At 38.7% G+C, this 257,396-nt stretch overlaps 3 protein-coding genes across 10 annotated transcripts; 2 read left to right on the top strand and 1 right to left on the bottom strand.

Moving 5' to 3' along the window:
* The first annotated feature begins 3,067 nt into the window (after nt 1–3,067).
* LOC139936570 (GDP-Man:Man(3)GlcNAc(2)-PP-Dol alpha-1,2-mannosyltransferase-like) lies at nt 3,068–16,257 on the top strand. Its single transcript, XM_071931413.1, has 4 exons — nt 3,068–3,185; nt 10,441–10,686; nt 12,186–13,117; nt 14,198–16,257. The coding sequence occupies exons 1-4, from the start codon at nt 3,163–3,165 to the stop codon at nt 14,467–14,469; spliced, it is 1,473 nt and encodes a 490-aa protein (XP_071787514.1). The 5' UTR covers nt 3,068–3,162; the 3' UTR covers nt 14,470–16,257.
* A 912-nt stretch (nt 16,258–17,169) lies between these two features.
* Nucleotides 17,170–77,656, top strand: LOC139935856 (F-BAR and double SH3 domains protein 2-like). 8 transcript variants are annotated; one of them, XM_071930459.1, is made up of 21 exons: nt 17,170–17,519; nt 18,236–18,333; nt 19,112–19,157; nt 27,885–27,970; nt 46,117–46,261; nt 47,203–47,339; nt 48,056–48,248; nt 51,071–51,193; nt 51,662–51,757; nt 52,397–52,453; nt 58,801–58,968; nt 59,530–59,674; nt 60,652–60,749; nt 61,623–61,778; nt 62,413–62,496; nt 64,059–64,281; nt 64,879–65,087; nt 68,808–68,840; nt 70,993–71,128; nt 72,079–72,149; nt 73,370–77,656. In XM_071930459.1, the coding sequence occupies exons 1-21, from the start codon at nt 17,478–17,480 to the stop codon at nt 73,481–73,483; spliced, it is 2,460 nt and encodes an 819-aa protein (XP_071786560.1). In that variant the 5' UTR covers nt 17,170–17,477; the 3' UTR covers nt 73,484–77,656. The 8 variants fall into 8 exon arrangements, with proteins under 8 accessions (XP_071786560.1, XP_071786559.1, XP_071786562.1 ...); XM_071930458.1 differs by having other exon boundaries at nt 64,879–65,096; XM_071930461.1 differs by lacking the exon at nt 68,808–68,840.
* Nucleotides 77,657–109,424: 31,768 nt separating this feature from the next.
* On the bottom strand, nt 109,425–250,240 carry LOC139935759 (uncharacterized). Its single transcript, XM_071930324.1, has 18 exons — nt 246,479–250,240; nt 162,336–162,413; nt 152,698–152,883; nt 148,622–148,735; nt 146,562–146,654; nt 141,388–141,612; nt 139,966–140,072; nt 128,861–129,062; nt 128,229–128,350; nt 123,750–123,841; nt 123,275–123,438; nt 122,810–122,925; nt 121,803–122,047; nt 121,059–121,167; nt 120,622–120,776; nt 119,137–119,285; nt 118,319–118,493; nt 109,425–117,397 (listed from the first exon to the last, which is right to left on the bottom strand). Exons 1-18 carry the CDS (start codon nt 249,443–249,445, stop codon nt 116,937–116,939), a joined length of 5,760 nt encoding a protein of 1,919 aa, XP_071786425.1. The 5' UTR covers nt 249,446–250,240; the 3' UTR covers nt 109,425–116,936.
* Nucleotides 250,241–257,396: the final 7,156 nt, after the last annotated feature.

The following is a 257,396-nucleotide window of genomic DNA, read 5'->3' as shown; positions in this document are numbered from 1 at the left end:
AATGCAAGCCTGTATCCTTCGTTTTTAAAAGGGCAGGGGGCAACAAGGCATTTTCTCCTTGGTCAAGGGCACCCTATGAGGAATTGTAAATTTCTACTGGGGCATTTTAAGGGCACCAGGGCATTTTAAGGGCACCAGGGCAATGACCAGGGGGCATGGAGGCAATCGCCTTTGCTGCCTCCGTGAAGTGTCAGGCCTGAATTATACATTGTTTTATAATTTTTAGACAACTTAAATTGTTGTGGTTTTTGCTTTAAAAAGATTGGTTGAAGAAAAAAAACAAAAGAAGTAACTAAATTATTGTTTGAGCCATTCGCAGTATTTTTGACTTTGTGAGGGTGCTAATGAACCTAGTTAAGTGATGCAACATAAGTATACAAAATTGTCATCAATGTTTTGTTTTGTTTGTTTGGTCATTGCTACAAGAGGCAGTTAAAAAAGTTAAGACTGTAATTGTGGTGTGGGGAAATTCATTGGTAAAAACGCCCTCATCCGGGCGGAAATACCCTCAATTTAATTACTTAGAAAGGACCCATATTTCTGTAAAAAATAAATAGTTTTTGTAACTTTCTAACAATTATTTAATAGACGCCAACAAAAATTTCTTCTTTTAAAGGTTTATATATACCTCTGCGCAATTTCTTCATGCGGCCATTTTGATCCAGCTCCCACAATGAATCTACACCAACATTTAAAAACAATTCTACCCACATACTGTACCCTATACCCATCCCAGTCACGGCCATCCCCAGCTAGCCTCATTTTTCATCTTGACTTATCCATATGGAGCAACACATCCAACCAGCCACACCCCAACAAAATAATCACTAGTACATCTCCATCCTCAAATCGAAATCCCAGTCAGCTATACCAAGATTGCCCATACCCATGTCCAACCAGCCACACCCCAACAAAATAATCACAAGTACATCTCCATCCTCAAATCGAAATCCCAGTCATTTATACCCAGATTGCTCATACCCATGTCCAACCAGCCCCACCCCAAGAAAACAATCACATATAGTACATCTCCATACTCAAATCAAAATCCCAGTCATCTATACCCAGATTGCCCATACCCATGTCCAACCAGCCCCACCCCAAGAAAACAATCACATATAGTACATCTCCATCCTCAAATCGAAATCCCAGTCATTTATACCCAGATTGCTCATACCCATGTCCAACCAGCCCCACCCCAAGAAAACAATCACATATAGTACATCTCCATCCTCAAATCAAAATCCCAGTCATCTATACCCAGATTGCCCATACCCATGTCCAACCAGCCCCACCCCAAGAAAACAATCACATATAGTACATCTCCATCCTCAAATCGAAATCCCAGTCATTTATACCCAGATTGCTCATACCCATGTCCAACCAGCCCCACCCCAAGAAAACAATCACATATAGTACATCTCCATCCTCAAATCAAAATCCCAGTCATCTATACCCAGATTGCTCATACCCATGTCCAACCAGCCCCACCCCAAGAAAACAATCACATATAGTACATCTCCATCCTCAAATCAAAATCCCAGTCATTTATACCCAGATTGCTCATACCCATGTCCAACCAGCCCCACCCCAAGAAAACAATCACATATAGTACATCTCCATACTCAAATCAAAATCCCAGTCATCTATACCCAGATTGCCCATACCCATGTCCAACCAGCCACACCCCAACAAAATAATCACAAGTACATCTCCATCCTCAAATCGAAATCCCAGTCATTTATACCCAGATTGCTCATACCCATGTCCAACCAGCCCCACCCCAAGAAAACAATCACATATAGTACATCTCCATACTCAAATCAAAATCCCAGTCATCTATACCCAGATTGCCCATACCCATGTCCAACCAGCCCCACCCCAAGAAAACAATCACATATAGTACATCTCCATCCTCAAATCGAAATCCCAGTCATTTATACCCAGATTGCTCATACCCATGTCCAACCAGCCCCACCCCAAGAAAACAATCACATATAGTACATCTCCATCCTCAAATCAAAATCCCAGTCATCTATACCCAGATTGCCCATACCCATGTCCAACCAGCCCCACCCCAAGAAAACAATCACATATAGTACATCTCCATCCTCAAATCAAAATCCCAGTCATTTATACCCAGATTGCTCATACCCATGTCCAACCAGCCCCACCCCAAGAAAACAATCACATATAGTACATCTCCATCCTCAAATCAAAATCCCAGTCATCTATACCCAGATTGCCCATACCCATATCCAACCAGCCACACCCCCAGCGAATAATCACTAGTCCATCTCCCCTAACCCTCAAATCAAAATCCCAGTCTCTGGCCCAGAAAGAACCAAAGTGCAGATACTTTCAGTTTATCTCTCCTTCAGAGATAGAAGGTTCAACCAATATTAAATTTAAATGCGGCTAAAAAGAAGGATAAAAGGAATCAACATAATTAATTATACAAATATATTTGTCCAGTTTGTTTTCCAGTTGACATGTCACCTTTCTATTTTCCCTTTTATTATTATTTTCTGAAATAGATTGAAACTGTTGGCTCACTACAACTGGTAATTTTCAAGCACAAAAGAAAACAAAACATAAAAACAACAACTCAAGAAACAATTTTACAAACAGAAAACACACTGGTGAAAAATCTCAGCTTAGCAAATTAATACTTTTCTAGGTTTAGCAAGTTTTTGTGCTCACAAGCTTTATCGAATTGAGCCCATGGATACTAGTCACAAACTGTTACATGTTAATTACATGTGTGTTTTTTTTGGACAGTTAACCTAATTCTGCTTAGCATATTTTATTTTGCTTAGCATTATACAACTCTATGAAATTGAGCCCTCTCACCGCGAGAGGGCGCGGGCCAAAATATTGTGACATCAAAACAAGGCCGGAAGAGCTGCCTGGCCGGCTACGCCTGCTCTCAATCTCGAGATTGCGCTGTTCAATCTCGCTGTTGCGCTAATTGAGCTAGATATTAAGTAAAAACTCTCGATGCTATCACCAAGATTGAGCAAATGTAGAGAATGCGCTCGAATGTAACTTCAAACAGAACCACGTACGCACGCCAGTCGACAAGGTCAATACGACGTGTGGACTGGAACTTGGAAGAATGTGATTTCCCGGTAGTTTTAGCATGATGCAATTTGACGGATAATGTCTGCTCAAACATTTGTGAGGTATGTATGTTCTCTGGGATAGTATTCTATGTTCTCTCATTCATGTTGTGGACAAATTGCCGTATCCTGTACCACTTGTGCATTCTTTTTCGTCAGCAGGTATTCTAGACTGGGTACATACTGTCAAAATGTGCATATTTAAAGTGCTGAAGGCAAATTGTGTTAATTTATGGCATACAAGTTTTTTAGGGGTATTGAGGGGTGCTGAGCTCGAATTTGCTGTATGCCAAGCTCAAAAATGTCCCATAATGCCTCAAAATCCCAAAATCCAAGGTGGCCGCCACTGACGCGTTAAAATACAGTTATGTGCATATCTTTTTTACTGAACAAGGTAGAAACTTAAATTAAATGTCCTTCTGTAGGTTATCATGTATGGGGAATCCAATGCAATCAACAATTTTACAATAAAATGTGAAGAATTTGATTAAAACTGACACTTCATGCAAAAAAATAAGTTTTTTGTTAAAAATTTACATTAATTATAATTTTTTTTTTAAAACCCAGTAGGTTAATCCTAAGAGTCCTACACAAGATTAGAAAACCAAATTTAATTTAAGGTTATCATGTACAGGGAATCCAATGCCAGAAGCAGTTTTGAGATAACATTGTAAGAAACTGGTTTAAACTTGTATTTAATGCAAACAGTTCTCTGAAGATTGTTAGTTTTTCTACCAAAGATCCGAAGGCTCTTCGCTCTTTTTCCTCACCAGGAACATAGACGGCTTGACAGGAAGCACATCTGAACAACAACAACAACAAACAAACAGACAGTTCATTTGGTTAAAAGGGCATATATCATTTGGCTTAAGTGGAAAACCTCCAAGTAACACTGACACACACTTTAACCTAAACCAAAATTTGACATGCAAGTTTTGTTGTAAAGCGACAGCAATGGCAAGACTTTAACTTTGAGTAATTTACATGAGCTTACCATATCTGCAGTAGATGTAGACGTGCACACGTGAACTCATTCCTGGTCGTCATGGGTGTTCCGGCAGTTGTCATTAAGTTTCCTGCAGTTGCACGCCTCGATGCATTTCATGCGAGCTTTCCTGCAGCTGCAGCGCAGGCTAAGGCACCCCTTTGAACAACCACATGAGGTGATCTCCCTGCAAGCTTTAGGGATAGGTGGCAGAGAGAGTAGCCGTGGCACTAACTGATCGTCCAGGTGCATCCATCCCATTTCAGTGACTGGAGGAAGATCAGGATGTGGCAAGTGTGCTTGATTCCAGACACTTGCTTGATAGTGTGAACGCATGATGTGATATTTTGCAGCATCTGAGGTTGGTGGCAGAGTCTCTTGTGCACGACCAATACAAAACAACTTGACTCGTGCTTTGTTGCATGTATCTACTTTAGGGACGCCATATATCTTACAGATGAATTTCTCGGTTGATATAGCGGTTTCTTTTGTGAGAGGGCCTTTGCCAAGACCAATCAGATCAGTGTGATGCTGCTCGAACACCTTCCAGGCTGTTTTCTTCCCGTGACAACTAAACTGAGAAACACTATCACAGCCGGTTACAGCATGGAATGCAAGTAGTGTGTCCACTAGATCTGGAGATAACAGATTTCGAATTTCATGAACTGGGAAATACTTTGGAGCCTTCGATGTCCCCGCTTTCATGTAGAGAGATGTACATCCCATTCTGTCATAATGTGCTAGAAGTAGAAGAAGCACATCTGTATCACGTACTGACACAACTATCGTTTCCATATTAGCATGGATGCAATGCAGAATCAGCCGGGTATCAGCTTCTTCGTGGTCAGCTCTCAGAGAGGAGACTTCAAGATCTGGATCAGATGACTTGACAGTGGTTGCTTCAGCGAACCCCCCAGCTACTACAACCACTGGTTTATCTGCCGGGTTGTATTCAATCAGGTGGTTTGAAAGTAGTTGTGCGAGGTCTGCTTTATTTTCCTCGAGAGCCATGAACCTGGACCAGTCTGACGGGAGAGGAACTGATGATTCATTTTCTATCACACGTCGTACTGGACGGTGGCGCTGCTTCCGCTTGGTCCTTGTACCTGCTTTGATTGACTCTCCTTGGTACCTGTCGAAGACTACGTCGATCCTCTGGTATTCTGCTCCCATCTTAAACACAGTGTTAGCAAATGTGTTGGCAAAGTCTCCAAACGTTCTAATGCCAGGGGGCTTTCCGACTGCCATTACCAGTGCTTGGCCATCAATAAGCAGGCAGCTGGGCTGATTGAGTGTAATATTTGCTGGAGTTTGGACTTGTTGTGTCAGAATGTTTGCTAACACAGACTTGTTGGTAGAATGTAGACTACCACTAGTTGTGGCCAAAGATAGTGGGATGGTCATAAGTTCATGCTTGAGGATGTTTTCTAGGTTAACCTCACGCCCCGCTTTATAAGCTGTTAAAAGCCTTTGCAGAATGTTCCTGTCCACTTTGATAGTGTTTTGCTTGCTTTTGGAAGGTTTCACAACATCGTACAACGAGGCAAATGTCTTAGCATTATTTTTTGGAATGGGTGATTTTAGATCCATGTGCTGGTTACTTTCTGGAGGCTCACACAGACGTTTGTTTACGAAGACTGTCATTTGCGCCTGTCCGAGGTTTTCCGCACTAAGCAGAGATTCTTGAATCACAGGCGTGACCACATCCTTGGTGATTATGTTCTTCAATGTGCCACCGCCCTCTTGAAACACGCCATGCTGTTTCATTGATACAACAAGTCTGCCTTCATCGGTGTCATCTTTCTCCATCCTGCTTTTGGTGCACTCATTATGTGTGTACTCATCGTCTTCATCGTCCATTGTCAGGCTCAGCAATGTTTTTGTCTGAGAAGCTATGAATGTTCTCAGATTGTATGACAATGTCCATCTACTGAGTGCGGATGCTATTCTTGTGATACCTACTAGGCCTCCACTCTTTTTTCCTGTAGCGTTTAGCCATTCCGTACTTTGGTCAGCTGAAACCTGATTGAAGCGTCGATCGGCCCGTTTTACTACAAAGTTGCCTTCTTGGAACTCATGGAGGACTTCTGGTGGGAGAACCGACATCTCAGCCAAGTATACAGTACCCCACCTGGCGTAGTTAACATGATCGTACCTGAAGAGGAATGGCAGCATACGCTTGAAGGCGTATAGGTGGAGATCCCAAGATCCATCACGTTGCGCTCTTGTGAAGCAGAGTAGGATGCTGACCATGGTCATATAGTTCCACCAGAATTCAGCATTCGGGTCATCAACTGCAAGAGCTGCCGGAAACTCTTTCATGGGTAGCTGAAATCTATCGGTTGTCAGTTTGTTTACTATCTGTGCAATGTGGTCAGCGTCTATGGTTGTGCAGACATTGGAGAGTTCGTCTCTCAGGGTAACATCAACTCCATCTAGGTACGTATAAAACCGTGGGAGGAGTAGTTGCCAAAGGGCCTGAAGGGTAAGTTTATGTGTCCTGATGGCACGTGCGTACCCCTTTCCTTTCATGACATTCTGCGCAGCATTGGCTCCCAAAAGATCGCACCCTACCCACAGCTCACTCAGGCCAGACTCACTCATGTGTCGCCCTATTACACCAAGAAAGTTCATGGCAATGTGAAGTCCTCCGAGGCAAGGTATAAGCACGTCCTTGTACTCTTCTACTGACCATTTCAATTCAAGCAGCTTTGGGTAGAGTGCCTCGTCCACTGTCAGTACAACATGCTTTTGTTCCATCGATTTGGCCACATGAAGCACTCGCTTAACAACTGTGTTCAATGTTTCGAGTTCAGATGCAGGATTCTGTATGATAGGTAGGTACCCAACTGTAGTTTTCTCAGGATTAACAGTGCTTGCCTTTTGATTGTACAATGTCCAGGAAGGCATTGGTTTGTGAGCCGACCGCGATAAGATGAACGCCATGTCAGTTGCGTGCGCTTTCTGTGCTGAAAGACAATCCTCAGATGACTGTGTGAAACAATCGGCTGCAATCAGACCGCTGAATGGACGCTCCGTAATTCCTCTGTTTGATACAGGTATGAGGTCAGTCATTGCCTCAGGGATTTGGATTGCTCCTGTCTTAGAAATATCTATTCCATTGAGGATATCATCTTCAGGTGGACCACGTTGCCAGGCGGCCACTTGAGTGGCATGGAAGGTTCCTTTTCCATCCAGAGTGTATTCATTAATGTCCACGTTGTCCGTAGAGAAATGGACGTAGCGTCCCTTAACCAGATTTTGGGGAACAACGGAACCTTCGTCATCTATGGTTTCTAATGTCTTCTTTGCCAGGGCAGTGTCGAGTTTGATTACGTCTCGATAACTCATGACATGACCTGCGCTGTGAAACATGTTCACCAGCTCTTTCGAACGTGTAGCTTGATGAAGGGTACTGGCCAACCCTATATGCTTCGGAGTGAGGAACTTGTCTCCACTGGCTGTGTACATAAGATCCTGAGCAATGCTGATGATTCTAAGCCGCCGTCTGGCTTCATTCCTATCATCGTCTATTTCATCCTCCTCCAGTAGACGCTGACCACCTAGTAACAAGTTCAGAAACATATACAGGCTATCGGGTATGCTGTTTATTGCCCTGTCTTCGCTGATGTCTATCCCTTCTGGCTTTGGATGTGACAACATGTCACCACGGATTTGCAATGCCACGTGAACCATGGTCAAGAATGTATCAGTATCTTCTTGTTTTATTGACGGGATGAGTTTATCGGTGATGCTGTCTTTCACCATTGCTGATACTGGAATATGCCGAAATTTTGTCGGAACCAATACAGTACGGGGCTCATTTCTAGGCTGATCATGCAGTACAATAACTTCAAATAAGCCCTCAAGACGTTCGGCTATTTTGTCCTTGAATGTGTTCCTCCGACTGAGAAATGAAGGTGGTATATCTATCTGAGCATTGCTAGCTATTGTGCAGTATCTTTCCCACACACTGATGAGATCCAGTATATCACCTTGCTCTGCTGAATGTTCAAGTTCTTGGCAAAGCCATGCTAGGGTAATATCTGAGCTCTGGGGTGATATATTTGCTATGCGCTTGGTCCTACGTTCGAACTGGACAATGCAACTTCTGTGATATGTTCCATCTGCAGCAGTAAGATCATTTACACAAGCTAGTTGAACTCTTAAGATTTGGTCATACTTTGCTGCTTCTAATATTCTTTTACTGACTTTCATTTCTTGTATGAGATGAAGCGTTTCACTTTGAACTTTTTGACAAAAGATACACTGCCTCCAATCTATCTGAGGCATTTTGCTCCGTAAGCTAACATTTTGCTGATGAGTTAATGTGGATGCAGACGAACATTGCTTTAAACCGGCATTCCTTAATCTTTCAACTTTACATTTACTCATATAACTAGACCGGCAGTCCTTATGCCACAAGAATGGTGAAGGTAAATCTGTACTAAAAAAACCAGTTAGTCGATCAGTTGCTTCACGGAAATTGTCATTACTTAATTTTGACCGGAGTTGCCTTATAGTATTGACTGAAGGAAGACCATCACCGCTTACAGTCATAAGCTTTTGGTTACTAGCCTGCTGGCATATTATGCATAATTTTGGATCAAGTACCACTGGTCTTTTTCGAGGGCGTTCTGTGCTTTCAGCCATTTTGTCAGTTACTGATGATAGATTAATTCAGACACTCTGCATTAACAAGAGTTGGCAATACAACATGTAGTAAAACAATGTAATACTAAGTATTACAGAGTAAAATAATATTACAAAGTAATACAAATCAATCTAAACTAGGCCAACAAAAGAAAGAAAGGAGGTCAGCTGATGGAAGTGTGGCCTGGGATATTAATGAACAACAACGAATGGGGTTTTCTGATCCATTACATGTACATTAGTTATTTTATTTTATTATGGCGTATTTGATAATACAATAATATCTGCAATCCAAATTGCAAAGTTGGCACGTCAATTATTCCACATATATTTTTTTGCCTAACAGACACCTGAAAGGTAAGTAAGTTATCCCGGGATACTTAGGATTAATGTACTGAATTTTTTTTTTTTTTTTTTTTTTTTTTTTTTTTTTTTTTTTATGTAAATTTTTACCAAAAAACCAATTTTTTTGCATTAAATATTCGTTTTAATAAATTTCTTCACATTTTATTATGAAATTGTTGATTGCATTGGATTCCCCATACATGATAACCTACAGAAGGACATTTAATTTAAGTTTCTACCTTGTTCAGTAAAAAAGATATGCACATAACTGTATTTTAACGCGTCAGTGGCGGCCATCTTGGATTTTGGGATTTTGAGGCATTATGGGACATTTTTGAGCTTGGCATACAGCAAATTCGAGCTCAGCACCCCTCAATACCCCTAAAAAACTTGTATGCCATAAATTAACACAATTTGCCTTCGGGGTTGACTTTTTTTGAAAATTTACCCAGTCTATTCACTCAGTGCGCTTTTCTAGACACAGTGTCAGTGACTGAGGCGCTAGTTCCTTTTTTCGAAATGTCGACATTATCGGTCATCTAGTCTAGATGACCATGGAGCAATGACCGATAATGTCAAAATTTCGGGAAAAAAGGAATCTAGCGCCCCAGTCACTGGGTCTAGCGCTTTTCAATGTTTAATTTTTGCTTTAAATTTACATTTCGTGGTTTACCAAAATATAGCTCACTTGACTTTGTGCTTTTCGTGGTGGGTACTTCTATATTATAATTATGCAAAAGGCTCCCCGCCCCGGACGTGAGTACTATTGATTCTAGGTAGAAGTACTTTGTGGGATGGAGCAAGATACGGAAACTTGCAGGATTATTTGACTTTTCATTTTGTAGCCCCACTTTTGTGGCCGAATTTGAGTTGAGTTGGCCACATATAAGTGGGGCTGATCTGTTTGTATTAAAGCTTCCAAACATCCTGTGAGTGTGACCGTGACTGTCGGGAGGATGGAGGGTAACGATTTGGATACCTTTCCGTATGGCGCCACCACTTTTTCACTCATTTTTTACAAAAAGGGTAAATTAATCGAATGAAAAAGTGGTGGCGCCATACGGAAAACTTTTCTAACGATTTTTGCTTCTAAATAATTGCAGGAAAAGTTTCTGTATGCCGCGACCATTTTTTCATTCCATATGTAATATGGTATCTAATTTACCTCAATGAGATATCCCTTTTTGTTAAAATGAGTGAAATAGTGGTGGCAGCAGGATATGGAAAGTTATAATTTACCAAAAAGGTAACATCTTTGATGCCAAACAATGAAAACGTTCAATGATAGGCTTGTTGATAGATAATTGTTGTTTTCTTTTCCATACCATTCAATAGGTGTATGCTAGGTCTACTTACACCAATGCTGTTTGTGTTATTGCCGTTCCTCCCCCTGGGGATCTTACTCTTCTACTTCTTGAGGCGGAGAGTCCAGCACCAAGGGAGACTCCAGTTTGGCCACCTGAGGGAGCCAGGCAGTGATGGACAACAGCCGATTGTGGTGGGGTTTTTCCATCCGTACTGTAATGCCGGAGGTGGTGGTGAGAGGGTTTTATGGTGTGCTATTGCTGCTCTGCAAGACAGGTATTAAACATTGACAAGTCATCCCAACCCTAGGTGATGAGCTCCAACCAGGGCCCCATTTCATTGAGCTGCATTTAGGCAAGATTATTGCTAAGCAGAAATGAGCAGGATATCAGTCATAAACTCTACCTGTAACTACATGGTAGCTCAGCTGGTAACCTTATTCTGGTAAGCAACATTTTGTTGTGGTCAGCTACTTTTTGTGCTTAAACAGCTCCATGAAATTTGGTCCAGGGCTAAATTCACAGAGCTGCTTTCAAAAGCAAAAAACATTGCTTTTAAAAACATTTTGTGCTAAGCAGAGATGAGCAGGACACCAGCCAGTCACAAATTGTACACGCTACATGTTTTGGCTTGTAACTTACTCTGGTAAGCAAAACTCTGTTTGCACTTTGATACTTTTTCTGCTTAAAGAAGCTCTGTAATATTGAGCCCTGTTTAGCATGCCTGATTTGATGTTTCTTGCCTGAATGAAGGAACCACAAGCTTTAACAAAATATTTGAACCTGTACTTAAAGGCACTGGACACTATGAGTAAATACTTAAAGCATTAAAACTTACTTGGTCTTGACTATGGAGAGCTGTTGAAAGTTTAAAACATTGTGAGAAACGTCTCCCTCTGAAGTAAGAAAGTTTTGAGAAAGAGGTAATTTCTCACTCGCATATAAATAGACTTCAGACCTGAAGCCTGATATATAGACATCTGAAAGCAATTCAATAACCTTATTGTGAAAATTGTGCTGTACCCATGGGGGTGATGGGAAAAATTATAATGAGTTATACACAGGACATACTAAGCATTGTCCAGATAAGTTTAAAACAATAGGTCTTACAATCTTTTTTAACCTAGTTTACTTTAAAAACAAAACAAAAATTTTAAATGTAATTTTTGTTGAAGGGATTAATTTTTGTTTTGAAATTCAGCATTAGGATTATAAAATTTTATACTGTTTACTTTTTAAAAACACTTAGTCAATCTGTGTGGCTTGGCTTGTCCCTTTCATCGCATTGCTTGCTGAAAAAGTAGTTGTTGCTACTAAAGCATATTTTTTTAATGTAATAAGGTGTTGTAGGGTGTCGTGGTCGAGCGGATAAGAGTACTGAACTGAAGCTCTGGTGCTTCTGTTCAGCAGAGTGTGGGTTCAAGTCACGGTCGTGACTCGTGTCCCTGAGCAAGACACTTAGCTATTATTGCTTCTCTCCACCCAGGGGTAAATGTGTACCTGTGAGGGCAGAGATGGTTCTTGTGATTGATTTAGCCGAGTAACGCATATTTGTTGCACACGGCTGTATACTCCACAGGGAGCTGAGATGGTTTGAGGAATGTATTAAATGGCCCAGTGACCAGAGGTGATAATGTTGGAAGCACTTTGAGACCCCTTTTTAGGTGTGAAAAGCGCTTTATAAAAACTGATAATTATTATTATTAACTAGTCATTCTTACCAACCTTCTGAAATTAACTGCAATTGTTAACACATTAATTTGACTTTTCTTCTAGATATTCCTTTGTGAAGTGTTTGGTGTATACCGGTGACAGTGACGTGAGAGGTGAAGAAATTATACAAAAAGCAAAGCAACGCTTCAACATCAGCATCACTAAACCTGTGGAATTTGTGTTTCTGAAAAAGCGCCACCTTGTTGAGGCATCGACATACCCCTACTTCACTCTTCTTGGGCAGAGCCTCGGGTCTATGATACTGGGATGGGAAGCTTTGATAAACTGTGTACCTGATGTATACATTGACTCCATGGGTTATGCCTTTACGTTGCCGCTCTTCAAGTATCTCGGTCTATGTAAGGTTGGCTGTTATGTGCACTATCCCACTATCAGCACTGACATGCTGACCAGGGTGACCCAGCGCACAGCCACGTACAACAACCCAGGTTTTGTTGCCAGAAGCCGTGTCCTCAGTTTCTTGAAGGTGATCTACTACCATATGTTTGCATACCTATATGGAATTATGGGCGCACGCAGTGATGCTGTGATGGTCAACTCATCGTGGACAAACGGTCACATCCAAAGCATCTGGAAGATACCAGCTCTAACAAGCATAGTGTATCCACCCTGTGATACAGACGCCTTCCGAAAAAAACCTTTGGTCTCAAAAGCTGGAAAGAAGAAACAGGTGATTGTTTCCATAGCTCAGTTCCGTCCTGAGAAAAACCACCCATTACAAGTAGAAGCATTCTTTGAGCTCTTAAAACGGCTCCCGATGGAAGAGAGGCAAAATTTGAAACTTGAACTCATTGGGAGCTGTCGAAATAAAGACGATGCAGACCGTGTGGATGCGTTGCGGGAACTTTGCGAGGACCACAATATACGCGCCAATGTGGACTTTTTGCTGAACATCTCATTCGAAGATCTCAAAGAGCACTTGTCTGCTGCCACCATTGGGCTACATACCATGTGGAATGAACACTTTGGCATTGGTAGGTATTGTCATTGCAAAGAAACCATGATTGCTGGGGTCGATTTCACAAAGAATTTGGGGCTAGTCCTAGGAGATATTAAAAACTTAAAGACACTGGACACTATTGGTAATTGTCAAAGACCAGTCTTCTCACTTGCTGTATCTCAACATATGCATAAAATAACAAACATGTGAAAATTTGAGATCAATCGGTCATCGAAGTTGCGAGATAATAGTGAAAGAAAAAACACCCTTGTCACATGGAGTTGTGTGCTTTTCAGATGCTTGATTTCGAGACCGCAAATTCTAAATCTGCGGTCTCATAATCAAATTTGTGGAAAATTACTTCTTTCGCGAAAAGTACTCTACTTCAGGGGGAGCCGTTTCTCACAATGTTTGATGCTACCAACCTCTCCCCATTACTTGTTACCAAGTAAGGTTTTATGCTAATAATTATTTTGAGTAATTACCAATAGTGTCCACTGCCTTTAAGGCTAGTCCTATTAAGTTAGGAGGAGAAACTTGTCCTAACTCGAGATAAGACTAGTCTTAACTCTATGTGAAATCCATCCCAGGCTCCGGCTTAGGCTCCAGGCTCTGTCTGCTGATGTTCAAACTACCGTGTGCAATACGCAGGTTAAAGGCCGTGTTGCGTTTCCAATGTGTAACGCAGCGCGCGGAGCCTAAGTATAAGCCAGAGCCCAAGCCAAGGTTTGAGAAAGGCCCCCTAGTCTATCCTATATTTGATTTTCCACCCCCATATTTATTTTGACCGAATAAAGCATGTACACCATTGTCAGGGAAAAGAAGATGAGTGTGCTTTCTTCGAATCCCTATGGGTCAGTACAATTTTCTCAATTAAAAACAATTCTTGTTGTTCTGTGTCAAGAGAAGCCATATCAAAATGTAGGTGAAGGAGTGTAAATAATTCTCGAAGTGATATGGAGAAGCAGGGCCACCAGACCACAGGGCTTTTGTCTCGGAAGAATCTGGGGCAAATGTTTGGTTTATAACTAGGATACGGTCGTAGCAACACAAATTCAGCTTATTTGACATGGATAGCAAACAAAGCCATATTTTCTAATTGTTTTCTGTACAGGTGTGGTTGAGTGCATGGCAGCAGGTACAGTTATCGTGGCACACAACTCAGGAGGACCAATGATGGACATTGTCATTGACTTTGATGGCAAACCCACGGGGTTCCTTGCTGACGATGTGATGAGCTACGCTGATGCCTTTGAAAAGATCCTTAGAATGAGTGACGAGGAGCAGATGGAGATCCAAAGGAATGCTAGGGCATCGGTCGGGCGTTTCTCCGAGGAGGAATTTAAGAGAGGTTTTATTGATGCTACCGAAATTCTTATTAAGTAAAGTTAAACGGTTACATAATAATAGCAAAAATAATAATAAATAATGCTTATAAAGCACCTTACATCCTTGACTGGACACCAGGGTGCTGTACAAATTAAAATAGCTCCAAACAAGAGGAGGAAATAGCTCCAAGCAAGAGGAGGAAATAATCAAAGAGCATATCAAGATTTCTTAAAATATAAACCACAAAAAATGGACCAACCAATTATTAAAACCACACACCATTGAAAGTAATAAAAAGTTATGAAAAGTAACATCAATCTTATTGTAACATTTTGATCAGCTACATATTGCAATGGAGTTTAACAAGTTTGAGGAATGCGTTTGTTTACAGGGACACGTTGCCTTTATACGTTGTGAACTAACACGGCACTCTACATTTGTAGTTTGTGGACTCCACAAAATGGCCGACCATAGCTTGCTAAGGGAAAGGAAAACTGCAATTTTCGAGACATATTTATAATAAATTAAAATCACAACATTCCACTTTTAAAACATTTTTCCAACCATATGGCATATGCATTTCATAACAAACAGTTACAAACGCTTTTATAGACCAACTCGCCTGATCCAAGGCATCGTGTCCCTTTAAAGTAAGTTTCACAGATTGGATTCTATAAAGCTGGTATATGGACAAAAAGTCACCTGTGAAAGTTTCCGCTGAATGTAGTGTCTGCTTGTCGCGACAACAGCGAAACACTCACAGTATTCAAGAACATCAAATCATCCACATTTAGCGAAGTAACAGCAGGTACCGAATTCCAACTGCACTTGGGGCCACAGCATTCATTAACAGATACCACATTAACATTATTAACGGCTGCTGTTTTTTCAATATGGGAATCAGAAAGCATTTTGTACATTAATAATGCTAAAGTATGTATCAGTTATGAAGATAGTCTAATATTATATCATTTTGTCAAAAGGTTGACATTATTTAAACAAAAATATTAGAATCTTTCAAGGAAATTTATTTTTATAAGTTCATCTCCCAGTTTCTGACTTCGGTGGTTATTTTGTAAAAAGTATTTGTTCTTTAGGCAAAAATTGTTGAATTTACTTTCCTCTATATATGTAGTTCAGAGTACACAGACCGATATATCAAGGTTTTACAACACCAATTCTCTACAGTAAGCACATTCCATAGAGAGATTGTTTCTTTTGTGGCCTCTTTTCCTGATATGGACCATTTCAAATCCCAAAATTTACTGACATTATCATTGACAAGATAATTAAGAAAACAACAAAGTTGAAAGATAAAGTACAAAAACAGTAGAGTTCAGTGTCTGTAAAGTACATGTAAAATATGCTTTTTATATGTAAAGTAGCAATTAAAACCAAGAAAGAATGAGATATTTTAAAACGTTCAAAAAAATGACATGCAATGGGGTTTTGTATAAAACCTGAAAACCAAACGTCCCGTATCCAGGTCTGGAATTTCTGGGGGGGGGGGGGGGGGGGCAAGGCCATTTTTATTGGAAATAGGTACTTTCATTGGAAAATTCTATGGGAAACTTTTTAAAGACACCAAGGCAACAGTGGCCTCCATGAAATTCCAGGCATATGTATCACTTGATATGCTGGTTACAAAACTATTATCACCAATGCCCCATTTCCAACATTTTAAAAGGCAATGACTAAAAATTTATAATTAATGTTTATCAAATTGTGCTTGTAACTAAATCAATATTATTTAAGATTTCACTTGAACACCTTTATTTTATAATGTTTAAACCAAATTGCTATTTGTAACATCTTGAAGAAGGAATTAAAACAAACAAAAACAAGCATGCATTTCAATGTGGTTCTTAATAATTGTTTCTGTCGCGACAAATTCATTTCATTTCAGGGGGGAGTTTTATAATTATTGATATATTACTCAAATTTTGCTATAATGAAGAATTTTAGTTTTTTTGCGGACAACTGATATGGATTCACTTTAACATTGTTGATTTTAAAGTCACATTGTACTCTGTCCTTCGTTAATTGTTGTTGCAACTGGTTTCTATAGTGCATGTCCGGCGGAGATTCGGCCCCCCAGTGGGAAGTTAACCTGGACAGAGGAGGATAATTCAAAAGAGGGCGCTTTCAGAAGTAGTTTGTACACAGTTTGCCATATTTGGGCACCAACTTCAAACCTGCCCAAATCATGGCATGGATCATAAGGGGTAACATTTAATTATAGAGGAATAATTTCTGTTAATTAAAACGATTAACATCAATGTGAGTTAGACAAGGTCCAGTAAGGTTACTTACATCAATAAGAAGAAGAAAAATGTCATTATCTTGCAAATACTGATCTTCAAGCCAAAAAAGCTTTTCATTTAATATTGAGATCAAATAAAGATGTTTTTAAAATCAATAAAAATTCCCAAGAAAGTTGGAGATAAACATTAAATGTGAATATATAATGCATACCCGGTATAGGAAAACAGCAATACGGGAAAGTTTACTATTCTTTACTTCAAATGGATAGAAGCATTATTAGTATTTTCATCAATTATAATCGTTATGTAATCATGAGTCTGGGCTTTATGTTTTAGAATGTATTCCTCCCTGGTTTTAGTAACACGAAGAAGTTTGTCGTCCACTAAAATGAAATAGCGCCCTCTCGCGCAAATAATAGTAAATGTTTTTAGCTCTCTAACTAGCTAAACAAACAAAAATAGACATGAAACAGACGTAGACAAGAGAAAAGAAAGGACACGGACGTTCGTTGCCGGATCCCCCACTTCGATCTGTTGAGTCAACTTTTTCTCAACAATTGTTCACTTCTTATTCACAAAAACTCAAGAACACGCTATTTTGTTGATCGGCTCTCTTTTAACACTTGATTGTACGAAAGGAATATAGGAATCTCCGAATATAGCTGGAATATGATTTGCGCGAGTTGAGATTGCGCTTGTGAATTGTGCAAACTGTGTGGGAATTCAACGTAAATTCAAGATGGCGATGCACAGCAGAAGGTGATTTTTTTTTAGTTGGTGTCTCTTTTCGCTCAGTCCGGTATGTCAGTAAAAGCTGAAAATATGCAGCCACCGCCGAGAAAGGTAAGTTTTATTCTTGTGCTTCGATGTAAGTGTATATAATAAATCATAACTTGTCATTGTTTACATTTTTTAATGTTTTCAAAAAGTATCGTATCTACCCGTACATACATGTCGTACAAAACAATAAGTATCCGTTTGTTGAAAAAGTAAACACCTGCCTGACTGAAACTCAGCTGTGCTGAGCAGCCGAGGTTAAACGGAAGGGTACGGCGGTCAGTGCTCAGCCCCTTCCACACAGTGTGAGTAGCAGCATGTGAATGGTCAATGGGGAAATAAACATATGTCAAGTTCTATAATTATACTTGATCATCAAGTTGATGTAAAATGCTAAGTTTTTAAAAGGCCAAGGGCAAAGGCGAATGATCTTTTTGTTAAGAAACAAGACAAATAATTTTTTGTATGCCTTGAGTTTTGTTGTCTGCACCTGCTGTTTTGCATTCCAACTGGTCCTCCAACCAATACAATGTGCGAGTCCAGAGGAGGTTTCTGCACAGTATACATGTAATCATGTAGGAAGATGAGGATAACTTTCCGTATCACGCCACCACTTTTTCATTCATTACTAAAAGGGATAGGCCTATCTCATTGAGGTTAATTAGATACACTATATTTTATCATATCGAAAGAAAAAGTGGTGTTGTGATACAGAAACTTTTCCGTAGATGGTGATGATGATGATGAATAATCTCTCTTTTCCATTTTTCTTTGAACTAAAGGTGAAACTTGGCCAGGAACTGCGAGTCACACACACTGAACAACTTTCTAATTTACATGCCAAACATCAACAGGAATCTGACTTATTGGAAGAAATAAGGTGAGGTTTTTATTTGAAGATTTGGAAATGTAGTCTGACTTAATATTAAAGACAGTGGACACTATTGGTAATTGTTAAAGACTAGTCCTCACAGTTGGTGTATCTCAACATAATGCATAAAATAACAAACCTGTGAAAATTTGAGCTCAATCGGTCATCGAACTTGCGAGATAATAATGAAAGAAGAAAAAACCCTTGTCACACGAAGTTGTGTGCGTTTAGATGGTTGATTTCGAGACCTCAAGTTCTAAATTTGAGGTCTTGAAATTAAATTCGTGGAAAATTACTTCTTCCTACGTCACTTCAGAGGAAGCCGTTTCTCACAATGTTTTATACCATCAATCTCTCCCCATAATTACTCGTCACCAAGAAAGGTTTTGTGCTAATAATTATTTTTTAGAAAATTACCAATAGTGTGCACTGCCTTTAAAGGCTCGGTCACACTTAACTAGTTCTCAAAATAGCCGGGTTTGGTCGGGCTGGAAAGTAATGTATCTAGCTTTAGTTTTAGCCGGACAATGTCTATATGTGACCCTTAGGGAATTTCTGGTAATGAGTTGGGTCTGTCTGTGACGGGATAAACATGCTACAAAATGGAAAATCTCTGTATTCACGATGTATCCAAAATGAGGCTCGGCTGCACCACTTCTAGCCCGTCCCTATATTAAGTACGATCCGAGATGGCAGTTCCTGTTCATAGCACATGTCCCTCTCATTCTAAAGTACGTTGCCACTCTAATTGCTTTTACAATGTTTTATCATTTTGTTTTGGTTGCAGGGATTTCTGTAAACAAAGAGCAACAATCGAAAAAACTTATGCACAGGTAAGTTTCTCTAAACTATTTAATATCATTGATCAATAAGGGAAACCCTTCAGGATCCATATGCCACTGTACTAACCATTGCAATTGATGTGACAATAGAGCAAGATGTTACACACGCAGTCTAATGAAAAGTTGTTGCACAGCCAGGCTAGAAAAACAACCAGTGTTCCTTTTGCTTATAATTGAAGCAGTCAAGCATGATTATTCTGCTGACTATGGAGCAAGCTGTTGCCTCATGGTAGCTTTAACCTCCATCAGATCTCTGTGATAAAGATTGCAGTTGACACATGAAATGTTGACACAAAACTGTATCAAATTACATCCCTAGGAATTTCATTCCAAGAGGGAAGCCAACTTGAGTTCTGTGCACTTCTTAGGCATGGTAGAATGTGTAGTGGCACTGAGTCTACACACATGCATCTTTTGGACCACATGTAACATTTCTCAAAGACCTTTGCAACTCTACGGAAAAATTCCTTGTTTACATTTATGCTAATAATATGCATATTGGATACATATTTATAAGGTCTAATAAAGCCTAACAAAGGCCATGGCCAGTTTAATTTAAATAAGGCTATGGCTACTTGCGCTTTGATTATTTTTATGCAACGGACGCAGACTAAATTTTGAATTACTATTATATTCAAAGTCTGACGCCCATTACCTACATTTACAACACTCTTTGTTCTCAATGGGCAAGGCATTTCATTCTGCTTGGTTAAAACTTTTAAAAGGACCTTTTTATCAGAATAATTAACTTTAATTTTGGTGAAGCAAGAATAGCTCGGGTAAAATATATCAAAAATATTTAACAAATGAAAATACAAACACACACACACAGCTCTGATAAACAGAGTCAACACTTGTGTTACACAAGACCAGCTAAATTCTATTTAAACAAATCCTGATGAAGGTAATATAGCCCGAAACCCATACTTCGTTTGGGGTTTGGTTTGGTATCTGATGTCCATACATTAGTCATGGAGCAATAAACTAGAAAGTTTGTTGCTCCATGATCTAGGCGTACAGTTTGTATGTGACTCACTCTTCCCATGTATTCTGGGTACCTGTGGATTAGGAATGCATTTATGACTGCACCGGGTTACATTGACCTGACCTAGATTTATGAAATATTCCTTTAGAAACTAAATACTCGTTTGTGATGTAAACAAAATTAGTGAACAAATATGTACCAGTCCTCGGTTTAAAGTTCAATACATCAAAGGAGTGTTCAGAGAGTGCTTGCTTTCTACCTCCATGCTTTCAGTGAGACCATAGAGCTATAGGCCTAAAAAGGTGATGTGAAGGGTTGTTACAACACCAGTTTGGATTATCAAACACCTGTCTGCTTGTTCTGTGTGTTAAATCCACTGAAAAACCTTCATTACTTGTACCCAAGTGTGTGTTTGTGCGGATTCAACTCAAATTTTTGTGGTTTTGCCTTCTAAAATTGAAAATTCAACTCAAATTTTTGTGGTTTTGCCTTCTAAAATTGAAGATTTTATTTTTTGATGACAAATGCAGACTTCACACTTGTGTACAGTATGTCAAAGCTGATAGGGCCAAATAAATTTGCAGTATGAAGTTGAAGATTCTTTGAAAAGCTCAAATCTGTTTAACCACTGTAGTGACATACATGTACGGTTGTACATAGTATGATCATAGAGATGGTATGATCTAACCCCTGCAGTTTCCATGCAACCAGAATGTACCCTTCACTGGTACAAAGATCAAGTATGGCTTTAGAAGACAGGCATGTTATACCACAGATGATGATTAAAGTTGTTCTTAATCAAAATGCACATGTAAACAACAAATACACAATGAAGTTACTGGACCTTGAAAGTTATGCAATATGAGATTTGTGGTGAAGATTTTTTCCAAACATCAACTTTTAATTTAACTTGTTATGATGGAGGTACAGTGTATAGTTCATATTTGATAGGTTCGTTTTATTTTGGAGAAGATTTTAGTGTATTGCTGTGTACAGTATGTAAACCTACAGGCTACGGTACATGCACTCCCTGCACTAATAATAACTGGTGAGAAGTGAAAAGTGCTTCAACAGACTTGTGACCAACAGTACACACTGTTTAATGATTTAACTCACAGGTGGCTTTTTCCCAACACAAACCATCAAATTCAAGGTTTAGTGATGTTCAGATGGAAATATGAAATTGTATTTAATCTAGGCTACACACAGTCATAGGGGCTGGTCCTTCATGGTACAGTACCTTGTATTTGGCAGCAGTTGTTTGTCCATGACACATTTGTGAGGGACTGTGTTACAGTTTGTGTCATCCTCAGGATGTGGGGGTGGAGGGGGGGGGGTTACTGGCTAAAAAACTTGAGGCATGTGTGACTGTACCATGGAGGAAGGAACTAGGTTGTACTAAGACAATAACTTTTGTTTATTGAATGAATGACACATTTTTGTACCTTATAAGTGTACAATGTAGTACGATATACATATAAAATGGTTTTAAGTGGGCATTTACTTTATTACACGTATGATTGGTATAAGGTTTCAGGCCTGATACTTCGCGAAGGCAACGGAGGCCTTTGCCTCCATGCCCTCTGGTCATTGCCTCGGTGCCCTTGAAACGCTCCAATGGAAATTTACAATTTCCTAATAGGGTGCCCTTTACCAAGGAGGAGATGCTTTGGTGCCCTTGCCCTGTAAAAAAACACCTAAGCATACAGGCCTGGGGTTTGCCCTTAAAGGGAAGGTACACGTTTGGTAATTAGTCAAAACAAATATTAACTTAAAAACTAACTTGGTACTGAGCATTGGAGAACTGTTGATAGTATAAAACTTTTTGAGAAACAGCTCCCTCAGTAGCATAGATTTTGAAATAGGGGTAATTTCTCACAATAAAAGACTTCTACATTGTAGCTAGAAGTCTTTATTCCTATCTGAAAGCACACAAATTCGTCCAACAAGGGTGTTTTTTTCCCCATCATTTTCTCCCAACTCCGATGACCAATTGAGCTCAAATTTTCACAGGTTTATTATTTTATGCATGTGTTGAGATACACCAAGTGAGAACACTGGTCTTTGACAATTACCAATAGTGTACCTTCCCTTTAACTTTTCCAGCAACTAGCCAGCAAGTTTCTCATGTTTTGCCAGGCTTTTCACTGGTCTGTTAAAATGTCAACATCTAGCATGGGACTTCATTAAGGGTTGTTGTCCTTAACTTATTTAAAGGCAGTGGACACTGTTGGTAACTGTTGAAGACTAGCCTTCATAGTTGGTGTATCTCAACATACATGTATGCCTAAACTAACAAACCTGTGAAAATTTGAGCTCAATCGGTCATCGAACTTGCGAGATAATAATGAAAGAAAAAAATTATCTTGTCACACGAAGTTATGTGCGTTTAGATGGTTGATTTCAAGACCTCAAGTTCTAAATCTGAGGTCTCGAAATCAAGTTCGTGGAAAATTACTTCTTTCTCGAAAATTCTGACACTTCAGAGGGAGCCGTTTCTCACGATGTTTTATACCATCAAACTCTCCCCATTACTCGTCACTAAGAAAGGTTTTACGCTAATAATTATTTTGAGTAATTACCAATAGTGTTCACTGCCTTTAATGGTCCCAACTATGGCACTAGTAGCCCAGTATAGCGATTCAAGACTAAAACAATGGAGCTTTATGCAGAACCAGAAAGATATGTTAATGCAGATTCTTCTCAAGTAGTCATCTTTTTAAGTGTATGTTTAAAATGTCAAGCGCAGGCTGAGTTCCCATTATGAAATTCAGGCTCAGGGCTTGGACTTTGGAGTGTGGTTTTGTTATCAACATCAAACCATTCCAGGTACCTACTGTTTAGACAAATTTATTGACCTCGCAGTGATTACATTATTTGGGAGTGTTATCAAGTCCCTATGAAGTACCATTTAAATTCCTGCCCACCCAGTAAAATAGGGGGCCTACTCATCCTCTCAACCTTTGGGAATAAAACTCAATTATTTGGTGATAATGATGAGGTTTTCAGGTTGTAACGCAGTTGTTTAGTTTAAAATCATATCTGATGAAGGACATGAAGCTGTTATTGCAATGATACATTTTTCAAATGTGATTTTTAAGCGCTAGCAGGACCATGTACAAGGCCTTGTTTTATCTACATATTTTAGACTAACACAAGTATCTCTGTCCTTTATCCTGTCGTCTTCACACAAGTAAATTGACATACACGTGTTGTACTGTGATGCGCACACCCTACGAAGTGTTAAAGGCAGTGGACACTAATGGTAATTGTCAAAATCTAGTCTTCTCACTTTGTGTATCTCAACATGTACATGAAATAACAAACCTGTGAAAATTTGAGCTCGATTGGTCATTGGAGTTGCGAGATAACTATGAAAGAAAAAAACACCCTTGTCACACAAAGTTGTATACTTTCAGATGCTTGATTTTGAGAACTAAAGTTTAGAACTTGAGGTCTCGAAATCAAATTCGTGGAAAATTACTTCTTTCTCAAAAACTACACCACTTCAGAGGGAGCCGTTTCTTACTTAGGTTTTATACTATCAACCTCTCCCTATGACTAGATTACCAATTCAGGTTTTATGCTAATAATTATTTTGAGTAATTACCAATAGTGTCCACTGCCTTTAAATTCTCCCTGATATTCATGTAGTAGCCTAAGCACAAATAGCATTAGACCTTAGATACGATCTATTTTAGATACAGTACAATGGGGCTATGGTAGAGCTCCGGCATGTTAATCTGGAGGTCGTCAGTGGCTCAGGTCCTGCAGTAGTAAAAGTTTTGGGCCATTTATTTGTCTGCAATTATCCCAATTCCATTTTAATACAAGGATTGTGTTTGCTATATTCGTACCTTGGTGCATTACAATATAAAAGGCTAAATCCATGTACCTTTATTATGTAATGTAGGTCAGCTGAGTATTTGTAATTTAGGGATCTTTAGAATGAATAAATGTTGACAGTCCTTGAAGTTCTTGGCAGTACACTGCTTTTGCAAATGCCTTTTGCCTTAAACTAAAGTAATCATTTCATACTGCAGTACCCCGTGACCATTTTGTGAAATATTTTCTGATGTATGCGATACTGTTTTCATCAATCAATCAGTTCAATATTCTTCCTACATTAGTCTGATTTCTGATTTGTTTGCACTTGACTTGGGAAAAATCAGAAAAACGAATTACATTCCTATACACTATTTGTATGGTCAGCCCTTTTACTCGAAAAAAAAGAGTTTTTTTTCAACAAATGGCCAGATATCATGTCTGTATCAAGGAGAAAGCATTTAAGGTAATACTTGGTCTCTAAATTGTTTTGTTTTTATTTACAGAAAGCTCAGCTGGGATTAGTAAGCATGAAAGAGGATTTTTCCTCTTACCTTACAACCGTGTTCTTTTCTTTATCAATTGTGTTCAAGGCAGAATGAGATTATCTTAGAATACTTTCAAAGTGGTTCAGATAACGGCAACGATAACCACAACAAACTAAAGCTTTCAGAGTATGTGTGGAGATCTAGATCAGTTAAAATGTCTCCAGATATTTTCTGTATGAGTTCCAGGACTTCTCTTCATAACATTGTAAACTCCAAATTTGTATGACGACAGAATGCTTTTTGGAGTAAGTGGCCTCGAATATACGCGTTTTATCAGCGCTAAAATTTGTTGCACGTTTTTTTCATGCAAGGTACAATGTATGTAGAGCTCTGTTTTACACATGAGAGCTTTAGCCAATCAAACCATGAACACCGTGACGAACCCCTTTCCTTTATGATAAGTGCACTAGGTTAAATTTTATATGCATTCTACACATCACACAGGACCAAGGTCTTTACATACAAATGTCCCATCTAAATGATTGGTACACACTATTTAGCAATTAGGCCTAATGGTTTAAAATGTCTCGTTGAAGGACAAAAATGTCACGACTGGGACTCGATCCCACATTATGCTGTTCAGAAACACCAGGGCCCCATTTCATAGAGCTGCTAAACGGTAACAATTTTATTTGCTTGACGTTGCAATAAAAAATTGCCTTTTATAAACCTATGTCACTCAGAAGTAATGTAGTTTTCAAGAAAGATGTAAAGAGGTAACGTACACATCTGCCTGCTAGAGACAAAACAGGAAGCACTCTGCTGTATTCATCAATTCTCCTGACATTTATTTTAAGATGAAGGAAGGAACAAAAAAGGCTGTGCTCTTCAAAAGGAGGGCAATTTAATTTGTCACCATGGTTTTAAAATAAAATGCTATTAACAGAGTGTAGGCGAGGTGATGTGTCAGAGGCTGGTGGTGACATGTTGGGAATAAATAACCTACGGATACTTGTAAAGGGATTAGATAGATAGTGTTAAAGGAACGTTGAATAATTTGATCGATTCTTTTTTTTTTTAAATCACAGATTTACATAAAACTGACAGGGTCTAATGATGATGAAATTAGAAAACATTCCTTGAAATATTTCGGTATAAAATGTAATAATTGATGAGAAATAAAAAATCTCATTTCGCGTTTGGAGCAAGTGTCTAGATATTTGAGTTTTATCATTTTTTTTTGCATCGGTGTCATGCAAAATGTGTAATAAGTTTTCCACTACTTTCTTGTGACCCAGATTGTGTTGAAGGGGGATAAGTGGACATACTCTAGGGTCTTGTGTTTGTTTTTCTAAATCCTTCAATACCCTCATTGCCCAAGTGCAGGATTCTGAAGGTTTTGAGCAAAAAAAAAAAAAAAAAACCTGACGGGAAAAAAAATTGAGTATACTCGATATTGATTTGATATATCGGTTATCGAGGGACGTTAACACATAATTGATCAAATATCAAACATGTAAACCAGGGACCCCAGTGCCAGAGCACCTAAAGTAAATCACAAACTTCTGTCACAAAATGATTTATACCGATTTGGGCTAATACATTGTAGGTATTTACAAAAGGAGTTCAGGGTGTAGAAGGATTTGGGCACTTGAGGTTTATGACAACTTTAATTGAAGGATATAGAAGGATTTGGGCAGTATGTTTACCCATAGAGCAATTTACCTAAGGGTCTAGTCTGTTAGGGTTAATCATTTTTAAAGCATAAAGGTACAAATGTAGGTGTTGGTTGGAGATTAGATTTTGGTAGCGTACATGTACAAGTTTATTTATCAAGGCTAAATTAAATGCATTCAAATAAATTGAAAACATTTTCCTTTATGTGTGCATGTTGTTGCTTTATATTTATGATTGATTGACAAAAAATCAACTAGAGAATTGATGGAATTTGTTTGTGATTATGTGATGCATTCCTACGAAGACTGCTGGATTAATAAAGTATCGGGTATGGCAAGTTCAAGTATGTACAGTGCATGAACTCTCTGGGCATGAAAGAATTTGACATTATGTCTGTCGTCTGACATTAACATTTTGGTCTTCTTGAAGTACAGTAAGCAAGTAAAATTTGACTTTAAATATTTTGTTAGTTTAAAATCGTTCAGGCAACACATTTTGTATCAGATATTGATAGCTATTAAAATTGATGCCTTGTAGTCAATTCTATTCAATTAATTTGTTGTCCATTAAAAAAATAAAAATGGATATTTACAGGTTTAAACATTGTTACAAACAAAACACTTTAAAAATACAGGTATAATAATAGTTAACTAGATTTACACAATCTAATCTTACAGCGAGAAAAAAAAAAGTGAAAATTTTAAGAAAACCGGCAAAAATAAAGATAAATGCGATTGCTGGTCCTGCGAATGCTTCGTGCGATGCGAATTTTATTGCATCACAGAGGGAAATGGAGCGTGTATCGATTGTTGCGTCACCAAAATTCACTTTGCATTCGCATTCGCAGGAGGTATGAATTGGGCTTTACTCGTTACCAAGTAAGGTTTTATGCTAATAGTAGGTTTGAGCAATTACCAATAGTGTCCACTGCCTTTAAGAGTCCCTTGGCTTTTTCTCTCACCCCTTTTACTGTAATGTCATATGATCTGTCAATTTACATTCAGTCCACATGGGATAAACAGGGTTTGGATTTACATAACATAACATAACAATTAAAATTTACAAGGCACTTTTCCATCAAGATCATGGCGCACAAATTGTAGTTGCTGGATAAATAAAACAATGCTGCATACAAATGCTATACTTTCGTTGAGAGTTTAATTGCAATTGTATTCAGTGTTTTGGATTTACATACAGTTCTCATATCGAGTTGATAACTGGATATTCTCTATCCACATTGTAGACCAAGTTGACAAACAGAAAGAGTTAATCAATAGTATTCTAGAAAGGATAGTTTATGGTTTACACAGGAAGGTGTTATTGATTGGTTTTATCAAAGCAGTTGGTTCCTGGTTGTGTTTATAGGTTGCGGAAACAAAACAACAGTGATATTTTTTAGAAAGTGGGGCGTTTTAATACCCTTAAAAATCATTAATTTTGTCATAATTTTGTCCATAACAGGCCAGGATAGCAATTTTTTTTGCAACAATACTATTTAAAACTAGTGTATTTTCACACTTGGCTTGCCCTGTGTTACATGGGATTAGGTGGCAATTCTATAAACAAAACGGCAAGGCCTTTAAATGTTTTGTACTTTTCTATTACTCATCTACTGCGTTAGCGTTCTAGTGTAGCCTACAATTATGTACATTGTTTTGCCATTTGATGGATAAAAGTTTTGCAATAAATCCTTGCCGTTAAATTTGTTTATTTATTGTCCTTTCTGTTTTATTCTTTGCGCAGTCTCTTCAGAAACTTGCTACACAATTTCAGCAGAAGCGAGATTTCCCAGGACCGATTGAGGACCAGTCAGGAAATGCACAACAAAGGTAAGAGCCAACAGAATAAAAAATAATTCTCTGAATGAATATTGTTCTGTTACAATCATTATAAACGGTCTGTTAAATGTTAAGTTGTTTTGAGCACCATTTTCAAATCACTCCATTTTAATAGCAAATTAACTATAACAGAGGATTCGAACTGCCGCTAGTCGCCGGGCAATCTGGGTGGTTTAGTTGGTATGACACTTCTCTAGAATCGCAAAGGTTGTGGGTTCAAATCCCACTCGATTAATATGCCTGTGATTTTTTTTTACACAACTTGGGTAAGTACTGAATATTCAGTGCTATTACACGTTGGTGTATTGACCCCTTGCATGCGTATCACACGCAGCGACCAATGCCACGCTCACCATGTTGGTGGGCAGTTAGGTTTACGTGTATTAACGCTGCGTCGCCTAAAATGCTCACTTTACTGCATAACGCGCAGCATAGAGTTTAAATAAAAACGCACAGTGAAATGGGTCAATATGGATATTTAACCAAAATTAATATTCTTTATCCCCGATGCAAATTTAACATCTATTAAAGGCAGTGGACACTATTGGTAATTACTCAAAATAGTTAGCATAAAACCTTACTTGGTAATGAGTAATGGGGAGCCGTTGATGTAGTATAAACATTGTGACGTAGTTTTCGAGAAAGAAGTAGTTTTCCACGATTTTGATTTTGAGACCTCACATTTAGATTTTGAGGTCTCGAAATCAAGCATCTCAAAGCACACAACTTCGTGTGACAGGGGTGTTTTTTCTTTTGTTATTATCTTGCAACTTCGATGACCGATTGAGCTCAAATTTTCACAGGCTTGTTATTTTTGTTGTTGAGATGTACACCAAGTGAAAAAAATGGTCGTTGTTAAGTTACCAATAGTGTTCAGTGTCTTTAAATTAACACTTGAGTATGTTGTTCTCCCCCAAACACCTCTAGACATTTTCACAAGTTACTGTCTGATTTAATTTATCCCTGATGATTTCTACCTCCATGTCCCCGAGAAGGATTGGAATAAATGTAATGTTCAACAATTTAACAAACATTTTCAAGCGGTTCTTGGAATATATCTTGATAGTCTTAGATGGTTTTGTCAGGATCACTTCACCTTTCTTAGTGGAATATTTCACATCCTGTTATGGTGCCCTTTCAATCCAGACAGTACAAAACAAGACATTAGGAGACGTTGTTATCACGTAGGCTTCTCGCCCACTAGCAATGTCCAATAATAACTCTTCATCATGTACTTTGAGCGCTTCTGAGCACTTTTGAGTGCAGTCACTTTAGACAGAGATTTGCTGAAGGAATGGAGTAGCTTTGGTTTTCTCAACAGTTCAGTTTCAAGTCAACATGGCTTTATTGTACCAAAGAACAATAAATATATAAAAGCAAACAAATCATCTTCCAATCCGTCAGGCATCATCTCTTGAATCCTTCAAAGCCAAGTTAAAACTCATTTTGCTTTTATGCTAAGCCAAGTTATTACACATAAATTTGTGTTTATTCGTAGAAACTCTGTACAGTACAGCTCTTTGTAACTTTTGTAAAAGGTGCTTTGTAAAAATTGGTTATTATTACACATGACACTAGTCAGAAGACCAAAATGCAAATCAAGATTATTTTGAGAAAGATTTCACCTCAAAGTAATTTTGCATCAGACAGAGATTTATGGAGCAGCTTCGGTTTTTCTCAATTCAATTCAGCTCATTTTCAAGTTAATGTAGTTTATTGTACCCCAAAATAATAAATAACGAAAAGCAAACAAACCCTCTTCCAATCTGTCAGGCTTCATCTCTTGAATCATTGGAAGACATGATAAAACTCATTTTGCTTTTAAAATAATTATTAATATGCTAAGCCAAGTTGTTACACATGAATTTGTGTTTATTCGTAATACTCTGTACAGCTCTCTGTAACTTTTGTAAAAGGTGCTTAAAAAAGATGATTTCTTTTAACACAATGACACTGTTGTCAGAAGACCAAAATGCAAATTTTGAGAAACATTTCACTTCGAAGTAATGTGATACTGGAAAAATATATCACAGCAGGTTTTATGGCCCAAAAATAGAACAATGTGTATTCAATTGAAACAAATTGCTCAAATTGCTGTGCCTGAACAGATTTGTATTATTCCACGTAGCCAAAATGAATTCATGTCTTTAAATGAAGGAAAAGTCAATTTGAAACCTGAAACTCAAATGGAGGTTGTAAAGTGGTATTTCAAGTGTTTCTGGGGACTGTAACATGGAGGTAAATGGACATTCTGTGCCAAGTATTCAGACCTTTGGGATATAATGGTGGCAAAGAAGCAGGCCAACAGCTTTCAAGCATTGCGTGTTTTTATCACAAATGTCAAGTTGTCTGGTACCAGGGGTTCGTTCCACTCGCCCAAACGTTGCCAACAGTTGCGCACGTTCGCCAACAATTTCAAGTGGAACGAGTTGTTCGCTGCCACCGTTGGCGAACGTTGGCAACTTTAGGCGAACATACTTCGGAGGTGTTGGCGAGTGGTTTTTAAAATGGCGGACAAGCATACGGTACTATTTCTTTGTCACAAACATAATTACATTGTATTTTCGGTGGATGATAATGCAGATTTGGAATAACAAAGTCAATTAGTTGATGTAATGATGTCAAAAAGAGGACTATTGCAGCAAAATAAAGTAAAAAAAAAACTACGTATGGTGCGCGCCATCTTCATTTCAGGGCGCCGCCATATTGACATCGCGTATACGCACTAATCGTTCAAAAGATCAAAAACGTTTGCGCGAACAGTTGCGAGTCGTTTGCGCGAGTGGAACGCACCCCTGGCTATCTATTGTCGATAAAACCATTTATTTAAGCGACCCCCCCCCAAAAAAAAAACAATCGGGGGGGGGGGGGGGGGGGTCATGTTTACTATAAATTATATTTCCCCTTTCGCTGCACAAAGATACAGTGTGTACAAATTAATAAAGTGTCTTTCCCAAAGGGCCATTTTTCCAATTGTGATTTTAATTTTATTGTCATTGGACAAAAAGTAAATGAATTAATAAACGCCTGTTGCGTTTGAGGCTGAATAACAAGAGGATGATAATGATTGAATGAACAGGTACTCTTTTAAACATGTAGGATTTATCATCCATTGATTAACGTGGAAAGAGAAAGATCAGATCGAGAGCCGCTGGGGTCGAAATTGTGCGTATTTATGGTAGTCAGCAGGGCTAGTAACTCAGGATGTTTAGTAGCCCTGATGAAATTTTGGTAGCCTGAAAAACACATTCATCTGGAGTCAATGGCACAAAATGGTAAATTTGTCAAATTGGTCAAGTATTTCATTTTACAAAAGAGCACAGTTCATGATGTTGATTTTTGCTTTATTTGTCCACTAACCCGTCGGGCTATCAAACTGGAAAAATGAGTAGCCCAGCTGTAAATCTGGTAGTCCCGGGCTAGCGGGCTAGTGGCTATTTCAACCCCTGAAAGCGGATCTTATTAAAGGCAGTATTAATTGTCAAAGACTAGCCTTCACAGTTGGTGTATCTCAACGTATGCATAAAATAACAAACCTGTGAAAATTTGAGCTCAATTGGTCATCGAAGTTGCGTGATAATAATGAAAGAAAAATAACCCTTGTCACACGAAGTTGTGTGCGTTTACGTAGATGGTTGATTTCGAGACCTCAAGTTCTAAATCTGAGGTCTCGAAATCAAATTTGTGGAAAATTACTTCTTTCTCGAAAACTATGGCACTTCAGAGGGAGCCGTTTCTCAAAATGTTATATACCATTAACCTCTCCTCATTACTCATCACCAAGAAAGGTTTTATGGCAATAATTATTTTGAGTAATTACCAATAGTGGCAACTGCCTTTAATTAAAATCACCTTTCTCTTACATGAATAATACGAATAAGTAAAAATAATATTGTTTGAAGAGCCCAATAATCTGCAGTGATTAAATCCAGTATGTAATCTGCCACTTCATCATGACTGTGGACTCACTTGTGAATCACCTGGATAAACATAGAGAGGAAATGTCATCAGACTTTAAAAATAAATCAGGATGTTAAAACACTGACTATTTCCCAGGAGTCACATAAAAAACACTGTGTACATTTTCACAACGTTTACCCATGCGTGGGCAGAGAATGATTTCCCATGTAAAGCAGAGCAGAATGCTACACAAAATGTTTGGATTGCTACTCGAAATCAACCCTCTGCTACTCAATATTATTGGCATTCACTGGGCACAAAATAAGTTCAGTCTAAATTTCTTGCTAGATGCATTGTTGGCTGAAATCATGCTATTCGTGGTAACTTAATGTACAGTGTACTGTACATTTACAGTTAGAGGTGTTTAATTTGTTGTGTTCAGCCTCCTGCCATTCAAAAATCAAAAATGATTTTTTTAAATAATAAGTGACTTAGTTATGGAGAGCCAATTCGCTGAAAGATTTTTGGATTTGATATGAGTTGAAATGTTTTTTTATTCACAATTAGAAAAGTGTTTGTGGCCAGAGGGTGAATTAAAACATAAACATTAAAAAACTTACAATACAAAAATGGAAATGAAACTAACAAGAAAAAAAAGTGATCTTTAGCAAATCAAAATTACAATTTAGACAGGACAATTGTAAAGAAACAATTATTTTAGAAAAAGAGTATTAAATGCGGTGTTCACGTTAAGGGTTGGGTGTATCCGACAGACGTGTATTTTGAGCAACAGTGACATCATTAGTGCGGAGTGCTATTACCGTCGTTTCCATCGTAAAGTGTATGGGGGCGTTGACACTTAGTGCTGCAGGTTTAAGTATAAAATTGTAGTGTGTTTAAGATCTCAGGAAGTGATTCATCCAACTCTGCTGCACGTTCATGTTAAAAAGTTATTATGTGGAGGGGAACTTCACTTAACAAGTAGATTAAAGGTACAAACAGCACAGATTCATTCAGATTATGCGGATTAAGTTATCATGTACAAAGGCGAGTGAAATGTGAAAAAAATACAGTGCTTCCCGTCTTCTGCGTCCTATACATCCAATGATGCCGAGTTGGATATGGGACGGAGATGTGCTTTTTTTTTCTGTATTCCACGACCGCGCTTGTGATAACGAATTTATCTTCCAGCCTCATTAAATCAACCTGACAAATATACACGAACAAAACGTACAGTGCAAAAATTTAAAAACTGGGAGTAGGTTATGGTTTGATTGGAGCATTAGGTCTACTGCTAACCCTGAAAGATAAAGTGTATTAGGCCACATAAAAAAAAATTGTTGATCGTCCTGCCCGACCATTCAAAACCCCCCGACCCCATTTTTATTCTATTTTTTGTAATAATAAAAAACAACCTTTTCAGCTGTTTACTTCCTCAAAATGTACAGGTTTGAAAAGATGTTTAAAGAATGTTTTTTTTCATGTTGGCAAAGCAAGAACAATTCTGCAAATATTTACCTGGGCTACACTGTGCTTAGTTGTTTGAAAAAATTTACAGAAAATGTCATCTAGGAGTTAAATTTGTTTGAAAAAACTATTGAAAACATCAAAAGCACACAAACCCTCCGTTTTATAGTGATTGTGATGATTTCTTTATTCTTGATCAACCATTTTTGTTTTTTATGATGGCCTTATGTAACCAATGAAATTATCAAATTTGAAGCATTGCATGGTGACATATCAATGTACTGTATTATTTGTGTTGTGTTAACACTATGTGTGTATCTACTTGCCAGGTAGAGTTTGTATTCTACTACCCAGAACATCTGCTCCGCGGTAGTAGAATAAAGCAAGACAGTTCTCTAAAGAACAAACTCTACCTGGCCAGTAGATATGGTGTTACCACAAACCAAATATACATCAAAACTCTTCTTGGAATGTACATTGTAAACATGATCAGTATGTTGTTGTTTAGGTAGGAACAGCAAGAAATGGCTTTCTACGGAGAAACAACTTAATAAATACTGATTTCTGGTGTAAAATTACAAATAAATCATGAAATTGGGCCTGTAAACCTTTTATTATTATCAAATGATTTGTTTTATTTCATATCAGGCTTATTTTGATTCAATGTTATGATCAAAATAACCAATTGCTATTTCTCTGACTTTGACAGTAGTCCCGACCATTTTTTTCTGCTGGTTCATATATGTATGGTTAAGCCACAATACAACATTACTCTTGATGAAAATAATAATTTTATTTTGTATCCCCATAAAGATTTCCTGTTATTATTAATTTTAAAATGAACACTTCCTGTTTACTAGTGTAAAACCAGACTAGTGAATGGGCACGTTTATTGATTACAATTCTGAGAATTAATTAATTAGTTGTTTAAATGATGGGTAAATCAATACTATCATCGTGCCATAAGCCTGGTTGGGGGCAGATTTAAAATCAATCAAAAAGTGTCTGCTAAAAGATAGAATCTGCTCGCGTCATGAAGAAGCCATGAAAAAGCCTGCGAGCACATGTGTATCATGTCTATCCGAATTGTTATGACTTCGTATTCATCATGACTTTTCAAAAGTGATGTTTGTTTTCAGAAATGATGACTCTTTTCCATGGGATGTGAAACTTCACAAATTGTTACTTTCTGTTTTACGATCGTTTATTTCCAAATGGGTTAGAATTTGTTTAATTTTTTCCCTCATAATTAACAGCCTCAGTTTAAAGGCACTGGACATGTCCCAACATGCATAAAATAACAACCCTGTAAAAATTTTGGCTCAACTGGTCATCGAATTTGCAAAAGAATAATGAAAGAAAAAACATCCTTGTTGGATTACTTTGTGCGCTTTCAGATGCAAAGTCAACATTGAAGGCTTCAGCTGAAGTCTTTTGATTATTTGGGTGAGAAATTACCTCGATCACAAAAACTAATTTACTTCAGGGGAGCCGTTTCTCACAATGTTTTATACTATCAACAGCTCTCCATTGCTGGTTACCAAATAAGTTTTTACGAGTAGTCCAAATGTGTCCAGTGCCTTTAAATTAGCAGAATTACCATGTCATAAGATTCGAACTGCCTCTAGCTACTGGGCAATCCCGGTGGTCTAGTTGGTATGACTACGTCCATGTACATGTAGTATGACCATAGAGCAAGGAACAGACACTGCTCTAGATTTGCAAAGGTCATGGGTTCAAATCCCACCCGAGTAATTTATGGGTGCGCTTGTTTAGCTCCCCTGGGTCGACCCCGGTGTGTGGCGTGTTTTTTTTCCAGGCAGGCGTGTCCAGATAGTTACCCACGTTCGTCCTGGATCACCCTAAATGACTACGGGTAATGTTTTTCACAGAACTCGGGAAAGTTCTGAATGTACAGTGCTTCATATGGGTAAAAACCAAAATGAATATTCTTTATCCTCGATGCAAATTTAATATCTTGTATCATTGATATTTCCCTCACATCTTGTCTTGACTGTCTTCTTGTAGTAGTAACTTTTTACTTGGGGGTCATTCAACCCAAGACCTGAGGAAGAAAAAGTGATGATAAGTAGCTCTACGCACTGCGTAGCTGCCGTTACCGTGGCAACTCTGTCTTGTTTCCTTTTTATATGCTCGGGTTAAGTGAGATTTGAAGTCTTGACAGAGGATACGAGGATTGATTTTCAGATATCATTATGGTCATTAAAGGAACACGTTGCCTTGGTTTGGACGAGTTGGTCTATAAAAAAGCGTTTGAAACCGTTCGTTATGAAATGTATATGGTTGGAAAGATGTTTTAAAAGTAGAATATAATGATCCACACAAGTATCACTCAAAATTGCAAGGTTTTCATTATACGTCGCGAAGTAACACAGTCGGCCGTTTAAATAGGAATCAACTTTTTGACTCCGAGAAATGGCCGACCGTGTTAGTTGACGAGGTAAAACGAGAACCATGCAATTTGGAGGCATATTTGTGTAGATCATTGTATTCTACTTTTACAACGTCTTTCTGACCATAGCAATTTTATAACAAACGGTTACAAACGCTTTTCAAAGACCAACTCGACCGATCCAAGGCAACGTGTTCCTTTAATAGCCAAGGATTGTTATCTTTTGAGTGGACTGGAATGATTTCCCATGATGTATAGGAGAACAAAATGCCATGCAAAATGTGCCAGTTGCTACTAAAAAATCATATTATTGCTATTCAAAATAAGCGTGCTGTGCACTAAATTTGTTCAGTAACATTACATTTGTTTGAGTAATAACCAATAGTGTCCACTGCCTTTAATACGAAATGAGCCAGTTACACGCATGTTAATCTATATGTACAATCCTTTTAAAAAATACAGAATAGATGCTAATTTTTGCATCGGGGATAAATAATTTTTAAAATAGTTTTTTTTACCCATACACCGAACTGTATACCCCTCCTGTCCCGAGTTCTGTAAACAAAATTTTACAGGCGAATCACTGGAGGGGGATTTGAACCCACAACCTTTGCATTCAAAATGCCTCTATCCACTGGGCTAGCTTGGTGGTCTAGTGGTAAGACATCTACTTCAGCAATGCAAAGGTCATGGGTTTGACGCACTGACAAATTTATAGTTTGGATGACAGTCAAAATCGAAATACCAATATTGTACATTCGATTGTAAAATCATTATTTACCTCACAGGATTTGAGGCATTACATGGTGAGGTATTAATGTACATTTGGTTTGCGGTAACACCATGTGTGTATCTACTTGCATGGTAGAGTTTGTTCTCCTGACGATGACTCTAGAGCAAGCTAGTCGAATCATTGAGACCAATTCAGAACTGACTCTGCGGAAGTTCAGTTAATTACGATCCTATAAGCTACAGTAGTAGTCCAGTCTATTTTCTATACCATCCGCCCTGGTAATATTTAAAAGCAGGACTGTTCTTTTCAGAACAGAGAAGTCTCCCAAACATCCGATAAATCTACTCCACGGCAGTAGAATACATAGCAAGACAGTCCTCTAAGAACAAACTCTACCTGGCAAGTAGATACACGCAAACCAAATATACATAGTTTACCCTCTCAAGTGAAATGTCTGTTTAGCATTCATGAGCAAAAGCTTAACATGGTGGTTCAAGTGCAAGTCGTTTTTGGTTCAGAGTTGTTGGGTTCAATGACACTGAGTGCATTTAATTATCAAAATAGATTTTGTAGGAAATTAACATCTGTTTTCGTTGGTCGTATGAACATACGTTGTGTTTGTTTGTTTTTTATCCTTGTTGATTGTTTACAAAAAATAATCCATACAGAAACCTTGCAGTGGCGCTTCATAATGTGTTCATGAGTCCTTGCTCTTCATGAGTGCTATACAATAATGTACGGTGTGTAAAATAGATGTACTTGAGTAGTTTTTACTACAATTAAAGGGAAGGTACACCTTTGGTAATTGTCACAGACCAGTCTATTTGTTATTTTATGTTGAGAAACACCAAGTGAGAAGACTGGTCTTTGACAATTACCAAAGGTGTGTGTGAACTTTTGCACGCGATGGTTTGTTTTCTTCATGATGATGTTTCCATCTGGTGACCTGTGAGATACAAATGCCATCGTTGGGGGAAATTCTTAGGAGCAACAGTTGATCACTGTGGAATCTCCCTTTTAATTTGTTTGTTTATACATGTATAACAATCTCAAATTTTGGCATCGGCACTGAATTACATGATAGTGCACTGTTTCATGAGTTCTTTCTACAATCCCGGCCAAAATGCTTTGGCCAGCCATTCCTAACGTTATATAAAACAATTCAATGTGCACTTCCCATTCACAATAAGAAATTTGTCCCCCGCCTCCCGCCCCCTGCTCAATGTTGACTGTAACCCAGAAGACAATCGGCAATTGGAACCAACATTGAAAGGGGGCAGGGGGGCCCAACGAGATATGGCCTGATAATGTAGTCACAGCTAGGCCTTGGTGCCCTTGAAATGCTCCAGTAGTAATTAACAATTTCCTCATGGGGTGCCCTTTACCAAGGAGAAAATGTCTTGGTGCCCTTGCCCTTTTAAAAACGAAGCATACATGTAATTGGCCTGTGACGGGTTCGATTTACCGGTCGGAAAGTGAATAATTATCACAATTTCCCTTGAACCCAGTCATGTCATGCTCCTGTGTTTTAGAGGTTGATTGTTTTTGTCAGCATAATGTGGTATTGTTTCACTCTGTGGAAGTTTATACTCAAGTACTTCCTTCCCCGTGGTTGTAAAAAAAACATGGCGCTTCCCTTTGTTCCAACAGCACTAATAATATTAAGTTTCCACTGAACGCAGTGTTCAGTTACACAGGTTTCAAGTACATACTTAGTGTCCTAGTTATGAATCCTTGCCTACAAGAGGCTTTGTGACCATAGAGAGCAATGACAACTTTTTGTTCATTTTCATTTTCGAGTAATTCTTTTTGATAGTTTCACTTTGTACTAATAAAAACCACCATATATCCTGAAAACAAATATTGAGAGCTTTGATATGCCTAGGGATGTGATAAAGTGCATGAATAAATAATATTATACACATAATTCACTCAATTCATAATGGCTTTTAAAGGCAGTGGACACTATTGGTAATTGTTCAAAATAATTATTATCATAAAACCTTTCTTGATTATAAAACACTGTGAGAATCATTTTGCTCTGAAGTGGAGTAGTTTTCGAGAAAGAAGTAATTTTCCACGAATTTGATTTTGAGACCTCAGGTTTAGAATTTGAGGTCTCGAAATCAAGCATCTGAACGCACACAACTTCGTGTGACAAGGGTGTTTTTTCTGTCGCTGTTATCTCTCAACTTCGACGACCGATTGAGCTCAAATTTTAACAGGTTTGTTATTTTATGCATGAGTTGAGATGCACCAATTGAGAAGACTAGTCTTTAACAATTACCAATAGTGTCCAGTGTCTTTTAAAAGCAATAAACCTTCTTCATACATGGAACTTTTTCATAGTGACCACGAGTCGAATTTTGGGGAAAGTTACATGTTTAGGCATGAATTTTTTGTCTTTTGTACGTTTAATATGTGATCAGCCACTGGCATAAACGTGTGTTATCTGCATTGTGTAACTGATTAAAGGAACACGTTGCCTTGGATCGGACGAGTTGGTCAAAACAAAAGCGTTTGTAACCGTTTTTTATAAAATGCATATGGTTGGAAAGATGTTTTAAAAGTAGAATACAATGATCCACACAAGTTTGCCTCGAAACTGCGTGGTTTTCCTTCTACTGTGCGAACTAACATGGTCGGCATGAATTTTTTGTCTTTTGTACGTTTAATATGTGATCAGCCACTGGCATAAACTTGTGTTATCTGCATTGTGTAACTGATGAAAGGAACACGTTGCCTTGGATCGGACGAGTTGGTCAAAACAAAAGCGTTTGTAACCGTTTTTTATAAAATGCATATGGTTGGAAAGATGTTTTAAAAGTAGAATACAATAATCCACACAAGTTTGCCTCGAAACTGCGTGGTTTTCCTTCTACTGTGCGAACTAACATTGTCGGCCATTTATGGGGGTCAAAATGTTGACCCCCATAAATTGCCGACGTGTTAGTCGACAAGGTAAAAGGAAAACCACGCAATTTCGAGGCATGTTTGTGTGGATCATTGTATTCTACTTTTACAACATCTTTCTACCCATATGCATTTTATAAAAAACGGTTACAAACGCTTTTCAAAGATCAACTCGACCGATCCAAGGCAACGTGTTCCTTTAACTAATCCTTAATCAGATTACATGCATGGATCATGTCAAAACAGAGAGAGACCTGTTTAATACATTCACCATGGGATCAAGATTATTAGCGTAGTATTGACTAAAAGAGAGGCATGCTACCCTATGTACACAGAACAAAATTAATTTCTTTCTCAATAAGCCAGTCTTTCGTTCCAACAGCACAAATGCCAAATAGTTTGGGAAACTAGAGGAAATGGTCAGTTTTAACATAACTGCTCGGAGGAAAAACCTCAATGGGAATAAGCTTTAAAGGGTGTATGTACTAACTTTTTGTAGGACAAAAAACACAATGTCCACAGATTTACACTAAACTTACACAGTTTGAAGATAATGATAGTAGAAAGCTCCCCTGAAAATATTACGAGCTGAGGTGCTGTAGTTTTTGGGTAATGAGTAAAACAATGTCATGAAAATAATTTTCGTCTCATGAGACCAAAATTATTTTAAGCATTTACAAACGTATTTTCATTTAATACATTGTTTTACTCATTTCTCAAAAACTGCAGCACCTCAGTAAGTAATATTTGAAGGGAAGCTTTCCACTATAATTTTCTTCAAACCTTGTAAGTTTAATGTATTGAAAAAGTACCCAAATCCTTTAATGCAACTGAAAACCCAATCTACATACTGTACATGTACAAGGTTCTGGTCTGAGGTGGGATTCGAACCAGGGCCCAATTTCATAGAGCTGCTTTTGCGTGGGTAATACTGTAGCAGAAATAATTGTTTCATTGTCAATATACATGATCAAGAATTATTGTTAAAATGCTGTGCTATAGTACCTTAAAAAAAAAAAAAATGACAATCTCGGTAATACAATGCCTCACAATGTTTTCATTGTGTACAAGGCATGACCCACTTTGGATTGTATTTTCAGTGCAGATAATGTAGACCTTGAAAATGTACACACTAGTCTATCACACAGATGGTAACACAACACTGTACATACATTACGAGAGCTAACTAATGATGTATGTCTATGTTTTGTTCATTCATTTATATCATAATACCAGCCATACTGATGAGAGTAATTTTCCATGGTACATGTATGTTTTGTGACTCAACACAGGGACAGTTATTGACTTTTGAATCCCGGCGCTTCATACCACTTTGTGCCTGTCTGTGTTTTGAGAGAGTGAAAGGCTGCGTTACATGTATTTATCATCATGCGATTAAATGTTCATCTTGGGCAAACTTGTGCTGGATGTGAATACAAAGTACTTAGAACTGGATGTTTACATACATTATACAATGCATCCAAGCCTGCTGCAACCACTGGGTAGACATTAATTTGGGAATAATAGTGCGAGGACCTGGTCTGTACTGCGGAGTGACCAGGTTGCTGGCACTCCGGCTCGGTCCGTGCGTGTGAGCATTACGCAAGACGTCTTTTGATACATTAACAGCACATATGCGCATGTGTGTGAAGTGCCAATACTAAGATGATGAAAGCACAAACCAAGTTGTACACAATGTATGCTGGTTAGGGGCCATTTTATTTGCTCAGTTTACAGAGCCGGTCCTTTATTACTTGTTAATACATCCCCACATGATCAGGTGTTGACCAATCAGAGTCTGTGAGCTGTCCAAGATATATATTAATTCATAATGATTTATTATTCCCAATGTTTACACAACTTCATGAAGCACCAGCTTGTAGTTGTAGTGAACAATGCATACTATGGTTGCTGTGTACTTAAACAATGGTAGGAAACACTGATATAAATCCATGTCATGGCCTAAATAATTTGGTCTTACAGTCACAAATAGCTGTCGCACTTGTCTGTCTTTAAAAAGAAGAGACGCTTTTCAATTTTATTCAACTTTAAACTTTTACCAAAATAAATTAAATTACAATAATTATGATCTTATTGTTGGAACACAGTCTCCTTCATTGTGGAAGTTTATCAAATAAAATTTAATAAAGTTGATTTGAAGTATTTAGAAAGACCAATCCATGTAGGAAGTAATCCATGCTTGTGCTTGATTCTGTTTTGCTTTATTTATTTATTGTTACATGTAAGTTCATTTTGAGGGCTTTTGAAACTCCCTTTGATGACTTGTGATTCTAGTGGGATAACTTCCTTAAAAACATTTGTAAGTTAAAGTTGTTTTCTTTGACCTGTGACTGAGTCATGTTGATATAAAGTGAATTGATAAAAGGCAGTGGACACTATTGGTAATTACTCAAAATAATTGTTAGCATAAAGACTTACTTGTTAAAGGAACACGTTGCCTTGGTCGGGTTGGTCTATAAAAGCATTTGTAACCGTTTGTTATAAAATGCATATGGTGAGAAAGATAGAATACAATGATCCACACAAACATGCCTCGAAATTGCACCGTTGTCCTTTTACATCGTCAACAAACACGGATGGCCATTTATGGGAGTCAAATTTTTGACTCCCATAAATGGCTTACCGTGTTAGTTTGCGAAGTAAAAGGAAAACCATGCAATAGACTGCAAGTCTCGCGCGCACCGGAGCGAGAAAACACGACAACTAAAGAACTTAATTTTTTTTATGAATCAAATCTTTGCTTTAATTTATTCTTAATGCTTGTTTAAATTAGTTTTAGCTTTTTAAACAAACACAATTATCGCTTAAAGTCTATCTATAGACGAAAGTAAAACTCTGGGACAAGGATGTTTGTTTGATCTTAAATTTTTTGAAACCCCATTTGTAAATGTACGCCCGAATGTGAAACTACTCAAAGCTGGTTTATATGCGGACGCACGATGATCGCAAGGGCGTTAGATAAACGCGTGACGCAGTTTAAAGAGGAAGCCGACGCCTAAACGACCAATGAAAAAGCTTTTCACCCCGCGCGACCAAAACAAGCGTCTGTGTACGTTTCGTGATCGGAGATGGGCACAAATTCTTAATTTTTACCAAGTAACCTGACCTGAGGTCAAGTTTAAATATCGGTTTTTCTTCGTTATTATGTTGACTTTATTTTCATTTTCATATAAGATGTTAATTAGTATTACATTTTTAACAACATATGTCATTTTTATGGTCATAAACTACATTAAACTAAAGTAATGGACGAAACAAAATCTCCCCAACGTAAAACTCCATAAGGTTGGGACCACAATGGTCCCGGAAGTTCAAATCCGCGCGAGACTTGCACAGTCTATTTAGAGGCAAATTTGTGTGGATCTTTGTATTTTACTTTTAAAACATCTTTCTAACCATATGCATTATAAAAAAAAAAAACGGTTACAAAATTCTTTTTTAATAGACCAACTCGTGCGATTCAAGGCAAGGTGTTCCTTTAATGAGCAATGGAGAGCTGTTGATAGTAGAAAACATTGTGAGAAAAGGCTCCCTCTGAATTAACTTAGTTTTTGAGAAAGAAATAATTTATTTCTCACTAAAATAATTGTACTGATTCGAGACCATCGCTGAGGTCTCGAATTCAAGCATCTGAAGGCACACTACATGTGTGACAAGGGTGTTTTTTCTTCTTTTATTCTCTCATCATTACGATGACCAATTGAGTTAAAATTTTCATAGGTTTGGTGTTTTATGCATATGTTGAGATACACCAAGTGAGAAGATTTGTCTTTGACAATTACCAAAGATGTCCATTGCCTTTAAAAAAAAGTATAATTCTTGGAGCAATCTATTCACTCTCCATACTAACCAATCCCTGAAAGAGCAGCAGAATCAACAAGCCAAAGGGGAAAGAACTAAACAAAGAACTGACATTTGCAGCAACCGTTAAGGGATTGTTCTTTTGGAAAGTGATTTGGTTCGCTTAGTTTTCTGCAATCCCTAGCCTACTGTTTGTTCTTTGTATTTTGGTATGTCTGTAAGGTTTTCGTAATGTTGTTACACACTTCAAGTATTTTGTGGCTGTGTGTTTTTAAAGTTTTTAACGCCTGAATGAATAAATAAATAAATAACCGTAGTGAATAAAAGTTTTGCTTTATTCACCTGTTTACCTGTAGCGTTTGTATTGAGTTTTTCAAGAGCTTAGACACATGTTGCGTACCAGTAAGGATTGGTAGCCGATTGGGTCTGAAGAAACAATAGTTTGCTGGGATTCATCTTTTTGATCAGATTGACCAAGTTATTCATCAAGAATTGAAAGTACCTTGGTGGGTGTCTTTTTTTCTTTCCTTTTTCAGTATTATAGGGCCTTTCTATAAAGCCGTTGGACATTTTCGGTAAACAGTATTGTCCAAGGCCCACACTTCGTGTATATCACAACTTCTATATAAAATAACAAACCAGTGAAAATTTAGGCTCAATCCGTCATCGGAGTCAGGAGAAAATAACGGGAAAACCCGGTTTCAGCATGTTTCGCTGTGTCATGACATGTTTTTAAAATAAATCCGTAATTCTCGATATAGAGAATTGATATTGTTTTAATGTTTTCTCAAAAAGTAAAGCATTTCATGGAATAATATTTCAACAAAGTCTTTCACCATTACCTTCTATAAACTCTGTAAGTTATTTGTAAATCTGTGAACTTTTTTTTTCCTGTACCGAAAGTGTCCAATGGTTACATCAATTGAGTAAACTGAGAGCCATGTGTTATGTTTTGGAGTTTATAGACCTTTCAAAAGATTGTCATGCGAGTCACAATGGAATGGATGATGTGCAAGCCTGTGTTATTCATTTGAATATGACTAATGTGGTTGAGATACTGCTGTGCTCAGAATGGATCCTCTAGAGTCAGCTCGTACATTAGCCTGTCTCTATGGTCTTTTAAAGACATTGATTGGTTAAACGTCAACTGGACATGAACTAGCCTGTGGCTTGTTATACACAAAGTGGATCTGCATTAAAGCCATTGTACACTTTCGGAACAGAAAAAAAAAAAAAATCACAGATTTACAAATAACTTACAGGGTTTACAGAAGGTAATGGTGAAAGACTTCCCTTGAAATATTATTCCATGAAATGCTTTACTTTTTGAGAAAACAGTAAAACAATATCAATTCTCGAAAGCGAGAATTACAGATTTATTTTAAACACATGTCATGACACGGCGAAACGCGTGGATACAAGGGTGGGTTTTCCCGTTATTTTCTCCCGACTCTGATGACCGATTGAGCCTAAATTTTTACAGGTTTGTTATTTGATATAGAAGTTGTGATACACGAAGTGTGGGCCTTGGACAATACTGTTTACCGAAAGGGTCCAATGGCTTTAAAGACATTGATTGGTTAAATGTCAACTGGATTTGAACTATGGTAGCCTGTGGCTTGTTATACACATAGGGGATCTGCATTAAAAAGGGAAACAGCACCCCAGTATGCAAGCCACTGTAATAAGGAACAGGCCTGTATGTTTTCTTTTTGGTAAAGGGCATCTTATGAGGAAATTGAAAATTTCTACTGGAGCATTTCAAGGGCACCAAGGCAATGACAATCATAATAACAACAACATTTATTTCATACTGACTCGGTGTAATTATATCAATGATTACAAGTATTCATGTGAACATTAAATTGTTTTTTGGAGTTGAACAAAGAATTGACTAGAGTGGGATTCGAACCAACGACCTCCGGATTAACGTGCGCAGGGGTCGTTGGTTCGAGTCCCACTCTAGTCAATTCTTTGTTCAACCCCCAAAATCATTTAAAAATTTACCTAGTCAGTTTCCCTTGTGGTTTATATTGATAACATTAAATTGGATTACATGTAGTAACAGAGCAGATAAGAAATTATGCTTTTGTACTTTTCCCTTTTGAACAGACAACCGAGGTGATAAAATCACACAACATCCACACACATATCAAAATTAAAGACCGACAGTTGAGACCAGACAAAGATGGATTAAAATAACTTTAAGTATAACATGATAATTGTAAATTAATAAATTGACTTAGTGACTTGACAAAATATGTATCCAACAGGCATTGTTTAAGTTTTCTAGAAAATTTGCCAATTGGTAGCAGGCTGTTTGAGGTTCGTGTTGAGGATCAGGGGGTATGGCGGCAATCGTCTTCGTTGCCTCTTTGTATGTGTATCAGGCCTGATATTTAATGAGTTCTAAGGCCCAAAAAAATAAATAAAAAAAATACCAGTTGACCGTCCGGATTTTTCAAAAAAGAGGAGGATGAGGGCCTTATTATTTACTACTTACTATTTTTTTTTTTTCAAGATGGCCGCTTAGTATTTCAAATCAAACAGGCCACCAATTCAGTTTGAATCCATCGCAAATTTATCTTATAACTATTTGTTGCATGAGGACCCGTGTGAACACTTTATTAGTATTAACAGGGTCGGATTTGTAAAAGGATTTGCTGGTATGTTTTATGAAACAGACGGTAACACATGTTCGAGAGCATCACATTAGATTCAGAAAAAGCTCCTAGGCCAGTCCTTTTGAAAAGATGGAGTAAAAAATAAATTTAAAAATGTTTTTTTTTTTTTTCCCCCCACAAAAATCGAAAAAAGGATGCAGGCGGGGACGATCAACTGGTATTTATATTTATTTGGCCTAATATTGTTTTTTTTGTTTGCCCACAGATTGGCTCTACATGTATGGAAAGCCATCTTGGACGAGACAGAGAAGATTTCCAAGGCACGTACAACCGCCTCCGAGACCCTCAACTCGCAGGTTACTGATGTCATTAAGACGCAGAAGAATACACGAGCACAGACACTCAAAAAGGTTAGTGCAACTGATGCCCGACGGCCAAGTGTAGAAATTCACTCAGAATCACGTCATGTGCATTCTATTGTGTGTCTCATGTGCTTTAATATGCTAGGGGCAGGAGTATAAATACATTTCAGAATTTAGTTGGAAAGGCTCTTTCACTGTGATAACCAACACTTGGGTATGCAAATAATAAATATGGAGACTTAAACATTGATCATGTATTAGCCATCTTCCCTGAGTAGTTGTATTAACAATTAATGTGTGCATCAAGGGAATTGTCTATTACAATTTAAAATAACATGTGTTTATACTTTGTGACATGGTCCTGTACAAGTATGGGGTAGGCCTGGGCAACTAGTCAACTAGTGTCATAGTCGCGACCATTAAATCATTAGTCGAGTCATGATTACCGTTTTTCAATTACTTGGTTAATCATGCTGCCGCGACTACTACAAAAAACAGTCCCGACTACTTCAAAAATAGTCGCGACTACCTGTTTGGTGAACCAATTGTGTAGCTCACGGCTATTCACGACAATATAATTTACTTACAAAACACAATCAGACATCAGTGATGGAATCCTTCAATCCTTTCAGCTTGAACTTAACCATGTTGCGCTTGCGGCACACACTGCCACAATGCATTTTGAAAATTAAAAATTGGTCGCGACTAGTTTCGTTGTCATGGCTATTTGAGAGGTGCGACCAGGCGAGTAGTAAATTTCACTAGTCGCCCATGCCTAATATGGGGATAAATCCAAGCATCGAGAACCATTACTGGATGCTGTGTGCAAATAATTGTTACGATTAGAAGAGTCTGTACATTGTGGATTTCCAACAAGTACCCACTGGCAGTGAAAGGCAGGGAAAACATGTCGCATCAGCATGCATCCCACCTGTTACCTTCCCCCTCCACCCCTCCCCTAATTGACCTGTTTCTTTCCCTCACTATAGTGTGATGAACTGTTTGGAAACTGTCAAGAGGAGATACAATCATCCATTAGAGATCTGACCAAGGCTAAGAAGAATTATGTAGAGTCAGAGACAGACGCTCAAGAGGCCAGAGAGAAAGCCTTAGAAGCCGAGAACAAGTAAGTGGTGGTTTAACTTGAAGATTTAAGACAAGTACTATGATAAGAATGTGATCCTTTTAAAGACACTTGGGTGGATTTCTGAAAGAGTTAAGACTAGTCTTGCATATATCTAGAGTAAGGACGAGCTATATCTAGAGTTAGGACGAATTACTCAAAATAATTGTTAGCATAAAAACTTACCTGGTAAAACGAGCATTGGAAACATTGTGAGCAATGGCTCCCTCTGAAGTATTGTAGTTTTTGAGAAAGAGGCAATTTCTCACTTTATTAGGCATCTGAAAGCACACAAATTTGTGCAAAAAGTGTTTTTTCTGTCATTCTTTTGCCACTTCAATGACCATTTGAGTTAAAAATTTCATACACACCATTTTGTTATTTTGTGCATATATGTATTTTGGGATAGGACAAGTGAGAATACTGGTCTTTGACAATTACCAAACGTGTTCAGTGCCTTCAAGTGAGCTTGTGTTAGCTAGGACCAGTCATGCAGTTAAACTTACTTGAGCAAGGTGATTGGCAGATCAGTCTTTTCTCCTACGTGTAGACGTGCCATGGAGATAAAATTAGCTTTACAGAATAGTGAGCAGTTTAAATGATGAAGTGGGTCACAAAATGACGACTATGTATGTTGTAATTTATCCGTCAGCATTTTAAAAATGTTTGTTTCAATTATATTCCTTCTTCCAACCCTGATATTTGTTATGTGACCCTAGAGTAAAGAAAGGTTCACTCAAGCTCTTCCAGACCAAGTCTGCCCTGGAGAGGCAGTATTCTAAGCTATGTACAAGACGTGATACATGTGATAGACGATCGGCTCACATGCGCAATGAGTACCTTCTCTCAATCACCACAGCCAACTCCCACCAGCAGAGATACTTTTCCACAGATCTTCCATATTTCATGGCCGTAAGTTTAAAGGTTTCCAGGGGTGGATTTCACAAAGGTAGTCCCAACTTAGGACTAGTCCTAAGCAATGCTAAGAGATAGGACCAGTCCTAAGTTAGGACCAGTAACTCATCCTAACTTAGGACTGATCCTATCTCTTACCATTGCCTAGGACTAGTCCTAAGTTAGGACTACCTTTGTGAAATCCACCCCAGGTTTATTTGTTTCCACAGTAACAAATCTAATACAGGCAGTAATATGTACATGTTTCAAAATAATACAGTCTTTAGCCAGGTGGAAATAAATACACTTTTATGATACTGCAGGGGAGCTCACTAAGAAATGTAAGAAGCAAAGCTTATAAGCTTGAGCCCCAAACAGGTACGCTCATTGAGCCCAAACCAAACACCCATGTAACTGCAAATACACACATACATTGGTTGGGTAATCAGTTGAAATAGCACAAGGTTGGGCTCAAGGGCTGTGCTGTATTACATTACTAAAAAATATAACTATATAACAGTGGACATACAAACAAAACAGATCAAAGACAGATGAGATCATCTTAGCAAAATAAGTAAGGATATACAAAGTTGAGCTCATATTAAGTTCTATAGACTGCCTCCATCTTTGTCCTGTTGGTGTACCAGGTACAAAAGGGCTTTCCATTATTTGAAGTCAAAGTGTTAAGAAGGGCCCAATTTCAGATAATGCGTAGCACCAAATATTGCTTCTGATACATCAATCAAAGCCATACAAATGAACACTTTCGTTGAATGGTTTATTTCCAAATAATAATATTTATTCGGGCAGTCACATTTACAAGCACATGTACATACATTAAAAATATTTAAGAAAACAAAGAAAAACAACAGTGGGGTGCCCAGGAGAGCATAAAAGTATAAAAAATATAATTATCGCCAAAAGGCGTATGTCTCCTAAATACATAAGAAATAAAGCACCTCAAAAATAACGTGCCAATTACGCACTGTTCGATGATGATTTATGGTTGGAAAAGTACAGTCATGGTACGGGAAAATACCTGAGAGTAGTGAGACAATGACAAATGAAAAAAAAGCCATTACAGCATAAAGTAAGCATAGTGTGTCTAATGTAGGAAGAGAGCCAGACAGCCAATTACAATCCTACATTGACTGTCTGTCGTCAGACATAAAGTACATGTATGTACTAATCTCTGTACCAGTGCACTTTAATGTCAATTGACATAAGTGCTGGGTGAGGGAAAGGCTAGGCCCGTGGTAAAAAAGGCTACCAGGGAAATTTAAATTTTGAGATAATGGCGGACACAATACTACAACACTATAAGGTTTGGGTAAATAGTCTGTATACACCCACCTGCCCACACCAAACAGTGCACTATCACGTTCGTCATCCCTCAAAAAGGTTCAGTCAGAAAATGTTTCTTTTAAACTTCTGTTGATAAAGAGAGTCTAAATTGTCTAAAATGCCAATGTAATGAGATTGAGTGGGTGTAATCCTACCTCCATGGTCATACACAGACATAAAGCAATAGGAATGTACTACATAGTATGTACATGAAGATGATAATAATAATAACAACCCGTTTTTTATATATAGCGCTTTTCACACCCGAAGGGCGTCTCAAAGAAAGGGCTTCCAACATTATTACCCCTGATCGCTGGGCCTTAATTAATTAATCAATCGGGAGATTATACAATGGATCATATATATCAAGCACATTATATTTGATAATGAATAGGGTAGATGGCCTTAGCTTTCGATCCAAACCGGACCTTCTTCAGAGGCATAAAACAAGTACAAACAAATACATATCCATTTATAGAAAAAGAGAGGGGGAAAGGGATTGAAGAAAGGATCCAAAAGAAGCGGAAAAATAACAGCCAATCAAAGTTTCTATTTCAGAGACAATGTGTGGCTGTGAACCAATAGGAGTAGAGTGGCGAGGACAAAGGATGTTTAGAATGAAAGGATGGGTTACTGGACTATAAAAGTGGTAAATGTATTGTTCGACAACAATGCCGGACAACATGAAAGGGTAGGATTAGAGAGCAAGTTGCATCATGATGCAACTAACAATGGTCAATTAATAAGAATAGCAAGATCAAAGGTATGATGATTTTCATGTGGAAAAAGAGGGGGGGGGGGTTACTTACATCAGTACATTATATTTGAATATAAGCTTGTAATAGAACAAACCTATTTGACGTATGATATGATTAATGATCATTCTTTAGCATGTTGATTTAATTAAGAACTCACTCCGCGGTGGTGCAGTTTAAAAGGATCCTCTAAGCTAAGCTAAAGTCCCAGCGGATGTTCTATCTCTGGAAATCCTTATGATCGACTCCGCGGTAAAGAACATAATCTACCAGTGTGTCTACCTGGCAAGTAGACACACACTTGGTGTTGATTTTTCTTCCACTCAATGAGTTGCGTTGTGCTGTGTTTTTGACCACGTGAGGGCGCTCTCAATAGTATTTTTTCTCACTTCCTAGGGTATAAACGAATCGTACTACACAGTTTGAATAGTCGTTCCGTCACTTTTGTTGCGCCGTAGCTTTAAGTTGCCTGAGAGTTGGGTTATAACGGCTCCTTTAAAATTCTAATTGTACTTAATGGATTAGATGATTGTGGTGGTAATGTGTTCCAATGTTTAATAACTGTTATGGATATGAATGAATATAACCCCGGAATTGATTGAGAGCGCCCTCATGAGTTAAAAAATATGGCACATTGATTGCTGGTGTGTCTGTTGCATGTATCCTCATATATTGCTGCGTTCATTATGGCCTCTACTGAACTCGGCTTCATCGTCATTTTGTCTTTTTGTCTATTTTCAGATGTTAGATGGCAATTTCTACGATAGATTGAGGGATTTTTACTCAATCTTCAACACAACAGAGATTGAGCTTGGGACGTATGCGAGGGCTTGCTTTGAGAGAGTACAGAGAGAGGCAGAACTGGTAAGTGGGAACACGAAAAGTACCTGATTGAAATATTCTTTGAATTTTTCAAATAGTTTCTCTGTGTTGAACGCGGGTTGATCTTTATTTAGTTGACATTGCGAACTTAATATCGTGTATAAAATACACTGTTGCCGAAATGCAACACTAACACTACAGCAGAGTAAGCAGCCGCCTGAACTGGATTATGTTGCTAAGGACGCTGCTTTTATACTGACATGCATCAATGCACTCAAATGAATGAATCACGACACGGTTCATTCATTTTGAGTAACCCGTGTATAAGTCATGTGACGCATACGGCGGGTACTCTTGTGTGTCATTCAAACTATAAAAACTACATGTGCTGAGTATACAGTGCTAACATACATCAGTGTATGGGTAAAACCAAAATTGATATTCTTTATCCCCGATGCAAATTTAACATCTATAATGTATTGTACACACTGTCCTTAACTTCTGAATCAGGTCACAAGAGAGTACCATTTAGAACGATTCCTACAGAAGTGTCCGGTATTCACGACCACTCTTCAGTATCACTATGAACCCATAGAAACGGACGAGGTAAGTCCTGTGTAAACATCTACTACAAATACAGATTTTTAACATATATTTTTGTTGATGTGGCCAGATGTCACCATTATTCGATTTTTGCAAACACCTATCCTTAAATCTCTCGTGAACTTTTGCAAATGGTGACCCCGGTTCAAAAACTAACACCACTGAAACCACAGACAAGAAATAATCGAAACGACTGACAAGAAAGCGACTTATGAATACGAGAAAATTACATTTATTTTAAATTAATAACTTAACGAAAATTATGTTAAACTCTCTTGGTTCGACTAGTGAATCCTTTCACATTCAGTTTCGGTTATAACACCCTAATTTTAAATACAATGCTTGGTGATACACGATTGATTAACTCTTTACGGAGGAGTTCAACTCCAGAACCTTTCTTATTGATTCAAACAATCTTAAACTTCAATTCAACTTAGTTCAGCTTCAAGTTCGTTTATGAAATACACATTGTTAATTACTTGGTAAACAATTGTACCATTAACTCATCACGGAGGAGTTCAGCTCCAGAACAGACTTTTCTGATAGATTCAAACAATCTTAAATCTAGTTCAACTTATGGAGTATTCCAGCTTCAGTTTCTTTTACAAGATTTTCAACCCCAATTCTTTCACAAAATCATAGCTTCACTATATCACAACCAACTCATCATCACGGAGGAGTTCAACTCCGGAACCTCAGGTAGGTCTACACTTCCAGACTGCCAAGTACGTCTCATTCGTCCACAACAGTTCGGTGGAATTAGTACATCTTTCGGCCAGCGCCGTCTCTCTCTTAGAGTGTATGATTACTCCTGAACCTACGGCCATGAGTGGTGTTACTGGCGAGATCCTCGGACGGGCTGAGTGTTGTGGTTTGCCCCAAAACGGGAAAAGAGTTCTTCCGACACTGAATTTGTCGGTTTGAAACGATTTTTGGGTTGTGGCTGTCTCCACAAAAAATAAATCGGAAAATTAAACCTGCTGTTTCAGGCCTTCGGAAAGTTGACGCCGATCTTCACTCTCACACAAATACACCCAGACTTAAAGCCACGTCTTCCTCTGTCAAGAGGTTCTTGAGATCTGCCATATATTTCTTCTCGCACTCGCATCCTCACACACCACATTCCAACAACATTCCACAACAAAATACAAAAGGTATGGACAAAGCAACCGATTTTAAACAAAGTAAATAGTAAACAAAACACAAAGCAACCGCAACTAAATCATCTTGTATCGCAAGGCTCGATTATAGAAACTTGCGGGAATTTTCTGCGCTCTAACTGGTTAAAAACTTTTTGGGCGAGACCACACGAACGCAAAGGTAGGTTTTTACACTATGCCGAGATGGGTCACGCACGCAAAACAAAATACCATAAATACCAGTGTTACACCAGAGATAATGGAATTGAAGGCCTTCGGGATACAGTTTTTCTGTATACATTTTTTCAATTTTGGGCATATGCGGTGGCATGATTGGCTTGTGTGTAAAGCGCTTGACTCACCAAGGTGACCCCGGTTCATACGTGAGTTGAATTGTGCGTTGGCTCTCTGCTGTGCCATGAGGGTTTTCCAGACCATCCGGTTTTCCTCCCTTTGGAAAAAATCGAACACTTTTGATCTTGGCTGTGCTCCGTTGGTCATAATGGGTTGATCTGGCTGGCAGTCAAAGACGCCCTTGCATGCCTGCTTCTCGGACATGTTTTTAGTCGCAATTCAGCTCTGAGCTTAAAGAAAGTTCTGGAATTTCTAGTCAATGACATACATGTAGGCAGCTTTGCAAATCCTGAGATCGCACACGCTAGCTGGGGAATGAATGGCACGCTGTTCTAGCTAGTGACAAATTTTAGTCACTAAGTAGACCAGCTACCTTATTCCACTGGACAAGGCAGTGGTGAGTAAAGTCACTTACATCTCAAGCGTAACGATACAGACACTACCTTGCTCCAAATACACTTAACGATAGTTGAGTAACAGGCCCTGAAACCCTTTTTTTTCTTTTCTTTATTTCAAGGCACCCTGTACAGACTGACAAGGTTTCTTTTCCTTGTTTCACATTTCCAATAAGAAAATTGAGCGCACTTTGGATAGTCTGTATTACACTGTTGATGTACATGCGCAACTTCTCGTGACTTCCTCAATTATGACTACTGTCTGTATTAAGGCTACCAGCAATTATCATCACCAACACTGTGTAGACTGTGGAACAGTTCCAGTGTATAGAGACTGAGCAAATATTAGCTCTGATGATAACTCCATAATGCCACAATGGCCAGGGTCCTAGTTTATACACTACATTGTAGCCATGATGTAACTTACAATTATGTCAAGCCTACTGGTTTGCAGATCATCAGCTGACATAGATATGATCTATTCTGTTTGTAACTGTTGTTCCTGGAAGGGAATCTATCTATAACAGTTTTATTACACAACAAGTGCTTCTTCAGCACTATTAAGACTGGGTTGCTGTAAAAATCAAAGATATTTTTGAAATGTTGGCAGACTTCAAAAAATGGATTTTGGCAAAACTCCATGTACGAGTAGGTATGGGTACACAAAACACCAAAAAAAAGAAAAGTTATATCAGACATTAGTTGCCATGGTTACGGCCAAAAAAAGGATTTTCATCAAATTTTCCAAGTTTTTACCTTTTTTTTTTTGCACAACCATGTTTACTCTTTCAGAAAATGTTTTTAAAAAATTAAGTGTGCGATCAACTTTGGATCCAACCACACTTTCAAATAGGGGAGTTTTTGTCATATTTTCTAATAGCGAAAAATAGGGGTATTGAATTGGGCCATAAGTCCGAAAGTGGCACTTTGTGGATTATGACACTTTTATAGTTGGAAGATAAGGTACCGACCTACATAAAAATGCAATAAAATGTTTTGGTATTTTAAGTGCGCGAACACAGTTTGGCCGGAAAGTTAGCACTTTTGCAGGGGAAAAAATCTAAATAATTCTCTAAAATGGCACTTGTTACATGCTGAACAATGATGTTGATTGAAAAAAAAAAACAGGATAAAATAAAGCAAAGCAACTTCAAATAAAAATATAACTGTCAATTGTATACAGTGTATAGTTCGAAGACTCACCCCAGCTAATTTGGCTGGTATAGTGTTATCCGGCTATGTTCCATTTAAGGCAGTGGACACTATTGGTAGTTGCTCAAAATAATTATTGCACCAAACCTACTTGGTAACGATTAATGGGGAGAGGTTAAAGGTATAAAACATTGTGAGAAACGGCTCCTTCATTGTTTTCGAGAAAGAAGTAATTTTCCACGAATTTGATATTATGCATTATGTTGAGATACACCAAGTGAGAAGACTTGTCTTTGACAGTTACCAATAGTGTCTAGTGTCTTTAAGGAACTTGGAAATTAATTGATTTTCATAACCATTAATTGTACAGTCACTGATTATGCGATGCCTGTGCGCCGCGTTAAGGACGTGTAAGACATTTTTGAAAGTTTAAACGAAGAGCTGTGAACGTCCATTTGTCAAGAAAATTGAAAATTTGATGATTGTAGCTGCTATAGCCAAACGTAAATGACCACAAACATACAACAGAATGTCTTTGTGATGCATGTTTATACAATTAAAAGTTGCTTCTCTATATTGTGTGCCTGTTTTTTTAATCAGCATCATTGTTCAGCATGTAAAAAGTAATTAAAGAGCATTCTTTTTTCATATGATTATGAAATTTGCAAAATACATTTTTTTCAAAAAAGCATGAAGTTTCTGGCAACACTGCTCCACAGTTCAAAAAATACAAAAACTTTCTTTTTTAATTCTGTGATGCATGTTTATACAACTGAGAGTTAGGTTGTCATAAAATGCCTTATTACATTTTGTCAGTCTTCAATCATTGTTAAGCATGTAGAAAGTCATAAAAAGAGCATTATTTTATAACTTTAAATCTATACAATTGCCAAAAAGCATGAAGCTCTGGCAACACTGCTCCCCAGTTCAACAAATACCAAAACATTTTTTCGAAATTCCTACAGACCAGTATCTTATCTTTAAAGCCTGGTAGCAAAACTTTCCTAAAATAATATGCTACTTTCAAACTTCTGACAAACCTAGCAACCCCCTCGTTTTCCCAAATTGACCTTTGTTCAAAACACCCCTTTTTGAAATAATGGTATGTTCCATTCACAATTAACTGTACCTGTGTCAGGTGCATTTTTGGAAAGACCAAGGATGTATATTTACCATATTCAGTTGAGAGGCAGGTCATTTAATTTGGTATTTACACAGTGTAGCTCTCAACTTTGGGTAGTTTTTACTTATGAAAATAGCTAAATTATGTGAAATATGGCAATTTTCTTATTTTTAACCGTTGCCATGGCAACCAAAGTGCGGATGCAAAAACTATGCTTTCTTTTTAAACTTTGGTTGAAAGAATTAACATGTGCAAAGAGTAAACAAGACAAACAAGATCCTTTAAAAAGAAAATCATATTTTTTTGTTATACAATTTGAAATAAACACCTTTCCCCCCCCCCCAAAAAAAAAAGCACGAAGTTTGAGGCAGCACTGCTCCCCAGTACAACAAATACCAAAACTTTTTTTTTTTAATTCTTACAGACCAGTATCTTATCTTTCACGCCTAGAAGCAAAACTTTCCTAAATATGCTACTTTGGGACTTCTGACAATTTTAGCAACCCCCTAAATTTCCCAAGTTGACTTTTCCTCAAAACACCCCTTTTTGAAATAATGGAATCTTCCTTTCACAATTAACTGGTCTTTTGTAAAATGCATTTTTGGAAAGATTAAGGATCTAAAGTTACCATATCCAGCTGAGAGGTAGGTCCACTATTTGGTTTTCACACAGTGAAGCCCTCAACTTTCGGTAATTTTTACTCATGAAAAGTGCTAAATTAGGTGAAAAATGGTAATTTTCTACTTTTGACCGTTGCCATGGCAATGAAGGTGTAAAAGCAAAAATTATGCTTTATTTTTACATTTTGGTTGATGGCCTTCACTTGTGCAAAGTTTAAACGAAATCCATTTTTGAAAGTCTGCCACCACTTCTTTGATTTTTACAGCAACCCAGTCTTAAATGGGAATGTTCTGGTGTGGGAGGAGATTTTGTCCCACCGAAGATTCTATCCCACCAATGTGTGCATGAACTACTTCTGATAGCACCCTTATTTGAAACATCTTCCTTCAGCCCACGCTAATATCCCGTATGGGGAACAGAATCTCCGGCGGACAGATTTCTCTGTCAACTTAGAATTGCCCCAACTGCAGTTGGGACTGGTTCCAACTTTAGTGATTCCTGTTGGCATGGTTGGGATTGCTCAACTATAGCTGGGAATGGGATTATGACAGTAACATTGATCTAGACATGTAGATAACCACAATACATTGTGCTTTTAAAATTTTGTTTTTCTCTAGTTTTGTCTCGGCTTGCATTTTGGCTCGGCTTGCATTTTGGCTCATGTACATACGGTAAAAGCATTAGCAGTCTAGCATAGTAGTTGTGATTGTAATAACTGCTGTGCTAGTTCAAAGGAACACTGATTCCTTGCTTTGTGCAACAGATCTCTGGATCCGGGCTATAGTTGGGCTGTCCCAACTGTAACACTCAAGTTGGGACCAGCAACTATAGTTGGGCCAATTCTAAGTCACCTGGAAATAGAATTTTTTTTCTTTCAAACATAAGAGTATATGCTTACGAACAATAAATTTTTTTTTTAGTAGTTGTTTGTCACGATTGATATGTTTAAAAAACCTATAAAGTTGTTTGGGGGCTGACTCCGCCTACCCCTTTTGTGACGTCAATGCGTATAGTAAACACACGTGCAAAGTACATGTACGTCCAAGTCGTGAGTTGGTACATTTCAAAAAGTGTTTTTCTGCATTTAGCAGCAATACACCTGGTCGGCATTGCCGGAAAAAAAACAAATTTCTTTTTTTGAAATGTACAAACTCACGACTTGGTTCTACATGTACTTTGCAATTGTGTTTACTCTACGCATTACAGGCAAAGTCTGCCTCGATTGACGTCACGAACAGTGCCTTCTCGGGTCGGGGTCTACTATTAAATTTGTAAATAACATAAGAACTGATTTTTTAAAACCTTAGTTAACTGTTTATTCACATTCCACTCATCAAAACACCTATATTAGTGACAAAAGCTTTATTTTGAAAAAATACCACTTCCAGGTGACTTTAAGTTTGGACGGAACAGAGATACAATGCTTGCAGAGAAGCATCAACAGTGAACAGCTGCAATAAGTAGCTATTAAAGCACAACAATGTTATGCTTACCAGAAAGGTTACCAGCCAAGTTACCATGAAACATGTACACAATTTGTAACTGATATCCTGCTAATATCTGCCTACCAAACAATTGTTAAGCAATAGTTGCTGCTTGCGCAGACCTATGAATTCAGACTCCCTATTTTTTTTGCAAGTCGCCAGACACACAAGGCCTGAAGGTCACTTCAAGATGTGGGCTTCAATCAATTATGTTTTTCCAGGGGCCCTTGCCACCTACTCTTGGGGCTAAACCAGGGTTACCCCCTTTGCAGTCCATACTAATGTAGACTTGGGTATCATCCATCAGACGCCTGGCTGGTAGAGCAGAGAGCACTGCTGTCCTAGCTTTATGAAACAACCATGGTTAAGTGTCTTGCTTCAAGTTACTGGACACTATTGGTTATTGTCAAAGACTAGTCTTCACAGTATGCATAAAATAACAAACCTGTGAGAATTTGAGCTCAATCGGTCGTCGAAGTTGCGAGATATTAATGAAAGAAAAAACACCCTTATCGCACCATGGTCACACAAAGTGTGCTTTTAGATGCTTGATTTCGAGACCTCAAGTTATAAATCTGAGGTCTGGAAATCAAGTTCGTGGAAAATTACTTCGTTCTCGAAAACTATGTCACTTCAGAGGGAGCTGTTTCTCACAATGTTTTATACTATTAACCTCTCCCCATTACTCATAATCAAGAAAGGTGTTCTAATAATAATTGTTTTGAGTAATTACCAGTAGTGTCCACTGCTAATTTCCATGGGTGTGGTCTCTTGATAGATATCTAGTATGGTGATCGACCAGAAGGAGGCCTTATACTTGGACAGAGAAGCCAGGAGATGGGCAACTCAAGTAGCCAGGGAAGCTAAGAAGATTGATGAGAATGAGCTAGTGTTACAAGGACTACAAACTCACATGGCTCAACTAAAGGTCAGTCGCCACAGAAACGTATGTCATATTATAGTGGATTCTCATATACATTAGCGTGCATATCCCTCACTCAATAATGCTCTAGGCGCTTTTTAACAAACAGAAATATGAGATCTATACTCCTTTTACACAGCACCATGTTATGGTTAACACGGTGCTATGGCCCAATATGCTGCCAATCGATTTAGGAAGACCAGGGCAAACCCCTTCTCTTTTCGATAAGTGCACGTGTTTTTTTTTAATATGCATTACACAACACACGAGACCTACTGCTTTACATCCAATCCGAAGGACGCAGCAATGGTTAAGTGTCTTGCTTAAGGACACAAGTGTCACGAATAGGACTTGAACCCAAACTCTGCTGATCAGAAACACCAGAGTTTGAATTCGGTGCTCTTAACTGCTCGGCCATGACACTTCCAATACACTTGCTCACTCTTCATGATGGGCTGGGGCTTAACATGCCTGTCGTATTTTACACAACATACATTTACAGTGCCGAGTTCATTTTAAAAAAAAAAAGAATCAAGTGATAGCAAATTATGTTTATTTTTCTTCTTCTTCAATATTTGAATCCAGGGTTCAGACACCTCATCCGATAGTGGCTTCGGTCAAGAGAAAGACACTGAGCAGAAGTATGAGAGACTCAGGGAAACCTTACGCCAGGCAGAGACTACTAAACTTAAGGCAGAGGCCAAACTCAATATGCTCAGGAATGCTGGCAGTAAGTGTAGTTGAAGTTATTCTTTTAGTCTTCGCCGTCAAGAAAGACTCTGCTAGGATTTGTACTATGGGTCCTTTTGGTTGGTAAACAGTTTGTCGAGTTGCCATTTAGTCTTTGAGAAAGACCCATTCTTATCTCAGAATTTGATGAGTTAAAATGCAATAAATAAGATTCATCAATCTCGTTCAACCACCCTTCACCCAATAGATGGAATGCACTAAGCAATATCAATCATCATATCTGATGCATAAACAATGCAAAAGTGCATACATTACATGTACGCACAGCTCTTAGCCAATGATAGCGTTGCATGCGTGCACATTTCATCAAATATGGCGGTTGATGACGCTTAGTGCAATCCATATGTAAGGACTGTTACAAAATTTCCTTTGTTCCAAGAACCCTTGTTGAAAGGAACCGGCTACCAGTGTGTATAAGAGAAGTACCACCAATAGACTCCATCAAGACTGGGCTAGATAAAATCCAAATGACCACTTTCTTAAGGGGAGCTCACCACTAAATTTTGTCTACTTAATAACAATTATAATATAAGTATTAGGCTCAGGTCAGTCACGCAGTGACGCTCATGGCGCTTAAACATTATTACCCCTGGTCACTGGGCCTTAAATCATTCCTTAAACCATCTCAGCTCCCTGGGGAGTATACAGCCTGTGCCGCTTAATATGTAGCGCAACCAAAGCTAATCGGCACAAGAACCACAAGTAACCATTTACCACTGGGTGGAGAGAAGCAACTATAGTGAAGTGTCTTGCGCGGGGACACAAGTGTCACGACTGGTATTCGAACCCACACTCCGCTGAACAGAATCAGCAGAGCTTAAATTCGGTGCTCTTATCCGCTTGGCTACGACACCCCACTTGCCATACCACACCTGCAACTTATATATCCCTTGAGGACTTTGTTGCAGTAATGGACAGATAGTTATAGGAATATTCCACTTTTCTTGATTATTTCAGTTAATGTTGATCAGTGGTTGGACAGCGCATACGAGGCAATAGCCAAGGAGGCTGCAGAGATGGAAGCTCAACTCAAACTACAGCAAGCAACAAAAACAGTAAGTTTTAATAAGCAGGGATGAGATTGTTTAGACTTTTGGCTAACTTCAGACTTTTTATGTCGGCTTGGTGCAGAAAATCAGACAATATTTTTTTCCCACAAATAAAGAAATCCTGCTCATTTGTCTGCTTCTCTGGTGCTTTGGATACTGTTTCCAAAAGCTTCTTGGAATCTATAATCCCAAGGGTTACCAAACAGTAGAAATAGCATCGATTCAACATACTTTTGAATTTGTATCCAAGTTTCAGACTTTTTCGTTAGTAATGTCTCTCACCCCTGAATAATACAGCAGCCGATTTCACGAAACACTGATTAATCCTATCTCTCGTCCCAACTTAGGATGGGTTCAATGCATCCTAACGTCTTCGTATACGAAACTGACATCCTCCTAAGTCCTAAGATTAATCCTAAGTTAGGAAGAGTTTTGTGAAATCGACGGCCGGATTAGGAATTATAAAAATTTGAAAAATATGATTAGTTCCAACTTGATGCCATTGACCCAGGTAATCTGACCTAAAAAAACACATTTTAACATTTAGGTAGCATACATGTAGCTTGCATGACAAACTGTTTGTTTAGAAAGCCACTCGAGAAATTTTCATTCAGTAAAAATTTCTGAAGGTTCTGAAGGTTCAATCTAAAAGCTCATTGATTTGAATGTTATACCAGTAGAAATCCGCCAAAGAAATGTATGTTGGAAATACCATTCACGGCAAGGAAATAGCATTTGTAGGCTCCCATATCCCTGTTCCTGTTTTTTTTTTGTTTTTTTTTTAATTAAGCATAAAATGAAGCTGTATTTTATTTGAAGAATGTTTCATGTTTTACAAATTAACTAATGTACTTATTTGTTTATTTGTTTGTTTGATAGAATGAAGAGGTGGTTGTGAACCATCGTGCAATGAATAGCTTTGATTCATTTGATGATACATTTGATACAACAGTAAATGAGGAAGTGGCCCCATCACCTAAATTATCAGTCGTCCCATCACGTTCTGTTAGGGCAGCCTCTCTCTATGATTATCAAGTAAGACATATTCTCATTTTTTCATTTTTGCAATTATCTTGATATTCAACAAAAGTGATGTTGACTTTAGCCTTTTGACTCTACAACATACAAAATACATGAGCCAGATCTTTTATTGTAATTGTGAATCATGTCCTTGGTCTGTTAATAGAACGTATCGAATATGACGTCACCATTCAAATACCTGCTCTGTAAGCGTGGTTATTACGTATGCGTGCGTGTGCCGTAGAAATCAAACCGGAAACACTGCAGGCTTCATTGATCTACGCGTTTAGACCATAGAGTTATATAAAAGAACTATAGGACGCACTGGTGATGCTTCTTGCACAAACGCAAAGGGAAGTAAACGCTGGAGTTCGTGTTTATTGAACGCTATACGCGATGCTGTTGTGTCAACTTACAAAATGCCTGCACAAACACACGCTGTGCGATGCCTCTTTTGTCAACTTGTAAAAATGGCCTCCTGCAAGCATGCCGGGTCGGGTATATAGGCCAGTGCGCCCTCTAGTTCTTATATTTAACTCTATGGTTTAGACACGCATACAGCCTACCCTACAAGATCAACAAAGAGGTTATCCGATACAGCCTTTAGCAGGTGACTTGGTAATTAATGTGATTTTTATTTTGACTGTAGGCACAACGGGAGGATGAGTTAACCATACAGGAACATGAATATCTGGAGATTATTGAAGAGTCAGAAGGAGACGGCTGGGTTAAGGTAGGTCAAAGGTTACATAATAATTATGAATATTCATATTGCACAATTTCCACCTAATAAAGTGTTCAAAGCGCATGAAAAGAAAGAAGAAAAAAAGCATCGGAGGGAAGAGGGAACAGAAGAAGGTGAAGGGAAACAAAAGAAGAAAAAAAACTTTTAAAAAGCTGTTTGAAACAAATGAAATTTCAATCTGTCTTTAAAGACAGTGGACACTATCGGTAATTGTCAAAAATCAGTCTTCTCACATGGGTTATGTCAACATATGCATAAAATAAGAAACCTGTGAAAATTTGAGCTCTATCGGTCTTTAAAGTTGCGAGATAATAATGAAAGAAAAAACACCCTTGTCACACGAAGTTGGGTGCTTTCAGATGCTTGATTTCAACACCTCAAATTCTAAATCTGAGGTCTCGAAATTAAATTCGTGGAAAATTACTTCTTTTTAAAAAACTATGGCACTTCAGAGGGAGCTGTTTCTCACAATTTTTTTTATACCATCAACAGCTCCCCATTACTTGTTACCAAGTAAGGTTTTATGCTAATAATTATTTTTGAGTAATTACCAATAGTGTCCACTGCCTTTCAAATGTGTCCACGGTACTACTATCCCGAACGTGTGAGAATAACTGATTCCAATGGAACTGTCCAGCATAAGAAGCCACTTTCCTAACCTCGTTACCATGGGCAGTGTGCCATATTGATACCTCTCGTCACAAACCCCTGGAAGGGAAGCACTGAAAGTCAATGCTGATTGGCTTACCAAAAGTGACTGCTTTTGCACTTACCAAAAGTGACTGCTTTTGCGGGTATGCTTATTAAAAAATTAAAATTTTCGATTGCTTGTAGTCCCTTGTCAGGTGCTTAGTTAGCATGTGTAAAAATACGTGTATTTTGACACAATATTTTTCAAATGAATCATGCTTTTATGTGTTCACCCTTAAACGTTTTTTTGTTCGCATTTTATACCATGGTATTTTAACATGATGTACATTCCTTGGACGATTGGGTGTTCTGTTGCAGTCGTGATTTGCCAGTTCGAAGAAGAAGCAGAGCCAAAATAGTCTTTTTATTCAACCAATGGGCCGCCCCCCAAAATATGTCATTTGTGGTGATCTTTGTGGGTCTTTGTGTACTTAATTGTAATACTAACTCTTTTAAAAAAAGTCTCATCTTTGTGGGTTCATACTTCCTGAGAATACGTATACGATACAAATGTTGTTACGAATTCGCTTAATTTTTTGTTTGCATCAGTTGACATGTGCTCAACTCCCGAGAAACATTCGCTGCGAAAACTCCCCTGTGATGTGAACATTCGTATTGCATTCACATCCGCAAGAAGTATGAACCTGGTTCTAGTTGGTATGACACTGCTCTAGAATTGCAAAGGTCGTGGGTTCGAATCCCACCCGAGTAAAAATGCCTGTGATTTTGTTCACAGGACTCGGGAAAGTACTGAGTGTACAGTGCTACACACATTGGTGTATATGGGTAAAAACCAAAAATTAATAAGTATGAACCTGGATTACATTGTACCACGGTTTGATTTTGACTGTTTCTTCCAGGCCAAGAATGATGTCGGTCAGACGGGTTACATCCCCGAAGCCTATGTTCAGGTAGAGCGTCAACACGTCTCTAGACAGCTCTCGGTCTCCTCCGATAGCAGTCACACCTCACCACGTCTCACCAAGGCTGGATTACCCTACTCCTCCTCTGCCTCATTGACGGACTACGAGGTCCAGGCAGCAATGTCTTCTGAAGCTATGAATCATTCTGGGCAAATTGTGGGTGAGTGGACCAACCAGTTACAATCGCGGCCAAAATGCTTGGACCACCCATTTGCAACACTAAAGACACTGGACACTGTCAAAGACTAGTCTTCACAGTTGGTGTATCTCAACATATGCATAAAATAACAAACCTGTGAAAATTTGAGCTCAATTGGTCGCCGAAGTTGCAAGATATTAGTGAAAGAAAAACACACCCTTGTCACACAAAGTTGTGTGCTCTCAAATGCTTAAATTTTGAGACCTCCAATTTTTAAATCTGAGGTCTCAGAATCAAACTCGTGGAAAATTACTTCAGAGCTGTTTCTCACTATGTTTTATACTTTCAACCGCTCTCCATTACTCGTAATCAAGAAAAGTTTTATGCTAATAATTATTTTGAGTAATTACCAATAGTGTCCATCACTGCCTTTAAAATAAACATTCCTTGTTCACGTCTCCCTGACAATGAATATTCTCTCCCCCATCCTCCGTCCCCCCGCTCAATGAGAGCCAACATTGAAAGGGGGCACAGGGGCCCTGTTAAACTGATGTTTCATACTGTTATCAACAATTAAGCTGACACTTTTCTGACTCGAAACTCTCGACCATTTTCCAGTTTGCTTTGCAAGGGCTCTTTATGACTACCAGGGAAGCAGTGAAGAGGAGCTGTCTTTCTCCGAAGGTTGCATCATCAAGGTCTTGACGAGAGACGACGAAGGAGATGGATTCTGGGAGGGGGAACTCAATGGGCGCCAGGGTGCCTTCCCGTCCCTCCTAGTAGAAGAGCTCGGATGCCCATCGGTAAATGAGATTACCACGCCCGAGGTAGGTTCAGTAAGTCCAATTCTTTCTCTTGTTCTTATTAAGATTTTGCTACTTTTTGTTAGACGCAAAACAGATTTTATATGTCCAAATCTTTACAGTAAACTTACACCGTTTTAAAAGAATGATAGTAGAAATCTTATTACCTTAAAGTATTACTAACTGAGGTGCTGCAGTGTTTGAGTAATAAGTAAAACAAGCCCCCAAAATAATTTTTGTCTCAGAAAGAAATTATTTAAGCATGTACAACCTATTTACACTCAATTCTCAAAAACTATAGCACCTCAGCAAGTAACATTTTAAGGGAAGCTTTCTACCATCAGTATTTTCAAACTGTGTGAGTTTAATGTAAATCTGTGGACATTATGTTTTTTTTGTCCTACAAAAAGTACCCAGACCCTTTAATGCTTCGTTCATGCTTAGAGTGAGTGCAAATAGAATAAGCACACATCAATATCTGTGTAGGGTTGCAACCATGTTTTTATAGTGTAATATTTTCTGTTGCTTCTGCATCAAGTATGAACTGGTACCAATTTCATAAAGCCTGTAGGCACAAAAAAATTTGCTTAGCATGAAATTTCTTCCTTGATAAAAACAGGATTACCAACCAAATTTCCATTTGTTGCACACTGCTTGTCACTGGTTTTCAGCTGTTGCTTGCTTATTCTGAAATTCACGTGGATATTTGGTTGGTAATCCTGTTTTTATCAAGGAAGAAATTTTATGCTAAGCAAATTTTTGTACATCCAGGGCCCAATTTCATAGAGCTGCTTAAGCAAAACAATTTGCTTAAGCAAACAAATCTTTGCTTTGTAAAATCAGATTACCGGCTAAGACTCCACTCAATTGTTATGCTAAGTAAACAACAGCGTAATATTAGTCACGAGCAATGTACATGGCATGAAATTTTTGCCAGTAACATGTGTAAAATAAGCAAGCTATTTTCGTGCTTAAGCAATTTTTTTGCTTAAGCAGCTCCATGAAATTGGGCCCAGGCTTTATGAAATTGGGCCCTGATGTTAACAGATTAGCATTTGATGGAGGACTAACACACAATGATTGCATTGAAAGTGTAACCCATTGCATGTGCTAAGAAATCACTGTACTAAAGGATATGACCACTGTACAATGTAGCTAGAAGTATGTGTAGGGTTATTGTTTAACAAAAGTGTGAAAAAGGAAAAATGAAAAATAATTTACTCCAAAAAGAAAAGAACCGGACCGAACATTTTTCACTACCTAACAATTGTTCCTGAACCCTTTTTGCGACTGAATTGTTTGCATGGACTTGCAGGCAAAATTGAAACACAAAAAGGTATCAAATAAGAAGGTGGAAGAGAATGCATGCTTTGTGGACACTATTGGTAATTACTCAAAATAACTATTAGCATAAAACCTATTAGCATAAAAAGTAATGAGGAGAGGTTGATAGTATAAAACATTGTGAGAAACGGCTACCTCTGAAGTAACGTAGTTTTTGAGAAACAAGTAATTTTCCACGAATTCGATTTCAAGACCTCAGAATTAGATTTTAACGTCTTGAAATCAAGCATGGGTGTTTTTTCGTTCATTATTATCTTGTAATTTTGGCGACCAATTGAGCTCAAATATACACAGGTTTGTTATTTTATGCATATGTTGAGATACACCAAATGAGAAGACTGGTTTTTGACAGTTACCAATAGTGTCCAGTGTCTTTAATGTTATGTTTAATTTTCTGGAAACAGGCATTAACTGTTTTTACTGTGCATTCTCTTCTTACCTACAGCTTTCTCAGCGCTTAAGCTCTGACTCTGCCACTTCATGTCATTGTTTTCACAAAGTCAACATTTCTACCTCACTTGGGGCCGCACAGGCTACCCGACCCCCATTACCTTGTCCCAGAAAACGTACTAACAGAAGCGTTGGCTCAATCCTGTTCCCTTACACCCCTGCCTCCGAACCCACCGCCTTTATGCCCATTTACAGCAAGGTGATACCACCCAGCAAGAGGGGGAATGCACTTAAGAACCCACATGAACCCAAAATCACCCAAACCCCAAGCAGGGACCCTTGTGTAGAGACAAGTTCCCAGTGTCCCCCAAGCCTTTCCAGATGTAGCCCTACATTCGCTCCGAAGGAACCCATCAAAGCTGCCAAGGGCGCTGATCCGATATACACGGTTAACCCTCCTATCTCTCCATCCATAGCATTGAAAGCATGAATCGTTCCTAAGGCAACAAAACATGAAATCTGTTTCCACACTGCGCAATATCTCCAGAATAATTGATCCTACATGTGTAGCAATAGGAGAATTTTGGGACGCTTGGTGGCAGCAGACTTACATGTACCAGGTAAAATCCATTGTTCTTGGTATTGTGCGTGTGCCCAGAACTACGTAAACAATGGACATGTACCTGGTAAGTCTGCTGCCACCTAGCGTTCCAAAGTCTCCCATTGGCATTGCCTTGGTCCCATTTCATTACAGTAATTCAATATTTACAATGATTGTTTGTTTTTAAAATAGCTAGCCAGACTATTTTATCCCAAACTTGGTTTGGTTACATTTGCAATCAGTTGATCAACATCGCATACTTTACTAGGGCCCAATTTCATAAAGCTACTTACGCAGAAAATAATTGCTTAACACCTCTCTGCTAAAGCAGTACTACTGCGCAGGATACCAGTCACAACTTGTACTGTGAGATGGTAGCTTTGCTGGTTACGTTACTCGGTGGGCAAATTTTGTTGTGCTAAGCTACTTTTTGTGCTTAAGCAGCTCTATAAAATTGGGTCCAGGACTCAATAGTATAACGACAATTGAGCCTCTTTCATTTGTGTAAATCTAAACACTATGATTGAGTACTGCCTCTATGCAGATTTCATGTTCTGACCAGTTTTGCATTTTGTCCTTGGTTTTTGGCACGAACCCCAACATTGTAATTACTTTCCTTTAAGTTGCTTCATCTTGCTGCGGGCTTGTCTCTGCTAACTACATGCTCTATCAATGCTAACAAATATTAATCAGTGCAAAGTTTATCAATGTATAACCGGGCCAGGGTTTGCAGGATTTTGGGCACAACTTTATGCTCAGCTTTTATGTTATTCAAATAGTCCTCTTTCTCTTCAGACATGGAGTTATTTGCTTTAAAAAAATCCCCAACATCCCAAGTTTCCTTAAGACAATACTAAGCTTAAAGTCTTAGTATTGCCACATATTCAGGCTCATTTAAGGGCACTGGACACTACTGGTAATTGTCAAAGACCAATATTCTTACTTGGTGTATCTCAACATGTATGCATAAAATAACAAACCTGTGAACATTTTTACTCAATTGGTAGTCGAAGTTACAAGAGAATAATGGAAGAAAAAACAACCTTGTTGCACAGGTTGTGTGCTTTCAGATATCTTAAATTCGATACCTCAGCTGAGGTCTCTTATTCAATTCAAATATTTTAGTGAGAAAATACTTCTTTCCAAAAAACTACATTACTTCAGGGAGAGCCGTTTCTCACAACGTTACCAAGTAAGTTTGATGCTAAATTTCTTTTGGAGCAATTTCCAATAGTGTCCAGTGCCTTTAACACAGTGACTAATTACCATGAATATCTCTAGAGTGACATTAGGTTTGGCTAAACACATCCTTAATATCTTTGTTGATTACAAAACTTGCCTGTATTAAGAGGTTTGATTAACAATTGCCTTGTTGTGTTTGTTCTCCACGCATGCTTTAATACTGACAGAGCCAGCCGCCACAAGTGTTTATATTTCCTGAGGTATATTATCTTTAATTGAATTGGTTCATTCTTCCCTCTTCATCTCTCCATGATTTGTTTGTCGTCATGCACTCATCCGGCCTCTCTTCAAGTTTTTTTCCTGAAGCTCTCATTTATTAAGATTCCTCTGTATAAATAATAATGTTTTGAAATCTGATGCACACTATACCTGTATTGTGTCCGTAAACCTTTTTCGCAAATACTTAGTGCGTGCACTGTAGGTGTTGAATGAGGTGCATGCTGGTATAGCTAGCGATCAAGTTTGATCCCTAGCTAGACCAGCATGCACCTTATTCAAGAGTGTGTTTGTCTAGTGTGCAATAGTGCAAACAGTTATGAACAGGAATGCATGCTGTATAAACCAAAAATACTCGATGAGTGATGCGCCATGACATGGTGTGAATAATTAATGCTGCGTGAACCTCCAATCCTCCATGGACCCTATTCAACAGTGTGTTTGTCTATCGTGCAATAGTGCAAACAGTTACGATGCTGTATAAACCAAAAATGCTCGCTGAGTGATGCGCCTCTTTTTTGATGAAGTTATAGTTGCATACCTGTTTAAACTGTACTTGTGTGCCTGGCTAAGATGCTGTAAACTGTACTGATAATAATGAAGAAATTGTTCAAGAGTCATGGGGCTATGACAGGGTTAGCTTTATTTGTTTGGCACATATGCATGCAGTGGGTTCTTTTAGATTGGGAAAAAAAATGTTCAGTGCAGAACATAGCACTGATTACTATACCTCATACATATTCATGACAGAGCGTCGAGTTCTCATTGGTCCATTCATCATCACGTGCCAGGTATTAATTTTGCTAACTACCAAGCGCACATGTGAGTATTCACGCAAGCTGTAAATGCGCATGACAAGTAATAGTTCCTCGGGAGCTATTCGCACTACCATTGCGCTACGTCATCCTCGGGCGCTATTGATTGTGGCACCGTTTTGTATACACGCACGAACAGCGCTCTCTAAGCGACATCCAACACATGAATCAACCTTATCATGTGCATTTTGTTTCACAGTAATCATTTTCTTCATATGTATGAAGTATAGTAAAACAAATATAACATGGTTTATTTCGGGTGACTAGTCGATATTAGCTCCCCTCGGTATTGGAAGTTGACAAACTAGTTCCGTCGGCTTCGCTTAGGGAACTATTTTGTCAACTTCCAGCTAATATCGACTAGTCACCCTCTAACCATGTTGTATTTGTATATTGTTTCCATTTAGATGTTGCTGTGGAGTGCATTAACACAATCATCCCCTTGAAGATTCAGAAACATTCATTCATTCATTTCTTTTGTATCTTCCCACATACAAAGCAAAGTGATATAATTTATATCATTCTATAATAAGTAGGACATTAAGATTTGTGTGAGAGGGTGGAGGTCTCCAAGGAGCAACAGCTTGAAGAGTAGAGACACCACTCATACAATAACAAAACAAAGAACAATACAACAATACATCAAAGTCATGATACATGTGCCAATGCACTTACATGTACGAGTGGTAAAAACATGCAACTTACCTCTATTTTAGAAGGTGGAAGTTGCTCAGTTTTGTCCTAAGCATGTAAAGAGTTATTTTTTTTAAACATTGCACGGTGGTATTTGAACTTGAAAGTCAGATTTGAACTTAAAAGTCAGTTTGCTGATGTGTTGAATTAAAGCCATTGGACCCTTTCGGTAAACCGTGTTGTCCAAGGCCCACATTTTGTGTACCACAACTTCTATATCAAATAACAAACCTGTGAAAATTTAGGCTCAATCGGTCATCGGAGTCAGGAGAAAACAACGGAAAACCCCACCCTTGTTTCCGCGCGTTTCGCCGTGTCATGACATGTGTTTACAATAAATCCGTAATTCTCGTTAACGAGAATTTATACTGTTTTGCTGTTTTTTTTTTTTAAAGTAAAGCATTTCATGGGATAATATTTCAAGAGAAGTCTTTCACCATTGCCTTCTGTAAACCCTGTAAGTTATTTGTAAATCTGTGAATTTTTTTTTTTTTTCTGAACCGAAAGGGTCCAATGGCTTTAACAAGTAAAGGTTATGTGGTTGATTTTTTTTTTATTTTTTTTTTTTTAATTTCACTCAACAATCGTTTAAGCTCATCTGTCCTTTTATCCGGCTTTGTCTTTGTAGGAGATTGAAGACTCAGGAGATGAACCCTCCTCGCTACCCCCAGCCCTCCCCCCTCCACCCCTACCGGACTCCCTACCTGTCTGGTCGTTGTATAGCGAGGTAGAGAGAAGACGGCCTGCTTCTGCAAACATACCCGGTAAGAAGTAGTTGAATTTTATTTTGACCTTCGTGGTCAGTTTACCTGTTTCTGCAGATATACAGGGGCCCAATTTCATGGCTCGCGTACCGCCGAATTATGGGCTTACGATGACCATTATGATTTCTGCGCTAGCTGTGTAAGCGTAGAATGCCTAATAATGTGGAATATGCAAGCGCAGAAGCCAAAATTCCCTGCTAACTTCTGAAATACGCTTGACATTAGCACGGAATTTCCTGCTTCCGTAAGCAGAGCCATGAAATTGGGCCCAGGTAAGTAACAATGCTATTGTATTGTGAGCATCATGGTCAGGTTCCCTGCTTCTGCAGATATACCAGGTATAAAGTACATAGAATGCGATTGGTCTTGCTCATTCATCAATGCATCACACATGCATCGATTTCCGTGTCTTTTGGCCCTGTCTAACCTTGACATTTTAGCCAGCGTATCGCGATGCATGACAAATTTGGCGAATACGCTGGCATATGTCAAACAAAATTTGGGGTAAGTTTTATAAGTTAAGAGCATGCTGAAGCACACTGTTAAACGCTGTAGTACGGTCAGTACTACAGTGTTTTGTGCATGATTTGAATCGTCAATCGGCAGCCTTTATTTAGTCTACGCCACGGGATCGTCGGGGATATGCGGACATAAGTTGTGAGTGCCGGCAGCATGCTTAGCATTTGTTGGTATAAGTCATCTATAAGTTATCTAAACTTCTGTATCAAGTACTATTACAACTTGTATACGTCCAACTTGTTATGAATATGCTATATGCCCAAAATTGAAAAAAGAAAACATTAAACAGTTCAGCGTATGCAAGCGTTTTAGAGAAATGTTGATGCATCGATGGACGTTTGCTAAAGCGTCAAGGCGTGACAGGGCCTGCACACAAAATGAACAAGTTTGTTTATCACAGGATATTTCATTCTCTTCATTTATTGTTTAAGATTCTCCTACAACGAACCAGTTTTATACAAGATCTGCTCCACAGAGTCCAACTTCAATGGGGCTTAAACCTGTGAGTTATCTGTGCACTTCAAAGCTTTATGTGTGCTAACTCTCTCCAATTGCTGTTTTCAAATGTCTTGTTACTTCTTATCATGACTCAGCTGACAGATGAATTATGCAATCCGATCAACTTATACAACAAGTAACGCATTTCTGCCATAGAAATAGTAATACCAACACCTCAAAGAGACAAGTTGCCTTGGATCTGTCGAGTTGGTTTGTGAAAAGCGTTTGGTAACTGTTCTGTTATAAAATGCATATAGTAAAAGATGTTAATACAGATGTTATTCGTAAAAGTATAATACAATGATCTGCACAAATTTGCCTCGAAATTGCGTGATTTTTCGTTTTACTTTTCAAACAACACGGTTGGCCATTTCCTGGAGTCCAGAAATTGACTCCCATAAATGGCCAACCATGTTTGTCGATGAGGAATATTGTTTTGGATCATTGTATTCTACTTTGAAATACCTCTTTCTAACCATATGCATTTTATAACAGACGGTTACAAACGCTTTGTATAGACCAACTCGTCCGATCCAAGGCAACATGTTCTTTTAATCGTGTGGACATGTTATAGGGCGCTGAATGTGGCGCCGGTCAAAACTAAGCAAGTACAATTGTATGGAAAAATTAAAAATAAAGGAACAGAATTATAAAAAAAATAGGATTAAAAATTCTCAAAATATATCCAACCTGTTATTAAACATGTAACTGAATAAATTGTAACGTAGAGTATGCATGTGCACTAGCATCTTCCCTGTTAATCTGTGAAATACATTTGATATAAGTACAGAATTTCTTGGGGTGGATTTCACAAGGATGTAAGACAAGTCTTATCTTGAGATAGGACGAGTCCTAACTTAGGATGAGCCATACATTTTGTATATCTCCTAGGACTAGTCCCAAAGTTATCTCTTTGTGAAATCGACCCCTGCTTCTGTAAGCATAAATTCTTTGCTTACAGTTAGTTGGGCCCATGCATGTCTATTGATCGGTACTTATTGTGTAAGTGTTCGAGCCTTTGTGTTTCTCTACGTCTTGTATTGCTTGTATTTATTGTGTTTGCTTTCTTGTTTATATTTTTCATATTTATTTTGGTTGTGCTTTCATACATTTATTGTACATTTGGTGTTGTTTTGCTCAAATAAACAATAATTATAATAATAATTAGTTAAGATCCTCTATTTTGTATACAAGACTTACAGTTTCCACTAACTTTAATTTCAGGCGAGGGCTGCCCCTGCCCCTCCGGGCAAGCTGAAGAAGAGACTCTTTGAGCAGCAGGAGCATCCAACACCAGAGACAAGATACAGTGAGGAAGGGCCCGTCACCATGGTATGAGAAGCAACTCAAGAAACAAAGATGACGCTGTTTAACACAGTGTACTTCAACACAGTTCAAGACTATAGCAGTTTCTGGTACAGCTACCTGATGACTTCTAATCCTACGCCAGAGACAAGATACAGTGATGAAGGGCCCGTCACCATGGTATGAAAAGCAACTCAAGAAACAAAGATGACGTTGTTTAACACAGTGTACTTCAACACAGTTCAAGACTATAGCAGTTTCTGGTACAGCTACCTGATGACTTCTAATCCTACGCCAGAGACAAGACACAGTGATGAAGGGCCCGTCACCATGGTATGAGAAGCAACTCAAGAAACAAAGATGACGCTGTTTAACACAGTGTACTTCAACACAGTTCAAGACTATAGCAGTTTCTGGTACAGCTACCTTTGACTACGACTAGATGATAACTAAAACCATTGGCATTTCTGATGACTTGTAATCCTACACCAGAGACAAGATACAGTGATGCAGAACCTCTAACAATGGTATGAGAAACAGCTCAAGAAACAAAGATGATGCTGTTTAACACAGTGTACTTAAACACAGTTCAAGACTATAGCAGTTTCTGGTACAGCTACCTTTAACTACGACTAGATGATATGTTAAACCATTGGCACTTCTGATGACTTGTAATCCTACACCAGAGACAAGATACAGTGATGAAGAACCTCTAACCTTGGTATGAGAAACAGCTCAAGAAACAAAGATGGCGTTGTTAAACACAGTGTACTTAAACATCTGCAGCTTCAAGACAGTCCACTATAGACCCTTATCATGCTGTGGCCATCTGGAATTTCTCCCATAAATTCAATGTAACCAAACCGAGGCTGTGAGAATAGTCTGGTTCCTAATTGCAAAACTATTATTAGCATTCATTATTGTTATTTGATACGTGGAACATGACCAAGATGGAGGCAGTATGATACAGGTCTATCGCATGTTCTGACGCAGCTAGTTTTGATTATAACTTTAACCATTGCCACTACTGATGACTTCTAATTGATGTCCAGTTCACACATCGCCAGGAGATCTGAAGAATCAAGTCTCAATAAAAACAGGTTGGATTCAAGGTGGATTGTCTTCTGGGCAATGAGAAGACCAGCTTGTCATTTGGTGTTGGTTTCATCAAACAGGAAAGGTGTGTCTCTGTATCATGTCAGACGTTAATAATGGGTGCGTTCGATTAGGTTCCCCGAGTCAACCCCGATCTGCCCTCAGTACGTTCCAATAGCTTTGACGTCATTCCAGGGGCTCATCTGGGTCAGCCCCAAGTGCCCTGCCTGTGGAGTGGGTCACTTGGGGCTGGCCCAAGGTGCATGACGTCACCACGAGAGAGCGAGTGATCGTTCGATTAGCTCTTGTCTGGCGCTCACTTGGATGAGCACACCGGGGTCGACCAGGGGAAGCTAATTGAACGCACCCTATGCTGGATTCAACTAAATTATTTTCATTGTAAATTAAGCATTGTATTAGATGTTGCTGGTCAATATAAAGCAGTGTTTTCATTAGACTCTTAACAGTCACAAATCCTTAAAAATCCCATGCAGAAAGTTGACTGACTTTGTAGGATTTGGTACTGCAAAAGGACCAGGCATACCATGTGTAAGTCCAAACGCTTGGGTGTTGCGTTATCGTAGAGTGGATTACGTTGGAGTGTATAACAGAGCCTTGGTCAAAGACACTAGGATTAGGGTTGTAATAGATCTTTGATTCTGGGACAATTGTAAGCATAGAAATTGCTTAAAGGCACAGGATACCTTTGGTGATTGTCAAAGACCAGTCTTCTCACTTGGTGTATCTAAAAAAATGTATAAACAAACAAACCTGTGAAAATTTTGACTCAATTGGTCATCGGAGTTGTGAAAGAATAACGGAAGAAAAAACACCCTTGTCGCACAAGTTTTGTGCTTACAGATGCCTTAAATCTCGAATTAAATTCAAATATTTTAGTGAGAAATTACTTCTTTACCCAAAACTATGTTACTTCAGAGGGAGCCGTTTCTCACAATGTTTTATACTATCAACAGCTCTCCATTACTCATAGTAAGTTTTTGTGCTAACAATTGTTTTGGGCAATTACAAAAGTACAAAAGGTGTCTGGTGGCTTTAAAGGGAAGGTACACGTTTGGTAATTACTCAAAACAAATATTAACTTACAAACTGACTTGGTAACGAGCATTGGAGAGCTGTTGATAGTTCAAAACATTGTGAGAAACGTCTCCCTCTGAAGTAGCATAGATTTTGAGAAAGAGGTAATTTCTCCGTAAAATAATCTCACTATCTGAAAGCAGACAAATTCGCCCAACAAGGGTGTTTTTTCTCTTATCATTTTCTCGCAACTTTGATGACCAATTTAGCTAAAACAAATTATGCTTATGGTGAGAATACTGGTCTTTGACAATTACCAAACGTGTTACCTTCCCATTTACACATACTTTTGCTCAGCTGGACTATAAGTTGTGATATTTATCATGACCTTAGTATTATCAGCTTAGCAGGACTACATGACATAAACCTCAATGATAGACCTGCATCTCACATCAGGCTTGTGCAATCTGTCTACCATGGGTGAATGATCAATTGAGTTGTTCTCCGTCGGGTATTACAGTATACAAGTTGTTGACTGCTTGTCATATTGACAACAAATTAGTTGACAAACACAATTGTGTAAACACATGTTTACATTTTGTTTTAAAATAATGTTAAATAGGATTTGAAACTTTGCATGGCGGAAATACAATATAGAAAGGTCTGCTGTAACACCATGTAATGACAATCTCTGTATGAGCTTTCTCCAGAAGATGAGAGCATACTGATCGAAACATTCTGAGTTGAAACTGAGTTGAAGCCAACATTACTTTTCAGAACCACCCCAACTCATTTTGAGATTATCATTACATGTCGTTACCAAACCTTACTATAAATAATATTGTCCTGTTTTGAGGAGGGGGAGGGGGGAGTGGGATTTGATAGTGATAAGGTGAGCCAGATCCAGGAATTGATTGATGATTGAAACAACAAATAGCAATAGTACACATCTGAAGTGTTGTTCGCTTAGATTAATTAAGTTTATTTCCTGTGGGTGAGGTGAACATCAAAATGTTTAGATTTCAAGATTATTGGTGATTTTGAATGTAGTATTGACACACTGGAAATCTAACTCACAAAGTAGCTCAGGCATGGAGCAATTTCGAGTGTGCACATTTAGTCGCCAACTGACCAGCAACCCAGGTCAAAATTCCAGTTGAACCCAGTTGACTGGGGTCAACTGGTTCAACTGGATATAGTGACCAAACTCGTCCATTTTCCATATTAACCAACTGGTTTGGACTAGGTTTAACTGTGTTCAACTTGGTTTAAATTATAAACCAGTTGGTGTCTGTCCATTTTCCATATTAAACCAACTGGTTTTAACTGTGTTTAACTAGTTTATCAACTGGTTTTCAACTAGTTCCAGTTAAACACAGTTTAACTAGGTTCAACTAGAATTTTGACCTTGGAACGTACATGCACAGTGACGCATCGCACTCACTCGAAAGACTCGTTTGGAAGTCAAGTCAACCATCGATACCATGGTTTTAAACAGTCCATTGCCTTCCGCGTTTTTCGCAATTGTGTCACTGGTTCCCCTCTGCGCTTTACACATGTTAGCATGGAACAGTCTATTGGGACCAGTGAAAACTGCGGTCCTGAGGCTGGTTCCATATGGTCGACCACAGTAGTCAACCAATGGTCGACCAGCCTGGGTTTGAGTAAAAATGGTCAGCCTTTAACCATGGTGCACACTCGAGCTTGCTTAAGATTGATCATGTGATGAGGTTATGTAAGTTGGACCAAAACCCTTAAGTCTGAAGTCCTATGATATAATGTATAATACCAACTTGAATAACAGGTTTAAAACAATTTCAAATGAATCAGAAAGAAAATTTTCATTTTGATGACTAATTTTTGTTAGTTTGTTATAATGAAACATGTAAGAAAACATTTTGCATTCGAGTTTTGTTTGTTGTATGAAGCGTTTCAAAACATAAGGTAATGATGAATAACAAACACTTTAAAGGGTGTATGTAACTTTTGTATGACAAAAAACACAATGTCCACAGATTTACACTAAACTTACACAGTTTGAAGATAATGATAGTAGAAAGCTCCCCTGAAAATATAACGTGCTGAGGTGCTGTAGTTATTGGGAAATGAGTAAAACAATGTCATGAAAATAATTTTCGTCTCATGAGACGAAAATTATTTTAAGAAGCATTTACAAACGTATTTTCATGACATTGTTTTACTCATTTCTCTAAAACTACAGCACCTCAGTAAGTAATATTTGAAGGGAAGCTTTCCACTATCATTATCTTCAAACCCTGTATGTTTAATGTAAATCTATGGACATTTTGAAAAAGTACCCAAATCCTTTAAGAGAAGGCATCCATATTGATGATTTTTAAAAAAATTTCACAACATGTAATATATTTCTACATTTCTGGTCCCCCTTTCCCTTTTTTGTTTAATAGTAAAAACAAATTACCAAAGTTCTTTTTTTATTTTTTAATACTTAATTTTGGAAGTTAATTTTCTGTAAATGATTCAACTGATTGAAATATTAATTGTAAGGTTTTATTCTTTCATGTTGCAGGGTTATTAAAAGTTAGCTTCGGTTTGTATAAATTAAAAGAAATTTTTGCATTATAAATATAGAAATGTGTAATTCTGAAAGACCTTTATGGATGACAAATTTACATTAGTTTGTGGTGTATGGGTTGATAACATAACTTAGTAAGTGACATTATTTCCTTTAAAGGCAGTGGACACTATTGGTAATTACTCAAAATAATTATTAGCAAAAATTCTTTCTTGGTAACGAGTAATGGGGAGAACTTGATAGTATAAAACATTGTGAGAAACGGCTCCCTCTGAAGTGGAGTAGTTTTCGAGAAAGAAGTAGTTTTCCACGAATTTGATTTCGAGACCTTAGATTTAGAACTTGAGGTCTCGAAATCAAGCATCTGAAAGCACACAACTTCGTGTGACAAGGGTGTTTTTTCTTTCATTATTATCTCGCAACTTCGTTGACCAATTGAGTTCAAATTTTCACAGGTTTGTTATTCAGTGCATATGTTGAGATACATCAAGTGAGGGGAGTGGTCTTTGACAATTACCAATAGCGTCCACTGTCTTTAAATCTTTCTCAGCAAGTGGACTCTATATTAGATGAAACTTTCACATGTGACTGTTACTGTATCTTTCTGTTTAGTATTTCCTATTTAGTATCAGCATTTGATGACCTTACCTGTAATGTGGATAATGTAAATACTCATTCTCCAATAATAGGCAATCTCAAGTACATACCAGAACAGAGTACATGTACATGTACTCCGAAAGCATTAAACCTAGGAAGAGTTGAGGTCTTAGATGATCATCCAGAAGCCCCAATTTGAAATCAAATATCATCAATTATTGTTTGGAAAGGCTTGTAGAGACTCAATTGAAAGAATCTAATAACCATGCAGAGAATATTCAACAAACTATTTTTTATATTGTTGTAAATAGTAAAGATAAGTATACACTTTAACAGGGTTTGTTTGTATGAGATAATTTGCATGTAGAGGAAATAGAAGCATGATAAGTAGCATCAGATGGCCAAGAGAAGAACCAGGTCCATAAGAAAAGGGGTTGGAAAACTTTTGCTCAACCCTGAGGTTCCCTCAACCCCGTACCTCAACCCTGAGGTACGTCGACCCCTAGGTACCTCGACCCCGAGGTAACTCAACCCCGTGGTACCTTAACCCCGAGGTACCTGAACCAAGACAAGATGAAATGAAGTAGTACTCTAAAATCCAACCTTTAATTAGTAGTCAATAAAAACATTGGAATCTGAGAAATGATTCATGCATGGATTGTTTCTCAGATATCTGAGGGTTGGCGCCGTATTGTGACACTGTGTTAGGGCATGGAGGTATCCATGGTTAGGGGTGTTAACATCTTCGCCCAGGCAACATTATACATTGCGGTATGGTATTGTTGCCTGCCCATACGCCTGTTGTGTTGGAGGGACGAATGCATTTCAAAATGGTCTTGTCTCAAATTTTTGCATTTTCCCAAGGATATTAGATCTTTATCATGCTGAGAAACAAAGCAAATGATATTTTGGTTGATGGATGAGTTAAGAACCTCCATATAATTTGCAGGTGTAAATTTTGTTGATTTCATTAAGTTGTGCCTTTCAGTTTCTGTTTTCGTTGTATTTTGTAAAATATTTAATTTTTCTCAAATCAGGACTATATTTTTTTAAATGTGGTTATGAGTCATTTGATTATTGTAAAGGGTACTTGCTAGGATATATTTTAATTCACTTTCATCATGAAACAGTTATCATGTTAGTCTGGAACCCACATCAATTTCAAATTCAAAGCAACACTTAACCCAGGATTTAAGGCAAACATTTTTTGTACGCAGGCGCGAACATCGCTCTAGCGACGTCTAAAACACATAAACAAACTTTTTATTGTGCATTTTATTTCACAGTCGTCATTTCCCATTGCTCCATACAATATTGTTCCAGTAACTAAATATGTATGTGAAGTATAGTAAGACAAATATAACATGGTTTATTTCGGGTAAACAGTCGATATGAGCTCCCCTCTGTATTGGAAGTTGACAAACTAGTTCCCTTGGCGAAGTGAAGGGAACTAGTTTGTCAACTTCCAACACTTTGAGGAGCTAATATTGACTACTCACCCTCAAACCATGTTAAATTTGGAAACTAGTTTTTGAAATGAACATAATGATTAAATTTTGTTATTTATACAAGATTTTAAAGGTTTGGCTTGGGTTCTATTAACAAATTATGTATATTCTAAGTGATCAACCAACAACAATATTTTTGATAAAAATTAACTATTTCTTTAAAACTTTAAATTCTTGGAATTGACAAAACGATCAATATTTGAAGTTTCATGACATAACAAAATGTAGGATAAAAACCTGTGAGAAATATTCCCATAACTGCATGACGTTTAATGATCTTTGATAAAATATTATATTCTGTACATAAACCAATTCCCAAAATTATAAAGTTAACAAATATCTAATTATAAATATATTGTACATACAAAAAGTAAAAGTCTATTAAATGCATATAAATTTACTTTCAAGCTGACGTTTCATATTTTGAAAGCAAACATTGAAAACTTTCTTTTGTGCTCCATTGTGGTGAGACTGATCAAACTGATATTATTGTGATTTAAATTGAACTGACTTCCCATTCAGCATACATATTGTAGAAGAAAACAAATTGCTATCTTTGAATAAACTATTTTTCTGTGCCAAATTGGAAATGGTTTGTTTCTTATTTTCTTATTGTTCGACTTACTTCAATAATTCATCGAAATCCCAGTCTCTGGCCCCAGTCAAGATAGTCCTTTTTAAATTTCCTTTAAAACTTGTAATATTCCCATATTAAATAGGGCCCTTACAAAAAACATGAAAATTATCCAAATACTGAGACGGCCTTTTTTTTAAATTATCAAGGGATTACAACGTTTTTTCTTTTGAAATTCGTTTCAAGATTCATTCTTTTTATTTATTAGCAGATAAGCGTTTAAAAGTATCTAGGGGTGTAAATGATTGAACGTTCTCGCTTCTACCACTGTACCATGCGTATACAGTCCCGCTTAAAACTTGCGCCACCCCCGAATAACAAGTGGTGTGTGCCGACCATGCTGGTGCCGACTTAACTTGGAGAGGGTTTGGATATCACTCCGCCGTACTAGAACTAGCTAAAAAGGGTGCTCTTTGTCTTAAAAATTAAGTTATCAAACACTCTAAGTTAATTAATTCGAGGGAACTATTATGTTTGCCAAGAAAAATGGTTCGCGTTTTTGATTACAACGTTACATCTAAAAAAAAAGAACTATGATTTGGGGTGGATGTATGTGTGTAAGCAAAGATCACGCGCACAAGGTGAAATGTGGTCCTTTCCAAAATGGCGATTTGCGTGCAGCACATGTGTAATCGTTTTTAAACCTGTCAGACGACGGAATCATCCCGAAATTACATGTTTTTTCAAGCACTTGGAGAAGTTGGCAAACTCCACAAGAATTGAAAAACAGTGTGGTAAGTAACTTTTGCATTATAAACATGTAAATGGAAACAAATATAGTGTTTTTATCGAATTTGCCAGGTGACAATTTGTACGAATGCATTGCCATTTCAATCAACCATGCGGCCCCATGCGCCCCTGGGTAATTGGTGCAAAGGAGGCCGGTCATCCAGTGGGAGGGGCCAACATGACGACGAGAGGCGCGGGTGCATCAAGTGTTGGTTTTTACACTTGCTACATTTTCGGTTAATAGTTTATCATACAATGCCGGGAAGTTTCCGGTCGCGCCACCTCTTTTTCATTCGATATTAAATAATAATCGTAGGATGTCCTGTTTTCAATTGTTCAAGGTGTCCCTAAAATCGAGGCAATTCGTTTACCTCTCTCTACTAGTGCGCGATGTAAACAGTCCCAAGAATAGATAAAATGTTTGTGGTTTGACTTGCCAAGCAAAGAGTCTCCTCCCCCTTGACCAAAACTTAGAAACACGTAAGGCTCCGCTGGTTTAGTTGCACTTGTAAATGCCCCCCAAATTTTTTTTTATCTCAATGTCCAATGAGACAAGCCTATCCCTTTTTGTAAAAAAGAATGAAAAAGTGGTGGCGCTATACGGAAAGTTAGTCGTAAAAAATCGTATTTTAGGCATTTCTACAAGGTACACAAATATGTCATAGTGTTGGAGCCATATAAAAAAAACTATTTCATGTCACAATTCTTGATGATCAACTCATGTGACTGAACATTCCGAGGCTTAAAGAAGCCATGTGCCTTTTATATCATTTTCTAATAAAAAATTTGAAAATTTCTTTGTTAACCCACATATCAATATTATTAATATTAAAATTTAAACATCGGCTTGGTGATTAAATTATCACTGTTTATTTATACGCTTTATTACAAATGTTAAGGGAAACAAATAAAATAAAAATCTGATTTGAAAGCCAACAATTATCCACATTTTTATTTTTATTTTTTTATTTTTTTTTTTTGCTTGCAAATTACCATGGTAACCATGGTAACTTTTAAGATGTCATAAAACAATATTTTGAATTAGATGAAGACAACTGCTGGCTATAGAGTCGTACACAAAGTCTCACAGTAGTCACTGCAGATGTTTCTTCCACGCATGCTTCATCGGGAAACCATACTTTCTCGTTTGCCTTGAAAACAGGATAAACTCAAAACATATGGGACCAGTTGAAGTCATCAAAACATTTGAGACCAGTTGAAGTCATCAAAGATCAATCAGTGTGTGGTGTTAAAATTGCAATGTCCATCAATATTTTGTTTTCCTATTCAAAGAAAAAGCCATTAAACCTTGAAAACAGGACAGTGGAGTATAGTATCTAATTTACCTCAATGAGATAGACCTATTCCTTTTTGTAAAAATGAGTGAAAAAGTGGTGGCGCCATGCCATTCGGCAGGTTACAGGCATGAGAATCTTCCGGTTTAAACCGGAATTCCGGTTTTTTTTGTTCCATGTGAATTTGATATAAAAATCGGGGGGGGGGGGGGGGGGTAGGTTTTTTGGGGGTATCCCTCTTTTCTGATCAGACATTGTAAGTTTCCCTTTGTAATCATATATTATCTTGGATCCACACGGCGTTCATGAAAAACTTCACCTAAACAACTAATTGTCGTCAAGCAGCTGGCCCAATATATGGCTTGTGGTCTCCCTGGCATCGTGCATGCATGCAGCAGCGACAGACGTACATGTAAACTTGTCTCATTCCTCGTTTCGTTTAATAGCGGTATGGTTCAATAATGTTTGGCGTAATGCGCTTGCTGCTGCAGCAAAGATAACATGTGTTGAGACTTTCGAAAGTCTACTGACAAAACAATGCATGTGTTTTGCACTCGCGCAGGTTTGTACACAAACCAATGAGTGCCGCGGGACGAGTCGGAGATCATGGCAGGCCATTGGAAACTGGTACCTGTTATTGCCTCACAACCAGCGAAAAATATATTGGTAACCAGCAAACACATTGCACGTCCAGCTGTCCTTATTTCATGTAGGAGCGAGTGGGGAAACATTATAACCCGAATTGTGTGGGGTCTCATCTCAACATCGTTCCAATGATATCCTATGCTGAATAACAACATCTTTCTCATTTTTTTTTCCCCCAAAAATGAGCGTCGCCGACAGATTGTTAAAATCATGAACATTTAATTGCAAAAGAATTTTTTTATACAACCGAACTTCAAATCAAGAACCTATAAAAATGGTGGATGTTGTTGGGAAAAAAAAGCATTTTCAAGGGCAGAAATAAAGGATAAGATCATCAACTTTTTTTTTTTTTTTTTTTTCTGTTCCTGGAATTGTAACAAAATGGCAGGCGACCCCAAAATTGTTTGAATTGTTTGAGCTTTACATTCCGTGTTTTCCAGTAAACCTGCTATTTTTTGATAAAAATAGGAAAAATCGTCCAAAAGTAGCTCACTAATAGGAAAAATAGGTGTCAGAAATGCATCAGAGATCACCGCAGAGCTTCTAAAATACCCAGAGCTTCCAGGGCCCTTAAGCGGGCCCTGGACCCAGGCTGTAAGGGACTTGGCCGTAAGGGACGAGCTGGGCGCTCGTGTTGTGTGCGAAGCACAAATTGCAATAAACTGAATTTTTTCCCGTTATTTTATCATCACCCATTCTCATGCCTGAAATTATCCAAACATTGAATTACAGCCTTATTTGCTACTGACCTAAAATAAATTTCATTTGATCGAAATTGTAGTGTACGTCTTAAAATCTCAAAGGAAAAATTTCCGTATGGCGCCACCATTTTTTCATTCGATACGAAATAATGTAGTATCTAATTTACCTCAATGTTATATCCCTTTTTGTAAAATTAGTGAAAAGGTGGTGGCGCCATACGGAAATGGCAGTTTTGTACGACCGTATCTGTTTGTGTTTGAAAAGTAGCTGTGAATAACTCACCATTTGTTAAAGACAATGGACACTATTGGTAATTGTCAAAGCCCAGTCTTCTCACTTGCTGTATCGCAACATATGCATGAAATAACAAACCTGTGAAAATTTGATAAACTGAAAGAAAAAACACCCTTGTCACACAATGGTCACACGAAGTTGTGTGCTTTCAGATGCTTGATTTTGAGACCTCAAATTCTAAATCTGAGGTCTCAAAATCAAATTGGTGGAAAATTACCTAGTATGTTTTATACTATCAACAGCTCCCCATTACTCATACCTAGTAAGGTTTTATGATAATAATTTATTTGAGTAATTACCAACAGTCCATTGCCTTTAACATTAACCTTGTCAAAATCAAACGAGAAAAAGATGCACTAAAATTGTGAATAATTAAGTTACTTGTTCGTTTTTGGGACCAGATATTGACGCATCTTATTTTCCTAACGCCCATTTCGTCGACTGCCACAAGAAGTATATTCTAAAGAATACTAGACGGTTCTCTTTCTTTTGAGATAATGCGATAAAACCAAAGTACTTGGTGTAGAATTTTGTCAGCTTTCCAATAGTACCATTTTGAAATAATTTGCGTGAATAAAAATGTAATTTTTGCTCAATTTTTCGAACACATAAAATATGGACATATTATGTAGATTTTTCTCCTGAAAATGATTCCAATAACATATTTATAGGTCATTACAGTTCTTTAACAGAAAATTATCATACAGTTTAGACTCTGGACTGGGTTTCTATGTACTTTTTTCCCACTGGTTCCAGTTGAATGAGCTAAATCCTAAATGGCCATAACTCCGTTTGCAATTAGTCATCGGTCTTCTAACTGGCGACCGGAAGCTCGCCATGGCAGCTTCGCTGAATATTCTAGTTTTTACAGTCATGCTTTGTTTGTTTTAAATGCTCATATCCTCCCTGAGTCATTTTATAGAGCCTTGAACCAAATTCTATAGAGTACTTTCAACTGTCACTTTTTTATTATTATGATAATTGTAGTATTTACCGGAGGATAAAGCGCAGGTCAAAATTATTGTAATCGTCCAGGATTAATTGTGTAGGGTTCATTGTACAAACATTTTAAATTTAGGATACATTGGATGAACAGAGTATTAAACTGTTAGATTGTTTCTTCTTGACTTGTTTTGCTTTGTTGTATTTTGTTGGGTGATCGCGCAAAGTAAAAATGCTGTGATGAAGACGCAATGTTTTTGATCTCCTTCACAGTTGTGTTAACTATTTTTGTACCTAGCATTTTTGTGTGCACCCAACAAACTATTAATTTTGTTCTAATTCCCTATTTTTGTCTACAGACGAACTAATAAAGACAGAGATGTCTGGTCTTCAGTCACTGTGGCTGTCCATCCAACTGAGCAGAGATGTCTCAATCTATCCATGTTGAAGCCTTGATGAGTCGCCAGTAGTCTGCTTTCTCTATTCAATCAACATCCTGATTTACAGGTACGAATCACATTACTTTTCCTTTGTTGAACTAGCTGGTATTGGACCATTCTGCATGACTCAATGAATAGTCTACTCACTAAATATTTAAATTTTATGCATTTCTAAATGTGTTTTGTCAACTTGTACAGATGAATTGATGAAGAGCGCAGAAATGTCCGATCTTCATTGATGGATGGTTGTCTACCACACTAAGCAGAGGAGTCTCAATCTATCAATGATGAAGTCTTTGAGAGTCTCCAGCAGTCTGCTTTGACAACCCAATCAACTTCACATTTAAAGGTGCGAAACAAAAGTTGATAGAAACAAACAAAAATCTTTATGAATGAAACAAGTGGCAATAAAACTACCCCTCATGTGATGGAAATTGCTCAGGTTGGTTGCAGGGTGTGACCATTGAAAAGTAGATGTTTCATTGGCATCAGAGATAAAGAGTATTATTCTCCGATGTGTTAGCACTGTATACTTGGTACTTTCCCCCAAATTATGTAGACCAAATAAGGGGCATTTTACTCGAATGGGATTCGAACCAACAACCTTTGCAGTTATAGAGCAGTACTGTCCAGCACACTGTTGGTAGACCTATGTTAACATTGGATAGTAGGTCATGATAACTTAGCACATAACCCCCATGAGACCATGGAGTGGTGGGGAAGAGGGAAATTACATGCCAGAGAATTATTATTATTATTGTTTTTTTGGTTTTTTTTATTATTATTATTATTGTTTTTTTTTGTTTATGCCAGAGAATTATTGACCAATTCTAGAAGTCTGAGCTTGGATGTAGAGCATTCCCTGAAACAGGGGGACATTTTGGGAGGCCAGTAACTGGTTTTGAGACTCCTTTTCTCAAGTTGGTTTCAGGGAGTTGCAACTCGCTGAAAGCATAGGGGAAAAGAAAAATAGTTCCTTGAATTTTAGCCAAATCCTTATTTTCATTGAGTTTTCACAGTAGTTTCACTGCTGAGATTTTCAGAGTATCAAAGGCAAAAACATTTGATTCCGCCCCCCCACAAAAAAAATAAGAAGAAATTTGTGTTTCATTTCATTCGCATTTGACCTCCATGGTTCACTCATAGAGGTAGAAATTTGTTAAAATTCTCTGTCTCGAGTGCATGCCATTTAGGGACCATTGTCAGCAAGCTCTGCTTCTAATGGATCCTGCAGCAGTGTCACTTTAAATCTAGTTTTCGAAGTAGGCCCTACTTATCTTTTTTGAGTGATAATGTCTTTTTTCTTTGGATACTGTGGGAAAATAAATGAACCTTGAATCTCATTCTCTTTTTTCATCTACAGATCCAGTGATCCAAACTGCGGTTGTCAGATCATCAGTCATAGTGCTGTCCAGATTGTCAGATCATCAGCCATAGTGGCAGTCCTTGTTGCACAGAGAACTTCCTGTCTACAGGTATGATACAAAATTGATCTTAATAATACAAAATTGATGGTTGCATTGGCGTAGTGTATCTTTCCTAAATCACCTCCACCTCTAGGACCTCCTGTGCGAATCACACCGGGGGCACTACATGGGTTGGGTTATCAGTTCCTACCTGTGACTGTGTGGGTTTTCACTTGAATCATTTTTAAGTCTGGGCTTGGATGGTGAGCATTCCCTGAAATCAGGGTGACAATTTTGGAGGCCAATAATTGGTTTGGTGAAAGAGAAACAATTCCTTGAACTTTAGCCAAATCCTAAGTTTCAGTGGTTTCACTGTGGAGATTTTCAGAATGTCAATGTCATTCTCTGTCTCAAATGCATGCCATTTAGGGACCGTTGGGGGCAAGCTCTGCTTCTAATGGATCCCTCAGTAGTGTCACATTTCATCTAGTTTTGGATATTATTGTTAGGCCTAAAGATCTTTTTTGAGAGACCATGGCTTTTTTCTTTGTGTACTGCGGGTAAATAAATTAACCTTGAATCTCATTCTCTTTTTTTCATCTACAGATCAAGTGATCCAAACTGCGGTTGGTCAGATCATCAGTCATAGTGCTGTCCAGGTTGTCAGATCATCATTCATAGTGCCGTCCAGATTATCAGATCATCAGTCATAGTGGCAGTCCTTGTTGCGCAGAGCAGAAGTGATGCTGAAGCCTAGTGTCCAGCAATCTGCGACATGACAACTCATTCAATTTCCTGTCTACAGGTACGATACAAAATTTATATTGATAATACAAAATTGGTGGTTGAATTGGCGTAGTGTATCTTTCCTAAATGGCCTCTACCTCTAGGACCTCCTGTGCGAATCACACCGGGGGCACTACATGGGTTGGGTTATCAGTTCCTACCTAAATAATTTTCTGGGGTGTTCCTTCCACATATAAAACTGAAACTTCATTCTGCATTGGGTTCTTGACTCGTTCTTAAACTGCCATTTAAAAACCTTGCAGGTTCACAGGTTCGTGGCCGTGCGAGAAGGCCCTCGCCCTAACTTGGCTTGGGCCTTCTGGCACGGCCAAGACCCTGCCGATTTTAAATGGCAGTTTAAGAACGAGTCGCTACCCTTTAATTTACTTCTTCAAATACAAGCGAATATGACTGGGGACATTTTAAAATAATTTTGGGCTGAACAAAGGAAAAATGACTTGAGCATGATTTGAACCTACAACCTCCAGATTGACACGCCAACACTCCACCACCTGAGCTAGATAGCCCTATTAGTGGTTTACCCTATATCCATGGCTGATCCCGTGCAATAAGACAGTTTAAAGGAACACGTTGCCTAGGATCGTATAAGGTTGGTCTATAAAAAATGTTTGTAACCGTTTTTTATAAAACACAAATTTGCCTCGAAATTGCGTGGTTTTCCTTTTACTGTGCGAACTAACATGGTCGGCCAAAACTCCCAGTGGCCGACCGTGCTAGTCGACCAGGTAAAAGGAAAACCGTGCAATTTCGAGGCAGGTTTGTGTGGATCATTGTATTCTACTTTTACAACATCTTTCTATCCATGTGCATTTTATAACAAACGCTTTTCATAGACCAACTCGACCGATCCAAGGCAACGTGTTTCTTTAAGGTTGAATGGGTTCTGACTGAACCCTGAACAAATACTGCCAATAGCTGGGCAGCTCAGTTCAACTGAGCCAACTGAGTTAGTAGATCGCATCCCTGTTAATCCAAAGGTCCCAGGTTCAAATCCCACAGTTGTAAAGTTTTCTTTGACCCTGCATCTACAAAGATGAAAGTTGCACTGGTGTGTTGTATGTTGTGGTCCTTGAAAACTGACAGACCATGTGACCTTTTTCTGCAAAAAGAACGATCTTGTACATTCCAGGGCCTTTCTAGCAGCCAAGATACTCTCACTGGTCACATGGACAATTTGACATTGTGTATGCTTCCACATAACTTCAAGAGTTATAAAAGAGGAACAAATTAAATAAGATTTTAGATGTGCTCCTTTCATCATATCAAAGGTTGATACAAAACCAGACATTGCAATTATCAATGAACATTTTCTTGCATGTACAAAAAAAACCACGCCTGCAGGAAGTCCAGCCTCGGTGATGGATCTTCTTGAAACATGTATAATGCCACAGGTTTACTTGGTCTATAGATTGAAATTAAATTGTCTTTCAATAGCAGTCTAGGCTTTATTGTTGTTATGTTAAACTGGTTTTCTAACCTTGTTTCATTTACTCAGATCAACTAATCCAGACAGTTGAGATTGTCAGATCTTCATTCAGAGTGGGAGTACCTCTGCCTTGAACACGTCCATCACCTTTACAGGTATGTAAACATTATTGGTTGGAGACAAAAAAAACTTAATATTTCTAAGGAAAACCCAAGTAGTTTGGGTTAATACCCTGGTACTCCTCGGTTACTAGTGTAAAAACTCTTTGCCATCTTTCAAAATCAATGATAGGATGACCAAATTCACTTATCTATGGTTCTTTCATTCAGTACATCCATCCAGGAGAGTTTAATCATATTTTTAAATATGATTAAAACTAATGTGCATAAATTAAAACTTTTTTACCTTTTTTTCATGGCTTGTTGTAAAGAAGCATAATGTGAGGCGATAATTCAACTCCAAAGAGTACTTGTGCAACTAAGTGACTCGATCATTGAGTAGCATAGAAATCCCCTACAGTATTGGCTTCTAGATAAGTGACCCTGCCCAGTTTTATCTTGGAAAGTTTATATAGCTATAACTTAACATACAAATTGTTTGACCTACTGCTACATGCAAAATAATATTCTTCACAAACATGATTTTGCCAATACAAATTGCACATAGTAGTGCAACATGGACATGTTCCGATAAAGTGGTTCCTTTTTGGACAACCTGGATGACAAATCTAGCAGTTGGTAAATGTCTGTTACAGACAACATGACCAGCCAAGTACAGTGCCTTTAATCAATTTTAGAGGATTATAGGGAAAAACTCTTTTTGAATCATTGCCTTTTAAATGGGGATTGCTATACCAATGAAGGTGTTTAATCTTGTTCTTGCTCCCTTTTTTCCATTTTCTGCAGATCAACTAAATCCAGACGGAGAGTTTCGGACACTCACAAGGAGTTTGCAGCCCATCAAACAACCATCAGCATCGATGCCTCAACCTTTTTGTATAGTTTGTAATTAGTTGTAGATTACAGGTATAGATTTTAGGTTGTTAATTGTGTGTCGAGTTGTTCACACTTTTCCTTGTGTGTAGAACTGATCACACTTTCCCCTGTGAAATTCTGCACTTCCCCTGTGTTGTGAATTTCTTGCACATCCAACTTGTCTTGTGAATTTCTCCCACTTCCACTGTGGCGAGTTGCTCATACTTTCACCTCGTGTCGTGATTTATCAAGTTTATAAACTGAAACGTTGTCTAGGGCTGAGTTGGAAGAATGTTTCGCTATCTATTCTAGCACATTCATTTCGCTCATTTAATTTAGATGTATGCTGATGTATGGAGTTGACAAACTTGGTTGCCATATAGTGGAGCCGGTATGGGAATTTTTCCCCACAGGGGTTTTTGCCCATCTCATATATCAGCAATAGCAGGCATGCAATATCTGATTTGTATGGTTTTGGTTTTCTCAGCCATTAAAACATTTAAAAACGCGGCACAAAATCTTGCTGTGCTTGGATTTCTGGAAATGTCAAATCTTTTATCAAAATATAGAGTTGCATGGCTGAAATAGGAGACACTTTAGTGTCTAAATTCTTAGCAGTCAAACAAAATTTGACCTACCCAATACTAGTTTATTTATTTGTTGAATATTTTGTAGATTATATCAACGTTTCTGGGTGTGCCAGGGTGCATCACACTTCCTTTGTGTGTTGAGTACAGACACTTTCCCTTGTGTTACTCCGAGTTGCTCACACTTCCTTTGTGTGTTGAGTACATACACTTTCCCTTGTGTTACTCTGAGTTGCTCACACTTCCTTTGTGTGTTGAGTACAGACACTTTCCCTTGTGTTACTCTGAGTTGCTCACACTTCCTTTGTGTGTTGAGTACAGACACTTTCCCTTGTGTTACTCTGAGTTGCTCACACTTCCTTTGTGTGTTGAGTACTGACACTTTCCCTTGTGTTACTCTGAGTTGCTCACACTTCCTTTGTGTGTTGAGTACAGACACTTTCCCTTGTGTTACTCTGAGTTGCTCACACTTCCTTTGTGTGTTGAGTACTGACACTTTCCCTTGTGTTACTCTGAGTTGCTCACACTTCCTTTGTGTGTTGAGTACAGACACTTTCCCTTGTGTTACTCTGAGTTGCTCACACTTCCTTTGTGTGTTGAGTACAGACACTTTACCTTGTGTTACTCTGAGTTGCTCACACTTCCTTTGTGTGAGTTGCTCCCACTTCCTTTGTGTGTAGAGTACAGACACTTTCCCTTGTGTTACTCTGAGTTGCTCACACTTCCTTTGTGTGTAGAGTACAGACACTTTCCCTTGTGTTACTCTGAGTTGCTCACACTTCCTTTGTGTGTAGAGTACAGACACTTCCCCTTGTTTGGTTTTGCCACTTTCACCTAGTAGCGTTATCCACACTACCCCCTGTGTGGTTTACTACTAAAACGTCCTCTTAGTAGGTTATAAAGATCCCCCCTTTTACACTCAAAGGTATATGATTCAGATTCATACATGCCAAATTTACTAAGCAAATTCTTTGAAAATCATAGAAAACATTCCCTTGCAGATAATCAGAGCACTCTGATTGCCTTCTTGGGAAACAGTTTTACCAGTCAGAGAGCACTCTGATTGAAACTGTTCAAAAAAATTTCAAACAATTATTTTGGCTGAACTTTTTGGTGAATTCATACCTTTCTTGCGGATAATCAGGGCACTCTGATTGTTATCTTGGAAAACAGTTTGACCAGCCAGAGAGCACTCTGATTGAAACTGTGCAGGTATTTTAAACAAAACTTTATAGAACTTTTTGATCTTGATTAAATGAAAAAATGCAAACTTATTCTTTTTAACAATTAATTCTGAATCATATGTCTTTGTATTATTTAAGTTAAATGTACGAGCTGCTCCTACTAAAAAGTGAGACCATTTAAAAGCGTGAAACAAAATAATGACTTTTCTTGCAAGCGAAGCCATTATTTTGGTTTCAATGACCAAGCATATAAATAAAACTATTGCAATCTCAGTTTAAATTTTCAAAAAGTAATGACTTTTCTTGCAAGTGAAGCCATTAACTTCGTTTTATTGACCAAACATGAAACAAAACTAGGGAAATCTCAGTATCTTGCAGAGATATGGAAATTTCTGTAAAAAAGAATTGCAAATTGTTTTTTTACTTTTAATTTTTTTGATAATATCTTTCAGATACTAAGGGGAAAACAACATTTTGTTTTTTACTTTCTTCAATTATGTTTGTTTGAGGGTCAGGGTTTTTTTTATGAAATTTTCAAGATTTAAAACATGGACTCATTGTGTAGGAGCAGCTCATTTTGATGAACTTAGTTCATGTATGTTAGGGCCTCATCCAAACCCATGAAAAACTCGCAGAGTTGTGCAAACACCTGTGCCTGTTGGTGGACCCCCTCGGCTGCCTGGAACAAGTGTTGGTCCTACGGGCCCGGGTGCAATGGAAGGTATGTTCTCCGTTCAGTGAAATTCAATTTGATGTACAACTAGTGTTCTCCTTCACTGGTGTAATGCCTTACAAAATTTGACGAGCTAGAGCGAGCATTTGTGGAAGCATGCATTCATACTAGGGCCTGAGCTGGAAGGTAGTGGTTGGTCCCTAAAAAGTTCTGGTCGGCAAGATCTCTCAAGACGTCGGGATGAGGGCCCCTTATTATTTAGCCTTTTGTTGGTCACGTCATTCTTTTGTTTTTGAGTAAACAGGTTTGTACTGGGGATCTTTTGAGATCATCAAGGGTGCTTTGAGATGTCTTCGCTTGAGCTAATGGAATCTGGACCCAGTGGATGATGAGGACTTCTATTCAGTTGATGATATGAGGGCTGGAGAAACATGTTCTGCTTGGTCATGCCACATCACTTCCAAAATATCTAGTAAGAACACCAATTTTATTGCCTTTTGATATCAAAGATGACATTGGAATCCTATAATTTGTAGTTGTTTTGAAATGGTTGTTTTTGGAAGAGGTCAAAGGTCAGGTCTATGTCAAGGTTGTTAGTGTCTGGTCACTGTTGAGGGCAAACTACCGCTGGAGATCACATAAATCTAGTTTTCAAAGCAATGCCAAACAGAAAGTTTATCATAAAGGTTTTCTGAAACTTTGCAACATTTACAACTAAAACTTTACATTTAAAACTTAAAAATTTAAATCTGAGACCATGGTTTATAAAATCACACCTGGTAAAAACTATAAAAAAAAAATTCACAGAGAGTCTAAAGAACAAACTTATTACAAGAGTATATTCCAAACTAAATTTTATTTTAGGATATGAATTTTAAAACCAAATTAAAAGTGGATCAAATTAGGGTAAAACTAAATTAGTTTTCAATATGTATAAACAAAAAGTTTATCATAACATTTTTTACTTCTCTAAAAGCTTGGGACACTCTCAACCAAATCTTATTCTAGAATACGAATTTTGAAATCAAACTAAATGTGGACCTAAACACTTTCGAGGTTAACATTTAAATCTTTGGACAATTTTTTTACTTTTAATCAGACTAGGGTAAAACCAAAATAGCTTTCAACATGTCTAAACAAAAAGTTTATGAGTTTTTTTTACTTCTCTAAAAGCTTGGGACACTCACAACTAAATCTTTTCCTAAGATATGAATCTTAAAAAAACTAAATGTGGACCTTTAAACACTTGTGAGGTTAACACTTAAATCTTTTGAGAATATGTTTTTTTAAATTCAAATTAAGGTAAAATTAAATTAGTTTTCAATATGTCCAAACAAAAAGTTACTGATAAAAGTTTATACTTCTCTAAAAGCGTGGGACACTTCTAAAAATAACATTTATGGCAGAAATAATGGAACTTGTCAGCATTCAATCAGTACTAGCGAGGACCCGTTACTTGTTCAACTCAATCTCCATTTTGTGTCAAAGGTCATTTATTGGTCACCCAACATTTAAATCATTGAATGAAAGGTCAAAGGTCATTTTTAGGTTGCAAAGTGATCAATTTTTCTCGAAGTTTTGTAGGTAAAATTATAGCATACAGATGGCATCTGGTTATTATTGCACGCAAGCATTGGTCTTTTCACCAGGGGCGCTGTTTACAGAAAAAGGAGTGAACCTATGTGTAACCCAAAACAGGGGTGAGCTGAAGAATCAAAAATAGTTTCTGTCACAATGAGCAATCAATTGACTGAATCTTTGACAAAAGTTGAAACCATTTAGTCCCTCATTTTGTTTGATAATAATTTGAGGGGGAAATTAAGTCTTGACGAGCTTTTGAGGCTAAGATTATTTCAGTGCAAACTAAGTGGTAGTATTCATTCAAAAACTTGAATTTAGGGAACAGTTGTGCCCTAAATTACAAAGAAATTGTCCCTCATTTTGTAGAATAAAAATTTGAAGGGAGGGGTCAAAGGGGGGGTCAAATGCTCAAGGTTACCCTTTTTTATTTTTAATACCAAGCCACTTTCTCTTGTATTACTCCGAGTTGCTCACACTTCTTTGTGTGTTGAGTACACTTTTCCCTTGTGTGACTCTCCGAGTTGCTCACACTTTCTTGGTGTGTTCAGTACAGACACCTAACCCTGTGTAACTCCCGAGTTGCTCACACTTACTGTGTGTTACGTGCAGACACTTTCCCTTGTGTTACTCTGAGTTGCGCACACTTCCTTTGTATGCTGCGTGCAGACACTTTCCCTTGTGTTACTCCGAGTTGCTCACACTTCCTTTGTGTGTTGAGTACAGACACTTTCCCTTGTGTTACTCTGAGTTGCTCACACTTCCTTTGTATGCTGCGTGCAGACACTTTCCCTTGTGTTACTCCGAGTTGCTCACACTTCCTTTGTGTGTTGAGTACAGACACTTTCCCTTGTGTTACTCGAAGTTGCTCACACTTTCTTTGTATGCTGCATGCAGACACTTTCCCTTGTGTTACTCGGAGTTGCTCACACTTCCTTTGTATGCTGCATGCAGACACTTTCCCTTGTGTTACTCTGAGTTGCTCACACTTCCTTTGTATGCTGCATGCAGACACTTTCCCTTGTGTTACTCGGAGTTGCTCACACTTCCTTTGTATGCTGCGTGTAAACACTTTCCCTTGTGTTACTCTGAGTTGCTCACACTTCCTTTGTATGTTGTGTGCAGACACTTTCTCTTGTGTTACTCTGAGTTGCGCACACTTCCTTTGTATGCTGCGTGCAGACACTTTCCCTTGTGTTACTCTGAGTTGCGCACACTTCCTTTGTATGTTGCGTGCAGACACTTTCCCTTGTGTTACTCTGAGTTGCGCACACTTCCTTTGTATGTTGCGTGCAGACACTTTCCCTTGTGTTACTCTGAGTTGCGCACACTTCCTTTGTATGTTGCGTGCAGACACTTTCCCTTGTGTTACTCTGAGTTGCGCACACTTCCTTTGTTTGTTGAGTACACTTTCCCTTGTGTGACTCTCCGAGTTGCTCACACTTTCTTGGTGTGTTCAGTACAGACACCTAACCCTGTGTTACTCTGAGTTGCTCACACTTCATTTGTATGTTGCGTGCAGACACTTTCCCTTGTGTTACTCTGAGTTGCGCACACTTCCTTTGTATGCTGCGTGCAGACACTTTCCCTTGTGTTACTCCGAGTTGCTCACACTTCCTTTGTGTGTTGAGTACAGACACTTTCCCTTGTGTTACTCTGAGTTGCTCACACTTCCTTTGTATGCTGCGTGCAGACACTTTCCCTTGTGTTACTCCGAGTTGCTCACACTTCCTTTGTGTGTTGAGTACAGACACTTTCCCTTGTGTTACTCGAAGTTGCTCACACTTTCTTTGTATGCTGCATGCAGACACTTTCCCTTGTGTTACTCGGAGTTGCTCACACTTCCTTTGTATGCTGCATGCAGACACTTTCCCTTGTGTTACTCTGAGTTGCTCACACTTCCTTTGTATGCTGCATGCAGACACTTTCCCTTGTGTTACTCGGAGTTGCTCACACTTCCTTTGTATGCTGCGTGTAAACACTTTCCCTTGTGTTACTCTGAGTTGCTCACACTTCCTTTGTATGTTGTGTGCAGACACTTTCTCTTGTGTTACTCTGAGTTGCGCACACTTCCTTTGTATGCTGCGTGCAGACACTTTCCCTTGTGTTACTCTGAGTTGCGCACACTTCCTTTGTATGTTGCGTGCAGACACTTTCCCTTGTGTTACTCTGAGTTGCGCACACTTCCTTTGTATGTTGCGTGCAGACACTTTCCCTTGTGTTACTCTGAGTTGCGCACACTTCCTTTGTATGTTGCGTGCAGACACTTTCCCTTGTGTTACTCTGAGTTGCGCACACTTCCTTTGTTTGTTGAGTACACTTTCCCTTGTGTGACTCTCCGAGTTGCTCACACTTTCTTGGTGTGTTCAGTACAGACACCTAACCCTGTGTTACTCTGAGTTGCTCACACTTCATTTGTATGTTGCGTGCAGACACTTTCCCTTGTGTTACTCTGAGTTGCGCACACTTCCTTTGTATGTTGCGTGCAGACACTTTCCCTTGTGTTACTCTGAGTTGCGCACACTTCCTTTGTTTGTTGAGTACACTTTCCCTTGTGTGACTCTCCGAGTTGCTCACACTTTCTTGGTGTGTTCAGTACAGACACCTAACCCTGTGTTACTCTGAGTTGCTCACACTTCATTTGTATGTTGCGTGCAGACACTTTCCCTTGTGTTACTCTGAGTTGCTCACACTTCCTTTGTATGCTGCGTGCAGACACTTTCCCTTGTGTTACTCCGAGTTGCTCACACTTCCTTTGTGTGTTGAGTACAGACACTTTCCCTTGTGTTACTCGGAGTTGCTCACACTTCCTTTGTATGCTGCATGCAGACACTTTCCCTTGTGTTACTCGGAGTTGCTCACACTTCCTTTGTATGCTGCATGCAGACACTTTCCCTTGTGTTACTCTGAGTTGCTCACACTTCCTCTGTATGCTGCATGCAGACACTTTCCCTTGTGTTACTCGGAGTTGCTCACACTTCCTTTGTATGTTGTGTGCAGACACTTTCTCTTGTGTTACTCGGAGTTGCTCACACTTCCTTTGTATGTTGTGTGCAGACACTTTCTCTTGTGTTACTCGGAGTTGCTTACACTTCCTGTGTGTGTTGAGTACGGACACTTTCTCTTGTGTTACTCCGAGATTCTCACACTTTTTGTGTTGAGTACAGACACTTCCCTTGTGTTACTCCGAGATTCTACACACTTTGTGTGTTGAGTACAGACACTTTCCCTTGTGTTACTCTGAGTTGCTCACACTTCTGTGTGTGTTGAGTAAAGACACTTTCCCTTGTGTAACTCTGAGTTTTCACACAAACCAAGTGAAGGTATTCCTTTTAAAAGCCTTCAATTTAGGAGACAGTTGTGCCCTAAATTGCAAAGTTTCGTAGTCCCCCTCATTTGATTACATAATAATTTTAGGGGGAATTACACGTTATGAGTTGTTCCAGTTTTTCCTCTTTCTGCAAGGCCAAAAATGGTAATTCAAACCAAGTAAAAGTGTCCTTTTGAAAACTTCAATTTAGGAAACAGTTGTATCCTAAATTGTTCTTTTTTACCCCCTTTTTTTGTGAACACGCGTCTCACCCGACTTTGTTATAATATTCAAATTTTCTTCATCAATAGTTACAGTGGTCTGTTTGAAATGTTTACTTCTCTTATCAATAACTTTCTCCGAGCACGAATGCTGAAAATTTTAGGGTTACAAATAACTCAAAATGGTCGCATTTTTGTGAACATGCATAAAAGTAAATCAAATGCTTCAGATCTTGTTCAATCTTAGCCATGTTGAAATAATGGACATTATGGTCAGTGTTTTTTTTTTTTAGGATGGTAGACATTATATTAATCCAATGTCATCTTTGTTATCATTTATTGGCAAGCATGTAGTGAGAAAAGATCACTATTCGCTGAACTTAAACTGTTAAAAAATCTGTGACGTTTGTGTGAAAACGTCAAGCGTTTTTCTCAGAGCTTTTGGTTGATACATATCTAGTGTTTTAAACACTCAAAAACTTTGTTATTAATCAAAGTTGGTCAAAAACAAGTTCACTTGTAGCCATTTTGTCAGTGCACTACAGCTGAACGTCCAAATTGCAGCCCCATGGAAAGCAAGGGGGAAATTAGTGGCCATTAGAACTTGTTTCTCCGACCAGCACATCATCATCTGGATAGAAGTCGTCATCATCTGTCGAGTTAGGATCCCATTTGAACAATCCTCGACATCTCTTGGCACCACCAGTGCAGCTTGGTTGCGAGACAACAATCGGTGAAATCTTAGGCCCTTGAGGGCACCAGTTCATTTAAGCAAGCAACAACTATCTTCTGCTCGACACTTGCGTCCAAAACAAAGCGCCAAAATTGCGTCTAGCTCGTTTATACTTGTAAGACATTACAACTTTGAAGTAGACACCAGGAGTACATCTAATTGAACTTCACTGAATGGAGAACATATCGACCATTGCACTTGGGCCTTTAGATCATCACAAGTTCCAGGTAGCCGAGGGGGTCCACCGACAGGCACAGGTGTTTGCACAACTCTGCTTTTTTTTTGGCCGAATTTTTAAATAAAAAATTGAACAGGACTCTCCTTGTAACTTGTGTTTTATTTGCCTCAACCCTACCCCCCCCCCTCCCCATTTAAATATTGAGGGTTCATCTTATCCTGGTGGAACCCTCCCCCACCCTGTAGGGACCAATGGTAAGTCCCCACAGGGTGGGGGAGGGTTCCACCAGGATAAGATGGACCCTCGGGCTGTAATTTTTGCCCACAATACAATTGGGTGCGTATATAAGTCGCTTTTAGCAAGGCATTTTGCGCAAGAAAACTCCCATTAAATTAATACACACCAAATTTGTTGCATTGTGGAAAAAAAAGCCAGCCAAGTAGACGAGTCAAATAAAGAAACATACAGTTCTAAGTTAAGACAAATCAACTAATGGTTGACTTGCCCGTAAATAGCATCAGCCTTTATTCTTGTACAAATAAAATAACACAATCTGATAATTATACAAGGCAAAATTTGATAAGTACGCAAGGCATTTTCAAGTAAAATTTGATAAGTATGCAAGACTAAAGCCTTGTTGCATTTTCGAGCAAAATTTGATAAGTATGCAAGGCTAAAGCCTTGTCGCATTTTCAAGCAAAATTTGAGCACAATTTGATAAATATGCAATGCTATAGTGTTGTTGCACTTTTGGGCAAAATTTGATAAGTTTGCAAGGCTATAAGGTTATAGCCTTGTTGCATTTGCGAGCAAATTAATTGAGCAAAATTGGATAAATACGCAACGCTATAGTCTTGTTGCGCTTTTGGGCAAAATTTGATAAATACGCAAGGCTATAGTCTTGTTGCACTTTTGGGCAAAATTTAAGCAAAATTTGAAAAGTACGCAAGGCTACAGTCTGGGTGCACTTTTGGGCAAAGTTTGAGCAAAATTTGATAAGTACGCATGGCATTTTCAAGCAAAATTTGATAAGTATGCAAGACTAAAGCCTTGTCACATTTTCAAGCAAAATTTGAGCACAATTTGATAAATATGCAATGCTATAGTGTTGTTGCACTTTTGGGCAAAATTTGATAAGTTTGCAAGGCTATAAGGTTATAGCCTTGTTGCATTTGCGAGCAAATTAATTGAGCAAAATTGGATAAATACGCAATGCTATAGTCTTGTTGCGCTTTTGGGCAAAATTGGATAAATACGCAAGGCTATAGTCTTGCTGCACTTTTGGGCAAAATTTAAGCAAAATTGAAAAACTACGCAAGGCTATAGTCTTGTTGCACTTTTGGGCAAAGTTTGAGCAAAATTTGATAAAAACGCAAGGCAATAGTCTTGTGGAATTATTTGGGTAAATTTTGAGCAAAATTTGATAAAACGCAAGGCTATAACCTTGTCGCACTTTTGAGAAAAATTTTAGCAAAATTTTATAAATACGCAATGCTATAGTGTTGTTGCACTTTTGGGCAAAATTTGATAAGTATGCAAGGCAATAAGGTTATAGCCTTGTTGCATTTGCGAACAAATTAATTGAGCAAAATTGGATAAATACGCAATGCTATAGTCTTGTTGCGCTTTTGGGCAAAATTGGATAAATACGCAAGGCTATAGTCTTGCTGCACTTTTGGGCAAAATTTAAGCAAAATTGATAAAACTACGCAAGGCTATAGTCTTGTTGCACTTTTGGGCAAAGTTTGAGCAAAATTTGATAAAAACGCAAGGCAATAGTCTTGTGGAATTATTTGGGTAAATTTTGAGCAAAATTTGATAAAACGCAAGGCTATAACCTTGTCGCACTTTTGAGAAAAATTTTAGCAAAATTTTATAAATACGCAATGCAATAGTGTTGTTGCACTTTTGAGCAAAATGTGAAAAGTATGCAAGGCTAAAGCCTTGTCACATTTTTGAGCAAAATGTGAGCAAAATTTGATAAGTGCGCAAGGCTTATATAGTCTTGTTGAAATTTTGGCCTAAATTTGAGCAAAATTTGATAAATACGCAAGGCTATAATGGTGTTGCACTTTTGGCCACAATTCGAGCAAAATTTGATAAATACGCAAGGCTATAGTCTTGTTGCATTTTCAAGCAAAATTTGATAAGTATGCAAGGCCTTGTCACATTTTTGAGCAACATTTGATGAGTATGCAAGGCTATATAAGCCTTGTCGCATTTTTTAGCAAATTTTGATAAGTATGCAAGGCTAAAGCCTTGTCGCATTTTCAAGCAAAATTTGATAAGTATTCAAGGCTAAAGCCTTGTCGCATTTTCGAGCAAAACTTGAGCAAAATTTGATAAAATATGCAATGCTATAGTGTTGTTGCACTTTGGGCAAAATTTGATTAGTTTGCAAGGCTATAAGTTGCGAGCAAATTAATTGAGCAAAATTTGATAAATATGCAAGGCTATAATAGTCTTGTTGCACTTTTGGGCAAAATTTAAGCAAAATTGGAAAAATACGCAGGGCTATAGTCTTGTTGCACTTTTGGGCAAAGTTTGAGCAAAATTTGATAAAAATGCAAGGCATTAGTCTTGTGGAATTATTTGGGCAAACTTTGAGCAAAATTTGATAAAACGCAAGGCTATAACCTTGTCGCACTTTTGAGAAATATTTTAGCAAAATTTGATAAATATGCAAGGCTATAACAGTGTTGCACTTTTGGGCAAAATTTGCGCAAAATTTGATAAATACGCAAGGCTATAGTCTTGTCACATTTTTGAGCAACATCTGATGAGTATGCAAGGCTATATAAGCCTTGTCGCATTTTCAAGCAAAATGTGAGAAAAAGTTGATAAGTGCGCAAGGCTATAGTCTTGCGGAAACTTTGGCAAAAATTTGAGCAAAATTTGATAAATACCCAAGGCTATAACAGGCTATGCAAGGCTATAAGATTATGGCTATATATAGCCTTGTTGCATTTTCAAGCAAAATTTGATAAGTATGCAAGGCTAAAGTCTTGTCACATTTTTGAGCAACATTTGATGAGTATGCAAGGCTATATAAGCCTTGTCGCATTTTTAAGCAAAATGTGAGCAAACTTTGAAAAGTACGAAGGCTATAGTCTTTTGGAAACTTTGGCCAAAATTTGAGCAAAACTTGATAAATACCCAAGGCTATAACAGTGTTGCACTTTTCGGCTAAATTTGAGCAAAAATTGATAAATACGCAAGGCTATAACAGTGTTGCACTTTTGGGCTAAATTTGAGCAAAATTAACGAAAGAACCTTGTTGCACTTTTCGGCTAAATTTGAGCCAAATTTGATAAATACGCAAGGCTATAACAGTGTTGCACTTTTGGGCTAAATTTGAGCAAAATTAACGTAAGAACCTTGTTGCAATTTTGGGCACAATTTGAGCAAAATTTGATAAATACGCAAGGCTATAACAGTGTTACACTTTTGGCCACAATTCGAGCAAAATTTGATAAATACGCAAGGCATGTTGCATTTTCAAGCAAAATTTGATAAATACCCAAGGCTATAACAGTGTTGCACTTTTCGGCTAAATTTGAGCCAAATTTGATAAATACGCAAGGCTATAACAGTGTTGCACTTTTGGGCTAAATTTGAGCAAAATTAACGTAAGAACCTTGTTGCAATTTTGGGCACAATTTGAGCAAAATTTGATAAATACGCAAGGCTATAACAGTGTTACACTTTTGGCCACAATTCGAGCAAAATTTGATAAATACGCAAGGCATGTTGCAATTTCAAGCAAAATTTGATAAGTATGCAAGGCTAAAGCCTTGTCACATTTTTGAGCAACATTTGATGAGTATGCAAGGCTATATATTAAGCCTTGTCGCATTTTTGAGCAAATTTTGATAAGTATGCAAGGCTATAAGGTTATGGCTATAAGGTTATAGCCTTGTTGCATTTTCAAGCAAAATTTAATAAGTATGAAAGGCTAAAGCCTTGTCGCATTTTCAAGCAAAATTTGATTAGTATGCAAGGCTAAAGCCTTGTCGCATTTTCGAGCAAAATTTGAGCAAAATTTGATAAAATATGCAATGCTATAGTTTTGTTGCACTTTGGGCAAAATTTGATAAGTTTGCAAGGCTATAAGTTGCGAGCAAATTAATTGAGCAAAATTTGACAAATATGCAAGGCTATAATAGTCTTGTTGCACTTTTGGGCAAAATTTAAGCAAAATTGGAAAAATACGCAGGGCTATAGTCTTGTTGCACTTTTGGGCAAAGTTTGAGCAAAATTTGATAAAAACGCAAGGTATTAGTCTTGTGGAATTATTTGGGCAAACTTTGAGCAAAATTTGATAAAACGCAAGGCTATAACCTTGTCGCACTTTTGAGAATTTTTTTTGCAAAATTTGATAAATACGCAAGGCTATAACAGTGTTGCACTTTTGGGCAAAATTTGAGCAAAATTTGATAAATACGCAAGGCTATAGTCTTGTCACATTTTTGAGCAACATTTGATGAGTATGCAAGGCTATATAAGCCTTGTCGCATTTTCAAGCAAAATGTGAGCAAAATTTGATAAGTGCGCAAGGCTATAGTCTTGCGGAAACTTTGGCAAAAATTTGAGAAAAATTTGATAAATACCCAAGGCTATAACAGGCTATGCAAGGCTATAAGATTATGGCTATAAGGTTATAGCCTTGTTGCATTTTCAAGCAAAATTTGATAAGAATGCAAGGCTAAAGTCTTCTCACATTTTTGAGCAACATTTGATGAGTATGCAAGCAAAATGTGAGCAAACTTTGATAAGTACGAAGGCTATAACAGTGTTGCACTTTTCGGCTGAATTTGATAAATACGCAAGGCTATAACAGTGTTGCACTTTTGGGCTAAATGTGAGCAAAATTAACGTAAGAACCTTGTTGCACTTTTGGGCACAATTTGAGCAAAATAGGATAAATATGCAAGGCTATAGTCTTGTTGCACTTTTGGGCAAAATTTGAGCAAATTATGATAAAAACGCAAGGCTATGTATAGGCTTGTTGCCCTTTTGGGCAAAACTTGAGCAAAATTGGATGTGTTGTTGCACTTTTGGGCAAAACTTGAGCAAAATTGGATGTCTTGTTGCCATTTTGGGCAAAATTTGAGCAAAATTTGATAAATTCTTTTGGAATTTGTTGGCAAATTTTGAGCAGAATTGGATCCTTGTTGCACTTTTGGGCAAAAGTTGAGCAAAATTTGATAAATTAGCATGGCTGTTGCACTTTTGGGATTTTTTTGAGCAAAATTTGATAAATACCAAAGGCTTTAGCTTTGTTGCACTTTGGGTACAATTTGAGCAAATTTGGATTAATACGCCTTGTTGCACATTTGGGCAAAGTTTAAACAAAATTTTGTAAATATGCAATGCTTTTTGTTAAATACGCCATGTTGCATTCTGGCATCGACAAATTTACAAGGCGTTATTCTATATAGCCCTGTTGCTTATTTTTTTAAAGAAATATTTGATAAATTTGCAATATGTTAACTGTCCCGAGGCTGCAAAAGGTGTCAGCCCTCCATTCTGTTGAGCTTGAATCTCTCTGGGTTCGTTCATTAAGGCCTTGCTTACGAACTGACACTGTTGACTTTGGTGCTGTTTCATTGATGACAATCGGTCCTTAGCGGATGCAGTTGTTATGCCACCTCACAGTGTTGGTTCACATGAAAAACAAAGAAAATATTCTTGCATTAGTCTTGTTTTAATAATCTGGTTGAACAGAGTATGATTGTAGGGCAATCTTGTAGTTAAGTAGACCAATGCAAGCAATATATTTCAGTTTCAAATTTGGCCTATTCATCCTGGTAAGGTTCGTCTAAAACAGGGCTACCACGTGAAGGTCCCAGGATACCTGCCCCACACGGTTTCCAGATCATCAGGGCCTTTGCACCATCCTGTCGGATGGGTCAGGTCCGCCGTCCCAGAAGGAGGGACAGTCCCCTACTGTACTAGCGCGGTCCCTAGTTGGAAAGAACTTAGGGACTACTTCCGTTGGTCAACCATTTGTGATAACACCGGCACCATCCTAGCAGATGAGGAGCCCGAATGCACCTTTAAGATCAACCACCCAGTGGCCCGAGCCGGAAGTAGGACCCCACATGCCACGTGCACGTGTCCAGGTCCCTTTAGTCTTATTCGAAATCGTCCGTGCTGTACCATTTCGATCCGCAGGCACCACCATTTATTTCGATCCGCACGCACCACCATTTATTTCGATCCGCAGGCACCACCAAGTTAGCGCAAAAAATTGCGTATATGCTTGCTTGCTTGCAATGGTGTACTTATTTACAAGATGCCAACTGTATAGTGAGCTACCAAAACAAGCCACTACATGTTAAACATCAAATATAAACACCAAAACAACCCTCTACATGTAAAGCATCAAATATCAACACATGTAAAGCCCGTTTCATACTTCCTGCGAATGCGATGCAAATTTTAACGTCGGAACCCTCTTTTCGCAACAATATTCACAAGTGAGTTGAGCAGATTTGAATTGCTGCCAATTATTTGTGACATCAACATTCGCTTCGCATTTGCAGGAAGTATGAACCGGGCTTTACTCATCTAAAAAGAATATCTTACTTTTGTTCATTCATGACCCACAGATGAGCTGCTCGGATGTCTTGATGATATTGATGTTTTCCAAGGCAGTTGATCTCCTTTATACCCTGCAGCCTTCAAGGTGTCGGTAGGGGAGACTCCATCCGTACTTGGTTTCAGGAACTACTGGCCCTGAGTTTTTGTGGTGAAAGGTCAAGTTAACGGATAAAATTAGTAGTTATAAGCCAATATTTCGTCATCAACACTCTTGCATGGGTAATTTAAACCACCTCTTTATATAATAACAAAAATAATGGTGGCTTTTTATAGCGATTAGGTCTGTCAAGCAGTGACGCTCATGGCGCTTCAACATTATTATCCCTGGTCACTGGGCCTTAAATCATTCCTTAAACCATCTCAGCTCCCTGGGGAGTACACAGTCTGTGCCCCCAGTAGGTAAGCTAATCAATCACAAGAACCAACTCTGCCCTCACAGGTACCCATTTACCCCTGGGTGGAGAGAAGCTTAATGGTGACGTGAATAATCACCTAGATATTTCTTTGTGTATCTTGCACATTTTTTCACCCATTAAAAGAGAGACAGAAAGTAGCAGAAATAATGCAACCCTTATCCCCCTGTTGCCTTATCCCCAGTTCCAGAACATTTGTTGTCCGTTTGTTATACAAACGCGGCAGACGAGCCAGGTTGCACCATAGTTTATCATTGTGTTTGGGTATTTGGCTAAATGGAAATTAAAGCATTCTGGGATTTCTACACTATACCCTGGCAGATTATTTATCTGCTGTGGCTAACGGCCAAGGTTCTACGTTTCGTGGTCGGTGCCTTACTCATATTTTCTCACAAGACAACAACTCCAAGTGTAAAAACATTTGTGCTGTCTTTCCTTTTGTCAAGTCAATGTTTTATTGGTCAATAATATTTTTAAAGGCAATCCCTCAAATGTGCAAGATAATTTGGGTGGAGTACTGACCTAAAGAGGTTTTAATTTGGGGGGGGGGGGGGGGAGAGATGATACAGACACCCCCCCCCAACAAAAATACTGTTTATTAAGACTACCATGCACTATTATAAAAAAAACCAATTGTAGTTATTTTAAGCTTAAAATGCATTGCGTTGCATGGTGATTGGCCTTTAGCTTAAAGGCAGTGAACACTATTGGTTTATTAATTATTTGTAGTTATTTTAAGCTTAAAATGCATGGCGTTGCATGGTGATTGGCCTTTAGCTTAAAGGCAGTGAACACTATTGGTTTATAAATTATTTGAGGCTTAAAATACATCGCACTATATGCCTTTTTAGCAAGATGCATTTCATCTGGGCATAGGGAGCTCCATTTGACAACACATCTTTTAAAGGCCAACAAAAATAATAATTAAGAATTATGTATTTACCTTCTTAGTTTATAGGCCTACATCATATTCGGATTATTGTGAGCTTGTTACTGGTGATCTCTTGAGATTTTCATGGCGATTGCTGACAAACACTACAAAGATAATCATGTAAAGGACAAAATAAGTTTGCATCTAAAATAAAAATAAAATTGGCAGTGGACACTATTGGTAATTACTCAAAAATATCATCATAAAACTTTTCTTGATTACGAGTGATTGGGAGAGGTTCCCTTTGAAGTAATATAGTTTTTCGAGAAAGAAGTAATTTTCCCACGAATCTGATTTCGAGACCTCAAGTTTAGAATTTGAGGTCTCGAAATCAAGCATCAGAAAGCACACAACTTCCTATGACAAGGGTGTTTTTTCTCTCATTATTATCTCGCAACTTCGACGGCCGATTAATCTCAAATTTTCACAGGTTTTTATTTTCACATATTATGCATATGTTGAGATACACCAACTCTGAAGACTAGTCTTTGACAACTAACTACCAATAGTGTCCACTGTCTTTAAGTCCAGCAGTTTTAGCAGTTTCGGCCAAAAATAAAAAATAAAATCACAAGGGGTATTCCAGCAGTTTTATCAAATTTCGCCCTAAAATTGATAAAATCATAGGGGTCACTATGCGCGTACCATACGCGAGCCCAACATGTGTACATTACAGGATCGTAGTTATAGTACACAGTACACGGCACGCGTAGAGAGCAAAGCTATGACGATTGTTGCCACTCGGCTACATGTATGTGGGGGCCCATGTAATATCCATGTTGTTCAGGGATTTTCAAGGTTGAATTACTCCAAACTTAAATAATTATGAATGCTAAACATTATGGAAAATATACCAAGCGAAAGTCTCATTAAATCACCCTGCCACACTACCCAGCCAGCTCACTATGTGTGTGTACGCGTTTAAGGTCAAAATATTCGCGCCCTGACGGGGCCACAGCTCGGCCAGGCCGATGACGTCATGCTAATTGGCATATTCCAAGATGGCTGTCGTGTATTGGAGGACATTAGATATTATTTGTTTGACTATTCAATACACACAAAGCAAGCTAAGACTAAAGAGCTAGGTGAACACATTCAGCCGGTTTATACTGCCGAGTGTCTCGTAGAGGAGGTGCCAGAATTTGAAATTTTTTGTTATTTCTTAGCTGCGTAAGGAAATGGTATGGACGTGTGGCTAAGGATTGAGTAAGCCTTGGCAACACAAGTGGGGCTAACCATGGATAATTTTCCGCATGGCGACACCACCCCTAACCACTCCCATGTAATATTTCAATGTGGTACTCGAATTTGTTTAACCATATTTTTTAATTTTGGACCAAGTTTTCATGAAAATACTGGATTTTTCAATTTGGCCCCTATTGGATACAAACGCATTTAACCCTGTGATTTGATAATTTTTTGACTCATTTTGTGGCTTTATCGAGACATGTGTATCCCCGGCCGCCCGGCCCACTTGTACGGCCAACTCTCTGGCGAATCAAGTGGGGCTACGACTACGAGACATGTACACCGTACAAACAATACGCGTCCACCCTCTCCCTCATGCTTTTCAAATGTTGCGCCCAGTGAAAACAAAACAAAAATTCACAAACAAATACATTCCATAACAGTTCAGTATTTCACAAAGATAACAATCAACTCACCTGTGTTAGTTTCGCATAATAATAGCCACGGAACTGTCCGCTAAAAGTACAAAAACAGTCTGAACAGAAGTCGATTGACACAGGAGGTCTTCCCTCAACCACGTTTCTTGAAGTAAAATGGCGACTATTATAACTGGCGCCCGACGGCCCGTATCTCTTTCAGTGTTTCAGGTTGCACTGGCGTACTGTCTTCAGTGCGACGTCAGGATGTCGATTCAGCAGTTTACCAACCAAGGTTGGACAACTATGGAAAGCCAAAAATGCAAATCAAGAAAAGATAGCCATAGTTTGTAGAAATGTATAGTTTCACATAATTATGTGCAACTATCCGCTCTAAGGCAAAAAAAAATATAAAAAAAGGGGCAAGTCCATCAGTTTCTTCAAATTTTGGACAAAAGTTGAAAAATCACAAGGGATAAACACAGCAGGTTTATCAAATTGTGGCCAAAATGGAAATACTCAGTACTTTCCACAGTTCTGGTCATTAAAAGTCAAATTTAAACAATATTCATGAGCTGTATGGCTTAGCCAAAATCTTTTTCAATCTCATGAAACACTTAGGGCATAGTCTTAAAGGAACACGTTGCCTTGGATCGGTCGAGTTGGTCTTTGAAAAGCGTTTTGTAACCGTTTGTTGTAAAAAGAATATGGTTGGAAAGATGTTTAAAAAGTAGAATACAATGATCTATTTATTTATTTATTTTATTTTATTTTTTTTTTTTGGGGGGGGGGGGGGTTAAAGTAATCAAATTAATGTCACCCAAGCACAACAACAACAACTCTGAATAAAGATCAGACACAAACACACACAAATACATTTTTTAAGGTTTAATGTACATTAAATATCTTGCTGTTTCTCCCATTACTAGCTGGTCTGTTCACTTGACATCAACTACACGGTTCTTCCTCTTCCATCAAGTACCTGGTTAATAATACTTATTAAAAACTCTGACAAAATCTGCCTGGGTTTCCATTTAAATTAAATATTGTACACATAATAATCTGTTCATTTACAAAACAAAACAAAACAAAAATACTATACAACAAAAAGGAAAGATCGGATAAACTGGTCCCTTTCCAACATTCTCAATGTTTTTAGATTAAATACCGCACATTTCCTATCCCACCATTTTAGAACAAAACCAAGAACATAAATTGATTAACAGTTGATTAAATTGCATGATATACGGTTTTAAACCATTTTTGTTTTCTAAAAATAAAAATAAAAGAAAAAATAAAACAGAGTAGGAGTCTACATATAACCGTCGTGATTAGTTGTACATATACAGCTCAGAAATCTGTCATACATAAAACATTGTATAATTACTTTATGATTAAAAAATGTATATTGCCATCACAAAAGTACATAATAACGTCTCATATAAAACAATATCTATGGATACACTGTTAAAATACCATCCCCGTCAACCATTTTTGTCATTACTAGGTCCCTTCATACTTGGCGCCAAAGTCACAGAGAAGCAAATCAAAACACAGATGTCAAAAAATGAAGATTCCATGAACATTTAGCACAAAAGTTCAACTAGAGTGAATCTGTCTTTGTATGACGTCAAAACGACTTTGCTATTTACCTTCACTGCGAATTAGCATTTGAAGTTAACAAAAAAATACACAACTATAAGTTGATTTGGAGCTTGTTATTTTAAGCTTTGATTGTTGTAAGCTTCAGAACGCAAGCATACAACGTTTAATTGTCTGTGTATGATAGAATGATATGGTTTATACTTCAGCTACTTGGTATAACCATTTTAGCTTAAAGGGAAGGTACACGTTTAGTAACTGTCAAAGACCAGTATTCTCACTTGGTGTATCCCAACATAAGCATAAAATAACAAGCCTGTGAAAATTTGAGCTAAATTGGTCATCGAAGTTGTGAGGAAATGACGAGAGAAAAAACACCCTTTTTACACAAACTTGTGTGCTTTCAGATGCCAAAAAAAAAGGCTTCAGACCTGAAGTCTTATAATATTTGAGTGAGAAGTTACCTCTTTCTCAAAATCTATGCTACTTTAGAGGGTAAGCTTCAGAACGTTTTGAACTATCCAACAGCTCTCCAATGCTCGTTACCAAGTCAGTTTTTAAATAAATAATATGTTTTGAGTAATTACCGAACGTGTACCTTCCCTTTAAAAACCTTGCAGTCAGGCCCAAGCATGTCCTGATAGGCCTTATGCATTGACGCCATCCAGCCGAAATCTTAGAGGAAAAACGGTGACGTAACAATCGAAACGCACATATTTGTACGCGCGGCGCACAGTATTGGCCAATGAACAACCTCCTTTTGACCTCTAGGTGAGGGCGCCCTACTGAAATGACATCATGTGCATAAGGTCCATTTACAGGTTAGGCCAACAAACATTACAGTTCTCTGAAACCATGACAGAAAGAACAATGTTTGTATTAGTTCTAGTATTATAACAAGTATTGGGTGTATACAAACGCATTGTTGCAGAGTGAAATCTGGACTATTCCATACAATGGGGGTGAAACCATTAAAATGGAAAATCCAGATTACACAAAGTGATCAACTTCTGCCACAATACACAAACTAATGCATTCAACACATAGATTCTTGTCATTAAAAAGAAAATTCACAATTAGCACAAAGTAGGCAGTAAGGAAACCCGCCCACCCCACACTCATCTTTTAAAAAAACCTTATAAACAAAGTGGATGAATCCATGTAGACATTATGGCATGACCTTGACTCATTTCCACAAATGGGTAGGAAACTATTTTTTTGAAAAAGTGCTGCAAAGTGTCCCATAATTATTCATATAGGACTCCTATATTAATTGTTAAAGCAGTGTACATGGCAAACAGAGGATGACACGTGACACATAATCCACCAATCAAATGACAAGAATCTCTGTGGGTGTGGTATATAAATTGTTTGATGACACTGTTAACTTAATATCTCTTATTCAACTTTCTTAACAAAGAGGCCAGATTAATAATTAGGGAACTATATTTAAAGAGTTGTAAAAACAGTAACCTCTGAAAACGAGCAAAAACATCAAAATATTGTAGAAACATAATCTTTTGAGAAAAAAAGTCTCTCTGTTGCAAATCATCCAATAAAACAATAATAGGCCTAATGAAAACAAACTGTGTTAAAGTTTAGGACATTTGTGTCATGAGTTATACATCATTTAAGGCATGTCACAAATATTTAATCAACTTTGACTTAAACTGTCAAAATGTAGTCAGGGAAAAAATAAAACAGGTGGCATGTCATGGTCAAGTGGTTTAGTGCACCAAACTCAAGTTTTGGTAGGTTCGAATCACAGTCTTTGCCCTTGTGTCCTTGACCAACACAAGTATCTACTATTAATTTTCATCAGAGCAGAGATGATTTTTGTAGTAGCGGGGCTCCATACTCCTAAGGAGTTGGGATTGGTTAGAAAATGACCGGGGTATTGTATCTAACGCCTATTATTATAGGGAAGGTTCAGAATTGGTAACATTCTCAGGAATTATATTTGGTCCTTGGAAGAAGTAGGAACATTTATTAAGATACAAGCTAGGGCTGACATACAATGTAATATTGTGTAGGCTTTTAGGATACTTTTCAGGAACTATTAATAACAATTTTCCTGAATCATCCCATGGGCAGAACAATCAGAAAACAGACTAAATAGACCCTTCCCATGAAATATGTAAATTGCACGTAGCGCGTGCGCACTAACGTTTTGGTTGGCAAAATAGGGGAACATCGCGCTGTTTTGTACACTGCTAATGGGTGCGTGACGCAGACGCGATTGCGCGTCTGCTTAGTGCACAACTCTATGGCGTTTGCCAACCAACATGATCTGTACGCATGCGTGAATGTAATTAGCATATTTCATGGAAAGGGTCCATTAGGAAGAACATCATGGCTGCATTCTTCATGACCAAATTACAAGCTACAAGCCCGGCTGTTTTGTGGAATTTTACCCCTAAATTCGAGCCCTGATATAAACTCAGTAAAATAAAGTTGGTTCTTTATGTGAAAGCTTACATGGTATTAGGTTTTGGTACTGATAGAATTATCCTGAGATACAGTTCTGTCTAAAGTGCAGTTATCTCCAAGAAATTTCGCTTGAATCCAGTATAATCTAAATTGCATACTGGAATGTTAGTAACTTATTTTCTATAAATATTTGGTTTGCGGTAACACCATGTGTGTATCTTTTTGCCAGGTAGATTTTGTTCTTTAGAGAACTGTCTTGCTTTATATTCTACCACCACAGAGTAGATTTTCGAAATTCGGGAGACTTCTCAGTTCTGAAAAGAACTGCAATGCTTTTAAGGCTACTACCTGGGCGGAAGTTGGAAAATTGGCCCGGATTACTACTTTAGCTTATAGTGGATCGTTGATAACTTCACTACCTCGGAGTAAGTTCTTAATTGGTCTCAATGTTTTGGATATTTATATGCGATTTATGTACTTTAAGGGCCTTGTTGCACAATTGGGATTGAGCAAGAGCAAACATTGACTTATTTGAACTCAAGAGCACATCTCATCAAATTATTCATGAACTAGTTTTTGACTTGAGTTAGTCCTCCCATTAATCCCATTCAAATTTTCAATGGGATCCCATTAAATCCCATTGATTTTTTTCAATGGGAATTTTTTCCTGGGTGGGTAGAGTTAATTAAAGTGTTACCTTTTAATGTTTTCTCTACTGACTACTACTGTCAAAATACCAGAAGCAGCTGTTTTGCCATTACACTGCAACTTACTATACCCTAGGGCCTTATCACCTGAGGCAACTTTTGTAGGCAACTTTGAAGCAACCAACTGCAGTGCATTCTACAGGACCACTTTGGTAGCGCATGAGAAATTGTTCAAACAATGTCTTACGATTCCCCCAAAATTGTGTGAACATTCAAATGTGAAAGGATTCTCTTCCTTGAGATTGCCTGGAGCAGGGCGCCTGTAAATTGCCCTTATAAGACATGGCCCTTATGTTAATTAAAAAAGAGTAAGCATTTGTGAACCTTTTAAACAAAACGACGACCCATCCGATTATCATTTCACCTAGACTAGCTTAATGAAATCTAACCCTGTAATTATTACCTACACTTTAACATGTTACTAATATCCTTTTGTTTAGTAGTCTTCTATCTAATTGTATGGAAAAAATATTCAAGTGTCAATAATAGGCAAAATGATAAATTTACCAGTACATGCAGACAAGGGGATATACCTACACGAACATTACCATGACCGGCACGGCAATATGTACCTACTATGACCCTTTTGAATCCACGACTTCGGCTTTGGATTCGACTTCAGGCTCCGTCCTCTCGTCTGAAGCACTAAGTGTGTACACAGAGCATGTGCAATTGTCAAAACAACCGCTAGTCTGAGCCAAATCTTGAGCCGAAGCCAAGGTTTCGAAAAGGGCCTATCTGAAGCTTAGATAATTGATAGGTATGCTAAGGTAACATTCACATCTTAAAGGAACACGTTGCCTTGGATCGGTCGAGTTGGTCTTTGAAAAGCGCTCGTAACAGTTGTTACAAAATGCATATAATTGGAAAGATGTTGTAAAAGTAGAATACAATGATCCACACAACCATGCCTTGAAATTGCACAATTTTCCTTTTACCTCGTCGACTAACACGGTCAGCCGTTAATGGGAGTCAAATGGCCGACCGCGTTAGTTCGCACAGTAGAAGGAAAACCGTGCAATTTCGAGGCAAATTTGTGTGGATCATTGTATTCTACTTTTAAAACATCTTTCAAACCATATGCATCTTATAAAAAGCGGTTACAAACGCTCTTTTACAGACCAACTCGTCTGATCCAAGGCAACGTGTTCCTTTAAAACTGTAAGTTTACAATGTGTAGCCACGCATTACACAGGCAGTGGTTACCAATAATGTGTTTATACGATTAAAAACAATGTTCAGCTTCTCTTCTTGAAAAAGTTTAGACGATACTTATATATAATGGGGGAGCCAATTTGATTGACAAGCTAGGAGCACATAAATTGCTTAATAAATAATGGCACAAAACAGGGCCCAATTTCATACAGATGCTTAAAGGAACATTACAGAATTGGTTTTGCTTGCAAAAATGTTGCTGGCAGTGTATGTAATCCACCATATATATAAGCTGATAAACCTGTAGAAGTTTGAGATCGATCGGCCATCTGGGTCACAAGAGAATAGCGAAAAACCGATTACAAATTTTGCATTGCATCGATGCCAAAACAAAAATGAATAAAATGAGCGATAAACTTCAAACGCCAAATTAGACTATTTGTTTCTCTTCAAGTACGAAATTTCAGACAGAAATATTTCAAGGGATGTTTTCTACTATCATCATCATTAGATCGTGTAAGTTTTATGTAAATCTGTGATCTTCACGATTTTTGTTTCTTACCAATTCTGTAACGTTCCTTTAAGCGCAGAAAACATTGCTGAACAATTTTTCTGCTTATCAGAAATGAGCACGATCCCAGCCACAAATTTTACATGTGACATGGTATTTTGGCTGGTAACCGTATTCCGGTCGGTTTGCATAATTATTAAGGGCTTAGCTGCTATTTATGCTAAAGCAGCTCCATGAAATTGGACCTAGCAGGTTAACAGCTAAAATGTGGTATTGGTGAGTGTGGAACAATACCACTGTAAATCAGACTTTTTTTTAAAAGGGAATGCAATGACCTTACTGGGCTCAATTTCACACAAGAGTTTACAAGATTGATCTTAACCGTGTGACAATCTTAATTGCTGAGTTTGATGTCACAATACAAATCACTGTGGTAATACTGACAACTCATCTTAAGATGATTCTTAGAAGTCGAGCCCTGGTCTTTCTTAAAGGGTTTTCTCATAACAAAGCTCTTGATGCGCCTTTCACATAGCTTAATGGTCTCACTGTAAATAACAGTTTCGGACTTCAGAGAAACCCTTTTAGGAATTAATGATAATTTACGCACAGTTGTAATGCAAGCCTTGGCGATAGAAGTATGCATCAATCAATACACGTGTTATGCATTGAGTTACAAACAGAATAGACCATTACATTGTGGGATATCACTGAACATGAAAGAACAGTGACAAAAACTTGGTGTTCCATTGGCTACCAGAACTTTGAAGTCAATGACTGTATGTAGCCTCGCTGCCATTGGCACTCCGGCTAAGGATATTTCCGCAGATTATCGGTTGCAGAGGTGGAATCCTGGATCTATCAGTTGCAGAGGTGGGATCCTACTTCTATTGATTGCAGAGGTGGGATCCTACTTCTATTGGTTGCAAAGGTGAGATCCTACTTCTGTTGGTTGCAGAGGTGGGATCCTACTTCATGACTGAAGTCACTCATACAAGTTGAATTCAATCGAATCAGCTTGAAATCTGGATTCTACCAGTGTGACAAATGATGAAGCTAGTGACGTCATTATCTACAGCAAACTTTCACAAAACAGTCGCTTGATCAATATGCAAATTAGTTCTCTGATGTTTACTGAGCACAAGGTGAAATGGTCTATACTGATTTACAAAATAATTTCCAGCAAACTCAAACCAACTTCAGCAATCACTCGGCTGTCACAGGAACTGTGCATGTACCTTTGGAGTTGTTTTTACAAGCATTTTCAAATCATTCAGATGCATAAGTCTTTGAAGAAAGCCGACTTCTCACTTGGTCAAAATACACAACGAGTAAAATCATGTCATGGCAAAGTAATCATATTTTGTGGACATCACAACAAACTGCTCGACACAAAAATGTCTTGTCCTTTTTGTACGGTTGTAAAAGGTTGATAAGCAGTAGGCCTACAAGTCAGAGAAACAAATCGGTTTGTCAGGAAACTCAACTCAAATTTTGAGAATCAGAGTCTTCCCCAAAATGGACAAGTACTATTTTGTAGTTTATAACTTTGCAAGCCCTGATAATGTAAGTTAAAAAAATTATTAAGTTAAAAATATACTTAATAAGATAATGTCCTGGAGTACACTGAGTAGAAGAAAAAAAAGGATGTAATGTTACTAAGTAGATGTGTTTCTATGGTGTATATACCCTAATACAATGCTCCATTGTCTGAACACACTTCCTTTGTATACGCTCTACACACAACCATGTTTACATAAACTCATGTCACTCAACGTCTATACAGACGTCTTGAGTCACACAATTGCACCATTTCAGAAGCCGGATCAAAAGCCTCAAACGTCCTCCTCCGTTGTCCAGCGGCTTGTATCATTGGAAACCACATTCCAGTACCACGGAGACTACCTTCATAATGCAGCTTGGATAAGGGTACAATACAGGCTTGATTAACATAGGCCTTCAGCGTCACTGCCCATTCCTTCAGACTTGCCACAATAACAAGTGGTTCGTACTGTCGTCTTTGCCCGCCGCTTCGTTGGGAGTAGTTGCACTAAAGTCCTCGTACCCATCCCCACCGCTTATAACCATCATACTGGACACAATGGCGGCTGTGGCGGATGCTCGTCGGTGTTCTAAATCCGGAGGGGCTAAACCTTTTGGTCGTTCAAACACCTGTTCGCTGATCTTCCTATGAGAGGCTGTGGCCTTCCCTGATGGGATATCAACGGCTGTTAAGAATCTTACATGTCCTGTGTGACCCTGACCGGAGCCATTTGGGACGGCAATGTCACGGGCGGAGGTTGTCGTGGTGGTGATCTTGGGATGGGGCAGGGTCAGGACCACACCCGCGCTGGTCCCCACCCATAGTAGCTCCTTGCAGATTAGGAGTGCAGTGATTCGAAGGCAGGCTGCTTTGTGTTGCCTGATTATAGCATCAGAGCCTGATAAAGAAAAGCAAAACAACATTTTAAACAAATTTATTTCATGTTTTTTGTAAAACAAAACCAATTGGAATTACTTCCAAGATATTAGTTCAGCCTGTTTCATCCTTCTTGTGAATGCGAATGCAAAACAAATTTTGCCGTCACATGGCTGTTTTGGGCAGCGAATGTTGCACAGGAGTTGAGCACAAGTCAACTGACGCAAATTATTTGTGACGTCAACATTTATATCGCATCCGCATTCGCAGCAAGTATGAACCGGGCTTTTATAGTCTTGAAAACATCTTGTTTATGAGACTTAAAAAAAGATAGAAACAATTTTTCAAACACAGTTAACTTCTTTCAAAGAAGAGCCCTATTGACTGCATCAAAGATTTTCCCGTCTATTACTTGCATTCGTTTTAAAGAATAGATTACAACTTTTCATATAAAAACAAACAACCAGCCAGAAAACCGTACTAATATTGTATTTCTAAGTGGAGTTTGAAGCTTTGCACGATGTGGAAAATAAGATGACAAATAACTTTTAATAGTAACTTGCGGTACAACCGTGAGTAAAATCTCTTTTAGAGGAGTGTTGGCTCTCTAAAAGCCAGTGTGGTCATGTCACAATGTTTAGAACAGTATTAGCAAGCAGAGCATACTGTTCAGGACCACACTAGCTTTTTTCTAAGTCAATATTCATTCAAAAGAGTTTTAAAATGGTTATATCTGTAATTTTAATAGTTTGAGTTATTTCTTATCTTATTATAACGAAAATTACCCGTTGTTAGTTAATTGAGAATGGAGCTTTACCTCCACATACCAAACCAAAAAACGTCAAAACCATGAAAGTGTTGTCTATAGCTTTAAAATTTAAAAAAAAAAAAAATCTAAAGGAATTTGTGATAACTGGTCCTTTAGCTAGTCCTCCAGACTTACCAGCTAACATCTTATAGACGGTCTGTGTTACGTCAACATCGCACAAGTTCTCGCATGTGGCAGCATGGTAGAGCCTAACGACTGCTGTAGCCTGTAGCGACACCCACACACCCAGGCCGCTACTCACAATGCAATGCACAGTCTTCTGGGAGTCGTTGTTCACTGAGAATTGATGCTGATATACAAAAATAAAAAAAGAGAAAGATGTAGAGCCAGAAAAAGAGTTAGTAATTAGGAAGATTTTATTTGTGTTTTCTTGAAGAAGAAAAAACACTAGAGGGGTATACAAAAAGCGGTGTTTTACACCAGTTAACTTAACTGAAGGTGAGAGACTCATTTTATCTCTCCCATATTTAGAAGATCTCTATCTATAAGTGGTTTTGGATTGAACAAAGAAAAATACTAGTTACTAGTGTAGAGCAGGATTTGAACCGTGGCCTCAAGATTAAAGCACCAACATAGGGCTCAGAATTGCTACAATGCCGGCACGTTAGTTAGGAGGTAATTAATTCAAATCCTGCTCTGGTAAACTTTTCTTTGTTCAACCCCCCCAAAAAACTCATATTTTAAAATTATTTTAACCAAGACAGATTCCCTTGAGGTTTATTGGAAAATGGTTAAATCACAAAACCTGAATTTGACCTAATGGAGCCCCCTGTTTTAAAGAATTCTTGAAAAATTTCTGGCCACAAAAATATCTTTCCTATCCAACCATAACTATAAACACTAGTAATGCAAGAGAATGTACAATCTGGGTGAGTGTTTAAACTAATTCATCGAACCATTCCCCTCGACAAATAAACCAGAAATGTTCTTACCTCAACATTGAGTGTATTGGGATCAACCACTAGAATGTTATTCTGACAGCCACACCACAGTTTACTGCAGACAGATACCATTTTGCTGATGGGGGTGGTGCTACTCCCGAGGGTCACTGTCAATGGGTTCTTTGTGTCCCAGGCATGACCTAAATATCATGTTGAAAGAAAGGGCGATGTACTGGTTAATTCCACATTTTCTTTCTTATAGTTCCATACAAAATATATAAACTGTTTGTGAGTTATCAATATGTATTTGATAGATGTTCATTCATTAAAACTTGTGTCCCAGGCATGACCTAACTATCCTGTTAAATTTGCATCGGGGATAAAGAATAATCATTTTGGTTTTTACCCATATACACCGATGTCTGTTGGCACTGTATACTCGGTACTTACCCAAGTTCTGTGAAAAAAATCACAGGCATATTCATATACAAGGTCCTGGGTTCGAATCCCACACGAGTAATATGCCTGTAATTTTTTTCTTCACAGAACTCGGGTAATAGTGCTAACAGACATCGGTGTATATGGGTAAAAACCCAAAATGAACAATATGTATTTGGTTTGCAGTAAAACCATGTTTGATTTACTTGCCCAGTAGATTATTTTCTTTTCAGAACTTGTCTATGACAAAAAGGTCACCATGTTACAGTGACTGCAGGACTTGCAATCACAAGGTTGTGGGTTCAGATCCTACCAAGCTAACCGCTGATTTCACAATGACTAGAATAAGTATTGTAGTCTAGTTACTGAATCACAATTTCTTGATTTGTGCAATTCATAATCATTGACGATAAACCAAAGTTTGTGTGAGAGAGATTGGCTGTTGCCAGCTAGGTGAGAGAGATTGGCTGTTGTCAGCTTGTTTTTTTTATCGATGAGAGTTTGCCGAGTTCCCTACGCGGGAAGATCTAAACAAACAGACAAACAAACAAATAAAGGAAAGCCAGGGGATAGGTGTACATGAGGCAAGAACCAGAGGAGTTCCTCCAGTCCCCAAGAATGTGATAGGCTGTTGAAAAAAAGGAAACTATGAAAGCTTGCAAGCTCGAAAGCTTGTGAGTGCAAAGCCTGCTATACATACATTTATCTTTGGTTTAGAAAGCCCTAATCTGCAGTCTATAAGCCTTTTTGAGATATGGCGGACACAAAGCTACAACACTATAACGTTTGGGTAAATTTGTGCGTCTTGACCATAGAAATAGAACGCATGTTATTCAGTGAAGTGCGCAATTTATTAGGCGACGCGGCATTTACACGTAAACCTATTCACCACCAACGTTCATGGTGTGAGCGTGGCATCAGTCGCCGCGTGTGACGCGCGTATCACGTCCGCCATACCTTAAAAAGGCTTATGGTGTTCCATATGATTTTATCTTCATTTTCTTATGAATTTGATCTCAGTTGTACAAAAAAAAGTAAAAAAGTAAAAAATTAACACATCCCGGAGTCCCTCATCCTAGATTTTGAAACAACACTGACCTGGTTCTCTTCTGTACACAGTAAGGTCCCCGTTCGCTAGGGACACAAAGACCTTGTTGTCAAGGTACAGAATGCACTGCACGGCGGCGGGATGGCGGATCTTTGTTCTGCTCTTACGCGTTCGGATGTTGTCCGTACACTGGTAGATATGAATACTGAAACGGGAGAGATATGACAAAATATTAATTGATAACAATAATATTTCTTTTTAGATATTAAATTTACATCGGGGATAAAGAATATTCATTTGGTTTCATCCTTTCTACCAAACAAGGTACTCAAGGTGCTGAGTATATACACACTTTCAGTGCACTGAGTTCTTTTACATGCGTTACAAAACACATGGGACCAATGGCTTTACGTCCCATCCGAAGGAGGAAGCAATGATTAAGTGTCTTGCTTAAGGACACAAGTGTCAAGACTTTGTGATATCTTACCATCCATCTTCTGTACCCAGCCACATAGTGGGTTGTAATACCTCCAGATCTTCCCTAGATGAAATGTCATCTGGATTACTATTGGCTGATATTCTGTCCACGTCTTCCTCTGTAGAGTTTAAAAGATGTTATTTAGAATACTTCATTTAATTATTATGGTTGTTAAGCCAAGGATTCTAAGGGATGCAAACTTAATCACTGTACTACCCCAAAACCCCATTGAGAAGACAATGAAGGGAGTTTCAGGCGCGCAAGTGCTGGGCGCCGCCATGGGTGCCGCGCGCCACTGCTGCGATGTACTTGTACCTAATTTTGTGCACAAAGACACAAGAAAATCGTTTCCCTTTTCACTTTTTATGGAAATTTAATGTCTTCCTCGAGAATCTATGCGATTTCTCTGACATGGCTGCATGATGTGACGATTTACTACATTCTTGATAATTGCGCCTGTCGCAAACATTATGCCGCAGCGCATCTAGGGAATAACAAGTTAGTCACGACTTGTGTCCAGGTTGCGACTACTTGAGGCACGACTTGTCAAGTAGTAAATCTCACTAGTGGCCCAAGCCTACAGAATTTCAGTCCTGGAATTACGCGGAGGACATGGCCTTCGTTGCCCCTGGTGCCCTTCAAAAACTTCCCATTGACTTTAAGGTTTTCCAATGGAAGTGCCCTTTGCAAAATAAAAACGGCCTAATTGCCCCTTTTAAAAATGAAATTCCAGGCCTGGAATTAACTTTATACCTGAGCTAGCTTCCTCCATTGGTACATCGTCTACTTGTAGTCTGATCTCCGGAGCGATTCCACTCCCTGGAGAGATCACCTCTTCCTCCTCCTCACTATCGTCCGTATCGAACGCCATGATTTCACTGGCTTGTTGGTTCATAGCGACTGCCGGCATACTGCACTGGTTGGGCGTCTCCCCAACGAACTGCAGCGTCCGACCTTGGCCGGAGTCCAGTGGAAGTTTTGGAACGCGTAGATGGGACCTGTGGCATTTATTGGCAGAGATAAGTCTGATTAATTGAAGACTGGCAATGGAGTTATTTAGGATCTAAAACTTATCAGGGAGAACTCTGGTGATATTAGATCGCCTGTTATAGATTTAGGCTGTGTCCGAAGCAGCGACTTTGGCTACAGCTACGCCTAGATCAGCACGTCTTTCAGTGTTGAAGAATAGGCAGACGCGCGCAATCTAGCCGTAGCTGTAGCCAAAGTTGCCGTTTTATACACAGCCTTAGTCTTGTTATACCACAGGAACAGAAGTTTCATTGGTCAAGAACCAATCATGTGATGTAATATAAAGACACATATAACATGGCTAAGGCCGGAAATCCATGTGTCTGTCATGTGTATTGTGTTTTCCTTAAAAATAGGATGTGCATTGCTTAGCGTGTATATTTATTTTTAAGGATGCGCAACACCAGCAGGTTACTTGGGTATGACCCGGGTGAGCCACAAAAATGACATCAAAGCTACTTCAACGCACTGGGGTCAGAGGCTTGGGTCGACCCCGGGAAGCTATAATGGGAGACTTTTGACATGCAGGCGGCAGTAGACATATAACGGTCATTTTTTGCGTCTCTGAGCTTGCACACACATGCTCGGTATTGTTGGAGGTCTAAGCACACGCACTACTGGCGAGAACTGTGAAAAAGGACTGTCTGAAAGTTTCCCATTGAACGCATCCATATATTTGTACAGGAGAAAAAGATGAGACGGGTCTATTCCCTAGACTCGTGAATACTCACCTTAATGTGTGCATGTCCTGAGCACCAGGCACAGGAGCAATACACAAGATACGAGCTGAACACACTGATATACAGAAGGCCACGGTGGGTTCAGGGGTCAAACTAAGTAGACACACCTACAGTGAGAGAAACAAATCAACATGGTCACTAGTGGGTTTGAATCCTGCCAAGCCAACCGCTGATTTCTTAATGACTAGAATAAGTACTGTTGCCTAGTTACTGAATCACAATTTCGTTATCCGTGCAATGCATGATCATAGATGTTAAACCAATGAGAGAGATGAGCTGTTGCCAGCTTGGTCTTTAAATGTACATCGTCTTGCAGGAGTTTCCCAAGTTCCGTTGACGGGAATACTATCTAATCAAACAAACATTTTTGTGGCTACCTAAGTATGCCAATACTATCGGACAATTCGTCTTCAGTTTTGGAGGTTAGACACATTGATAACACTAACAACAGCTTACCTGGCCAACATAGCCATCGCTATTGCACACCCACACATCCCGTAGTGAGTTGCTCATCGTTCCTAAGCTGGGTGCGGCACATGAGAACTGCATTCCACTCCGTGTCTTCATTATGGGTATCGGATAGAGGAACACTGGTGGGAAATGGTCCTTGGAACGAGCCGCTGTAAAGGAACGACAAACAAAATATCTTCAACAATTCCAAATTGGTAAAGGGGCTACATTCAAGCCTGGAATTTCATCTTTTGAAAGGGCAAGGATTTGCATTGTTACATCTTTTATTTTCATACAGTATAAGCACTGGAAGGTTAGCATGCCGGGTGCTTATATGGTTAACAGCGCTATCAAATTGAAAGTAAGCAAAACAATCGGCCGTTAAGCAGCGCTATGAAATTGGACCAGGCTATTGGGATAACCCCTAACAGCCTACGGATCAAAGGCCAACAGTTTCACTGACTATGGTGGTTCTCTTTACCTAATTTCTTCTTGGCCTCTGCAAAGTCATTCTCAAATGTCTGTCGAGCCTCCTGGCTGGACAAGAGTAGAACGAAGTTCTCGATTCCCTCACTGTAAAAAAAAGAAAAACAGAAAACAAACAAAACAAAACTGTTAACAATTTTTGACACAACTGGCGAGTGTATAAAAGTGCTCTCATTATTGAGGCACAGGTTTACATGGTGTTGAAGCAGCCCAATCTGAAGCCAACCAAAACCCTTACAAGGTTTGGGTATTATTTGTTTGACACAAAACACAAATGTTCACAGATTTACATTAAACTTACACTGTTTAAAGATAATGATAGTAGAAAGCTTCCCTTAAAATGTTACCTGCTGAGGTGCTGCAGTATTCGTGAAAAAGGAAAACAATTCCACAAAATTCTTCTTCTTTGTTTCTCAGTGAGACGAAAATTATTTTAGCAAGCTCAACAGATTTACGTGACTCTCCTACAAACATTTAATTGCTCTGATATTTTCACTTGGCAAACAATCTAATGAATTCTAAAGGACAATACATGATACTAAAAGGCAAAGTATACCTTTGTTTTTTTGAACAATTCGGTTGTTTTATAATAAAACTAACATGTGAAAATTTCATAAAAAGGGGTAGCGTTTTGAGATATTGCCAAAAATCTGGAGTAGCTATTTCCACGATCGCAGGAAGAATAATTGGAATACACAATCTGAAAGACGTTTCATGCAGGAACATTTCTCAGATTGAATGTTATTGAATCCTTCTCTTTAAAACCTCATTCCTTTCAATTCAAGGGTATTGTTTCTCAAATTGTTATACTCTTTCAACAGCTGCAGTGCTTCTTTCCAAGTTTTTACGATCATTAATTTTTTGTGAGTAATTACCAAAGGTTTACCCTCCCATTTACCTGACAGTCTGAACATTTACCAGTGCCATTGTCACATCAATAGGAAGTAATAAAAGAGGCAGTTACCAGACAGTAATGTTAAACTACTTTGATAGGTTCCACTCAATGTCAGCATTAACCTTGGGTTTATATGATGAATAACAGACAGACAGACAGATGGATGAAGGACAGACAGAAGGGTTCTAAATGGACACAAGGACATTCAAAATGAAAGATGTGACAACATTTATGGAATATTTATTTGTTATTTTGGAATTACATGTTATGTTTTAAGGCACTGGACACTATTGGTATCTACTAAAAATAATCGTTAGCATAAAAACTTACTTAGTAACAAGCTATGGAGGGCTGTTGATAGTATAAAACATTGTAAGAAATGGCTCTGTCTGAAGTAACATGATTTTTGAGAAAGAGGTACATGTCATTTTCTCACTCAAATATTAAAAGACATCAGGTCTGAAGCCTTTGATTACGCATCTGCAAGCACACAATTTGTGCAACAAGGGTGTTTTTTCTTTCATTGTTTTCTTGCAAATGAGCCCAAACTTTCATAGGTTATGCATATGTTGGGACACTGCCGTCGATTTCACAAAGAGTTAGGACTCGTCTTATCTCGAGTTAGGACGAGTAACTCGTCCTAACTTAGGATTAATCTTAAGGTCTGCATGCTACAGTGCAGGGTTGGGACTGGTCCTAAGTCCTAAGATTAGTCTTAAGTTAGGAAGAGTTTTGTGAAATCGACGGCTGGTTTTTGACAATTACCAAACGTGTCCAGTGCCTTTAAAATAGTCTAAAATGTTGTGTCCCAAATGTTTATACCTCATACATACATACATATTAATGATTGAGAGCCGAAATTCTCACTGGTCCATTCACAATCATATTATGTGCCATAATATGCTTTAAAAAAATGTTAATTAAGTGCAACTGCACTATATTCATGCACAGGGTAAACTGTTACTTGTGCAACAGTCTACTACGCATGTGCTTTCAAAGCAATTAAAGCAATTGGACACTATTGGTAACTGTCTAAGACCAGTCGTCTCACTTGGTGTATCTCAACATATGCATAAAATAACAAACCTGTGAAAATTTGAGCTCATTTGGTCGTCGAAGATGCGAGATAATAATGAAAAGAAAAAAACACCCTTGTAACTCGAAGTTGTGTGCTTTCAGATGCTGGATTTTGAAACCTCAAATTCAAAATTTGAGGTCTTAAAATCAAATTTGTGGAAAATTACTTCTTTCTCAAAAACTAGATCACTTCAGAGGGAGTCGTTTCTCACAATGTTTTATACTATCAAACTCTCCCTATTACTTGTTACCAAGTAAGGTTTTGTGCCAATAATTTTTTTAAAGTAATTACCAAAAGTGTCCACTGCCTTTAAGGGAACTGTTCCACAGGTTTGATGAGAACCGTTGACAAGAATGTTATCTCTAATTTAGCAAAAACCTTACAAAGTAGGCCATTAAGGTTCAAAACAAACAAATGCGGGCACTGAATAAGTAAAAAAAAATATTTCTGCTGAAAAACTGAACAAGTTGGTGAGTTGTTACAGGCCTGTCAACGTGGACAGATTTCACCAGCTAACTAAGAGTTTTTATCTGAGCTAATTTACAGTCTACAAAAAGTTCACAGATTTACAAATAACTTACAGGGTTTACAGAAGGAATTGGGCAAGACTTCTCTTGAAATATTATTTCATGAAATGCTTTACTTTTTGAGAAAACAGTAAAACAATATAAATTCTCGATATCCAGAATTACGGATTTATTTGAAACATGCGGATACAAGGGTGGATTTTCCCGTTATTTTCTCCCTACTCCGATCTCCCTACTCCGATTGAACCTAAATTTTCACAGGTTTGTTATTTTATATATAAGTTGTGATACACGAAGTGTGGGCCTTGGACAATACTGTTTACCGAAAGTGTCCAATGGCTTTAAAGGTTGGCTAGGTGATTTCTTTCCCCTGCCCTTCACCCATGTCGGCTCCAGTTTGATTCCTACTTCAGACTGCAGCCCTTGCATGTTGATTGTGTTTTTTTAAGTCCCTAATTGAACGCGTGGGTTTTTCCCCTTTGGGATTTTCCTCCCACATCTAAAACTAACATTTTGTTTTCTGCTCCCCACATGTACTTTCAGGCATACATGTTTAATTGCAATGCACTTTTGAGGGTTCCTAATCAAATTTATTAGATGTTAAAATATATATTTTGTTTTGTTTACCATTACACTAGTATGTATAGAGCACTGTACCCTAGTTCTGTGAAAACAAATCCACGGAAAAATCTCTCAGGTAAAATCAAAACCCATGACATTGCTAGAGCTCCGCCCAATTTCATGTTCACGATTCCCCGCTTACGTGCAACCGCTGAGATTCTGCTCTAGCCTTGTAAGCGTAGAATGCCTAGTAATGCGGCGTACGCACGCGCAGAATATGCTTGTGGAATACGCTTGCCGTAAGCACAGAATTCCCTGCTTCCTTAAGTGCTGATTCTGTGCTTAGGGTACGCAGAGCCATGAAATTGGGCCCAGATGTCTTACCACAAGTCTACCGACCACAAGACCACCGACCTAGCCCAGTGGCTAGATGCAGTGCGAATTCTATGTTTTAGCTGGCTACCGCAACTTTTTGCAACTGGGATGTAGAATATTATTTGGATAAAACCATGGTCAAACCAAATAATATTGTTTGTCAGCGATCACATATCACCTTCATCACCTGATGTCATAGAGTTATATATAAGAACTAGGGGGCGCACTGGTGATGCTGCTTGCACAAACGCGACGGGACCGCAAGATGAAAAGTGCGCCATTCTGTACACGTGTTGAATATGAAATACACGTTTGAGTTTTTTTTTATTGAACGCTCACGCGATGCTGTTTGTACAACTTACAAAAATGGCCGCACAAACACACGCTGTGAGATGGCTGTTTTGTCAACTTAGAAAATGGCCGCCTGCGCGCATGCCGGGGCGCGTATATATGCCAGTGCGCCCTCTAGTTCTTATATATAACTCTATGCCTGATGTACACACGATGCAGAGGTCTTCATCAGCGCTGGGCATCATGAAGCAATCTCAGGCCAATGCAAATTGATGCAAATCTAACGTCCAATTTTGTTCTGCTTATTTGTTAGATATATACAGACTAGTCCGCTAGACAAAAATCAAAATGCACTGACGTCAAACATAGACAGATGAGGGGGGGGGGGGGGAGGGGGTCAGTGACTGATCAGGCAGTTAGAGCTAAGATGAATCTCTTAAATCATCACCCTCTCTATCTGTCTTTGTTAAAAACTTAAAAGCTCAGTTCCTTGAATCGTATTCATAAACTTACAGTACCTTAGTTGTACATGTTGTACTAAATGTTTGTTTGTCCATAGGTTAGGGAACAAAAGCATCTCGCTGAACCTTATACCTAAATGTTGTCAATAACTTTGGGCATTGTTTTGAAACATCGTGTACCTAATCATACCTCATATTGCTTTGGTATTTTTGACATAGTAAATGTGCATTAATGGTTTTGAATGACAGCATTGAAATAAATGTTACTGAATTGAATTGTTCTTACTGTGTAGTTGCAGTGAGTTCCAATTTACTGAGTAAGGCAGTGGGCGGTGCGGGTAGTGCTTGGCGCTCAGCGAGACGCTTGTTGACTGTCTCTGTCAGCTCCTTCAGAACTTCATCCAGACCCTTCAAGATTTTAAAACATAGTGTGTGGGTTGAGAAATAAAATACTTTAATATTTTCACCCTTTTAAACACAATCTTTAAAGGTTTTGGAGTACTTTTTGTAGGATACAAAACACAATGTCCACAGATTTATATTAATCTAGGCGACATCTTTAAAGGCATTAGACACCTTTGGTAATTGTCAAAGACCAGTATTCTCACTTGGTGTATCCCAACATAAGCATAAAACACCCTTGTTGCATTACTTTGTGTGCTTTCAGATGCATAATAAAAGGGTTCAGCTGAAGTCTCTTATAATTTGATTGAGAATACCTCTTTCTCAAAAAATTTGTTACTTCAGAGAGGGAGCCGTTTCTCACAACGTGTTATGCCATCAACAGCTCTTCATTGCTCGTTACCAAGTAAGTGTTTATGCTAACAATTATTTTGAGTAATTACCAATAGTGTCCAGTGCCTTAATGAAATTTACCATCCTTTTTACATGCCTTGGGGAAGTAAACACAGGACTAACCTGATGTGGGGATGATAGTGTTTCCGTTAATCCTGTGATCCGGCTCAGAATAGACAGATCTTCCTCCAGTTTGCTAACGTCTCGCTCCTGGTTAGCTTGCTGCGTACTCGCCGGAGACTTGACAATCTCAACATCCTCCAAGAGCAGTTTCCACGCCAGCTTGTATTTGCCGGCCTCCACCGGTAGCGTTGCAGGGGAGAGACTGGTGGGGAGAAAACAACAACTCAATTAACATGTACTTCCATGTTGGTGAAATATTAGGAGAATAGTAAACGAGTTAAGGACAATTATTTAAGTCAAAGACAACAAATTTAATAGGTTCAAGGTTTATTGTTTCCACAGTAATATTGTAATACAGGCAATAATATAAACATGTTCCAAATAATACAGTTAAGGCAGTTGAAAATGAAAAAAAAAATAATGTAATTGAATGGATACGAAGCAAACCGAAATGGAGGCATTTACAGAAGCAGAAAGGCTCATTTTGAAATGCCTGACAAATACAAGACAGAAAAGGATTTACACTAGCTACCGGGCAAAGGGTTCTCTGACACTGTTGCTATGGTTATCGTAGTAACGGGGGATAGTAGAAATCCCCGCTGATGGGCTGCTTTGTATTTGAGCATCGGGGGGCAATCTCCAGAAGGAGTATCAATGAATAAATCCAGAATGTGCAGACACTACTAAGCTTTTCTTGTCTACGAGAGATCTTTATCGAAGTGTCGTCATCTTGCTGTGTTTTCAATAAATCCCTGAATGTGCCCTGAAATAATGCTGAAGGGAAAGATGGCTGGCTCTATGCATCAAGTGAGAATAAAAGCTGCTTTTTCTTCAAACATGTATTCTTAACCAAGGCTCAGTAATTTTATGAAGTTTGTGGCCTTTGTTAGAAAAACACCGTCTTAATTTAAAACATACCAAGCCTTACACAAATACTTGTTGGAGTGTGGTCATGGTCAAATACATGTATAATTAACAAAATGACATCTAATTTAAAAATAACAAAATCAACAAACAACATAGAGAAAGACTCTGCTAGGGTCGAAATGTCAGTCCATTAACTATTTCTTGGGCATCAATTAAAGTAAAGAACATTTCTTTGTTAAATTCAATAGTTATAGTATAAATTATTCATTTTGCAAGAGGCCTACATGTAGTTCCTTCTTAAGATTGCAACAATATCCTCCCAGAATGACATTTCCTTTATCACCAAACTTCGTGGCCTAAATCTCTTCGGTGCATTAAGCAAACCTCGATGCAACAAGAAACTTTTGCATCAAAATCACTATAGCAACGGTTTCTATGGCATCACCACTGATTATTGAACTTATGTCAACCGCAAGCCTTACAGGGAAGAAAGAGCGATGGGGGGGGGGTGGGGGGTGTGTTTAAGAACAAGTGCTATTTGCAGTCACGTTAAAGGCAATGGACACTATCGGTAATTACTCAAAATAATTATTAGCATAAAACCTTACTTGGTTACGAGTAGAGGAGAGCTGTTGATAGTATAATACATTGTGAGAAACGGCTTCCTCTGAAGTAACGTAGTTTTCGGGAAAGAAGTAATTTTCTACAAATTTGATTTCCAGACCTCAGAATTAGATTCTGAGGTCAACAAGCATCTGAAAGCACACAACTTCGTGTGACAAGTGTGTTTTTTCTTTCATTACTATCTCGCAACTTCGACAACCAATTGAGCTCAAATTTTCACAGGTTTGTTATTTTATGCATATGTTGAGATACACCAAGGGAGAATACTGGTCTTTGACAATTACCAATATATAGTGTCCAGTGTCTTTAACACACATAAGAAACATGTGGAGAAAGTGACAAGGCGAATATGTACATGCGACTTTAACACTATAGTCGTGACTAATTTTTCATTCCCAAGATGCATTGCAGCATAATGTTTGAAATGTTGCGATTTATTTTTTGCCTGTCAAGAACATCCAACAAACGATCAGTAAAAATATTAACATTAATAAGGAATAAATTGAAGCAAGTAAACAGTGAGAAAGTTAAAACAAAAATTTAACTTTCTGGAATAAATTCTCAATTACTATGCTCCTACCAACTTAATGGCATTTCCAAATAAGTGAAGAAAAATATACAATTGGCGACGAAAGTTGGCAATAAATTCACTGCGAGATGACACATTTATATAATTTAGGAATGCATCTTGCTGTTAATCATTTTGCCTGGATATGGCAAGATGTGGAAAGATAACCAAACGCCTGCATAAATATTGTGATATTTATCAACATTTCATCCCCATGACAACGGGGTTGGAATGACCAGGCGTGCACTCTCAGATTCACCAGACTGGCTATAATTTTCCCGTTTCTTTTCTTCTTTTCTTTGGGATGCCTTCCCAGGCTAGACTTGTGGACAAGTCTTTAATGGTCGCACGCGGGATCCACAACTCGACTATCTCACCTCGTGGGACCATTAACGACTATGTCCACAAGTCTATCCCATGCCTGTACGCTTCAATTTTAAAAGGGTAAGGGCATTTTCTCCTTAATAAAGGGCACCCCTATAATGAGGAGATTGTAAATTTCTACTGGAGCATTTCAAGGGCACCAAGGCAATGACCATGGGGCATGGAGGCAATCGCCTTCGTTGCCTCAATAAAGTATCGGGCCTGCCTTCCCATTAATCTTTGCTCTTCTTATTTGCTATAGACCTTTTAATTGCAATGTCCAAAAATGCAAAACAAAATTAGATGGCTAGAGATTGTAACAACGTCACACAACTATTCAAATACTTGAAAACAAAGCAACCAATCATGGGAGATACTTGATTTAATTTAATGCTTCGTATAATGAGTGCCTTGCTCAAGGGCTCAAGTGTCATCACCAGGACTTGGACCCACACTCTGCTGAACTAGACCCCTTGGCCATGACACGCCAGTACATGCAGTACTCCAGAGTCTTATGTTAGCATAACAAGTTTATGACTAAATTAACCCCATTGCTCATAGTTGCTCAATCATAGCGCTGATTCTCTTGATAAAATAGTAAATAAATACTACGATATTCGCCCATTAAGAAGATTAAACAAATGAAATACAATGCATAACTGTGGTTCTATAATGACATCAATTGACATTTATATGCCCAGACCTAGAGACATTCACAGAGTACACACACATCACCATTCATATCTTGCATGCTCTTTAAAAAAGCAATGAATAGATAGAGAGGGGGGAAAGGCAAAAGACAACATAATATTGGATGGACCTGTTTTTATTGATCAGAGATAAAAAGGAGTTTGTGTATGTAAGAGGCAAGCAGCTAATTGCCATTAGGGAGAAGGTCATTCGAGGTCAAGTAGCTTCAGAGGAGGGAGCCAAGGAGGGGATGAAGACCTTTCCATAAGGGGGTCCTTAAGATGCAGATTAGTGTATCCTTCTTATACTCTTGGGGTCATTATAGACCAGGGCCAAATTTCATAGAGCTGCCTAAGCACACAAAGTAGCTAAGCACAGATATGTCTACCGGAATAAGGTTACCAGCCAATGGTGACTGGTACGTACCCTGCTCCTTTCTGCTAAGCAGAAAATTGATAAGCAAAATTTTCTTCTTAAGCAGCTCTATGAATATGGGCATAGAAGTCATATCTTGTCATACTGGTAAGTTCCAAACATATTTGCTAAGCAGCTTTGGAAGGGATGTTTGGGAGGGGGGAGCTCGAGTTCTTGAGCGGTCCAAGGGACATCATGGACCAGAAGTCATCTCTTGTCTTGATGCTGAGCATCAAACAAGCTTGCTAGGCAGCTCTGGAAGGGAAGGGGGAGGCGCTTGAGTCCTTGATAAAGGGGATGACAACTGGGAAGAAAACCACCTCTATTGCTTGCACAATGCGGAATGCACCTCCGCAAACCTCCACCAACCATTTTAGGAGTCAATTCCTTTGTTTACATTTTTGGCTCCCAAAATGGGTGTAGTTTTTTTGTTTTCAATAGTCTGGTTTTGCTTGTGTTTTAATGATTTCTTTTGTATGATTTTAAAATGTTTGAGTGCAATCACCTTTTTATATTGTATAATTATATTTTTATCGTTGGCAGGGGTCTGGTTTTACACATCTTTTGATGACAGTTTTTATACTTTTGTTTTAACCTTGACAGCCCCTGTACAACTTGTAACTATTGTGTATGTCTAAAGATTTAAAATAAATAAATAAATAAATAAAAAACAGGATATGGAGCGTGTAAGGGCGCTAAGGAAAACAACCACTGCGTAAAACAAGCAATGTAACTATCCACTATATCTGGATAATGAGTATACCTGCATGCTAATGGACAGCCCCCATAACTTATATCAATACAGTACACAATTAACAGAGCTAATGCTGTAAAATGAAATAATACTGTTAAAAAGGGCTGGATAATTTGATAATACAGCTACGTTGTACCTTGTTAGGTATTGATTATTGGAGGATTCTACTCAAGTAAACTCTATTTATAGACTTGTCTTCATCATGCAGGGGAAGATGGGAACAGTTAGCAGGAATTCCCTGGACTTTAAAGGATAGGGTCATGGAGCAGGCAAATGTGAGACCGATTAACTCACTCCGCGGTAATGAAGTTCACAATGGGAAGTCCCCTCGTTCCACTAAAGCAACAGTAGTTATTCCACCTCATTTTCTACCATCTGGGGCCGCTTTCACAAAGCAATAAAATCCATCGCAAGTCATAATGTCAGTATTACCATAGTGGTTTTGTATTGTGACACCACCCTTTTCTTAGCAACTACGATTGGTTTGCAGCTAAGATCAATCTTGGCTCTTTGTGAAGTCGGCCCCTGCCCATGTAGAAGATAATAAGCATGACAGTTCTTTTCAGAACTGAGAAGTTTCCCAAATTCCGAAAAAATCTACTCCGCAGTAGTAGAATATAAAGCAAGACAAATTCTCAAAAGAACATAATCTACTTGGCAAGTAGACACCACACATGGTGCTACCGCACACCAAATATATAAAAGGCCAAGGAATTAATAAATGTATTTAAAAGAAATGGATGGCCATTAACATTTATTTTGTGAGAAGCACTGCAGCTGTTGGAAGTATAAACTAATTTGAGAATGGATTCCCTTCAAAGTTATTATGGTTTGGGTAAGTATTCACCCGTAAAAACATTTTAATCTGAATAAGCAATTTATGCATGAACAATTTCACAGATTTCTTACGGTTGACTGAAAATAAGAATTTCCATGGTGTCTCTTTGTGAATACTGTGGCCAGAGATGTGGTTGGTACCCACTGTCACCTAGCTTTTCTCAACAAGTGGAACTCTCACAGGGCTGAGCCAGGTGCTCTAGCAATGCAAAGGTTGAGGTTCGAATCCCACCTGAGTAATTTTCCTCTGGAAAGTACTGAGTATACAGTGCTTAACACACATCAGAGTAAGGGTGGAAACAAAATTATATTTTTTATCCTGACTAAAAATTAACATCAATTACTACAAAAATCCCAGTTCTGTTTCAATGCTAACTTAAAAACACTGGACACTATTGGTAATTGTCAAAGACCAGTCTTCTCACTTGGTGTATCTCAATATATGCATAAAATAATAAACCTGTGAAAATTTCAGCTTGATTGGTCGTCGGAGTTGCGAGATAACTATGAAAGAAAAAACACCCTTGTAGCACGAAGTTGTGTGCTTTCAGATGCCTGATTTTGAGACCTCAAATTCTAAACTTGAGGTCTCGAAATCAAACTAGGGGAAAATTACTTCTTTCTCGAAAACTACGTCACTTCAGAGAGAGAGAGCTGTTTCTCACAATGTTTTATACTATCAACCTATCCCCATTACTCGTTACAAAGTAAGGTTTTATGCTGATAATTATTTTGAGTTGTTACCAATAGTGTCCACTGCCTTTAATAAGATAATTAACAGGATGGTTGCCTTGCGTCTTGAACGAGGATGGGAAGTAACTCACTCTACCCTAAAACAATGGGCTTTCCCTTTAATGTAACTATATACCATGGGTACCTTGGGGACCAGTTATTAAGTACGGTTCACACTCAGAATGAACGTGAATATGAAGTGAATTTGATATGTGACATGAATTTATTGCAATGGATTTACTCCGAGATGTGAACTGGGTTCAACTTCAGCGAGTGTGTCGCTGTTAATCTGTTTTCACATTACACAAAATGTACTGTCTCGGTGGTGCATAGAGTATGTTATTAACACTTAGATGTTAAAGGCACTGGACACTCTTGGCAATTACTCAAAATATTGTTAGCATAAAAAATTACTTGATAACAAGCAATGGAGAGCTAATGATAGTATAAAACATTGTGAGAAACGGCTCCCTCTGAAGTAACTTAGTTTTTGAGAAAGAGGTAATTTCTCACTCAAATATTAGAAGACTTCAGGTCTGAAGCCTTTTTTGGGGGGCATCTGAAGGCACACAAATTTGTGCAAAAAGGGTGTTGTTTCTTTTATTATTCTCTTGCAACCTCGACGACCGATTGAGCTCAAATTTTCACAGGTTTGTTATGTTATGCATATGTTGAGATACACCAAGTGAGGAATACTGGTCTTTGACAATTACCCCTTAAATTAATGACCAAATAAACTGACTTGTATGGAACACTGTAGCTGTTGATAGTGTAAAACATTCTGAGAACAGATTCCCTTCAAAAGAGAATTTGGTTTCAGAGAAAGAGATTCAACAAAATGTCAATTTGAGAACAGTTTCATGCGGAATCCTTACTCAGATTGTGTTTTCCAATTACTGATTACTCTTCCTGCATGTATATTACTGCTCCAGATTGTCTGACATTTCTAAGAACGCTATACCGCCTCTTGAAATGAATTTTCCACAGGTTAGTACAAATATGTACGAAACCCATGTACTTTAAATGTAATGTCATCGGATGTTTTTGTATGTTGACATTTTTTGAACTGGAAGAGTGTTAAATACAAGAACATTTTGCAGCAGTTTAATTTGAGGTTTAGACGCTTGTAATTATTTCATTTTCGTATTAGACTCTATCTGTTAGAAAATAATTGCATCACTAAAACTGAGGTCTAAAAATCAAATACATGGAAAATGACTTCTTTCTCAAAAACTTCAGAGAGAGCTGTTTCTCACAATATTATGTACTATCAACCTCTCCCCATTACTCGTAATCAAGAAAGGTTTTATGATAATAATTAGTTTGAGTAATTACCAATAGTGTCCACTGCCTTTAAGATAAAAGGTCTCAAAAATCAGATATTTGTGATGGATTTTCCTGGCTTAAACAAACAACTTTGCATTTTAGTCAGAAATTATGACAATCTTGCACAGGTTGACCAGCTGTGTTTTATGTCTTGTTCTTTTTCATTTGTTTATATTTAATATTATACATTGTCTGTATTTTTAAGATAAAAACTTTATTTCTTTTGACCCACTTTCAAAAATTTAATTTTTAAAACACAAATATTCTGAATGACCCCTAAGATTTGTCCCTTTGTTCATTGCCTTGGTGCCATTGAATTGCTCCAGTAAAAATTTACAATTTCCTAATAGGTTGCCCTTTACCAAGGAGAAAATGCCTTTCAAAAACAAACCATAAACAAGCATGGTTGTTCATTTTGATTAGGGATGCCATTTCCCAACATTATCGCTACTTCGTACAATGTACTTTGGCAGTCCTTGCCCACGCTGAGATGATAAGGATTTCACAATCATTTTCCATTTAACCATTAATAATCACGACATATATCAGAATAAATGTGACTGTAATGTCAAATATATTTTTAAATGTACATTTCTACCGATAACAAATTAATAACAGTAATAAATAAAAGTAACCAAATCCCACAGTCAGGCTCGAAGGCAACATGTTCAAAATATTGGAGGGACAAGTTGTACAAATTTATGGCGTGTCGTGGCCAAGCGGTCAAGTGCACTGGACTCAAGTTTTGGTGTTTCTAAATCAGCAGAGTGTGGGTTCGAGTCCCAGTCTTGACAATTGCGTCTTTAAGAAAGACACCTAACCATTATTGCTTCGCTCTACTGATGGGACATTGAAGAAAATACAAAACCACGCAAGCAGCATGGTAAAACTTGGTTAAATTCTGACATTAAGTGGTTAAAACATGTGACCAAATCAGACCATATGCAGATAACAAATATTATCTTCAAATCCGCGCTAATCCTCCAATCAGATTTGCAGAATGGAGTGGTGATAAAAACCTATATTGCACGGCTAATATCACTTCCTGCGTCTTGTGTGTTCTATGTCACACCCCAAATTTGCTTGAAGATAAATACGATACCACACTGTGCGTCTGCGTCTTCGGTCTCTTTGGATAAGGGATGCAGAAGTGCTATATTTTTCCGTATTCCACTCGCGCTTGTGTGGTAACTTATAATATCCTGAGGCACTAAGGTACAAAAAAGTAAATATCTTTTTATCTTTCACACAAATATTCCTAAGAATGCTTCCACCAAAATGACTCAATAAAAATTCCCCGTCCCTACCAGTTTATATAGTTCAGGGGTTAAGTCCTTCTGAATTGACAGTGCAAATGAAATTGATAGCATAATATTTCACGGCGTGGAATTTCTATGATAAACATTTTTGAGTACCAGTAAGGGCAGAAATGCAACTTTAAAAATTAATCACAGATTTCTACAAACTAAAAGGATAGGGCTGAGATTATTCCTTTAAAAAAATTTGTTGTGATGAGATGATTGTTTTTGCTAACGGAATACTTGTTTTTCGACATTCGTGTTGAAATTTCAGAAAAATTTACAAACACACAAAGCTTTTTGGACGGCAACTTTAAAAATTTATCACAGATTTCTACAAATCAAGAGGATAAGGCTTAGATTATTCCTTTATAAAAGTTGTGGTTAGGAGAGTTTGCTAAAGGAATACTTGATTTGTTGACTTGATTTGATTTGAATTTATTCGAATAAAAACATGTCAAAAACACAAACACAACAACAGGAGAAAAGACGATGAAATAAGACAAACCAAATTAAAAAATATGGCACAAAAACATCCAAGGATAACCCAATAAATCCAATATTATCTCCATTGGGGTCCAAAACCTTCGGCAACAACATCAGAAAGAAAGGGAAGTAACAAAAACAGACAAACCTAGACAAGAGCAACAGGAAGAGACATGGCAAACAAGCAAGAAGAAAAAAAATAAGAAAAACAAATAAATAAATAATAATTTGATTGTTGAAATTTCAGGAAGATTTACAACTATGTACTGCTTTTGTCTAGACAGAACTCTTTAAGTACATATTCTTAAAAAAAAAAATGTGTTTGAAAGAAGATTCCATTTTCTAAAGGAATACTTGATTTTTCATATTTCAATGTTGAAAGCTCAGGAAGATTTACAAATAAACAAAAGCTTATAGACTAGACAGAACTCATAATGTACATATTGAGAGACCAAACCCAAGAACTGACTCCGCGGTAGTACAGTTAATTACGATCCTATAAGCCAAAGTAGTAGTCCCAGCCTATTTCTATACCATCCGTCCAGGTAATAGTTAATAAGCAGGACAGTTCTTTTCAGAACTGAGAAGTCTCCTGAACACCCGAACAATCTACTCCGCGGTAGTAGAATTAAGCAAGACAGTTCTCTAAGAACAAACTCTACCTGGCAAGCAGATACACATATGGTGTTACTGCAAACCAAATGTATATTGATACCTCACAATGCAATGCCTCAAATCCTATGTTATGTACATATTGCTTTAAAAAATTGTGGATGAGAGATGATTCTTTTTTACTTTGGTTGTTCATACTTCATTGTTGAAATTTCAGGAGGATATACAAATATACAACAGCTTAGACTAGACCAAACTCTTAATGTACCTTTACTTATCAGATCAATTTTTCAAGGAAGTAGCTCGTACCTATATACATTTTTCCCAGGCCAAGCACCTCTCTTTTGACAGCAGGGAAGTTAGCTCTTGAACAATCTCAGTCTTGATCATTTTTTTTTTTACCTGTTTAACTGGAAGTGTCTATGACGTCAATGTAAATCTGTAAAGGCTACTTGTGACGTACAGTATGATGGATCTGTAAGCCACACGTCATTAGCAAACATTACCAGATTCTGGAAATCCAGGGGCTTCGACGCCTGCCTTTCTGCTCGATAGTTTTTTTTGTTCTTTTCCGTTTGGGGAACCTCAAACAGGTTGACAAAGATTTTAAAAAGTCCTCAATCATACCCCACAAAAAAAAAAAACGGAGAAAAAATAGTGACAGCTGGAGAAACTAAAGCATCTAGTTGTAGAGGAAATTAAATTGGAATCGGCAACTACTTTAGAAATCCTCAACAAATTATTGCTGTGGTTTATTTATTTGCTTCAATATAATGAAAAGGGAGAAATTGTTTTATACAAACAAAATGCTTTTAGTCACTTTTCCTTTTCACAGAAATCCAACATAATTCATGATCAAAACCTAAAGACACTCATTTTGCTGCACAATAAATCATTGCAAGTCATGCAAGTTTGAAGCAAAACCTGTTATGACCTTTTAAAGCCATTGGACACTTTCGGAACAGAAAAAAGAAAGTAAAAGTTCACAGATTTACAAGTAACTTACAGTGTTTACAGAAGGTAATGGTGAAAGACTTCCCTTGAAATATTATTCCATGAAATGCTTTACTTTCTGATAAAACATTAAAACAATATCAATTCTCGATATCGAGAATTACAGATTTCTTTTAAACACATGTCATGACTCCGATGAACATAAATTTTCACAGGGGTTTGTTATTTTATATATAAGTTGTGATACACAAAGTGTGGGCCTTGGACAATACTGTTTACCGAAAGTGTCCAATGGTTTTAAACAGTACTTTGACATTACTATTACAAGTCTTGGGTTTCGTTCTTGAAGGGGCACAGCAGTTTATATCTGGTAAGGGGGCACTTCTATGAGAACTTAAAACAAAATTATATTGGAACTTTGCAAAGGGCACCACAGCAAAACCACAGAGGCCCCTCGACATTTGCTGTGGGAGACGTGGGTTATTCCGAGGTCTGCCTTTATATATTAAAAACAAACTCCCACACATGCAATTACACTTTTTTCTTCAGAATGAATATATCTTGAGCTAGATTTACTTACGCTGATATTGAGGGCCTCCTAATTCCACCAGCTCGACGTTTGACCGAAGCACAAAGCAGGAGATCAGAAAAGAGAAATAACCATCGGTCTTTCCTGGCACCTTTTTGCTGTAATGAGAAGAAAAGATGAGCTTTCAGTAAAAATAATAATTATTTCTTAGATAGCGCATTTCACAAAAATGATTCAATGCGCTTTGCTCATTGGGCCTGATAACATTCCTTTCATCTTTCTAAGCTCCCTGGGGGTATAAAGCCCTGAGTTGCCGTGGCTTTCTGAAACACAATATCAACCTATGACCCTCGCAGGTACCCATTTATACCCCTGGGTGAGGAGAAGCAATTATGGTTAAGCATCTTGCTCAAAGACACAAGCGTCACGACCGGGATTCGAACCCACACTCTGAAGACTCAACCACTAGAACTTAATTCGATGCTCTTGAATTGGATGCTCATAACCAGTAGGGGTGTCGTGGCCGAGCGGTTAAGAGCTCCGAATTCAAGCTCTGCTGATTCTGTTCAGCAGAGTGTGAGTTTGAATCCCGGTCGTGACACTTGTGTCCCTGAGCAAGACACTTAACTATGATTGCTTCTCTCCACCCAGGGGTAAATGGGTACCTGTGAGGGCAGAGATGGTTCGTGTGATTGATTTCACGAGGCTGTATACTCCCCACCAGGGAGCTGAGATGGTTTAAGGAGTGAATTAAGGCCCAGTGACCAGGGGTAATATCTTGAAGCGCTTTGAGACATCCGTAGGGAGTGAAAAAGCGCTATATAAAAACTCAATATTATTATTATTAACCACTCGGCCATGACACCCTACATGTATGTATACAAGTCATCATCTCTATCATTTAAATAATAATAAAATAATAATTTGGGGGGCTAATCATCCTTACTCGCAGCCAAGAGCTGAATTGCAAAGGACGCGGCTACAACATGTTCGATAAACAGGCATGCAAGGGCGCCTCTGGCAGCCAGCCACATCAACCCATTATGACCACGGAGCACAGCCGAGATCGAAAGTGTTTGCTTTTCCCGGAAAGCCCTCGTGGCACAGAGAACCAAAACACAACTCAACTCACATACATGGCCCTGGCCGGGAATCGAACCGGGGTCACCTTGGTGAGAGGCGAGCGCTTTACGCACAAGCCAACCATGCCACATGCCTATACAGTTTAAGTTTTAGATGTGGGAGGAAAACCCCAGAGAATTATTCCAGGGAAAACCCAAGCAGTCAGGTAGGGACTGAAAACCCAATCCACATAGTGCCCCGGCGAGATCTAAAGAAACGCAACCACCTTTTGAACAGACATTTTTTCACAGGTTAGCATTATTGTATACATCTACATTTGTAACGGAATAACACAAATGAACTGTTAAAAAAAACCAAAGGTATACTTTGCCTTTAACGCAAAAAACTTACATCAATGACCCCTAACTGGCGAATGAACTTCCTATGAGGTGATACCAGCTCTACATGTCCATCGATCATTCCCTCCAGGCCTCGTAAAGCCTGCTCATCTTTGATGGCCTTGTCTGCGACGTTCTTGCTCTCATCGATGGCCGTGGCGAGGGTCTTGACCGTGTTGAGAGCCTGCTGTAGACTCTCCTGATCAGGGTGGTCTTCTGGGGTTTTGTCTATCAACTCCTGAGAGAAGAACACAACGAGAAATAAAAATAATGAATTTATTTTTAATCAACTTATATATGCTAATGTTTATCATGATTTGAACTGTGAAGTTAATACAAGTTAAGCATGTACTAGCTTCTTATCCACCTCTTTAATCATTTGCAGACCACAGTGGTCACAATTGACCGCAAGATCTAATCTACTTCCACTGATCTAAAAAGGTCAAAGTAAAGGTCATGACCTGAATTGACACTTTAAAAATTTCCCCACGTTAAAAACTATACCTCATTTTTCAAAAACACAATTTCTGATTTAGAGTATTTTTTCAAACACTTTTACAAGGAATAATTGTTTCCAAACATCAACAACAAAACCATTATTTGGCATAAGGTGATCATAAAAATAAATGGGTTCTAAAGAGAAAAAATATGCTAAAACTGGTTTCAGCGTGGTTTACACTGCATTCATTTGGCTGTGTACAAACAATTAGACTAATAGAAAGACAACTCCAGGTTCTGATAGTCAAGATAAATACCCCTCTCCCTGCCAGCCAAGGTAAACAAAATCCTCAACATACAAAATCAAATTACCAAATGAAAAAAGGGATCAAGATCAAAAAGACTACACCAGGAATCATATCACAACAACACTCGATCTAATCTCGGAGAAGTGATCTGCAATGTTATTAATACAATGGTTATCGGCGCAAGCCTTGTCACGCCTGTAGACAACCCGACATTTTGATCTCAGATTAAAGGAAAACCTGGCCTTGGGACGGTCGAGTTGGTCTTTGAAAAGCGTTTGTAAACTTTCCAACCATAAAATGCATGGTTGGAAAGATGTTTTACAATGATCTACACAAATATGCCTAGAAATAGCGTGGTTTTCGTTTTACCTCGTCGACTAACGCGGTCAGCCATTTTTAAAGTCAAATTATTTACTCCAATAAATGGCCGTGTTAGTTCCCAAGCCAAAGGAAAACCAAGCAATTTCGAGGCAAATTTGTGTAGATCATTGTATTCTACTTTTAAAACATCTTTCCAAGCGTATGCATTTTATAACAAATGATTACAAACGCTTTTAAAGACCAACTCTTCCAATCCAAAGCAATGTGTCCCTTTAAAGCACAGGTGCTTCGTCTGGCCATGGAGGAAACATACATGGCTTGGTATACTGATTGAGATCAACCTCTATCCCACGATACAGTCTGGCACCTTTTTTTATTTCTAAAATTTTTGAGGGAAGGGGGGGGGGGAGGATGTTGCTGTCCATACAGTCAAGTATTTGCTCTTGACAAGTAACTCATTTTGAACATTGTTTACATTGGAAGCAGGAGACAAACACTGAATCTGGTAGGGGGGAGGGGTGATAAGAAACTGTTATCTGATGAAAGTGGAATCTGTGCCATTGAAAAATAAGGGGGTACGACAAAAAAGAATGTCTGCTTTTTACTTGGGGATTTCCGTTTCCTCATCATGTGGGTTCCAGAGTCTTGTTAAAGGTACTGGACACGTTTGGTAATTGTCAAAATCCAGTATTCTCACTTGGTGTATCCTATTATATATGCATCAAACAGCGAAAGTTTGGACTGGTTATCGAAGTTGCAAGAGAATAATGAAAGAAAAAACACCCTTGTTGCAAATTTATGTATTTATGTTTTTATGCTAACAATTATTTTGAGTAGTCACCAATAGTGTCCACAGTACCTTTAAAGAAACTAAATACTCTCCATGCAGTCCCATACTGTTGAATCGCGACCCCATTCAGAACTCCGCTATCATGAAAAGCAACAACATGACTGTTTACATAAATGGAGCCGAGGGATCTCCACAGAATTCCCCCTTTTTTTGTTCCACTTGAGTTCAATCCATAGTGATGGAACTTTGTAAACTCTGCTTCTGCTAGATGGTGTTGCGAGGGCTTCATCATCCATAAAAAGCTTCTGCATTTCCTCTCTCTGATTAGGGATAACAGCTTAATATCAACAAGGAGTGTTTTTGTTTGCTTAGTATAAATCGTTTGCATGGCAACGGCTGAAGGAGAAAAAGCTCCATCTGAAATGCTGTTCTTCTGTTTCCACGGTGACCTCAAGACTCTAGAAGGAAACCAGCTTGTGAGGATGTTGTGGCCAAACTACGGCCGTCTTTGGAATTAATGGTCCTCATGGAAAAACAAACGGAGGGATTCTTGGCTAGTACATTTAGAAAAGTTACGCTTTTAAAACTTGCAATAAACGTTTTTTGTTTAAAAACTTAGGGGCATATTGCCTTCAAATCCCTCAAAATGCTGCTCTTAAGAAATCACTTCAAGAGTTGTTCATGCCAAAGAACACCTGTTTTAAAACCAGTAAATTTGCATCTTAAAATGTAACCAGCAGAACATACAGTCCGCCATTTTGAGTAGTTACAAATTTCGTTCAACAAAAAAGCTGACCGTGTGCTGTCAAGAAATCACACACAAAAAACACACTCAATCTCAAGTGGTACTCATGTGATTCAATATACTCTACTTGGAAAATGCTTTCCAACCATATTCACTTTAAATAAGGCGCCCTCAATAGCCCAATGCGACCAATCCGAATGCAAGTACATGCCCCTTTAATTCAAATTTGGTGGCTGAAAAGGAATTCAGATTTCAAAATTGTCATTGCGGTTTAAATTGAAGATGATCTCCATCTGATACTTCATGGAGGCAATGAAGGCGACTGTCTCCATGCCCCCTGGTCATTGCCTTGGTGCCCTTTAAATGCTCCAGTAGAAATTTACATTGATCTTATTGGGTGCCCTTTAGTTTACCAAGGAGAAAATGCCTTGGTGCCCTTGTTCTTTAAAAAACCAAGCATACTGGCCCTGCGTACACATGTATATCTCACCCAAAGTGAGAAATAGACAGGAAAATATAAACTCCAAAACATGTACATGAAAATCTAAATGTTTCAGATTATGCAACCAAAGGAGCTTTGACCGCGGTTTAAAATCAAGCACGTCTGACGTTCACTGGTTCACCGAGAGTTCATTGCCTTCATGTAATAAGATGATGCACATTAACAGACCTCTCCAGCAGATTACCGGTGATTGCTTCATATTGGAGGAATATAAATCATGAGCGGGAACGTGGATTTAAGTCCGTAGTAAAAAAGAGTTGATTATCTTTGTGGAAGTGATGCACTCTATAGTCCTCCTACTATTCCATCTGATAAACACAAAATCGTTCTGGCAGATGACCTTTTTTTTCCCTCTCTGAAATCTTCCAAGGTTTTTGTCAAAGAATGCAAATTGCAAAATCTTGACATTTTGTGTGGCCTACATAAATGAATAGTGTGTGGGCAGACCATATGAATGTACTTTGTTGGGGCAAATAAAGTGCTTAAAGATGCACAATCCAAGCATTTGAAAAAAAATCCTTTAAAAAATCTGAAAAATACCAAAATTGACATACATTCAGGCCTATGAGTATAAACACTAAATGACACATTTTACATAGCGCCCTCTTTTAACTCAAGAAGGTCAGGATGTGTCACATGGTTAAACATTCGCTCGTCCCCAGCGCCTTGCCTTAACCAAAGGCCCTGGGATTGGCAAACGTATTATGCACGCTCATTGTAAAGGCAAGGCGCTGCTCAGTCCCATCATGCATCACACTCACATTGCACGCATGACGTACTTCCTGAACAAGAATCTGTGCAAGCTGATTAGCTCATTCCAAGCGGTTCTGGATAGACTGGCCGCTGGGGCCAAGCGAAGTTTAAACATGGTTACCCAGTCTCCTCTCAGCCAATCAGAGTGGATAAACTGTCCCAAGTATTTCTGATTTTTAGGGTTGAACAATAAATTGACTAGAGTGGGATTCGAACCAACGACCTGGCGCAAGTATTTCTGAATACATTTTTTAATCTACCCTATGTACTTGGTTTGCGGTACTGCGGGATGACCATGTGTATATTGGTGTTACCGCAAACCAAATATATAATGATACCCTACCATGCGATGCCTAGGCAAAGTATTAAAAGAGGGGAGTGAAACTATTGTTTGATAAGACATGAAGTGAGATTCAATTAAAGACCAAGTGAAGAGGTTTTTGACATCTCAACATCAAGGACATATCAGTTCTTATCACCTAGGTTCGAGATCTCAACCACAAGCTGATGCCAATTTATTTTACACTTCTCAAAATATATTGCAATCTATTGACTCTGTACAGCAAATTTTTAGTATTATTATTAGTTCTTTTTATCAAAGAATTCAAAAGAAAGATCACATTTTCCTTTTAATTGTTAACTCGCATCGGGCACACCGACTATCTTAGCGATAAGCGTGACTGGGTTCTTTGTATGTCCATTACACAACACAATAGACCTATGGCTTTATCCAGATGTCAGCCTTGAGCCTGGTTCAAATTTCCTGCGAATGCGAAATGCAATACGAAATTTTGACGTCACAAATTTGCAACAAATTATTCGCATAGGTTGAAATGTGCTCAACTCCTTGGGAAGATACTCTAGGAAAACAGCTATGTGATGTTAAAAAATCGCTTTGCATTTGCATTCGCAGGAAGTATTAACCAGGCCATATTCTGAGTATCTTTGACCTGCACACATAGAAGCAAGAGAATGGTATCAACAAAAGATGGGTTGCAATACACATCATTGACCAATGGAAAAGTGCACTCATCAACTTGGTGGAAAGACGGCGTTCTGGGTGCACGGCAAAGTGCAGAGTCGGAGGCACTCGTCGGAGAGGTGGCTCGTGGGGGCCAGCGGCGTTCCGTCCCCCATGAGCGTTTCGTGAAGACCCGGTCCGTTATTAAAGTACGGCCAAGGAGGGCTGCGGGGCTCTCGGCCGGCTGCAGTGGGGGCCCGGCCCAATGGTAGCCCTTCACGCGTGCACAATTCATCAAATATGGCACCTGATTACGCCTATTGCAATCCATCTATTGTATCAAAAATATGTTTTAAACTCTGATCTTACTTTGAGGAGTAGTTCATATCTTGGAATTCTCTGAATAGGTTGAATGATGAGGTCGTCTAGATTCAATCTCTCCTTGTGCTCCTTAGTTCTCTCCTGCAACATCAAAATAAAAAGTTGCATATAATTATTCAAAAATCCGAAAATCTTCTTGAGCTCACTTGGTCAACCTTTATCTGGCCCATACTCTTTCACTGTATTCTTGAATACGCAAAATGAGAATTTCTAAATACAAGGGGTGGATTTCAGAAAGAGTTAGGACTAGTCTTATCTCGAGTTAGGACCAGTGACTTGTCCTAACTTAGTACTATCCATGCAATTTGTATATGTCCTAGGACAAGTCCTAAGTTAGGACTAGTCCTAACTCTTTGTGAAATCGACCCCAGGGCTCATAATTAACACTGGAAACAGGCCTAAGGCCAGTGTTTTTAGTGTCCAGCCAGTAAACTTATTTTTTTATTTTTTTATTTATTTTTTATGCAAGTCCTGAAGGCCGGAAGGCAACTTCAAAGTGTGGGCTACAATCAATTTTTTTTCCGGTGGCTGTTTCCACCTACTCCTGGGGCTAAAACAGGGTTACTCCCTGTACAGTCCATATAGATGTAGGCTTGGGTATCTTCCATCAGAAGCCTGGCTGGTAGAGCAGAAAGCACTACTTCCCCAACTTTTACAAAGCAATCACGGTTAAGTGTCTTGCTTAAGGACACAATTGTGACGACCGGAACTCAAACCCACACTCTGCTAATCAAACACCAGTGCTCTTAACTGCTACGCCATGACACGCCACAATGACCAGACTAGACACAGCTGCTGTAATACCTCATCTCATCTTTAACTTTTAAAAAACTTATGTTCAAATGTTGGCTTTGAGTCTGATAAGTCTAATGTCTCTACACAGTTTTCTTTTATATTCCTTGTTCATTTTGTTCTTTACATTTGATGAAGACGCTAAGTTCCATACAAGTTGTTCATGTTTTTGTTTTCTTCACTTCAAACTTTCAATGACCTTTCAAATAAAACACCTCTGAACAACAACTTGTTGTGACAATCCTTCTTGAAATTAATTTTTTAACAAGAGCAGGGAAAAAAGAAAAAAAAACAATCCAGCAAATGGAAGATGAACAGTTCGAAAGCGAAGATGAACAGTTGGAAAAGTACAGCGCTCATTACGGCAAATACATTCACACATGTTACTTCTGAAGATGAAGATGTTAGTGTACTTCAGCATGCTAATCAATCAAATTACTTGAAACACTTGGAAAGAAACCGCCCCCCCCCACCCCATCAATGGCTAACGCAGGCATCGGCTAAGACTGAACTATTGTTTGCACTTTAAGATAAAAACCTTTTATTAAGGTTCAAAGAAACTTGGAAGAAAACACAAACTGTCCACTTTCCAAAGTCAAAGTGGATGTCAAAGGTCACTGATGTGGAAGCCTTTGTCTTGAGGAACGATGTTGTGCTTCACGATGGCCACTCAGATCCCTCGAGGGCGCTCATTACTCAAAAGAGATTTACACATAGACTTTGTCACAAATACCAGTTAGGATAAGGTGCTAGCTGGTCTAACTATTACCGATCAAGTTTGATCGCTACCTAGACCAGCATGCACCTCATTCAACAGTAAGCGCTTGCGCATTGGGTATTTGCAAAAAGGTGTATGGTGCAACTGCAAAACCTTACCCGATTCTACTCCCACCTTGCAAACTTGAAAATCCTACACGACATTGCAGAAACACAAACCCTGCAAGTCTGATATCTTAAAAAAGGACATACTTTCATTTTGGGATGATCTTTTGTGCAAACTACCGCAGATGAGACCTTTCCTAATATAAATTCTTCTCATGTGTACTGGACGTTTAGAGAAACCCTCAGGAACTTCTGATTAATAATTGGATGGTTCTTCAAATCTTCAATCCATTGAGAATGAAGGAAGCAGCTTTCTGTTTAATGTGACTGAACTATGTGGCTGCACTTCCAGAGACACTTCAGAGACATTTCAGAGAAGGGAAATAATTAATGAGAATCGTCTTCAGCCCGGCACTATGCAATGATATATTTACCTCAAGAAACTTGTAGAAAGCTGGCTTGGCGGAGGCTTTGCTGATTAATTCTTTGGCACGATTGAAGTTATTGGTGAAGGCAGTGTATGTGTCAAGTACAGGCTGCTTTGCCATCTGGAATGAAAAAACCGTGGACAAAAGATTGATGATTATCCAATAATTGAAGAATTATTTGCACTCGGTGTCTAGCTAAAGTAGGACTATACAAATACAAGCACAAATTAAGTTAAATACAGGGATGGTGCAGCTACATAAATCTAAAAACGTTAGAGCATTGGATTTGGGATTCTTTGATTGAGTTACTTTGAATTCAAGATACAACCCGCAAAAAATATCCTTTGGAAACCTTGTTCACAAATTATGCATTTTTAAAGACAACCTGATGGGCTATTATTATAGTAAATAAAATTAAAATAAATTTGAAAAAAAAACATGTCTGAGAACATTAAAAAGTATCCTTTTGTTTTCATTTATATAAAAAAGGGAGGATTTGGCCTAATAAAAAATAATAATAAGCTGGCATTTATAGAGCCCCATTTTCCAAAGATTGCAAAGCGCTAGGATGTGTCTAACGCAAGTCCAAAAACAAAATCAAAAATGGCCCCAAATCACTATTGACAAAACAAGTCTAGAGCACTTCTAGTCTAACCAACTACCTCCCATGGTCCAACTGACTGGTTGGTACCCATGGATTGTTGGTAACTGGGCTCATCATGCTGGGTTTGGCCACAGTTCGCTCATTATATATTAACCAGCAGTGATACCCTAATGACCTACTTTTACAACCCCGTCCAGCCCCCCCCCCCCCCCCCCTCCAGAGGAAGGATTTTAAATAAAAGATACCAGTTAGCCAACATTAAAACACTCTACTTAAGATCAATTGTTTACTTCTACAGTGATAAACAAAACAAACTTATATTGTCTAATTTATTACCGCTCTTTGACAGATTTATTGAAAGAGTACAGTTATTCTGACACAACTTTAATTACTTTGTTTTAAAATTTACACCTTATCATAACATAAATATTATCAACGGAACAATAGCTTAGATGGATTTCCTCTTATAAACTTGAGCTGGGCCGAAGTCATGGCTACGCATGCTTACCATAAGCAAAGAATCCGTGCTTACGGAAGCAGGGAATTTGGTGCTTACGGAAGCGTATTTCACAGGTTAGCAGGGAACCTTTGCTAGTGTGCTAGGCATTCTTCATTTACATAGCTGAAATGGTGATGGTAACTAAGCGCAGAATTCAGCAGTAAGCAGAGACATGAAATTAGGCCCCGATGCTAACCCTCTGCTCATGTAACAATACTTGTTTAAGGGTGTCCATTTTGTTTTATTTGAATGCTAAATTCTTGAGGTCTTCAAAGTGAATAAAATCACAAGTCATTCCTATTACCAGTGTTGTTTAACAAACTAACTAACAGCTAACTGTGACAAGAAAGCCGTCATAAACATAGGAAACTATCATCACAGCATTATTAGATTCTTTACTGATATCAGAGGTGGGGAAATAAAGGCTTAGATACCGTTTCCAAGCAACCGTGGAAAGCGCTGCTAGCTGGAAAAGCAATACCGAGTTGTGATTAGCTATGCAGGTGTGTTTAGGGTTCAACAAATTCAGATTAAAAGGGAACATTTACACAGGACATTCTGGTGGAATCAGGCCCTGGTTCTCTGGCTATTTGCTGAACACTCTAACAATCTATCTCACTCAATCTCGGCTGTTTGAGGGCAATTAGCTGCTAAATGTTCCATTTACATTCCAAAGCAATGTGTGTTTCTTTCTCTTCGTTTGAAAGTGAACAATCAAAACTTCTTCTTTATTCTTAAGGACTCCTGTTTCAAGAAAATTTGGAAGTAGGAACAAAAATCTGGAGGGATATGTCCGTGCATGAAGAGTAATCTGTAGTTGGAATACACAATCTGAGAGATGTTACTGACAGTAACACTTCTCATATTCAAATTTGGGGGCATAAACAAATTATATCTTTTTTGATGACCCGATTACTTCAAAATGAAATGAATCTCAAAAAGCATACTATCAAAAGCTGCTGTGCTTCTAACCCAACAAGTTTTTATTGCCATGAATTTTAAAAGTGATTACCAAACAAATAACATTAAAGGATTTGGGTACTTTTTCAAAATGTCCATAGATTTACATTAAACTTACAGGGTTTGAAGATAATGATAGTGGAAAGCTTCCCTTCAAATCTTACTTACTGAGGTGCTGCAGTTTTTGAGAAATGAGTAAAACAATGTCATGAAAATACGTTTGTTAATGCTTAAAATAATTTTCATCTCATGAGACGAAAATTATTTTCATGACATTGTTTTACTCATTTCCCAAAAAATACAGCACCTCAGCACGTAATATTTTCAGGGAAGCTTTCTACTATCATTATCTTCAAACTGTGTAAGTTTAGTGTAAATCTGTGGACGTTGTGTTTTTTGTCCTACAAAAAATACATACACCCTTTAAAAGGCACTGGACACCTTTGGTAATTGTAAAAGACTCACCTGGTCATCGAAGTTACAAGAGAATAATAAAAGAAGAAACAGCCCTGTTGCACAAATTTGTGTGCTTTCAATGCCCAACAAATATTTTAACAGATGAGTGAGAAATTACCTCTTTCTCAAAAACTATGTTACTTCAGAGGGAGCCGTTTCTCACAATGTTTTATACTATCAACAGCTCTCCGTTGCTAATTACCTACTAATTTTTTTACGCTAACAGATATTTTGAGTAATTACCGATAGTGTCCAGTGCCTTTAAAACAAAAACCCAAGAGGTACATGTACCCTGAAGATCGTCCCCTTCCTCCCTCAACACCATTTAGGTTCAGAGAAGAGTCAAGTTTAAATTTAGAATTGAAGAATGGATTAGAGGATGCCATAATGATTGATGACAGGGTTCCAGCTAAGGCAGGCACCCGCAAGGTAACAGCGATGTTGATAAACAAGACGCTCCAATCCGTACCATCTTTTAAAGACAGTGGACACTATTGGTAACTGTCAAAGACTAGTCTTCACAGTTGGTGCATCTCAACATATGCATAAAATATCAAACCTGTGAAAATTTCAGCTCAATCGGTTGTGTCGGTTGCGAGATATAAATGAAAGAAAAAAACACCCTTGTCACACGAAGTTGTGTGCTTTCTGATTCTTGATTTCGAGACCTCAAATTTTAAACTTGAGGTCTCGAAATCAAATTCGTGGAAAATAACTTCTTTCTCGAAAACTACGTCACTTCAGAGGGAGCGGTTTCTCACAATGTTTTATACCATCAACCTTTTCCCATTACTCGTAATCATTGGAAAGGTTTTATGATGATAATTATTTTGAGTAATTACCAATAGTGTCCACTGCCTTTAAACAAAATCCAGCAGGCCGTAGAATATGAGGCTTAAAGGGTTTGGGTACTTTTTGTACGACACAAAACACAAGCGTCCACAGATTAACATTAAACTTGCAAGGTTAAATGATAATGATGGTAGAAAGCTTCTATTAATTAAAATATTACTTGCTGAGGTGCTGTAGGTTTTTTGGAAATGACTAAAGTAGTTTTCCTAACAAAAAATTGTGTACACCTGTAGCATTTTGCATTATGCAATGGAGGTCTATTGGTTTCTATAGACACCATTGTGCAACGCGGATCGCACCTCCAAACAATGCGCATCATTTTGAAAGTAAAATTTTTTGTGAAATTTGTGCATGATTTAGACTCCCAAAATGACAGACAGGATACATGTAGGTGCGGGTAAGTGTGCTGGGCGTCGTGCAATGGGTCTATAATCAGGCCCCAATTTTATAGAGCTGCTTAAGCAAAAAAGAGCTAAGCACAACAAAAGTTTGCTCACCAGAACAAGGTTACCAGCCAAACTAGCATGTCACATGTACAATTTGTGACGGTATCCTGCTCATTTCTGCTCAGCAGACAATTCTTAAGCGATGTTTTCTGCTTAAGCAAAAATGGGCCCATAGCTCTGATCTAAGTGGAGTCTTGCCTCAACTCTGTTTAAGACTTGGCCTAACTGTGTATACATGAAATGACCTTCGACCTCATGACCTTACCGATGCACTGATGATGTCACCAATCTTCTGTGTGTCGTGCCAGTGGTTGATGCGCATCTTGAGCTGTTGAAGAAAGTTCTCATGAGTGTTGAGTATCTCTGGGAGTTTGTAGAACATGACGTCAACCGTTCCAGGATCACCGCACAGATGAGCGTACTCCGGGCTCTTCAGCTTCCTCATGTAGCCCTAAGAGGGAAAGAGAAATAGAAGGAGGAAATTGAGGATAAAGAGTTATTATAAAAATACTTCATAAGGGTTTAAGGGCCAGTCACGCTGCATCGATAACGAAAGCGATAACGACCACGACGCAAAGAGAGCGCTTTCTATTGGTTAAATTGCTCCGCACATAAAACACAGACGCTTATTCAACCAATCAAGGGCGTGCATTGTTAGCGTGATTGTTATCGTTTTCATTATCGCGATCGAGGGCATGCATTGTTAACGTGATCGTTATCGTTTTCATTAACATCAGGCTGCAGTGTGACTGGCCCTTTAGTTCGGGCTAGCCTGAAAGTCTAACGTCACGGTGTTGCAGCTAGACTAAATTTAGTGATGGGCTCTAAGTCCAATTTAAGGGTGAGTGGTTCAACAAAATTCTTCATATTTAAGACATGTTAGATATGGCGCCATCATTGTTGAAGCGCAATATGGGGAATTCTGTGCTGGGCAGCAAAGTGTATTTTGGTCAGATTGCTGGGCAAAATTTGTTGGTTCTCTGGGCAGGCCCGCCCAGCATCCCCACGGTGGCTACAACCCTGAACGACGCACTCGTGAATAATGCCAGATACCAGCCTTACTGGATGCTGCAAAATGCACCTTTGACCTCGCATGCATTTCACACAAAGATTTGCAGTCAATTCACACGTACATAGTGCAATGAATAACTACACGACAATTTGCGAGATTTATTTTATTTTATTTATTTTTTTGAGGGAGGGGGGACCAATGATCATTTCCCCATTGACTTTGACTTTGAAATGAGGACACTGCCTGTAAGCATAAGATACATTCCCAGCCCTGGTTACTCAATGCTTGATTAAAACAAAAAAATAAGGCATAACTGTAGCAGCAGTTTTGCCAACATCCTACATGTTGTACCTTATCTTTATTTGCATAAAATACAATCAACGAAAGCTTCGCAAAAAAAAAAAAAAAAAAAAAACAAATAGCTCCCTTGAAGGGTATAACAACCTTATGTTTTACTGTGTATGCTAAAAAGTGTGTTACCACCTAAGGCAGTGGCAGCAGACATGGTTTTTTATTTTTATTTTTTTTATTTTTAAATTCAGACTTAGGTTACACAGGAGCAGACAGAAACCCCTTGCGGCCACCTTCAGCATAATAACATCAGTACGCTAAATATAGCATCTTGACCGAATCAATGTGACTTCCCAATTAAAGAATTTATTCACAATTTATGAACATTTCTAGCAGTGAAATGCATAATCTGATTTGGGTTTGGACGGAGAGAAGCCCTTATTTAAAAACCTTGCAGGGGCAAATGTTTCTAAATTTAATTTATTAATATCACAACTATTTATCGATATCATAAAGAAGTGCTCCTTAATGGTTTTGGGCTCTCAAAGGAGTTTTAGGTTAAAGCAATCGCACAACATCGGTAAACAGTATTGTCCAAAGGCCCACACTTCGTGAATCACAACATAAAATAACAAACCTGTGAAAATTTAGGCTCAATAGGTCATCGGAGTCGGGAGAAAATAACGGGAAAACCCACCCTTAAAATAAATCTGTTATTCTCAATATCGTGAATTGATAACTGATTTAATATTTTCTCAAAAAGTAAAGCATTTCATGGAATAATATTTCAAGGGAAGTCTTTCACCATTACCTTCTGTAAACCCTGTAAGTTATTTGTAAGTCTGTGAACTTTTAATTTTTGTTCTGTTCAGAAAGTGTCCAATGGCTTTAAAACATAATTCCCTGACGCTGAAGTATTTCCTTATATGACGAGCTATATAGTCTCACATTTTTTGTCTTCTTCCAAAACTTGAGGACTAATGAAGCTGAAACTTCTACAGGTAAACTATATTACATACATGTACATGTTACATCTTCACTCACAGTGAGTAGGGATTTATGTCATGGCCAAAAACAAATTGATCTACAAAACCGAACCCCCTTTAAAAGTACACGTGTGCAGAAAAGCCCCAAGAAGTCACTCAATTTTGTTCAAACTTTCATCTCGATCTCGATCGTCGTCCGTCCGTCCGTTGTAAACCTCACCTAAAAAAAATATCCACCAGGGGGTTCGTGGGAAGAAAATCCCTGGGGAAATCTAGCAGGATTTTCTTGCTCCCAGAATACCAGGGGATTGATGACTGACAGGACAAACCTCTACTCATGGCAGCAACCAGCGTTAGTAATCAGCGTGTAACAGCAATACTGTTTTGATTACACTACTAATGTCATTTGTCACATGCATGAATCGCAGTTCACAATTACCCTCTGTACGACTTCCTAAAGCCCCTTTTCACACGAGAGCAAATTAGCAAGGGTCCCTTGCTAAATTGTAGCACGGTTGTAAAATTTTACAAAATGTACCTCGTGTGAAAAGACAAACAATTTTTTCTACCGTCCAATTTTCTTGCAAAATCTTGTCAAACATTGCTACATTTTACAACCATGCTAAAATTAAGCATGGGACCCCAGTTAAATTGCTGTCAGGTGAATAGCACTTAAGAACACCTTTTTAACAAACTTTTGAACACAGTGTGCGGTTTAAATCAAATTAGGGACAAAGGCAGAAAGTGCAATCTCTGTGTTCACTCTGTAATATCTGTGTACACATCGAGAGCAAACAACTTTAATTAATCCCCAATGTGAATTAAGATTGAGTACATTGTACTGGTGTGTTTAGTAATTTCTACATTCAGGCCTGGAATTTCATCTTTGAAAGAGCAAGGCCTTTTTTTATTTTGCAAAGGGCGCGTCCATTGGAAAATCTTAAAAAAACACATCATTCCTTGCCTATGAAGTTTGATATCTATAGAAGTATTGTAGGCTTAGAATAACGTTATAATAATAATAATAATTTGGGGGGCTAATCGTCCTTACTCGCAGCTAGAGCTGAATTGCGAAGGACGCAGCTACAACGTGTTCAAGAAGCAGGCATGCGAGGGCGCATTCAGCTGCCAGCCACATCAACCACGGAGCACAGCCAAGATCAAAACTGTTTGATTTTTTCCTGAGGGAGGAAAACCGGATGGTCTAGAAAACCCTCGTGGCACAGCAGAGAACCAACGCACAACTCAACTCACATATGTCCGGCCGGGAATCAAAGCGGGGTCACCTTGGTGAGAGGTGAGGGCTTTACGCACAAGCCAACCATGCCACCCTTGTTATAATAACCCTTTCACCATTGACGAAATGGGATAGATTTCTGGTAGCGATTTTGACTTAATTTTATTTTGTTTAAATACGATGGAAAACTTTGAAGGGGCACCAAGGCCAAGATCAGGGGCATTGAAAGCCATGGCCTCCATAGCCTGCGTGTAATTCGAGCCGTGTACATTGTACAACTTATAAGATTTATATTGAGCACCAGTATGTATTGATTGTGTTATGAATTATTAGCACCTCTGTGGCATGCGCGCCAACAGGCGTATGGCTGCGAGCGCCGAACATCCTTTCAGGAAGTGTTTGAAATGAGGCAAGTTGAAACTTCCATTGTTGAACAGAGAATATGAAAGCAACTCAAGCCCGGTTCATACTTCCTGCGAATGCGTTGCAAAATTTGACGTCACTTTCGTCACAGGGCTATTTTTGCTACGAACGTTTCACATGGGCTCATCACATCTCAACTCTTCCGAAAAATTCATTGCGAAATAGTTTGTGACGCCAAAACTCGCATTCTCATTTTCAGGAAGTATGAACCGGGCTTTAAGTCTGCTTGAGCACATCACTGAAATGAAATATATGAAGTGCACTGGGAAGTCATTAATAAAATAGGCACTTGGGTTCTGGAGCTGACATTTCTCAATGTATCCTTCCTTTAAGCTGTTTCAGTCTACAATGTACTAAATGTGAATGGTAGCAACTCAAGCATTCATGGCCCAAGCTGAACCACAACGTCATACTGAAAACCCACAGGGAAAGCACACCTTGCAATCTATTGCAGGCCGTTTTACCAAGATGGTTGGTAGCATGGCGTTGGGGGAGAACAGAAAATAATCACGCATTCGTCCTAGCCTTACATGCCTTAGGGCTCGCGTATCCTGCCTTTAGATTAGAAAAACACATCTATTTGGTCAATGACTTATGAGGCTGCAGCACATTGCCCATTTATCCGACATGACTTTAATGAATCCAACAGCCCAACAAAATTGGTGAATCCACAAGCCACGATGAAGAAGATGCTCTCGCTAAGACGAGGGGCGGCCATGTTTTCTTAACCCTCAATTATCAAGTGAACAGACTGATTGGACAGGGTCTCACGGCTGCAGGACCGAATTCAGACAAATCATCATCTGACCCACAGGCTTTTTCTTTCACATCATGCGTCAGAAAGCTCCTTGATAAAATGGAAGGAAAAAAGTCGACCGTCGTTTTATTGTCACCATGTGATGACATTTCGAAGGTGAAATCTTTATATGAATGAGCGCTTGTGAACAGGGTACATAGGTTTCCAATGTTTAGTGTTCACCTACAAAACTAAACAATCGATACAGAGTATTTGGAATGAGTTATTGTTTCTTCAACAAGCTGGTCAACTTCAAAAACATCATTCAAAAATAAACATTCACGTTAATTTTGAAAAGGATTTTACAAAGAAAGCTTGCCAAAAGCTTTGCATATTAAGCTTTGCATATTAAAATTTGCATATTGTTTCTTAAAGAAAAATTGATGCCTTGTTCTTTTTAAAAAGAATACTTCCAGGCCAGACATATTGGTAAACTGCCCCTATCTTGTGGCAATAACTGTCACAAAATACCTAGACTGGTACCCTGTCTTTATCCGCAAGGATATAAAGACAGGTACTTGCTTTTCGGAACCAGTGATTTCATTGGATACACTCATTTCATTGGCTAAACGTGCAGTGACATAAGCTGTCTATATCTGTGTTTTGATTGGTCCGAGGTGACGTTTTGGCAGCTGCACATTCGGTTGGCAGCATTATGAATGTAGGTGAAAGGTGATTATGGATGGGGATTGTCCTAGACTTGATTCAAAAGCCTCAAAGTGTGATGTCAGATCTTCAGGCAAGAGAATATTTAAGTAGCACAAACTGAACGAGGGCGCTCTTCGAGTGGCCATTAAAACAGTCCCATTAATAGTAGTGACCTCATCAAATCCATTCTAGACTTTGAACGCACAATGCAATTGTTGACATTAAATGCAACATATATCGACACTTGATCCAAATAGTAATAACAATCAATTTAAAATCTCTGCAGCAAAGCAGGATTCTAAATATGACTGTTCCTCCTCCGTTACCTGCTCAGCCCCCCAAAAAAACTACAGTTGTCCCAGCCAAATTTCTACCTTCCGCCCAGGTAGTAGGTAAAAAACATGACAGTTCTTTTCCGAACGAAGTCTCCCGAATTCCAAAAATTTCCCGTGGTAGTAGAATATATAGCAAGAAAGTTCTCTAAAGAACAGCATCTACCTGGCAAGTAGAGTAGATACACCCATGGCGTTCAGTCCTGGGATTTCATCTTTTGAAAGGGAAAGGCCATTTTCATTTTGCAAAGGGCACCCATTGGAAAATCTAAAAAATTCAATGGGAAACTTTTGAAGGGGCACCAAGGCAAAGACCGGGGCAAGGGAGGCCTGTGGCCTGCATGTAATTCCAGGCCTGGGTGTTACTGCAAACCATATATATTTAAAAAAGCCATTAAATATTCCCATAAAAAACTTCCCGTAAAGATCACACCGATAATGACATATTGTATACCATACTTGAGATCACTTAAAACAAACTCTCAAGCCATTCCTTTCAAAGAATGCCAGAACAACTCTTAGCTCCAGGCTTTTCGTCTCTTCCCGAAAACCCTATCTCAGGTCACATAAGGCCAAGTAAAAAATAATACCAGTTAGTTGTCCGCGTTTTTCCAAAAAGAAGATGAGATTTTTAGTTTGTTTTCCTTCTTCTTTCAAAGGTGCCCGTCAAGCATTGTTATTTGAAATGGCCGACAATTCTTAAGTTTAAAGTCACCACTTACTTTATGTTACTAGTTCTCAAAAGATTCGTAAGTTAAATCAATAGTACACCGAAAACATTTCTTTAAAAGAAAAAGAAAAAGAAAAAAAGGATGCAGCCTCAAAAAAAGGATGAGGGAGGAGACGATCAACTGGTATTTATTTTATCTGGCCTAATACCAGGAAGACTGACCACTTCGTATTTCATAATAGGGTCTATTAAAAAAAACAGCCCCATCTACTGAGAGAATTCTTGTTACCACTGGGGCCGAATTAATCTTCATAAAAATTGTTGACACAGTGCCAAAACAGTTTTTCTTTTTATTATTCAAATTTCCACTATTTAACTTTGGAGGGTGTTAGAGGATGTTTCAAGATTATCGTGGGCGGGTCAACAGCGGTTATGCAAACACGGATTGGGGTCTAAGGGTTATCTTTATCAGATAGTCTCGGCTCTTTGGCTCCCATCCAACACTTTATTGAACATATTTATACAAAATTATGAGGGGGGTGGGTTGAAATGAGGGAATGAAACTGTTGAGTTTGGAATTAGTTTACTTCTATAATAATAAGTGTTGACTAATCCCGTCTACTAGAGATTGAGTAACTTTGGTTGCATTTAGTTTACTGTTTTTTTGTAGCGATGACATGGGATAGATAAGTTAATCAGACAGAGACTTTTAAGGCTTAAAAGCCTTGTTCCCATTGATATATTCTTCCGCTGCAATGTGGAAAGTTAACTGACTGGCTGTTGTGTAATTCTACCATGCGTTCTCACCTGGACTAAAATTCCGCATCAGTTAATTCACAGTTCGAACTTGCAATCACATTTGACCTATGCAGGATATGACGTGCCTTTGACATAGTTTGGGCGCGCTGAATTTTCGCGTTTTACAGCGTGGTTGCGATAGGTTTACAGCGCGGAGCTGTTCCCAATTGACTTTTTAGCGGGTCTTATAAGTTACCGTGGCGGGAGTCTTCCATGTACTCTTTCGGCCTGTTGGTTTTACATCACGGTCGGCGTAAGTTGACAGGGAGGTCAGTTTACTATGTGTCCCTATTGAATTGAATTTGTTCATTCTATAGAAAAAAAACGCGGTACTTAATTTAATCAAAGTGTCTACTGGGAACTTGGCAAAAGTAACCAGCTGCAACAATAGACCGATCCATTAGGCTCCGCCCACGGCGCACGTGTGAACAAGAACACGTGAGCCTTTCCAATGCCATTCTGCACAACTCTGCTGCGCGTGCCAAGCACACGCATGTCGGACCTTATTTTGTCAGACTTTTGGTTGCGCAATGGGCTGTGATTGGTCAGTGCGCAATGGGGCAGAGCTTAATGGATCAGTCTATTTCAAAAGTGTTCTGTGACTACAAATGACTCTGTGATAAAGTGGTCTGTTGGTGGGGTGGATCAGAGCACTGGGCACAAGCTCCGGTGTTTCTTTTCAACAGACTGTAGCTTTGAGTCCCAGTCGTTTGGTCGTCAGGTTTCCTGTTTTGTGTAATGCACCCAATGCACTTATTGGTGAATTTCGGTGTTCAATCCTAAATAAAGCATGTAAACATTTCAATTCAACTTGGGGGGAAAACACTGAGAAGGTTTACACCGTACATTTACTTACTCGGACTGAAACATCTCCAGAGTCACAACCCAAGCTAAATTTGACCTCCATCCAGCCCCCCCCCCCCCAACAAAATGAATCAAATCAAATCTCTGAACAACCAACACCTCCAATGCGCCTACTGGCTACTACAATAGAGACCTACTAAAAAATTTCCCTTGACCCTAAGCCTCTATAACTACATCCCCCAGGTCCAGCAATTGGCCATAATGCCCTCTTGATCCCCTCAATCCCAATCCATAAGCCCCACATGTCACATGTAAGACCCCTCTGACAAATGACCCCTGTTTGAACAACCTGAAAAAACACAACCCCAGGTACATCATGTACCAATTTTTTTTCTGCACCCTGAAATTGACTGTGTCGTTATGCATTTCATTGGTGTAATTTTGTTTTCTAAATCATATTCAAAAAAGGAATCCTTAAAAAAAAAGATTTTTTTTTCTGCACTCTGAAACTGCCACTGTCGTAGAACTTTTCAAATTTGTGATTTTTTTTATTCTAAATCAATTCAAAAAAGGGAATCCTTAAAAGAAAAATATGGAACATTTTTTTTGAGAGGGCAATTTTTTTGTCTGCACTCTGAAATTGCCACTGTCGTAGTGCTTTTCAATAGTGAAATTTGTTTTCTAAGTTGGTTCAAAAAAGGAAATCCAAATCTGGAACATTTTTGAGGATTGCAATTCTAAGCGATTTTTTTATGCACTCCGAAATTGCCATTGTCGCAGTGCTATTCAATAGTGATTTTTTTCTTCTTCTAAATTGATTCAAAACAGGGTTTCCTTGAAAAAAAAATCTTGAAATATTTTGAGGATGGCAATTCTAAACTGCAGAAAAATAAATACCCAACAGTGGCGGTTACCAAGCAAGCTGAAGGCTCCTGACATTAATGGCCCGGTACTCGGTCATGCCGCTGCAAATACATTGGCTCAAGAGTCTCCCTTGTTGAGTAGCAACTTATAAACTTGGATCAAACGATCAAGTAAGACGGTTGCTTTGGCCGGACTGTTATGATTCTTATTGCAAATAATTAGCTTGGTTTCATATGGTTGACAAACTCAATCAGATTATACCGTCTTGAAGAGAATGGGACACTGCGGCCTGGAAAAGATTTGATTCTTAGCAACGAGAGGATGCAACGAGAGGATGCAAATACAAGGGGAAAGTTTGTGGGTGTTATAACCTAAATTGTTTGCTTGAGTCGAAATGTCTGGCCATTAACTATTTGTTTGCATTTGCTACAGCTTCTAGAAAGTTATCACAACATTTGCTTGCAAAAACTCATCTTATCTACATCCTTAAAAAAATTGTTAATTGTCAAAATTCTTCATATTTATTTAGCTAGCATTTGTGTTCATGCCCCAAACACCGCTAAAAGCCACTTTAAATATGAAGCGCCAAAAGACTGGATATAAGAATTTGAAGTCCTCTTGTAATTTTGTTTTTATTATTTGAGTTTGGCACGCTGGGCATAAGTGCAAGGCCTAATTCATATTTTGTTTTCTCATGCACACAACACATTTTCTCATGCACCCAACAAATGTGTGTTTTTTCTTGAAAAATCAAAACTCCCCAAAATAAAAGAAATAAACAAACAAATGTTTTCCAAGTGCCCAATGCCATCCCTGCAGCACCTAACAAAATTAATTTTGTTAATGTGTTTTTGTATACACCCACACCAAACACCAACCCCTACTGATAGCCCATTCAAATTTAACATTAATTAAAATACTCAAGTTCTGTGAAAGCTGGATTGTACGTTGTTATCGCTCTAACAACAACAAAACCAGACACACACACAGAAGCACACAATTAAAAGAGGAAACAGAAAGAAATTTGTTTTAAAAAACTCACATTGACAAGGGTTTCCAGCGAGTACACGTAGAACTGTTCCGTCTCCAACAGAGTCTGCATGATATGAAGTTTGATATCCTGTGGGAAACAAAGAAAACATTTCGTCATAACCATTATCCCCAAAACAACTATCTCTAAAACTCCAATTGCGCTAACTTTCACCAGCTGAGAACGCTACAGTTTTTCTTCTACTAGTAAAGGCTCCAATTCGATTTGTATCTTCTTATATGCTTGAGTGGAAACATAAATAGAGATAGTACATGTCATCTCAAGGGAGAATGACACTTTACAATGGAGTGAAAGGAACTGTTACACAAGGGGTCTGGAGCTCTCAAAGATTTCACTTAGGTTTCAGGAAGGTCATGCAGAGAAGCACAACATGCAGTCTGGAGATTTCACAGGAAGCCATTTATAACAGGAGTTAACTTTGCTTTAAATCTGAGCTGTAGATAAAGAAAGAGGGGAGGGGGGGGGGGGGAGGCCGGAACTCTTTGGTTGTTCCCTAGACTACACAGTTTCTTCATACCTAGTTTGATATCATTAATAATGGGGGGAATGGCCCCATACTGGTAATCTGTGACATTGGTCTGCTGGTGTGGTTGGAGGTTAATGCCTTTTGTTATGACCCATGGGAGGAAGTCTGCTTGGCAACAAAACCCATACTTGGGGACTCTCTTTGACCTAATCTATAAGTTCCAGGGCAGAACGGGGCACCTTTGGGGGCGGGACACTTCCTTTGGTGGCACCCTTTACATCGGCAATGTTCTGAAAATGTTCAATTGATGTAGACCAGAACCCTCACTCCGTGATGAGTTTCGGATGGCAATAGAAATACTTAAAAGCCATTATACACTTTCAGAACAGAAAAAAAGAAAAAAGTTCAGATTTACAAATAACTTACAGGGTTTACAGAAGGTAATGGTGAAAGACTTCTCTTGAAATATTGTTCCATGAAATGCTTTACTTTTTTAGAAAACATTGAAACAATTATCAATTGTCGTTGTCGAGAATTTCGGATTTATTTTGAACACATGTCATTACACGGCGAAAAGTGCGGAAACAAGGGTGGGTTTTCCCATTATTTTCTCCCGACTCCGATGACCGATTGAGCCGAAATTTTCACAGGTTTGTTATTTTATATATAAGTTGTGATACACGAAGTGTGGGCCTTTGGACAAAACTGTTTACCGAAAGTGTCCAATGGCTTTAAAGGAATGTTACAGAATTGGTAAGAAACAAAAATCGTGAAGATCACAGATTTACATAAAACTTACACGGTCTAATGAAGATGATAGTTGAAAACATCCCTTGAAATATTTCTGTCTGAAATGTCATATTTGATGAGAAATAAATAATCTAACTTCGTGTTTGGAGTTTATCGTTCAGTGAGCGTTTTATTCATTTTTATTTTGGCATCGATGCAATGCAAAATTTGTGATAAGTTTTCACTATTCTCTCGTGACCCAGATGACCGATAGATCTCAGTTTAATCTTAGACATGGCACCATCTCAGCACTGTAGTGAAGCATTGGTATTTCAGCAACAGATTTCATCCACAGCCTAAAAACCTCAAGTTTCGACCCAGACAAGACACAACTTGGCAGTATTGAATCAAGAAATCATGATGTCTTCAACATGGTCCCAGGTTCAATCATAATATAAAAAAAACCAGCACAATTCCCTCCCGACTAACAAAAAGGAATCCTTCTTATGTGAACAAGCCGGATTTCTAATAATAAACACTGCTCGGGTGCTACATAAATAAAAAGCAAATGTTGGGGAGGGACCACAGGAAATTAAGCGTTCATTTCCAAACGCTGTGACATTAAATGTTCAATATCAGCTTCCACGTCTGCAGATGACTTAGCACTTTGAATTTGATGAATCTGGGGCGGAATTTATCCGACCACTCCACTCAGTCTCCATAAGTTTTATTTAAGGACAAACATGTAAAGCCTCACATACAAAATAAGCTGACTAAGATTTCATGTAGGGTTAAAGGGTTTGGGAGAGAAGAAAAGCAGACGTGTATACAAATGTGAGCTTTCATCTGAACTAGTTACCTCAAGGACGGAGTGAATCATTAAAATGCTGTTTTCCCAATCATGTGGTACAGCTTTAACTGTTTGATAAGACTGTACCTTATCTTGATTCAAAGACAGTAAGAATGCTCACTCTGTAGTTTTACAAGTTTTATAAATAAATGTACCTTATCTTATTAATTAAAAAAAAATAGAAGCAGTACAATTGTTGTTTCTTGGTCTTTTTTTTTGGGGGGGGGGGGGGGGGAGTGGGGGGGGGTATGGCTGATGGTGGTTGGGGGGTGTTTGTTGAAGGTTAATAAATTTTGTTGATTTATTACATTATTTGCCAATACATTTTAGCCAAAGATGTGTTTCTGCACTGCTACATCTAATATTCCCAAAATACGAATTCTTTTTTTTTAATTCACACAAAAAAAGTCTTGTGTCGCTCCCTAGAATTTTTTTGTCAACAGCCCAGTCTGTTTCAAAACTAAGTTTGTCCCCAGTACATCAGTTGGGGCAACCATACCGATTATGCATAACCAATCAGCCTAATCCTTCCATAACTGTGCATGGGGGAATTCGGGTGTAAATGATATAAACTGCATCCTAATAGAATTGTAGCAATAGTTAATCCACCACATCAAATAATAACCACATGCTGTATCATCAATCTTAGACCTCAAGGCCCACTGCCGAGATTTGACAACCCAATATTCACCACACATCTGATTGTCATGAATTATATTCAATATTTATGGCTTGATGACTGACAGTTTGTTTACCCTCCAAGAAAACCCATAATAGAGTATCTCACTTCGGCGGAAAATGATTAAATGCACAAATTGTTCCATCAGGCCTGACGCTTCACGGAGGCAATTGCCTTGATGCCCCTCCCCGGTCATTGCCCTGGTGCCCTTAAAACACTCAAGTAGAAATTTACAATTTCCTCACAAGGGGAAAATGCAATGGTGCCTTTGCCCTTTCAGAAAAACGATCCAGGCTTGTTCCATACTTGAACAAGCAAATGGAAGTTCCATAATTTGTTCTTCAAAGACTTGACTTGTGCCTTTAAAAAAAAAAGGTGAAAATCACAGAGCGATGTGTTCAGGAGAGTGGCTATGTATACCAGTACTGGTAAACAACACATTGTACATGCTAAAATAATGTTTGTCTCCTGAGACAAAAATTATTTTGTTTTACTCTTTTCTCAAAAACAACAGCACTTAAGCAAGTAATATTTTGAAGAAAGCTTTCTATCATCATTATCTTCAGTGTAAGTTTAATGTAAATCTGTGGACATTGTGCTAGTGTCTGAAAATAAGTAATACCCAAAGTCACAAGGGTTATTTGGTGTTAATCAGTGGTCATGGCGTTTCCACCAAACCATGACCAAACTCCCGTGGACCTCACACGCCAAACACAGTGCCACACTTTCAAGGGTTCCCAGAAAGTGAATATCCCAAACACAATCCCTGGACAATTGGAAACTTGTATAAAACCTTCACACTACCGGGTTGTGGATAATTAGCTTAACTAACACAAAGACCCTCGCTGAGACTGAGGAGAGGAGTTTCAAGAATTGGAAGAAAGGAGCAAGGACATATTGCCCTAAAAATACATGTCATGTGTGGGGTTGAATAACTGACTGGCCAGTCATTAAAACTAACCAATGACTGTTTAAAAAGAGTCAAGACAAACACCAACAACAACATTGCTTTATACATCGTAGATTTAACCAAAATAGTTCGACATGGCATCCATCTTGGAAGCTTGGTTTATTCTTGTAACTGTACTCAGTTTCCAAGAGAGCATTGCAGTGTACTTCTAAGATGGCGCTACAATGAGCTATTCTGTACAGTGTCAAATGTAGACCTGATACTTCAAGGAGGCAACGAAGGCGATTGCCTCCATGCCCCCGGTCAATGCCTTTGTGCCTTGAAATGCTCCAGTAGAAATTTACAATCTCCTCATAGGGTGCCCTTTACCAAGGAGAAAATGCCTTGGTGCCCTTGCCATTTCAAAAATGAAGCATACATGTCTGTTGTTTTTAAGAATAGAGCATTCTGATGCGACAGCCTTTACATGCACCTTCTCGCCTTTTCAAGTCAATTCCTTCCAAATCTCTTTGAATGATCCGTATATATTTTTACCTCTTCCCCTGAAACTGTGGAATTTCCCGTGGCTTAAGTAAGTATTAAAGGGATTACGTCGGCTTTACAATTGGCCAAAACAGAAATAAAACACAGGTCTCAAACAGCTGACGCCTGTTTGACAAGAAACTGAAAAAAAACCATTCCATTTGAATCAAGGATGTGAAAGAAATTGAATAAGTTTGCAACATGAAAAAAACTCTGGAAGTAATCGGCCTTAAAGCCATTGGACACTTTCTGAACAGAACAAAAATTTAAAGTTCACAGATTTACAAATAACTTACAGGGTTTACAGAAGGTAATGGTGAAAGATTTCCCTTGAAATATTATTCCATGAAATGCTTTACTTTTTGAGAAAACATATAAACAATTATCAATTCTCGATATCGAGAAAAACAGATTTATTTTAAACACATTTCATTACATGGCGGTACGTTCGGAAACAAGGGTGGGTTTTCCTGTTATTTTCTCCCGACTCCGATGATCAATTAAGCCTAAATTTTCACAGGTTGATTATTTTTTATAAAAACTGTGATACAAGATATGTGGGCCTTTGAACAATACTGTTTACCAATGTTGTGCGACTGCTTAAAGAAAGTCTACTGTTGCAAGTACCCTTTAATTATTTGTATTTCATTTAGTTTTGTTTATTCTGGTTGTGAAGCCACATACTCTCATAAAAGCGAACTTAATAATTTTACTAGCCAAGAACCCCATGGAGAGAAGACAAGGAAGGAAGTTTCAGTTTTAGTTGTGGGGAAAACCCCAAAGAATTACTCCAGGGAAAACACACACCATCAGGTAAGGACTGAAAACCTAATCCACATGGTGCCCCGGCAAAATTCGGACCGGTGTCCTAGAGGTGGAAGGTGAGAAGAGATACCAGTGCGCCAACCCGACCACTCCCGGCGGATGAGAAGTCAACAACTTATTGAATGTATTTCATGGGTGTCTGCTCTATATTCCGACCGTGCTCTATGATTCCGACACCCCTGTGCTCCAACAACCCTATAGTTTATTCGCTCAGGTTAGGTTTAAGGGCAGAGTTAGGTTATAGGATAAGGAAAATACGCTGTCAGAACATAAGTGTGTCGAAACATAGGAGTACATGTATAACCACTTCATGTGTACTGATGGGTAAGTCAAGACATCCACATAGACTTTTCTATGTGTTGTAACTTCAGGGTTGAAAGCTGCGTTCCACATGTGTTTGCAATTGACCTAAATTCTCCTGTTTCACCATTCCAAAGCAATTTCTAACATAATCCTAAACATTCGACATACACCTGTGAAAAGTAAGCCAGAAGCATTAAGATCACAGCCACAAATCCATTAGGTAACCCCCTTCTCAATGTATTTCCTGTAGTCGTGGCGTGTCATGGCCGAGCGGTCTAAGTTCAACGGACCCTAGCTTTGATGTTGCCAGCAGCAGAGTGTGGGTTCGAATCCCGGTCATGACACCAGTGCCCTGGAGCAGGGCACTTGAACATAATTGCTTGGTAAAGAGTAGGGAAGGTTGTGCATTCTGCTCTGCTGGCCAGGCTCCTTGTGGATGATACCCATGCCTGCAACCTTATGGAATGAGAAGGGGTTGACCCTGTTTCAGCCCCAGGTGGCAAAATGCCCCTGGTGACAGTTGATTTGGGTCCACAGCCCAAATCAGTTAAGTGTAAGCCCTTAACTTGAAGTGGCCGTCTGGCCTTGTGATGTTGGGCTATTTCTCATGAATGTACATGTAAAAAAGACACAAATTCATGGAACCTCAACAACAAGCAACTAAGAAATAATGTTGAGGTGGAGTATGTTTGTAAGAAAGATGAACCTCGATCTTACACACAGTGGGAAGAAATAGGATTGAAAGAAAGAGACTAGTTGTAGTGGTTGAGGCAAGGACAAGAGGTACATGTAGAACATCAACCAAAGGTAGACAATGTCTGTAGCAGTTGGGTGTCGTGGCCGAGTGGTCTACGGCGGTGGACTCATGTTGTGTATTTTATTGAATGTCGGTTCGGATCCTGGCCTGGTCTGCAGTCGTGACACCAAGGCACTTTATCATAAATGCTTCTCTCCAACCGGGAGAACAAATGGGTACCGGCAGAGCTGGGGAGTAATTACCTACGATGGACTGGCATCCTGTCCAAGGGGAGAATAGAAATATTCTCAGTCATTTAATGCCAAGGAATTGGAATATAAACACCCTGATGAGCCATATTGACTCGGCACAGACTTAGTAAAAAACACACAGTGTAATCGAACCATCAGAGAGGAAGAACCTAAAACTACACTGTTCTAAGAAGCAGCACCCCTCCCATTTGAAATGCTACATGGTGAGGGTTTGAATCCTGGTTGTGACACATGTGTCCTTGAGCAAGATGCTTTATACTCTAATTGCTTCTCTCCACCCAGGGGTATAAATGGGTACCCGCAAGGGTAGAGGTTGATATTGTGTGCGAAAAAGCCTTCTGAGCGCGCGACAGCTCAGGCTGTATACTCCCTAGGGAGCTGAGAATGATTTAAGAAATGTTATTGGCCCAATGACCAGGGCACTAATGTAAAGCGCATTGATAAGGTTATTGTAAAATAGGCTATTTTAAGAACTTAATAATACATACAACGTCAAGGTGTATAAGTAGGTCACATTTATCACCTCCGCAGGACCCCTGCCCTGCATTTCTTGTTTACATACTCCTTACACATACCTATCATGACTTGATTTGATTAGACTAATTTGATTCTTGCCCTTGATTTCATCCCCAGGTTTGTGGAGATGCAATCTAGCCGCAAAAAACTAGAGCACCGCGGCAAGAACAAAGCAATCTGCCAGTCTGTCCGTCCAGTGACCGGTTTATGTGTATTAATAGCGGTCTACATATTCCAGTCATCCACATAAGAGATCTAACGGAGAAGGACTTATAATAAGTGCACTGCGCCCAAGAAAGCTCTCCATCTGATCTGACCCTGACCTTTGACCCTAGGAAGCGCCTTCGTTGGCCTGTTAGATCCAGCGGTAAAGAGGTGTGTAATATGAGGATGTGAAAATGACAGAAGAAAAGTGAATTAATTCAATAAGCAGAAACTAAATATCAATAAGCAGAAACTAGTTATCATGCATGGCTTTAAGATAGCTATCCGTTCTTCACAACGTTCCATGATGGAATATTTTATGGGTTGTTTTTTTGGTTTTGGGTTTTTTTTTTTTTTTTTCAATTTTGTATCCTTTTTTATCAGAAATGGGGTTGATTTACTCTGGGTCCGCCTGACACTTATTATTTTGTATTTTATTCTGTGTAATATGATTGTTTGTATTGCAATGTTTTTACTAATTTCTTGCTACTTTTTTAACTGTTGTGTGTTTTTAAAAAAACATATTGCTATTTTTCTCATGTTTTTTAATCCTGCATTTTAATGTTTTTCTTGACTGTACAGCGCTTTGAAACAGTGTTAAAGCGCTTTATAAATGCATTTAAGTTAAGTTAAGTATAATACAACCATGGAGGAAGGAACTATGGTTTAACCACCAATGCCGACATTCGGTTTTTGAGAAATCTTTGATCGAAAAAATAAGTTGAGCTGTTCACAGGGACACCCTTGCTTTCAAAATGAATATTTTGAGAAATAAAATGAAAATGCCACATCCAGTTCTTGGTTCTGTTTTCTACATGATGTAAACCATTGGACCATCCATAGTTTTCACTGATGTAAGCCACATGTTAGCTATGAAGGTGATTATTAATTATGATATAGTAGCAATCTCACTTGCAAATCCATCCATCATACTGGCAAATTAATATTGCAATTTTGAATCCATCTACACACACAACACGTAGGATTGCAAAAAACATCCAAAGGACATCAAACTCTAGTCTCCCCCTCACCCCACCCCCATCCATTCAGCTCTTCCTGAATAATTACTTCTACCAATTCTATTTCACTCCTCTGTCACCCCCTCTTTCTTCTCTGCATGCAGTCTCCTATAATCACTGCATCTAAGGTCCCAACTCAGAAAGCCAAACAAAAATCTCAATATATGTTTACCCCTTGAGTGTGATGGGGGGGGGGGGGGGGCCCTTGTTAAAGAAGTGTGAAGGAAAACAACAACAGCGACACTTTCAGAGAGTGGGTACCACCCACATCTCGCTTGTTGTTGTTGGCAAGCACTGTGAGTGGCCGCTGGTCGAGGCTGAAGTGCCACTTTGGCAGAACAAAAGACGCCTAATTCAGTTTAGCATCCGAAGAAGAGGAGAAAATCTTCAGACTAAGTGTTTGTTTATCATCTTTTAATGACATTTGAGGAAGGTTAAAGGAAAAACTAACGGTTTATCTGAAGTAATAGTCTCAAAGCCTCGTCAGTGGTTGAGGAATTTGCGTCGGCGAATCACCATTTCCAGCATCCTTATAAGAGAGGTATAATTTTCAAATAAAAAAAAAAAACCAAACATTCCCTCCCTTGTGGCTCAACAATAAAACCCCATGAAAAGCTTAAACAGCAAGAGGTGATGAAGTTAGTGAGCAAAATTGTTTACCCTGCCCCCAAAACAAACTTATTGCCAGAAAGTTCCCTAGCTGGGCGCCCCATGGTTTTTTGTCAGCGCACCAGGTTCTTCACCATGCCACTGTAAACATTACAGTTGCAAGTTTTCCTCCATAAATTTCCCAAAGCCCCCAAGGCCCTCCTCAATTGTCTACGGTTGTCAGGACGCATTAGCCAACTCTTTACATCACTTATGTCCGGGGATCAAAAGCCAGGTTTTTTTTTATGGCTAGTTGTCATCACGACTTTGTCTGGTATGGTCAGGAGTGACTATTTTTGGATTTACCAGAAATTTATGAATAGACCTACAAATACAAGGATCCACAACAATTCCGGATAAGAATCCACAGTTTTCATTTCACACTTCCTTTTAAAAAGAAACTTCTGAGAAATAAGGTTTTTGAAACTATTTTGGGGGGCGTAGGAATCTGAAGACCAAAGGCTCATAACAACTTGTCCGTTGGCCTTGAGGTTATTGGAAATGAATAGCGTTTCGTGGAAGAGATAGTTGTTCCTTCATTCGTTGCCAAACGAGAAAACAAAGGGAAGAATCAAAGAGTCACCTTTTCAACATCCATGATGACAAACAAAACTCCGTTCCACCTTAACATGTTTATTCTGACTATTCTGGACATCAACACTGTACTGTACTGGAATGTGGGCAGCGGTCCGAATTGTTCTCCAGTTGGACAGTGTCCAAAAAGTAGAATCAAACAATACCACTTGTTCTTGGCCTGCTTTCAACAGGAGGAAATTTGTTCTGTTACTGTATTCATTTTGTGAGCGAGCAATACTGACCTAACTCACACACTGCTTACCATAAAAACTCTTTGCTAATACTGGCCACGGAATCCTATGCTCGACAGGATCCTAATGACAACCAAACTAAGACGTTTGAACTGGACATGCTAAATACATATTGTTCTCCCTTTGTATGTTTAAGATGCTACTGCTACATGTAACTGTCCGAAGATGTGTGTGGGGGACTAAACAAATCCACCCCCTAATCCCATTCCCTACCCCAAGACCTTCCTGGATAATCTCCTCTCCTTGATCTAAAGATCTCCTAAACCTAAACCTAAACCTACCCTTCCAGGTACTACTATCGGGTGTCCTTGCTCTATGCTATAACTAAATCCTGTATGCACATGAACATGCTAAGAACAGACAACTGTTGCTAACCATAAACAGTTAACCCAACCAAACTTCCATCAAGTTTCTCATTTTTTGTAATTGTTGCCCCGCTCATTTTACTGCTCAGCAAAGAAAGTTGCAATGCAACATTTTCTTCTTTACAGCTTTAGGAAATTTGGCCAAGCTTTCCATCCAGCTCTAGTATTGGCTCCAAGACCTTCGCATGGATTATTTCCCAGCCTCGTTACCATGGGCTGTGTCACACACTAGTTTTTGCGTAAACCATTTTCACTACCATAGGCACCACACCGCCCACTAGCTTTGCGTAAGTCTATTCTTGAATCTATTTCCAGCTTACTACAGGCAGTTGTCAACCGAAATGACCTCACGAAGAAAAGCGTGCCCTTTTTCGGGTTATTCTCACTTTACGTTACATATAACTCTATTAGTTACGTTATGAGTATGATAGTGGCCTCTTGGACCAAGACTAATCTCGCTCCCAAGGCTCCCCCTTTCAGCCCCCCGACCCCCCCCCCCCCAAACCTGAGATGTTGCTCCACACTAATTGAAGCATGTCTATTCATGTATACACTGCGGATCAATGTGATTAGCGGGACTAGTACAAAATATGTACACTCCAGACTAGCTGGCAATTATGATCAGTTCTGAGCTAACATCCTATGCTAAGTCTACTCTTAAATATACCACAAAGTCAATATAGCGACTTCATTTATTACAACACTGTGGCTGTTTTTCGGGCTCGCAATCAAAACAACTTCTCAATTCATTCCCACCTTGTTTACCTGAACACCAATCCCCCAAGTGCTGAGAGGGTCGGGTCGGGGCGGTCCGAGGGTCCACACACAGAAAGAGTTTCCCTGAAGATGTGAACCTTTCAGATTAAAAAAAAAATCGGTCCGAACTAAAAAGGGGCTCCTCCTCAATCAGAGATTCTGTAGTCACTGATCCCATTAGACAGGGTTTGTAGCTTACAGGTAAATCAAATAAGTGTTTAATACAGGAATGCCTGCTATGCCTGGCGTAGGGGGAGCCTTCAAAATCTGCAATATGGAGGCTAAGGTATAGTGCTGGAGTTAAGTGGGTCACTGTGTATTAAGGGTCATATTCCCTGGTTACGCATTAAAGGGTTTGGGTATTTTTTTGTATGACACAAAACTCACAATGTCCACAGATTAACGTTTAACTTACATGGTTTGAAGATAATGATGGTAGAAAGCTTCCCTTAAAACTTACTTCCTGAGGTAATGTAATCTTTGAGAAATGAGTAAAACAATGTCTCAAAAATAATTCTCGTTTCAGGAGATGGAAAATTATTTTAGCATGTACAACGACTCTCCTGAAAAAATCCCTCTGTAAATTTTACTTTTGTTTCTTTAAAAAAAACTGAACACGTTGCCTTGGATCGGTCGAGTTGGTCTTTGAAAAGCGTTTGTTATAATATGCATATGGGTAGAAAGATGCTGTAAAAGTAGAATACAATGACCCACACAAACATGCCTCGAAATTGCACGGTTTTCCTTTTACCTCGTCGGCTAACACGGTCGGCCATTTATGGGAGTCAAATTTTTGACTCCCATAAATGGCCGACCGTGTTAGTTCGCACAGTAAAAAGAAAACCACACAATTTCGAGGCAAACTTGTGTGGATCATTGTATTCTACTTTTAAATTATCTTTCTAACCATTACAAACGCTTTTGTATAGACCAACTCGTCCGATTCAAGGCAACGTGTTCCTTTAATGAAGTTGAAACTTACAGGTAAACTATATTACATACATCTTCATTCACAGTGAGTAGGGATTCATGTGATGGCCAAAAAACTTGATCTACAAAAGGTATCGAAACCCTTTAACAGTAGACAACTACAGAGCGGAACTTTTGTAACTTCTGTTTCCCTTTGTCACTGTTATCAAGGAAACCCATCTGTGTGCATTACTTCCTAAATAACCCCGGATCGATTCGACCTTAGGCCGAGTCAGCACTTTCTTTTCCTTCTTGCAAAATATTAAGAGCTCTCCCACAAATCTTAAGACCTTAAAAATTACCAAAGTAGCAACAACCCTCCTGAAGGAATTGAAGGAGACTGGAGAGGGGGGGGGGGCTACAAAATGAGTGGGTTTATAATCCAGAGGATTTGATAAAGAGGGCAAGGACGGCCAATTCAGTTTGGGAAACTATCAATATGTTTTGATAAATTCTTTCCTTCTTTGAATGAGTGTCATTATCCTTGGGTGTTTTTTTTTCTCTTCAAAACTACTGTTTATGATCACTAATCTTAGTACCAGACTTCCTGTGGGTTTAATTCCCTGACGTTACTCTCTAAATGCAAAAGAGTGAAAAAGCACTCTTTGAAGAGCCTTATGGTCTTTCACTCTTTTAGATTGAATTTTGCAACTTTTTGAGTGATTTTTCACTCTGTCCTGGAGTGAAACCTCTCTAAAAGAGTGAAATAACCACCACTCTTTTTGAAGAGCCGTATGGAGAACAGCTCAAAATGTAAAGAGTGGTGTTTTTCACTCTTTTACCTTTAGAGAGTATAGTTTCACATGCATAAACCTTGTGAGTAATTTCATAGAGCTGCCTATAAGCAGAAGATTATCTGCATAAATGAGCAGGATACCAGTCACAAATTGTACACATGACATGGTATTTTGGCTGGTAATCTTATTCTGGTAACCATAATTTTGAAATTAATAATCTATAAAAATTGGGCCCTAGCCTTGAGGGGATAAATTAAGTTAACACACAGCACCCACAGCAATTGCTGTGTTGCCCTGTCCTTGCTGCAGGTGCCCTATCCTTGCCGTGGTGCCCTTTAAAAAGCTTGAATACAAATTCCCATTTTTCCCTCAATGGGTGACCCTCTTACCAGATACAAATTTGGCAACTTGGCAATTAGGTTGTGTAGTCTATTGGTAAGTCATCTGCTTTAGAATGGCAACGATCATGAGTTGAAATCCCACCCTAGTACTATGCGTATGACCACTTATTTTTCTTCGTCACAGGAATCCGCAATACTGAGTATACAGTGCTTTAAACACACATCGCTCGAAGGCCTGATCGCTCGGTGTATGGGTAAAAGCAAACTAATAACAATCTTTCCATGTTCCGATGAACGTTTCACTTGAAAATCTCCCCGACTATAGAAACTTTGTCGCTATTCTGTTGAATGAAATTCTCCCTGACTTTTATTGAAAATCTCCCTGATTGCAAGATGCAAATGTTGACAGCTCTGCTTCCTGCATTCCCACAACTTGCTATCCCTTTCTCTAGAATACCAAAGTTGGGATCAAAACCCCCAGTCTTTGGTTCATTATTTACTAATCAAGACAGACCTTACTGACGGCTAAAAATAGCACTTGATGAGTGATTGGTGGTCAAGTGGTTCATTCATCATTGCTTCGCAAGAGGCTAGAGAGTTAAGGATGTGGATTTTCTAGACATTTGACTTCAGGTTGGCTAGTCTTGATGCAAGACGTTACAATTCACTATTACTCAACTACTTCGATCTCGATCCACTTCTCCTTGCCGCGCAAAGTACTATCGAACGATAGCTGGAGCTGTTGGAAAACTTCAAGATCACACCACAAATCAGACCACACCCAAACAGTTCTTGCAGGCGGGATTGCAGCTTACAAAAACGCCCTCTATCGGTGGATTAGTCCCGATGTGTGTAGCATTGAGTGTATGGGGCCTAGGGTAATGCTATAGAGGTTGACCGACTCAAAAAGAACGTCTTGCACCAAGACTACATGTTGACAGTACATCATTATGTCATGCTGTCCTGTCAGGGAAATTGTGTAAACGTTGAAAAAGACAAGTAATTTACATAATATATTAAAAGACAATGAAAACTTTGCGCTACCAGTGTCTTAGCAATGGTTGGTACCGTATTTTCCTGCGGATAAGACACTCTGCGAACAAAGCGCAGGACCCTAAAATGACCCCCAAAAATTCAAACATCAGCAGACAAGGCACACCGCCGCACAAGGCGCATGTTTAACCGCACACAAAAGAACACCGGGCGCAACCCGGTGTCGGTACATTGACACAAAGACGTAATTGTGTTGCCTTTAGAACCTACGTATACCGACCTTCATCCAATCAGCCAGCGCTGTCAATTGTAATATAAAGTCCGGCCCAATCAGCGGTCCACGATGGTCCACGCACTGTCTGAAGTTAATTTTATTTGCAATATGAACCCAGGCCCTCCCTGGACCTCAGACGTCCAAAAACGAGGATCCCTGCTGATACAGATAACATTGCAACGACAGACGTAGATGTAGATATAGAAGATCGGTTGTTTTCCTCTACAGGGCACACCAGACAATACTCTCTGCACACCCAAAGTACTGAAATGTGTCACTTGAGACTTGAGAGTGAAGGTCAAAGTTGAATTACCACATCATCAACAGGCCAGTATACACAGTGGGTCATTTGTGACAAATTTACCCGGTAAGCTTAAGGACAGACCCAATTCGTGGTGCTGCTTAACAACGCTGGCATTTTGTGTTTATGGTCCCAGAAATTAAACCCATGATGAGAACTCTAAGCACAGAACTTCCAGCTAAATGATATGTCATCTCAAATTAATCATTCAACAAATTTCATCTCTAAATCTACAACTTGTTGCCAGAATGTTGCCATTTTTGTTGTAGTACTGTTAGTGTTTTCATGGCAACACAAAAATCTTGATAATAAAGCTGTCCCTTCTTTTCTGAACATGCAGAACATTCCAAAGTGTCATATCAGTGCATATCTGGATAAATGCCAGTGATAGGAACGCTGGTCTAAATATTGACCAAAATCTTGCCGAGTTCCAAATTTAGATTTTGAGCAAACACAGGGTCCCGCTCACAGAGGCTGTATCTCTTATTCTATGCAAACATTACGTGTTATAAGTGACAGCTGTATCAATTCACTCAGCTTTGATGGTTTTAAAATACCTGGAAATATTTTTAAGTGACTGCAGGATTTTCCATCTGGGAGACATTGAAATTTTAAGAGCATCTCATTCTTTGTCCATCGTTTAATTCTGTGCTTAGAATCTCATTCTGTGCATAACATCTCATTCTGTGTTTTGCATCTCATTCTGTATTTTGAATCTCATTCTGTAAAGAGTATTTCATTTGGTGCCCTGGGTGTATCATTCTGTGCCAAGTGTCTCATTCTGCGCTCAGTATCTCATTCTGGGCTCAGTATCTCATTCTGTGCTTAGCATCTCATTCTGTGCTTAGCATCTCACTTTGTACTCAGTATCTTATTCTGTGCTCAGTATCTTATTCTGGGCTCAGTATCTCATTCTGTGCTTAGCATCTCATTCTGTGCTTAGCATCTCATTCTGTGCTTAGCATCTCACTTTGTTCTCAGTATCTTATTCTGTGCTCAGTATCTTATTCTGTGCTCAGTATCTTATTCTGTGATAAGCATCTCATTCTGCACTCGATATCTCATTTTGTGCTAAAGCATCTCATTCTGTGCTTTGCATCTCATTCTGTATTCAGTATCTCATTCTGTGCTAGAGCATCTCATTCTGTGCTTTGCATCTCATTCTGTGCTTAGCATCTCACTCTGTGCTAGAGCATCTCATTCTGTATTAGCATCTTGTTCTGCATTAAGCATCTAATTCTGCATTTTGCGCTTCTCATTCTGTATTCACCATATTATTCTGTGCAAAAACATCACAATTTGTACTCAGCATCTCATTATAAGCCCAGGATCCCATTTTGTGGTTAACATCTCATTAGAACGGTGCTTTGTGCTTTACAGCATCTTTAAAATAATCAAACTAAAATGAGATCACTCCATCACCACCATAATTGAATTCAGTTCACCCAAACATTTATTTCCGTCCTAGAAAAGTTACAATCCAATAACAAGACAGATGGTCAATTAAACTGCTGTATATTAAAGTACGTATGTGCGGACTGCGGTAGGAATGTAACACAAGTAACCTGAGACCATCATGGAGACAATGTTTAAACAGGACAAACACTGGAACTTTCCAAATTCATATGTGTAGTAGCAACACTTCATGTGTACCGGTTTACAATGGTTCAAATTACCCTGTTCATAATGCTGAGATGGGTGTATCAAATATCTCCCTAGCACCCACCAACCATTCGGTCGATTTCACCTGATGTAAATTACGTACATGTAAACATGGTATCAGACCTTAACATGTATGTTTCATTTTTGCAAGGGTAAGGGCACCAAGGCATTTTCTCCTTGGTAAAGGACACCCTATGAGGAAATTGTGAATTTCTACTGGAGCATTTCATGGGCACAACGGTAAAGGGGCATGGAGGCAATCGCCTCAGCAAAGTATCAGGCCTGCGGGTATCACTTTAATCCAACACAGTGCAGAGTCTCCAGACTAAATTGTACCAGTTGCAGACTTGAACGCTAAATGTGGATCACATTGGGACCACGAGGTTTGTCGTGGTGATAGTCGAGTCATGGTGGTGGCGTCATGATTCAGGTCTCTGTGATCGAATACTGCTCTCGCGACATCACTGCTCTCGCGCGAAGCTGCTGGCTGCCGACTACTGCACGGCGCGAGAGTAGTAGTCTCACAGGGGCCAGCAGTCTCATGAGAATACTGCCAGTGTTGCGGTAATCACGGAGAGAGTCGGAACGCTATCACCCCAACAGACCTTCCCACAAGTCTAATCGGGACCTAGAAACAGTCTACCTCTCCTGACCCAAAACCTTTAGTAAATTTTTCCCCCACTGCCACCCGAGAGATTCCTCTGCAACTCTTGAGGACAAAACTCACAGAGAAAATCGGTTCAGAAATTATAATACAATTGTATGCACCTTAGCCCCATTGGCCTTTTCATTCACCCAGTAAAGTTTTACATTCATGTGGTATGTACTTTATTTGTCTGAGGCGCTGTAGTTGGTGCCAATGATGAATGTATACCTTTGTTCCGTTAGCCCCACTTGTTCACTCGGTCCACACATTCTATTTGCTTAGCTACAAAAGCCCTGTATCAGGTATTTATATTCATCAGATAAACGAGAGAATAAAATGCAACAGGGGGGTCAATGTACGGTACCCAATTTGCACAGTTGAATTCTTAGAGAGAAGTTTCTCTCAACTAAAGTGCTATCACACCAGCAGTTTAACAGGGGTCCCTTGATTAATTTTAGCATGGTTGAAAAATGTTTGACAAGATTTTGCAAGAGAACTTGGACAGTAGATTTTTTGTTGTCCTTTCACACGAGGTACAATTTGCAAAATTGTACAACCGTGCTACAATTTAGCAAGAAACCTTTGCTAAATTGCTCTCGTGCGAAAGGGGCTTTAGAGTGAGTTTCTCTGAGCCTCCTCGACTAAGTAGTGCTGGTGGGGTCCCCTGCTAAAAGCAGAGGCTCCCCTGGCTTAATTAAGACCTAGTGACGTCCGCTACTTTCCTTAGAAGGTTATTCTCTCACCGTGTGACTCTCCTGGAAGATGGTTGTTACACAAACCACTCTGGGCAACCATTAAGGAATCAATTTTTGTTATTGCTGGGATATTTTTGTTTTATCGCTGGTTAACTTTTTTTTGGGTTCATTCTTTTTAAAATCCCGAAGTGCTCTGGAGGCGTTTTTAAACATCTACCTCTATCCATGCAAGACTCTGCGTTTAAGTGTCTTACACTGTACAAGGTCAAAAGCCTTCCCTGTAGCGCACATGTGCGTAACGCTATTCCCATCTAAGTATATGCAAATTAAACTTAAATTCCATTTGCACTTGTAACATAATATGCCAAAAAGGCACTACCTAATGACATGCACTTCATCATACTTGTCAACCGTTTGGTTCTTGACTGTATAATGTAGGTTATTACTTTTGTTTAAAGCTCCATTTATATTATTGGCACAAGTGTTGGTTGAATGCATTCAGTGTCATATTAAAGATACCTTTGGTTTTTTTGAACCGTTTGATTGTTTGAAAAATCCATTATACAATCAAACTAACCAGTGAAAGTTTTATTTCAAAAGGTGGTCATGTTTTGGAGATGTCGTTGATAAGTGGTTATGAGTCCACGCAGGAAAAAATAAATTGTAATTGGAATACACGGTCTGAGATTCGATTCCAACAGTAACGTTTCTTATTTTCAAAATCTTTTTCCATAACCACATTACTTCAAAGTGAATTGATTCTCAAAATGATAGGACTACCGAAAGCTTCTATTGGCATTAATTTAAGGAGTGATTACAAAACATATACCTTCCCTTTAAAAGGCACTGGACACCTTTGGCAATTGTCAAAGACCAGTATTCTTACTTGGTGTTTCCCAACATAACGCATGAAATAATAAATCTGTGAAAATTTGGACTGAATTGGTCATCGAAGTTGCAAGAAAATCATGAAAGAAAAAAACACCCTTGTTGCACAAATTTGTGTCCTTCAGATGCTTAATAATAAAACCAATACCAAACACATCAGGGTAGAGAAGGTATTGGTTTTCATGTTCTCTACAGTATGAATTCCAGGCATACGAACTCCAAGCTTTAAAACTATAATTTGTAAAACTGTGTTCCTACCACTCCTCAAAACATACAGTAACATTGCTCTCATCCATTCATGTATTCCAGATTATACTACCGGGCTGTTTTGTCAATTTTCATTCCACACACAAAAGAAATTTCAAGTTGAAAAGGTCAACTTTTATCCAGGGAAACCGATTAAGTTTTATTTTTACACAATAGTCGCACAACTGGCAGACACATCAGCAACTGTACTGATTGATAAAGTGCGGACCACTGAAAAGCATTAATTGACTTCCATTATAGTGAAAATTGGCAGATCGAGTTTTGGAAATTGGCTAACTTGGAAGGGTTATAAAAACATGTACACTCCTTAGCTCCGTGAAAACCTAGTGTCTAACTCAGAAGAACTGATATGTGCGGAATCTCATAAGTCAACAAATAATTTTTCTTCACCAAGCATCACCTGTCCAAGCCAGACAGCTCCACAAGTTCAGGGACAGCAACCTACAAAAATTCAAAAATTCCGCAAAGAATTTGTTCTTTTTAAAGAGAAGGACAGCGCAACTTCTAAGAGTACTGCTATAAAAGCATGCAAATAATTTGCTAAGTGTGCACTTATCATAAATATTTGTTAACCAGCTATAAACATATCCAATGCATGGTATTCTGGTTGGTTGTTAATATTCTATCTGATCAAGACTTCAGCTCTGTCAATCTATGAGCCTTTTTTTTTTTTTAAACCACTAGGCAGGGAAAAGGACTTTCAGCACAAAACTAAAAGGAAACAAAATGGGAAAAACAAGTAAATCACATTTACTTTTAGTAGTTACTTTTTACCGCAAAAATAACCTGGAGCAAATTTCACAGAGCCGCTTATACACAAAAAGTAGTTTAGTAAGTTAGCACATTAAAATTAAGGTTATCATAAAAAGGTTACCAGCCAAACTACCAAGTCACATACACTATGTGACTGGCACCCCGCTAGTTTCTGCAAAGCAAAGAATTATTTCGTCAAGCAATAGTTTCTGCCTAAGCAGCTCTATGAAACTGGGCCAAGCAAACCAGTTATCTACCAATGTGGTACTTTGTCTACTATGGTGACCTGTTACCATCATGTAAAACCTTCTCATGATCAGCGAACATTGAGCATTGACCAGCTCCGTGAAATTTACCCCAGTCGCAGTGAGCTAAATTGATATCCAACCCTAGAAACAAATGTTTTATTTTTACAAACATGAGCCGACGACGAATGCCCAAGGGAAGAATATATTTCTGAGTTGGGGAGACTGTGGGTAAAAAAAAAAAGCAGCACCATGCTCGGATTTCACGGCTCGTTATAACTTCAGGATATCAATGATAAGAAATTTAAGTATGGCAGTATTAAGGTAAGCAAAAATGATAGGGTAGCTACACCTTGTATATCACATTAAAGGTGGACATGAATATAAATGTGGTGTCATTCAACTGGAACCTGAAAGTTTGTCTTGATAAAAGTTCTGTAACATGGATTCCTTGAACCCCATGTCAGGCCTGTATATACATGTATGTACTTGGTTTTTGAAAGGGCATGGGCATCAAGGCATTATCGCCTTAGGGCACCCGATGAGGAAATTGTAAATTTCTACTGGAGCATTTCAAGGACCATGGAGGCAATCGCCGTTGATGCCTCCAGGAAGTATCAGGCACCCCACTCCCTTAGTCCAGATTCACATATTGTAGCTGCTAGCAGAAATACTACTTAACTGATTTTTTTGCTTAGCAGTATCAGCCAGGAACCAGTCACACAAAAGGAAACCTCACACACAGGAAATGTTTGGCTGGTATCCTGTTTCTGCTCAATAAACAAGGATTTCTTTAATTGTGGAAAAAAAATATTGCCTGAATTTCTTCACCTGGCCAACATAAAAAGTCTGAATTCAGCCAAAAGTCTGAATAATCTCATCCCTGATTAAGGCATATAAGAAACAGTTTACCAAGTAGACCTAGTAAGTAGACCAAGTCGACCTACACAAACAATGTACTGGACTTCATGTCACAGGCCTCAGAGGTTACTCTCCAGGGTTGCTGAAATGTGACCTTACACCAAGAGTTCACACGACAAGTTCCCTCACACATGCAACCAGACAAACACCTTGTCCTCACAGCTGACTTTACAAATTCTGCAGATTTATCAAAACACATCCATCTTCTTCAAGGACGAGCTAATCATAAGATTAAATTATCGCACAAAAGCAAGATTTGTGCGTGTGAATGACTGTCTAACGATATCAAAACACAGACCCCCAAAAATTAGGATGGCCGACACAATCACACCTGCAGACTAAACCGAAAAATACGCCTCAAGTTACAAATTTGGAGCCCATTGGACAAATAATAACACAATCCCCCCAAATTGATAGGGCTGGGTTTAAATTTGTCTAGAGTGGCACCTTTAGAAGAGAAAGGTGTGTTTGACCTCAGAATATCCAGACAGGAACCCTGGTCAGTCGACACTTTGCCTGGGAATAACTACCCCCTAACATTGGGAGAGATCGAACGAAATTGCCAACTGAAGAAGTTAGCCTGGGGCTCAGGGTTTTATACTCAAGATCTTTGCTGAATCTCCTATACCTTCCAATTGATAGTGCAGAGGGGCTATACATCAAGGAAGATTTCAACAAAAGCTTTCAAGCTTTTTTGAAGTGCATTTCAGTTTTTGGTTTTTGTTTTTTTTACCATTGATCCAGATGAAACATCAGGCCCTATCTTTTGAGGAAAATAAAGAGTCTGCTGTTCTTGCTTTGAAAAAAATAATACAACAACTTTTAAAATTATTGAAATGAGTGTATTCTTAAGTTATTCTGGGCTTTCTGTTGTTTTCTAAGCAAGTAGTGAATATGTTTTAACAATGTCAACAGCTAGTTATTCATGATGTACCACACATCGTATACAAACACTATTAGTGTCTTGCTTGTCAATGAGCTGAGCCCAATTTTATGGCTTTGCTTACCAGCGAATTGGTCATCATTCTCCACTTACTGTGCAAGTGCCTAATTTAAGCGCAAGCTGTGAAATCAAAGAATGACTACAATAACTCAATACCTTTGCAAGCCTGTATGCTTCATTTATGAAAGGGCAAGGGCATCAAGGCAGTTTTCTCATTACCTACATGTACATGTATGAGGAAATTGTAAATTTTTACCTGAGCATTTCAAGGGCACCAAGGCAATAACCAGGGAGCAAGGAGGCAATCGTGAAGTATCAGACCTGACACTTTTAAACAGTCAAAATTGTTGGCAAAATCCTTAAAAAACTAAAAAACCACTATTCTGTTTCATCTAGAAATATTTCTACTGAAAGCCAAAGCTGTCGGGTTGGTGTAGTGGTGTCTAAGCCTCGCCTTCCAATTCTCTGGGACCCCGGTTCGAATCCCGCCGGGACAGTATGTGGATTGGGTTTTCAGTCCCTACTTGACTGTGTGGGTTTTCCCTGGAATAATTCTCTGGGGTTTTCCTCCCACATCTAAAGCTGAAACTTCTTCATCATCATCCTCGTTTGGTTTTAATAAAAGTGTCAATAATATAAATCCCCCCCCCCCCCCCCCCAAAAAAAAAAAAAAAAAAATAATCAAAAAAATCAAAAGCAACTTCACACAATACCGCACAGTTTTCCACCCATTGTTAAAAAGAAATCCCTTTCTACACCACACCACGCCTTCATAAGAGAAGAATACAAAGTGGTTCTTCTGACAGATGAATACTGGCCCCTAATCACCGTCCTTCTGAACGCATACAATAACTCGCGACCATCGAGCGTGAAACTATGCAATGGGTCAGACGGCACACAATAGCCGCCCTTCGTTAACGACGAGACCTTGATTACACGGACAACAGAGGAGACGATGCCAGAATCAATTGGTATAGAAACCTAACCATCAATATTTACAACCTAATTGGAAATTGGAAATAAAGATGTGACAGATTTATGATTGACGAGGATCACTTTGCGTGTATTATCAGTTATTATTTTGCCCCGAGGCAAAGTAACCTAGCCTATAGATGTTTAGAAACAAGGGTTTATCTGTAATTTCCCCTAAATGCATTGCAATTTTTCCCCATTCAATTCTTGAAAAATACATATTGTTTATAGATAGATTGCAATACGCGTCATTGACTGCCATCTTTGATGTAAAACAATGGAAAAGTGTACGCGCCACGCACAACTCTCAGCCAATGATAGCTCTTCAGGCGTGCACAATTCATCAAAGATGGCGGCCAATGACATCTACTGTAATCCATCTATTCAATATTTGAAATTCCGTGAAAATCTTTTTGTTAATACCTGGCAAAGGACAGCATTTGATGATTCACTTTAAAGTCGATGATGGATAGTTTAAAGGTTAAACCTTTTACCATAAAGATGACAATGCATTGACTGTTAATACCCAAAGTTGCCCAAGGCCCTGTCAATTGAAACCACTACAGTTCAAACCCCTAAAATGAAAATAATTCCTCAAAGGGCATGAAGATGCGCATGATGGTACAGATAGTAATACAACTTACAGACGATGTGACCTCTGACGTCACTCGAAAACCATAACATGATTCGCGCGCATACCGCCGGACAAAACCTTTGTGTTTTGGCAGCCAGCTAGAAAGTGTATGCAATCTTACCATGACTACGCGTCTTTTTGCCCGGCGAAACATGACGTATACAGTGTTTTGTCAACAGAGGGCGGTTTGAATGTAAACATAGGTCACATCGTCTATATACTGGGTGCTTAAATACAGCGCTTTACCACACCCCTAGGGGCATATCAAAGCGCTCAGTATTTTGTCCTGCAGGGTACATGTATGTGGAGCTATGAGACATTTTCCTTGATAGCACCATGTAATTGTTTACAAGGTGTTGTGGTGCAATTTGCTGCCAATCGGACTAGGAACACCAGGGCGAACCCCTTCTCCTTAAGATAAGTGCACTGGGTTAATATACTGTATTACACAAATCACAGGTCTGAACAGAATCACCAGAGCTACAGTCCAGTGTTCTATCTGCTCTGCCTTAACGCACCACAGATGACTTTGATAAAGACTTGTGCACTGGAAGGATTTTAATAAATCATGACAATAATGTTAAACGATGGCACGGCAAAAACATGAAAATGAATAAAATTATCATTACGATGACTAATAATGAAATGGATGAACACGATGCAATATTATCATACATGTATGTTAAAGGCACTGGACACTATTGGTAATTACTCAAAACAATTGTTAGCGTAAAAACTTACTTGGTAATGCGTAATGGAGAGCTGTTGATAGTGTATAAAACATTGTGAGAAACGAATGCCTCTCAAGTAAAGTAGTTTTTGAGAAAGAGGTAATTTCTCACTCAAATAATAAAAAGACTTCAGCTAAAGCCTTTTATTATGCATCTGAAAGCAACCAAAGTAATGCAACAAGGGTGTTTTTTTTTTTTTGTTTTTTTTTTTCATTTTTCTCTTGCAAATTTGATGTCTAATTGAGCCGAAAGTTTCACAGGTTTTTTATGTTATGCATATATTGGGATACACCAAATGAGAATACTGGTCTTTGACAATTACCAAACGTGTCCAGTGCCTTTAAATGATGACACAGAGAAATATGAAAATGAATAAAATGATCATTAGATGACTAACAATGACATGGAGGAACACGATACAGTATAATCACAATGTTATCGACAGGCTGTCTCTCTTCATAACAGACACCGTATTCCAAGCCTGCATGCTTTGTTTTTAAAAAAGGGCAAGGGCACCAATGAATATTCTCCTTGGTAAAGGGCACCCTAAACTGTAGATTTCTACTGGAGCATTTCAAGGGCAGCAAGGCAATGTCCAGGGGGCATGGAGGCAATCACCTTTGTTGCCTCCGTGAAGCATCGGGTCTGTTATTCAACTATACACAGTACCCGTTCCCATTTATAAAAAGGGAAAAACTATAAACAAATTCTCTGACATATTTGGTCTACGGAATCAATCTCCATAGAACCACAGCTGACAAAAGTTCAACCCTCCCCAAAAAAGAGTTACAAGCGAAGGAACTCTTACTTTACTACGACTTATAAACAAAACAAAGGCCAGTGCAGGTTTACTCCCCAGTCTTAACCCTGTCCATCAAAACCCTCAAACCTAAAGGGGGTGACGTTGAAGGCTCCCAGAGGGCACACAGGTACCAACGGAGGTGTCTCAACCAAAAGCTGGTTTACACCCCCAGTATTTTCCTCTCTTCTTGTGTTGCACGCATTCCCCAAGAATGAAATAAACAAACCCAACGCTCTGTGACAGGGTAAACTGACAGGCCTCGGAATTCCATGTTTTTTTGTTGTGTTTTTTTTATATTTTTTTTAGGGGATAGAGGTGGGCGAGACAAACAAACTCTTGGGTAACATTCCGGGAACAGAAGACAGGTATGCCAAGAGAATGCCCACCTGAGTTTGGAGAACAATGTTTAAGAAGACTGAAAGGTGGTGTTGAGATTTCTTGTATTCAACACTGCAGGGTTAACAAGCCTCACAAGAGAGAAGACAAGAAGACGTCTAAATCAATTTATCCAAATGTGGAATAACATTTGGTTGTTTTTGAATTTCCTTCAGTTACATTTAGAGGCAGTGGACACTATTGGTAATTACTCAAAATAATGATTAGCATAAAACCTTACTTGGTAACAAGTTATAGGGAGAGGTTGATGGTATAAAACATTGTGAGAAACGGCTCCCTCTGAAGTGCCATAATTTTCCACGAATTTGAAATCAAGCATCTGAAAGCAAACAACTTTGTGTGACAAGAATGTTTTTTCTTTCATTATTATCTCGCAACTTCGACGACCGATTGAGCTCAAATTTTCACAGGTTGGTTATTTTATGTATAATGTTGAGATACACTAAGTGAGAAGACTGGTCTTTGACAATTACCAATAGTGTCCACTGTCTTTAAACAATGTAAAATACATCTCGAAAATGATAACTATGAAAATCTTCTGGACAGGGTTTCTGGATGAATAGCTTTCATTTAACTAAAGTTTAATTAATTGTTATATTTATTTTGGAAGGTTTTCAAAATTCATTCATAATTCAGTTCAGTTCATTCATAAGCCTTACATGTGTAGTGTAGTACAAACCTGTGCAATAAGATTATTTATGTGCAGTGGCTGCAGATGTTAAAGGAATTATTAAATAAATAAATAAATAAATATTGTGCAACACCATCAATGAATCAAGAAATCTCTTTATATCATCAGATCTTAGGTCATGGTCACAGGAAAATAAAAACGAGAACATAAAACTACTTTAAGAGACAAATTGCTCAGATTCGCCCAGTTCCTTCTTAGCAAATCTTACAAATTTCTTGTAAGTTGCTAATCTTACAAATTTGCTAAGCATAGCAGAAACAGTATCTTTGAAATGTATGTAGTAGTTTGGAGTCTCATTTTGGCTTAGGGAAGAAGGTTGTTAAGCATCTGGGGTCCAGAACTGTCCAGGTCAGATTTTCGAATTGGAATGACAGATGCTCTGTCTGCAAAGTTTATTTATTCTAATCTAAAAATTCATAAATATTTTGACAGTAGAAAATCTTCAGCCTTCAATGAAGGTAAATGATATGCATGGTAGGCCTGATTTGTCTACACTATATCAAAGTCGTGTCAGGAATGAAAAGTGTTCTGCAAAGGGGGAACTTCCATTTTAAAATCTCACAGTCTATGGAAAACCTTTGAAGGGGCACCGAGGGCAAGACAAGGGGCAACGGAGGTACTGTTGCCTCTAAGTAATGCAAGGCCTGAGTTGAAGTCCCACAGGCACCCAGGGGCACCGAGGGCACAGAGGCAAGGGCACCAAGGCATTTTCTCCTTTGTAAAGGGCACCCAATGAGGAATTTGTAAATTTCTACGGGAGAATTTCAAGGGCACTAAGGCAATGACCAGGGGGCAACAGAGGCAATAGCCTTCGTTTCCTCCGTGAAGTATCAGACCTGTTATGGGGTCGATTTCACAAAGAGTTAAGACTCGTCCTAACTTAGGACTAGTCCTAGGAGATATACAAACGTGTGGCTAGTCCTAAGTTACGACGAGTAACTCGTCCCAACTCGAGATAAGACTAATCTTAACTCTTGAAATCCACCCCAGGTCTCATCTCCATTTCCTCACCTCCCCTATCTACAGTGTAGCTAGCCAACTGCCTTAAAGTTGAGCTGCGAAAGCAGCACACATACATGAAACAGTCGTACGAACTCCATCAAGTATAGCCCTTTAAGACACTATTCAATCAAGCAGTGCCTGGGCATCCTTGTTTACAACCATCACGCCTTCAGCTAGAGCAACCCCCTACCTCTCCCACCACCAACACCAAATGATACAGAGTTGTTACACCTGAGGTTATAAGAAGCACACCTACGACATCCCCCAATAATCATCATTCGGAATGAACCCAAAACCCACGGCTAGATGTCGACATCTACCCTCCGACCATCCATTCTCATCGAAATTAATTCCAAACATTCCCATCTGACAGAAAGTCCCTGACAGACATGTTTCTCAGGCCAAGCAGGTAGAGATGTTTTTCTTCTTTATGAAGTGTAGTTTTTTTTATATTTTATTATAAGTACCTGGTAGGGGGCCATGTTTGTGGTTTCAAATAATCAAGACACAAGGTCGTTATCAAGATAAGTAAACTGATATTTTGCCCAGAAGGACTTCCCGGAGGAACACACTACTCTGCACACTGAATTATCAAATTGATTTTGTTTTCTCAGACACACAAAAAAAGCTAGCAGCGTAAACATGATTGTAAAGTTTAGCACGCGATAAAAAAAAGTGTGCATTCTGGAGAGTTTCCTGTATACCTGGTTCCCGTCTGCGTTAAACTTTTTGGCATTTATTCACCAGTTTGCTGAAGTGAAGAGATTCTGGGTTTTTTTATTGGTTAACACTTACAATTCCTTGAATTGAATTCTTTGTGGAATTGTTCACAGCGGGGTCATTTCCACATTAGTTTCGCCAGCTGTGCTGCCAAAACAAATAAATTCTGATAAATTGAAGCCGTGCTCTTTGGTGTCCAAAGAATACCTTCACTGAACCTAGGAGGCGTTATAACAACCCGGCCTGATACTTCACGGAGGCACTGAAGGCGATTGCCTCCATGCCTCCTGGTCATTGCCTTGGTGTCCTTAAAATGCTCCAGTAGACATGTACTATTTCCTCAAAGGGTGCCCTTTACCAGGGAGAAAATGCCTTGGTGCCCTTGCCCTTTCTAAAATGAAGCTTACAGGCCTTGTACAGCAACTGATGGGACATGAACTACAGTAATTCCTTGTCGCAAAATCAGGCACACCAACCAAATGCAAACACTACAATCAAGTTGAGGTACCTAAATCTAACCCTTTATCTCACTTGTGATCGTATGAGATTCCATTTAAAGGCATTGGACACTATTGGTAGTTACTCAAAAGTATTGTTAGCATAACAATAGCACATGACATTGTTTCTAACATTCTAACAAAAATACTATATTAATGAGTAAACTCATCACCATCAGCAACTTTACTTTAAACAGTTTATAAACTCCCATATTTTATTACAAACGAAAAACAATAGCAGTGAAGAAGTTTTTTAATTCCTTCCAAATCCTTCCTGAAATCTCGTATCTCCTGAATGTACCCACACAGCCGTTATCAAATAGAATAAACGCTGTCAATCATGCAGCAGTAGTTTGAGTAATCACATCTCTAAAATTTATCTCAATAATGTAACAAACCTTGCCAAGTCAGATTAAAGGCAGTGAACACTATTGGTAATTACTCAAAATAATTTTAGGCATAAAAACTTACTTGGTTTCAAGCAATGGAGAGCTGTTAATAGTATTAAACATTGTGAGAAATGGCTCCCTCTGAAGTAGCGTAGTTTTTGAGAAAGAACAAATTTTCCACGAATTTGATTTCGAGACCTCAAGTTTAGAATTTGAGGTCTCGAAATCAAGCATCTGAAAGGACAAAACTTTGTGTGACAGGGATGTATTTTCTTTCATAGTTATCTCACAACTTCAACGACCAATCAAGCTAAACAAAATATTTTATGCATATGTTGAGATACACCGAAGTGAGAAGACTGGTCTTTTGACAATTACCAATAGTGTCCAGTATCTTTAAGTAATCACATGCCTAAAATATAATAGCTCAATGTAACAAACCTTGCCAAGTCAGATTAAGTAGCGAGCTATTCAAAGAAATATCTCTTTCACTGCGCACATTAATCCATCGTTAGACAACATGCCAAATATAGCATACAGCTTTATTTAGACTTAAAACCGCACGCACGATTTACTGCATTAGAGCGAGGGTTTTTCTAACTGCGGGTTGGTGACCTAAAGCCAAGGGATTTATTTTCTTTTTTTGCTATTTTTTTTTCTCGGAGTGAGAACGGGTTGGATTTCTTGTCGCTACTGAAGGGGTTCTTAGACGAGGTGAGGTTAGCGTGACATGAGTTGCAGCAGGGGGGAATACCAGGCGAGGAGAAGGGCTTTCTTTCAGAAGCTAAGGCACGTGTTGGCACCCTGCCTGGGCGATCAGAATCAGTGGGAAAATATCCCAGGGAAATTCACACCTTCGTTTTTGAATGTACGAACGTCGGATTCACACCCAATGTGGAATCAACACCGAGGGTGTTGGGAAAACTGTCAAATGTAAAAAATAAATAAAAAAAGAAAAAAAGAACGACGGAAGAAAAATTATGATCGGAAATTGTGCACAGAATTGTCTGGTATTATTTCAGACAAACAAATGTTGTTCTCCCGTGAAGTTTGCAGGCAGCAAACTTAAAAAACTTTTTTAATTGGACTTTGTGTCTACATTCATTTCCAGCTCAACAAATCAACCTTTAGGGCACTGGACACTATTGGTAATTACTCAAAATAACTGTTAGCATAAAAACTTACTTGGTAACAAGCAATGGATAGCTGTTGATAAAACATTCTGAGAAACTGCTCCCTCTGAAGTATCGTAGTTTTTGAGAAAGAAGTATTTTCTCATTAAAATATTTGAATTGAATTCGAAACCTTATAGCTGAGGTATCGAATTCAAGGCATCTGAAAGCACACAACTTGTGCGACAAGGGTGCTTTTTCTTCCATTATTCTTTCACAACTTTGACAACCAATTGAGTTCAAATTTTCACAGACTTGTTATTTTATGCATATGTTGGGATACACTAAGTGATAATACCGGTCTTTGACAATTACTAATGGTGTCTAATGGTTACTTAATGTACCTAACCTGTTAAAACCTGTTAAATTTGGTGTCACAGCGACAACCTCTTTTTTGGGGGAGGAGATTTTGCACATTCATTCATAATGGCCAGATTTAAATTGCAGTCATTTGAAATAAGAAAAAGTGAATGGGGCATCTTCATATATTTCCATTCCTTCAACAATATTTTAGACAGATTTATTTCTTTGGAGGATTGGTAGTGCCATAAACCTTTAGTGACCTATCATATTGAAACTTGTCATTTTATTTGCTGATCGCCAGATAGAACCAATGACTGAATTTTTTTTATTTGATCAACTGATGGTCAAAGGGGTGGAGACATTGACAAGTACACGTTTGAAGTTTTTACTTTAGCTCATTAAACTGGAACCAGTTATGAACTCTTTGAGTTTCATCTTTTCATATTATCTACAAGTAATTTTACCTGCAACATCAGGCAACTTTCTATTATAACAAAAAATGAGCATGTTGGTTTTATTGAAAACTTAAGGTTCTTTTACCAAAAACCATCACAAATCACAGTTTTTACGATGACTGATAAATAATCAATACAGACCGGTGTATTATTTACAACCAACAGACGGTGGCTCTTTAAACAGAACAGCCAACCCAGCACTTATCTACAATATTCTACACAACACATCGTCTTCGCTACTGAAATACATTCACGTACATGTACTTCAACATCTGCCAAATGAATTTCTCTCCTCTCCAAAATGTTTCAACTTGAGCACGTTTTTCTGAGTGAGAGAGAAAGACCCTAGCTAAGGCCAATTAAAAAAAAAATACCAGTTGATCGTCCAGGTTTATACAAAAACAGACGATGCGGGTCTTTTTAATTTTAATTTTTTTATTTCTTTCAAAAGTGGCCGCAAATCATTGTATTTTAACCTTGCCACCAATTCTTCAGTTTAAAGTCACCACTTACTTTATGTTGTTACAAGTTCGTAAAAGATTAGTAAGCTAAATGAGAAATACACAGACAAATTTTCTTTTGTAAAAGTTATATACCAAAAAAAAAGAAAAAAAAAGTGGCCTACAAAAAAAAGGGATGAGCGGAGAGGACGATCAACTGGTAATTTTTCTTATTTGGCCTACGAGAAGAGGGTGTTTCCTGGGGTTCATGTAAAGACATATAGCAGGGGTCTGCTTTCAGCATCGGCACCCCCAATTGACCTCCTGGGTCCCCACCCCCAAAGGAAGATCAAATTAGGGTATTAGCACTTCATTGAATACATTATGCTGAGCTGAATGCAGTCAAAATGACAACCAGATGTTTATTTTTTTTTCTTCATATTGACGGCCCATTTGTACAATAAACCAGAGAGGGAGGGCAGGTCAACCATAATGCTTGGTTGGTCTCTGAGTTGATTACAAAAAACAAGATGTCTGTCTCTGCGCTGTGCCAGAGATTGAAACATCTTCACGAACCTTTCAGGGATGGTCGGATTGCTTTATTTTTGAAAGGGCAAGGGCACCAAGGTATTTTTCCTTAATAAAGGGCACAGTGTGAGGAAATAGAGGGCATTAAGGCAATGACCAGGGGGCATGGAGTCAATCGCCTTCGCTGCCTCCATGATGTATCAGGCTTGGGATATCATGATGTACATACACTGTAGATGTACAATCATGTACGATGTAAAGAATCTTGTCCATGCTATTTTAGAGATGCAGCGCTGTGGAAGAATTCAGAGTGCTATTTTCCAGACTGGCCTCAGAAATCAGGCCTCAAAATTAACCAAAGCACCCAAAGCGATTCCAATACTTAAGAAGTAGCTCCACAATACCTTGAAGAAAGTTGTACCTTAAATCATGATTAAAGCGCCTTGAGCGTCACTGAGTGATGATATCAGTGATACATCTAAGAAGCTAATATTATCATTATCATTATTACTGTCATTTTATTGGAAAATGGTTTCAAATTTTCAAAATGTGACAACCTTTACAGGTGGGCCTATGTTCATCTAAAAAGTCTTCCCCAAAAATAAGCAAGAACAAACCAAACAAGGATTGATTAATGTGTATTTTTAAACCGATTGTACACATCACAAAAGAAAGAACAGACAAACAACTCATCTAAAGATATTTTTTAAAAATACAGCACATATCCAATCAATCTCAACTAGCCAGAAATATTATTTTTGGCAGTCAATCACCTAATACCTGTCGACCTTCCAGCGGACTCAATGCAACACAACCTGCTATCCGTTCAACAAGGGTTATTTTCAGCATTTTCTCCCCTAATTAATGCAGTACAAAGCCATTGGCCTCATTTTCTTCCCAACTTATGTCCAAAAATGCGCACATAACATAAATATCTTCCCTTGAACAGATTAATCAAAACACTTCAATAATGTTGATGAGCTTCCCACATGTTGCAGTCTTCCCATTTTTTAAGCAGCAAAATATTTGTCCCAGCTTGAAGAAGCTGTAAATATCCGTGGGTGGCTACGGTTCGGATCTAGTTTCATTGAAAAACATCACAACTTATCCTGTGAACAAAATGACTCGCTTTTGTTGACAAAAACATAACTGTTACTAAAGAACTCGCAAAGAAAGTTGGCTGCGGCAGTGCTCATGAAAGTGCAGTCTTTGACATTCTGTGCTTTGTGGCCCATGGTCATTGGATCTCTTTCTAATATCCATTGATGATGAAAACACTGATGTACTTGATGAATGAAAGGGGCAGGGCTTAAATGCCTATCTTGAGAAGTGTTGACTTCATCTTGTGACTTTATGAGAAAAACAGAGCAATTTACGATTGAAGCCAATCGCTTTTGAAATAAGCAGAAGCTCGTATAACAAAATATAGAAGTGATATCATATCATGTTTTACAATCCTCAAATCTGTTTTCTCAGTGAGGGTAATAATTACCATACAAACTAAAAACTTACTTTGTTAGAAGAACTGCAAGTGTTGATAATGTATAACATCTTGAAATACAATTCCCATCAAATGAGCGTGGTTTTAAAAGAGGGGTTCAAAAACTTTTAAATCTGAGATTGCAAAAATGGTCAAGCATCTAGCTTTAAAGACACTAGACACTATTGGTTATTGTCAAAGGCCAATCTTCTCACTTGGTGTATCCCAACATACGCATAAAAAAAAACTGTGAAAATTTGAACTCAATTGGATGTCGAAGTCGCAAGATAATAATAGAAGAAAAAAACATCCTTGTCACACGAAGTTGTGTGCTTTCAGATGCTTGATTTCGGGACCTCAAAATCTAATTCCGAGGTCTCTAAATCAAATTTGTGGAAAATTACTTCTTTCTTGAAAACTACGTTACTTCAGAGGGAGCTGTTTCCCACAATGTTTTTTACTATCAATAGCTCTCCATTGCTTGTTACCAAGAAGGTTTTTATGCTAACAATTATTTTGAGTAATTACCAATAGTGTCCACTGCCTTTAAGGACACAAGTGTCACGACCTGGACTCAAACCCACACTCTGCTGATCAGAAACACCAAAGCTTGAGTCTGGTGTTCTTATCTGCTCTGCTACAACACACATGTTTTGGTTCCAGTTTTGATTCATCATTCTTACACTTGCTAGAGGCAGACAGGGACTTGTCAAGCATGAATGCAAAGAGGCAAAGGTGAAAATCTGATTTTCAAATCTAAATTTCAATATCGAGTCGTCGGATAAGTGCAACAACCTGGGCTAGCTCCGATATACTTGAAGTGCTTTCATCTCTGGGAAAGATGATCAAATTGTTATGTCAAACAGCAACAACATGCCATACCACAACATTTGTGCAAAATGTTTAATATCAAAACATGTCATCAAAACATGCACTGGGTGTGTGTACACAGGTTCTCAAGCTCTCCTGGACATTTTAAAGGGTTTTGATACCTTTTGTAGATCAAGTTTTTGGCCATGAAAATGAATTCCTACTCACTGTGAGTGAAGATGTTTTACGTAATATAATTTACCTGAAGAAGTTTCAGCTTTGTTTAGTTGTCAAGTTTTGGAGAAAAAAAGTAAAAATCACAGAGCAATGTTTTCAGGAGAGTCGTGTAAATCACTGACACAAAAATTATTTTTGTGACATTGTTTTACTCGTTCTCAAAAACTGCAGCACCTCAGCAGGTTATTATTCAAGGGAAAGCTTTCTCATATCATTATCTTTAAACCTTGTAAGTTTAATATAAATCTGTGAATATTGTGTTTTTTGTCGTACAAAAAGTACCCAAACCCTAAAGGAAATATTGTCACTTACATGTACATGTAGTTCTTGCAAATCACTGGTGCCCAATGACATAGGCCTACCTGCTTCAGTAAAAAACTAGCAAAGCAAAACAAAATTAAGCTTAACCAGAATATGGTTACCAGCCAAAATACAATTTGTCATTATACCTGTGTCAAATTTCTGAAAGAACAACTGACAAAATGTAAGACAAGCATAAACGAGGACTCATTAAATGTATAGTTAATTAAACACCGCATGAATTGCCCTTGGAGATTGTTCCATCACACTATGCTATCGCACCGAGGGTGGTTTGTGTTTACTTCATTATCTGTGCACATTTCAGGACCCACTCGCGAGGTGTAGACTCTGTACATGCTGTATGCAATAAATTTGTCATGTGGATTTGCAGCCCGAGACTTGAAGGTCAAAACTAGTCTGACCCCATCCAGCTCATTGAACCAGTATTCATTATAGGTACATGGTATTCAGGGAACATGACCAAGATGGTGCCCATTACATGCAGGCCTGGGCCAACAGTGAAATGTATTACTTATCGACTGGTTGTACCTTAAATAGTTGCGACTTCGACACTAATCACAACTAATTTTTAATTCCCAAGATTCATCGCGGCATATTGTTTGGTGAAGGCTCAATACAGTAAAATTCAGTAAAAAGGATTGAAGGATTTGAACATTCATGAGCAACACAATTGGTTCACCCAATCGGGACTATTTCGTAGTAGTTGTGGCAGCACGATTAAACGAATAGTTGAAAAACGGTAGTCGCGACTCCACTTAGCAATCACTAGTCGCGACTACCACACTAGTTGCACTAATCTAAAGGTCTATGGAGTTGGAATTTATTGTACGATCCCTTTAAGACCAGAAGTGATCACCAGCAGATGAATATCAGATGAATTTGACTCTCAGCAGATGGCAACGGAAGTCCTGATATCATAAAATATTTGGGCAATCACCCCCTGGATTGCAGAGTCCGATATTGGTAGGGATCTCCCCAGGGTAACATTTCAACTTTAATGCGTCTACGGCTATACATCAATGATAACAATGGCAGACATATATTACAAGTTCATGGGCACTGCAGCCGATTTCACGAAACGCTAGGATTAATCCTATCTTGAGTTAGGACGAGTCACCCGTCCTAACTTAGGATTGGTTCAATGCGTCCTACGCTTTTGGATACGGAACTTAACTCGCTATGAATCCTAAGATTAATCCTTAGTTAGGAATAGTTTGGTGAGTCCACGGCTGGTCACCTTTGGTAATTGTCAAAGACCAGTCTTCTCACTTGGGAGGGGGGGGATATTCATGGCATTTTCTCATAGTAGGTAATAAAAGGGAGCCATTTAGCCTAGATACAGAATCAATTAACAACTGGGTTTTGTTAACGGAATATAACACCAGTAAAAGAGATGTGTTTGCCAAGAAATACACACACCACTGGTTCTCTTATTATGCCACAAAGTGATGACTGATCACCCTATTAACAAGAGAAACTCTGCACACACAGAGGTGCGAAGTATACACAATATACGATATAACCTTGTCTGCTTTAAAGGCATACTATACATACGGTTTTCGGAACCGTTTGATTGTTTCAATCCTACCTAAATAAAGGTAGATGTACATGTATACAATAAAACTAACCTGCGAAAGTTTCATTTCAAAAAAGTGGTAGCATTTTTGAAATATCACCGAAAAAAATCCGGAGCAAATTACGTCCACGCAAAAAGAATACTCCCTAAGACACGATCTGAGACGTGTTACTGACACTAACACTTCTCAGATTCAATTTTTAGGGTATACAAACAGATATCTTTTTACATAACCACATCACTTTGAAGTGAAATGTTTCTGACAATGTATCATATGCCTCTCTTAATATTTATGCATGAGGTAAGTCACAATGCTAACTCAAAAAGAGGCGATGGGCGCAGCCACTGCAAGTGATGGGGGCGTGCGCCCATAGCCTAATTTTGGGCCAGAATTATGACGTCATTCATAAATATTAAGAGAGGCGTATATTTTTTAAAGCAGCAGTAGGCTTCTAATCAGTGTTCTAGCCAGAAGTACAACCAACACATTTCGCCCAGCACTCTGGGCAAAATACACTCTGCGGCCCAGCACAGATTTCCCCCAGATTGCACTTCAGCAATGATGGCCGCTTATCTAAACAAGAATAATTTTGATGAACCGCTCACACCCTTGGTGGACTAAACTGAATTTAGAACCCACCACTAAAATTGGTCTAGCTACAAAACTTGTCTAACCAAAAGTTTGTATTGCCATTGATATTAAAAGTGATTACCAAACGTATACCTTCCCTTTAATATATTCACACCATTCATTCATTATTACCTTCACTACATCTCCAGCCCCTGCTCGGATGAAGACGCTCCATGCTTCTTAGAAAACGAAGCGAGATAAAAAAAAATGAGGAGGCGGTAAAGAAAAACCGTAATGAAAGGAAAACATTGAATGGCATCGTGGGACACAACAGGCAGGAGGGGATTGTAGTGGCAAACTGCCATATGTTTCTTTATCAACAAACAACCTTTAGAAACCTGTCGGGTCTAGCATGTGTGAAAGAAAATGAAATTTGTCAGCAACAACAAGGAGGTGAGGAGGCGGAGAATGTCAATTAATGAGACTTTTCTCGGGGCTCCAAACATCTCATCAAGGTTGATTAATATTAAATGGCTTTGGATTTGACATGATGAAGGTTGTATCACAAATACGAGAAGATCTTTTACGCAAACATTTTATGGTGTACAGGATTAGGAATGCATACCTCTAAATATTGGTTCAGCCATCTTGGGTTTTTTTCTCATTCAAATTTTAAGCAACTTTCAAAACTGAAGCTTAGGCTAGATTGCCACATCATCGAGCGATGAAGTTCAAAAAGGGAGGACCTTTAAACAAGTTTTTTGTTTGTTTCTTTTACCGTAACCATAGCCTTAACATTAGGGATCACAGAATTTTGCACCAAAAAAAACCTCGTAAAAACTCATAATTTTACGAACATACATGTAATTCTTTAACAAGTATCTCTTTAAAACTAGGCACAGAATGTGTACAATCCATTCAACTTTTGTTTGACACGAGATTAACATTATCAATTGAATGTTTCTTATATCAACCCCCCCCCCCCCATGCTCTCTTTAGATGTCAGACAGGCCTGTGATCAGACACACAGTGCACATGTCTAAGTACAAATCACACTTGTCTAGGCGCAAGTTCAGAAGGTGTCAACCCTAACACAAGCATTGTTTGGCTAGGTGTTGGAGTAAATAAACATATAAATCAATTTGAAGCCATTTTTATGATGTGTGTACATGTGGTGTATTCAATCTGCAGCTTGCATCAAAACAAAAAACCAAGGCCACTTTTTTTGTACTGAATTGTCAACTGCATTTAGTAGGATCAACAAGGCTCAATGTTCAGCAAGCAGCTAGCCTACAGTTTTGCTCTACGGTTCTTGATGGCAGTTGTGTACAGAGTAAGATATTACAACAACAAAACTCCTGGACAGAAGCCAATGTCATAGGTTGATAAGAAATATTCTGGTTCCATTTTATCAAAGTCTGTCCAGAGCATAGAGTTATATATAACAACTAGAGAGGCGCACTGGTGATGCTTCTTGCACAAACGCGACAGAACCGCAAGGAGACACGTGCGCCATTCTGCACGCGCGTTGAATACGAAGTACACGTTGGAGTTTGTGTTTATTGAACGCTGACGCGATTTTATCAACTTTATCTCGCCAGCGCGCATGCCAGGCACGTTTATAGGCCAGTGCTCCCTCTAGTTCTTATATATAACTCTATGGTCCTGAGCCAATGAATATGGCTCATCAGGTTTCCTAAGGCTGAGAATATTTCTATTCCCGTGGTCTGGACAGGATGCCAGTCCATCACAGGTTATTCCCCAGCTCTCGCTGGTACCCATTCGTACTCCTAGGTGGAGATAAGAAACTATGATAAAGTGTCTTGCTCAAGGAAACAAGTGTCGAGACTGACCAGGCCAGGATTCGAACCCTCCTTCTGTAAATTGCAGAACAGCTTGTCCAAGACAACTCTTATACACACTCATTATCACACTGGAAACTGAAGGCACTTTGGAACAAAACAAAACACTAACTGTTTCCACAATACCATTTGCTGAAGTGACACCCGACTTTCTTGGCATGTATATATGTACATGTACAGAATATACTTCATTGAAAACTAGCAAGTACATTGTAGAACAATGGGCTTTGGGACCAGAATCAGTCCATTTTCATACTAACAACAATGTACACTTACATGTCTGTGCTATTTCCACATAATCTCACATTCCCGTGGGGCCATAACACACCGAATAGAAAAACAACAACAACAAGTACGAGCTAAAAATAATCTGAATAAGTTAACAGGGCAGTGACTACCGGTTGAGCCTTCGGCAAAACAACATTGTCAAATCAACAAATGAAAAGGAAAAAACCCATAAATCTACCAGCCACATCAATAGCTGTTACATTCACAATAGTGATGACAGGTCCAATTGTGTTGTCATGACAAAGAAGTACTCTGTCAGAAAAAGTATGATTAAAGACCCGTCTCGCCTGTGGTTTTCGGCAAATTGGCACGTGTAAACAAATTCTTATTTTTTTGCCTTCAGAATTTTACTCTTTTTTTTCTTTTTTAGTTCAGTAACTAGAAAGACTGTGGTGATTTTTACTTGGACTTGGAGCACAATCCCCCTTGTGTGCGACATGTGTTAGCAATTACTGCATACAAAGTCCTACGCACTTGAATCTCAAATTAAGATGAATTTACCCCCAATTCCCTTTTTGTTACCTTAGGTAACGACTCTCAGAAAGGAGAACCCAATTGAAGCAATGGTAGTGTTTTGGGGATATTGCTGAATATCTGGAGCGGTAATGTTCACGCAGGTACATGTAGAACAGCCTGTAATTGGAAAACACAATCAGAGAAAGGTTTCACGCAGAAACAATTCTCAGACAGAAATGTTTTGAAATCCCTTTCTCTAAAACCAGTTACATTATCAACACAGGCCTGATACTTCAAGGAGGCAACAAAGGCGATTGCCTCGATGCCCCCTGGCCTTGGTGCCCTTTGTCATAGGGTGCCCTTTATTTTCAAGGAGATGCCTTGGTGCCCTTGCCCTTTTCAAAAAACGAGGCATACAGGCATGACAGGCCTGGACACTGACCATAACAGACCTTTATCACAGTGTGGTCATCTTGATTTTACTCCATTGCAACGCATTGTAACCAAACTAAGGCTGGACGAAATTGTAGTCTGGTGCCATGCGCAATGAATGTTAGCATTCATGACTGTTAATGGAAACAGGGAACAAGACCAAGATGGTGACAGCGTGATAAAGGTCTATTGTTACAAAAACCAGTTGTCTACATACATGTGTCTCAGTGTGTGATCCTCACCATCATTGCACATCTACGTGGATACTACCCAGCATACAAATTGGTTAAAACCCAAGACAAGCAACATTCATCATCTCTACAAGTAAATCGATGCTGTACACCATTCTTCAAGAAAACCCTCTACCTCTACTAGTGACAAAAAGCTGCACCTTACTTCAGATCACCTTACCACACCTTATCCCCAACATCAATTATAATCCAATACTGCACACTACAACATTGCAACCCTTTCTCAAGTAGCATGTTTCGCAGCATCACCTTAAAGACACTGGACGCCTTTGGTAAATTGTCAAAGACCAGTATTCTCACTTGGTATATCCCAAAATATGCATACAAATAACAAATCTGTGAAAATATGGACTCAATTGGTCATCGGAGTTGCAAGACAATAAGGAAAGAAAAAACACCCTTGTTGTACATAATTGTGTGCTTTCAGATGCATAACAAAAAGGCTTCAAGCCTGAAGTCTTTTAATTTTTGAGTGAGAAATTACCTCTTCCTCAAAAAATATGTAACTTCCTAGGGAGTCGTTTCTCACAATGTTTTATGCTACCAACAGCTCTCCATTGCTCGTTACCAAGTAAGTTTTTATGCTAACAATTATTTTTGAGTAATTACCAATAGTGTCCAATGCCTTTAAGAGCATACATGTATCACACAGATCATGTGAAATATTGAACGTTTTTTTTCCCATACACATTCAATGCCCCTCAACCGGAGGACTTTGTCGTCCAGCACTAATCGCCATGCTATTAAGTCTGTGGTTACTTCAGTGCTCCCGACACACGCTGAAGCGTGATTTTTATGATTAACTTTCCCGAGTGCAGGGAGAGCATTTTGGCGCCTTTAACATCGATTCGCACGCTAGGAAAAGAGACGGGTGCGAAATGTAATAATGTTCAAACTACAAAACTTTGATCGTGCTCATGTAGACCTATCTTTATGTGGACATCACATCCGCACGGAATGCTCTCATGAACTTAAGTGTCCGCAATAAAAAAAATAAAAATAAAACAGAAGAAAAAAACCACAGCCCAGACATGTCTAAAAAGTACATGGTGTACAAAAGGTCACTATCTTCTTTGGAGTCCCATGTCTGTTGTTTTCTTGTGTAGTAAGTAGGTCATTGTCCTAACAGTAGCACGGTTACCAGCCAAGGGGAGGTGTGTTTGTCTGGAGTGCAAAGGCCGAGGACCAATCGACCCTCCGGCAGGCGAGGGGCTTTTTGATCAAGTTTTTTTTTTTTTTTTTTTATTATTTTTTTTATTGACTTAAGTTTGGATGAAGCAGACACGGCTGGCAAATCATCATAATCAGTTATAACTCCAGATCAGGCACCAAATTCAGAAGAGCTGCTTAGCAGAAAGAACTGCTTAACAAGTTTCTTCTAAGCAGAAATGTGCAGAATACAATCACAATTGTAAATGTGGCGTGGTAGTTTGGCAGGTAACCTTATTCTAGTAACCCTTACTTGTTGTGCTTAGCTATACTTTTTGTGCTTCATTTGAATAGTGTAAATTTTGTTAAATCATTACATTTACTGTAATAACTCCATTAATCAGTTTTCATTAACCCATCTAGAGGATTTTAAGATCAAATTGTTCCTTCTACTTCACCAAAATGTTGGAGCCCCTTTCCTGTAAAGGTCGACAGAGCTCAAGAAAGATACCAACATAAAAAAAAAACACTGAACATTCAAGTATTTCTCTCGTCGTGCAATACAAGAAGAGCTGGGGCAGACCTCACCGGTATTTCAAGTCAACCTTACAAGGTACATACCTGAACCACACGTTCGCCGCTATCAAAATAGAAGGAAGGAAGTCTAACAGATCTTGCCCAAGGAGGTTTAGGAAGCCGATTGGCTTAACGACTCTAGTTATATCGAACAAAACTATTGATTACAAGAAAGTAGGACAATTCAGAGCAGGAGGTTTATAAGGCGTTTTTGGTTTTCATCTAAACAAGTTGTGTCTATGAATTTTTAAAACTCTCCCGGGAAAAGAGGGAGGAGGTAGAGTCAGGGGAGTGGATTCAAATTCAATATGTTGTTGGAAGTTGTTTACTTTGGCCTCCATAGATCATGTACAATACTGTAGTTCTTATATCTCTTATATTGTTGCAGTACCCGCTGCTAAAACAAAGGATTCGAACTGCCTCTAGCTACCGGGCAACCTCGGCTGTCTAGTTGGTAAGACACTGCTCTAGAATTGCAAGGGTCGTGGGTTCGAATCCCACCCGAGTAACATGCCTCACAGGAATCGGGGAAAGTACTGAGTATACAGTGCTAACATGGGTACAAACCAAAAGTAACACTGAACTTCTTGTTTCTGGATCTGGATCTGGATAAATATCCTCAACGCCCTAATTGGAGCCAAACAAGAAGAGAAGATGATGAAGAAATTGAAGTTTTAGATAAGGGAGGAAAACCCCATAGAATTATTACAGGGAAAACCCAATTGCCAAAAGAAGCTAAGTGTATTGTATAAAACAAACAAAACAAAACCATTTTAAAATTCTAACAAGTGATGTAGTTTGGGTTGTTTCCAGATTGAATCTAAATACAGACTAAAGTAATTCCCAAGTCAAGAGAAAAATAAAACGACCGGATTTAAAAAAAGCAACGACTCAAACAAATAAACATGGAGGAGTATTTTTGAACTTAGGTACCCTACATGCCATAATAAGAATGTGCGGAATGTATGTGCCTCACTTCATGTGCAGTGTCAGCCATAAATGCGCTACCAACATAACCCCGGGTTAGACAATATGTAAAATCTCACGTACGCCAAAACATTGTTGAAATTGGCGGCACATATCCACAATTCAATCAATAGGTTTCTTACAATACAAACTGAAAACTGTTTTGAAGATGATTTATGGCTTTACAATTCCTCACATAGGAAAACATTCTTCCATACGTCACAAAAGTAATATGGTTCTGCCATTGTGGGAGTTTGCTATGTTTAGATGGAAACCAAAATAGTTATAGTTTCACCTATACACAAACAGTTACCTTAAATACATAAGGACAGCAGCTTACATAAATTTATGACAAACTTGTGAAACTTCAAAGGTTTGTTCCAGGTGATGTACATGTAGCAAAATAAAGGGAATTAGTGTGTATGTATTCAAGTTTTTAATGTCAGTAATTTTCTGTTTGATTAGACTAGAGAAACACGAATATCAACAGATCAAAAAGACTTACAGCCAGGAACAAATATTTTAAAAAACTGAACAACTTAAAGTACATTCTGTATTTGCATAAAAACTGAACATTCACCGAACTGTGCTTTCCACCACAGTGTATTTTTTTGTTTCAGCAAATCGGTGTTTAGTTTACAGGCCTGTATGCTTCAATTTTGAAAGGGCAAGGGCACCAGGGCATTTTCTCCTTGATAAAGAGCACCCTATGACTATGAGGAAATTGTAAATTTCTAGTGGAGCATTTCAGGGGCAGCAAGGCAATGACTAGGGGGCATGGAGGCAATCGCCTCCGTGAAGTATCAGGCCCTGCATTAAAGCAAGAGTGTACATTATTAAGACACTTGCCTCTTTAATGCATTTTAATTTCACATCTCATTTGACACAGTGTAGCAAGAGTTTTTTTATTTTAAGAATTTTGACTTCCGCTCTCTCTCAGCAGTCCGCAGCCGGTGAGGAATTTCCCATTGAGCGGACCCGTCCGGGGAGCAATGAAAAATGAACATGAGCACATTATTTAAACTGGCCAGCTGTTCATTGCTTACAACTGCAAGTGTGTCTGGGTTTCCATGGAGCAATTGGTGACAATGCTAAAATCATAATGACTGCAGACATGAGCAAGTTCCAGTGCGCTCGTACATGACCAGCAATGTACATGCGCAGTGACGCAATCACTCAAACGACTCATTTGGAAACCGACCTACATGTAGTCAACCATCGGTACCGTGGTATTCAACACTCCATTGCCTTCCGCCGTTTCGCTACAGTGTCACTGGTTCCCCTTCGCCCTTTACACATGTCAGTATGGAGCAGGCTACTGGGACCAGTGAAGAAACCATGGTCCTGAGGCTGGTTCAAAATGGTCGACCATAGTAGTCAACCAATGGTCGACCAGCCTGGGTTCCATTCAAAATAGTCAACCTTTAGTTAACCATGGTGCACACTCGAACTTGCTCCATCTTTAATGGATTCTCCATAAACCCGGGCCCTGATATTTCACAGAGGCAACAAAGGCGATTGCCTCCAAGCCCCCTGGTCATTGCCTTGGTGCCTTTGAAATGATCTAGTAGAAATTTAGAACTTCCTCATAGGGTGCCCTTACCGAGGAGAAAATGCCTTGGTGCTCTAGCCCTTTCCAAAACGAAGCATTCATGCCTGTAAAACTCATACCTGTACACCCCATAGGCTACTCTGTACTGAGTGCTTGACGTACATGTACAGTGCATTTTAATCTCACCCATAAAAAGATTATCAAACGAGTTTCTTTTCATATATATATTTTTAATTATTGGCAAACCACTGAGAAATAATAAATGAACTTGTGCACTCTGATCCGGTAGCCCAAAACCCGTGAATTAAAATTTTCTGAGAAATCTGAGCACTTGGTCGTCTCCGAGCCACCGAGTGAGTTTCTATTCATTGGAGTTTGTTTACACATGGATGTCTGCACACTCCTTCGCAAATGGATTTCTAAACAAAATTTTGCTTCGATGCAGCAGCCAGACATCAAACACGCTCAGATTAAAAAGTCGGAGGGTTTCAATGTGACCCTGTCAATGGGGGTGAGCACGTCATTCGGTGATGGGTGAAGCAATTCGGGTGGGTGTAACGTTACGAGTGCATTCACGCACATGTACACACTCACATTTTAGGGACCTCTGTACACAGAGAATCACCCACACAATTTTGTTCTGTGGAAAGGTCTGAACCAATAAAAGCAAAGTTCAATCTGTACAACATAGAAATTAATTTCTATGTCTAGGAATTGTTAAGTTTTTAACCTTGATACTGCTAATCCATTAAGAGGTGGACATGTTCTTATAATTAGTTATGATTCATAATGAGTAACAGGTATTGGATTTTTTTTTAACACCCTCAGTCCAAATATTACTCATGTCAGAGTCCAGTGACTTTGAAATTAATTTAAAGGCAGTGCGTACTTTGGGTAATTACTCCACAAGGTAATGTATAGCTGTAGGAAATGTACATGTAACTGCTAATATTATAACCTTTGACCCACTGTGCTGCTAGTTTGCCAATAAACAAAACTGACATGAGCACAGAAGATCTTCCATTACTCCTTAAGTCTTGTCTATGACACTCTTCTTATATGATGCTCTTCTAATATGACGCTCTTCAAAAGTTGGTTGGTAACCTTATTTTTGAATAGGAACATTTTAACGCTTCTACTTTTTCCGCTTATGTGACCTGCCAGAGCAGCTCCATGAAGTTTGGCCCTGTTTAAAAATAAATTGTCTTATTAACGGCCATATCTTCCGCTCTTCCCTTAAAACTAGGTCTATTTGTAGCCTCAAATACATTTGCGGTTTATTTCCTGTCATTAGCGATTGGCCAGCATCGTTTCAGAGAACAGTTGATATCGAGCTCGATGACTTCTACCTAGTTCTAGTATGGCAATAGGTTATCCTTAAATAGAGTGTGGGGTACAGTGTCTGCGTGTCAATGAACTACGCACCCTGATAACCATCAACAGACCCAGGAGCTTTTCTTTCATAGAAATCTGATGGTATCATTATCAGTCAATGAAGAATTCGCAAGAAAATTATTACCACAGATTATCATTTTTCTTCTTCTTTTTAGAGACTGTTTTTTACCCCTGGAAAATCCAATCAGCAGATGGCTGGTTAGTGCTTATTTTGTTACATGTTCTTTATTACAGTGGTAACACAAATTGGTGTACATTGTATTGGGTGAAACCAAAATTAATATTCTTTATCCCTGATGCAAATTTCCATATATTCAATATTCTTTACAGTGAAACAAACGTAGACATGTAGGTATACTGTATGTAAATAGAAACTAAGTAAACATTGAAACTGTCAATTCAGGACACTACCAACATAGAACTTTTACAATGATCTTCCTAACTTAGGACTATAGTCCTAGGACTCTTCTGGAGTTATTAAAAACTTAAGGCTAGTCCTAAGTTAGGACGAATAACTCTTCCTAACTCGAGATAGGACTAGATTTTACTCTTTGTGACACCCACCCCTGCTGCCGTGGCAGTAATGGCCTTTTGGGGCAACCTCGTTCCCAGTGGTGTACGTTCTCGCCGCACTATTCTTCTTCAGAATGCCTTGCTCAAAATACATCAAAATACTTGCATTTAACACAATCATATTTGACTAATCACTTTAGGAACGCTCAAAAAAAGTATAACAAACAGAACGGTCTATTTTGGTTTCAACACATCCCTTCCAGTGGTTAGTGGCGAGAGGTATCGATATGGCGCGCCACCAATGGTAGCGAGGCAGCTATAGGGGTTACTTTAATCTTTGAAAGATGATGCAGATATGGCACAGCTTCAAATATTGACAAATCTGTGAAAATTTGGACTCAATTGGTCACCGAAGTTCCAAGCGAATAATGAAAGAAATAACCACCTTGTTGCACAAATTTGAGTGCTTTCAGATGCCTAATTAAAGGCTTTGGGCCTGAAGTCTTTTAATATTTGGGCGAGAAATACCTTTAAACCCTATAATGAGTTATACATACACAACTCCTGCATTGCTTGGAAATTCCTCTACACAATTACAATTTCAAGTACTTACTTATTGGGCTTGGGTTCTATACAATGTGTTTGATGTCTACACATGACATGCATAGTGAGTGTTGTGACTCATGGTTTATCAACAAACCTCTTTAGAATAGTCACTAGACAACATTAGAATGTGAAAGCCTGATACTTCAGAGGCAACGAAGGCGATTCAGGCCTGTATGCTTTGTTTTTGAAAGAGCAGGGGCACCAAGGCATTTTCTCCTTAGTAAAGGGCAACCTATGAGGAAATTTTTAATTTAAACTGGCGCATTTCAAGGGCACCAAGGCACGAAGGCAATCACCTTTGTTGCCTCTGTGGACTTGAATCAGACCTGGTAGTTGCCTCCATGCCCCCGGTCATTGCCTTGGTGCCCTTGAAATGCTCCAGTAGAAATTGATAATGTCCTCATAGGGTGCCCTTTACAAAGGAGAAAATTCCTTGGTGCCCTTGGTCTCTCAAAAACGAAGCATACAGCCTGAATGTGACATTAGAATTCAAACTTCATTCTCATATGTCCTTGAATAAGATATAACTACCATAAATAACCCTAGTGTAATTGCTTCTCTTAATCAAGGAGTATAAATGGGGATCCTTTGAGGATAGAAAGAACTGTGCACCAATAATTAAATTGGTCGGGCTTTCGGCATTTTTGTTTATGTGACTTTGAATTTCGACCTGGCCAATCAGAAGTCTCTTGTGTCTTTGAAGGGAGCTAATAACTAGACTACATGATTGCCTCTCTGCACCCGGGTGTATAAATGTGGGATCCTTTGAGGATAGAAAGAACTGTGCACAAATGATTAATTTGGTCGGGCTTTCAACAAGTTTCGTTTTAATTTTGTATGTGACTTTGAATTTTAACCTGGCCAATCAGAAGTCTCTTGTGTCTTTGAAGGGAGCTATTAACTAGACTACATGATTGCCTCTCTGCACCCGGGAGTATAAATAGAGACTTGTGAGAGCAGGGATGATTAAGCCGCTTTGATTAGGTTTGTTCAGCGTTGCGAGCATAATGAGCAGCAGCAGCATCTGTCGTAGCAGGGTGATGAGTTCGTAGTAGGAGAGAAATTACTGCCCTCATAACAGAGGTAATCAAATGTAATGCTTTGTAACACATCATGTCTTCAATGCAACTCACTTGATGTCCAGCACAATTATTGCGTACATGGGTATGAATGCTACGCATGTTGCACATGCATGTATCTAAATCTTTCAGTACAAAATGAAAACGTTTCAGCAGACAAAAACCTAATTATTTTGTCATTATTTACTGCTTGTCTCGGACACTGGCACTCTCAGAGTAAAAGAAAAACTCATGATGATGTCATGTGTAAGTGTTCAATTAATACAGACCTTGTTGCATCTCACACATTCAAAGTATGATAAGCCGACCATCTCTTAAAAAATTTACAAAAATTGCAAAAATGAAATAGCAGACCTGTTAGTTTTTTGTATACATTTGAGTTGGATTCAAGCAACCAATCAGTTCCAAAAACCAAAGGTTTACTTTCCCTTTAAAATGAAACTTAAAGCCATTATACACTTTGGAAAAAGAAAAAGAAAAAAAGTTCACAGATTTACAAATAACTTACAGGGTTTACAGAAGGTAATGGTGAAAGACTTCTCTTGATATATTATTCCATGAAATGCTTTACTTTTTGAGAAAACATTAAAACAATATCAATTCTCGATATCGAGAATTACAAATTTATTTTAAACACATGTCATGACACGGCGAAATGCGCTGAAACAAGGGTGGGTTTTCCCATTATTTTCTGCCGACTCCGATGATCGATTGAGCCTAAATTTCCACAGGTTTGTTATTTTACATATAAGTTGTGACACAAGAAGTGTGGGCCTTTGGACAATACTGTTTACTGAAAGTGTCCAATGGCTTTAAAAGAGAAAAAGTATGCAATAACACTTTATAATACGAGAGAAACACTGTATATAGATAATACCTATGTGGGTGCATTTTAGTGCATCTTGTACTAGAATCCTTCGACTGTATAATTGCTAATTACCGTTCATGAAACAGAACATAATTTCCTGTAAAGAACTGATCATCCAAATGAACTTTGGTGCGATTTGATAACATCCGAGAGAGTATAAGCAATCAGCAAAACACTCCTCATAACAAACTGCCACAATTTGGGATGCATCAGTTCCTAATCTTCAGTCTAGTAACGACCTCCACGCCAAAAGGGCATCAACTACGTCATTGGCTCGCTGTTGTTGCTTTCATAGAAACACGGTTAATTGGAGTTTTATACACCAGTCTGTTTTTTCTTTCTACTCTTTCTTGTTGACGAAGATGTTGATTCTGTAGTGTTTGTAAGAGCGGTGTTTACACAAGAGGGGTTTGTGTATCTTGAGACAGCTCTAATTCTACCTCCATGATTCCACGTACTGCATCTCTTTGGAAATCCTTGCATGGTGGATGTTTCCCTCCATCCTACAATTTAGACTGTTTTAAAGGAACACGTTGCCTTGGATCGGACGAGTTGGTCAAAACAAAAGCGTTTGTAACCGTTTTTTATAAAATGCATATGGTTGGAAAGATGTTTTAAAAGTAGAATACAATGATCCACACAAGTTTGCCTCGAAATTGCGTGGTTTTCCTTCTACTGTGCGAACTAACATGGTCGGCCATTTATGGGAGTCAAAATTTTGACCCCCATAAATGGCCGACGTGTTAGTCGACGAGGTAAAAGGAAAACCACGCAATTTCGGGGCATGTTTGTGTGGATCATTGTATTCTACTTTTACAACATCTTTCTACCCATATGCATTTTATAAAAAACGGTTACAAACGCTTTTCAAAGACCAACTCGACCGATCCAAGGCAACGTGTTCCTTTAAGAGGAATATCAGTTCCTACATGTACCTTTCAGCTCCCCTGAGTTCTTTTCACTTTAAGTCTTCCTGTAGCCCCATAATCAAGAGTGGCTTTTAGCCTTGTTTGGGGTGAACATGCATAAAATTAAAAAAAATTAAAAGAATTTATATTCACACAAAAATTCTAAATTTTCTGTTGTGTGTCTACCAATACTTTAAAAGGAATAAACACATTTGATATTGTTTGACCGTTTGGTTGTTTTAATCTTAAATGCAGATATATATATACAATAAAACTAACCTGTGAAAATTTCACCTCAAAAGGTGGTCACATGTATGTCCACATGATAACGGCCTTAATGATAACCAAGTATATCTACGTGTATGTCTGTCATTTGCCTGTCCGTCAATACATGTAGGCTGGGGAACAGAATCTGTTGCTTCACCCAGGACCTAAATATTGCCAATTGTTTTGATGTTCACTTTTATTTTAAATTGTTGTAAAATTTTGCAATGTACATGTACTATCAATATAACACTAATGGTGTCCCTTTTCCTACACCATGAGATGTATGTGATGGGCAGCCGGGGGGCGGCTTGCAGGACAGCCCACCAGCCTCATCATCAGCCCTGAAGCCCTCCCACGGCACTTCATCAAAGGCAGGTGATATCATTGCTCTGTGTCAATTCCCAGGTTTGTCCATCGTAATGTTCATCCCTCTTAACGATTTGCCCCCGAACCACATAACCTTATAGACTGAAAAAGTAGGGTGAAGAAATCGGTCAGTTGAAGGGGGGAGGGGTGGTGGATTTCCAGCTGCTCTGTTCGATGAGTCTCAATCTCGCTCGACCTGGTAAAACGGACAATGAACGAGCATCATAGAACAAGCATCTACCAAAACCCTCTACTGCAGTCAGGAAAGCATCTCTCCTAAAGGTAGGTGCATGTAAACAACACTTTTTATGAAGAGATAAAATCAAGTTGGACGAGCTTTCTCTAAAGGCCTTTATGTATTTATAACTCTTTCAAATCTGGTTAAATCCCACCGCTGCCACCATGAAGTGGTTCTGTACTCCATGTTTTATTGTAACAAGAAGAGTGCACTCATATGACCTGTGGGGGTTAAAGTAGTTCCTATTACATATCACAACAGTGGTTACAACTTTAAGTTTTGTACTTTACTGAACCATTAACAATGTCCAGTGTCCCTGGCAACTATTGACCCCTTGCACGCACGTCACACGCGACGACTGTGTCCGCTCATCATTTTGGTGGTCAATAGGTTGAAAATGCAATGTCGCCTAAAATGCGCACTTCACTGAATAACGCACAATGACATTGCCCACCAGTATGGTACATCCAAGATTATTCTGATGATGACGTCAGGTGTATTGGGTCATGTTTTTGATCCACATACAGTAATGCTTGGCATAACATGCATCAGAGGGCATGTTCATGTACCTGGAAATGTGCATTGGTTATAAATAGCATTTGAAACTTTACATGATGGGAAAACAGTCAAGTTAGATTTGTGGAGAAACCATGTCATTAACTCTCTCTATCTGTGGTGAATCTATAGAGAGACTTAATTACCTCCACAAACCTTGCTTTTAATTGCATTGGCTTCACTGTGTTGTCTAACCGTAACACTTTTCACTAGTAGTAAACTTATTTTCATCTTAAAATTCCCTTTTATATAGTTTCTTATTAACTTCTGGAGTTCCTATTTTGAAGCACATTAAATCTTTGGGGAAAATGAGCTTGTAAGAGTGAAGGAAAGACCCCTCTGGCATTCATTCATTCATTCATTGTATTCCTTCAGCAAACAGTCAATTGACTTTCATATTTGTTGGTCAAAACATCAGGCCATTAACTATTTTTGTGCTTTTATACCATACATGTAGGTCTTTTTGGTTGGTAAGTAATTTGAAACAACTAATTCTATTTTCTACTAATTTAAAGTCCCAAATGGATTGAAACTGACCCAGAGATTCCTTTCACACTACAATAGCCAACCCAGAAAAGAAAGTTGACCCAGTTCCTACACCGATATTGGTGGGTTAACCCTTGTCATTGGCAGGGTTACCCAGATCAAGCCAGTTCACGATTCATAATAATCCGGAGAAAAGTGTAGTGCGAACGCTCCATTTAGAATCTTTTTAAATACTTCCTTAACTCAGAGATTCTCCACATTAAAACTTAAGTGTAGTGTGTGAAAAGGGGCTTCTTATAACTTTGCCTTGGTGCACATTTTACATGCTCCAGTTCAAGTTTAATGTTTCCCTCAATGAGGCCCCAATTCACCAAGGGACAATTTTGTCTTACGCTATCAACGAGGAATTTCAAGGTCTGTTTACACAGATATTATCATTTTGTTCATTTAAAAAATCCTTCTATGTCCAACCAGCAGCATCTCGCAATATCAGTCGGAGAATTCTGCTGGGGTGACAGGCCTTCTTGCATGACCTACAATGAGACAGGCCAAATAATATAAAAACATGTTTAGCGCCACTGCCTGCATCCTTTATCAGAGACAGCCTCCTTTTTTTCATTTAAACGATTTCAGATAATAAAAATAAATTTTGAAAAATAGCCAAGCCGGTTGTCTTAAAGACAGTGGACACTATTGGTAATTGTCAAAGACCAGTCTTCTCACTTGCTGTATCTCAACATATACATAAAATAACAAACCTGTGAAAGTTTGAGCTCAATCGGTCATCGAAGTTGCGAGATAATAATGAAAGAAAAAACACCCTTGTCACAAGTTGTGTGCTTTTAGATGGTTGATTTCGAGACCTCAAATTCTAAACTTGGGGTCTCGAAATCAAATTCTTTCTCGAAAACTATGTCACTTAAGAGGGAGCCGGTTCTCAAAATGTTTTATACTATCAACCTCTCCCCATTACTTATTACCAAGTAAGGTTTTATGCTAATAATTATTTTGAGTAATTACCAATAGTGTCCACTGCCTTTAAAAAAAAATCAGGCAGCCATTAAAAAAAGAGCCCACTTCCGTCTTTTTTTTTTTAAAGGCAGGACGCGAAACATAATTTGTTTTTTATTTGGCCTTACGCGGGCAGGCATGAAATCTCCGCCTAAAGCCAGCAATTGCCCGACAGACAGAGCAGACCAAGTCTGACTCAACACACATCTAAAAAACAGCAGACAATTTCTGCGCTTGATCTAATGGAGTTTTTTGTGCGACCCTGTTTTTCGCTTCTGAAATCAATAAGTTCATGTTGATTGTAAACCAAACTTAAATGTCACGCATCTTTTATTTAAAAAAAAAAAAAAAAAAAAATGTAAAAGTAAAATAAGCAGTGTATTGTATATCGACCTTCTGTTTCGGCTCAAGTTTCTTTTTTTTATGAAATACAATATTGAACATAATTATAAGTAACCTCTGATTCTGTCCTCCAATGTTGTTACTTATGTTTTTTTTAAAAACCTGTACATTTTGTTCATCGAAGCTTTGGTAAATGACTTAACACATGCTGGGTATAAGGTACATGAATTATTCACACTATATGTAATCTCCACACATCAATAATGCATTTTCTTCATTTGACGATCCGGACAACTTCAAAAACAAAAGACGCTATCAAGTCTACGTCTCCAATCCAGGCCTGATACTTCACGGAGGCAACGAAGGCGATTGCCTCCATGCCCCCTGGTCATTGCATTGGTGCCCTTAGAATACTCCAGTAGAAATTTACAATTTCCTACTAGGGTGCCCTTTGCCGAAGAGAAAAGGCCTTGGTGCCCTTGCCCTTTCAAAAAGCAAGGCATACAGGCTTGCCTATCCAAAATGCCAGATCATGCAAGACAAAAATTAACAATAATATGTACACTTGAGTTGATCTAAGCTCACGTCCACTAATCCATCCCTAATTCCGAAATGAAAAACCAATTGACTGAAAAATACCTGTCAGCCTCAGGATGGTAACGACAAGTCTGGTCCCCGACCGTGTACTAAACTTGTTATCACCCCAATCGAGCTCCGGCTCAACCTTTGATATTTTCCACCGTTTTTTTTTTTCTTTCTTTCTTTTTGAAAGCTCGACAGAATGACGACTCTCCAGCCTCTGACAACCTCCCCGCTATTAGCCGTCTTTACCTTCCCAAGGACCTTGGTGAATATCCCCAGGTATATGAAAGACAGGTTTATTTGTCCAACCTATGTCAAATAGTTCTATGTTTGATGAAAAAGGGGGACCAAACAGGACAGTCCATCATTCTGCCACGATATTGTTTTACCTTTTGATGTTAATTCACACTTCTTCCACCGGCTTTCTTTTGAAAACAAATCATTGATAAATTATGGAGTATAAATCATGCATCCCGTGTTTTAGTAAGCATTCCTGACCCAACTTGTGTGTATTTCTTTTCGGAAGGTATTTATCTAGGTACTGCTTTCAAGCTTCATTAAAATATTTCCTTAAAAAAAACCAGCTTATACAGCAGATACTGTACAACCTTTAAAAGAAACCTTAATACCACACAAAAATAGTTTACTGGAATAACTGACCAGGTATTTTTTTTGTTTATAATTAAATGTGTTTTGTTTTCGCTGGAAAAGACAGGTTATTTGGTCTAAAGCCAAACAAACATGAGAGTGGCATCAAACAGAGAAGAGTTGGAATGTAAAAATTTGTAGCTTGATTGCACAAATCTGGCACTTGTTTTTTTCTCACAGGAAAGATTTGGCTTTGGGACAGATGGGGATTGGGCCATCGCAGAATATTAATTTTTCTTTTTTAAGTAGAAAAACAAAACAGATTTTCGCCAAATTTCTTTCTCATGACACTCTGACAGTGAGCCAAAACTTGTATCATCAAGGCAAATTCCCCCCCCCCCCCAAAAAAAAACCCCACACACACACAAAAATGTATATTTTCCACTATCTTCCCAACTATTACAACGCAAGAGAATTACAGACATTACCTTTAGGCCATAGACTTACACGATACAGTTTACACAATTTTTTATTTTTTGTTTGTAAAAACAAGCCCAGTTTTCAAACTGACACTTGAATGTAGTTTCTTGAAACATTGACAAGTTAAAAGGGTTTTACTCATTAAAACACATGTGTTGTAGCAATCTCCAATCCTAATGTACAAAAGCAGAAAAGGTCACCCCCACATCAGAAAACCATCAACAACTATAATACATGTACATACAAAGTACGTACTAGCACTATGTGCATGAAAATGCCAAATTTAGTCTGGTAACTAATCTCCACTCCTTGACAACTAGAAAGACTCCAGGCGAACGTAAATGTTTGCCAAGTACTCCATTAACAACCCAAACCCCTCCTACATATGTAGTAATCTTCGAGCTTAGTGCATGATGGAAAACGGCCGTCAGGAAGCGAGAAATACTTTTGGAGATAAGAAGCTAAAAAGATGGGGGTTAAGTATAAGAAAGCTTAGCTGATGCGAAGGAAGTCTAAAAAGGTCACGCTAAAACACAGGGAATTACTGAAGATTGGCGATCATTGAACATTTTTTGCTTATCTAAAGAGTTTTATCTCGTCCTTTAATTACTCAAAATTCTCCGCAATTGTTGCATGATTTTGCAATCGTTGCATGATTTTTTGCCGTCTTTTATCTGCAAGATTTCACAATCTTTGCGCTGTTTTGATGGATTTAGCACTGTAAATCTACGGTTCCACAAAATACAAGAATCGTAAATCAGTTTTTGCTAGCAATTGAAGAACCACCACCCCTTTAAAGTTTGAAGGAAATGCCGGTACGAATGAAGTAACTGCCTGTACGCAGCTCTTAAATAATCAATTACAATGTCCCCCCCCCAACCATATGTGGTTCTCTGCGTTAAGTTCTCCTTCAAAAACGTAAGCGAGATCTAAAAATACACACAGAGTACACGTCCATAAAAAATCTTGTTCTGCACCGCTAAGACTACCTCCCGTTCTCTCTGTGTTTATTATTCCCAAGCATTACTCAAACTGCATAAATCAATAAATCAACAAGAATGTTATTTGGGTCCAAAATATATATGGATTTTTTATCTTTCCCTTCCCTTAGCCCAAGAAAACAGCACGAGGAACTGCACTGATTAAATGCTCCCATCAACAGGAATAAATCAACGCCGCTGCAGAAACAAAAATGAAATCTGCAAACATGATGTTTGGACAAAACAAAATTCCAGACCAAACAAAATATAATGCGGACATATTTCTACATTATCAAGGTTTTGAAAACACAATGGGTATACTCCCATCTATGAGGCATTGCCAGAATAAAATTCAAACAATAAATCACCACAAATATTTCACGAGAGATAAAGAAAAAAACGTGAGGAGTGATTCTTCACAGGTGATTATGTTTTACATCAAAACCTTTAAAAAAAGAATGTTTTTCTCTGTGAATTATCTTTAATCAGATACCACTTATAATATCTCATAAAAATTATCATTTTTCATCCCCAGAAATTTGAAACGTTGCATTTCTCAGACTGTTTACTCCAATTCAGGATTATTCTTCCTTGGTGACCAAACCGCTCTGGATTCCTGCGATATCTCAAAAAGACGGGCTTTTTCTCCAGAAGACGGGCAGAGCCAACACTCCCTAAAATGCGATTTATTTCATGGTTGTACACGTATACCCGCAAATTTACTATTATTTACAGTTAATGTTTATGCTTCACACCATGCAAAGCTTCAAACATCACTTTCTTTTATGAATTACTTTTTATGTGTTTCTTGATAACAAGTGTGGGAGTAAATCTACCCTACCTCTTTGTAATTTCCCCCTTGAAGTGACCTTTTATAGTATAAAGGCAGTGCGTGGGGCTTTTTTCCATCATCGCAGTTTAATCATGCTGAATTTCATATTATACCACATTTACTTAACAATTAGAGCTCGAATGGACAATAAAAAGTGCTCACATTTTTCAGGAACAATAAAAAAAAAAATGCATTCATATCACTATTAGGCTTTTGGAAACATCTCCAGTGGTAAAAGACAATACAAAGAAGGCGAACGCTACACTTTGCTAGGAAATAACAGACCCATTAATATGAATGCAGTTCCTGCCTGTTTACAGTTAGATGATCATGAATTATATATCTTGCGGGCAAACTCTTGTGGTGAGACATCTGCTCTAGAATGGCAAAGGTTGTGGGTTCGAATCTCACCCTAAAAATTAGATAAAAAAATCCATGCATGTCGACTTTTGTTCACAGGACTCAAGAGAAAGTACTGAGTATACAGTGCTTTAAACACAGTTGTGTATGGGTAAACAATATTCGTTATCCCTCTGCAAATAAAACTCTTGAAGGCAATGGACACTATTGGTAATTACTCAAAATAATTGTTATTTGTTAGCATACAAACTTACTTGGTAATGAGCAATGGAGAGATGTTGATAGTACAAAACATTGTAAGAAACGGCTCCCTCTGAAGTAACATAGATTTTGAGAAAGTTCTCGCTCAAATAATACAAGACTTCAGGCCTGGAGCCTTTTATTAGGCATCTGAAAAGTACACAAATTTGTTCACCAAAGGTGTTTTTTCTTTCATTTTTCTCTTGCAACTTCGATGGCAAATTGAGTCAAAATTTTCTCAGAGTTGTTATTTTACGCATCTGTTGGGATACATTCTACTTCCATGGATACACGTGAGAATACTAGTCGCTGACAATTACCAAAGGTGTCCAATGCCTTTAATAATGTGAATTATTTAGTATACTGACTTCTTCTCTCTATTATTATTATATGCATTCACACTACATATTGTATAACGTAATCAGCCTAAACCCCTGATTGCAGATTATAGTTCTGTCTGGCATTGAGAGGCAACTCATGGCAGATTTCTAGTTGTAGCCTATGGAGTTGATGAAATAACAGTCCCTAATTAGAAAAGGATGCTGGATGTTTTCACCAAGCCCCTGGGAGGTCCAGAGCTCTGATGACCTCATGAGGTTACAGCCTGAGGTGTTCTAAACTCACTAAAGAAAGTGCAGTTAAGGAAGTCTGGGTGCAAGACTGTCTTATAAGATTGTTTGTTATCCAACACAAATACACACTGTGCATAAATTTGCAGTGAGACTGCAAAATTATTCCCAGTGTTGATGTTTCCATTTTGTAACTCAAATTATTCCCTGACCATTTTGGATATCACAGCAATATATAAAGGCACTTCGATCCAAAACGGACCTTCTTCAGAGGCATAAAACAAGTACAAACAAATACATATCCATTTAAAGGAAAAGAGAGGCGAAAGGGATTAAGGGAAGGATCCAGAAAGAAGCGGGAAAATTACAGCCAATCAAAGTTTCTATTTCAGAAACAATTGGTGGTTATGAACCAACAGGAGTAAGGCACTGTATATAATATTTCCAACTGCAGCTTTTTATTACATCCTTTCCAACTGCATTTTCCACGAAAACATGGAGAGAAAAAAACACCCCAGCATGGTGGCAATTAAAACAGATTTACACCACACGCGACATCGATGCCTAAAAATCTCCACGAGCGAAAAAAAAAACCCAGAAGCCCATAATCCGAAGCTGTGAGAAAGAATAAAAACCTCACTCTCGAATGGTTGTCATAGTAAACTGCCACGTCATTTCGGGTCCCAGGTTTATAAAGCCCAGGTACGCAGAAGTCATCCAATAATAGAATAATCCTGGTTTGTATCCGCGCAGCCCCACCAGAAGCTAACCCTAGTATCACTGCTCCCCTCTCTATGCTTTACTCTGTTGCCCGGACTGAACCAGTTCCTTCTACTCTCTTATCTTTACCAAGTATCCCACCGTAGGCAATTCTACTCGTTATTAAATTTTTCCACCTCTTTAATTTCAATAAGTCACTGTGATGCTTTGTGTACGTTACGATATAGAAAGGGGTAGAGTCCTAATAAGACAACGACGTAATACTATCGACTTCTTCGGGGCAACCAGGATTTGTTGTGTGGGACATCAGATAAAAAGATTCAATGCATGTATCTGGGGGGTCACAGAGTTGGTAAGCATACAAATTAGCCCAGCATGAACATATTATGCTCGGGAAAAACTTGTCGCAAACTCACACTTTGAATTGTATATTATGATTGTGCCTGGCTGTAAGAGATATAACATTTAGCTCTCGTCCATAGCGTCCCTTTAAACCCTTTCATGCACCATTTATTTTAGTGATAAATTGATCATCAGGAACCGTTAATTGTTAACTCAGTTTTTGCAAATGGGGATCCCCCCAAAAAATGGTCACCTTCTGAAAACTCCTCCGACATGTATTTTTTGTCTTATAACTATTTTTGAAAGGGATTTAAACTGGTCACTAGCGACCGTTTGGTGCTTGAAAGACTTAACATGTACATGTAAATGACATGATTAAATTCACCATCACAGAATTCGTAACTTTCCTGAAGCAAATAAGCGAAGTTATTCTAATTTTTACAGGGGTGCTGAACAAAATCATATGGCGACAAATTACGGTTCAAAACAGAGGTAGATAAACCAGCCAAAATACCACAAGAATAAGCTATGGATCTATAGAGTAGTAAACAACCAAGTAACAATTCTTATTTGAGGGAGTGTTGGCTCTGAAAAGCGCCGGTTTGGTCTTGACGTTTTTTAACAGTATACTGTTCTCGTCTTCAGAAGAAAGCCAAACTACCTTTAATAGATATTGGTTATGACTGGTTGCCACCCACATTCTGCTGAGTTTAGCAAATTATCTTTATGAAATTGAGCCTTGATACTTGCCATACTGCTTAACCACCCGTAACTGCATGCTACTTAACGACCCAGATAGAACGAATGAAAAGGCAATTATAGCTTTATAATAAGCATGGAATACGTACATCCAGGTCTGACCGCAGACAACCAAATAACGATGTTTTAGAATTTGTGTTAAATGTTTTGTTGTTACCCGCTTGTCTTGTCTCCTTCTTTGTAGTTTGTCTGTCTAGGATGCTTCTACAAGCCTTGGCTTAAAGGCAGTGGACACTATTGGTAATTACTCAAAATAACTTTTAGCATAAAACCTTTCTTGGTGACGAGTAATGGGGAGAGGTTGATGGTATAACACATTGTGAGAAACGGCTCCCTCTGAAGTGCCATAGTTTTCGAGAAAGACGTAATTTTCCACGAATTTGATTTCGAGACCTCAGATTTAGAACTTGAGGTCTCAAAATCAACCATCTAAACAAACACAACTTCGTGTGACATGGGTGTTTTCTTCTTTCATTATTATCTCCCAAGTTCATTATTATTTCGCAAGTTCGTTGGGTTCCATACTTTTAAATTTACAGTAGATTTACAATCTCTAGTTCCAGAATTTTGCTTTAAAATCCTTGAATAAAACTAGCTTTCACTCAACGAAAGTGGCATTGTCACTTCTGGAATGCAACTCTAGACTTGTTCGGTATCAAAGAACTTGTTCCCCTCCTAGATATGACTTTTTTTTAAAAACTATTAGCCCCTCATCGCCTTCTCTTATTTCTGGGGCTTTCTATCAATCCCAAAGTCCGGACAAAACCTTGAGCTCAAGCGCATAACTACATTTCTCACTTGACTGCCCTCATTCATGGGGCAACAAATCAAGTTCATACACAAAACTTTCCGCTCGATCAGCTCCGCTTGCGTCAGCATTTAGCACCTCTCGCATTAAGACCCCTATCACCCTGGGCACTGATTAATAGTGACTTTTATGGATCGTAAATAGGATCAATAATCATGGGATGGTGACCTTGGCAATGGGAGACGAAAATTTTGGGACTGGGAACAAATATTTGACACCAGTGTTGGCTCGGTGAGGTGACCCTGCTCTCAAGCAGAAGCTTTGTGTGAACGGTTGTAAAAAGGCGGATTAAAATGTTATGATACGTGGATGTGGGTTGAATCTCCGGATATCCTTTTTGGCTCAAATTGGATTGATTACAAGCAAGATTATACATCCATGAAAAGATTTTACTCCTTTGCAGAATTTTGTAGCTTAGTTTTTTTCATTCCCCACGTTCTGAAGTTTCCGATTCCATTTTGCGGTTCCAATCTCTTGTTAGGTAGAGTGTTTGTAATTCTGATCCAACTGCATGTATTGAAATCACTTGAAGGGTCAGGGAAAATGACTTCACTTCAAAAAAGGCGTGGGAATCGACAATAGCAGACACTTTTTATGAGGACAAAGTGCGACAAAAGTATGAGGGTACAATACATAAAGCCAAGACAACAGTTTGTAAAAGTAACTTGAACTCGATGCAAGAATAAACACTTACTGAACTGCTTCTAAATTTATAACTAAGATTATTTTTTTCTCCCCGAAACAACTTCAAACAACTAGGCTGAAATATAATTGTGCAATTGCTGTGTGTTTTATTGGTTGTGTACCACCAGGCAATTTACAGACAACCAGGTCTGACAAGAATTCCTGTTAAAATATTCACCTCATTATTATTTGTAATTGTTAGACTCCGTTTAAAAGAAAAAAAATATTTTTCTAATGACAGTGTTCGTTTTGCATGCTGTGCAGTCGGTGGCCTCCAAGTTGCCTGTAAAAATTACCAGTTTTGACAAGGCTCCGGGCAACCAGGGAAACAGGGAAAAAGTGGTGGGGGGGGGGACGCTTCACACAAAAAAACATGGCTGCCTGCTGCCTGGTATGCTGATGAAGAGGCTAGATTAACCGCTCATGGCATCTCATACTATTGGAATTGTAAGACTCTGTTTAAACAATTTATATTTTGCTAATGAAAGTGTTCGTTTCTGCATGCTTTGCATGCAGTTGGTTGCCTGTAAAAATTACCAGTTACGACAAGGCTCCGGGCAACCAGGGGGAAAAAAGGGGGGAGAAAAAAATAACATGGCTGCCTGGTGTGTTGATGAATCGGCTAGAAATACATGTTTCTCTGCTGTCTTAACTACACAATAGGTGTTTGCAAACAGACTCCCCTCATTCCACGCCATGTCAGCAGTTTTTTATCTATCATCGGATGAGGGGAAAACAACAACTACAATCTCTTCTCTTGAGCTGTAAAGGGAAGTGACAATGGCGGCAAAAGAAAGCAATACGTCTTGAGGTTCCTTTCTGTATGGTCTGTCCACTACAAAACTGCTATACACCATGCCAAGGTTTCACAGCCAAATAGGGAGTAAATAGAACCCCACAAGCTAACCTACTGGCTGGCCGTCTCGTGGAGAAAAGGAGCTGGACGGACAAGGGTTTGGCCCTGCTGAGGGCTGTGTATGTTTCCCCCTTAGAACTAAATAAGTTCTCTTGTTTCTCAAGATGACTGGAATGCCGTTTTCTTTTCAGGCGAATGTCGCTTGGGCCCGGAGAGCTCTATCGAGGCTGACATGTTTTGAATTGAAGATGAAGATGAATTGTTGGAAGCCCGGCACCCATCGGTTGTGGCGATTGTTTTCATTATGCAGCCACTTTGTTACACGTATGAATTGTTTGTATTTCTACTTCTGTCCGGAATGACAGCTGGGAAGATGTGTTGTGATAGCAATTAGTGAAATTATTACTTATTCGAACCAAACGGACAATGTCGATTGTCAACACTGTTTGAAACACAACCTACACTGAAACACCTAGGACGTCATGCCTAAAAAAAAAATAAGAATTTCACCTGAAATCGTTTGGATTTGAGTCCAACATGGAGGAATCATGCAAACGCATATGGAGTAGCAATACAAACTAGTGAATAATGTATGACAGGGTCTGAAATGGAGGAGCAGTATTAAGTATTTTTGGAAGCATTTTGGATTTACGGATTCTTCAATCACAGAGCCAGGTTTTCCAAGACTCAACTCTGTCAGAATAGTTTGCCATTTTCTCAAGACATAAATTTTAATGCACATAGTTTAGATGATAAAACTATGTTCTCAATTTTGATTCTAAGTCTCTTCTGATTTTGATTCTGGTCTTATAAATAAAATCCTCGTCCAGTAAAGATTCTGAGCTACTACAAGTTCTGCGACTGCCAGTCTTGTGGAATTCCCTCCAAATTCCTTCCCTGTGAACTACAAATGCCTCATATTGGTCTCATAATTCATGATAAATGGCAGATACATGCACTGTATGACTAGATATTATTATAACTAAATCTTTAACCTTCAACATTAAAGCTTGGTAAATTCCCCGGCCATCTTAAATCTACATAGAGCTACAACACCTACACATACTGCCAATCACTAATCACAGCGATGGTAGCTCCAGCCAAGCGGAAAGACCGAAGACTGAAAGACTGTCCCCAGCAAACAGCTACAGTAAATTGTATTCAGGATCACCCCCATCCCAATCAGCGCATGGCTAAGGATTCCCAGACAGTTAACAATGAAATTCTCAACCCTTTAGTCTACGCCACAACAAAACACACTGTAATTGGCTCTCGTTTAGAATACAGAGAGTGTGAGAGAGAGTTGGGGATGGAGAAAGGAAAAAAAAGCTGACAATCCATCATGGCGTCCCACTTCAGTTTTACAAGTGCATAGTCCTTGAAACTCAAACAACACTTTTACCCACAAATACTTTACTGGATGATCATGGATGTACAAACCAACGGTCTGTGTACTATGTTGGCATGCCAGTTGAGGTCAGGTAATTGCAGAGTGAACAATTTCCCTTCTATAGCACAGCAAGATGCTACGCAAAATGCTTCGGTTGCAACTCAAAAATCATCATTTGCTACTCATTAGTAGCATTCACTGTGCACAAACAAATCTGTTCCGTCCAAATATTTTGCTATGCAAAAGTGTTGGATGAAATTGTTCCCCAATGCAGACTTATTTATCTTCATCAATTTTAAACTGCTGTGAACTGGGGTTCATATCCAACTTGGGTCGATTTATCCAGTACACGGTTTCTGACGTCAGTGTATCTGAACATCAAAAACTGTAAACTTTCCAAATCCATGTGACTGTTGCAAACTTAAAGGCACTGGACGCTATTACTGGTAACTGTACACTACTACTGGACACTGGTATGAGCAATAGAGAGTTCGACTGTTCTCAAATTTATATACTCACTCTCTGTAACCCTTCTCTACATATTGCCAAGTATAAACCCTGATATTTACATACAGTATGTGGCCACATTTGCTGATTTAAAAAACAAAGTTCTCATTCTGTTTCTCATGAAAGGACAATTTTGTTTATAAAACGTATTTGAAATTGTCAATCCAGAACTTGGCTTGTGACAAATATATTTAGGGTAAATTAATGGGTGTAACAACAGTAATTAAATGGCCCTGTCCAAGCCACTAGTATAAATACAAAAGGCAAAAATAATATTCATCTTTCTACCATATTTGTTCACTGCACAAGCCTACACAAAATCACATCTATGTGTACGTTTTTCCTTCAAGACATTTCACAATCTATTACCAACCCAATAAATCTTTGTCCATAAAATATTTGCATCAAACGGAAAAAAGGGAAAAACACATTTCTATAAAACACAACTTCCAGCAACATGTGACTGTGAGCACGCTAAACGGTGCAGTAGAGAATTGTTATGCTCATTCAATATAAAGCACTTGGAATAAATAATTGGATTGAATTGAATGGTCACAATTAAATTGAGTTGTCCGTATAGTAGGGCCACTGTACACATCTCCCCTGGTTGTTGTGCTTTTATGTTGATGGCGATGCCCTGTGTGTACAGTATACATGTACGTATCTCACCAGTGCATTGTATGGTTTAAAAAGGACAAGTGAACTCAACACGGAGCTAGAATGAGAAAGAGAGAGCGAGAGAGAAAATGGGGGAGCGAGGCTACGAGTACGAGCGAGCGAGGAAGGACAAAAATTTACAAAGTGCAAGAGCAATTTATCAAGCCTTTGAGGTGTGTGTGTACATACCAAAGCATCTGGAATGTAGCTGTTTGATATTCAGTCTTTTCAAGGGTTAGCTGAGCTCTGCTGGACAATTTGACGAGGCGGTCAATTATGAGGACCATAACAATATTTCAGAGGAGGGAATTTTTTGATAGCCTGGTTATATTTATTTGAGTAAGGGGTATTTAAAATCAAAGAATACATATTTGCTTGACACCTATCTTCTTCCAAGAAGTAGGGTCTCAAATTATAGTGAAATTAACAAAAAAATGAAAGACATTTCATAAAAACATATTTAGCAGAAAGAGAAATTTTTTAGTGACCATAACCTTTGATGGTAAGCCTACATTTGCTGTGTGTTTATGTTTTTGCTTTTATATTTGACAGGGTGATTGAGGTTGTGTGTTCTTTTGCTGAGGCTTGTGAATATGCCAAGATGGTTTTAAGGTCATGTTAATTGTTAACGCAAGGTCTAAGCCAAGATTTTGTATAATGGAGTCCAAATTTGCTAGAAATTTAAAAACTGGGTGTCCAAATTGCTCACTTACACTTTACAACAAAGAGTTTACGGAAATGACAGATACACAATAGATTAAAACTGGGTGTTGATATTTCAAACTGGGTGTCTATTAACAGACACCTACCTCTAGCTAACACTATTTAGTTAATGTATGAAGCCAGCCAAAATAATCTAGACACTGCTTCAGCCTAAGCTGCTAATAAAAACCAGAAAATGTCCATTAGCGAATCCATAGCTTGAACTTGTGCTTAAGCTTGAGCTTGGCTTTGTACTTGGGCTGGTGCTAGGGATTTGGCTTGGGTTTGGGCTGGTGCTTGGTTTTGATTTTGACTTGGGCTGGGGCTTAAACCTGGGCTTAGGCTTTGTACTTGGGCTAGGGATTTGGCTTGGGTTTGGGCTGGTGCTTGGTTTTGACTTTGACTTGGGCTGGGGCTTAAGCCTGGGCTTAGGCTTGGACTTGAGATTATACTTGGCTTTGTACTTGGGCTAGGGATTTGGCTTGGGTTTGGGCTGGTGCTTGCTTTTGGCTTGGACTTGGGCTGGGGCTTAAGCCTGGGCTTAGGCTTGGACTTGAGATTAGACTTTGGCTAAGACTCTGTCAGGGTTTTTTTGGTTTATGTGTGCTGTCCTCACAGGGCTTCAATCATGCTGTCAGAGCCCAAGTTGCCACAAAGTCACCTTGAGGCTCTTGTCATAAAAACATAGTTCAACGCAACGCCTTATTATTTTACCAAGCAGTTATTTTAGTGACAGTTATGGCTCCAACCTAATAGAATGTATGTCTTCCCATAGGAATGCTTCAGTCAATATTAAGGGAAATGGACCAGCCTTTTGTAATGCCATTTGTCATTATGTCTTCAACATCTGTTTTTAGAGTGAAATAACATTTTACAAACATGATGGGTTCATCGGTAAAGGTCAGACTGAAGTCTTGGCATGTGCGACTGTAATTCCTTTTTTTTTTTTTTTGTGACTTGTGGTTTCCGAATGCAGCCATAATTCAGAACATTATTAAATCTCATTTCCTTTGAGAAATCATGAAGCCCTCTGCGCACAGACATGTCAATCGTAGCTACATAATAAACGCGAACCTAAACATCCATCCTAAAGAAAAAAGACAAGAAACACAGAAAAAAAATCCCTCAGTGCAAACTAGCCGCACTTGAATATCCGGAGAAACATTCCCAAATCGGAAACAGTCATCAAGAAGAAAAAAAACTTCTCACATCTGTTACCGGAAATGCCAATATCAATTTAGTGACTGGTATTCTCAACTGGGGTGAGATAGAACTATGCAGTGCAGACTTATTAGCCATCAGTGTGGTATGAGTAGTATTCGTGCTCTCGGAGTATCAAGCAGCCAGAACCTCAGATGACATGATCGTCTTTAAAGGGACAGGCCTGATACTTAAAGGAGACAACAAAGACGTTTGCATTGATGCCCCCTGGTCATTGCCTTGGTGCTTTGCATTGAAGCCCCCTGGTCATTGCCTTGGTGCTTTGCATTGATGCCCCCTGGTCATTGCCTTGGTGCTTTGCATTGATGCCCCCTGGTCATTGCCTTGGTGCTTTGCATTGAAGCCCCCTGGTCATTGCCTTGGTGCTTTGCATTGATGCCCCCTGGTCATTGCCTTGGTGCTTTGCATTGATGCCCCCTGGTCATTGCCTTGGTGCTTTGCATTGAAGCCCCCTGGTCATTGCCTTGGTGCTTTGCATTGATGCCCCCTGGTCATTGCCTTGGTGCTTTGCATTGATGCCCCCTGGTCATTGCCTTGGTGCTTTGCATTGATGCCCCCTGGTCATTGCCTTGGTGCTTTGCATTGAAGCCCCCTGGTCATTGCCTTGGTGCTTTCCATTGATGCCCCTCGTCATTGCCTTGGTGCTCTTGAAATGCTCCAGTAGAAATTTACAATGCCCTCGTAGGGTGCCCTCATATGTAGGGTGCCCTTTACCAAGGAGATAATGCTGCGGTGCCCTTGCCCTTTCAAAACCGCAGCATACATGCCTGAAGGGGATAACGTACTCTCTATGTAGTTCATAAGTCTGCTCAACAAATCCACTCAGAAAACATACGTTTATAGTATTAGTTACCTCAAATAGGTTACAGTCATATAATCGTTCTGCTTTTTAACTTACATGTATGTGAGTTTTGAGGCATTGCATGGTGAAGAACAAATGTATATTGAATTTGCATCATGTGTATTCTACTTTACTTAGTAGTTTTTGTTCTTTGAAAACATGTCTTGCCATTTATGTAGCTACATGTCTTGCCATTTATGTAGCTACATGTACATGTATGTCAGTTTTGAGGCATTGCATGGTGAGGTATAAATGTATATTCAGTTTGCAGTAGCATCATGTGTATTGTATCTATTTTACTGAGTAGTATTTTGAGGAGAAACTATAAATATATAATAAACTTGCGGGTACAAACATGTGTGAATCTCTTAGGGTGAGTGTTGGCTCTGAAAAGAGCCGGTTTGGTCTTGACGTTTCGAACAGTATACTCTGCTCGTCTTCAGTAGATTTTGTTCTATAAAAACTTGTCTTGCCATTTATTCTCACCTACAATTACATAGGATTAAAACAATCAAACCAAAAATCAAATTTACTTTCCCTTTTAAAGTACATTTAAGAGGGTTGGAATGTAAATCTCTTCATAACCCACTCAACCAATGTTGAACTTTTCCTTCTATTAAACTGACATGGTCTGCAAAAGAGTCATTGATCCTTTGGAATCTGTCCGAGTATGTTAAGTAGAAAATGGCTAACTCTAGATAGTCAGCGCAGGATCAAGTTGGCACATAACCAATTCAAATTCTTTTAGGGCGACTACAATTCGCAACGTGATATCGGTGATTGAAGGAGGCACTAAGGGGAGGGGGGTTGGTGACTAGATCTGTTTCCACAGAAAGTATATTCACCAGCGTTTACTGTAGTACGCATGAACCAGTTTGCTTTTATATGTGTAGCAGTTACGCAAAATGACAAGGACATCAAGGAGCAATTAAAATGGAAATATCAGACATGAAGTTTCATCCTTGAGAGGACAAGGCCATTTTCATTTTGCAAAGGGCACTTCCATTACAACACTTTTGAAGGGGCACCAAGGCCAAAACAAAGGGCAACGGAGGCAAGGAGCAATTAAAATAGAAATATCAGACATGAAGTTTCATCTTTGAGAGGACAAGGCCATTTTCATTTTGCAAAGGGCACTTCCATTGCAACACTTTTGAAGGGGCACCAAGGCCAAAACAAAGGGCAACGGAGGCAAGGAGCAATTAAAATAGAAATATCAGACATGAAGTTTCATCTTTGAGAGGACAAGGCCATTTTCATTTTGTAAAGGGCACTTCCATTACAACATCTCTGAAGGGGCACCAAGGCCAAAACAAAGGGCAACGGAGGCAAGGAGCAATTAAAATAGAAATATCAGACGTGAAGTTTCATCCTTGAGAGGACAAGGCCATTTTCATTTTGCAAAGGGCACTTCAATTGCAACACTTTTGAAGGGGCACCAAGGCCAAAACAAGGGGCAACGGAGGCTATGGCTTCCATGGCCTGCATGTAAATCAAGGCCTGAACTATGTGAACACCAAGCACAAACAACATGAAAATAAGGGGAATCAATGTGTGGTGAAGAGGTTTTCAACTAGTGGTTTCATCCCAACGAGGCCTGGTTCTTGATAATTTTACCGAGATTTTACCGTTTAAACCACTAGTTGAAAACCGACTCAACACACTTTGATTCCCATTCATAAATACCTTTTTGGTCAAAAGACATCAACACTTATGGTCAAAAAGTGAAATAAATGCAAAAATTATAATTTTTCAATGATTTCTTACAACACAACACCCCGTCCAGCTATGAAATGGTAAGGCCCAGTACACCGAGTACTTGTATCGTAGGGCCTATACAAAAACTTTTGATAATGCTTTCCAGAAAATGATTTCTCTTGCCTGATTTTGATTGAACAGTATTCAAAGATCAATCAGTATTATACAAGACCTAGAAGCATACATGGATAATGAATTGCCAATTTTATGTACAGAACTGCAAATGTACATGAAGTTTTACAATGTATATTTACCATACAAGTTGAATTCACTCATGTTTTTGAGTAGCTTAAATGGACAAATGTTATTAATTTTGGTTTAACCCTTACACCGATGTATGTCAGCACCGTATACTTAGTACTTTCCTGACTTCTGTGAAAAGAAAATCACAGGCATATCAGTTGGATGGGATTCAAACCAATGACCTTTGCAATTCTAGAGCAGTGTCCTACCAACTAGACCACCGAGGTTGCCAGGTAGCTAGAGGCAGTTTCGAAAAACCCTATCACAAACTGACAACATGCAAGAACAGCTATTGACACAAAAAATGTAAATATGTATTCTCTTATCTCCGATGACCTGTGCCTGCTCTATTAAATTTTATTTCATATTAGCATTACACTTGACAGTGACAGTGAACTGTTGTCCCAGCACCCGCATGCGTATCAAAATCTGTAAAGAGAAAAGCGCAGCGGTAACTGACACTCCACGTCAGGCGACTATCAATACGGACTTGTCATGCGATAGTCATGTCTACAATACTATCAGAGGCTCCTTCCATTATCTGTGTAAGGCGATCGCTACAATTGCCAGATTTAACGGAGGCGGCTCTCTGACTCATAACGTACAAGTTTTTCTACACTTGAGATTTCTCCCTTGCCTCATTCATTGTTCTCTCTTAGGATCATTTTTCAAGAACGTTTGGTTTGACGTGGCAGGATAGATAGATAAGAAAGGGAACGAGAGAAGACGCTGGACAGTGTGTTTGTATAAATGTCATGCGATGACGAAAATAAACGACCAAGGGACAGTTTGATTGGGAATGACGATCAATACACATTCATGCAACACTCATCAGGAAGAATTGAGAATCAAATGTTAAGAAAGGTCCTTTTGCATATTTATTTGAACAATATTCAAAACTTAGAGAAAAAATTCATGAAAAAAAAAAAGTTTTAAGACAAATTTTAATGTTAGAACTAGACAGAAGTATCACACATAAGAGGGTAATGCACAAATATAGCGCTTACTGCATCCCTTATAAGACACTGGTTTCAGGCTCAATTCTTCAACAACAACAACAGCAACAACAACAACACCAGCATCATCAACTGCAATAACAGCAACCACAACAACAATCATCCTCTCTACCTTTGTACCATAACATCTTTAGTAGTGTTATGTAAGTGGCTTTGTGTTTTGATCCTTGAAACTTCAAATAAAATGTTACGCAACTGAATTATTACACAAGAGCACCTGTAGTTTCCTTATAAGGTCATCTGTCATTACAACAAAATACACAATTGTCTGGCATTTTCAGCATACTTTGCTCATACATGTGGCAAACAGTAAAAAAAAAAGTATGAAAGCAAGTATACCTAGCAATAAAACTTGTTTCACTTGTACAGCATTTTAGCTGTTAAATTTAAAGAAGCACCATCTAGGCTCATATGTTTGGGGGCAACGACACTCAGTGTTTTGGAGGCAAACATGCCCAGTATTATGGGGGTAAGCATTAGGCCTGATACTTCATGGAGGCGATATAGGCAATCGCCTCCATGCCTTCTCCTCATAAGGTGCCCTTTTCAAAGGAGAAAATACCTTAGTGCCCTTGCCCTTTCAAAAAAAGAAGCATACAGGCCTTAAGTAAACTGTGTGTTTGGTCTTAAGACCTTTGTTAATGTTTGCCTCGTTTCGCCCAAGTAAGAAGTAGCAGAAGGTGCTGAAATAAATGCAGTGGTGTCTAACCGTAGAGAAAGGACCAGTGTGGCACTGGTTATTCAACGATTATTTTTCCCTATGAGCTGTCTGAGAATAATCAGTATACAGTACTTGTAGGTCTATGAGAAGAGAAAAAAACCCAAGACCAGAGCCATTAAACCATTCTAACATCAACATGACACGTATATAAAAACAAAACTGGCTGCAGAAATCTTTTAAGAGCTCAGCAACATAGAAAATTAATCAGACAGCAGTCGCCCGGCCAATTTAATACGAAAAAGTAAAAAGAATAAACAGCTTGAGTACATCCAATTTAAATCCTGCCTCCCACAAATTCTACATGTACATCAAATATTAATCTCGGCTCATGGCGGTGTAAATATATTGCTTTACTTAAGGGTTCATTTCACAATATAGAAGCAACTGAGAAAACAAGTTATTTTGGGGTTGTCTCCTTAAAGGCACTGGACACGTTTGGTAAAAGACCAATATTCTCACTTGGTGTATCCCAGCGTAGGCATAAAATAACAAAACTGTGAAAATTTGGGCTCAATTGGTCATTGACTTTGCAAGCGAATAATGAAAGAAAAAACACCCTGGTTGTATTACTTTGTGTGCTTTCAGATGCATAAAAATTCACTTCAGCTGCGGTATTTTATTATTTGAGTCAGAAATGACCTCTTTCTCAAAAACTGCGTTTCTTCAGAGGGAGCCGTTTCTCACAATGTTTCATACTATCAACAGCTCTCCATTGCTCATTACCAAGTAAGTTTTTATGCTAACAACTATTTTGAGTAATTACCAATAGTGTCCAGCCGTCGATTTCACCAAACTCTTCCTAACTTAGGATTAATCTTAGGACTTAGGACTAGTCCCAGCCCTGCACTGTAGCATGCAGACCTTAAGATTAGTCCTAAGTTAGGACGAGTTACTCGTCCTAACTCACGATAGGGTTAATCCTACCGTTTTGTGAAATCGGCTGCAGTGCCTTTAACGACCAGAGCGTGCAAAGGTTTCTTTTACTGGCAAATTGCTGTGATTTGGAAAGACCTGCCGTCGGGCATGAAATATACCATCTGTTATAGACTTGAAGATTTTCTTGAGTTTCTGGCGTGGAACATACAGCATTGGGGATAAAACAGACTGATTTCAAAGGGCATGTTATTATCAGAATGTTAAGAGTATTAATGACATTAGAACAACATTGAAGATAAAGAGGAATACATTCAAGTTGTATCTAATGGAGGGAGCGACTCCATCAAGGAAATTTGCATGGAAAAATTACGGAGTAGTAAATGATGATTTTGATCATCAACTGACATGGAATGTGGTAGGCTTGTTGTTATTTTATCTGAACAGTTAAAATAAAATAAAACAATTTCACAAAAATAATTTTCAGCTCAGTGGGACAACAATTATTTAAGCTTGTACAACAGATTGAAACGTGTTTCTCCTGAAATCATTGCTCTGTGATTTTCACTTTTTTTTTCGTCTCTCATAAGCTTGATGACTAATGAGGCTGAAACTTCTACAGGTAAATTATATTACATATTCACAGTGAGTAGGGCCTCATGTCATGGCCGAACTTGATCGACAAAAGGTAACAAACCCATTTAAATTTGAGTAACACATTTCAGGTCAGTAGAAATTCCAATGCAGACCATGTTTCTATATACATTGGTGGCCCTTTTAAAAAAACATCCCACGGGTAGACATTGTCCATTCACTTGTACAAAATTTGAAGCCTGAAATTTCACGAATAACTAACGCTTAAATTATTATAATATCATACATACATGTAGCTCCATCATGGCATGATAAAACCCGGTCCCTGCGCTCATCCAGGTCTTGTGCACACAGTTTTCCTTTGGGATAATCTATAATCCTTTAATTACCAAATTCAACTCCATTATGTTTGATTGCAGGCAGGGTGTCCCCTCCCCCTCCCCCTCCCCCGCCCATTTACTCTTGTTAATAGTAGTTGACATATGAATTTGGATATTCGAGAAAGACCTCTGCTAGGATCGTAATGGCAGGCCAATTACTTTTTTGTTTGCAATTTTGGTTGGTAAGCAGATTTGCAATCAGCTATTTCTATTTTCTCACATAAAAGGCCAAGGGCACCATGGCATTTTCTACTTGGTAACCCACGGTGACCTGTGCTTTTGCTCTGGTGCCCCTTTGCAAAGCTCAAGTTCAAATTAAATTTTCCTCATAGAGTACCCCTTACCAGAGGACAATTTGCTGTGCCCTGTTCAATTAAAAATGTCAAAAGATCTTTCAACCATCTCGATTTTCTGCTCCTGAAACTCTGACCTTGTGAGTGAAAAAAAATAAACGTGAAAAAGGTTAAACTATTCTTCTAAACCTTGAAATGATGATTAGGGACCCAATTGATGATAACAGATCCCATCCAAAACAGTCTAGCGAGAAAATCCTGAATTATCTGTTTCTAGGTCGCACACATTTTATATCATCGTGCACCTTGAGAATCTAAAACTATTGCACTATATTTCCATCCAAACCTCGCGGCAAAATCAATAAATACGCTATTGTCAAAACCTTGAGATTTACCGATACAATGACTACATCCCGCCCCCTGCATTCCCGAGCTAATTGGGAATAAGTCTAGGAGATTTCCTCTATACAAGTTTGCGACAAATTCCTCCGCATTGAATTCATTCTTGCCCTCGGATTAATTTTACTTGAGCTGATATTATGTCTTTCAAGGGCTCTAAATCTGAAGATCAAAAAGATGAAGCCCCGCCAGCCCGCCGTCCCCCCCAAAACAAGGCAAACTCATGCCCTTCAGGAAACAGGTGGGCTCAAAACATCATGTTATGGAATGCATTTGGCCCGTAACTTAGTCATAGAATAGTTGAGAATCCTTCAATTTGTATAACAGCATGCTGTTTGGACTGTGATGTTACATAAGATCATTTCACAAAAGGTTGAATGTTAACGAGAACGTCGTGATCAACAAGTTTAACAAAACAGACACAATAAACGTTTGAAGTACGACAACAACAATGATTCAACAATCATCTATCTTTGGACCAAATCTTGGTTGATGCCAAATCACCTTCAAAAATAAGAAAGGAAGAAGCCAGGGGGAAAAAGAATGTTTCAGGTGCAATGCTGGAATCTTTTTGAACTGGAGCGGTTATGTCCACGCTGGAAGAATAATCCAAAATTGGAACTATGCAATCTTAGAGACATTTCAGCATAAAAGGTTTTTTAGATGAACATTTTAGAATTCCTCTCTCTAAAACCGCTTTCCTTAGAAGGAAATATTTGTCTCCAAATGTTATAAATTATCAACAGCTGCAGCGCTTCTTTCCAAGTAAGATTTTAAGGCCATTAAATTTGTTAGACATTACCAAAGGCATTCCATACCCTCCCTTAATGAGCATCATTAAAGACACTGGACACTATTGGTATTTGTCAAAGACCAGTCTTCTCACTTGCTGTATCTAAACATAATTATGCATAAAATAACAAACCTGTAAAAATTTGAGCTCAATCGGTCATCGAAGTTGGGAGATAATAATGAAAGAAAAAACACCCTTGTCACACAGAGTTGTGCACTTTCAGATGCTTGATATCGAGACCTCAAATTCTAAACTTGAGGTCTCAAAACCAAACAATGTTTTATACTATCAACCTCTCCCCATTACTCATTACCAAGTAAGGTTTATGCTAATAATTCTTTTGAGTAATTACCAATAGTGTCCACTGCCTTTAATGAGCATCATTAACCTCCAAAGTGAAATGATTCTCAAAATGGTTTATATTTTCACTAAAAAGTGTTTCACGTTACTGATATCCAACAATTTCTAAAATCAAAAATCAAAAATTGAAATACTACCCTTCTTTATGCTAATCAAATTATAACAACAACAAAATCAAACTAACGGGCTCATACATGTTTCAATTGATTAAGCACCACGTCTGCTGATTGACAATTATATTATTAGAGTGACTCCAGAATTGACTGTAAATATCTGAGAAGCGTGTCTTCAGCAGCTTATCCAAGGCTGGAAACCAGGATGTTGACATGAATGGGGAAAGTCCCTTCCGCTCTCACTCAAAACACCCAAACAGTAAATCAACATTCATATCTTCAGATATTTCATTAAAATGTTCATATTTTAAGTCAGTGTTTAAAGGCACCGGACACCTTTGGTAAATGTCAAAGACCAGTCTTCTAACTTGTGTATCTCAACATGCATAAAATAACAAACCTGTCAAAATTTGAACTCAATTGGTCGTCAAAGTTGCGAGAGAATAATGGAAGAAAAAACACCCTTGTCACACAAGTTGTTAGCTTTCAGATGTTTGATTTTGAGACGTCAGCTCAGGTCTCAAAATCAATTCAAAAATTTTAGTGAGAAATTACTTCTTTCTCAAAAACTCTGTTACTTCAGATGGAGCCGTTTCTCATAATGTTTTATACTATCAACAGCTCTCCATTGTTCGTTACCAAGTAAGTTTTTATGCTAAAAAAAAAACCATCGAAAAATTACAAATAGTATCCAGTGCCTTTAAGGATTAAATTATATTTCCTAGAATTTCGCTTGCTTTTTTCTCTTTGCAAGGCTAGTGCATTAATCAGTCTAACAACACTCAGATAAGTTCAGTTCATACTTCCTGGCGCGAATGCGATACAAATTTTTACCTGACAGAGCTGTTTTTGCAGCGAATGTTTCGCAGGAGTTGAACACATTTCAACTGATGCAAATTATTTGTTGCGAATTTGTAACGTCCAAATTTGGGCCTTATGTCCAGTGTTAAATTGGAGCCCTGATTGGCCTACAGTGTATACCCTAATGCAGCCAGAATTGTTTTAAAAAAATCTAACAGCTTTATTGATCCTATAAATAATCTCCATATAAGAATTACCTTTTAAAGCAAATAGGCAAACAAGATTAATTACCGTTTAATAGCCCAATCCAAACATCTCGCCTAATACTCAAACAATACACTCACAGGATAATAATTTGACTATTGATTAAAAGCTACTAATTACTTTTCATAAGCAGTTTGATTAATTGGCTATTAATCTTATTAGTCTGAGTTCAATGGAAAGCAATTGTTGATTGGTTCCAGTTTTTGTATTATTGGTCCCTGGTTTCTCTCCATGTAGGTCAATGAAACTGCGGACACGACAGTTTTAATTTCAGGATCGTTTTGATGAGATTGAAAGCTTTTAGCCCCTTTCACACGAAAGCAATTAACAAGGGTACCTCGCTAAATATTGTAGCAGCCAGTTCCGACTGAGCGGTCTAGTGCTTCAGACTAATTTCTGACGGCTGAATTATAAAAATTTGAGTTTGAAGCCCAGTCATGATACTTTGAGACACTTAACCATAATTACTTCTCTTAACCCAGGTGTATAAATGGGAACCTGATAGGGCTGAGACAATAATATTGTGTTGGATTAACACTCTTTGCACTAACAACAAAAACTACAATGCACGTTTTTTTTGTGAAGTAAATTTTTGACTCCACAATATGGCCGACAACGCAATTTGGAGGCATATTAGTGTGGATCATTATTTTCTACTTTTAAAAAACCTTTCTAACCATATTTGTTTCATAACGAACGGTTTCATAGACCAACTCGCCTGATCCATTGGCAAGGTGTCCCTTTAACATTGACTGTGTGGTTGGTTGCAACCATCAAGTACACAGTTTTCATATGTACACTGTACACAACCTCCTTAGCTGGTACCCACAAGACATGCCACAAGATTTTCATTTTAATAGCGATGGAAATTTTCTGCAGCAGGTGGGCTAGGACCTGTAGGAGGGAAGAAGGCATTTAATTGGATGTCTATTTTTAACTATGTTGGGTTAACAGGTTTTTTTTTGTTGAAGGCGACGGAGTGAGTAGAGAACTAGAAAATGTAAGCAGACACCAATGTTATCAATCTTGAGGATGTGTTATGACCATTTTTTTTTTTTTTTTTGTGACTGCACTTGATGAAGGTCTAGAACTTTCTGGGAAAACCCACAAAACCGTGGGGATGGTGTGGCTCAAAATATTTACTGGACCGGAACTATGCGTACGGGACCAGAATGCAAGGGAAAATGCCTACGTAGGGTAACAAAATAGTTTGAATTTAAAACAGATGCACTAAGAGAAGATGTAAGTCATTTGTATAGTATGGGTAAGTAGTTTTTGATCAGGCCTAATACTTAACGGAGGCAACGAAGGCGATTGCCTCCATGCCCCCTGGTCATTGCCTTGGTGCCCTTGAAATGCTCAAGTGGAAGTTCACAATTTCCTCATAAGGTGCCCTTTAGTTAAGGTTAAGAAGAATTAAAATGCCTTGGTGCCCCCGCGCTTTCACGAAGCATACATTTAGAGGGATTTCACTCTAGGACAGAGTGAAAAATCACTCAAAAAGATGCAAACTTCAATCTAAAAGAGTGGAAGACCACTCGAAAAAGAGTTGTCCTTCATATGGCTCTTCAAAGAGTGCTTTTTCACTCTTTTACATTAAGAGAGTATGGTCAAAACCTCAGGCCGTTAACTATTTTTTGCTTTTTCCTTTTCTTTAAAAGTAAGCCTTCACAAAAACCGACCACAGAATACACCATGAAATACTTGAAACACACAAACCTGGACTGTACACTACCCTGCCCTTGATCTACATAGTTAGCAAATAGTTCATCCACAAACCATGGTGTTCACACAAAATAGCAACTCGACTAAAAATACACCAGCTCTAATGAGAACCCTTGACCTAGATCCCATTGGAGCAAGATGAAACATAACTCCCTCTCGGATATAATGGCCCATTCCAGCAGAGGCAAGGATCTCATTTCTCCGCCGTTAAGAGAGAGCAACTCAAAATGATCTTTCTACCAAATCTCAGACTGAAATCTAGCAAGCTGGGCTTGTGTGTGGGATTTCAATGCATTGTTGGAGCGGGGCGCACGACGGAGGTAGAATGAATGATGCTCAGAATAGATTCAAACGGAAGATATTATTCTGGAAACCTCATCGCTGAATGTTCGGGGGGGGGGGGGGGATAAGAAGGGCTTAGATGAAGAACTACTTGGCTCGGATGTGAAGTGCAAAGTAAGGGGAGTGCCATTGTTGCGTAGAATGTGAAGAGAAGATCAAACACAGAATACATTTTTTTTATATAAAATCTACATTCTCTGTAAGCTTTTGAATTTCAAATTGATTCGGTATGAAGTATTTTGGAGTGGAATTGTTTCATGGATGGTTGCTGAATGTTTCAACTGCTAGTATTTTTAGTAAATGGAGACATAATTTGGGGTTGAACCAAGAAAACTTGACTAGAGTGGGGCTTCAACATGCGACCTCCGGATTAATGAAACATTACTCTACTAACTGAGCTACAGTATATTGAGCCCTACTGTTGGCGGTCTCCCTATTTTTTCAATAGCTTTGTTGGGGTATACATGTACACTATGTAAGTAGGAAATCTCCCCTTGTGGTTTCTTACATGATAAATAGAGAAATACAATGTCGTTAGGAATCTTGACAAAAGAAGCATGAAAGTGGAAGTTTAAACGAAAAAATTTCAAGGTGAAACTTGAAGGGAAAAAAACCAATAATGAAATGGCAAAGAAGACTAACTTATATGGAAGAAGTGTACACAGACTGAAAAAAAAATCATCTTTGAACAACATGGGAAGAAAAACAAGAAGTCTACTTTCAAAGGGGATGAAGGCCCGGTCACACAGGCCCCGATAAAGAGAACGATAACAAGAACGATAAAAATGCACGCCCTCGATTGGTTGAATAAGCGTGGGCGTATTCTGCGTGGAGCATTTCAACCAATCGAGGGCATGCATTTTTATCGTTCTCGTTATCGTTCTCGTTATCGGGGCCTGTGTGACCGGGCCTTAAGACCTATATAAATGGAAATTGCATCAGGGGAACGGAATACTAATTTTGATTTTACCCATACACTGATGTGTGTCCAAGCTCTGTGACAAGAATCACGTAGGCAAAGTATTACTCAGGATTATACGCTGTTAAGTTGTTCAATTGTATGTACTCCACCCACACAAAGACCAGAGAGAGAGAAATATGTAAACAACCATCAACGAGAAATCGGTATCTTTTAAAGATGCTATGCCAGATTTTTGGCCCCAAACATTAAAAAAAATTATTTTTTTGAGTGAATGGTATTTCAAAGAGTATCACCCACTCTAACGAAAACAATTTTAACTTTTACTTTTCATGGTCAGGAACCATGACAAAAATTTAAAACGTTTCTTATAAAACACATAAGAAATGGTCACGTGATATATATTGTCGAGATCCCGACAAAAACTAATTTTGAGCACTTTATTTCACTGCTACTAATAATTGGCAGACTTTTTTGAGCAATGGCTAAAATGAAAGCTTGTAACTTTCTCGACCCCCATCAAAATACCTATTGAATTTTAAATCAAAATTTTGGTGTCAAATCGGCCAAAAATCTGACATAGCATCTTTAGGCCGTGTGATCACACGGCCACGACCCTGTCGATTTTAAACAGCCGTTTAAGAACTCGTCGCCTACTCTTTTATTCCCTTAATAATAATAAGACTTGTAATGCGCACATATCCACCCTGCTGGGTGTTCAAGGCGCAGTAAAACCCCCCAAAAAACAAAAAAAAAAGCAAAGAAAAACAGACACAACAAAATCAGTCCTTGAAAACCTGTGACATAAGATAAGTTTTACGTAAATGTTTGAATTTTGTGGTACAAAGACAAGATCAAAGATTAAGTGATAGAGAGTTCCAGATGCTGGCTCAGCTGAAGAAAAAGACCCGTCACCCCATGAGCGTCGAAACTTGGGTTCAATGAGGAGAAGCATACAACAAGGTAAATCGTTCCCTGTCCTATTCTTGCTATTAGAATCTTACTGAAGGTTTGGAATCAGCGACTGATCGCTTTAATTGGCCAGGAGCAGCTTTTAAAATTTGAGAAGCTGTTAAGAGGCCTTCCCCCTGGGTTTGTATCTGAGCACAGAGCAAAGATCTGAGGGGGTGTTTTTTGCACAAGACTAATACACAGAGAGTCAACTGTACACTTGCAGCTCGAGTGTTTTTTCTGCCTCGTCCGATGCCCAAGCTACATGTTATTTGATCACACTAGAGATGATCATCAACTAACAATAAAATCAGCCACCTCCATAAAAAAAATCTACCAGGAAAATACAGCATTATATGAATTTTTTTTTACCATGAATGTACAAGGTTTGAATTTGGGGACAAAAATCACAAGACTGGAGGGCTTGTAAACTCAAAATGTTTTACTGGACCAGAATTTATTTTACAAGACCATATTAAAATTGAATGCATTTAGAGAACACTTGTCATGTTACTTTGATTCTCAACGGAACTGAAAGACATACCAGGTAGATTCATTGTCAGAAAATTTTTCACAGAGATACACAATCAGGTGATTTAATACTGTCATAATAGTCAATTGAAAAACACAAGACCATCGGACTTGTCCGGTCAAGATTTTACTGGCCTAACGCTAAATGTAGTGGCCTCGGGCCTGCCGCCTAGTGTTAATTTGGAGCCCTGAATTGTACACCATGTCCACACCGATAAACACAAGATTGAAATCTGACCATCAGTTGGATGGAAGGAGAGGGGAAACAGCTACTGGCTGTCCTTAGTCGAGAAGTCCCCTAGGGCTACTCAAAGCATTGATCTTCAAGAAATCGGGTCATCTACTTACTGAGGGGCTGCGCCAAGGAGCTGCGTCGTCGCCGTTTCGACGTTCGGCCCAAATGGATTTTGAAATCACAACGGCAAAGGTGCAACTCAATGCCTTGGAATCAATGAAACATGGCAGCGAGGAGGAGTGGGTTTAGTGATAGGAGTCTCTGGCGTGAAGCTCCCTTATTTAGAAGGAGAAAGGTCTGTCCTCGAGAAGATGTTTAAGATGTTGCTACCTTATCAATTGGAAAAAAAGGAATGTACAAATTTGAAGTATTTAGGCCTGTATGCTTCGTTTTTGAAAGGGCAAGAGCACCAAGGCATTTATCCTCCTTGGTAAAGGGCACCCTAAGAGGAAATTATTGAAGTTGATTACTACTAGAGCAAGCCGTTTCAAGGGCACCAAGGCAATGACTAGGGGGCATGCCATGGAGGCAATTACCTGAAGTATAAGGCCCGAAATTATCAAAGGAAAAAAAGGGAATATCTCCAAAGCTATGAAGTATTTACATCTTACATCTTAAAGTCATTTATGATTTGGGTTATTTTCTGTAGATTTATACAAACATTTGTTTTTGACTGCTCACACTTGTTTTTATAAGGCTGAGAAAAACTAGTATAAAATATTCAGCTTTAATCGTTGGTTAGTTGCTATGCGAGTTTATTTAGTGTGGTGCAGTCCTAAGCCTGAACCACAATATTATAAGCACTGGTTGACAAGACATAGCTTAGGGTAGCATTTTAACAGGCACTGGTTGACAAGACATAGCTTAGGGTAGCATTTTAACAGAAAAGGGTACCGGACTCCTTCCATGAATCATCTTATATTGCTCCCCAAAAGGTCAAAGGTCAATCTTGTCAATCAATACCAGACAGCACTGTGCAAAGGTTGTAGTAATCTATGATTACACACTGATAATAAAATTCAAATCAGCACTGAACTCATTAATCAAAAGTCTACCGCTCTTTCATGTCACTTTGGCAATATTATGCTGATGGGGGACAGCATAATTCTGCCAATCTGTAACATAAATAATTCAATCTAAATCAGTGCTGTACTAACAGTAATCAAAGTCAACTGCTCTTTCATGAAGGACAATTTATGGTGCAAATAAAACTGTACTGCTGAACTCAGGCCAGTAGGCTTCAATTTAGGGAATTTTCTCCTTGATTTTAGACTAAAGGGCATCTTATGAGGAAATTGTAGATTTCTAAAGGAGCATTTCAAGGACACCAAGGCAATGCCCAGGGGACATGGAGACAATCGCCTTCATTGCCTCCGTGTGAAGTATTAGGCATGTGAACTTTATATAAAGTATACTCACTGCTTTTTCATGAAACTTAATTTGTAAACAAGCAATAATAATTTGGTCTAGTCTTAAATTAAAACAACTACACATGTAGTGTTGCATAATTTTTAAAGAAAACACTACAAACATACAATGTGCACATACACAGTGTACAGTACTCAATACTGAGTGCTCATTGGCATGCCCCAATCAATGTTTCGCCATCTTCATCTCATAGAAAACACATACTACAAAAGCAGCTTGGACAATTTCCACGCTCGCATTCTCTCGTATGGAAAACGGTGTTACTGAATGACACTGAGAGAGGTTTATCCTACATACACAGACGATACACTACTTCCCAACAATATCATTGGACCATAAATTCAATTGGCCGCAAGAATGCAGTCATGCACACTATCTGTTTGGCACATGTCTCATCTTTGAAGGTCTGTGCATAAACATGAAGAGGTTTTTTCTGCTTGAGTACATCATAAAGTCTTTCAATTCAGTAATCAGTGAATAACAATTTGGAAGATCCTTTGCTAGTCTCCTTTCCTTCTAATTTACAAAAATGAAAACTACTTAACGGTACAACCTGTGAGCTTCTTGGAATTGTCTTAAAAATAAATGACTACCGGTACAATGTCTTCAACAGATGAGACTGGGAGCTTTTACTAAAGGCCAACTATGTAAGTGTAGCCCCAAACCTTCACCAACTTTACGTTGACATTATGTGGATAAAAAGTCTATCTGGAGTACAGTTTGGCTGCAAAACACAGCAAAAAAATACTGTTCTTCAGAGTCCTGTGGAATCACTCTTAAAAAAAAGACAGTATTTTTATTGTCAATGTCTTCTCAGAACTAGCGTACAACTGAAGTTAAAGGCAATGTACACGTTTGGTAATTGTCAAAGACCAGTGTTCTTACTTGGTGTATCCCATCATAAGCATAAAATAACAAGTCTGTAAAAATTTGGGCTCAATTGGTCATCGAAGTTGCGAGAAAATTTTGAAAGAAAAAACACCCTTGTTGGACGAATTTGTGTACTTTCAGATAGGAATAAAAGACTTCTAGCTTGAAGGAAGAAGGCCCCCTTTTTTCAGTTTTTAAGTTAATATTTGTTTTGAGTAATTACCAATCGTGTACATTCCCTTTAACAGAGAGTATAGAAATTTACTTTATCCTTTCACTTCATTGCTTTGTTTTCCTTCAACGCTACTGATATGTCTCCAACATATTGTTATAAATAAGAGTAATCATGACTGATCCATCATTTTGCATTCTGTTTCAATTCACAGAGCTGTTCTCACATAAATGAACGGAAAATTCAGCCAATTATTGCAAGACAGGGTCATTGAGTTTTAAAAATAGCAAAGTTCTCCCACACAGTTATTCAACATCGTCAATCAATTCCTTGGAACACATTGTAAAATGCAAGAAAAGGTTCTTTACACAGAAATATAGGGCCTAATGTACACAATGACGACTGTACTATATGATAGGAGAGTAGCTTTAGGTGGGTGTTTATAAATAGACCATAGTCCTCAAAGACCTCAACAAATACCTAGTCTTGAGATACACCCTTGCAGTCAACAAGAACCTAGTAGCTAGGGTAGAATGTCTCTACTATGCATGTTGTTAGGCAGTGGATGAAATGAATGTGTACTGCTGATCCTATGCCACTATTTCTCAGAAGAACTGACTGTACTGATAGTGCAGTGGTTGCTCGAGGGCAGAGCATCCAGGGCAGAGCATTAACACTGTTGATGTGTGCAGGAGGCTGCTTCCCATGGCTTCATATTAGCCAACAACAAGACTATGTGAATAACAATTATAAATACTGACTTGCATTGCATTTCAGTCTGGCAGTGATTACGTTTTGCTGTGTAGAGTACGGCACTCATGGTTCAACAGTCTACAACAATAAGGGACTGAAATTTTTCAAAATTACACAATTTCAGACCTAATAAGGATGGTACAGTACAAGGTGTAAATGTTTTTACTATTTTTCACTTTCAGTCTGGTGATATTATTGCAGTACAACGTATGTAGTAGGAAACCTGTAAAGTTACTTTATCAAATAAATAAACAGAATACAAATTGCAAACTATAGGCCAAGATGATTAAGAACCATTACGCAGAAGAAAAAAAAAGTTGTTGGGAAATTGTTGACACAAAAATTCCCATACGCAAATGGAAGATGAAGATTGAAGAAGCAATTTAGAGATAAAAACATGAGCATTTTATGTCATAAATTAGTTTTTATGACACAAGGAATTAAAAAAAAAAAAAGTCAAGACCCTGTTCAAATAATAATCAGTACCGTGTAACACCAATAAATGAACACCTAAGATAAAGAGTGTGAAAAAAAGTTTTCAGTTTTAAAGTCGAACAGAACTGCCGCCAGCATCCGTCAGTCTACATATTATTTGCAAACGGTTTTACAAAAATAAATCTGTCAAATAATTTCAATTCTTAAGCATATTTTTTTTGCTTAGAAAGTCAAAGACCAGTGAGTAGTTTTGAAGAACACCATGGGAAATGGTTTTGTTTCCAGATAGTAAATGCAATCAAATAACATTTATAAGCATTAGTTGGTTTATTCTTTTATCTGTCAATGCCAATTTTTTTTTGCATTTTGAACCAAGTTGTCAAGCTTCTTTTTTTCTTTTTTTTTATATTGTTTAAAAGTCTTTATTACCACACAAAATGTATTTTGCTGATTTGTGTTGCCTTGGTAGGCCTTCATCCCAAAGTCAATAGTTCTGCTTTGAGTGATGATGCCCTCTTATGATAAATTGGTCGCAGATGTCCGATTGATGACACTTTTTGAGAACAAAAAAAAATATTGTCATGTAGGGCCAATAAATATAGATAAAACATTTGTATTGTACGACACTGGCACTGAAAGAGTTAAAAAAAAGCATCAATGGGAGACTTTCGGACGGTAGAAGTGCGCATTCTCAGACCTACGCGCGCAATACTGAGCAAGTGCGCGCATGCTTAAAGCCAGTGTCTCAAAAGTCTCCCATTGTATAAAGGCAGCAAAAGCTCATTTTTGGATCTTAAATGATTTAGGTTCATTCATTGATTCCTTCATCCTACAAATAAAGCATTTTAAAATGGTTTAAATGTCAAGAGATTTAAAAGAGTTCAGAACTTACCTGCTGCTTGAGTTTTCTTCGTGTTCCTGGTGACAGCTCCCCTCCAGACTTGTCCTTAGCTGATCGAGGAAGTGTTGAAGATCCACCCTTGGCACCCAATATCCGGTTAGACTTTACGATTGTCGGCGATACCAGGGCATCCGTAACTCTCGACTTGTGCGGCTCGACTGCCAAATTAGGAGTGGACTCTGACATGTGGGCTTGCATGACTGGCCTGAGAGAATGTCCAGGCTGAGGAGGGGGTATGATGGGCTTCTTCCTCATCTTACGGTCCAGAGGATGATGCTGATCAGGTCCCATGCTATGTGACCGCGTAATGGTGACGACAGGTTTGGAAGCAGAAGGCACGGCGGAATCATCCACTGGGCTCAAGGTGGAGGATGATGGTTCGCTGGAAGTCCGCAGATGCTTTTCTGGTTGATGTCCGTGCTGTAGTAACTTCTGTTTCAGACCTTCCTTCAGCGATTCCCCATTGCTGTTCCCAGCACTGCCTTGGCTCCATTTTCGTTGCATTTGGGGGGAGTGGGGACTTTCCAATGCCAGCTGCAAATTAACTCGTTCTTTTCCACCGGATACGAGAAGGCTCTCCGACTTGGCGTGCGAGGCGTGAAGCCCATCCCCTTGAAGATCATCCAAGTCATTCTGTCTGTCTGAAACTGTTGGTGTACTAGTAGAGACTTGGATGCCCTGCGTGTACTGATCAAGTTCATTCTGGGACTTATCTCCATTCGGCCAGGTTCTGGATTTCGCTTTCGATTTTAATTTTCCATTGCGCTCCTGAGAGTCTAGGTTCGACGAGTTGATTAATCCATCCGGGTGGTGGGTCACCTCACGCAGGACGTGAATAAACTGCTGTTCTGCGGTGGCATCACTGATAGAGGTAGCAGTACTTGAGATGGACTGACTGCTCTCTGAAACCACATTAGTTCCTAGAACTCTGGAAGCAGGAACAATCTGGCCTCCCTCGATCTGCAGTGCCTCGAAGAACTGAGAGTCAACCGAATTATTTTCAATCTCCTCTGACAAGCTTCCTCTTTTACGATCCTGTGTTGGGTCACTACGTGAACGCCCATTATCTCCATTACTTCCAACACAACCTTCAGATATGGACTGACCGAGGCCAGCCATTTTTTTCCGTCTTTCTTTCTTGCGCGTGCTCGGGATCGGTGGCTCAGACTCATCAATGCTCTCTTCCACCATGGTATCCATGATTGGTGAAGAAACGGGTGTGTTGTTTATTTGTCTTCTCACATTGAGCGGTTTCAAGGGAGCTTTTAAATTAAACTTATCAATTGGAGATGGAGATGATTGCATGCTATCGTGGACTTCTTTGGTCCTTGCCATCAGGACTTCTGGCAACTCTGGAATAACCATCCTGTTTTTCCGTCTAGGTCTCGGCAAGGACTGTGTCCCCGGCCAGTCAAAGTCCCGTACACATCCCTCATCTTCACCTGGCTCTGAAACAGTGCTTGGAGACATAGGGCGCATTAAATCCGATGGTGGAATGTCTGTGAATTCCTGCCTGATATCGCGCATTTTGAAGGTTAACTTTTGCAGAGTCCTGACGGGCGACGTTGGAGCACTTGCACTTGCAATACCATGGTCAGGCTTTGTTCTCTTTGATGTGACAGATCGCGACGGTGACCGCAGATTATCCACACTCCCGATTTTTAAACTATTGAAATCCATGCGAAGCGGAAATTTGGTTCCACCCGACTCACACAGCTGTGGCGAGGTAGGGTCCGAAGTTGGAGAATCTTGATTCCTAGCCATACTGCGACGAACATTATCCACCCTGGTTGGACTACTTTGATTCAATGTTTGTACACTACTCAAGTCTCTGTATCTTGATGCAGCAGTATTTTGAGTGCTCAAAACAAATGCCGAAACAAGTCTAGCCCTATTCTCGGCAACACTTGACCCCTCACTTTGGTCAATTGTGCCAACACTTGAAATGCTTGACCGACGACTGGAGTAAGGAGAACTTACTGGACTCTGGAGATCATCAAAAGAAGTAAGGCTTTTCTTAGAGGTTTTGGTTAATCTCTTTACAGCCAAGGGCTTGAATATCTGCCTGGTTGGACTTGGTGAAGTGATTCCAGAATCAGGGTATGTCACGGTGGTCCCTGAATCTGGTGATTTGGAACTAGTTATTGGCGGTGAGGTACTACTGACTTTAGTAGAAGAATGTGCATTACCTTGGTTGTTGTAAGAAGGGCTTTGTTCTTGTTGCATACATGCCCCAACCCTCCTTCCGGGTTGAATATTCACTGGCGATTGTCCTCCACGAAATGAAGATGATCTCTCCCCTACTGTTGACGAAGAGTTGTTTCTTATATCACGGCGTTGTTGTTGAACACTAGACGAGGGTAGCGCTGCTGTTGTGCTGCCATACGAGACGGACTGTGTTGATCCAAGACTAGAGTCACCGCCGTGCCTGTATGATATGTCCTCGTTCACGACGTTCCCCCGTCGAGTCAAATCCCCTGCTAAAATCCTATTACTGTATTTAGACCCGCCGCCGGCTGCCTGGGTCTGGCGGCTGTTAGCACCGATGATATTCCAAGCATGTTCCTTGTCCTTACTGTGTTCCTCATGCACGTTGTGCTGCTTATTGGATAATGCTAATGACGGCTCATCGTAGTGCGACTCAATTGCAGCTTGACGATCTCGACTACTAGTATTGTCGTGATTGCCTGAGCTCCATCCACGGCTAAGTTCTTCTCCAGTCGAAGCACAACTTCCCGTACGTGTATTGCCAGCAGCACGGGTAGTAGTAGCAGAACTGGATCGGGTGCCCAATTCCTTATTAAATTTTCGATACTGGTTGAGATCGTTCTCGCCTGAGTTATGGCCGCCACGATGATCGCTGTCGGATATTTCGGTCAGCTGGGCGATTTTGTGCTGAACGATGTCCCCGGTCCCGGTGCGAAATCCCCCCTTGCCTCTAGCCGAAGAGTGTGCCATGCCATACACGTACTCGAACTGTCATGGCAGAATAAAGTGTTTACCTTTTAGCAGACTGACGTCTGTTAAAAAAATGCTAAAGAACTTATACAAGATAGTCCGTGCCCTAGTGAGGATTTACTGGTTATTACAAAGTAAATCCCCTCACGATGTCCTTCTTTAGGAGCTGGCCATGATGTCCTGATGAAGTTGTACCGATCGACGAGCCGGGGTGCTGTAAATCCCACCTAATCGTCCAATGTTATGTTACGAATGCTGCACTCAGGTTGAGTACCATCAACATTGTAAAGTTGTTTTGTGCGAAAACATGTAACACATCCGTTGAAGTTTACCGGAAGGGCCGCTGCGAAATTCACCACGGAGTCCACAAAAACAAAAGTGCTGAACTCATAAATAAAATATCCACAGTGATTAACCCAAACGAAACACAATAATAATCACATCCAGAGGACGAAATAAAAAAGACGAACTGCTCTAAAAAAGTTTCACAAAATCAGTGATTTGTGGGACATGTGGACGAACTTACGCTCCACCAGTCGGAACGATCATTGTACAATGTGCATTCATCCGGGGTGAATGTGTTATATCACAGCGGCTCCCCGTCCCTAGCGTTAACACGCGTTCACTGCTGCTCCTTTATAATACAGTCCACAGATAAATACTCCCTTTACGATAACGGTGCCCACGTGTTTACTTTCCAACACCAAGTTTACATGTCTACTTATCATGAAAAGATTAGCGACTGAACAGTCACTGTTCCCCTCTTTGACCTGCCAAAATACCGGACCACGGGCGGTCTACGGGTCGATGAAGATGTTGATCCTGACTGCGTTGGAGGGGAACATGCTGATACTCTCACTGCATCTTGCTCCCTGCATCCTCTTGTCCGTTACTAGATCGCTCCTTCGAGGAACGGATGCAACAACGTCAAAGAAAAAGGCGATGGAATTTTTTATCACAAGATGTTTCTTCTCCCGTTCTATCACAATCAGCTGCCCGGGTTTGCCTGACCGCAACCGGCCCGCCCGGTGGGTATACTGACCAATGACAGCGCTGGGCTACGGATGATAAAAAATTATATACCTCTAGAATTTACAGTCAAGAATGCATCAATCATACTGATTTTGATGAAGTATAAACGAACCAAATTTTGTCCATAAATCATGAGGCACGCGACCCGGCCCAATCGCCGCGGCTCTCGACGGAAGCTGAGAACGACTTGCTCGCGCCCTCTCCTCATAAACATTAAGCAAGCAATCTCGGTTGCTACACACGCGAAGATGCTAGCTTGCAATAAACCATCATCGATTTCAAAGATATACCTACATATGCTTTGCTGTCTTAACGCCGTTGAAATTCTTGATTAAGAATTTTACGAGTTGAAATCAACAGTTATTAAAGAATACCACAGGCGTATATACCCGGTTTGCATTTAGGGCCCCTGGCCAAGATTTAATTACATTTGTCTACTGAGGTGGAAAAAGAAAATTATGTCGGCAGTCTGTTCATCCATCTAAGATATGCAATACTGACCGACGATGTGTTTGGAAACAAATAACTGACATAGAGCACAAAGTCCAACTACTGCCATTAGTAATTTTGATTTTAATTTCTCCAAAATTTAAAAGCGTTTATATTTTATTTTTTATATAATGCAGTGAACAGCTTTGTTCCCTCTAAAAAAATACTTGAATGTATAAATATAATAGCAAAATAATTGTTTATAAATACTTCAGTAAAAAAAAGTCAGTAAAAAAAGGCCAACATAACAAGTCAAAACAAGGTCTCAAAACAAGTTCTTAAATGTTTTTTTTTTCTTGGTGTTTTTTTCCCTTCTTCTCGCTTTAGTGGGGTTGTTACATAGTTACATGGGTCATGTAAGTTGAAATTCTGAAGTGGTGTAAACAAATTATGTGAATACCTGTCGTTGCTAAACACCTTTTTAATAATTTACGATAAGTTAAATGGAAAATAATTGTATAAACACAAAGTTATTATGCTCCAAATCATAGTAATTTTGAAGTGGCTCTGTGCAATTATAATTCAATGTTATCGATTGTCTAGGCCTACATGATGTTCCAGAAAACATGTCATTGCTATCCTATAGTGTCAAACAGGCCCTGAGGCTAGTATTTTTGCAACCAGCGATGCGATCATCATCCATGAATACTGATGTAGCGTGTTTACAAGATTTCAGATGCTTTGCCACCATAAAAACACTCCAATGTAATGTTTGTATTTTGCGTGAGGGACGTACAAAATAATACAAACCACAAGAGGGCGCACTTTCATTAGAGCAGCGGATCAAAGCTGGCCCAATTTGTTATTATTTTTATCAGTCAAAAGACAGTCAAAGATGAGGTTAGATGCCTTGGTTCTGTGTCAATTGCACAAAGAGCTTGATCTTAAGTCAATCATATTGCTAAGCAGAGTGTGATGTACTATATTCTAAGCACTGAATAAAGTATTGCTTTTGCAGAAACAGGTTACCATCCGCCAAAATTACATTAGGTTTGCATTGTTGTGGCTGGTGCCAAACTCAATTTTGCTTAATAAAGAAATCTGTCAAGCAGTATTTTCTGCTTAAAGGCAGTGGACACTATTGGTAATTACTCAAAATAATTATTATCATAAAACCTTTCTTGATTACGAGTAATGGGGAGAGGTCGGTGGTATAAAACATTGTGAGAAACAGCTCCCTCTGAAGTGACGTAGTTTTTGAGAAAGAAGTAATTTTCCACGAATTTGATTTCGATACCTCAGATTTAGAATTTGAGGTCTCGAAATCAACCACCTAAACGCACACAACTTCGTGTGACTATGGTGCGACAATAAGGGTGTTTTTTTTTTCTTTCATTAATATCTCGCAACTTCGACGACCGATTGAGCTCAAATTTTCACAGGTTTGTTATTTTATGCATATGTTGAGTTACACCAACTGAACTGTGAAGACTAGTCTTTGACAATTACCAATAGTGTCTACTGCCTTTAACAGCTTCATGAAATTGGGCCCATCGATCCTGAACTTCGTTCTTGGTCTGGGGGAGGGGCACAGCAATCTCTCTCTGGTAAGGGGCATTTCTATTGAGAAATTTCTGTTAATTTGCAGGGGAGCTTTGCAATGGGGGAACAGCAAAAAAAAAAAAAAAAAAAAAAAAACAGGTATTGTTGTGTGTGCTGTGTGTTATTTTCGGGGCATGCAATGGGCCTATCACTATGGTGATACTGACATCTGATATTTAGACGCTTCTCAAATTCTTTGTGGAATCGAGCTTACAAACTTGCCACAAAAGCAAAATGGGTTCAGACTGTTGAACGAACGCAATACAAACATTTAAGTTGAGTTTTGTGTACAGCACTTGGGTTTTGTCAAACATGATTGACGGTTGAATGTGTTTAAATGGTAAAGCACCACCAACAAGTCAGGCTTAAGGATGCTTACCTTATCGATACACCAGAGGTAAAGACATTGAAAGTTCAGTCCAACTATACCCTATGGGAGTTCATGAGTTTTGTTGGAATCCCAAGTGTTTACACCGAAAAGAGATTTCTATCTTAGGCTCTATCATGGACAATACTAAACGTCAACGTGTGAATAGATGCTAAAAACTGCAAAAATTTCAATAATGTCACTTTAGCCTTTAACTTCAAAGGAAAAAATACATCTAATTGTCGCTTTCACACAATAAAAATTGAACTAAATCGTCAATTGGGCAGTACTAAGGGCTGCCCTCTAAAGGCAAACTTAGTTGTTCCTCTACGTCAATGTTGTCATGTGACTTGTTATATGTCAATCATTAGAACAATGTCTGTCCAACCACAGATGATTGACAGCTGCCCCTCATACTTTGACACTTGGGGGGGGGGGGGGGGTAGAGGGGGGGGGGGTTCTCTATCAACAGTTGAGGATTGAAGATATTCTTTTTTATTGACGGACCGTTGCGCGCAGTGGAGCGATGTCTGCATGCACGTATTACCATGTATAGGGCAGAAATCTCCATGGTAATACAGTGTTGTTCTTTTGTCGAATCATCCGGAGAGTTCAAGAATAGAGGAAGGTCCTTCCTCCATGCCCCATGGTTCAAGCATATAGCACGAATCACCTCTAAATTGCACAACCCAGTACCGTCTTGCATTATACGGGATTCTGTGTCAGAGCATGTTTTTTTTTTAAATGGGAACAAAGAAAACTGTTGTCAGTTCATGTTGTAAAACCACGAAACTATAACAACCCAAAGTTTGTTACAATAACTATAGCGCAGTGACTAAGACTAATTTCATTCCAAGAGCTGTCGGGCTTGAGCAATGAGTTTTACCAATCATGGTCGCCCCATACGCACAACCAATTTTAAAGATGCTATATGTCAGATTTTTGGCCCCAAACATTAAAAAATTGACTTTTTTTAGTGAATGGTATTTCAAAGAGTATCACCCGCTTTAACGAAAAAAAGTTTAACTTTTACTTTTAATGGTCAGGAACCATGACAAAAATTTAAAACGTTTCTTGTAAAACACATAAGAATTGGTCACGTGATATATTATTGTCGGGCTCCTGACAAAAACTAATTTTGAGCACCTTTTTTCACTGCTACTAATAATTGGCGGACTTTTTCGAGCAATGGCTCAAAGAAAGCTTGTACCTTTCTCGACCCCCATCAAAATACCTCTTGCATTTTAAATCCAAATTTTGGGGGCAAATCAGCCAAAAATCTGACATAGCATCGTTAATGCCTTTTGCTTGAAATTATCCAGTGCGGTGTGCGCACTGTACAAAATAATTTCACGGCCTCGTCTGTGAAGAAAAACACATCTGAGCGGCCTCAGTATTTCGTGGCCCTGAATCGAACAAAACTTCATTCAGGCTAATTTTGAGACTCTCGACTGACCTTTTTGTTTCGTCGTCCATAGAGAAATATCTTAATGAGGTGTTTGTTCAAAAGAATGTATTTATATCACTCTATTTTTAGTAAACAAGATCCGGGTCGATACCTGTCCGATGCCGTTAATCTGACCGAACGCCCCCGTTTGGATAGATGACTTTAGGCGCACTGTCATTGCAATTATTTCCACCACTGCACTTCCCGATCAACATTGCTATAGGCCTACTCCCATGGAGGAAAAATTAGCATCCATGGTCCACACCTTTTTTTTTGGTAAAAAGTGCAGCCCAATGTCAGACCCGAGTTAACCACACTGTAGTTCTGTAACCAAGTTGTGGAAGTGTGTTTAGTACAAACAACTGTGAATTGAATTTAATTGAACCACAACACTGAAAGCTGCGAGCAGTCTAATGACCCTTTTCGAAACTACGGCTTCGGCTCCAGATTCGACTCGGGCTAATAGCTTGACCCCGCGGTTGTTTGACATTCGCGCACGCTTTGCGTATACGTGCCAAGGGTTGCAGACGAGAGGACGGAGCCTGAAGCTGAATCCAAAACCATGGACTCGAAAAGGGCATGGATGAATGACGTACTGTCTTTTCTAGAACTGGGAGGATGGGGGATACTTGCCAAAATAAATAACCCGCACATCTGCGTTTGGAAACAATGCCTCATGGATTATCATTGGAAATCGGACCATACATTTTGTTTACGGACACTTAATCGTGTATTTAAAAGATCAACATACTTGGGGTATCAGTGTAAGCAGTGTTACGCAGATAAGTTTTGGTTGTATTCTCACACCGATGAGTGAGAAGAGCTTCATATCCGTCACTCAGTGACGCTCATCATAATTACAGTGTTTTCCTGCAAGGATTCGAATCATTCTTTTGCGTGCGTTACACAACACACGGGACCAACGGCTTTACGTCCCATCCAAGAACGAATCAATTGGTTTAGTGTCACAAGTGACTGGGACTCGAACCTACTGTGATCAAAAACACCCGACTATATTTGAAGAAAGAGAGTAGGCAAATAGGCCAATTCAGATATTACCGAGTACATACAATAAGAGCAGATATTGCTTAACACATGCCGAGCTTGCCCGCTGACGAAAGGACATTGTTTTGTGTTTACATATAATGGTGATATTGTTTGACTATGTATTAATCAAGTGGGACCCCCTGGGTCACTTCAGCCAATGTCCCAAAATGTGACTAAACCCAAAACACCAGAATACCCAAATATCGTGTTGGTTGGTATTCTGTTGATCATGATGTATGGTTTTGGGGCATTGGGTTGGGACATGGTGAGATATGACTTAATTAATATTCATTCTATAAATGCTATGTGGCCTTAATACCCAAACACTACCCTCAGTACATAGCGAACAACGCATTGTTCATTTTCTTTGCTCATATATTAGGATAATAATTAGAGTCAATTCTGTTTTTGAGTTTGAGGAAACGCCATTTGTATAACAAATCCGTTATTTCTCACACCTACACACAATGATGTGGATGCCCACGGCCACTCCCCGTCGAGACCAGCGAATAATGTTGCGTGGTTCTACTGTTCCTGCCCTGTATTCATTATCATTCGCCACCGGGCAAACACAGGTGCTAAAAAACACACAAGCCTAGCCACAAAAGAACCACACAGGCGGCACTCTTTCATGTCTCGCATCAAAAGTAGCCGATTAGCCGCAATACTGTTAAATTACACCCGCTCTATATACTCGAACAATCAATTCTATTTCCAGACACTGAGACACGGCTTAGAAATCTGATTTGGAATGTTGGTCAGTGATTTGAGGGATCTCCACCAAATCTGTGGAATTTCTCACGTTAAAGACACTAGACACCTTTGGTAATTTTGTCAAAGACCAGTTCGCACTTGGTGTATCCCAACATAATACAATTATAACAAACAAAAGAAATGTTGGCTCAATTGGTCAACGAAGTTGCAAGGTGAATGAAAGAAAAAAACACTCTTGTTGCATTATTTTGTGTGCTTTCAGATGCATTATAAAAGGCTGCAAGCCGCGATATCTTTCAACATTTTTGAGTGAGAAATGATCACCTCCTTCACAAAAACTGTGTTACTTCGGAGGGAGCCGTTTCTCACAACGTTTTATAATTATTTTCAACAACTCTCCAGTTCTTGTAAACCGAGATAGTTTTTGAACTTAATAACTTGAGTAATTACCAAAAGTGTCCAGTGTGAGGACTCCTAACTTCGGACTAGTCCGAGGAGATATGAAAACGTCTAAGTAAGGACGAGTAATTCGTCCTAACTCGAGCCTAACTCTTTGTGAAATCGACCCCAGTGCCTTTGAAGGGAATGTACACGTTTGGTAATTACTCAAAAAAACATTAGCTTAAAAACTGATTTGGTACCTATCATTTGAGAGATGTTGATAGTATAAAACATTGTGGGAAACGACTCCCTCTGAAGTAACGTAGTGTTTGAGAAAGAGGGTGATTTCTCACTAAAATAATAATTAGAAGACTTCTAGCTAGAAGTCTTTTATTCCTATCTGAAAGCACACGAATTCGTCCTACAATGGTGTTTTTTCTTTCATAATTTTCTCCCAACTCCGTCCGATGACCAATTGAGTTCAATTGTCACATGTTTATTTTATGCATGTTGAGATACATTAAGTGAGAACACTGGTCTTTGACAATTACAAATAGTGTACCTTCCCTGTATGACAGACTGGTTCCCTGTGTTTATCTGCAATGGTAGAGACAAATAATGGTTTTACAGAAACAGGGATTTCATTGGCTAAACCATGCAGTAACGCAAAAGCTTAATTTTATCATACACCTGTGTTATGATTGCTCCGAGGTGCTATTTTGTCAGCTGCACTTTCTAATTGCTTTATTCAATGTTTATTCAAGATTCCCATTTTTAAAATTTAACAGCGCGGAAAGTGCTTGGACACCTTTGGTAATTATTGTTACCAGTGTTCTCACTTGGTGTATCTCAACATAAACTAAAAATAACAAACCTGTGAAAATTTGAACTCGATAATAATATTGCTCTTTGAAGTTGCGAGATAATAATGG

The sequence above is a fragment of the Asterias amurensis genome, chromosome 4 (assembly GCF_032118995.1).
Source record: "Asterias amurensis chromosome 4, ASM3211899v1".
Taxonomy (NCBI): domain Eukaryota; kingdom Metazoa; phylum Echinodermata; class Asteroidea; order Forcipulatida; family Asteriidae; genus Asterias; species Asterias amurensis.
Note: the sequence above shows the minus strand (reverse complement) of the source record. Positions and strands in the feature narration are given on the sequence as shown.

Bases quoted from the DNA above. Each gene is read 5' to 3' on its own strand.
- LOC139936570 (XM_071931413.1), top strand. From the start codon at position 3,163: ATGTCTGCTCAAACATTTGTGAG. The intron at 3,186-10,440 runs GTATGTATGTTC...ACCATTCAATAG, and splicing joins TCTGCTCAAACATTTGTGAG to GTGTATGCTAGGTCTACTTA. The intron at 13,118-14,197 runs GTAGGTATTGTC...TTTTCTGTACAG, and splicing joins GAATGAACACTTTGGCATTG to GTGTGGTTGAGTGCATGGCA.
- LOC139935759 (XM_071930324.1), bottom strand. From the start codon at position 249,445: ATGGCACACTCTTCGGCTAGAGGCAAGGGGGGATTTCGCACCGGGACC. The intron at 152,884-162,335 runs GTGAGTTTTTTA...TTTCCCTCTTAG, and splicing joins CGCTGGAAACCCTTGTCAAT to GGCTACATGAGGAAGCTGAA. The intron at 141,613-146,561 runs GTAAGATCAGAG...TTCTTCTCTCAG, and splicing joins GATATGAACTACTCCTCAAA to GAGTTGATAGACAAAACCCC.
- LOC139935856 (XM_071930454.1), top strand. From the start codon at position 17,478: ATGTCAGTAAAAGCTGAAAATATGCAGCCACCGCCGAGAAAG. The intron at 17,520-18,235 runs GTAAGTTTTATT...TTTGAACTAAAG, and splicing joins TGCAGCCACCGCCGAGAAAG to GTGAAACTTGGCCAGGAACT. The intron at 47,340-48,055 runs GTAAGTGGTGGT...ATGTGACCCTAG, and splicing joins GCCTTAGAAGCCGAGAACAA to AGTAAAGAAAGGTTCACTCA.